This window comes from Zophobas morio, unplaced genomic scaffold (genome assembly GCF_036711695.1).
Source record: "Zophobas morio isolate AGI-343-1 ecotype UQ-CSIRO unplaced genomic scaffold, CSIRO_AGI_Zmor_V1 ptg000006l, whole genome shotgun sequence".
NCBI classification, from domain to species: domain Eukaryota; kingdom Metazoa; phylum Arthropoda; class Insecta; order Coleoptera; family Tenebrionidae; genus Zophobas; species Zophobas morio.
The window spans coordinates 5,039,396-5,321,803 of NW_026972111.1; the positions used below are offsets into that span (position 1 = coordinate 5,039,396).

The 282,408-nt window shown below is 33.6% G+C and overlaps 29 protein-coding genes and 1 long non-coding RNA gene across 38 annotated transcripts in view; 11 read left to right on the forward strand and 19 right to left on the reverse strand.

Annotated features, from left to right (window-relative positions):
* The first annotated feature begins 4,277 nt into the window (after positions 1-4,277).
* Positions 4,278-5,586, forward strand: LOC135123384 (CD151 antigen-like). The gene is made up of 5 exons (XM_064047990.1): positions 4,278-4,380; positions 4,431-4,598; positions 4,650-4,823; positions 4,871-5,065; positions 5,113-5,586. The coding sequence occupies exons 1-5, from the start codon at positions 4,339-4,341 to the stop codon at positions 5,221-5,223; spliced, it is 690 nt and encodes a 229-aa protein (XP_063904060.1). The 5' UTR covers positions 4,278-4,338; the 3' UTR covers positions 5,224-5,586.
* Positions 5,384-6,865, reverse strand: LOC135123382 (synaptic vesicle membrane protein VAT-1 homolog). Its single transcript, XM_064047988.1, has 4 exons — positions 6,636-6,865; positions 6,401-6,586; positions 6,139-6,349; positions 5,384-6,041 (listed from the first exon to the last, which is right to left on the reverse strand). The coding sequence occupies exons 1-4, from the start codon at positions 6,690-6,692 to the stop codon at positions 5,458-5,460; spliced, it is 1,038 nt and encodes a 345-aa protein (XP_063904058.1). The 5' UTR covers positions 6,693-6,865; the 3' UTR covers positions 5,384-5,457.
* Positions 6,866-15,412: 8,547 nt separating this feature from the next.
* Positions 15,413-33,334, reverse strand: LOC135123383 (DCN1-like protein 3). Its single transcript, XM_064047989.1, has 4 exons — positions 33,019-33,334; positions 32,818-32,969; positions 30,766-31,208; positions 15,413-16,449 (listed from the first exon to the last, which is right to left on the reverse strand). The coding sequence occupies exons 2-4, from the start codon at positions 32,888-32,890 to the stop codon at positions 16,060-16,062; spliced, it is 906 nt and encodes a 301-aa protein (XP_063904059.1). The 5' UTR covers positions 32,891-32,969; positions 33,019-33,334; the 3' UTR covers positions 15,413-16,059.
* Positions 33,335-42,774: 9,440 nt separating this feature from the next.
* Positions 42,775-46,023, reverse strand: LOC135123385 (uncharacterized). Its single transcript, XM_064047991.1, has 9 exons — positions 45,830-46,023; positions 44,451-45,291; positions 44,302-44,404; positions 44,101-44,260; positions 43,792-44,051; positions 43,407-43,741; positions 43,114-43,361; positions 42,952-43,064; positions 42,775-42,904 (listed from the first exon to the last, which is right to left on the reverse strand). The coding sequence occupies exons 1-9, from the start codon at positions 45,914-45,916 to the stop codon at positions 42,805-42,807; spliced, it is 2,247 nt and encodes a 748-aa protein (XP_063904061.1). The 5' UTR covers positions 45,917-46,023; the 3' UTR covers positions 42,775-42,804.
* Positions 46,024-55,283: 9,260 nt separating this feature from the next.
* LOC135123235 (tudor domain-containing protein 1-like) lies at positions 55,284-62,057 on the reverse strand. The gene is made up of 17 exons (XM_064047728.1): positions 62,026-62,057; positions 61,872-61,978; positions 61,726-61,825; positions 61,524-61,683; positions 61,230-61,474; positions 60,708-61,192; positions 60,404-60,660; positions 60,245-60,357; positions 60,073-60,196; positions 57,095-57,215; positions 56,949-57,048; positions 56,747-56,906; positions 56,453-56,697; positions 55,931-56,391; positions 55,627-55,883; positions 55,468-55,580; positions 55,284-55,419 (listed from the first exon to the last, which is right to left on the reverse strand). Exons 1-17 carry the CDS (start codon positions 62,055-62,057, stop codon positions 55,284-55,286), a joined length of 3,216 nt encoding a protein of 1,071 aa, XP_063903798.1.
* Positions 62,058-64,712: 2,655 nt separating this feature from the next.
* LOC135123005 (tudor and KH domain-containing protein-like) lies at positions 64,713-65,539 on the reverse strand. Its single transcript, XM_064047501.1, has 4 exons — positions 65,436-65,539; positions 65,132-65,388; positions 64,973-65,085; positions 64,713-64,924 (listed from the first exon to the last, which is right to left on the reverse strand). The coding sequence occupies exons 1-4, from the start codon at positions 65,503-65,505 to the stop codon at positions 64,789-64,791; spliced, it is 576 nt and encodes a 191-aa protein (XP_063903571.1). The 5' UTR covers positions 65,506-65,539; the 3' UTR covers positions 64,713-64,788.
* Positions 65,540-65,859: 320 nt separating this feature from the next.
* On the reverse strand, positions 65,860-66,504 carry LOC135123006 (uncharacterized). Its single transcript, XR_010279515.1, has 3 exons — positions 66,322-66,504; positions 65,958-66,275; positions 65,860-65,920 (listed from the first exon to the last, which is right to left on the reverse strand). It is a non-coding gene; the product is annotated as an uncharacterized LOC135123006 (long non-coding RNA).
* Positions 66,505-70,223: 3,719 nt separating this feature from the next.
* Positions 70,224-73,379, reverse strand: LOC135123007 (uncharacterized). The gene is made up of 9 exons (XM_064047503.1): positions 73,074-73,379; positions 72,116-72,662; positions 71,970-72,069; positions 71,768-71,927; positions 71,474-71,718; positions 70,952-71,436; positions 70,648-70,904; positions 70,489-70,601; positions 70,224-70,440 (listed from the first exon to the last, which is right to left on the reverse strand). Exons 1-9 carry the CDS (start codon positions 73,158-73,160, stop codon positions 70,305-70,307), a joined length of 2,130 nt encoding a protein of 709 aa, XP_063903573.1. The 5' UTR covers positions 73,161-73,379; the 3' UTR covers positions 70,224-70,304.
* A 6,871-nt stretch (positions 73,380-80,250) lies between these two features.
* LOC135123386 (uncharacterized) lies at positions 80,251-90,361 on the reverse strand. The gene is made up of 9 exons (XM_064047992.1): positions 90,090-90,361; positions 82,164-83,160; positions 82,011-82,113; positions 81,769-81,928; positions 81,461-81,720; positions 80,971-81,404; positions 80,668-80,924; positions 80,507-80,619; positions 80,251-80,457 (listed from the first exon to the last, which is right to left on the reverse strand). Exons 1-9 carry the CDS (start codon positions 90,174-90,176, stop codon positions 80,319-80,321), a joined length of 2,550 nt encoding a protein of 849 aa, XP_063904062.1. The 5' UTR covers positions 90,177-90,361; the 3' UTR covers positions 80,251-80,318.
* Positions 90,362-90,448: 87 nt separating this feature from the next.
* LOC135123387 (uncharacterized) lies at positions 90,449-92,240 on the reverse strand. The gene is made up of 6 exons (XM_064047993.1): positions 92,019-92,240; positions 91,828-91,968; positions 91,587-91,773; positions 91,334-91,533; positions 91,196-91,278; positions 90,449-91,148 (listed from the first exon to the last, which is right to left on the reverse strand). Exons 1-6 carry the CDS (start codon positions 92,034-92,036, stop codon positions 90,602-90,604), a joined length of 1,176 nt encoding a protein of 391 aa, XP_063904063.1. The 5' UTR covers positions 92,037-92,240; the 3' UTR covers positions 90,449-90,601.
* A 49-nt stretch (positions 92,241-92,289) lies between these two features.
* Positions 92,290-94,130, reverse strand: LOC135123389 (carboxypeptidase B2-like). The gene is made up of 7 exons (XM_064047994.1): positions 94,002-94,130; positions 93,888-93,957; positions 93,529-93,834; positions 93,397-93,480; positions 93,108-93,342; positions 92,425-92,546; positions 92,290-92,378 (listed from the first exon to the last, which is right to left on the reverse strand). The coding sequence occupies exons 1-7, from the start codon at positions 94,127-94,129 to the stop codon at positions 92,322-92,324; spliced, it is 1,002 nt and encodes a 333-aa protein (XP_063904064.1). The 5' UTR covers position 94,130; the 3' UTR covers positions 92,290-92,321.
* A 2,759-nt stretch (positions 94,131-96,889) lies between these two features.
* LOC135123236 (uncharacterized) lies at positions 96,890-98,176 on the reverse strand. Its single transcript, XM_064047729.1, has 2 exons — positions 97,978-98,176; positions 96,890-97,928 (listed from the first exon to the last, which is right to left on the reverse strand). Exons 1-2 carry the CDS (start codon positions 97,998-98,000, stop codon positions 96,890-96,892), a joined length of 1,062 nt encoding a protein of 353 aa, XP_063903799.1. The 5' UTR covers positions 98,001-98,176.
* Positions 98,177-98,302: 126 nt separating this feature from the next.
* On the forward strand, positions 98,303-102,868 carry LOC135123392 (syntaxin-like). Its single transcript, XM_064047998.1, has 2 exons — positions 98,303-98,832; positions 101,178-102,868. The coding sequence occupies exons 1-2, from the start codon at positions 98,425-98,427 to the stop codon at positions 101,628-101,630; spliced, it is 861 nt and encodes a 286-aa protein (XP_063904068.1). The 5' UTR covers positions 98,303-98,424; the 3' UTR covers positions 101,631-102,868.
* A 2,986-nt stretch (positions 102,869-105,854) lies between these two features.
* On the forward strand, positions 105,855-110,301 carry LOC135123391 (syntaxin-like). The gene is made up of 2 exons (XM_064047996.1): positions 105,855-106,377; positions 108,778-110,301. The coding sequence occupies exons 1-2, from the start codon at positions 105,970-105,972 to the stop codon at positions 109,228-109,230; spliced, it is 861 nt and encodes a 286-aa protein (XP_063904066.1). The 5' UTR covers positions 105,855-105,969; the 3' UTR covers positions 109,231-110,301.
* Positions 110,302-111,189: 888 nt separating this feature from the next.
* On the reverse strand, positions 111,190-113,514 carry LOC135123390 (uncharacterized). The gene is made up of 4 exons (XM_064047995.1): positions 113,423-113,514; positions 113,248-113,362; positions 113,040-113,194; positions 111,190-112,990 (listed from the first exon to the last, which is right to left on the reverse strand). Exons 2-4 carry the CDS (start codon positions 113,290-113,292, stop codon positions 111,427-111,429), a joined length of 1,764 nt encoding a protein of 587 aa, XP_063904065.1. The 5' UTR covers positions 113,293-113,362; positions 113,423-113,514; the 3' UTR covers positions 111,190-111,426.
* Positions 113,515-132,997: 19,483 nt separating this feature from the next.
* LOC135123393 (syntaxin-1A-like) lies at positions 132,998-149,782 on the forward strand. Its single transcript, XM_064047999.1, has 2 exons — positions 132,998-133,450; positions 148,178-149,782. The coding sequence occupies exons 1-2, from the start codon at positions 133,049-133,051 to the stop codon at positions 148,628-148,630; spliced, it is 855 nt and encodes a 284-aa protein (XP_063904069.1). The 5' UTR covers positions 132,998-133,048; the 3' UTR covers positions 148,631-149,782.
* Positions 149,783-158,098: 8,316 nt separating this feature from the next.
* Positions 158,099-163,311, reverse strand: LOC135123396 (replication protein A 32 kDa subunit-B-like). The gene is made up of 6 exons (XM_064048002.1): positions 163,165-163,311; positions 163,045-163,115; positions 162,900-162,998; positions 158,865-158,978; positions 158,404-158,813; positions 158,099-158,351 (listed from the first exon to the last, which is right to left on the reverse strand). The coding sequence occupies exons 1-6, from the start codon at positions 163,178-163,180 to the stop codon at positions 158,267-158,269; spliced, it is 795 nt and encodes a 264-aa protein (XP_063904072.1). The 5' UTR covers positions 163,181-163,311; the 3' UTR covers positions 158,099-158,266.
* Positions 163,312-163,359: 48 nt separating this feature from the next.
* Positions 163,360-165,472, forward strand: LOC135123395 (uncharacterized). Its single transcript, XM_064048001.1, has 5 exons — positions 163,360-163,811; positions 163,862-164,545; positions 164,596-164,811; positions 164,861-165,125; positions 165,181-165,472. Exons 1-5 carry the CDS (start codon positions 163,559-163,561, stop codon positions 165,443-165,445), a joined length of 1,683 nt encoding a protein of 560 aa, XP_063904071.1. The 5' UTR covers positions 163,360-163,558; the 3' UTR covers positions 165,446-165,472.
* Positions 165,473-165,608: 136 nt separating this feature from the next.
* Positions 165,609-167,974, forward strand: LOC135123394 (THO complex subunit 1-like). Its single transcript, XM_064048000.1, has 4 exons — positions 165,609-165,915; positions 165,968-166,642; positions 166,692-166,912; positions 166,960-167,974. The coding sequence occupies exons 1-4, from the start codon at positions 165,877-165,879 to the stop codon at positions 167,972-167,974; spliced, it is 1,950 nt and encodes a 649-aa protein (XP_063904070.1). The 5' UTR covers positions 165,609-165,876.
* A 14,302-nt stretch (positions 167,975-182,276) lies between these two features.
* Positions 182,277-184,786, forward strand: LOC135123397 (THO complex subunit 1-like). The gene is made up of 4 exons (XM_064048003.1): positions 182,277-182,483; positions 182,536-183,210; positions 183,260-183,483; positions 183,531-184,786. The coding sequence occupies exons 1-4, from the start codon at positions 182,445-182,447 to the stop codon at positions 184,543-184,545; spliced, it is 1,953 nt and encodes a 650-aa protein (XP_063904073.1). The 5' UTR covers positions 182,277-182,444; the 3' UTR covers positions 184,546-184,786.
* LOC135123398 (rRNA N6-adenosine-methyltransferase ZCCHC4-like) lies at positions 183,113-186,342 on the reverse strand. The gene is made up of 5 exons (XM_064048004.1): positions 185,921-186,342; positions 185,433-185,875; positions 185,086-185,376; positions 184,804-185,038; positions 183,113-184,751 (listed from the first exon to the last, which is right to left on the reverse strand). The coding sequence occupies exons 1-5, from the start codon at positions 186,179-186,181 to the stop codon at positions 184,620-184,622; spliced, it is 1,362 nt and encodes a 453-aa protein (XP_063904074.1). The 5' UTR covers positions 186,182-186,342; the 3' UTR covers positions 183,113-184,619.
* A 319-nt stretch (positions 186,343-186,661) lies between these two features.
* LOC135123401 (uncharacterized) lies at positions 186,662-188,780 on the forward strand. Its single transcript, XM_064048006.1, has 4 exons — positions 186,662-186,816; positions 186,885-187,394; positions 187,527-187,636; positions 187,713-188,780. Exons 1-4 carry the CDS (start codon positions 186,749-186,751, stop codon positions 188,747-188,749), a joined length of 1,725 nt encoding a protein of 574 aa, XP_063904076.1. The 5' UTR covers positions 186,662-186,748; the 3' UTR covers positions 188,750-188,780.
* Positions 188,781-188,825: 45 nt separating this feature from the next.
* On the forward strand, positions 188,826-191,927 carry LOC135123400 (uncharacterized). Its single transcript, XM_064048005.1, has 11 exons — positions 188,826-189,099; positions 189,149-189,301; positions 189,344-189,590; positions 189,640-190,024; positions 190,069-190,203; positions 190,254-190,300; positions 190,346-190,453; positions 190,624-190,926; positions 190,972-191,209; positions 191,258-191,678; positions 191,726-191,927. Exons 1-11 carry the CDS (start codon positions 188,857-188,859, stop codon positions 191,861-191,863), a joined length of 2,418 nt encoding a protein of 805 aa, XP_063904075.1. The 5' UTR covers positions 188,826-188,856; the 3' UTR covers positions 191,864-191,927.
* Positions 191,865-192,556, reverse strand: LOC135123402 (uncharacterized). The gene is made up of 2 exons (XM_064048007.1): positions 192,180-192,556; positions 191,865-192,132 (listed from the first exon to the last, which is right to left on the reverse strand). Exons 1-2 carry the CDS (start codon positions 192,491-192,493, stop codon positions 191,880-191,882), a joined length of 567 nt encoding a protein of 188 aa, XP_063904077.1. The 5' UTR covers positions 192,494-192,556; the 3' UTR covers positions 191,865-191,879.
* A 10,841-nt stretch (positions 192,557-203,397) lies between these two features.
* LOC135123403 (uncharacterized) lies at positions 203,398-215,952 on the forward strand. The gene is made up of 4 exons (XM_064048009.1): positions 203,398-203,471; positions 203,775-215,112; positions 215,160-215,333; positions 215,417-215,952. Exons 1-2 carry the CDS (start codon positions 203,436-203,438, stop codon positions 209,652-209,654), a joined length of 5,916 nt encoding a protein of 1,971 aa, XP_063904079.1. The 5' UTR covers positions 203,398-203,435; the 3' UTR covers positions 209,655-215,112; positions 215,160-215,333; positions 215,417-215,952.
* Positions 215,953-219,751: 3,799 nt separating this feature from the next.
* LOC135123237 (uncharacterized) lies at positions 219,752-224,888 on the forward strand. The gene is made up of 12 exons (XM_064047730.1): positions 219,752-220,015; positions 220,065-220,217; positions 220,261-220,507; positions 220,557-220,941; positions 220,987-221,121; positions 221,172-221,218; positions 221,266-221,373; positions 221,429-221,731; positions 221,779-222,016; positions 222,064-222,484; positions 222,533-222,653; positions 224,422-224,888. The coding sequence occupies exons 1-12, from the start codon at positions 219,770-219,772 to the stop codon at positions 224,886-224,888; spliced, it is 2,871 nt and encodes a 956-aa protein (XP_063903800.1). The 5' UTR covers positions 219,752-219,769.
* Positions 224,889-231,849: 6,961 nt separating this feature from the next.
* Positions 231,850-255,712, reverse strand: LOC135123405 (kielin/chordin-like protein). The gene is made up of 4 exons (XM_064048015.1): positions 254,890-255,712; positions 254,712-254,835; positions 232,983-233,159; positions 231,850-232,930 (listed from the first exon to the last, which is right to left on the reverse strand). Exons 1-4 carry the CDS (start codon positions 254,911-254,913, stop codon positions 232,761-232,763), a joined length of 495 nt encoding a protein of 164 aa, XP_063904085.1. The 5' UTR covers positions 254,914-255,712; the 3' UTR covers positions 231,850-232,760.
* Positions 255,713-257,060: 1,348 nt separating this feature from the next.
* LOC135123404 (BTB/POZ domain-containing protein 9-like) lies at positions 257,061-261,175 on the reverse strand. Of its 5 annotated transcripts, XM_064048010.1 has the most exons (11): positions 260,938-261,175; positions 260,821-260,880; positions 260,708-260,774; positions 260,390-260,646; positions 260,079-260,340; positions 259,830-260,019; positions 259,625-259,772; positions 258,861-258,982; positions 257,510-257,550; positions 257,264-257,457; positions 257,061-257,214 (listed from the first exon to the last, which is right to left on the reverse strand). In XM_064048010.1, exons 1-11 carry the CDS (start codon positions 261,079-261,081, stop codon positions 257,170-257,172), a joined length of 1,530 nt encoding a protein of 509 aa, XP_063904080.1. In that variant the 5' UTR covers positions 261,082-261,175; the 3' UTR covers positions 257,061-257,169. The 5 variants fall into 5 exon arrangements, 4 of the variants coding, with proteins under 4 accessions (XP_063904080.1, XP_063904081.1, XP_063904084.1 ...); XM_064048011.1 differs by lacking the exons at positions 257,061-257,214; positions 257,510-257,550 and having other exon boundaries at positions 257,335-257,457; XR_010279601.1 differs by lacking the exons at positions 257,061-257,214; positions 257,264-257,457; positions 257,510-257,550 and adding an exon at positions 257,557-257,664 and having other exon boundaries at positions 258,068-258,982.
* Positions 261,176-270,970: 9,795 nt separating this feature from the next.
* Positions 270,971-275,322, reverse strand: LOC135123409 (BTB/POZ domain-containing protein 9-like). Of its 3 annotated transcripts, XM_064048022.1 has the most exons (10): positions 274,844-275,318; positions 274,727-274,786; positions 274,613-274,679; positions 274,295-274,551; positions 273,984-274,245; positions 273,773-273,924; positions 272,762-272,883; positions 271,420-271,460; positions 271,174-271,367; positions 270,971-271,124 (listed from the first exon to the last, which is right to left on the reverse strand). In XM_064048022.1, the coding sequence occupies exons 1-10, from the start codon at positions 274,985-274,987 to the stop codon at positions 271,077-271,079; spliced, it is 1,347 nt and encodes a 448-aa protein (XP_063904092.1). In that variant the 5' UTR covers positions 274,988-275,318; the 3' UTR covers positions 270,971-271,076. The 3 variants fall into 3 exon arrangements, 2 of the variants coding, with proteins under 2 accessions (XP_063904092.1, XP_063904093.1); XM_064048023.1 differs by lacking the exon at positions 272,762-272,883 and having other exon boundaries at positions 273,735-273,924; positions 274,844-275,314; XR_010279602.1 differs by lacking the exon at positions 270,971-271,124 and having other exon boundaries at positions 271,309-271,367; positions 271,420-271,681; positions 274,844-275,322.
* A 3,167-nt stretch (positions 275,323-278,489) lies between these two features.
* LOC135123406 (BTB/POZ domain-containing protein 9-like) overlaps positions 278,490-282,408 on the reverse strand; it is a 4,652-nt gene continuing 733 nt past the window's right edge. For 2 of the 3 annotated variants that reach the window (XM_064048017.1, XM_064048016.1), the window contains 8 exons: positions 282,355-282,408; positions 282,044-282,305; positions 281,795-281,984; positions 281,589-281,736; positions 280,821-280,942; positions 278,938-278,978; positions 278,692-278,885; positions 278,490-278,642 (listed from right to left, as the gene is read on the reverse strand). The exon at positions 282,355-282,408 is cut by the window's right edge. In XM_064048017.1, the coding sequence (XP_063904087.1) occupies positions 278,595-278,642; positions 278,692-278,885; positions 278,938-278,978; positions 280,821-280,942; positions 281,589-281,736; positions 281,795-281,984; positions 282,044-282,305; positions 282,355-282,408 (1,059 nt within the window). In that variant the 3' untranslated portion in view covers positions 278,490-278,594. Of the gene's footprint in view, positions 278,643-278,691; positions 278,886-278,937; positions 278,979-280,820; positions 280,943-281,588; positions 281,737-281,794; positions 281,985-282,043; positions 282,306-282,354 lie in introns of those variants that run through there. The other variant, XM_064048018.1, reaches the window with a different exon arrangement.

The window sequence follows — 282,408 nt, forward strand, 5'->3', positions numbered from 1 at the left end:
ATGTGTAGGACTATGTTATTTTATACAATTGAAAACCCATTTACTATGTACAATTTTGAAGTGACGTCATCGCATTAGTGGTGGGGATGATTAGACAAATTTTGGTTAGCGTTTTACCATCTACATGATATTCTTAATATAAGTACAAAATTTCACAACAATCGGTCGAGTACTTTCGGAGATTATCTGTCTAATAAAAATCCGGGACGGCAGACGGACAGACGGACAGACGGACGGACAGACGGACGGACAGACGGACGGACAGACGGACAAACGGACAGACGGACAGACAGACGGAAATGGGAGACCTATTTCTTCGTCTTCTAGGGGTCATGAAAGATCGAGAAAACGTAAAAGTAGAGAGTCGGCCGACGGACTCGATTACAATACTTCCTTTGCTTACGCTCGGGAAGTAAAAATACTTCAAAGTCATAAATACAGAAAAAAGGAAACTAAATCCAAATCTGAAGTTAACACTTCGATGTCGTACAATTGTGTATTGTGTTCATAAAGCTACAAACCAATGGTTGTTTCTAAAATTATTTTCTAAGCTCAGGAAGTATTATCGAATCCATCGGCTGACTAATTATTTTTGTTTTCTCGACATTTCATGACCCCTAGAATACGAAAACCTAGGTCCACGGTTACCAGAGTATGGTAAAATTCCACTACATGTCGTCGAAAATTCCGCTACAGGCTGATTTTACAGCTGAAAATTGTCATTTATAAACTCAAGTTGCCGTCGATAGAAAAAGTTAAAGCCAAAGATTAAGCCCCACCCTTACCTGCACCGATCTAAATAGTAATGAAGTTTTCATTCGTTGGCAGACCTAGGGGCGGAGACTAATTGCAAATTCCGTATTTCCTTACAAACATTTACCATTTTAAATGTGTTTTAAATTTCTAAGAAAAAAAAATCATCACAACTGAGATGGGGGTTTATATTTTGGATTTTTTCGATAATATACATAGCATTCTTTGAACAACACGATACTCAAAAATATGTTTTTAATTTCTCGTAAAGAAATAAGTATTTTGTAGTTAAGCTTCGCTCCCTTGGCTCTCGGCGAATAAAAAAAATCATCACAATTCAGATAGGGTGGGTGGGCGGGCCTACATTACGCCTTTTTGTTTTAATATGTGTAGACTTCTTTTCACAACATGAAACTTAAAACATTTTTAAAATGAAAAATTCCGCCTCATAATTGCAAAATCCATATTTCCTTGCAAAAATGTACTATTAACCAGGTTTTAAGTTTCTTGTTGTGAAAATATGGCTATAATATTAAGAAAAAAAAAAGGCAAAATATAAGCCCCGCCCACCCACCCTCTCTCAATTCTGATGATTTTTTTTATTCGTCGTAAGCCGAGGGGCGGAGCTTAATTGTAAAATCCTTATTTTTCAACGAGAAACTACCATGTGAAATAAGTTCTTAAGTAATCGTGTTATACAAAGAAAACTAAATGTATTAATTAAAATCATCCGTCTTGATCTCAATTGTGATGGTTTTTTTATTCGTCATGAGCTAAAGGGGCGGAGCTTAACTGCAAAATTCGTATTTCTCTACAAGATGTCTTTGAGTATGGTGTTGCTCAAAGAATAATAATACTATGTATATTAAGAAAAAAACAGTTGATTGATCAGGGAACACTTGATGGGTTGGTTAAAATTTGGAAGTTCACACCCGCCATTCAACATAACATTTTTGATAACGATAATAATGTGCCAATCGGGGCTAGTACCTGCTAAGATAAGACTGATTTTGGCAAATGAGATACTCTCTAAGAAAACAAAGGGTGGGTGGGCGGGGCTAGTGGCTACTAGAATAAGACAGATTTTGGCAGATGACATAGCCTCTAAGAAAAGAGAGGGTGGGTGGGCGGGGCTAGTACCTTCCAAGATAAGACTGATTTTGGCAAATGTCGTATCCTGTAAGAAATTTAATTAATAAATTATTATAAGAAAAGATACTAGAGGCTTCAAAGCACTTTCAAATTCTTTCCAAACAGAATGCCCAGAACCTCAAGATTGTTTTAAATTTAAAAAAAAAAAACTGGGTCCCAAAATTAACTCAGAAACAGGTGAGGTCAGAATTTTCCAAAAATAGAACACCGGAACTTTGGTCCAAACCAATTTTAAGATCATTATAACTCCACCAAAATATGAGAATGATTTTTTTTTACTGTTTTTGTCAGACTCACCAGTTGATTATTAATCCGCCATTTTTGTTGTGTTGAGTCGTTACCTAGGTTTCCAGATTTTTGTAAAAAAAATCAGAATTGTATAACAACATTTTCAGTTTAATTTTGAAATTGCAAAACCGAATGCTCTGAAGTTTTACAAACGTTTTAGAATTATCGCAAACAAGGTAAATCGTTAAACCAAATTTATCCGCTTACAACCCTTGCAGAAACTGATGACGTGATCTCAAAATTTTGCCAGATAAATCCTATCTAATAAAATGTGCAAAATATGATGAATTTATACTTGTGATTTGTTATTCTATTCATATTGGTCAGAATTACTTATACCGGCGGCTCAAAAAATTAATGAATGAATCATTTTACTGATTAAATCTGGAACGTCTCACTTCATTTTCCCAAATTCATAGATGTGTCCTTGAAAAATCTTGATGACGTCATCACAAAATTTTATAAAGAAAAATTCATTTGTAACATAGCGTAGCACGCTTCTGTACATTTACTTTAACATTAAATTCATATCTTTATTTTAACTTATAGGCGTTCTTATAAAAAAAATAAAATTCTCAAAATCAATTTTTTAAATAAATAATGATAATAATAATGTGTTTTTTGCTCAACAGTTCAAAAAAAAAAACATATAACCAATATTAAAATTTTCAAATATCGAAATATATTTTTTTTTGCAAAATACCCTATATTGTTGTACTTCATGTTATTTCCGTTCTTTCCTGCTCTCTCTCTTTCTTTTTTGTTTTTTTTTTTTATATGTGTGTATATAAGAAAATTTACTACTTTTATTATATGTAAATAGGTCTTCTTTTTCCGTCTGTCTGTCTGTCAGTCGCCGCCTTCCTCTGTGTCGATTTTTATCAGACATATAATCTCAAATATCATAAGCATAGCATAGTAAATCGTTAATCAAAATTTAACAAATAAATAAATAAATAAATTTAAACAATCTTGAGGTTCTAGGTATTCATGTTTGAAAAGAACTTGAAAGTGCTTTGGAGCCTCTATTGTCCTTTCTTATAGTAATGTAGTTTACTTAGAGGATATGTCATTTTATAAAATCAGTCTTATCTTAGCAGGTACTAGCCTCGCCCACCCACCCTCTCTTTTCTTTGAGGCTATGCCATCTGCCAAAATCAGTCTTATCTTAGCAGGTACTAGCCCCGCCCACCCACCCTCTCTTTTCTTTGAGGCTATGCCATCTGCCAAAATTAGTTTTATGTTAGCAGGTACTGGCCCCGCCCACCCACCCTCTCTTTTTTAGAAGGTATTTCATTTGCCAAAATCAGTCTTATCTTAACAGGTACTAGGTAAAAGCTCACGACTCCTCACAGCTTGTAAAATACGAAAATGTGTGTGTTCCCGTTTCTATTTAGGTGTTGACGATTTTGTTTGAAGATTTTAGAAAATAGTGAACTGATATTGTTAAATAAATTTCTCTTGAAATTTCTAATGTGGTTTAATAATGTGTAATATTTTTAATTTTAATAATAATATGGGTTAGTGATTGCAGAACGTCGACAATACAGCGTGACCAGCAAGTTCGCCCGACCTGACCCCAGTGGACTTGGAATATGATTGATTAATTAATATAATTATTAATAAAAATATATCTAAAACAGGCTGTCTACTGCCACTTGAACGACCTATTTCTTATCAATGCGCTTATGATAATGCACGAATTGTACATATAAATTAACAACTGACATTTTTATGTACACCAACGAAACCGCACAACAACAAAATAGCAGCGACAAGAACCATCTTCATAAAGTACTGCCACCCAGGGATGGCGCCACTGTCACAAATACTTTTAAAAATATAAAATTTGCAAACGAACACTTCTGGACATTTGTATGAGCTCTGATTAATTTAGTTACTGAGTTACCGATCTGTAAAATTAATAATCGGGTACTTCCCCTGTATCAGTAGCTGTCGCTATCACTATCTTTGGGAAAATATGCTATCTTTGTATAGATATCTCATTATCTTAACTAGATGTGAACGCAATTTGATTTTATAAAAAGTCAGTTATGTTTTAAGTTTTTTTTGGTTAAGTTGTATACTGTGAAGTTGTAATTTTAGCACACAGTTCACTTTTTTCGTAAACGAAGAGTGACAAAGATGAATGATGGAAAACTCTTGATGATCATTATCGCGTTAGTCGTAAGTTTAGTAACCTACTTTACAGTTATATCTATCTCTGTTTTACTTAGTTACTCTCCATAAACTTAATCATCGTGGGTTCCGAGGTTCTCAAAGACGAAGAGAAAGGAATTGAGAGATTTACCAACTCTTCTGGTGCTCTCGCTATAATCGTCGGATTTTCATCATTCCTTACAATCATTTGTCTACCTGGTGGAACTTACGTGACGAAAACAATTGTGAGAATGTACATACCTTTCGTCGTCGTCTTACTCTACAAGTTTTTTCAGTACTTTATTTTTCTTTTCATTGTTTTCATCATGGAACTGGTTTTAAGTGGGTTAGCTCTGGCGGCCGTTTCCGACAACAATGACATAAGTCGCATTATGAAACTAGTTTTCGATAGTTACGCCCAAAATCAGACGTACACGAACAAACTTAGTGTTGATACTATTCAACACCATGTAGGTTATCTAAATCAAGTACTCACTCTGATTAACCAAGTTTTCAGTTGAGATGTTGCGGGTTTGATGGTCCACAATACTGGACCTCGCTTGGCTTCAAGGAGTATCCTGATAGTTGCTACCAGGATCCTCTCACTAAAAAAAATTTGCACAGTGTAGGATGTCTGGGTAGTTTTCGTGGAAGAATGATGCCGAAAATTACGGTTATTGGGGTATTAGCGCTTCTGCTTGCACTGATTAAGGTATTTGTGTGATGAATTAACCCATAAAACTAAGGAACAAGTTCTAGAATTTTGTTGTTTCGTGGATTGTCATTACGGACAAAGTCGCCTACCAACAGTTTCTATTCGTGATTGTTGCTACTGTGTTTTTAGTTTACGAATACCGGAGGGGTCACTAGACACAAAATCAACAAGTGCATTTTTTAGATAAATTATAAAGACTGATTTTGAAGATTTTATTTTTTGTGATAACGCCTGTATGTGCCTAGATTTTTTTAATTTTTGTTAATAAAGATTCGCCGCTTCCTCGAGATGGGTAATACAACTACAGACCACAAATTGTTAAAAAAGAACTTTTAATTAACTTATTTTCATATTGGCAGTAGATGGCACTACGATACATAAAAATTACGCTACTTTTCCGTCCTCATTGAAATAAGGACCTTCCCAACATTCTTCCTCTGCGCCAACAACTTCGTGGCCTCTACCACCCTCTCCATCGGAAGAACCTCATGGATTTTCACCCTCAACTTCTCTTCTTTCACCATTTCGAAAATCTTTCTCAACGCATCTCTCACCCTTTCTGGATCTTTATCAATCAGAGTGCCTAAATGAAGCCCCGCTGCCACCCGATTATAAACAATCAAGTCTTCCAATCTCACGTTTTTGGTTGTCCACCAGCCTTTCAGGAAAGTCAAAACCGACAACTTATTCTCATTCTGGATCAAATTATTGGCCCCAATTAAGACGATCCGACCCAGAGGCTTCAACTGGGTTTCCAAAAACCCGTAAAGAGGTCCGGCGTACGTCGATAGAATTAAATCAAACCCTCCTGGACACATCTGCGCTAGGTTTTTCTCACAGTCTGAATCGAGAGTCAAGGTTTTATCGACCCCGTTTTTCTGGACTTCGGGGTACTTTTCAGGGGAGGTGGTTCCCACGACGGTGACGCCATCTATGTTTTTGGAGAGTTGTGTGGCCGCCCAACCCACGCCCCCTGGAATTTTTGTTTTTAGTTACAAAGAAAATCAACAGATGGCGCTTTTTTGATTTATTTATGTAGAACAGTACTTAAGTAATTTTAATTGTCTCACCTCCACATGATATGATAAGCACAGTTTGATTCTGCTTTAAATTCCCTAGTTCTATAATGGAAAAATAGGCTGTCAGATAGTTCACAAAAATGGCTGCACCTTGTTCAAAGGTAATGTAGTCGGGCAATGGGTATATTTTATCTGGGGCCACCCGTAGTACGTCACGGTACATACCGCAATGATAATCGTAGCAAATAACTCGTTGCCCCACCTGTAACCCCCATTTTAACTAGACAATAACATCAATTAAAAACTATCCAACCTGTAAATCTGTACTTTCAACCCCTACAGCTGTGATAGTACCCACACATTCCATCCCCAAAACGAAGGGTAGTTTCTTCTGGTACATCAACCCTTGTCTCGTGTACAAATCGGCGAAGTTGACGCCCCCATATTCGACCTTGACTTCAATCCGCCCATCCAAAGCAGGTTGTTCGAACTGCTCCACCTACAACTCAATTATTATTTTTTGGTTTTGAGTGGACGCTCAAACGAACACTGAGGACGTCGTAGTTGCCGAACTTTTTCACTACCACTGCTTTGCTCGTCTCCATTTTTCTATTTCTGCGGTGTTATTTGAAATGTTTGGTGTTGTTAACAGGTGGTTCGACCTTGAACGAGATGGAGCGCTGTCATGGTCAAGGTTGCGCTGATAAGAGCCGGCTTGGTAATAAATATCGCGGTGTTATCAGTCTGACGTTTCTTTCTTGCGGCGTGGTGACCGCAATGTGACGATTTTGTTTGTTTTTTTTTTATTTACTTTGTGGAATTTAAAATTGCCGCCACTGAGACGTCTGTCATTGGTAGCAAAAGGGCGATGTTGGTTGCAGCGATACAGGCGTTTAACAAAAGTAACACGTTGGAAGATTAAAATAATTATTGTAGTTGGTACAGAGACATTTTCTTTAGATTCTTATAATTGATTTAACTGTTGTTAAAATAAATTGAGTGCTGATTTTTTAAATGTTAGAAATTAAGAGTATGATTCCACTTTTAATGCATTTTAACGACACAGAAAGGGCGCGGTATTTATTTTAGAGAAGCGTTATAGTTTAAATTAAATGACGGTTGATTACTCCTCGACTTATGTTGGCAACAGTGTTTGTTTCTAAATACAGTAGCGGTCATTTCTACGGAACCACTCGATAAAAAGTCAAGTTGGTAGCCCTGTCATCTAGTACTTTACGCCGAACGCGGTTGGTAGCGGTAGTTGATACGGCAATCGAAACTACTACAACACGAATGTTTCGGTTGCCCTCCGCTATGCCGCACTGTATCCCGTGCAGACTGTATGTTCTGTTCATCTATTTATTAAAATAAAATATCTACATTGACAATGGGGCCATCTAACCTGTCAAATTTTTGACACATATGTTTTCCCCCAGAAACCCGTCAAGGTCACTTACACCAAACAAATTTTGAAAATTTACACTAGGGAGTGGTTCTATAGAAAAGATCGCGACTTTAGGAATAAAATTAACTACAATAAATAAATTTTATAATATTTTTAACGATACGTTTTACTTTCGGCAAATGACACTAGATTTACCAGAATATTATCATTTTGGACATTTCAGTTTTGGGATTTTTCAGTTTACTCATTATTCAATTTTTCGATCTTACGATTTTGCAGGTTTTTGATTTTTCAATTTTTCGATTTTTTTAAGGTTTCGATATTTCGATTTCTCAGTTTTTGGATATTTCCGTTTTGGGATTTTTCAGTTTTTCGATTCGTCAGTTTTTCTTCCATTTTTCAGTTTTTCGATATTTCAGTTTTGGGATTTTCCAATATTTCTGTTCTTCGACTTTTCCATTTTTGACTTCTGGATTTTTCGATGTGTCGACTTTTTACTTTTTTGATTTTTAAATTTTATATCTCAATTTTTTGGTATTTTAATTTTTCAATATGTATTTAAAATTTTCGATTTTTCGATTTCTCGATTTTACATTTCAGCTCTTTCATATTTCAATTTTTCAAATGTTTCGATTTCTTAATCTATCTTCCCGGTTTTAGATTTTCTGTTTTTCAATTGTCGTTTTTTCAAATTTGCGATTTTTCAATTTTTCAAATTTGACATTTAAACTGTCAGTTTTTCGATTTTTCAATTAATCGATATTTTGATTTTCCCATTTCTTGACTTTCGAGGGTTTCCATATTCCTGTTCTTCAATTCTTTAATTTTTCGATTTTTCAGGTTTTTGATATTTTATTTTTTAATTTTTTTAAGGTTTCAATTTTTCGACTTCACTTTTTGGATTTTTCTATTGCTCAATTTTTCGACTCTTAAGGTTCTCAGTTTTTGGATATTTCAGTTTTCGGATTTTTCAGGTTTTCCATTTTTCACTTTTTTTTTTCATTTTTCAGTTTTTCGATATTTCAGTTTTAGGATTTTTCAATATTTTGATTCTTCGACTTTTCGATTATTGGCTTCTGGAGTTTTCGACGTGTCGATTTTTTTACTTATTCTATTTTTCAATTTTTCGATTGCTTAATCTTTCGATTTTTCGACTTCCCGGTTTTAGACTTTGTTTTCAATTTTTCGATTTTTCAATATTTTCATTGCCCGATTTAGTTTCCCATTTTTAGTTTTTCTTTCATTTTTCAGTTTTTCGATATTTCAGTTTTGGGATTTTTCAATATTTCGACTTTTCGATTTTTGACTCCTGGATTTTGCGATGTATCGATTTTTTTACTTTTTCGATTTTTTAATTTTGAAAATTTTAGATTTTTCGATTTCTCGATTTTCCAATTTTTTAATTTCTCAGTTTTGGGATTTTTCAGTTTACTTATTATTCAATTTTTCGATCTTACGATTTTGTAGGTTTTTGATTTTTCAATTTTTCGATTTTTTTAAGGTTTCCATATTTCGACTTCACTTTTTTGATTTTTCGATTTCTCAATTTTTCGATTCTTTAGGTTCTCAGATTTTGGATATTTCAGTTTTGGGATTTTTCAATATTTTTGTTCTTCGACTTTTCCATGTTTGACTTCTGGATTTTTCGATGTGTCGACTTTTACATTTTTGGATTTTTAAATTTTAGATTTCTCAATTTTTTGGTATTTTAATTTTTCAATATTTAAAATTTTAAAGTTTTCGATTTCTCGATTTTTCATTTCAACTTTTCCATATTTCAAGTTTTCAAATGTTTCGATTTCTTAATCTATCGATTTTTCGACTTCCCGGTTTTAGATTTTCTGTTTTTAAATTGTCATTTTTTCAAGTTTTAGATTTTTCAATTTTTCAAATTTGACATTTAGACTGTCAATTTTTCGATTTTTCAATTAATCGATATTTTGATTTTCCCATGTCTTGACTTTCGAGGCTTTCAATGTTCCTGTTCTTCAATTCTTTAATTTTTCGATTTTTCAGGTTTTTGATTTTTTATTTTTTTATTTTTTTAAGGTCTCAATTTTTCGACATTTTAGGTTCTCAATTTTTGAATATTTCAGTTTTCGTATTTTTCGATGTGTCGATTTTTTACTTTTTGGTTTTTCAATTTTTTAATTTTTAAAATTTTAGATTTTTCGATTTCTCGATTTTTTAATTTTTTAATTTCTCAGTTTTAGGATTTTTCAGTTTACTCATTCAATTTTTCGATCTTACGATTTTGTAGGTTTTTTGGATTTTTCAAATTTTTCGATTTTTTTAAGGTTTCGATATTTTGACTTCACTTTTTGATTTTTCGATTTCTCAATTTTTCGATTCTTTAGGTTCTCAGTTTTTGGATATTTCAGTTTTTCGATTTGTCATTTTTCCTTTATTTTTCAGTTTTTCGATATTTCAGTTTTGGGATTTTTCAATATTTCTGTTCTTCGACTTTTCCATTTTTGACTTCTGGATTTTTCGATGTGTCGACTTTTTACTTTTTTGATTTTTAAATTTTATATCTCAATTTTTTGGTATTTTAATTTTTCGACTTCCCGGTTTTAGATGTTCTGTTTTTCAATTTTTCGATTTGTTAATTTTTCATTCACAATTTATCGAGATTTGATTGTTCAGGTTTTCGATTTTTCAGTTTTTCAATTTTTTATGTTGGTCTATTTCGTTTTCTCAGTTTTTCCAGTTTTCCATTTTTCGTTTTTTGATTTTTCCGCTTTTCCAATTTTTCAACTTTTAACTTTTTGTTTGTCGATTTCTCTATTTTTCGATTTTTCGACTTCTTATTTCGATTTTCCGGTTTTTTTATTTTTCCAAAATCGCGACTTTCGATTTTCCAAGTTTTTGATTTTTCAATTTCATAATTTCGGAGTTTTTTAATTTTACTATTTTACAATTACCTATCTGATTTACCATTTTTCGGTTTTAAAATTATTCGAATTTCACTTTTAAATTTTTGCAATTTTCCAGATGTACAGTTTATTAATATAATTTTTGGATTTTACAATTATCCAATTTTTTAATTTTATCAAATTTTTTATTTTTCAATTGTTTGATATCCGAAATTTAGAATTTTTTCGATTTCAAAATTTCTAGATTTTTGAATTTTTGATTACAGTTGCTAGATTATAAAATTTCGGTTTCCAATTTTCCAAATTTTTGATTTATCAATTTCATAATTTTGCAATTTTTTGATTTTTCTTTTACAATTTTTCTAGTAATCAGTTATCCAGTTTTTAAGTTTTTGATTTTACAAAATAAAATTTTTGCACTTCTCAATTTTTCAATCGTTCGGTTCGGTTGTGAAATTCTTCGATTTTTTGATTTTTCGATTTTTCATTTTTCAGTTCGAGTTTACAATTATCCAATCTAATTTTGCAATTTTCGTTTTTACAATTTTTTCTCAGTTATTCGGTTTTTATTGATCAATTTTTTTTTAATGTATCATTTTTAAAACGTTTGTTTTTTTTACTATTCAATTTTTGATGTTTCAATTATCCGAATTTCATTATTTCAATTTAAAAAATTTTTCAAAATCTCGAATTTTAATTTTCCCAATTTTCCATGTTTTTGATTTTCCAGTTTGATAATTTCGTAATTTTTAAATTTTGTTGTCCGGTTTTTCATCAATCAATTTTTCAATTTTATAATTCTGTTTTTAAAATTTTTCATTCCAATTGTTCAATTATTGATTTTTCAAATATGTATCCGAATTTCATTGTTCCTATTTTCCAATTTTTTACATTTTTAGTTTTTCAAAATTTGGATTTTCAGTTTAAGTTTTTGATTTTTCTATTTTCCATTTGTCTGATTTTTCAATTTTTCGATTTTCAATTTTAAATGCATGCAATTTTTCGTTTTACACTTTAGTATTCTTTTGATTTTTCAATTATATTTTTTATTTTTTCAATTTCTTAATTAGGTACCCGGTTTTTTTTAATCGATTTCCAATTTTTGATTTTTCAATTATCAAATTTTCCAATTTTTTCATTTTTCAATTGTTCAATGTTTCAAATTTCCCGATTTTTCAACTTCTCGTTTTTTTGATGTTTTAAGTGTTTTTTGATTTCTCGATTTATCGAGATTTGGATTTTTCGATATTATTGATTGTCAATAATAAAAAGTTAAAAATTGAACAATTTATAAATTGTTCAATTTTTAACTTTTCGATTTTGGCCTATTTCGGTTTTTCAGTTTTTCCAGTTTTCCATTTTTTCGTTTTTTGATTTTTCCGCTTTCCCAATTTTTCAGCTTTTAACTTTTTGTTTGTCGATTTCTCTATTTTTCGATTTTTCGACTTCATTACTTTTCGATTTCTCGTTCTTTTGATCTTTCAATCTCTCAATTTTTCAATTTTTCGAAATTTTTAAGTTTTTTGATTTCTCCATTTATCGAGATTTTGATTTTTCGATATTTTGATTGTCAATTTCTCAATTTATAAATTCTTTAATTTTCAACTTTTCGATTTTGGCCTATTTCGGTTTCTCAGTTTTTCCAGTTTTCCATTTTTTCGTTTTTTGATTTTTCCACTTATCCAATTTTTCAACTTTTAACTTTTTGTTTTTCGATTCCTCTATTTTTCGATTTTTCGACTTCATCACTTTTCGGTTTCTCGTTCTTTTGATCTTTCAATCTCTCAATTTTTCAATTTTTCGAATTTTTAACTTTTTTGATTTCTTGATTTATCGAGATTTCGATTTTTCGATATTTTGATTGTCAATTTCTCTATTTATAAATTGTTCAATTTTTAACTTTTCGATTTTTCGATTTTGGCCTATTTCGGTTTCTCAATTGTTCGACTTTTCGACTCCACGATTTCTTGATCTTTTGATTTTTAGACTTCCCGGTTTTAGATTTTCTGTTTTTCAATTCCCGTTTTTTCAAATTTTCGATTTTTCAATTTTTCAAATTTGACATTTAAACTGTCAATTTTTCGATTTTTCAATTAATCGATGTTTTGATTTTCCCATTTCTTGACTTTCGAGGGTTTCGATATTCCTGTTCTTCAATTCTTTAACATTTCAATTTTTCATTTTTTAGTTTTTTAAGGTTTCGATTTTTCGATTTCACTTTTTGGATTTTTCGGTTGCTCAATTTTTCGACTTTTTAGGTTCTCAATTTTTAGATATTTCAGTTTTCGGATTTTTCAACATTTCGGTTCTTTGACTTTTTGATTTTTGACTCCTGGATTTTTCGATGTGTCGATTATTTTACTTTTTCGTCTTTTCAATTTTTAGATTTTTTAATTTTTAAAATTTTTGATTTTTCGATTTCTCGATTTTTCAGTTCAGTTCTTCGATATTTGAATTTTTCAAGTTTTCGAATTTTTCAAGGGTTTCGATTTCTCAATCTTTTGATTTTTCGACTTCCCCGTTTTGGATTTTGTGTTTTTCAATTATCATTTTGTCAAATTTTCGATTTTTTAATTTTTCGAATTTGACTTTCATAAACTCTCAATTTTTTGATTTTTCAATTAATCGATGTTTTGATTTTTCCATTTCTTGACCTTCGAGTGTTTCGATTTTCCCGTTCTTCAGTTCCTCAATTTTTTGATTTTTCAGGTTTTTGATTTTTTCAATTTTTCGATTTTTGAAGGTTTCTATTTTTTGACTTCATTTTTTTTGATTTTTCGATTTTTCAGTTTTAGGATTTTTCAATATTTCAATTCTTCGGCTTTTCTATTTTTGACTTCCAGTTTTTCGATATCTCTACAGTTTTACTTTTTCGATTTTTCAATTTTTGGATATTTAAATTTTAGATTTTTCAATCTTGATATTTTAGTTTTTCAATTTTTCGACTTCCTGGTTTTAGATGTTCTGTTTTTCAATTTTTCGATTTGTTAATTTTTCATTCCGGATTTATCGAGATTTGATTGTTAAGGTTTTCGATTTATCAGTTTTTCAATTTTTTACTTTGGCCTATTTCGGTTTCTCAGTTTTTCCAGTTTTCCATTTTTTCGTTTTTTGATTTTTCCGCTTTTCCAATTTTTCAACTTTTAAACTTTTTGTTTGTCGATTTCTCTATTTTTCGACTTCATCACTTTCGATTTCGCGTTTTTTTGATCTTTCAATCTCTCAATTTTTCGAATTTTTAAATTTTTTGATTTCTCGATTTATCGATATTTTGATTGTCAATTTCTCAATTTATAAATTGTTCAATTTTTAACTTTTCGATTTTTCGATTTTGGCCTATTTCGGTTTCTCAATTGTTCGACTTTTCGACTCCACGATTTGTTGATCTTTTGATTTTTCGACTTCCCGGTTTTAGATTTTCTGTTTTTCAATTGTCGTTTTTTCAAATTTTCGATTTTTCAAATTTTCAAATTTGACATTTAAACTGTCAATTTTTCTATTTTTTAATTAATTGAAGTTTTGAATTTTCCATTTCTTGACCTTCGAGTGTTTCGATTTTCCCGTTCTTCAGTTCCTCAATTTTTTGATTTTTCAGGTTTTTGATTTTTTCAATTTTTCGATTTTTGAAGGTTTCTATTAGACTTCATTTTTTTTGATCTTTCGATTTTTTAGTTTTAGGATTTTTCAATATTTCAATCCTTCGGCTTTCTATTTTTGACTTCTGGATTTTTCGATGTGTCTACCGTTTTACTTTTTCGATTTTTCAATTTTTGGATTTTTAAATTTTAGATTTTTCAATCTTTTGATATTTTAATTTTTTAATATTTCTTAATCTTTCAATTTTTCGACTTCCTGGTTTTAGATGTTCTGTTTTTCAATTTTTCGATTTGTTATGTTTTCATTCCCGATTTATGGAGATTTGATTGTTCAAGTTGTCGATTTATCAGTTTTTCACTTTTAACTTTTTGTTTGTCGATTTGTCTATTTTTCGACTTCATCATTTTTCGATTTCTCGTTCTTTTGATCTTTCAATCTCTCAATGTTTCAGTTTTTCGAAATTTTAAGTTTTTTGATTTCTCGATTTATCGAGATTTGGATTTTTCGATATTTTGATTGTCAATTTCTCAATTTATAAATTGCTCAATTTTTAACTTTTCGATTTTGGCCTATTTCGGTTTCTCAATTGTTCATCTTTTCGACTCCAGAATTTCTTGATCTTTTGATTTTTCGATTTTTCAGTTATCCGATTTTTTTAAATATGGGAGTTTCGATTTTTCGTTATTCGGTTTTTAAATTTTACATTTTTTCGATTTTCTGATGTTTCCATTTTTCGATTTTCAGTTTTTCGATATTTCGATTTTTCAATGTTTCGGTTTTACGATTTTTTAAGGTCTCGATTTTTCGATTACTAGATTTCTCGATTATTTTAATTTTTCATTTTTTCTTTTCTCACTGTTAGTATCATACAGTGTATCAAAAACAACCACAAAAATTGTCACTGAAAACATTTAAAAATTCATACAAAATAATAGAATACAGTGTTTCCAAAACATTTTTCCGAAAAAATCCATAGGGTTATTACGATTTCAACAATATTCTTAGTTTAAGACGTTTTGCTAGTATAAAACACAAATAAAGAATTAATTCTTAGTTAAAAAAAATATGTAAAATCACCAAAACCAAAAAAATCACTTAGTTGTTATAAAAACCGACCAACAACTATTTCCCGCAGAAATTATAGTCTAAACCAATCAAATCGCTTCTGAACGCTTAGAGTCGAGAATGGCTTGAGCACGCTCTGCTCTGTAGAACAAACAAGTTCTCAGGCGATGAGTTGTAGTGAATCAAGTTTTTTTATTGGCATCGACTATTTAAATTTGGCGCTTGTCTTTGGCGGTTGAGGACTTCAATGTAAATAAGGGTGGTTTTGCAAAATCAGCCTGTATGTCGCATCTATATTAATATATGATGCCAAACCAAGATTGAATAAGATTAGACTGTATTTCTATTTCTATAGTTTGGGAGGTTAGAAAGATGTCGGCGCTTAAATAATCATATGGTTTATTCACAAAACATTCAAATATACAGTAATATCTACAATTAAAAAATCTAAATAAATATATAGGTAGAATAATGCTTTAAAAGACGTAATAAAAATAGTGAATAAATCAAGACGGCTAAAAATCAAAAGCACCTAAACGACCTTTCAGTCTTCGACGAAATAAACCAACGAATAAAAAACATATCACAAAGAAAAAACCGACAGATGAAAATTTAGCATCCACAATCGCCCGAAGTAATACTGAACACACCCAATCCTGCGTTTTCAGAAAAAAAACAAAAACAAAACAAAAAAAAACCCAAAGTCAGCGGCCTAAAGTCCTGAGTGATCGCGCATAAAAAAATAATTTCCCCCGGAACACAAACAACGCGAAAAGAAAAAATGGACGTAGAACGAGACAACCGAATTAAGTAAAAAATGTAGGCACGTGTCTTGCCTAGCTATCACTTCCGTAACATCATAAAACCGACGAACATCCAAAGCATAGCGACTCGTCAAGGGAAAGAAGGGACAGATATTCTCCGAATATCTCGCTCTGAAACTGGTTGCACCTCACCACTACAGAAATATCACGAACGGCGCTTAGAAACGTAGGCAGTTCTATTTACAGACGGCCCGAACCACCGCCATCAGTCGTTCTGCTCGATGATGATCAGTCCTTCGCAGTCCTTCTCTTTGGAAATGTTCTGGTTGGCCTGGTCGTTCTCGTACTCGACGAAGTCGTCGAACAGGCTCGGCCAGGCCTCGTTGTCGTCGTAGCAGCTGAGGTCATCGCCGACGGCTTCCGAGAAGTTGAGGAACATGTTCCAGGTGTCGCGGGGGATGCCCCGGACGGACTGGTGGCATTCGAGAAAGGCGAGCCACCGGCCGAGGATGGGCGGCTCGCGTATCGTGAAGACGAGCCGCCAGAGGACGACCGCCATGTCGGTGGGGAGGATGCGCTGGCCGGCGGCGGAGTCGAGCCCGAAACGGAACGTGAACCGGTACAGGTCCTTGAACAGCTCCACGTTTTGGTCCACCTGTAGGCACAAAAACGCATAACTTCTAATACTACACTACAAATAAAATCAATTAATAATAATTAAGTACGTTTACCGAACAGCTGTAAAAATATCTATAAAGGGGTAAATTACATTAACAGAAGATAGGCAACCAACAATACACTTTCGAAGCGACGTTAGATATCTCTGACACAGTATAGATATCAATCAGTAGAGACAGCTCGCCGTTTTTCGTGACCCGTTTTCGTGGGTGGTCGTTCGCATTATGACCGAATGAGGGCGCCCAACTGACGTCTAAAATATTTGAAATTTGGTAGTTTTGTTACAATATTTTTGCCGGTTTTGCTTGTTTAAGACTGCTTTTTCGGTAGAATTGTATAAATAGTATAAAAATGTAATTTTCACAATAAAAGGTAAAATCTTTGGCCGATGAATTTTCACACAGGATTCCTGTTGTGCGCCTTATTCTCTCCATCGTGTTTGGAATTCTTGGAAAAGATAGTAAACATAACACACTTTTTGTTTAAAAAGTCGTCGCAAACGGACAACAACGGTGGTTATGAAATAAATAATAAAAATTCATTATATATGATTCCGTTGTTGTGGTAAAATTAAATATAAAAATAATAAGAAACAAACTACACGTAACAAAAAATTATATAAGCAGACCTTCTCTCAATAAACAATTTTTTTATTCATCATGTATATGTTACAGCTAATATCCGAAATACGTTATTATGCATAACTAGATATTTTAGGAATTATGCGTAATAACTAAACTTGTCAGTTATTATGCATAATAACCGGAAACATTAGGAATTATGCGTAATAACTGAATTTTTCAGTTATTATTATGCACAATAACGGAAACGTTTGGGTAATATTGATAATAACTAACATAGGAACAGGAACTATACCTGAAACATTAGTCATTAAGTATATTGCCTAATAGGCCAGGGCCGATAATTTTTGAGAACAAAAAAATTTAGAACAGCTACCCATTGGAAAAGTAAGAAAATATAACAAAAATAAAAGGAAAAATAATTTACGGGCGATCTAAGGTTGGGAAGTGGAAGAGGGTGAGCTTTTAAGGGTAGAAAACGGTTTATCACGATTTCCGGCAAAACCATCGAAAAAAGTTAGATGGCACAGTTCTAGGTAATAAAAGGATCTACAAGTTTTGTATTTAGACTTTTTTTAAATAATTTCAAAATTTATGTGAAAAATGCAAATAACCGAGTTTTTGGGTTTTTGTTTTTATCTCCCACAAAAAAGTTTTTTTTTTCAGGAAATTTGGTGAAAACTTACCTATTTATGTCCCAAAATCACTGTAATTTTTTTGATTCAAAATATTTATTTTTCTCCCTTATTTTGATTTAATATCGAAAAACCACCCTAATTTTCAATCGAAAATTCTCACCTCAAAATGTTTGCTGTTTTAAAAAATCGGTGTAGTTTTTGTTCGTTGAAATCTCTGCTTTCTGATGATTATTTTTGTCCATTTTTTTGTTAATGTACGAAGTCTTCTTTTCCCAACAAGAAACTAAAAACATATTTAACTATCGTGTTGTTCAAAGAAAACTATATGTAACTAAAAAAAGTCCAGAAATTCTCAAAAAATTCAAGTTTATAGATCTTGACGTTCTGATTCCAAAAGTAAGCGTGTATAGTGTTACACTAGCAAGCTCTAGCTCCGCCCACCTGCCCCCTATTTTCTTAGGAATTGTATCATTTACCAAAATTAGTCTTATTTTAGCTACAAAACAAATAAAAGGTTCTAATCGTAATTTTTACGGTATGCCATTTGCTATAAGGTTCATTTTTTATTTCAGAAGAAAAAATTAAAGAACGGGTGGGTGGGCGGTGCTAAGTTCGATTTTTCCACTGACTGCTCCTAATATTGTTCAGTCATTTATCACCGGCCCTGTATTTCCTTAGAGGATATGTCATTGGCCACAATCAGTCTTATCATAGTAAGTACTAGCCCCGCCCACCCGCCCTGTTTTCATTCTAACGATGTTAGTTTTGTTCAGTATAAGAGACAGTTTTCATTCAAACCTGATAAAATAATGGAAAATTTCATTTTCGAAAAAGTCGTCTAAAGATACTCAAAAAATTCAGGGATATAGATCCCGACTTGCTGATTCCAAAAATGTAGCGTGTTTATGGTAGTGGGGACAGATTTTCGGAATATTCGGTGTGAAATTGGAATTTTTTGAAATTTTTATAAACTACGATATTTCAATGGGCGATTCTTGAAAATTGGTTCGAGTTATCGAAGAAATGACTTCTGTGGCCCGAAATCTACAGGAAAATGTATTTAGTTAAATTTCGAAAATCGTCGAAAACGGGTCGAAATTTGAAACATTGTGGAAAATTTCATTTCTGAAAAAGTCTTCTACAAATTCTTAAAAAATTCAAGGTTGTAGATCTTGACGTGCTGCTGATTCCAGAAATATAGTTGGTTTAGTCTTATACTAGCAAGTTCTAGCCCCACCCACCCACCCTTTATTTTCTTAGAAACTATGTCATTTATCAAAATCAGTCTTATCTTAGTAACTACAAACCCCGCCCACCCGCGCTGTTTTCATTCTAACGATTTTATTTCTGTTCAGTATAAGATAGTTTTCATTCAAAGATGAAATGAATCACTGAAATGTAGGCGGGGTGGGCGGGTGGGGTTAGGTTAGATCTTGACGTGCTGTACTAGTCCCGCCCACCTGTCCTTAATAAAAAAGCCAAAAAATGTAAAACAAAATAACAAATTTTGTCCGAAAAATAAAAAAAAATATTTTGGGTGGGCCACCCTTATCACCTAGGGGTATAAAAAGTAGTTTACGACCTATTCTCAGACCTACCGAATATAGACAGAAAATTTCATAAAAATCAGTCAAACCGTTTCGGAAGTGTTTGGTTACACACACTGTGACACGAGAATTTTATATATTAGAAAACAATGAATTTACGATGTTTCTCTTTCCTTTTCCGGCAAACCAAATAAAAACAATATAGAAATGCAACGATATTTTTGATTCATATTTGAAACTATTGGACGTGAAAAATAAATCTTTTACACTTCCAGAACTTGGTTTGAGAAAATAAATGTCATAATTATTTGAATCCAATTGATTCAAAAGGACCAAAATATCTTGACCCACAACTATGACAGTTTTATTAGTATCTCTGGCAGTTTCTATCGAGATCTTAATTATGTCAGCATCAGCATCTTCTTCTGCTTGTTTACAGGAAAATCCTTGTGACTGTAGATTCCAAAAGTTTCTTTTAAATAAATCAATTCGTCACGATTCTCTTCAAGTAACTCAGCCTGCATGTATATTTTTATAGACGATGTTGTTCATTCTTCTCATGGGCTAAAATTTTCCGTAGGCCATTCAGGTATGTAAGTTATCTTAAAATAGCAATAAATATAATTTAAAAATTATCCTACAATTTTAACAAAATATTGTAGATGTCTTATAAAGTATTAAGTGTATTAACTTATTTGGTTGTTAATTATAGTAGTATATTTCGATATGCATTTTTTTAATTTATCAATGTAACATGAAATATTACGTTTTTCGAGTAATTAACGTGTACATTTTAATAAATAGCTCCAAATTTTACATAATAATTAAAAAAGAAATTTTTGAATTCGAGTTTTTTCGTTTTTTTGCATTTCCTGTGAAAATTTGCCATAGTAATGTATATTTTTTTTTTTACATCTTCAGAAACTAGATATTTCAGCGACAAAAAGCACACCGATTTTTTTTAAAAAGCAAATATTTTGACGTGAGAATTTTCAATTGAAAATTAGGGTGGTTTTCCGATATTAAATCAAAATAAGGGAAAAAAATAAATATTTTGAATCAAAAAAATTACAGTGAGTTTGGGACATAAATAGGTTAGTTTTCACCAAATTTCGTGAAAAAAAATTTTTTGTGGGATATAAAAATAAAAAACCAAAAACTCGGTTATTTGCATTTTTCGCATACATTTTGAGGAAAGAAAGTGTAAATACAAAAGTTGTAGATCTTTTTATTACCTACAATTTTGCCGGAAATCGTGATAAACCGTTTTCTACCCTTAAAAGCTCACCCTCTTCCCCTTCCGGACCTCAGTTCGCCCGTAAATTATTTTTCCCGTTACTTTTGTTATATTTTCTTCCTTTTCCAGTGGGTATCATCCTGTTCTCTTCATCTTGTCCAGCTGATTTCAAAAAAACGGGACAAGATGAGCAATTCAGGTTCTCATAGATCAATGAAAAGCAATGGGAATATGACGTTTACATAACTGTAATTTGTCCCTTTTTTTTTAAATCAACTGTACATGTGATATGTAGGGGAAAGCGAGGCAGGGTGGGTAGCTCTTTGGAAAATTTTATGCATAATTCCTGTTTCTGTGTTAGTTATTATCAATATTACCTAAACGTTTTCGTTATTATGCATAATAACTGAAAATTTCAGTTATTACGCATAATTCCTAATGTTTCCGGTTATTATGCATAATAACTGATAAGTTTAGTTATTACGCATAATTCCTAAAATGTCTAGTTATTATGCATAATAACGGATTTCGGATATTAGCTGTAACACATATATATATATTTTTTGACCTACACAATCTTGAGTTTTATTTTGAGACGTTGCTTAACCCATAAGCAGTCGCGCGTGGGTAAAAATGACCCAAGCCGTACATTTTGTCAAATATCCTTTTTCGCTTAATCCCTATGGACTTCCGGTTTCATGAATTCCTTAATTATTCTTACCTGCGTCGACCCATACCAATCACTTTATGTGAGCCGACAAATATGCATTTTTTTTGTAATAATTTTTTTTAAATAAAAATTTTACTTTGTATGATATTACGCTTACGGGTTAAGTTGTTAGGTAAAATGGGTTTGACTATATATTAACAAGACGCCTTTGCCAAGACGTACTAGAAAACTGTTTTGGATGGATTAGAAAACAAAATGGAAATTCTATTAACCCCACATCTAATCAATTTCAAATGGCTTTTAGAAAATTAATCATACAAGATTATTTTGATGAAACGAACACAGGTAATCAAAACTGCGAGCCTGATACGGAAGAAATTTTAAAGTTAAATGTAGGTCGTCGTTTTGATGAAGAAGAATCAGTCACCACGATGCAGAAGACCACCTTCAAAGATTGTGATTATCACTTTCACACAGCTGAACAAAACGCAATTATTATATCTGTGGCTACCTAATTCGGAAATGTTTATTAGTACATAGTTGTAGTGAATGTGAAAAATATGCAAATGAACATAAAAGTTTAGACAACATAAGCATATATTCACATTTCAGAGCCTACCAAACGAAGAATTGCCAGTTATTTGGTAAATTATATATGCCAAACGATAATTTCTTTTTTTTACATTTGTGAATTAGAGCAAATTTTTAGTGAAAATTTTGAAAATATAATTTTACAAACAACTACTTTGTTGAAATTTTTAAATTTATATAAGCAAGCTACATTTGTTCATCCATGCCAAAACTTTCCATACGATTATTTGCTTCCTTAGTATGCTAGGATGAGATTATTTTATGCACTAAAATTTGTAAATGCTAGCTTTAAATTTACAAATGCCAAAGGTGAAACAATTAATAGAAAGGAAATAATTTGGCAGCATTAACTTTTTTCATTTTTGTAATTTAATTTTTATTTTATTTATTTTTTCTTAAATAAAGCTCTTTCTTTTTAGATGTATTTATTACATTATTTTTACAATGATAATTAAACATCAAGCATTCGGGGAAAGAATGTGCGAATTGTCAAATTGTATAAATAATAAAATAAAAACTGTAACAAATCATCGTGTTTATAAATTAAATATCGACTTTTCTTTTTTCTTATTGCGATTCACGATTATACGATTTGAGCAAACTACACAGTTTGCAATAAATTGCGTACACGAATCAATTTTTGAAATTGTAAATGAAGTGATACTTTTTAAATTGGGGGACGACATCTAGGAATAGTTTAGGCAACGACCACCCATGACGGCTTAAAATTCGGATCAGAAAGAACAAAGGCGCTGACACGAGCTGTCTCTACTGATATCTATACTGTGTCTCTGACCGTAGACCTTCAAACAACAATTGATCCCAGAGACATGGTAGAACTGTTTTCATGCCCAATTATTTTTAGAAATTTGTGTAGATTTTTAAAAAATTCTTTGATGTGCTATACTTTAATAACTTCAAACATTAATAATAATTAATTTAATCAAATCGGAGCATATTTAAAAAGATTTAATTGGACGTCACACAAAGCTGTATTCTATAAAAAATAAGACAGCTCCAGGCCTGTTTTTTCGAACAAAAGACAAAATTAATTAAAAACATATAAAAATCTAAGTAAAACCTTACAGCTACCCTCTACCAAGAAAACAATCAAATTTTGTTTAGAAATTTTATTTTAGCGAATTTTATGAGTTCTTAAGTATATTTCGACTTGTTTTGACGATTGTGATCGGAATTATCTTGTATCACCCATTCAACGTAACAGTATATTAGAAATATTATGTAGTACTTTGTAAGATAAGACTGCTTTTGGCAAATGACATACCTTCTAAGAACGTAACGGGTGGGTGGGCGGGACTAGTACTTGGTAAAATAAGACTGATTTTGGCAAATGACATCCTCTGGGAAAAAAGGTTCCTAGTATTTGTTAAGATAAAACCGATTTTGCCCCTATTAATCCTGTAAAAACTTGTGAAATTTAAAGGTGTTAAGTTGCAAACTGCAAAATATGACGAGTCTTTACTTGTGATAATTACATTAATATTTTTTAGATTTGCTTATACAGGTGGCTTAAAAAAATTATGAATGTGCCAATTTATTTTATTGATTAAATCAAGAACGGGTCACTCCATTTTCCAGAAAATTTTGGGAATTCAATACTGTTATTTTTAGTATTATACTGCACCAATCCAGGGTGAGATTCTCTCTTAATCACTTCTATGGGGCTAATTGCGAAAAAAGAACTATTACAATGCGAGCGCAGCGAGCATGTGCAGGGGTAACACAAATAATACACTGCTGTCCCTGAGAAGCTGAAATATAATTAAAAAAAATGTATTTAAAATCTGCAAAACATTAATTTTAAAAACGGCGAAAAAACATGAAAGTAGCCGTTGGTGCGACAAAAAGGGGAAAACTAACATCTGTTTATAGAAAATGTTAACATTTTTAAACTTTGAGACGTCGCTTAACAAAAGAAAAATTCAAAATAAGACTAACTGTAATTTTCAAACTTGTTTTCATTATAAACTTATTTGTTTTTGCAGTTATTTTTGTTTTACTATTGTTTGTTCTTTTTTGTATAGATTTTTTTTGCTCACAGAAAATCCCAAATATTCAAACTTTCTTTTCATTCTAAACCTATGCACGGGTTTGTTTTATTCAATTTTTTCTGTTTTTTTTTGTTGTTTTGTTTCCTTTTTCACTTCCTCTAAACATGTTTTTAATTTCTCACGAATCTTCGTCATGTGCCATTTCTTTTTTCAATATTTTTAATAACCGTTTTTTGTTTTAATTTTTACTTAATACATAGTTTTTTTGAATAACACAATTACTTCATAACGATTTTGCTAACCAAAATTTTCATCCCATTCTATATTTATTTGATTTAACTGTAATACAGCAATATAGTCCTGTAGTGTGGTGTACGAATCCGCTTTGAGTTTTTCCCTAACCGTCTAATTTTTTTAAAAAACATAATACACGGTATAATAACAGTTTCCCATAGGAGTAACACATTCCGGCGGTGGTCTACTGGTTACGAGTGAGGAATGCGGACCGGACGTCGCGGGTTCGATTCCAAACTTAGCCGTTCGTTTTTTTTTCTCTTTTTCTCTTGCATTGTGTATTATCTATGTTTATGACGTCATAACACTTTTTTTTTATGAAATTACCCCACTTTCTCGAAAAGGTCAGAATACGCCCTTGTTTTTAAGAATGTCAAACATTCTCGGGGGTCCCAACTAACTTTTTGAAAAATGTAAAACCTTCTCGGGGGACCCAACTGTTTTTTTTTTAATGTAAAACCTTCTCGGGGGTCCCAACTGTCTGTTTTAAAAATGTAAAACCTTCCCGGGAGTGTCAAATATCTTCTTTTTAAATGTGAAACCTTCGCGGGGGACCCAAGTGTTTTCTTGAAAAATATAAAACCTTCTCGAGGGTCCTAACTGTCTTTTAAAAATATAAAACCTTCTCAAGAGTGCCAAATGTCTTCTTTTTAAATCTGAACCCAACTCTTTCTTGAAAAATGTAAAACCTTCTCGGGGATCCTAACTGTCTTTTTTTTAATGTAAAACCTTCTCGGGGGGTCCCAATTGTGTTTTTTAAAAATGTGAAACTTCTCGGGGACCCCAAATATCTTTGTTTTTTAATGCAAAACCATCTCGGGGGCCCCAAATGTCTTTTTTAAAAATGTAAAACCTTCTCAAGAGTGCCAAATGCCTTTTTTTTAAATCTGAACCCAACTATTTTCTTGAAAAATATAAAACCTTCTCGGGGATCCTAACTGTCTTTTTTTTAATGTAAAACCTCGGGGGCCCCAAATATCTTTTTTTTTATGTGAAACCTTCTCGGGGGTCCCAAATCTCTTTCTTTTAATGAAAAACCTTGTCGGGGGCACCAAATGTCTTTTTTAAAAATGTAAAACCTTCTCAACAGTGCCAAACGTGTTCTTTTTAAATATGAAGCCAACTATTTTCTTGAAAAATATAAAATCTTCTCGGGTGTCCTAACTGTCTTTTTTTTTAATGTAAAACCTTCTCGGGGGGTCCCAATTGTGTTTTTTAAAAATGTGAAACCTTCACGAGGGCTCCAAGTGTCTTTTTTTAATGTAAAACTTTATCGAGCGTCCCAACTATCTTTTAAAAATGTAAAACCTTCTCGGAGATCCTAACTGTCTTTTTTTAAATGTAAAACCTTCTCGGGGGTCCCAACTGTATTTTTTTAAATGTAAAATCTTCTCGGGGGTCCCAACAACCATTTTTGAAAATGTAAAACCTTCTTGGGGGTCCCAAATATCTTTTTTTTAATGTAAAACCTTCTCGAGAGTCCCAATTGTGTTTTTTAAAAATGTGAAACCTTCACGGGGGCCCGAAGTGTCTTTTTTTCAATGGAAAACCTTCTCGAGGGTACCAACTGTCTTTTAAAATTGTAAAACCTTGTCGGACGCCCCAAATATCTATTTTAAATGTAAAACCTTCTCGAGGGGGAGAAGTATCTTTTTTTTTAATGTAAAACCTTCTCAAGGGTCTCAACTGTCTTTTAAAAATGTAAAACCTTCTCGGGGCTCCCAAATGTCTTTTTTTAATGTAAAACCTTCTCGGGGGCCCCAAATATCTTTTTTTAAATGTAAAAACCTTCTCGGGGTCCCAAATGTCCTTTTTTAAAAATGTAAAACCTTCTCGGGGGCGCGAAAAGTTTTTTTTTACTGAAAAATATTTTCGGGGGTGCCAAATGTCTTTTTTTAATGTGAAATCTTCTGGGGAGTTCCAATTGGTTTTTTTTAATGTAAAACCTTCCCGGGGGCTCCAAATGTCTTTTTTTTAATGTGAAACATTCTCAGGGACCCCAATGTCCTTTTTTTAAAATGTAAAACCTTCTCGGGGGCGCCAAATGTTTTTTTTTTAAAGGTAAAACCTTCTCGGGGGACCCAACTCCCTTTTTTAAAAATATAAATCCTTCTCGGGGGTCCCAAATATCTTTCTTTTAATGTAAAACCTTGACGGTGGGTCCCAAATGTGTTCCTTAAAAATGTAAAACCTTCACGGGGGTTCCAAGTGTCTTTTTTAATGTAAAACCTGCTCGGGGGCCCCAAATATATTTCTTTTATGTACAACCTTCTCGGGCCTAAATGTCTTTTTTTAAATGTAAAACCTTCTCGGGGGTCCCAAATAACTTTCTTTTTATGTAAAACCTTCTCGAAGGTCCCAATTGTGCTCTTTAAAAATGTGAAACCTTCACGGGGGCCCCAAGCATCTATTTTTTTTTGTAAAACCTTCTCAAGGGTCTCAACTGTCTTTTAAAAATGTAAAACCTTCTCGAGCCCCCCAAATGTCTTTTTTTTCAATGTAAAACCTTCTCGGGGGTCCCAAATATCTTTTTTTAAATGTAAAACCTTCTCGGGGGTCCCAAATATCCTTTTTTAAAAATGGAAAACCTTCCCGGGGGTGCCAAGTTTTTTTTACTGTAAAATATTTTCGGGAGTGCCAAATGTCTTTTTTTAATGTGAAATCTTCTGAAGGGTCTAAATTGCGTTTTTTAAAAATGTGAAACCTTTACGGGGACCCGAAGTGTCTTTTTTTCAATGAAAAACCTTCTCAAGAATCTCAACTGTCTTTTAAAAATGTAAAACCAGCTCGGGGCCCCCAAGTGTCTTTTTTTGAATGTAAAACCTTCTCGGGGGCCCCAAATATCTTTTTTTAAATATAAAAACCTTCTCGGGGGTCCCAAATGTCCTTTTTTAAAAATATAAAACCTTCTCGGGGGCGCCAAAAGTTTTATTTTACTGTAAAATATTTTCGGAGGTGCCAAATGTCTATTTTTAACGTGAAATCTTCTGGGGGGTTCCAATTGTTTTTTTTTTTTTTTAAGTAAAACCTTCCCGGGGGCTCCAAATGTCTTTTTTTTTAATGTGAAATCTTCTCAGGGACCCCAATGTCCTTTTTTAAAAATATAAAACCTTCTTGGGGGTCCCAAATATCTTTCTTTTAATGTAAACCTTCACGGGGGCTCCAAGTATCTTTTTTTTTATGTAAAACCTTCTCGGGGGCCCTAAATGTCTTTTTTTAAATGTAAAACCTTCCCGGGGGTTCCAACTCCCTTTTTTGGAAATGTAAAACCTTCTCGGGGGCCCCGAATATCTTTCTTTTAACGTAAAACCTTCTCAAGGGTCTCAATTGTTTTTTAAAAATGTAAAACCTTCTCAGGAGTGCCAAATGTCTTCTTTTTAAATCTGAACCCAACTATTTTCTTGAAAAATGTAAAGCCTTCTCGGGGGTCCTAACTGTTTTTTTTTATGTAAAACCTTCTCGGAGGGGTCCCATTTGTTTTTTTTTTTTAATGTGAAACCTTCACGGGGGCTCCAAGTGTCTTTTTTTTAATGTTTTTTTTTGAATAACACAATTACTTAATAACGATTTTGCTAACCAAAATGTTCATCCCCACCAATAATTTGATGACGACATTTCAAAGAATTCTATGTTTATTTGATTTAACTGTTATACAGCAATATAGTCCTGTAGTGTGGTGTACGAATCCGCTTTGAGTTTTTCCCTAACCTATTTTTTAAAAAACATAATACACGGTATAATAACAGTTTACCATGGGCGTAACACATTCCGGCGGTGGTCTACTGGTTACGAGTGAGGAATGCGGACCGGACGTCGCGGGTTCGATTCCAAACTTAGCCTTTCGTTTTTTTTCTCTTTTTCTCTAGCATTGTGTATTATTTATGTTTATGCTGTCATAACAAATTTTTTTATTGATGAAATTACCCCACTTCTCCGAAAAGGTGAGAATACGCCCTTGTTTTTAAGAATGTCGAACATTCTCGGGGGTCCCAACAACCATTTTTAAAAATTTAAAACCTTCTCGGGGGTCCAAATATCTTTCTTTTAATGGGGGGTCCCAACTGTGTTTTTTTAAAAATGTGAAACCTTGACGGGGACCCCAAGTGTCTTTTTTTTAATGTAAAACCTTCTCAAGGGTCTCAACTTTCTTTTGAAAATGTAAAACCTTCTCGGGGCCCCCAAATGTCTTTTTTTTTCATGTAAAACCTTCTCGGGGGGCGCAAATATCTTTTTTTTATGTGAAACCTTCTCGGGGGTCCCAAATATCTTTTTTTAATGTAAAACCTTGTCGGGGGGTCCCAAATGTCCTTTTTTAAAAATGTAAAACCTTCTCGGGGGCGCCAAGTCTTTTTTTTACTGTAAAATCTTTTCGGGGGCGCCAAATGTCTTTTTTTAATTTGATATCTTCTAGGGGGTTCCAAATGTCTTTTTTTAATGTGAAACCTTCTCAGGGGTCCCAGATGTCCTTTTTTTAAATGTAAAACCTCGGCGGTCCCAACTCCCTTTTTTAAAAATGTAGAACCTTCTCGGGGGTCCCAAAAATCTTTCTTTTAATGCAAAACCTTCTCTAGGATCCCAATTGTGTTTTTAAAAAAATGTAAAACCTTCTTGGGAGCCCCAAATGTCCTTTTTTAAAAATGTAAAACCTTTCAGGGGGGCGGCAAATGTCTTTTTTTAATGTGAAATCTTCTGGGGGGTTCCAACTGTGTGTTTTTTTTTTTTAATGTAAAACCTTCTCGGGGGCCCCCAATATCTTTTTTTGTTAATGTGAAATTTTCTCAGGGGTCCCAAATGTCCTTTTTTAAAAATGTAAAACCTTCCCGAGGGTCCCAACTGTCTTTTAAAATTGTAAAACCTTCTCGGGGGCCCCAAATATCTTTTTTTAAAAATGTCAAACCTTCTCGGGGGTGCCAAGTCTTTTTTTTACTGTAAAATCTTTTCGGGGGCGCCAAATGTCTTTTTTTTAATGCGAGATCTTCGGGGGGGTTCCAAATGTGTTTTTTTTTAATGTGAAACCTTCTCAGGGGTCCCAAATATCTTTCTTTTAATGTAAAACCTTCTCGAGGGTCCCAATTGAGTTTTTTAAAAATGTAAAACCTTCTCGAAGGCCCCAAATGTCATTTTTTAAAAATGTAAAACATCGGGGACGCCAAATGTCTGTTTTTAATGTGAAATCTTCTGCGGGGTTCCAACTGTGTTTTTTTTAAATGTAAAACCTTCTCGGGAGCCCCAAATATCTTTTTTTTAATGTGAAATTTTCTCTGGGGTCCCAAATGTCCTTTTTTAAAAATGTAAAACCTTCTCGGGGGTCTCAAATGTCTTTTTTTAAATGTAAAACCTTCTCCGGGGTCCCAAATGTCCTTTTTTAAAAATGTAAAACCTTCTCGAGGGCCCCAAACGTGTATTTGCTGGATTGTACTTCAGAAGCGAAGGAAGTTCTGTCCAAATAACTTTCGACATTTCTTTTTTAGGGAAATAATTTTTCCGGATTAGCAATCACTGTTTTTAAAATGACGTAAATTTGGTATCTATTACGGGATATCGTCAGAATCAAAGTACTCCCATATAACATCTATAACTTAAGGACAGAGTAACAATAATTAATCATTTGTGTCACTACATTTAAGTGTCAAAATAGTATAACACAAGTGACAGATTTGAACATTAATTTGTAAGTGACACCATGGCCGACTAGTATAAATATTATAGCCTGTCCAAGAGGTAATGAAGAGGTACCATAGGTGTTGCCATCTATTAATAATTACATTTAATAATTTAGCAAAATTTTAATTTGATTTGACATTATGAGACTTCAAAACGTGTAATGATCGTTTGTTTCGGTATGAATGCCTTTGTGCCTTTCAAAAAGTGTTAATAATTCTTTTGTCGTTTTTGAATTATTAATAGATGGCAGCACGTATGGTACCCTTGGACAGGCCATAATCTTTATACTAGTCGGCCATGGCGACACAATGGTGTTTGCCGCACACACTAAATAATGTTAAAAAAATTAGGTTAAGATTGGCGTTTGCGACAGGAGACAACGAGTAATCATCAATCATTACAACGAGGCGGCAAAATTTGGAGAATTTCAAAACCAACTGGATGTACATTATACAAAAGATACCATTTTATTACACATTTTTATCCAAATAAGCGAAAATGACATGTAGACGTCGTACTTTCTCCATTTTCGGATAGATGACGCCACAACAAAAATTAGAGTTATTACTGAGTAATAAATCGGTTTTCTAAAACCTAATATAAAAGCGTACAACGAAAATCAACACATTTTTTAGAATATAAAAGAAAAAAATTCAAATGCTAAAAAAAACTTCCCAAGTGGTCCCTCTTTCGTTCTAGTTGCTTAAAAATAATGTCGTAATGTAAGCATATTCGTGTATATTTAAATTAACTCTCTTTCAAATTTTTAAATAAATTTACTACTTGATAGGTAGGCAACCAATAATTCAAGTCGTATAATAGATTTCGCAATTTCATGGAAGCGGCAAATTCTTACCAAAAACGCAGTGACAGATTTTCCAAAGCCAACTCGCTTAGGCACTTTTGTTCAATAACGTTGACTTTAACGTCTTTATCGTATGTCATGTCGCTACGCAATTTTTACTTTGATTTTTTTTTTTCGTAAGAAAACTACTAAAACAATTTAAACCACAAAGCTATTTTTGGTATTTTCTTTAATTCATTCTCCACGGCTCTCACCTCTGTCACGATCTCTGGAAGCCTCGCCTGTATGCCCTTGACCGAGTCGGCCCGCATGGCCCTCAGCCCTGAGACGAACTCGTTCCGCGTGAAGCGGCACATCTGCTCGGCGTTCAGCTTCCACGCCAGCACCAGGATGCGGAAGTCGTCCGGGTTGATCTGCAGGTCCCTGCACAGTTGCTCGATGCCCTCGGCGAGTATGCTGTCCTCGACGCTGTCCTTGTACTGGTCGAAGAGGGCGTTCAGTTTCGCGTCGGAAGGCTTGCTGTCGGTGAGACCCATCGCGGGCGCCGACTTCGAGTGGGTCTTCCGCGGGTAGAAGCGCGTTATTGTCGTTTCGGGGAGTGCGGTCAGGTGGTTGCCGTTGCTCAGGATGGTCTCGGAGGGGGCCGAGGAGGCTGGCACGTGACTCGGAGCCGGGTACAGCTGGGCTTCGGGCATTTCTGCAAATCGACAAAAATTACGTTATTATCCCTAGATATGGACTTGTCTAGGGGATTCTGAGCCTCCCCTAGATCTAGACAACATCAAAAATCAATAGAAAATATAGTGTTTTATTTAATATGCGGAAGTCAGAGCAATAAAAAAGTCTGGACCGTCGGCATTGTGATCCGGTTATTGCAATTCGTAGAAAACATCTTTTAGTTTAGTTTCTGTTTCACTCTCACGTCTACAGATTGATAAGTATTATCGCTATTTTTTATTTATTATTAGTATTACAATACATCTTACAAAGCTTATAATGGTTGCCATAAAAAAATAGTAAAATTCGTAAAATCAAATCTTTTAATTTTTTTCAATTATTGTTCGTTTGTGTTAAAATTTCTGCCAAGGACTCTATCACTAATTTTCCATTAGTACTCCTGTTAAAATCATTCGACGCATTTTGAATTAATTTATGGTATATTCTGACTTTAATAAAGACCAACACGTTAAGAAACTATTGGAAATGTTAGACAGGTAATATAAATAAATTGGTACACACTTAATTGGTTAAAGAATTAAGACGGATTCATAAACCACAAGTATAAGAGTACGTTATTTCATAAAATTTACAGAACTTTACTAGACAAATTTTAGTCATCGTTTTACCTTCTACAGAATATTCTTCCAATACTTATAAAATTAGATACCATCAGGATTTTTTTTTGTTGTTATCTATACATAACAAAATTCCATAGAACGAAAAGAGTGTCTTATTTTTGTAGTTTTCAAGTTTTAAATCATAAAAGATCTTGTTGAATTAGTTACTTTTTAGTAATTTTATGTTCTGTGTAATATATGTAAATAAATTCATAGATGCAGCTGCACAAACCGCAAGGATTAAATGACGCATGATGCAGACCACGTTTTCAGACACGACGAGGAAATTGTACATATTTTAAACAAGAAAATACAATCACATATGTATTTCGAAATTATCGCCGCTACCAAAATTCGATATCAATATTCAAAAGTAAACAGAAACTTGTCGTTTTTAAACATTTCACCAATAAAAATACGCTGCATATTTATTTAAATTATCAATTCTTGACCTCAGAGGTATTTATATCTATTTTCACGAAAAATAAAATTTCTTATGTATACAATCCAGATAAGCTGATTAGACAAAAATCCGTTTTATATTTTCGTTTCCCACAAAATAACCGTGATGCTGAAAGTTTTATTGAATGAAAAAAACCCAACATAATTTATAATACATCACCATTCCTTAAATTCTTAGGATCCATTAGCTAAAACGGTTTTTAAAAAATTAAACAGATCTGGCTACTTTAAACAATTTTTTCCACGCCAAATGTTTTAAAAGCATGTGCATGTTATTATAAGTGAAGGTTAATAACACCAGATGTTCAGCATGGGTCAAGCAAACATAAAATCCACAATAAATTTTATTATGTGAGGTGTAATAAACAACAAAACAAACTCCTGTTCAAATAACAAAATGTACACAAAGCGCGAAAATCGACCAAAACTTCAAAGCTTGGACACTTAATTCATAACACGTTTACGAATAATTTTTCGAGCTTCAGGTAGCTCGAGTGTCCCACTAACCTTTAGGACAATTGGGGGAGTTGTCCAGGGCCGTACTGTTGGGCTCCTTGAAGCACGCCAGGCAATTGCCCATTGGAAGGGCCCAAACGAAACCTCGCGAGGATTTTCAGGAAACACTCTTGCATTGCCTATGCTGACTGTACCATCAAACCCTGCAAGAGCACCCATACAACAAACGGCAAAGCGGCGGCCGGCAAATACCTTAAGAAACTTCTAATCTAACACTATTTACGCGACGAATTCACTATTTTCGCTGAGTTTTCTGACGGAATTTTCATTATGACACTTGACGGATTCTGGAAGTAGGAATTGTCATTGCTGCGTTGCGACCTGGGCTGGAAATGTGCTCGGAATTGTCTGGCACATAAAGCTGGGCTGACGGGGGCGGCGCGCCACTACTGGGAGGCTTGCTGTTGTCACTTTTGCGGGGGCAAACTATCACAATACATCTGTTGATTTGACAGATGCAGCTGATTGTGGCTAAGTTCACGCCGTGAGAACTGTCAAAACAGGTGGTGCCATCTGTGCGATCTCGACAACGCGCAGGAAAATTTTGACAGTTCACAAACCCAGAAATTACACAGACTCACTTCCCAGAATTTTGAAACTGCTTCTGGTTTTGTTATGTACACGACATCATTACTTATAAGCTAAAAGAACATTAAAATTTTACATTGAATCGCATCAGTAGCAATCAGTAGTATTTGGAAATGCCATACCACAAACCTAAAAGAATATAGATTATATGATATTTAGGGTACAGTAGCGGTCATTTCTACGGAACCACTCGATAAAAAGTCAAGTTGGTAGCCCTGTTGTCTAGTACTTTAGGCCGAACGCCGTTGGTAGCGGTAGTTGATATGGCAATCGAAACTAGCCCAACACGAATGTTTCGGTTGCCCTCAACTATGCCGCACTGTATCCCGTGCAGGCTGTATGTTCTGTTCATCTATTTATTAACATAAAATATCTACATTAACAATGGGGCCATCTAACCTGTCAAATTTTTGACACATGTTTTCCCCCAGAAACCCGTCAAGGTCACTTACACCAAACAAATTTTGAAAATTTACACTAGGGAGTGGTTCTATAGAAAAGATCGCGACTTTAGTTTCAAAGTCTAACACGAGAAATTATATTATTAGCAATCATTTTTGTATGCATCAGTTACTTTTAAAAATGGAAGTAGAAAACAATAGTGGCATGTTGCATGCAATGCAATTTTTATATGCAATTTTAATAAGTGATTATTTCCTGGTACACTAATACATACAACTGATACAAAATAAATAAATTAAACGAAAACGTTACTCTAAAATGAAGTCACTTATCTTTTTTAGTTTCGTTCTAACGTCGACGTTTTTGGTAAAGTTGTGGTTGAAATAAAATGCCAATTTTTGCGTACACTAAAATTTTAGATCGACATAGTTGCTGCTTATCCACCTTCCGGTAGACAGGACAATTTCGATACTGATTGGTACGATAGACCAAATGATTATAACTCACAAGGACAATCAGGATTTTCGTCGCCTAATAATAATAACAGAGAGTCGTCTCAACCGGAAGAATATGCTCCCGTGAATCAGTTTCCGACGTCACAAAATCGACCTAATTATTCAAATGGAATGGAACAATACGGATATGCCTCTCAAGGAACCGAAACTAGATATTCAGAATCACGGCTTTAGAGATAATAATGTAGAAACGAAAATTTAAAACTTTGTTTTATTTTTAAATATTTACAGAAATACTGGGCGACTGTTAATGTTGAAACAAATTTTTGGGTTGGCAATAGTGTTAACATGGTAGTCTCAGTTGTCAATTTTGACATGAGCGCACCTAAAAACCGATGAGAATAGTCACTAGGTGCAAAGGTGTGAGGTAGCACGATGGGTTATTTCAGGATCACTTACATTGTTCTGAAATAAATATTCTATTATTATTTTATCTCATTTCGTATCATTAATAATATGTCGAAAGTGCGAACATACGGTGAACACATGTATGTTCAATGATATAATGAAATCAGTTCTCATTTTGACTTGTTTTAATTTACTTCGTAATTTTTAGTATTTTTTAAAAAACGCTAGAATTTGCCTTTTAGAAATTAATTTTTCTCCATTTTTATTTTTTTTCCAAGACGACGCACTTCTTTGATATTTTATAACAAACTAAAGAAAAAAAAGTTGTGTTTTCAAGATTGCTCAGTAATTATCCGTTCTGAATAAGATTTTTTTTTAAACACTCGGAGCGACTATAAATGTTTTGTGTATTTTTTTTTTGTCAGGTTGGTAACATATTGTATTATAAAATTTTATGATGGCATAAATGGTCGTCAATCTGAAATTTATGACACCAAGGCAGTGGCGGCGATGTTCCCATTACGTTTGTAAGGCGACAGCATTGTCAATAATTCATTATTACCAATACAAAAATTTGCCTTTTTTTATTAAATGGGTTAGGTCTTTTTGTTTTATAAACAGTCAACATTTAACAGTTTTAATTAAATAAGCAATAAATATACACAACACAAAATATATAGAGGACAAAACAAAATTAATGAAACAAAGCAACAATGATGCATCAGTTCTCTACCAAGCCAAGTCTATTTCACTACCAACCCTCTTACCAGATTACAGTACAAATTCCCTAGAAGAGATGCCAACTACCAGAAAAAAAGAACTAAACTTGCACATGGTTGCCTATGTTTAACGATTTTCTTAAGTTTTTTTTTTTTCCAAATTCAAATTCAAATGCGATTTGGCGCCGGTTTTTTTTTTGAGCGCGAAATTTTTAATTCAAATTTGGACACCACAATGTGTTTTTCCATAAATTAGCAAGTATTTTTGTTATTTAATAAAGTCGAGTTTTCTTCCTTTCGTTTCACTTCAACAACAAAACAACATGCTATCATAACCTCAAAATTTCAACAAATAGATTAGAACAAATAATTTTCTTCATTAAAGAAGTTAATATAAAATAAATTTATTTGATTTATTTGTGTACTGTTTTAAAATTTCTAAATTTCTGCTCTTCCTAACAAAAACTAACTTCAGTCAAGTCCAACATTTGAATAAGGTAATTAAAAAAACCAAAACAGAAAAACACCTTAAATTAAAAAAAAAACTGTTTTAAAACAATTAAAACAAAGCGTTTTTAATCACCAACAACTCTAGTCACCCGGTACCAAGAAAACAATACAAAAACATCAAAGATAGCCATGAATTTTTGAAAAGTTGTCTTTCGAGAGTGTTTTTTATTGCTCTCTTGGTAATCATTATTATCTACCATGTGACTAAAATAATGTTTCTGAATTTTTTTGTCGGATTGGCGATATATTTAAAATTTTATGATGTTATACCTGATTGTCAAATTCACATTTATGACACCCAGTTATTAGCTAGTAAAGTAGCGGTCATTTCTACGGAACCACTCGATAAAAAGTCAAGTTGGTAGCCCTGTCACCTAGTACTTTACGCCGAACGCGGTTGGTAGCGGTAGTTGACATGGCAATCGAAACTAGCACAACACGAATGTTTCGGTTGCCCCAGAGATTTCTTAGTAACCTAGATACGGCTATGGGCAGCAAAGTGTGGAACAACATGTATGAAAATAGTGTCGACATACTTTCAGTTCTCTGTCTTTCTCTTACTCGTTGTAATGTGCACTACATACTAGTGTTATCTTCTTCTAATTCTAGCGACTGTTAACATTGGTTGATAATTTGGCGCACTGATTTAAAATGGTATAAAAGAGAATCATAACTCGAGTTTTTTAACAAGTGGCAAACGAAAAGTTTCTAAGCAATCTCCAAAATGATTTGTAATGTTAAGATATTACACGGACAAGATCGTTGGAATAAATTTGACTGTCGACTTCCCTTTTTTCGTACTTTTTCTTTATCATTCACACCGGCGAAACTCTTGAAAAATGACATAATACAATTTTCTTATAGTCAAAAGTTTTTGTTGCCACGAACGTTTCCAACATAAATAGAGAATCGTATTGTATTTATTTGCATGCACAATGTCGAGAGCTTAAAACGAAAAAGAAAAAAGACGTACAGCTGTGGTATAAATTTATTAACATTATTATTAAATATTGGTGATTTAATGTAATCTTAGTTACTCATTATTAAATAAAATGCATTTTACTAATTTACTTCTTATTTTCGCCTGTTCTGAAACAAAATTTACCAGTTTCGCTTCGCGATGCAAGCGGACATTTAAATACATTTGCGCTATTGCCTTCATCAATTGTATTTTATGATTATCTAGTAATCCCTGAGAAATGCAATGATTGTTCATGTCGGGATTATTAAAAATCTTTGTAATATTTTTTCGAAACAAAAGAATTATTAGATCTTTCTTTGCATACAACACACATTCTGTAACCTGTTTTTAGAAATTCTATGCAATTTAAACTTATAACCGTGACATAAATCTTATAACCTAAGAAATCTCTTAGAACAAACTAACAAACACACAACACCGGAGATTGTATGAATTAAGAACCGACTTGCGCTAGCAGAATTTAAGGGTTTACTGCGCAAAATCGTAAATTGCTAGGTTTAAACAAAGACCTACAAAATCATCCTCCTGCGTTCCCATGCTGTAAAAGAAGATGGAAAGCAAAAGGCATAGTGTACATGTTGGCCAAGAACGTATGTTCGCTTTTGCATAGGATCATCGTATCTAGGTTACTAAGAAATCTCTGGGTTGCCCTCAGCCATGGTAGAAGGAGACATGGTATAGGCATCCGATGTACCAATTTAAAAATGGTCTGCGCATCCATTTGTGACGTTAGGTGGCATCAACGACCTTGTGACTCTTGTGAGCTTCGCTAGGGAAGTCTAGGGAATTTCAGCTTGAGTTGTCATTGCTCTGTCCAATACGTCAATTAATTTAATTTCACCCCACTTGACGTCACACCCGATGCGTATGCCTATACCATGTCTCCTTCTACCATGCCCTCAGCCACGGTTGTAGAATAGATAGGTTGATACACTAGCATACATTTGCATATCCCTGGTCAGCGACGCCAATTGTCGATCGCGTCGCCTGGTTTTTGACGTTTTAGGGACACAGAACTCTGTAGGCATCTGTCTATAACCGATGTAATTAATAAAAGAAATCGTACTTATCGACACCGATCAAATGTCATTTACAAATTTTGTATTGTTCATAAAGCAACGTAAACGAAAATCCCCAAAATAACTAGAATGATTTCCGCTCGACAAGGTAGAGGCGCTAGCTGTATGTGTCCTTTCCATGGATATAGGGATCGAAAAGAAGCGTCGCCATTCCAAGCCATTAGTGTACAAACCTATCTATTCTACAACCGTGCCCTCAGCTATGCCGCACTGTATCCCGTGCAGACTGTATGTTCTGTTCATCTATTTATTAAAATAAAATATCTACATTGACAATGGGGCCATCTAACCTGTCAAATTTTTGACACATATGTTTTCCCCCAGAAACCCGTCAAGGTCACTTACACCAAACAAATTTTGAAAATTTACACTAGGGAGTGGTTCTATAGAAAAGATCGCGACTTTAGCTGTCAGCTGTCATCGTTTCAACCAATCTACACGTTTGTAAGGCGTGCTCATGTCAAAACTGACAACTGTGAACTGACATATTAGCATGGTTGCCAATAATTAAAAATTGCTAGTACAAAAATTTTCTTGAATCATTAATAGTCACCCAGTATTATTGTAAATGGATGCTTATATATTCAACAATTAAGGAAACGGGTTTACGTAATGGTACTAGAAATTGGTAGAACGAATAGTTATCTATATTATAAAATTTTATGATGGCATAAATGCTTGTCAATTTGAAATTTGTGGCACCAAGGCAGTGGCGGCGATCTTCTCATTACGTTTGTTAGGCGCCTTCATGTCAAAATTGACAGCTCTGAACTGACATAGCATTGTCAATAATTCAGTATTGCCAACACAAAAATTTTCCTTTTTTATTAAATGGGTTAGCTTTTTTGTTTTAAAACATTTTTTTTTATTTTTTAGTATTTTTTTTTGTTATTATAAACAGTTAACATTTAACAGTTTTAATTAAATAAATAATACAGTGTATAGTAAATATACACAACACAAAATATATGGAGGACAAAAAAAAACTTAACCAAACAAACCAACAATATTGATGCACCTCAATTCTCTAGCAAGCAAGTCTATTTCACTACCAACCCTCTTACCAGATTACACCACAAATTCCCTAGAAGAGGTACCAACTACCAGAAAAAAAGAACTAAACTGTTTTAAAATTTCAAAATTTCTGCTCTTCCTAACAAAAACTAAACTACTTCAGTCATGTCCAACATTTTAACAACGTAATTTAAAAAAAATTAAAAACAGAAAAACACTTTAAATTTTAAAACAAAAAAAAACTGTTTTAAAACAATCAAAACAAAGCGTTTTTTATTCACCAACAACTCTAGTCACCCCGTACGAACAAAGCAATAAAAAAAACATCAAAGATAGCTATGAATTTTTGACAGCTTGTCTTTTTTTGTCAAAGAGAAATCTTCAAAAATCCGTGGCTTTCTTCTATGGTGTTTTTTATTGCTCTCTTGGTAACCATTATTATCTACCAAGTGACTAAAATAATGTTTGTGAATTTTTTTGTCTGGTTGGCGACATATTTAATTTTTTTTTGGTATACCTGATTGTCAAATTCACGTTTATGACACCTAGTTAGCCAGTAGCCTAGTAGCTGCCATCGTTTCAACCAATCTACACATTTGTATAAGGCGTGCTCATGTCAAAACTGACAACTGTGAACTGACATATTAGCATGGTTGCCAATAATTAAAAATTGCTAATACAAAAATTGATTCAATCATTAATGGTCACCCAGTATTATTGTAAATGTGTGCTTATATTCTCAACAATAAAGGAAACGGGTCTACGTAATGGTACTAGAAATTGGTAGAATGAAGAGTTACTAAAAATATTAAACTTATTGCAATTTTTTTTATTTAATTAACGCGTATTTTTTGTAACAATGATAACTTAAATTTATGTATTGTGATAACCCAAACTTCCCGCCTTAAAATTTGACCTTGAAACAGTTTGAAAGGCCCGCGAAAAATTCAAAAATTCAAAGTTTGGCCTTGGCTGTGATCGTCTAACAAATGAGAACCTACGTTGTGTGTTTTTTTTTTGTTTTTGAAAAATGGCGGGAAGAAGTTCTTTCATACAAGTGCATACACGGTCGAGAGCGCCAGAAATAATAGACAAAATTAGGTTGGTCAAAAGCCTTCCTAAGGGGGAAAAAGAAACGAAGAACGACAACGGCTCAATTTGCCCTTCTGGCGAGTCCGCAGGGCCAAGGTGTCATCGGTCTTCATTCCCCAAAACCCCCTGGGGTTTTATTCACCGACATATTACATGTCAGACACCTTAAGATATGTGAAAGAAAAACACTCGCGAATTGACAGACATACACATATGAAAACCGAACAAACACAAGACCTACACATATGTAAATTGGATGGCAGAACCCGAATCATTATGAGAGTGTGGCGATCGAACAACATATTGAACAAAATATATCAATTTCATTTACGAGCACAGAAAATACCCAGAGGGGGCGTTGTAGCGCAAGTAGAGGTTGGGACTTCTGATCGTCACTGTTCTCCCCCACGACGGTGATTCTATCTACACCAAAGCCTGCTCACACGCACATCTCCATTACGAACGTGCCCTGCGAAACGAGGCGGTTACGATCGCAGATCCGTAGTGGGGTCCCGGCTATCACGAAACCGGCAGCGTTAAAAACCCGCGACCGCCCCACTGAAGCTATACAAAACCCGCGGACTTGTGCAGGTGACGCGATTAATCCCGTCAGTTTGAGAAGAAGTCGCGCGCCCCACGTACACTACGAGTTATGTGTCATTTACCTTTAATTTCATTTAAATGTTCAATTTCTATGACTCTAATTTTAAATGACAACCGAACAAGTGTTAAAGTTTCAACAAAGAGCAATAAACCACATTTAAATTCGCCACACACTCTTACGAAAATTCAACAACAAATAATTCTTAATTGAGATCAAATTTGGACATCCGATAATTTATATGAGAGAAACATTCATCAACAAAACATTTACATGATCAAAACTTAGCAAAGATTTATAAAACAAAGATCTGGTGTGAAATAAACTTGTGCAAATAAAATATCATGTTAGGTCAAAACTGTAGAGCATGGAAATTTACGTTCAATTCAAATTATACAACAAAGAAAATTACTGAAGCTAAAATTGTGAGACAAAGACAAATTGCATGAGGTGAAAGATTGTAAAGTTAACAGATTTACATGTGATTAATATTAATTCGTGTCCAGTCAAGTTATTGGTTAAAATTCAAACGTGAAATTATTCAGCTACATTGTGGGCCATTATTACACATACATTTCCCCAAACAAAACACATAAACAAACATGGCAGACAATCTGCAGTTGCAAAATGGCGTTGGACGAATTCGTCATTCCAAATAATAGGCGTCGAAAATATGCGATGCAAAAATACGATGAATCCTGTGGCGTTGTATAAACAATGTGCTAAATCCAAAGAATAAAGGCACGTCCCCCCATGACCCACAATGTTTGTTAATTTGTTCAATAGATTCAGTTAAAACATGTGCTCGGTTAAAGAAAGAAAATGGACGCTTCAAAATGGCTGCTGCCTGAACAAAGAACGGTGAAAATAACAACTCGTCTGCCGCCATCCAAAATACAGATTTCACAAATATAGCTAAATAAAGCATGGTCCGAACTAGAAATCACTTCCTGTAAAGCCCTACTGCGATGGATTTTAAATGAAAGATAAAAAACGAGATTAGTGGAAAAAAACGCACGCGTCGCTGTGTCACGAGGTCAGAAGCACCCGCGGGGCTTGAAACTCGCCGCCAAAACAGGGCCCAGTCCAAAACAGGTGTTCAAAACATACCTCTCCAAAGATGCGAAGATTTCGCCACGGCTTACCGCCAAAAGGAACACAAAAACCTCGTCGTAAGAACGGTGAGAAATCAGGAACACCCAATGACTCAACGGGGCTGCTAGGTTTTCCAATGGAACGGATCAACACTGGAAAAGCAAAAAAACAACAGCAAAAGACACAGAATAATTCACAGTTAAAAATACAACCTGTTGCTCGAAGCGCTCGAAAGGAAGTCGACCGTTTGTTCCAAGCGGTCAAAACGAAGTGGGCGGTTTTACCCGAGACAAAACTACCCGCACATTTTTTTGCGCATGTCATCTTTCTTGGTGTCGTTTGTTGCCAACCTCTTCTTCTTACCGTTGATCCATATTGAGAGAAAGGACCTTGAAAATTATCATCAGTCAAATTAACATCATAGATCGGGAAAATGCAATTTTTATTTTTCTCTCTATATTATTATTCGCAGTATTTGTCCGACTATCTGAATTTGGAGATTTTATTTCTAAAACATTGCGACATTTAATTTCTGTTCTTGTTTGTGTTGTAAAAGGATTTTTTGAAACGGTCCACGATGTAAACTTGATGAACTTCATTTTGAGTTATCTATCATTAACTGAATTAATGCTTAATTTAACCCCATGTAAATTATTTGTTAATATTCATTTTATTATCGTCAAAATTCAGAAACTTTTAATTTTAATCGAAATAAACGCATGTCAGAATGTCTATCTGCAATTCCAGATTTTCACCCTAGTGGATCAGGCTGTCTAGTTGGCTGCGTCCTTAGCGAGGATGGAAGTAACAGCGCGTGTTGTGTCTGTGGTTAAGGGAAATAGATCTTCACGAGAAGACGCCCTTCGCACCGCTGTCGCTACACGTCCTTTGTTTTGATTCGTAAAATTTGACCTTAACTAATGAAGACAACAAAACGAACAAGGTATAAATCATAACAACAGTAAGCAAAAATGAAATATATTTTCTCAATATAAAAAAAACTGAAATTATAATTCTGCCTGGAACAAACGCATTATTTATCTTCTCCCAAACCAAAAGTCTTCAAAACTCGACTCATCTCCACATTATCCGTATCCCACATCTCCAACGTCATTACGTCACTTGTGGACATGCTACAAAACCATTTCTCCCATCAAGTTTTACACCTAAAACAACTTACACCACACAAGCCTTGAACGTTTTCATTTTCATCAAAGAATTAAAAAAACTCAACGAAATATCCTTCGAAACGTCGTTTTTTTCTTTGCAGTTGGACAGCCTGCATTCAACTGCCTAAAATCACGCAAAAGTAACTAGTAAGCACTGAGTAAACATATTTTACTTGAAACGGTATATTCAAGAAAGCTTCCTTCATTCGTCGGAGATCTCCGAGCGGTCTGACAATCGTGTACCCAAAATCGACCAAAAATACCTCAACTTCATCGACATTGACACATTTAACGCAACGTCCTCTACACCACTCGGTATCATCTTTGACAAGAACTAGCTCCCCGATTCCTGGGAGAACCGTAAAGGCTTGGTATTCCTGGACCACGTTCATGGCTTCCACCAAAAGCAGAAATGTATCACCTGGAAGAGCAAGTCCAGAGAAAATTTAACCCAATGGGTACCTACTCAAGCTTTCGATTTTAGAGAAATTGCGCTGAATGCGGGCGTAGAAATGGCAAGTGTCTGATATATATCCCGTGATTATAATTTCTATAACTTCTCCAGCAAAAGGTAGTACCATTTTAGTTGTGTCTACACCTTTGTCTTCGGGAGATGCTTCTTCTGCGTCATCGGAGATGTAGCTATTTTCACAATCCTCCAAATCTTTCTCTTTAAGAGTTTTCAAAAAGTCTTCTTCTGAAAGTCGTTCCTCAAAAGCGTAACCATTTCTGACTAATTCTTCGCCTAAACTGTCTGCGTCTGGGTCTGCAGCTTTCCGTAAGTCGATACCGAATGACTTCCTATAGTTTGTATTGAAGGTGAATTTTTTTAAATTCACTTATATTATTACCTTTCCCGGTGGACGAAGATAACCTCAAACTCTGTGCGTCTGTGCATTTCGCTCAGTTTAACGAAGAAGTCGATGCTTCGTTGCGGCCAAAGCATTTTCAAAGGGTGCGGAGAATAAATTCCGGCTAGGTGACACCTGATTGCCAGTTTGGGAAACATGGAGTACAAAAAGTCGTTAATTCCTTTCAGGTTTGTGTAACTATAGAAAAGTTTCTCGCCGTAATCGATCAACTGGATGAAAATTTTTTCACGTTCCTCGTGCTGAAACGACAGTCTAGTTTGTCTACATTTAACGATTTGGTAGCAGTACCATCCAGTTTAGGACTTCAACTCGGTACCACTTCCTCGTCGTCGACAAAAACCCGAAACAGAAATCCCCCAACTGCTTCCTCGCCTCTACTTTCGACTTAAATTTGTTAAGAATGTTGTGCCAGCGTTTGTTCAACATTTCGTTAATGTGTTCCTCGAAACTGTGACGGCTTAGCCCGAAATTCACCCAAAACTTACTTACCTTTCCAACAAAGTTTGATTCCTGCACACGTAGAACTCAGACGGCGACTCTATATGAGAAAACAGACAGCGTTGACCCACGTTTAGATCATCCTCCTCAATAACTACAACAAAAGCTGAAGATTCAGTTGTCGCAGGAACTACCAGTACCGAAAGATCCACATTCGTCTTGGTGTTTTCCCTTATGGTCGAGTAGAAGAACAGTCGAACCTATTCGCTTCAAATCTAGCTTCAACTGTCTATTTTCGAAAAGCTTGGAGGCTTGGGGACGCCAGTCGGTCTGAGGTGATTCGAAATTAAAAGAGACTCGTTTTTTGGGTTTGAATTGTGAAGCTTTTGGAGTTTCTTCGTCTGAAACTTCAGTCATTGAAATTTCTTGTCCTTTGGTAGAGGAGGTTGCTCCCTCTGACTCATAATTTTCTGATTTAAACGCGTTTTCTGCATAATTAATGTTTACGATTGTGTCACTACTGGCATCAGTTGCGTCAGAAGCGTCACCAGTCCCAGACAACTCATTAACAAAACTGTCAAATCGGATTTTCTCTTGGTTGGTAATGGCAGCTTGACAGTTGTCATCTATTTCAGGTAGTACCTCCACCTCTGTATTGTCTTTTGTACTGGTTCCTTCAGCTGAGTGCTCCTTTTTTATTACAACATTCTGGTTCTGTTTTCGGGTACTACAATTTGGACGTATTTCATCGACTTCAAGGAATGCTCTAACGTGGATGTTATCTCTAGTAGAAATTCTGTTGGCTGCGGGAATCCACGGGGGAAAAAGAAATGGATTGAGGTGCGAATTCTCCTTTTCTGGTTGCGCATTTTGCTCTAGTTGTGACAGCTCTGAGCTGACGGTTTTAGATACGTTTTCATACGTGTGAAGCACTTTGATGTGATTCTGTAACACTGCGATCATTTGCATAGAGATTTTGTATTTCTTTGAAGAGGAATCTGGTGTGTGTGTTTCTTCGTAATTGCTTACGGCGTGATGTATCTGTTGAAAAAGTAAAGCTGTAAAAGAATCATAGGTGTAAGAAGAGTTTGAAAATTGATTTATTCTTTGGCTGTCTGATGCTTTCAGAAAAATGCATTACATTTTAAAAATCGACATCATCATAATAGTGTCATATATCACAAGTTCGTTTTCAGATATGTAGGCAACCAAATATACACGAAGAGTAGGAATAATTAAACTATTGTAGATTAGAAATTTTCATTTTCTCGGAGTATATTTCTATTGGGGTGTCGTAAAACCCCGACACTTAATGAAAAAAACACTAATAAAAAATTCAATGTCATTTGTCATTTTTACAAAAATGACATTGTGCTTTGCCGGGTTTCAAAAAAAAGAAAAACAAGAAAAAAGTCCCGGATAGCAAAAGCAGAGTTTACTAAAAATCTAAATAAACAATATTAATAAATGCAAAAATGAATGAGTCAACTACATTACATGTTAATTTTACGCAGTTAAAAAATATTCACTAAAGTAAGGTTATGCAGGTTTATGGACAATGGACATGTTATGGACTTACCTCTTCGTCAATTTTATTCAAAATACTGGTTAGCGATTGTCTATACACAGTTAACACGTTGCACAAGTTATAAAGGTTTGATTCCATTGTGGTGAACACTATTTTTTCCTAATTCTTAGGAAGATGCACTTTTTATTATTCGATTATTCGTTTTTATTACGATTTCGCGGTTCGCGCATAAAATACACAGTGCGTCCAAAGCATGGAACCGAAACGATGGAACATACGAAGCTTGAATGCACTTCATGGCCTTGTAGAAAATCACTTTAAGTAAGACAAACAATAACATAAAATGATAATTCAATTTTTGTCCCTTTTCGCGCAGCAGTGTATCGATTTTTTTTTTCTGATTTTAAAGTATTTCCACTTTCGGTTAACTCATCGAATTCCTTCTGTTTCCGCTTCTTATATTTCCACTGAGTAAAGTTACTATTCAAGCTTTTTTTACTTCCAGAACTGGGTACTTTCATGTGTTCTCGAAGTTTTCTGACACCTAGGGTACGAAAAAATAGATCGCCCGTTTCCCTCCGTTTGTTTACATTTCGTCTGTGTCGATTTTTATTACACAAATTTTGCATATATGTTAGGAGTATTATGTAGATGGTAAAACGCTAACCAAAATTTGTCTGATCATCCCTGCCAACGATGATATGACGTCATCTTCATCGAATGTTTTGAAATCTTGCCAAAGTTTTTTATTCGTTCATGCCCCCCCTTAGGAATTGATGTCATCTTATAATTTTGTCGAATAAATGTTTTTTAAATGTTAAAAAGTAACATAAGCTGAACTTGTGGTGTTGAATTTTTATTCCAGAAATTGCGATTTTTGGAAAAAAATCTATTTTGTACAATTTTTCGTTTTCGCAGTTTCTCGACTTTTCGAGTCTCGATTTCCCGATTTGTCGATATTTTAGTTTTGAGATTTTTAAGTTTTTTTATCTTCAATTTCTCGATTGATCGATTTTTTGACTTTTAGAATTTTTTATTTTTTGTGTTTCTCATTTTTCGATTTCTCGACTTTGCGATTTTTGAAGTTTCTGATTTTTCGATTTTTTGATTTTTCGACTTTTCTATTTTTCAGTTTTTAGATTCCTCAGTTTTTTAGATGTTTCAGTTTTGGGATTTTTCAATTTTTCGATTCTTTTTTCGATTTTTTCAATTTTACGTTTTTCAATTTGAAAAATTGACTTTTTAAAATTTTTTGATTTTTCAGTTTTTCCTTATTTTTCGATTACTCAATATTTCGATTCATTGATATTTTTAAAATTTCAATTTTTGGGCCACTTCGTTTTCTTGATTGTTCAACTTCTCGACTTTTCGATCTTTTGATGTTTCGATTTTTCAATGTTTCAATTTGTCAATGCTTCGAATTTTCGGATTTTTTATTTTTCCACTTTTGCGGTTTTTGATTTTTCAGTTTTTCAATTTCCAAATTTTTCAACTTTTCAGTTTTGGGATTTTCCAGTTTTTCGATTTTTTAAATTTTATATCTTCCAATTTCTCGTTTTGTGATTTTTAATTTTTTAAATTTTTTGATTTTTTAAATTTTACATTTTTTAATTGTACGATTTTTAAATCTTTTGAATTTTTCGATTTGTCAAAGTTTTTATTTCTGACTCTTCAATATTTCCATTCTGGATTTATCAATTTTTCGATTTTTTAAATGTTACATTTTTCGATTTATCGACTTCTCGATTTTTTAAATTTTCGATTTAACGTTTTTTTTGACGTTTCGATTGCTCGATCTTCGGTTTTTCGGATTTCGATTTTTCAGTTTTTGGATTTAAAAAATTCTTGACTTGTCGGTTCTTCAATTTTTCGGGTTTCTTATTTTTCAATTATTCGATTTTTTAAATGTTCGATTTTTTTCGATTTATCGATTTATCAATTTTTCGATATTTGAGTTTTGGGATTTTATTTTCGATTTCCGATTTTTCGTTTTTCTGGTTTTCCAGTGTTTAGATTCTTCAATTTTTCATTTGTTAAATTTTTCTATTTTTCAGTTTTTCGAAGGAGTTTAGTTTTCCGATTTTTGGATTTTTTAGACTTTACATTTTCAATTTTTTGATTTTTCGACATTTCAGTTTCTCAACTTTTGAATTTTTCGATGAAATTTTTCATTTTTAGTTTTTCGATTTCTCCTTTTTATCTTTCTGTTTTTTGATTTTTTAAAATTTGACATTTTTTGATTTTACGATTTTTTAATATAATACACATTTCAAATTTTAGATTTTCAAAACTTTGCATTTCTCAACATCTCGGTTTCTCGCTTTGGAAAAAATTTTCAATTTTAACGATTTATTGAGTTTTCGATTTCTCGATTTTTAGCATTTAAATTTTGGGATTTTTACTTCCCGAGCGTAAGCAAAGGAAGTATTGTAATCGAGTCCGTCGGCCGACTCTCTACTTTCTCGATCTTTCATGACCCCTAGAAGACGAAGAAATAGGTCTCCCATTTCCGTCTGTCTGTCCGTCTGTCCGTCTGTCCGTCTGTCCGTCCGTCTGTCCGTCCGTCTGTCCGTCTGCCGTCCCGGATTTTTATTAGACAGATAATCTCCGAAAGTACTCGACCGATTGTTGTGAAATTTTGTACTTATATTAAGAATATCATGTAGATGGTAAAACGCTAACCAAAATTTGTCTAATCATCCCCACCACTAATGCGATGACGTCACTTCAAAATTGTACATAGTAAATGGGTTTTCAATTGTATAAAATAACATAGTCCTACACATGTAGTTTACAACTCCGAATCGACTTTTCACCCGAAACGTCCAGATTTTTGGAAAAAAAATCAAAATTATAAAACAACATTTTGAAATTTAATTTTTAATCTGCTAACCAGAATGCTTTGAAATGTTGCAGATGTTTTAAGGCTATAAAGAGCATCATAAATCTTTAGTCAAAAAATATTTGCTTATCCCCTCCAAAAACTTGATGACGTCAGCTCAAAAGTTTGTGGAATAAATCATATCTAAAATGTACAAAATATGGTGAGTCTCTTCTTGTGATTTATCATTCCATTCAAATTTTTTCGATTTGCATATACAGGGTGACACAAAAAAATTAATGAATGCGTAAATTTATTTTATTGATTTAATCAGGAACTACAAAACCGAATGCTTTGAAATCTTGCAGATGTTGTAAGGTTATAAAGAGCATAATAAATTTTTAGTCAAAATATATTTGGTTATCTTCTACAAAAAACTGATGACGTTAGCTCAAAAGTTTGCCGAATAAATCGTATCTAAAATGTACAAAATATGATGAGTCTGTACTTGTGATTTATCATTCCATTCATATTTTTGGATTTGCATATGCAGGGTGACTCAAAAAAATTAATGAAGGCGTGAATTTATTTTATCGATTTAATCAGGAATTACAAAACCGAATGCTTTGAAATCTTGGGAATATTTTAAAGTTATTATAAGCATGGTAAACTTTTGTTCAAAATGTATTTGTTCATCCCTTCTAAAAAAATTGATGACGTCACCCTTAAATTTTGCTGAATAAATCCTATCTAAAATGCAAAAAATATGATGAGTTTGTACTTGTGATTTATCATTCCATTCATGTTTTTTAGATTTTCTTAAGAGGTGGTTCAAAAAAATTAATGAAGTCAATTTATTTTATTGATTAAATTAAAGGCAACACTTATTATTAGTATTACACCCAACCAACCCAATTTGGTAGACACAAAATTTGTTAAAGGAAAAACTCGGTTGAAACATAAGAGTAGCACGCTTATTTACATCGACTTTAACATTACAGACCTGCATTTGTTTTATGTGGTCACTTGGTTCCGCGAATGCGAAATAGACATGTTTATAATCAACCAATTGTGAATTTCACCGTCAAGAATTAAAATAAAACCCAATGTTTTATATAATAAGCGGAAGTCGAAGCAATAAAACCGATGGTCGTTTTGTTTACAGTTTCTTTGTTTGGCTCTCACGTATGCTGTTACGCTTGTCATCTTAAATTAAGAATGTTTATACATAAACGATTTTCAGTTGCCCCTCATATTACTAGACAGCGGATTTCTGTCGGGCTATGTCACGATTATAGGGGGGGACGTGCTGGATTCCATAAATATAATTAACGATTTATTAATCAAACGGCTAAGTAAATGAGAACGGGAATTAACAGCAGAGTGCAACGAAGCAACGTTATTCTAATCTCAAATAAACGAAGTGCAGTCCGCAACGGCAATGAATTCGCATCCCGTGCGAGCCGTACCGAGTTTGGCCTTGCCTAGCCCGACAGAAATGCGCTCTCTAGATATTACACACCGGTGCCGTATACGTGAGTAAATTGTTTCGTTATTTTATTGATTATAAGAAATCAATATTCAAAACGACCCAATTCATTTTCCCGAAAATTTGGGAACACAATAATTTTATTCTTAGTATTACACTACATCGATCCCAACTGATATACGTGTCCTTGCAAAAATGTTGATGACGTCATCACAATGTTTTTTTAAATTCCCACTACAAAAATGTAATGAGAAAAAAAAACATAATAGGCATGCAGTCGTCAAGTTTCCGACAGCGAGGGAAGTACTGTCTAAACTCTTTAGACCAATTTTTTTTGTCCTGGATTTTTCAGTTTTTCGATTTTTTAAAATTCAGGTCTTTCAATTTCTCTTTTTTTTATTCTTCAGTTTTTTTGTTTTTCGATTTTTTGAATTTTATCTTTCTTGATTTTACGATTTTTAAATTTTTTAATATTTGAATTTTTCGATTTTTCAAATTTCCTATTTTTGTGCATCTCGGTTTCTCAATTTTAAACATTTCTTAACTCTTGATTTTTCAATTTTTCGATTTAAAAAATTTTTGATTTTTTAGTTTTTCAATTTTTCGAGTTTCTTATTTCTCAATTATGTATTCGATTTTTTAAATTTTCAATTTTTTGATTTTTCAATTTTTTTCGATTTATGGATTTATCAATTTTTCAATATTTGATTTTGAGATTTTATTTTAGATTTCAGATTTTTTAATTTTCCGGTTTTTTTAAATTCACAAATTTCAATTTTTCAGTTTTTTAATTTTTCTATTTTCGAGAGTTTAGTTTTCCGATTTTTCGACTTTTCAACATTTCGATCTTTTTAAATCAAATTTAAATTTTCAATTTTTTTATTTTTCGACTTTTCCGCTTTTCGATTTCCCAGTTTTTCGACATTTCAGTTTTTCGATTAAATTTTTCATTTTTAGATTTTTCCGTTTCTTTTTTTGATGTTTGAGTTTTTTGATTTTTTAAAATCTTACATTTTTTGATTTTACGATTTTTGAACATTTCAATTTTTAGATTTTTCAAATTGAGAATTTCCCGATATCTCAGTTTATCGATTTGGAAAAAATTTTCGACTTTTCAATTTGTCAAGTATTTAAGCAATTTAAATTTTAGATTTTCAATTTTACGATTTTAGGTTATTTCGATTTTTCGACTTCTGGATGTTTTGATGTTTCGCTTAAATTGCTTAAATTTAAATTTTAGATTTTCAATTTTACGATTTTAGGTTATTTCGATTTTTCGACTTCTGGATGTTTTGATGTTTCGCTTTCACGATGTTTCAAACTTTTGATTTTTTCGACATTTCCGTTTCTCGATTACTCGATTTTTCGATAGTTCAGTTTTCGATGATTCTAAATTGACGATTTTTCGACTTTCAGAATTTTTGATTTTTTGTGTTTCTCATTTCTCGATGTCGACTTTTTTATATTTCGATGTCTCGAGTTTTCTATTTTTTAAGTTTCCGATTTTTCGATTTTTTATATTTTTGTTTTTTTGATTTTTCCATTTATCTATCTATATTTGATTTTTCGATTATCAACTTTTCGCCCTATTTGAGTTTTGGGATTTTTCAATTTTTCTATTCTTCAGTTTTTTGATATTTTAATTTTTCCATTTTTTAAATTTTAGATTTTTCGATTTTTCAAATTTTTGGTTTTTAGATTTTTCGATTTTTGAGTTTTTCAAGCGATTATTTAATATTTCGATTTATCGACCCTTTTAAAATTTAAATTTTAGGGCTATTTCGATTTTTCGATTTTTCGACTTCTCAATTTTACGATTATGTTGCGATTTTTCAATGCTTCGAATTTTCGGTTTTTGATTTTTCCACTTTTGCAGTTTTCGATTTTTCAGTTTTTTAAATTCCCCATTTTTCTACTTTTTAGTTTTCGGATTTATCAGTTTTTTGGCTTTTTAAATTTTAGATTTTTCGTTTTTTCAACTTGTGGATTTAAAAAATTTTTGATTTTTCGATTTATCAATTTTTCGTAATTTGAGTTTTGTGATTTTAGTTTAGTTTTTTCGATATTTCGTTTTTCTGTTTTTTCAGTGTTTCGATTTTTCAATTTTTCAGTTTTTAAATTTTTGTTTTTCAGTTTTCCGATTTTTCGATTTTTCAACATTTCGATTTTTTGATCTTTTTAAAATACAAATTTTCAGTTTTGAATTTTTCGATTTTGGGTTGTTTTCGATGTTTTAATGTTTCGATTTCTCGATGTTTCAGTTTTTTGATTTTTCGAATTTTTCACTTTTGGATTTCACTATTTTTCGAAATTTCACTTTCTCGATTTTTCAATTTTTCGATTATATTTTTCGATTTCTCGTTTTTTTTTTGATTTTTTAAATTTTGCATTTCTGGATATCTCGGTTTTCCGATTTGAAAATTTTTTTCGACTTTTCGATTTGTCAAGTTTTCGAGTTCTCGATTTTTAACATTTCAACTTTGGGAATTTTTCCATTCCTGGACTCTTCAGTTTTTCGATTTATAAATTACAGATTTTCAATTTTGAATTTTCCAGTTTTGATTTCTCGATGTTCCAATTTTTTGATTTTCTACTTTTCCGCTTTTCGAATTCCCCCCAATGTTTCGACATTTCAGTTTCTTGATTTTTAATTTTTCGATAAAAATTTTCAATTTTTCGATTTCTCGTCCTTTTTGATTTTTCAATTTTTTTGATTTTTTAAATTTTGCATTTCTGGATATCTCGGTTTTCCGATTTGAAAAATTTTTTCGACTTTTCGATTTGTCAAGTTTTCGAGTTCTCGATTTTTAACATTTCAACTTTGGGAATTTTTCCATTCCTGGACTCTTCAGTTTTTCGATTTATAAATTACAGATTTTCAATTTTGAATTTTCCAGTTTTGATTTCTCGATGTTCCAATTTTTTGATTTTCTACTTTTCCGCTTTTCGAATTCCCCCCAATGTTTCGACATTTCAGTTTCTTGATTTTTTAATTTTTCGATAAAAATTTTCAATTTTTCGATTTCTCGTCCTTTTTGATTTTTCAATTTTTTTGATTTTTTAAATTTTGCATTTCTCGATATCTCGGTTTTCCGATTTGAAAAATTTTTTCGACTTTTCGATTTGTCAAGTTTTCGAGTTCTCGATTTTTAGCATTTCAATTTTGGGAATTTTTCCATTCCTGGATTTTTCAGTTTTGCGATTTATAAATTACAAATTTTCAATTTTGAATTTTCCGGTTTTGATTTCTCGATGTTCCAATTTTTTGATTTTCTACTTTTCCGCTTTTCGAATTCCCAATGTTTCGACATTTCAGTTTCTTGATTTTTTAATTTTTCGATAAAAATTTTTAATTTTTAGATTTTTCGATTTCTCGTTCTTTATTGATTTTTCAGTTTTTTTGATTTTTTAAATTTTGCATTTCTCGATATCTCGGTTTTCCGATTTGAAAAATTTTTTCGACTTTTCGATTTGTCAAGTTTTCGAGTTCTCGATTTTTAACATTTCAATTTTGGGAATTTTTCCATTCCTGGATTTTTCAGTTTTGCGATTTATAAATTACAGATTTGATTTTCAATTTTGAATTTTCCAGTTTTGATTTCTCGATGTTCCAATTTTTTGATTTTCTACTTTTCCGCTTTTCGAATTCCCAATGTTTCGACATTTCAGTTTCTTGATTTTTTAATTTTTCGATAAAAATTTTCAATTTTTCGATTTCTCGTTCTTTTTTGATTTTTCAGTTTTTTGATTTTATAAATTTTGCATTTCTCGATATCTCGGTTTTCCGATTTGGTTTTTCTTTTTAGACGTTATCAGAAAACCAAAATGGCAAATTTGTTACAATTTTTCAAAGAAGCAGGATTGTTCCGCTGAAGAAAGTTCTGTCGAAATAACCTTCGACCAATTTTTTACTAGATAGGTCCTGACTTTTTTACCTTCTGTATTAATATTGTATGTTTTTTACTTTTTCATTTTTCTCCTTTACTCTTTATTATCTTACACATTTGGTACTCTCTCCTACCAGGACCGTTTTTGTTAAAATAGACACGTTTGAAAATAAGAAATAGGATATAACCTCAAAAATAAAAACATTTTATTTAAAAAAAATAAACTCCTTAATTACATGCTGTCAAACAAAGTAAACAAAATTCTGTACTAATTTTCTCTCTCGAAAAAGTATGTTTTTAGCTTCACTATCCGCAAACCCCATCAACAAAATAAAACCCCTTATCCCTATCCTCGCCTAAACCAAACTTCTTCAAATTTTGGAAATTTTTCAATTTTTCGATGTTTTAAATTTTATATTTTCAATTTTTAAATTTCCGATTTTGGGTTATTTCGATTTTTCGACTTCTCGATGTCATGTTTTGATGGTTCACTTTCTCGATGTTTAAAAATTTGATTTTTCGATTTCTCGTTTGTTTTTCATTTTTGAGTTTTTTGATTGTTTAAATATTTCATTTTTGATTTTACGATTTTTTAATATCATTTCAAGTTTTAGATTTTTCAGATTTTGCATTTTTCGACATCTCGGTTTATCGTTTTGAAAAAATTATTCGACTTTTTGTTTTGTCAAGTTTTCGATTTTAACATTTCAATTTTGGCAATTTTTCCATTCCTGGATTTATCAGTTGTTCGATTTTTTAAATTTGAATATTTTCAGTTTTCAATTTTTCAATGTTGGGTTATTTCGATTTTTCGACTTCTCGATGTTTTGATGTCCCGATTTCTCGATGTTTCATTTTTTTGATTTTACGTCTTTCCGCTTTTCGATTTCCCAATTTTTCGACATTTTAGTTTCTCGATTTTTCAGTTTTTTTGAAATTTTGCATTATTTGATTTTTAGTTTTTTTTTTAAATATTTTTTAGGTTTTTACTTTATAGAAGTTATAAATTGCAAATTTTTTATAATTTTTCAAAGACGCGGGAGTTGGGGTTCATTTTTCTCCTCTACTGTTTATTATTTATTATTGTCTTACACATATGGTACTCTCTCTGACCAGGACTGAATAGCAGTCCTCTTCATTATCCGTTTTTGTTAAATACACTTGAAAATAAGAAATAGGATATAACCTCAAAAATAAAAAACACTTTATTTGTAAAAAACAAACTCCTTAACTGCATGCCGTTCAAAAAAATAAACAAAATTCTCTACTGTTAATCTTCTCTGTCGAAAAAGTATGTTTTTGGCTTCACTATTCGCAAACCCCATCAACAAAATAAAACCCCTTATCCCTATCCTCGCCTAAACCAAACTTCTTCAAAACTTCACCCACATCCTTACAATCCGAATTCCAAATCTGCAACTTCATGAAATCATCAGTAGTTTCCCTAAAACACAAAATTCAAACAGACACTCGACTCCTAATAGCCACTCACAACACAAGAGCTCTAAAAATCTTCATCTTCATGGAAGAGTCAAAAAACAACTTCGCCAAGGTCGACGACACACTCCGTTTCTGTTGACAGTCGTGTAAAAGGCACTCCACCGCCTAAAAGAAAAAGAAAGCAAACAATCTCGACAAAGCTCAAACCTACTTGAAACGGCAAATATGTAAAGTCTTCTTTCATTTCTCTGAGGTCTTTGAGTCTCTTGGTGACCGTGTACCCAAAGTCCACTAAGAATATTTCAAAACGTGTATCTTCGGAGTAGTCGATGCAGCGTCCTCGGTACCACCGACCATCGTCTTTAACCAGAACCACCTCTCCAACTCCTGGAAATATTCTAAAAGTGTGGTAAGTTTGTACGGTTTTGGCAGAGTTCATGACTTCCGTGAGACGAGTCAGTTTGGCATCTGCAACACGGGTTTAGAGTGTGGTCTGACAGTACCAACTTACCCACTTCCATCGTCCAGAATTTGCGCGTAAAAGTGGCAGTTGTTGATGTAGCCGGTGACTAAAATTTCGAACATGTCTCCAACTGGAGGTAAAACGAACTGAGTTTTGGCCCGGTTAATTGTTAGAACTTTGTCGGTAGTGATGCCATCTCTTGACAATCTACGATGTTCAAGCCGGCAGTTTTCCCTTTTGAAACAACCGCCTGACCTATTGGTAAAACGGCAAATTCTAGCTTCATCTTTCGCGTCATAGCCAGCTACAACTTCGTTGATGTTGCATTCATCTAAATCATCTACATCTGAATCAAGACTGTCTTCTTTAAGATTGTCACTTGGAAGGGAAATTCTAGCATTGTCTTCTACTTCTAAATCAAGATTATCTTTTGGGGCTACTTTTTCCTCAAAAACGTAGTCCTGTTTGATTAGTATCTCCCCCAAGCTTTCCGCATTGGGGTCTTCCGTTTCCCTTAAATCAACAGCACACGAATTTCTATTTTTTGGTTGTTAACAGTTCTGCAGTCAATTACTGTTCCTCGTGTACATAGATGACTAGAAATTGTCTTCCTCGAGTCACGTCTGTCAAAAATTGTATGGTTGTTGCAGGCCATGGGTCATTTGTGGGCCAATATATACCAGCAAGGTGGCACAAAGTGGCCATTTTTGGAAACCGGGAGTACAACTCGTCAGCTATCCTCTTCAGTTTCGTGTAACTGTAGATGTATTTTTCGCCGTAATCCACCAACTGGATTAAAACTGTGTCCGGGTCATCCTCCTACAACTCAAAAGCTTATGTTTCAAGTCGGTACCTTTCAGTCTAGTACCATCCAGTCTAAAACTTCAACTCGGTACCACTTTCTCGTCTCCGACAAGTACCCCAAGCAAAAATTCCCCAGTTGCTCTTTTGCTTCCGCTTTCGACTTGAAGTTGTTCCCCACGTACTGATAATGTTTGTTTAAAAGGTCGTTAATATGTACCTCAAAACTAACAACCCGGTAAGGTCACTCTACACCCTGTGGTACCTACCTTTCGAAGGTTGGGTTAGTCCGGACGTAGAACTCCAACGGTGACACGATATGGCAAACATTACAAAGTTCACCTACCTTGAGAGAGTCCGCTGCGATTTCTGGAAGATTAAGGTACAAAATTGACATTCTGTGGCAAGAACTCACCGTATTTTGGTTTGGGTTTGGTTGGGTTGGGTTTGGGTACTGGGCACTTATTTTTGACGCTCCAAGTCAGCGTGGTCTTTAATTTCGGGTCGACGATTTCGGATTTCCTGTCACGACGACGCTTTTTCAAAAAATTAGACCTGTGGTAACTAGCAGTGGGTTTTTGGGTTTTGGATTCCCGGTCATGCGCGGGCGCTTGTTATCTGAGAGTGTCGGGTTTAGTAGTTAGAGTTGGTTCCTTGTGGCCATCGTTTTTTAATATTTCAATTGTTAGATTTTCCAAATTTTGCATTTTTCGACATCTCGGTTTCTCGTTTTGAAAAAATTTTTCAATTTTTAAGATTTGCTAAGTTTTCCATTCCTGCATTTTTCAGCTTTTCGATTTTTTAAATTTTAGATTTTTCAATTTCTAGTTTTTTTGATGTTTCAGTTCTTCGATTTTTTAAATTTTACCTTTTTTGAGTTTACGATTTTAAAACTTTTTACAATTTAAATTTTTCAACCTTCAGTTTTTCAACATTTCAATTTTGGCAATGTTTCCATTTCTGGATTCTTCAACTTTTCGATTTGTTGAATATTAAGATTTTTGGTTTATCGATTTCTCGATATTTGAAATATTAGATTTTTGTTTTTTTTTGATGTTTGGATTGCTCTATCTTCGGATTTTGATTTTTCAATTTTTCGATTTTTCAATTTTTTGAGTTTCTTATTTTTCAGTTATTCGTTTTTTTGAATTTTCAATTTTTTCGATTTATGGATTTATCAATTTTTCAATATTTGACTTTTGGGAATTTATCTTAGATTTCCGATTTTCTTAAATTCACATTTTTCAATTTGTCAGTTTTAAAATTTTTCCATTTTTCAGTATTTCGAAAAAGTTTAGTTTTTTGATTTTTCAACATTTCGATTTTTCGATGTTATTAGAATTTCAATTTTCGATTTTTCCGCTTTTCGATATCCCATTTTTTTGACATTTCAGTTTCTCGATATTTCAATTTTTCGATTAAATTTTTTAATTTTTCGATTAAATTTTTTAATTTTTTGATTTTTAAAATTTTAAATTTTTTGATTTTACGATTTTTCAATACATATTTCAATTTTTGATTTTTCAAATTTTGCATTTCTCGACATCTCGGTTTCCCGATTTGAGGAAATTTTTCGATTTTTACGATTTGTCAAGATTTCAATTTCTCGATTTTTAACATCACGAATTTTGGCAATTTTTCCAGGCGTGGATTTTTCAGTTTTTCGATTTTTTTAATTTTAGAATTTCAATTTTTGATTTTCCGACTTCTCCATGTTTTGATGTTTCAGTTTCTCCACGTTTTAAAATTTTGATTTTTCGATGTTTCGGCTTTTCGATTTCCGAATTTTTTGACTTTTTAATTTTTCGATTAAATTTTTCACTTTTAGATTTTTCGATTTCTCATTTTTTTTATTTTTGAGTTTTTCAAATTTTGCATCTCGGCATTTCGGTTTCTCGATTTGAAAAAATGTTTCGACTTTTGGATTTGTCAAGCTTTCGACTTCTTGATTTTAAACATTTCAATTTTGGAATTTTTGCTTTCCAGGATTTTTCAGTTTTTCGATTTTATAAATTTTAGATTTTCAATTCTTAATTTTCCGATTTTGGGTTATTTCGATTTTTCGACTTCTCGATGTTTTGATGTTTCACTTTCTCCTTGTTTGAAAATTTAGATTTTTCGATGTTTCCGCTTTTCGATTTCCCAATTTTTTGACTTTTGTTTTTCGATTAAATTTTTCATTTCTTGGTGGTTTAAATATTTCATTTGTTGATCTTACGATTTATTATTATGTACTATTTCAATTTTTCGATTTCAAGTTTTTTTTGATTTCTCGGTTTTTTGATTGTTTAAAAATTTCATTTTTTGATTTTAGGATTTTTGAATTTCTCAATTTTTAGATTTTTCAAATTGTGCATTTCTCGACATCTCGGTTTCTCAATTTGAAAACATTTTTCGATTTTTACAATTCCTCAAGTTTTAGATTTCTCGATTTTTATTTAGCATTTCAATTTTGGAAATTTTTAAATTTTTCGATATTTTAAATTTTATATTTTCAATTTTTAATTTTCCGATTTTGGGTTATTTCGATTTTTCGACTTCTCGATGTCATGTTTTGATGGTTCACTTTCTCGATGTTTAAAAATTTGATTTTTCGATTTCTCGTTTGTTTTTCATTTTTGAGTTTTTTGATTGTTTAAATATTTCATTTCTGATTTTACGATTTTTTAATATCATTTCAAGTTTTAGATTTTTCAGATTTTGCATTTTTCGACATCTCGGTTTATCGTTTTGAAAAAATTATTCGACTTTTTGTTTTGTCAAGTTTTCGATTTTAACATTTCAATTTTGGCAATTTTTCCATTCCTGGATTTATCAGTTGTTCGATTTTTTAAATTTGAATATTTTCAGTTTTCAATTTTTCAATGTTGGGTTATTTCGATTTTTCGACTTCTTGATGTTTTGATGTCCCGATTTCTCGATGTTTCATTTTTTTGATTTTTCGTCTTTCCGTTTTTCGATTTCCCAATTTTTCGACATTTTAGTTTCTCGATTTTTCAGTTTTTTTGAAATTTTACATTATTTGATTTTTAGTTTTTTTTTTTAATATTTTTTAGGTTTTTACTTTATAGAAGTTATAAATTGCAAATTTTTTATAATTTTTCAAAGACGCGGGAGTTGGGGTTCATTTTTCTCCTCTACTCTTTATTATTTATTATTGTTTTACACATATGCTACTCTCTCTGACCAGGACTAAATAGCAGTCCTTTCATTATCCGTTTTTGTTAAATACACTTGAAAATAAGAAATAGGATATAACCTCAAAAATAAAAAACACTTTATTTGTAAAAAATAAACTCCTTAACTGCATGCCGTTCAAAAAAATAAACAAAATTCTCTACTGTTAATCTTCTCTGTCGAAAAAGTATATTTTTGGCTTCACTATTCGCAAACCCAATCAACAAAATAAAACCCCTCATCCCTATTCTCTCCTAAACCAAACTTCTTCAAAACTTCACCCACATCCTTACAATCCGAATTCCAAATCTGCAACTTCATGAAATCATCAGTAGTTCCCCTAAAACACAAAATTCAAACTGACACTCGACTCCTAATAGCCACTCACAACACAAGAGCTCTAAAAATCTTCATCTTCATGGAAGACTCAAAAAACAACTTCGCCAAGGTCGACGACACACTCCGTATTTGTTGACAGTTGTGTAAAACGCACTCCACCGCCTAAAAGAAACAGAAAGCAAACAATCTCGACAAAGCCCAAATCTACTTGAAACGGCAAATATGTAAAGTCTTCTTTCATTTCTCTGAGGTCTTTGAGTCTCTTGGTGACCGTGTACCCAAAGTCCACTAAGAATATTTCAAAACGTGTGTCTTCGGAGTAGTCGATGCAGCGTCCTCGGTACCACTGACCATCGTCTTTAACCAGAACCACCTCTCCAACTCCTGGAAATATTCTAAAAGTGTGGTAAGTTTGTACGGTTTTGGCAGAGTTCATGACTTCCGTGAGACGACTCAGTTTGGCATCTGCAACCCGGATTTAGAGTGTGGTGTGAAAGTACCAACTTACCCACTTCCATTGTCCAGAATTTGCGCGTAAAAGTGGCAGGTGTTGATGTAGCCGGTGACTAAAATTTCGAACATGTCTCCAACTGGAGGTAAAACGAACTGAGTTTTGGCCCGGTTAAATGTTAGAACTTTGTCGGTAGTGATGCCATCTCTTGACAGCCTACCATGTTCAAGCCGGCAGTTTTCCCTTTTGAAACAACCGCCTGACCTATTGGTAAAAGGGCAAATTCTAGCTTCATCTTTCGCGTCATAGCCAGCTACAACTTCGTTGATGTTGCATTCATCTAAATCATCTACATCTGAATCAAGACTGTCTTCTTTAAGATTGTCACTTGGAAGGGAAATTCGAGCCTTGTCTTCTGCATCTAAATCAAGATCATCCTTTGGGGCTAGATTTTCTTCAAAAACGTAGTCCTGTTTGATTAGTATCTCCCCCAAGCTTTCCGCATTGGGGTCTTCCGTTTCCCTTAAATCAACAGCACACGAATTTCTATTTTTTGGTTGTTAACAGTTCTGCAATCAATTACCGTTCCTCGTGTACATAGATGGCCAGAAATTGTCTTCCTCGAGTCATCTCTGTCAAAAATTGTATGGTTGTTGCAGGCCATGGGTCATCTGTGGGCCAATATATACCAGCAAGGTGGCACAAAGTGGCCATTTTTGGAAACCGGGAGTACAACTCGTCAGCTATTCTCTTCAGTTTCGTGTAACTGTAGATGTATTTGTCGCCGTAATCCACCAACTGAATTAAAACTGTGTCTGGATCATCCTCCTACAACTCAAAAGCTTATGTTTCAAGTCGGTACCTTTCAGTCTAGTACCATCCAGTCTAAAACTTCAACTCGGTACCACTTTCTCGTCTCCGACAAGTACCCCAAGCAAAAATTCCCCAGTTGCTCTTTTGCTTCCGCTTTCGACTTGAAGTTGTTCCCCACGTACTGATAATGTTTGTTTAAAAGGTCGTTAATATGTACCTCAAAACTAACAACCCGGTAAGATCACTCTACACCCTGTGGTACCTACCTTTCGAAGGTTGGGTTAGTCCGGACGTAGAACTCCAACGGTGACACGATATGGCAAACATTACAAAGTTCACCTACCTTGAGAGAGTCCGCTGCGATTTCTGGAAGATTAAGGTTCAAAATTGACATTCTGTGGCAAGAACTCACCGTATTTTGGTTTGGGTTTGGTTGGGTTGGGTTTGGGTACTGGGCACTTATTTTTGACGCTCCAAGTCAGCGTGGTCTTTAATTTCGGGTCGACGATTTCGGATTTCCTGTCACGACGACGCTTTTTCAAAAAATTAGACCTGTGGTAACTAGCAGTGGGTTTTTGGGTTTTGGATTCCCGGTCATGCGCGGGCGCTTGTTATCTGAGAGTGTCGGGTTTAGTAGTTAGAGTTGGTTCCTTGTGGCCATCGTTTTTTAATATTTCAATTGTTAGATTTTCCAAATTTTGCATTTTTCGACATCTCGGTTTCTCGTTTTGAAAAAATTTTTCAATTTTTATGATTTGCTAAGTTTTCCATTCCTGCATTTTTCAGCTTTTCGATTTTTTAAATTTTAGATTTTTCAATTTCTAGTTTTTTTGATGTTTCAGTTCTTCGATTTTTTAAATTTTACCTTTTTTGAGTTTACGATTTTAAAACTTTTTACAATTTAAATTTTTCAACCTTCAGTTTTTCAACATTTCAATTTTGGCAATGTTTCCATTTCTGGATTCTTCAACTTTTCGATTTGTTGAATATTAAGATTTTTGGTTTATCGATTTCTCGATATTTGAAATATTAGATTTTTGTTTTTTTTTGATGTTTGGATTGCTCTATCTTCGGATTTTGATTTTTCAATTTTTCGATTTTTCAATTTTTTGAGTTTCTTATTTTTAAGTTATTCGTTTTTTTGAATTTTCAATTTTTTCGATTTATGGATTTATCAATTTTTCAATATTTGACTTTTGGGAATTTATCTTAGATTTCCGATTTTCTTAAATTCACATTTTTCAATTTGTCAGTTTTAAAATTTTTCCATTTTTCAGTATTTCGAAAAAGTTTAGTTTTTTGATTTTTCAACATTTCGATTTTTCGATGTTATTAGAATTTCAATTTTCGATTTTTCCGCTTTTCGATATCCCATTTTTTTGACATTTCAGTTTCTCGATATTTCAATTTTTCGATTAAATTTTTTAATTTTTTGATTTTTAAAATTTTACATTTTTTGATTTTACGATTTTTCAATACATATTTCAATTTTTGATTTTTCAAATTTTGCATTTCTCGACATCTCGGTTTCCCGATTTGAGGAAATTTTTCGATTTTTACGATTTGTCAAGATTTCAATTTCTCGATTTTTAACATCACGAATTTTGGCAATTTTTCCAGGCGTGGATTTTTCAGTTTTTCGATTTTTTTAATTTTAGAATTTCAATTTTTGATTTTCCGACTTCTCCATGTTTTGATGTTTCAGTTTCTGCACGTTTTAAAATTTTGATTTTTCGATGTTTCCGCTTTTCGATTTCCCAATTTTTTGACTTTTTAATTTTTCGATTAAATTTTTCACTTTTAGATTTTTCGATTTCTCATTTTTTTTATTTTTGAGTTTTTCAAATTTTGTATCTCGGCATCTCGGTTTCTCGATTTGAAAAAATGTTTCGACTTTTCGATTTGTCAAGCTTTCGATTTCTCGATTTTAAATATTTCAATTTTGGGAATTTTTGCTTTCCTGGATTTTTCAGTTTTTCGATTTTATAAATTTTTGATTTTTAATTCTTAATTTTCCGATTTTGGGTTACTTCGATTTTTCGAATTCTCGATATTTTGATGTTTCACTTTTTCCTTGTTTGAAAATTTAGATTTTTCGATGTTTCCGCTTTTCGATTTCCCAATTTTTCGACTTTTCTGTTTTTCGATTAAATTTTTCATTTTTTGGTGGTATAAATATTTCATTTGTTGATCTTAGGATTTATTACTATGTACTATTTCAATTTTTCGATTTCAATTTTTTTTTTATTTCTCGGTTTTTTGATTGTTTAAAAATTTCATTTTTTGATTTTACGATTTTTGAATATCTCAATTTTTAGATTTTTCAAATTGTGCATTTCTCGACATCTCGGTTTCTCAATTTGAAAAAAATTTTCGATTTTTACAATTCCTCAAGTTTTAGATTTCTCGATTTTTAGCATTTCAATTTTTCGATGTTTTAAATTTCATATTTTCAATTTTTAATTTTCCGATTTTGGGTTATTTCGATTTTGGGTTATTTCGATTTTTCGACTTCTCGATGTCATGTTTTGATGGTTGACTTTCTCGATGTTTAAAAATTTGATTTTTCGATTTCTCGTTTGTTTTTCATTTTTGAGTTTTTTGATTGTTTAAATATTTAATTTTTGATTTTACGATTTTTTAATATCATTTCAAGTTTTAGATTTTTCAGATTTTGCATTTTTCGACATCTCGGTTTATCGTTTTGAAAAAATTATTCGACTTTTTGTTTTGTCAAGTTTTCGATTTTAACATTTCAATTTTGGCAATTTTTCCATTCCTGGATTTATCACTTGTTCGATTTTTCAAATTTGAATATTTTCAGTTTTGAATTTTCCAATGTTGGGTTATTTCGATTTTTCGACTTCTCGATATTTCATTTTTTTGATTTTTCGTCTTTCCGCTTTTCGATTTCCCAATTTTTCGACATTTTAATTTCTCGATTTTTCAGTTTTTTTGAAATTTTACATTATTTAATTTTTAGTTTTTTTTTAATATTTTTTAGGTTTTTACTTTATAGAAGTTATAAATTGCAAATTTTTTATAATTTTTCAAAGACGCGGGAGTTGGGGTTAATTTTTCTCCTCTACTCTTTATTATTTATTATTGTCTTACACATATGGTACTCTCTCTGACCAGGACTGAATAGCAGTCATTTCATTATCCGTTTTTGTTAAATACACTTGAAAATAAGAAATAGGATATAACCTCAAAAATAAAAAACACTTTATTTGTAAAAAACAAACTCCTTAACTGCATGCCGTTCAAAAAAATAAACAAAATTCTCTACTGTTAATCTTCTCTGTCGAAAAAGTATGTTTTTGGCTTCACTATTCGCAAACCCCATCAACAAAATAAAACCCCTTATCCCTATCCTCGCCTAAACCAAACTTCTTCAAAACTTCACCCACATCCTTACAATCCGAATTCCAAATCTGCAACCTCATGAAATCATCAGTAGTTCCCCTAAAACACAAAACTCAAACAGACACTCGACTCCTAATAGCCACTCACAACACAAGAGCTCTAAAAATCTTCATCTTCATGGAAGAATCAAAAAACACCTTCGCCAAGGTCGACGACACACTCCGTTTTTGTTGACAGTTGTGTAAAACGCACTCCACCGCCTAAAAGAAAAAGAAAGCAAACAATCTCGACAAAGCCCAAATCTACTTGAAACGGCAAATATGTAAAGTCTTCTTTCATTTCTCTGAGGTCTTTGAGTCTCTTGGTGACCGTGTACCCAAAGTCCACTAAGAATATTTCAAAACGAGTGTCTTCAGAGTAGTCGATGCAGCGTCCTCGGTACCACTGACCATCGTCTTTAACCAGAACGACCTCTCCAACTCCTGGAAATATTCTAAAAGTGTGGTAAGTTTGTACGCTTTTGGCAGAGTTCATGACTTCCGTGAGACGAGTCAATTTGGCATCTGCAACCGGGGTTTAGAGTGTGGTCTGAAAGTACCAACTTACCCACTTCCATTGTCCAGAATTTGCGCGTAAAAGTGGCAGGTGTTGATGTAGCCGGTGACTAAAATTTCGAACATGTCTCCAATTGGAGGTAAAACGAACTCAGTTTTGGCCCGGTTAATTGTTAGAACTTTGTCGGTAGTGATGCCATCTCTTGGCAATCTACCATGTTCAAGCCGGCAGTTTTCCCTTTTGAAACAACCGCCTGACCTATTGGTAAAACGGCAAATTCTAGCTTCATCTTTCGCGTCATAGCCAGCTACAACTTCGTTGATGTTGCATTCATCTAAATCATCTACATCTGAATCAAGACTGTCTTCTTTAAGATTGTCACTTGGAAGGGAAATTCTAGCCCTGTCTTCTACATCTGAATCAAGATCATCCTTTGGGGCTACTTTTTCTTCAAAAACGTAGTCTTGTTTGATTAGTATCTCCCCCAAGCTTTCCGCATTGGGGTCTTCCGTTTCCCTTAAATCAACAGCACACGAATTTCTATTTTTTGGGTGTTAATAGTTCTGCAGTCAATTACCGTTCCTCGTGTACATAGATGACCAGAAATTGTCTTCCTCGAGTCACATCTGCCAAAAATTGTATGGTTGTTGCAGGCCATGGGTCATTTGTGGGCCAATATATACCAGCAAGGTGGCACAAAGTGGCCATTTTCGGAAACCGGGAGTACAACTCGCGTTAATATGTACCTCAAAACTAACAACCCGGTAAGGTCAATCTACACCCTGTGGTACCTACCTTTCGAAGTTTGGGTTAGTCCGGACGTAGAACTCCAACGGTGACACAACATGGCAAACAGTACAAAGTTCACCTATCTTTAGAGAGTCCGCTGCGATTTCTGGAAGATTAAGGTACAAAATTGACATTCTGTGGCAAGAACTCACCATAATTTGGTTTGGGTTTGGTTGGTTTGGGTACTGGGCACTTATTTTTGACACTCCAAGTCAGCGTGGTCTTTAATTTCGGGTCGACGATTTCGGATTTCCTGTCATGACGACGCTTTTTCAAACAATTAGATCTGTGGTAACTAGCAGTAGGTTTTTGGGTTTTGGCTTCCCGGTCATGCGCGGGCGGTTGTTTTCTGAGAGTGTCGGGTTTAGTAGTTAGATTTGGTTCCTTGTGGCCATCGTTTTTTAATATTTCAATTGTTAGATTTTCCAAATTTTGCATTTTTCGACATCTCGGTCTCTCGTTTTGAAAATTTTTTTCAATTTTTAAGATTTGCCAAGTTTTCCATTCCTGCATTTTTCAGTTTTTCGATTTTTTAATTTCTAGTTTTTTTGATGTTTCAGTTTTTCGATTTTTTAAATTTTACCTTTTTTGATTTTACGATTTTAAAACTTTTTAATATTTAAATTATTCAACCTTCAATTTTTCAACATTTCAATTTTGGCAATGTTTCCATTTCTGGATTCTTCAACTTTTCGATTTGTTTAATGTTAAGATTTTTTCGTTTACCGATTTCTCGATATTTAAAATATTAGATTTTTGGTTTTTTTGATGTTGTATCTTCGGATTTTGATTTTTCAATTTTTCGATTTAAAAAATTTTTGATTTTTCGATTTTTCAATTTTTTGAGTTTCTTATTTTTCAGTTATTCGTTTTTTTGAATTTTCAATTTTTTCGATTTATGGATTTATCAATTTTTCAATATTTGACTTTTGGGAATTTATTTTAGATTTCCGATTTTCTTAAATTCACATTTTTCAATTTGTCAGTTTTAAAATTTTTCCATTTTTCAGTATTTCGAAAAAGTTTAGTTTTTCGATTTTTCAACATTTCGATTTTTCGATGTTATTAGAACTGCAATTTTCGATTTTTCCGCTTTTCGATATCCCATTTTTTTGACATTTCAGTTTCTCGATATTTCAATTTTTCGATTAAATTTTTTAATTTTTAAAATTTTACATTTTTTGATTTTACGATTTTTCAATACATATTTCAATTTTTGATTTTTCAAATTTTGCATTTCTCGACATCTCGGTTTCCCGATTTGAGAAAATTTTTCGATTTTTACGATTTGTCAAGATTTCAATTTCTCGATTTTAAACATCACGAATTTTGGCGATTTTTGCAGGCCTGGATTTTTCAGTTTTTCGATTTTTTTAATTTTAGAATTTCAATTTTTGATTTTCCGACTTCTCCATGTTTTGATGTTTCACTTTCTCCACGTTTTAAAATTTTGATTTTTCGATGTTTTCGCTTTTCGATTTCCCAATTTTTTGACTTTTTAATTTTTCGATTAAATTTTTCATTTTTAGATTTTTCGATTTCTCATTTTTTTTATTTTTGAGTTTTTCAAATTTTGCTCGGTATCTCGGTTTCTCGATTTGAAAAAATGTTTCGACTTTTGGATTTGTCAAGCTTTCGACTTCTCGATTTTAAACATTTCACTTTTGGGAATTTTTGCTTTCCTGGATTTTTCAGTTTTTCGATTTTTTAAATTTTAGATTTTTCAATTTCTAGTTTTTTTGATGTTTCAGTTTTTCGACTTTTTAAATTTTACCTTTTTTGATTTTACGATTTTAAAACTTTTTAATATTTAAATTTTTCAACCTTCAATTTTTCAACATTTCAATTTTGGCAATGTTTCCATTTCTGGATTCTTCAACTTTTCGATTTGTTTAATGTTAAGATTTTTTCGTTTACCGATTTCTCGATATTTAAAATATTAGATTTTTGTTTTTTTTGATGTTGTATCTTCGGATTTTGATTTTTCAATTTTTCGATTTAAAAAATTTTTGATTTTTCGATTTTTCAATTTTTTGAGTTTCTTATTTTTCAGTTATTCGTTTTTTTGAATTTTCAATTTTTTCGATTTATGGATTTATCAATTTTTCAATATTTGACTTTTGGGAATTTATCTTAGATTTCCGATTTTCTTAAATTCACATTTTTCAATTTGTCAGTTTTAAAATTTTTCCATTTTTCAGTATTTCGAAAAAGTTTAGTTTTTCGATTTTTCGATGTTATTAGAACTGCAATTTTCGATTTTTCCGCTTTTCGATATCCCATTTTTTTGACATTTCAGTTTCTCGATATTTCAATTTTTCGATTAAATTTTTTAATTTTTTTATTTTTAAAATTTTATATTTTTTGATTTTACGATTTTTCAATACATATTTCAATTTTTGATTTTTCAAATTTTGTATTTCTCGACATCTCGGTTTCCCGAATTGAGAAAATTTTTCGATTTTTATGATTTGTCAAGATTTCAATTTCTCGATTTTTAACATCACGAATTTTGGCAATTTTTCCAGGCCTGGATTTTTCAGTTTTTCGATTTTTTTAATTTTAGAATTTCAATTTTTGATTTTCCGACTTCTCCATATTTTGATGTTTCACTTTCTCCACGTTTTAAAATTTTGATTTTTCGATGTTTACGCTTTTCGATTTCCCAATTTTTTGACTTTTTAATTTTTCAATTAAATTTTTCATTTTTAGATTTTTCGATTTCTCATTTTTTTTATTTTTGTGTTTTTCAAATTTTGTATCTCGGTATCGCGATTTGAAAAAATGTTTCGACTTTTGGATTTGTCAAGCTTTCGACTTCTCGATTTTAAACATTTCAATTTTGGGAATTTTTGCTTTCCTGGATTTTTCAGTTTTTCGATTTTATAAATTTTAGATTTTCAATTCTTAATTTTCCCATTTTGGGTTATTTCGATTTTTCGACTTCTCGATGTTTTGATGTTTCACTTTCTCCTTGTTTGAAAATTTAGATTTTTCGATGTTTCCGCTTTTCGATTTCCCAGTTTTTCGACTTTTCTGTTTTTCGATTAAATTTTTAATTTTTTGGTGGTTTAAATATTTCATTTGTTGATCTTACCATTTATTACTATGTACTATTTCAATTTTTCGATTTCAAGTTTTTCTTGATTTCTCGGTTTTTTGATTGTTTAAAAATTTCATTTTTTGATTTTACGATTTTTGAATATCTCAATTTTTAGATTTTTCAAATTGTGCATTTCTCGACATCTCGGTTTCTCAATTTGAAAAATTTTTTCGATTTTTACAATTCCTCAAGTTTTAGATTTCTCGATTTTTAGCATTTCAATTTTGGAAAATTTTCAATTTTTCGATGTTTTAAATCTTATATTTTCAATTTTTAATTTTCCGATTTTGGGTTATTTCGATTTTTCGACTTCTCGATGTCATGTTTTGATGGTTCACTTTCTCGATGTTTAAAAATTTGATTTTTCGATTTCTCGTTTGTTTTTCATTTTTGAGTTTTTTGATTGTTTAAATATTTCATTTTTGATTTTTGAAATTTTTGAAAAAATTATTCGACTTTTTGTTTTGTCAAGTTTTCGATTTTAACATTTCAATTTTGGCAATTTTTCCATTCCTGGATTTATCAGTTGTTCGATTTTTTAAATTTGAATATTTTCAGTTTTGAATTTTCCAATGTTTCATTTTTTTGATTTTTCGTCTTTCCGCTTTCCGATTTCCCAATTTTTCGACATTTCAGTTTCTCGATTTTTCAGTTTTCTTGAAATTTTACATTATTTGATTTTTAGTTTTTTTTTTAATAATTTTTAGGTTTTTACTTTATAGAAGTTATAAATTGCAAATTTTTTATAATTTTTCAAAGACGCGGGAGTTGGGGTTCATTTTTCTTCTCTACTCTTTATTATTTATTATTGTTTTACACATATGGTACTTTCTCTTACCAGGACTAAATAGCAGTCCTTTCATTATCCGTTTTTGTTAAATACACTTGAAAATAAGAAATAGGATATAACCTCAAAAATAAAAAACACTTTATTTGTAAAAAATAAACTCCTTAACTGCATGCCGTTCAAAAAAATAAACAAAATTCTCTACTGTTAATCTTCTCTGTTGAAAAAGTATATTTTTGGCTTCACTATCCGCAAACCCAATCAACAAAATAAAACCCCTCATCCCTATCCTCTCCTAAACCAAACTTCTTCAAAACTTCACCCATATCCTTACAATCCGAATTCCAAATCTGCAACTTCATGAAATCATCAGTAGTTCCCCTAAAACTCAAAATTCAAACAGACACTCGACTCCTAATGGCCACTCACAACACAAGAGCTCTAAAAATCTTCATCTTCATGGAAGAATCAAAAAACAACTTCGCCAAGGTCGACGACACACTCCGTTTTTGTTGACAGTTGTGTAAAACGCACTCCACCGCCTAAAAGAAACAGAAAGCAAACAATCTCGACAAAGCCCAAATCTACTTGAAACGGCAAATATGTAAAGTCTTTTTTCATTTCTCTGAGATCTTTGAGTCTCTTGGTGACCGTGTACCCAAAGTCCACTAAGAATATTTCAAAACGTGTGTCTTCGGAGTAGTCGATGCAGCGTCCTCGGTACCACTGACCATCGTCTTTAACCAGAACCACCTCTCCAACTCCTGGAAATATTCTAAAAGTGTGGTAAGTTTGTACGGTTTTGGCAGAGTTCATGACTTCCGTGAGACGAGTCAATTTGGCATCTGCAACCGGGGTTTAGAGTGTGGTCTGAAAGTACCAACTTACCCACTTCCATCGTCTAGAATTTGCGCGTAAAAGTGGCAGGTGTTGATGTAGCCGGTGACTAAAATTTCGAACATGTCTCCAATTGGAGGTAAAACGAACTCAGTTTTGGCCCGGTTAATTGTTAGAACTTTGTCGGTAGTGATGCCATCTCTTGACAATCTACCATGTTCAAGCCGGCAGTTTTCCCTTTTGAAACAACCGCCTGATCTATTGGTAAAACGGCAAATTCTAGCTTCATCTTTCGCGTCATAGCCAGCTACGACTTCGTTGATGTTGCATTCATCTAAATCATCTACATCTGAATCAAGACTGTCTTCTTTAAGATTGTCACTTGGAAGGGAAATTCGAGCCTTGTCTTCTACATCTAAATCAAGATCATCCTTCGGGGCTACTTTTTCTTCAAAAACGTAGTCCTGTTTGATTAGTATCTCCCCCAAGCTTTCCGCATTGGGGTCTTCCGTTTCCCTTAAATCAACAGCACACGAATTTCTATTTTTTGGTTGTTAACAGTTCTGCAATCAATTACCGTTCCTCGTGTACATAGATGGCCAGAAATTGTCTTCCTCGAGTCATCTCTGTCAAAAATTGTATGGTTGTTGCAGGCCATGGGTCATCTGTGGGCCAATATATACCAGCAAGGTGGCACAAAGTGGCCATTTTTGGAAACCGGGAGTACAACTCGTCAGCTATTCTCTTCAGTTTCGTGTAACTGTAGATGTATTTTTCGCCATAATCCACCAACTGGATTAAAACTGTGTCCGGGTCATCCTCCTACAACTCAAAAGCTTATGTTTCAAGTCGGTACCTTTCAGTCTAGTACCATCCAGTCTAAAACTTCAACCCGGTACCACTTTCTCGTCTCCAACAAGTACCCCAAGCAAAAATTCCCCAGTTGCTCTTTTGCTTCCGCTTTCGACTTGAAGTTGTTCCCGACATACTGATACTGTTTGTTTAAAAGGTCGTTAATATGTACCTCAAAACTAACAACCCGGTAATGTCAATCTACACCCTGTGGTACCTACCTTTCGAAGGTTGGGTTAGTTCGGACGTAGAACTCCAACGGTGACACAACATGGCAAACAGTACAAAGTTCACCTACCTTGAGAGAGTCCACTGCGATTTCTGGAAGATTAAGGTACAAAATTGACATTCTGTGGCAAGAACTCACCGTATTTTGGTTTGGGTTTGGTTGGTTTGGGTACTGGGCACTTATTTTTGACGCTCCAAGTCAGCGTGGTCTTTAATTTCGGGTCGACGATTTCGGATTTCCTGTCACGACGACGCTTTTTCAAAAAATTAGACCTGTAGTAACTAGCAGGTTTTTGGGTTTTGGGTTCCCGGTCATGCGCGGGCGCTTGTTTTCTGAGAGTGTCGGGTTCGGTAGTTAGAGTTGGTTCCTTGTGGACAGATTTTGAACGAGGTGGGACTGACTTTTTTGTCGTTTCTTTTTTCTTAGGAAGTTTGTTTGTTTGTCGACGAGGTGGCAGTTGAAGTGAAACTGGTTCGTCAGGCATTTTTTGCTTTTCCTCTGTTTGGGAATCTTGATACAGATTGAGTAATATCAGGGTGACTATGTTGTACAATGTTTTGCAATAATACAGAATATGAAGGCAGTTATGCATGATTTGATTCACTAATACTGATATTTTGGAGCACTGGTCGATCAGGGTAGCCGCTGGAGTGTTTTTCCGTGGTTTAGCCATTGCTTGAACTATCTACAATTACAAGTAAAGCAACACAGGAATACAAGATGGAGTACGATTTTATGATGATACAGAGGTTCGATATGTTGCTTTGCCGTTTTTTGAGATCATTTAGCAACATAGGAGTAATAAATATATGTTTAGGACTATTAGCACGTTCAGATAGAAGCACATTTGTGTTAAAAGAAAATGAAACGGACAACACTGACAGACTGATTTTGTGAATAAGTGAATAAAATGGTAAAATTTCGCTGCTACGCCACTGTTGGGTCAAAATTCCGCTACTCTATATTTATGTTCGGCTGCGTTTATTTAATCACTGTGTTCATAACACTCGCTATTAACTGAAATTGAGTTTATAAAATTTACTTAAAAAAACAATTAATTTACAACTAGGTTATGTAGGTACGAATTCCGGCTTACCTGCTGGTCAATTGCATGTAATGTATTTATTATGTCATTTTTGTAAGATTGGAAGAATTGATAAGAACAGGGAAGCGCACTCTCCATTGTCCTAAGTAATAACAATTGGATTTCTTGTGTATCACGTCTTGCACTAAACGTATTATTATTATTAATATTATTATTATTATTATACGGGTGTTAACAACACCTGGGATATGCAAAGATACAGTGCTGGCTCGTGGAGATCACTTGGACACAGCTATTTCTTATTATTAGTTTTTATAATTCTTTGTTTTTTGACGAGGCGGAATCGAGTATTATCGAAAGCGTTAAAAAGTTTTTGTGTTACTTTATTAAGTAAATTAATATTTCTTCATTATGCTTTGTGGTTGGAGTTTATGTTGGTAGGAAAAAAATATTCTTCCTCGCCTGTCAGATTTTGGGTTTGACGTTAGAATAACACAGTCACGTCTACTGCAAATCTGCGACGCTTTGTGTTGAAACTGAATGTATCCATCAAAATATCAGTAAGCTTACCGTCATATTTAAAGTCTAGTGATTTATTTGGTAACAAAATTAAAGTGCGTCACACATTTGAAGCCACCTTCATGCAGATTTATCTGAAAAGAACTATGGATAAATAAAAGCAGCATAATGTTGGATGCCTGTGCGTCATTCGTTGGGGATTTTTAAAACGTCAAATTTTCAAATGTCTGACAAAAAAGAGAAAATTATTAAGAAAATATTACCTTGAGTGACATAATGCTTGACACGATTACTAAATTGACCCTTGTTGGGTACGTACACAGGCAGAAGAAACGTCACACTTAGACCATCGATTAATGTAGTTGCGACATACAGGCTGATTTTGCAAAACCACTCTTATTGACATTGGAGTCCTCAATCGCCAAAGGCAAGCGCCAATAAAAAAATTATGATATTTACAATGAGAAAAAAAAAAGAGAAATTAAAATAATCGAAACCTTAAAAAATCGTAAAACCGAAACATTGAAAAATTGAAATATCGAAGAACTGAAAATTGAAAAATGAAACATCAGAAAATCGAAAAAAAGTAAAATTCAAAAATCTAAAATTTAAAAACCGAATAACGCAAAATCGAGAAATCGAAACCCCTCAAATTTAAAAAATCCGATTACTGAAAAATCGAAAAACCGAGAAATAGAAAAATCAAAAGATCAAAAGTCGAACAATTGAGAAACCGAAATAGGCCAAAATCGAAAAATCGAAAAGTTAAAAACTGAACAATTTATAAATTGAGAAACTGACAATCAGAATATCGAAAAATTCATATCTCGTTAAATCGAGATATCAAAGAACTTAAAAATTTGAAAAATTGAAAAATTAAGAGATTGAAAGATCAAAAGAACGAGAAATCGAAAAGTGATGAAGTCGAAAAATCGAAAAATAGAGAAATCGACTAACAGTTAAAACTTGAATAATTGGAAAAGCGGAAAAATCAAAAAACGAAAAAATGGAAAACTGGAAGAATTGAGAAACCGAAATAGGCCAAAATAAAAAATTGAAAAACTGAAAAATCGAAAATTTGAACAATCAAATCTCGATAAATCGGGAATGAAAAATTAACAAATCGAGAAATTGAAAAACAAAACATCTAAAACCAGGAAGTCGAAAAATCGAAAGATTAAGAAATATTGAAAAATTAAAATATTAAAAGATAGATTGAAAAATCTAAAATAAAAATCGAAAAAGTAAAAAGGAAGACACATCGAAAAATCCAGAAGTCAAAAATAGAAAAGCCGAAGAATTGAAATATTGAAAAACCCTAAAATCCTGAAAAATATCTAAAAACTGAAAAATCGAAAAATCAAAAAATTTAAGATTCGAAGAACAGGAAAATCGAAACACTCGAAAGTCAAGAAATGGGAAAATCAAAACATCGGTTAATTGAAAAATCGAAAAAGTGAGAGTTTATAAAAGTCAAATTTGAAAAATTAAAAAATCGAAAATTTGACAAAATAACAATTGAAAAACAGAAAATCTAAAACCGGGAAGCCGAAAAATCAAAAGATTCAGAAATCGAAACATTTGAAAAATTCGAAAACTTGAAAAATTGAAATATCGAAGAACTGAATTGAAAAATCGAGAAATCGAAAAATCTAACATTGTAAAAATCAAAAAATAGAAACATCGAAAAAATAAAAAAATCGACACATCGAAAAAGCCAGGAGTCAAAAATCGAAAAGTCGAAGAATCGAAATATTGAAAAATCTCAAAACTGAAACATCGAAAAACTGAAAAATGAAAGAAAAACTAAAAATGGGAAGCTAAATCGGCAATTCAAAACATTTAAAAATCAAAACATTTAAAACGACAATTGAAAACAGAAAATCTAAAACCAGGAAGTCAAATAATCGAAAGATTAAGCAATCGAAAAATTGAAAAATCGAAAAAGTAAAAAAATCGACACAACGAAAACTCCAGAAGCCAAAAATCGAAAAGTCGAAGAATCGAAATATTGAAAAATCGCAAAACTGAAATATCGAAAAACTGAAAAATGAAAGAAAAACTGAAAAATGGAAAACCTGAAAAATCCGAAAACTGAAATATCCAAAAACTGAGAACCTAAAAAGTTGAAAAATTGCGCAATCGAAAAATCTAAAAAGTGAACTCGAAAAATCGAAACCTTAAAAATCGAAAAAAATTGAAGAAAATCTCGAAAGTCAAGAAATGGGAAAATCAAAACATCGATTAATTGAAAAATCGAAAAATTAACAGTTTATAAATATCAAAATTGAAAAATTGAAAAATCGAAAAATTAACAGTTTATAAATATCAAAATTGAAAAATTGAAAAATCGAAAATTTGAAAAAACGACAATTGAAAAACAGAAAATCTAAAACCGAGAAGTCGAAAAATCGAATGCATTTGAAAAATTCGAAAACTTGAAAAACTGAAATATCGAAGAACTGAAATGAAAAATCGAGAAATCGAAAAATCTAAAATTTTAAATAGTGAAAAATTAAAATACCAAAAAATTGAGAAATCTAAAATTTAAAAATCGAAAAAGTAAAAAGTCGACATTATCGAAAAATCCAGAAGTCAAATTGAATAATCCCAGAACTGAAAAATGAAAGAAAAACTGACGAATCGAAAAACTGAAAAATCCCAAAACTGAAATATCGAAAACTGAGGATCCAAAGAATCGAAAAATCAAAAAAGTGAAGTCGAAATATCGAAACCTTAAGAAAAACTAAAAATTAAAAAATCAAAAACCTGCAAAATCGTAAGACCGAAAAATTGAATAACAAGTAAACTGAAAAATCCTCAAACTGAAATGTCCAAAAACTGAGAAATTAAAAAATTGAAAAATTGAGAAATCGAAAAATCAAAAAAGTGAAGTTGAAATATCGAAACTTTTAAAAAAATAGAAAAATTGAAAAACCAAAAAACCTGAAAAATCAATTAATTCAAAAATCGACCAATAAAGAGTTTATAAAAGTCAAACATTGAAAAATCGAAATATTTAAAAATCGTAAAATTGAAGAGAAAAACTGAAATCCGAGAAATTGAAAAATTGAGAAATTGTAAAATCCAAAAATTGAATAATAAATAGGAGTAAACTGAAAAATCCCCAAACTAAAATTTCGAATTTTAACCGGTTAGGATGTGTATCGGATCACGGATCATGGCTTGTAAATCAAATCGTTTCCGAACGTTTAGAGTCGACATTGGCCTGACTGCGCTCTGGGTCTGTAGATCAAACAAGTTCTCAGACGACGAACTGTAATTCGTGTGACCTGAATTAAAGTGAAGGAAACAGTAAGCAGCTTGTAATATTCTGGTCAATTTGTCGAAAAGGAAAACGCGTCGTTAAAAATATTATGACATTTTTTCTAGTTAATGTTATTCCTAGTTAGAAACAAACACTGTTGCCAACATAAGTCGAGGAGTCCTCAACCATCATTTAATTTATTAAACTATGACGCTTCTCTATGTTGTTTGCTTACACTGTCAAAAAATAGAGAAATGTGTGACCTCATTGTTTATAGTTGTCATTTTTACTAGATTCATTTTTAAGTGTCTTGTTGATATGTGTTCTGATTAATGACAATAAAGCTTCAACTACATTCAAATTTTTGACATAACGGTAAAGTATTGTCCGAAATTTATTGATTGGCCTAGTACATCACCACCTACTATTGCTTTGTGTTGGTAACATAGAATTTCCTTTATATATCTGGTAATTTTTGTACAGTGGCAGTGGCAGAATTAGAGACTGCTGATGACAACTCTGTCAAGTCAAAACAGAATTTTACGCAAGCGCCAAGAAATAAATTCAAATATGCCTCGCAAAAAAATGGTTCTCGTGTCAAGACTTGGGTTAATGAAAGTCTTCCAACTACAGACTTTGAAGTAAGAAAACCACTTTTAAAGATGTGACAAAACAAGTATTAACCTATTATCTGTTCAAAAATTAAAAGACCACTCAACCGGCAACGTAGCTTAATTAAGTTTCGTAATAAAACTGGTGTAATTTATACTTTCACAATTGGTAGTCATCACAAATGTCACTGTTAAATAACAAATAAAATAAACGTTAAAGGAACCAAATTTCGTGTGCATCAGAACGAGATTTAGTCTGCAGTAAATTCTGGCTGCTATTTTGGACAATTTGCCGTATTTTGGGAGCGTTCTGAAAATTTAAAGTTCAAATGTTACAATTTCATATTTGTGGTACCAACCACGACAAAATTCCCCAAAATTTTAAAAATTCGTCGTTTGAAGACCCGTTTTTCCATTTTGGGATGCGTGCTCTGAAATTACGCCTTATGAAATTTGTTTTTCAATATATTATTAATTTACTTTAAATTACATATTTACCTCTGTACGTTCTGGTTAATTTCTTAGGTAACATGGTGACGTTATCTTCACATGAAGAAATATACTTCAGTTACGTCATACTGATGGAATTAGATGGAATATTGACGTACTAATGACGTTCAAATGAAGGGTGAAACCAATGAATGTAATTTTTTTTTAAGTAGTTGTTAATGTTTTTATGCAAATTCAGTGAGTATTTTTTTAAATGGTGTAAAATGGAGAGAAAATATTGGATGTCCACGTAAAACTTAAACAGATGGGGAGAAAGCAATAAATGTCACAACGAAATCTAAAACTAATCCCACCCATCATCGCTTTTGAATGTAATTGTTTTTTTTTTATTCGATGAAGATTGAATTTTACTATGTCAAATGGCGAACTAGACTTACAAAAATTCAAAGTGGCCCCGCCCGCCCACCCGGTTTTCTTTTTGGTCACTCATTTTATTGGACGAAAAGTGCATTTTACATTGAACAACAGTGGAATCTAAACAAAAACCTACAACTAATCCCACCCACCTTCGGTTTTGAATTTCATTGTCTCATTTGATTCGATAGAAATTGAATTTTATTTTGTCATGTGATCGAATCTATTTATAAAAATTCAAAGTAGCCCCGCCCACCCACCCGATTTTCCTCTTGATTACTCATTTTATTGGACAAAAAGTGGGTTTTATGGTGATAAACATTGGAATCTAGACGAAAAGGTAAAACTAACCCCACCCACCTCTGCTTTTGGATGTCATTGGTTTTTTTTTATTAGATTGAAGACTGAGTGTCGAACAACGAACTAGACTTACAAAAATTCAAAGTGACGCCTCCCACCCACCCGGTTTTTCTCTTGATCACTATTGGACAAAAGGGGAATTTTATAGTGACAAAGAACGAAATCTAAATAAAAAACGTAAAACTGATCCCACCCACCACCGCTTTTGAATTTCCCTAGTTTTTTTGATTAAATGAAGACTGAGTTTTACGACATCAAGTGGCAAATTAGGCTTAAAATATTTAAAGTGTCCCCGCCCACCCACCCGGTTTTCTTTTTGGTCACTCATTTTCAATGACGTCGTTTAATAATGAATCATTGTGATATCCTGACGTCTTAGAAACGTTTTTAATGTCTATTGTATTTTACTACCTCTCGGTATTTTGGGACCCTTGGTTTTTAGAAAAAATGTGCACAAAAATAAAACACTGAAATAATGTCATTTTTTTATTGTTATTACAGTTTCGATCCGAAAATCTTGGGCACTATTTTTCTGTCATTAAAAAAAACACGATGTAGTCTATGCTTTATTGTCATAATGATTGACACTTAAAAAATAAATTTTGATATACATCATCATCCACATTTCAGTCTATGTCAAAATGACAAACATGGCAAATTTGGGGTACGTAAGTACGTAAAGCCTGTTTTAGAGCTTATGTCACTGGAATGACAGAACTGCCCAAGATTTTATGGCCGAAACTGTAAGTCAAATTTACTATAATTCGGTATAATCAACAATCAACTTTAAAATAAAATATATACCGGCTGAGTATTAACGATTGAAGCAATTTTTTGGGTTGCCAGTTCTGAATTATCGACAACAGTGTTAGCACGTTAGCTCTCTGTTGTCAATTTTGACATCACCGCACCCAAAAGCCAATGAAAATATGACAGCTATTGAATTGGTGCTGAAAATTTGAATTTGACATCAGGTGTGCTATCAACGCTATCATAAAATCACAGTATGGTTTTCTGTGATAAAATGTTAAATATGTAGCCAACCTTACAAAAAAAATCACAAATATTAATAATAGTCATTCGGTATTTATATGTAATTACATTCATTAATCAGTCAAATGAACACAGCTGCAAAAATAAAATTTTAACTCACAAAGAAAAAAAGAAGTCGTCAATAAAAAAATAACTGGATTGACAAGTTATTACGATGTTGTGGCGGCAAATTTAAATTGAAAAAAACTATATTTGGGTCATTTTGCGCTTGCCACGGGATTCCGGGTGTTCATTTCAGCTGAATGTAAAATCTCTTGAATTTTGATGACAAATACTGAGATACTTATTTACAGAAATCAGCAACTAAATAGGTAATTTGATCTATAATGAAATTTTAATATACAAAAATCAAATTTTAACATAAATAGTAGCTAAATGACAATTTTTTTAAGCTGCCAACTTAAAATGGAAGTAGACAAAACTAAACTGAAGTGGAATTACAATTAAACGCTTATTTATACCCTAAAACTCAGACTCCTCCCACTTCACCAGTGGCGTAGTGAGACGATTTCAATAATTCTCCACATTTTGTAAAAAAAAAAACAGAAAGTAATTGTACCCAGTTTAATGACTTTATCAGTTTATTTACATTACTATGTCAACTATTCTATCAAAGACAAATCATTCACAATTACAATTAGATACCGAATAAAAAGCTTTGTCTCTATCTTCCCCCAACCCCCACTGTTTCAAAACATGGCTCATGTCCATATCGTCGGCGTCAGACAGCTGCACTCTCAATACCTCTGAAGTACTTTCCCTAGAAAAAACCACAACTTCCACAGTCCAAACACCTTAACCATACTTACATCACACGACCTCTAAACGTCTTCATTTTCATAACACTGTCAAAGAACTTTCTTGAAAGCGTCCGCGACGCGTCTTTCTTCTCCTGACAGTTGTCCAAAACGCACTCAACTGCCTACAACCAAAGAAAAAATAACAACCCCAAATTAAAATTAAAATTCACCTGGAACGGCAAATACGTAAACTGCTCGTTCATAACCTTAAGCTCTTTAAGCTTTCTGATCACCATGTAGCCAATATCAACCAAAAATATCTCCACACACTCGTTATCGGTGTACCCCACGCAGCGCCCTCTATACCATTTTGAATCATTTTTAACCAAAACGATCTCCCCGATTCCTGGATAAATCTTAAATGATTCGTACGTTTGTACCACGTTGTTCGCCTGCATTGTGTCCATCAACCGGACGAACTTGTCGTCTGAAACACTCTCTAAGACATGAACTTCAATCAAAAACTAACTTACTGAAGACTTCACCACCTGAAGGGTCGTCTAAAATCTGGGCATAAAAATGACACGTGTCCACGTAGCCTGTTATTAATACGTTGATGATTTCTCCAGCTGGGGGTAAATCTAGCTGCGTTGTGGTCTGGTTTATGGCTAGTACTTTGTCAGTGGTGACGCCGTCTGACGCTAGGACACCGTGCTCGAGCGTACACGACGTCCCTTTAAAGCAACCGCCCGAGTTGTCGGTGAAGGGACAAATCCTGCTTTCATCTTGAGCGTCATATCCTGCCACAGCTTCGTTAATATTATCGAACTCTTCTTCCTCTTCAATCTTGAAATCGTGGTCTTGGGAGATCTTCACTTCCAACGCGTGGTAATTCTTCACCAACAGCTCTCCTAAGCTGTCCGCGTTCTTGTCTTTCGTCGTTCGGAGATCGACGGAGTACGAGTTCCTGCAATTTCAGGTCAGTTTTCAACATGGAATTAAGCCATGAGTCGAATTAGGTACCCTTCTCTGTGTACGAAAATCGTTACGAAGGGTGTCATCGGCCCCAGTTCGCTTATTTCCATGAAGTAGTCGATGCTAGCTTGTGGCCAGCTTTTCGTTCCGTCTAAATTCGGGGAGTAGATCCCTGCCAGGTGACATTTAACCGCCATTTTGGTAAAGAGGGCGTACAAGTCGGCCATGGGTTTTAGATGGGTGTAGTTCCAGTACATCTTCTCGCCGTAATCGATCAGTTGTACGAAAATTTTATCGATTTCGTGTTCCTAGAAATGCACGGTGAGGAATTGTGGTTCGACGCGGGCTAACTTTACCATCCAGTCGAGTACTTCGATTCGGTACCACCGGCGTCTGCTGGACATGAACCCGAAGCAGAAGTTGCCCAAGTTGCTTCTGGCTTCGGGTTTTGATTTGAATTTGTTTATGACGTATTGGTGCTGTTTGTTCATGTCTTCGTTGAATCGGTTTTCGAAACTAGAAGATGAAGTACTTAGAACTGAGGTTTTCATCATTAATTTCGAAGTACTTGTCATACAAACACATACATTGAACTTACCTTTCGAAAAGCGATTGGTCGGTGCGAACATAGAATTCAGACGGCGATTCAACATGACAGATTATGCATCTCTCATTAACCCTCAAGTTACTCTCTCCTATGTCTAAAAAACAACAGTAAACATATTGCCAACTTTCCGATGTTAATAAATACTAGAAATGATGTTTCTTCCTTTTGGTTTTTGATTTACATCAGTTGGTACGTGGTTAATTTGAGTCAACGTAGGCGCCCATTGCACCGTTTTCTTTAAGCTTTTGTTCTCCAATTTTTTGACAGTTTTTTGTCTCATACTTTCTTCAAAATTATCTACATGATTCTCTTGGTCTGGTGCCTCTTTGGGCGATTTTTCACCCTTTTTTGGTATTTCTGGTAAAACTTGAGGATGTGCGTCAGATTGAGATTCCTTTCGAGCTTTCGATTTTTTGACTGAAGACTGGGACTGAGATTCAAGTGTTAGTATGGTTTTTCCAATCGAAATGGGATTGTTTGTGGCTTGGCTTTTGGACGAGTTGTCGCTGATTTCTGGTGGTTCATTTTTTATGACTGAGATTATATTTTCATCCACATCTGTACTCTTAGTAGGTTTATTGGTATCTTCTGGTCCCGTAGGAATGCTGCCACCGACTCGTCTGTCAGAAGTTCCAGGACCATCGTGGGTTCGTGGTACCACTTTAGACTTCTTCAAGTGCGACCGTAGTTTGGCTTTCGGGCTTTTTCTGACTATCAACGAATCTTCATCTGACGATCTAACTGCATCAGAAGAATCCAGTCGTTCCCGTTTAATTCTACCAACTGTGCTTAATCCTTCTAATGAGGAAGACGTTACTTGTCCTCCACCAAAAGAAGTACTTGGGGTACTGTCCTGTCGCGGTGTTGTTTCTATTTTAATTAGACTAGAACTAGAAATTTCATCGTTATCATTTACGATAGATAACGTGAAAGGGTTTGTACTAGGTGCTTCTCTTTCAGGCTCAGCGAGGTTTTCTAGTTCCACTAGTTTAACTGATAAACCCTCGTACACGGTTTCGCAAGTGTGGAGCATTTTTACGTAGTGTTGTAAAGCGGAGACCATTTCCATTGAGATTGTAAATTTTTTCGAACATGCATCTCTTAACGTATTACTTTCGTGGGTAGTCACAGCCTGAAGCATCTATGGGTTAACAATATAGAATTATGTTATTTTACTGTTTTCGGTTTATGTAGGGCTTTCATTAATGTTTCGTACATCTAGTGACCTGATAGACATTTTTAAGTTTTAAATTTATTTGAGAAAACTGTAGGGAGTTTTTTTTCGATCATACGGTAGTTACACATTCCGAAATAGGTGGAATAAATCAGAAGAGCCCACTTGGATGTACCAATCATTTATGAAACTCCTGTATGAATAATATCGTATTTTTACTTCCCGAGCGTAAGCAAAGGAAGTATTGTAATCGAGTCCGTCGGCCGACTCTCTACTTTTACGTTTTCTCGATCTTTCATGACCCCTAGAAGACGAAGAAATAGGTCTCCTATTTCCGTCTGTCTGTCCGTCCGTCTGTCCGTCCGTCTGTCCGTCCGTCTGTCCGTCTGTTGTCCCGGATTTTATTAGACAGATAATCTCCGAAAGTACTCGACCGATTGTTGTGAAATTTTGTACTTATATTAAGAATATCATGTAGATGGTAAAACGCTAACCAAAATTTGTCTAATCATCCCCACCACTAATGCGATGACGTCACTTCAAAATTGTACATAGTAAATGGGTTTTCAATTGTATAAAATAACATAGTCCTACACATGTAGTTTACAACTCTAAATCGACTTTTCACCCGAAACGTCCAGATTTTTGGAAAAAAAATCAAAATTATAAAACAACATTTTTAAATTTAATTTTTAATCTGGTAACCAGAATGCTTTGAAATGTTGCAGATGTTTTAAGGCTATAAAGAGCATCATAAATCTTTAGTCAAAAAATATTTGCTTATCCCCTCCAAAAACTTGATGACGTCAGCTCAAAAGTTTGTGGAATAAATCATATCTAAAATGTACAAAATATGATGAGTCTGTACTTGTGATCTATCACTCCATTCATATTTTTTGGATTTGCATATACAGGGTGACTCAAAAAAATTAATGAATGCGTAAATTTATTTTACTGATTTACTCAGAAACTACAAAACCGAATGCTTTGAAATCTTGCAGATGTTTTAAGGTTATAAAGAGCATAATAAATGTTTAGTCAAAATATATTTGCTTATCCCCTCCAAAACATTGATGACGTCAGCTCGAAAGTTTGCCGAATAAATCCTATCTAAACTGTAAAAATATGATGAGTCTGTACTTGTAATTTATCACTCCATTCATATTTTTTGGATTTGCATATACAGGGTGACTCAAAAAAATTAATGAATGCGTAAATATATTTTATCGATTTAATCAGGAACTACAAAACCGAATACTCTGAAATCTTGCAGATGTTTTAAGGTCATAAAGAGCATAATAAATTTTTAGTCAAAATATATTTGGTTATCTTCTACAAAAAACTGATGACGTCAGCTCAAAAGTTTGCCGAATAAATCGTATCTAAAATGTACAAAATATGATGAGTCTGTACTTGTGATTTATCATTCCATTCATATTTTTGGATTTGCATATGCAGGGTGACTCAAAAAAATTAATGAAGGCGTGAATTTATTTTATCGATTTAATCAGGAATTACAAAACCGAATGCTTTGAAATCTTGGGAATATTTTAAAGTTATTATAAGCATGGTAAACTTTTGTTCAAAATGTATTTGTTCATCCCTCCTAAAAAAATTGATGACGTCACCCTTAAATTTTGCTGAATAAATCCTATCTAAAATGCAAAAAATATGATGAGTTTGTACTTGTGATTTATCATTCCATTCAAATTTTTTAGATTTTCTTAAGAGGTGGTTCAAAAAAATTAATGAAGTCAATTTATTTTATTGATTAAATTAAAAGCAACACTTATTATTAGTATTACACCCCAACCAACCCAATTTGGTAGACACAAAATTTGTTAAAGGAAAAACTCGGTTGAAACATAAGGGTAGCACGCTTATTTACATCGACTTTAACATTACAGACCTGCATTTGTTTTATGCGGTCACTTGGTTCCGCGAATGCGAAATAGACATGTTTATAATCAACCAATTGTGAATTTCACCGTCAAGAATTAAAATAAAACCTAATGTTTTGTATAATAAGCGGAAGTCGAAGCAATAAAACCGATGGTCGTGTTGTTTACAGTTTCTCTGTTTGACAGAACCGGACAGAAATCCGCTCTCTACATATTACACACCGACGTCGTATACGTGAGTAAATTGTTTCGTTATTTTATTGATTATAACAAATCAATATTCAAAACGACCCAATTCATTTTCCCGAAAATTTGGGAATACAATCATTTTATTCTTAGTATTACACTACATCTATCCCAACTGATATACGTGTCCTTGCAAAAATGTTGATGACGTCATCACAATTTTTTTTTAAATTCCCACTACAAAAATGTAATGAGAAAAAAACACAATAGGCATGCAGTCGTCAAGTTTCCGACAGCGAGGGAAGTACTGTCTAAACTCTTTAGACCAATTTTTTAATATTAGAGTTTTATTGACCACAAAATTTACAATATAATAACTAAAAGTACAAACATTACAAGTTAACATCCACAATTTCCACATGAAATCAGTTTCTATACAATTTCCTACGAGTTTTTTTTATAAAGATATACAAGTTGTTTCAAAATTTGCTTCACAGATTTAAAATTCGCGCCATGCTTTTTTGGCACTAATTTATAAACAGGTGCACACACTTCCTCAAATTCGTTGTAAGTGGTTAAGTATCGAGTGATTATTATTATTTGTGATTTTTTTGTCAGGTTGGCAACATATTTAAAATTTTATGATGGCATATTTGATGCCAAATTTTTTTAATATACGAAATTTTTCCTAATAAGAAACTGAAAACTTATTTAATTAGCGTGTTGTTCAAATAAAACTATATGTTACTAAAAAAAGTCCCGATCTCTACTGTGATGAATTTTTTATTCGTTGTCAAACCAAGGGGCGGAGCGTAATTGCAAAATACATGTTTCCCTACAAAAATTTTGAACATGTTTTAAGTTTCTTGTTGTGAAAAGAAGACTACGCATGTTAAGAAGAAACGGCAAAATATAAGCCCCACCCACCCACCCTATCTCATTTGTAATGATTTTTTTTATTCGTTGTCAGATCGAGCGGCGGAGTTTAATTGCAAAATTTTACTCTTTCAAGAATATATTTCACATGGTAATTTCTTGTGAAGAAATGAGGATTTTGCAGCTAAGCTCCGCCCTCGGGTCACGATGAATAAAAAAATCATCACAATCGAGGGAGGGTGGGCGGGCGGGGCTTATATTTTATGCATTTTTTTTTAATATACGAAATCTTTCCCTAACAAGAAACTGAAAACTCATTTAACTACCGTGTTGTTCAAATAAAACTGTATGTAATTAAAAAAAAGTCCCGATTTCAATTATGATGAATTTTTCATTCGTTGTCAAACCAAGGGGCGGAGCGTAATTGTAAAATACATATTTCCCTACAAAAATTTGGAACATGTTTAAGTCTCTTGTTGTTAAAAGAAGACTATGTATGTTAAGAAGAAACGGTAAAATATAAGCCCCACCCACCCACCCCATCTCGGTTGTGATGATTTTTGTTATTTATTGTTAGACCGAGCGGCGGAGTTTATTGCAAAATGTGTATTCCTTTGCAAAATTTTAGTCTTTCAAAAACATACATATTTCACAAGGTAATTTCTTGTTGAGAAATGAAGTTTTTGCAGCTAAGCTCCGCCCTCGGCTCACGATGAATAAAAAAATCATCCCAATTGAGAAGGGGTGGGTGGACGGGGCTTATATTTTGTATATACTTTTTTTTTAATATATGAAATCTTTTCCTAACAAGAAACTGATACTTATTTAACTACCGTGTTATTCAAATAAAACTGTATGTAATAAAAAAAAGTCCCGATGTTAATTGTAATGAATTTTTTATTCGTTGTCAAACCAAGGGGCGGAGCCTAATTGCAAAATACATATTTCTCTACAAAAATTTTGAACATGTTTTAAGTTTCTTCTGAAAAGAAGACTACGCATGGTAAGAAGAAAGGGCAAAATATAAGCCCCACCCACCCACCCTATCTCAGTTGTATTGTTTTTTTTTATTCGTTGTCAGACCGAGCGGCGGGGTTTAATTGCAAAATGCATATTTCTTTGCAAAATTTTATTCTTTCAAGAACATATTTCACAAGGTAATTTCTTGTGGAGAAATGAGGATTTTGCAGCTAAGCTCCGCCCTCGACTCACGATGAATAAAAAAATCATCCCAATTGAGAAGGGGTGGGTGGGCGCGGCTTATATTTTGTACATACTTTTTTTTTTAATATATGAAATCGTTTCCTAACAAGAAACTGAAAACTTATTTAACTACCATGTTATTCAAATAAAACTGTATGTAATAAAAAAAGTCCCGATGTTAATTATCTCATTTGTAGTGAATTTCTTATTCTTTGTCAAAGCAAGGGGCGGAGCCTAATTGCAAAATACATATTTGTCTACAAAAATTTTGAACATGTTTTAAGTTTCTTGTTGTGAAAAGAAGACTACGCATGTTAAGAAGAAAGGGCAAAATATAAGCCCCACCCACCCACCCTATGTCATTTGCAATGATTTTTTTTATTCGTTGTCAAACCAAGGGGCGGAGTTTAATTGCAAAATGCGTATTTCTTTGCAAAATTTTATTCTTTCAAGAATATTTTTCACATGATAATTTCTTGTAGAGAAATGAGGTTTTTGCAGCTAAGCTCCGCCCTCGACTCACGATGGATAAAAAAATTATCACAATTGAGAAGGGGTGGGTGGGCGGGGCTTATATTTTATACATACTTTTTTTTAATAAATGAAATCTTTTCTTAACAAGAAACTGAAAACTTATTTAACTACCGTGTTATTCAAATAAAACTGTATGTAATAAAAAAAAGTCTCGATGTTAATTATAATGAATTTTTTATTCGTTGTCAAACCAAGGGGCGGAGCCTAATTGCAGAATACATATTTCTCTACAAAAATTTTGAACATGTTTTAAGTTTCTTGTTGTGAAAAGAAGACTACGCATGTTAAGAAGAAAGGGCAAAATATAAGCCCCACCCACCCTATCTCATTTGTAATAATTTTTTTTATTCGTTGTCAAACCAAGGGGCGGAGCCTAATTGCAAAATACATATTTCTCTACAAAAATTTTGAACATGTTTTAAGTTTCTTGTTGTGAAAAGAAGACTACGCATGTTAAGAAGAAAGGGCAAAATATAAGCCCCACCCACCCACCCTATCTCAGTTGTATTGATTTTTTTTATTCGTTGTCAGACCGAGCGGCGGAGTTTAATTGCAAAATGCGTATTTCTTTGCAAAATTTTATTCTTTCAAGAACATATTTCACATGGCAATTTCTTGTAAAGAAATGAGGTTTTTGCAGCCAAGCTCCGCCCTCGACTCACGATGAATAAAAAAATCATCAAGATTGAGAGAGGGGTGGGTGGGCGGGGCTTATATTTTGTACATTTTTTTTTTAATATACGAAATCTTTACCTAACCAGAAACTGAAAACTTATTTAATTACCGTGTTGTTCAAATAAAACTATAAGTAACTAAAAAAAGTCCCGATCTCAATTGTGATGAATTTTTTATTCGTTGTCAGACCGAGGGGCGGAGCATAATTGCAAAATATATATTTCTCTATAAAATTTTGAACATGTTTTAAGTTTCTTGTTGTGAAAAGAAGACTACGTCTATTAAGAAGCAAGGGCAAAATATAAGCCCCACCCACCCACCCTATCTCAACTGTGATAATTTTTTTATTCGTTGTCAGACCAAGGGGCGGAGCGTAATTGCAAAATACATATTTCCCTACGAAAAATTTTGAACATGTTTTAAGTTTCTTGTTGTGAAAAGAAGACTTACACATATTAAGACGCAAGGGAAAAATATAAGCCCCACTCATCCACCCACCCACCCACCTCAGTTGTAATGATGTTTTTTACTCGTTGTCAGACCAAGGGGCGGAGCGTAATTGCAAAATACAGATTTCCCTAGAAAAATTTTGAACATGTTTTAAGTTTCTTGTTGTGAAAAGAAGACTTACACATATTAAGACGCAAGGGAAAAATATAAGCCCCACCCACCCACCCTGTCTCAGTTGTAATGATGTTTTTTATTCGTTGTCAGATCGAGCGACGGAGTTTAATTGTAAAATTTTACTCTTTCAAGAACATATTTCACATGGTAATTTCTTGTAGAGCAATGAGGATTTTGCAGCTAAGCTCCGCCCTCGGCTCACGATGAATAAAAAAATATATCACAATAGAGAACGGGTGGGTGGGCGGGGTTTATATTTCGTACATTTCTTCTTAATATACGAAGTCGTCTTTTCCCAACAACTGGAAACATGCTTAACTATTGTGTTGTTCAAATAAAACAAAAAACTATATACCTATATTGAGAAGAAAAAAAAAAGATTAAGCACGACCTATTAACACGTTTTTTCTTAACATTTTTTTAAAAGTAATGAGGTATTGTAATGAATTCCTTAAAAAAAAGTGATTTGTAAATGTAATGAATTAGTTACTGGACAATGAGTAATTGTAATACATTACTTTTTAAAAGTAATTGTTCCAATCACTTAAAAATAATTAAAACAAGAAAAACACGTCTCATGTTTTCAAACAAAACAAAAACCCGTTTTTTAATCATTAACATCTCTAGAATTAACATACCAACATTACTGTCAATAGTTCAGAATTGCCAACCCAAAAATTTGCTTCATTGAGTAAGTCACCCGTACTTCACAATTTCTTTCAAACAAAACCAGGCAACCAACGATCCAAAATTCCTTTTGGTGTGAAATGACTTTTTACTAACTTTTGAGCTTCCAAGTAATTGTTTGGCAACATTTTTTTACGTAGAGTGGGTATTAGTTGTGAAAAAATGATTTATGGATGAAAAAAGTGAGGTTAAGTGCAGATGTCAACTTACGGTTTCGTCGATTTTATTTAAAATTTCTAACAGAGAATGTTTGTAGAAATTCAGAACGTTGTACAAAGTAAAAAGTTCCGTCTCCATCGCAATATCGTAAAAGAATAACACACTAATTTAAGAAACAAAAAAATGTCCACTTTAATTGAAAAAACACAGTTTACACATAAAAATACCCACTTCACTAGAACACAACCGTTGGCAAATAAAACCCCGATAAAAAATTAATTTAAAAACATGATTTTCGTCCCTCTTAAAAAAATTTGACAGACCGTTGTCACTTGTCACAAAACACCGACAAGCCCCGCCCACCACCGTGTCCCTGATTGGCCGCGCAGCGCGCCAAACTCAAACTTCCCTTTGATTCCAACATTTATTTCTAACCACTACATTTAAAAGCAATATTACAAAATTCAATTAAAACAACTAAATGCGCGTTTTTGAGCAGTCTTAATTCGATTCGTCAGCAACGGAATGCCAATTATCAAATTTCGCAAATCAGACTTTTTTTCTTAAATCAAATTCAAAATGAAATCTTCAGACTCACTCCTGGAAGTACTCGGTTTGGGTTTGTCTTCTTCTTGCATGAAGGACAAGATTACGCTGCTCTCACTATCATAAGAACATGTGGGCTGAGTTTGGGTGTAGGGGAGGGACCGGTCTTGAGAGTATGGTACGGAGGCGCGAGTTAAAATCGGCTCGGGGGAAATCTCAAAATTCTTAATAATCGAAGTGAGGATGGGGCTTTCGTCCATGATGGGCAGCTGCACGTCTTTGTCGATTGGCACGTCGCTGATTATTGTGGCTTCTGATGAACAACTGTCACTTATAATATCATCTTGTGGCTTGGTTTTGTCTAGTTTACGTTTTCGGGGTTTCTTTTCTTGTTTGGATGGAAAAATAAGTGAATTGGAGGACGCCCAGTTTTCGATTTGACGGCTGTAGGTTTCGAGATCTTCATCTGTGGGTTTTTCGAAGGATTCGCAGAAGTGCCAGGTCAGTCTCATCCACCAGAAGCGGTAGTTATCGTTGAAGAGCTCGAAATTTTTGTTATCTATTCTAGAAGACAGATATGAGAGAGTGACGGTTTGGGGGGCACAACTCACTCATAGAATTCATGCAGTTTACCAACGCAACCTGGATTAGCCCAGTTCAACATGTTCCACTGCAGCTTCTGGTCGGGGTCCGTCTAGAAACAAAAAAAACATGAACTTTAAGCAATCACGGGGTGCGAGAAAACGTACGTAGAAACTTCGACACGTCAGCCCCACGTTGAAATTTCCGTTCAGTCTCTTGATTACTCTTTTTATGGCAATTTGATCAAAATTTTCAATCACGACAGAAAAAAAATCGTGTTCGGTTAAATCCTCAGCTAGTTTTAAAGAATCAGAATAGAGAAGCAAAGCTATTTTTTTAGTATTGCCTTTGTAGGTGTTGGAAGAGTCTGCAAGTCGTGCGGTTATCAAGATTGAAGTTTGTCAACAAACATAACCTCACTTTTTGATGTCACTTGAATAACTTCGACGTCTGCATGGTTGGTGAGATGGAAGTGCCAAAAACAGCTAGACTGGCGTGAGCAAATCACTAAGATTATCGCTGGCCCTTTTACTAAAGCTCTAAAGAACGCCGACAGCTCCAGTGGGTAATTCATATCGGGCTCTTGGTTCAAAATCGAACCTTTTATCTAGAACGCTGTGTTATGACGCGCTGTTACGCCATTTGTTGTCGAAGCGCTTACCCCTTTACGGTAATTGTGATAAAGAAACTCGACTGCCATTATGTGGTAATTTTTTAGATGTTTGGTGACCTCGAGGGGTATGGAAATTGGGGTGTCATCGCCTTGTTTGGATAGGATCCAAGGCTTGTTGAGCGTGGATGGCTGCAACCAGTCATTTACAACAACGAAAACACAAACACTGCGTTGTATACATTTTTTACGTAGAACATAACTAGGACAGAATTATTTCATTGAATCTTGACATTATATAAAAAATCATTCCCACTATGTATAACAGCTTTAAATATAAAATTGCCACAAATATCGAAAAGCTCGTTTTGTCACTTTCATCGTCTAGGAAGTCGTACAATTCAAGCATTTTTTGCGACTTTGGGCATAATTTTGCTGATCAGAGTGTTATAACCTATAACTCTTGACACTGTTGACCTTTGCTTTTGACAGACGTCAAACTTGGAATTTTGTGGTTAAGGTTCCGGTTCTGGGACTTTCAACTACTATTGCATTGCTTTTACAGCTTTTACCATGATGAAGTGGATTTCATTTGCTAGTTTCTGAAAGTGGATTTTAGTTTTTTGGGTCATTTGTACAAGTCACAACCTTTGATTTTGGTTCCAGCAGTTCAGGAGAAGTGGGTCTAAAGTTGGTCATGAAGTTCACCACTGCTATTTTCGGTTTTTCTTTTAAAACGTATGCATCGATTCTGTTTGGTGGGATCTCGTCTGAAATAAGTTAACTCGGTTTAGTTTGACATAGTATTTCGGATTAATGATAACTGGCAATAATTGAACTACCGGGTTCAAATTATGTGAAAGCGAGTGTACATACTTTGCAAACTTTTCGTAGACCCCTGTCAAGTTTATGAGTTTAGAAAAACTGATTTGTAATTGATTAATATTCAAACTCTAAGGGCCGGTTTATAGAAACGCGAGTTAAATATTTAATCCTCGATTAATTTAACACTGGATTAAAATGTGGAATGGTAGCTCGTGATTGGTTAAAACCTGCACGTCGCCTAGCAACGAACCTCAATTAAAAGTTAATCGCGAATTAACTTTAACTTCGGTTTCTATAAACCAGGTCTAAATCTGTACATTATCGCTACGAACTGGCAACTTTGTGTATATTACGTTTATTAATTGAGAAATATACCTAAATACTAAAAATTATATGCTAACTGTTAATAATATACATAGGTTCACACTTTAAGGCTTTTAAGAAACAATAACTAGTCAGCACTTTATTAACCGTTAGAACCTCTTATATGACTAAAGCAGACATACCCAGGTCTAAGTATTTGAAAAAAGAATCTCTCTCCTTGTCAATGTTAACACCCAAGCTATCCAGACGACTTTCATCAGCAGTATCATTACCAGGTTCATGCGAAACAGTAAAAAACCCACTGGTAAAATTAACTTCTTGTGGTGAAAACAGGAAAAATACAGCTTTAATATTGTTTTTGTTCTTCGAGAAATAATTTTTAAACGTTTTAATAACCTTGTTGTCAGCAGTATCACTCTAAATAATGAACATTCTTCAGTTTTTAACAGTAACCGAATTGCTAATACTTACACCAAAACCGTTCAAAATATCGTCCCCGGAGGGCTCATTGTCTTTAAATTGTTCAAAAGACTTGTTCCAGTTAGAATAAATTGGCTACCAATATTGCTTTAGTAACACATCAAGTGTGACGACACCACTTACTAACGACTGCGAAAATTCATAACCATCAGGGTCCAACAAGGGGAGAAAATGGAAGCAGTATTTCTTCAAAAGATGATTCGTCTGGCGAACGTCTGCAAAAAATTTGTTCATGAGTTCGATCGTTGTGAAAATGCTAAGCCAGTCGCTGGCCAGCAATCCAGAAACTGTGAGGACTATGGGTTCCTTTGATCCTAGTTGCTTTAGGACCACTTCGTCGATTGGGTGTCCCTTTTTGGATCTTCCTATTTCATTTGTGGTGAAGAGAAAGCTGCGTTGATTAGCAAACTGCTTCAGAAACTTGGATAACTGAAAGAAGGGTTGGTTGGTATTTGAGATTTGTGTGTTTGCACTTTAGGTACTTCTGAAGGGGTGTAGTACTTTTCGTTTGCAGCATCTTCGCTTTCTGAATCTTCAGTTTCGTTGTAGGGGCTGAAGGGGTTTTAGAAACGTTGTGGAAGAGATTTAAAACGTACCTTAGGTATGTGTGTTTTGATGATATGGATCGACCGATTTGAATAACCATAATAGGGACTAAAACTGCTAGAATTATTAGCGTTATTATTAAAATCGTGTAGAAACATTTTTCTGTTCGTTTGCACATTTTGACACTTTTGTTAGATCTGTCGTCTAGCAATATAGCAAATGTTAATTGTTTTTTCTACCGCAAAACGTGTGGATATATCGGGATTCAGATGAGCTTTAGTCAAAAAGTCCTTTAGAAAAGGAAACGATTTGTCAGAAAAATATAAACAATTGTTAATTAGTCCTGTTGCTTTAGTTTGTTAACATATTATTAAATTCAAATATTTTTTAATTTGTACCTTAGAAAGGACTCACTCTAGTGGGAACTGGTTAGTAAAAATAGAAATACATGCTCATTTTATTTATTTATCACAAAATTAAAAATCCTTTTGAAAGATATAATAATATCTTTGAAGTCTGATTGAATCGGAAGAGTTTGAAGTACCTTATATTACTGAACGTTATTTTTAGGCCTGTACGTCTTAGTAATGATCCCTTTAACACGTTTTCTGCAAAGTCCCATTAACATAGGAACCACTGGATACTTATCAAGATTCATGAGGGACTTTAACTCGTCGTTTTCGAACAATAACCCATACTCAGTCAGATCGAAAATGGAGGCTTTGACGGATTCTCGTAAGGCGAAATTAGCAAACACCAGGAAGATAATGTTTCTGACGAGATCTGGATCATACTGGGTGTTCAAAACAGGAACGAAGGTTCGGATGAGTGACGGAACTGCTATTTTGACATCATAAATGACTTTGGGGTTGATAAGACATATTAGGTTCTTGAGTTTTGGGAGACGTCTAGAGGCGAATATAGTAAAGTCTAGGTGAAACTCGAAGGAGTAGAAGAAAGAGTCTGTTAAAGTTATGTCGTAGTTGCAGGGTTTGGACAGATCCATGTGGAGAATAATTTCAAATGAGTCACAATAACCGTACTTGAAGTAGATCTGGTGGATAGCTAAAGCGTTTAGATCGACTCCATAGTTAAGCATGCAACAGATCAGCTGAGTGATGGCCTCCAAAGAATTATCAGTGTAATCGAAAATGTCGATGATGTAGTTAATAAGAAGCGAGTCTTTGGCGTGGATTTGGTCCACAAGAGTATCAGCCACAGTACTGTCAAACAACGCCAACAAATTTTTCGTTACAGCTTTTAAATTCTTGAAGTATTCGCAGTCGAGGATGTCGATTTCGTACGTCTCTTTTTGTAAACAATGTTATAATTATATTCTTCTAATTTAAGTCTCCATCTTACTAATCTGCAGTTCGTCTCTTTCAGGCTAAACAGCCACTGTAGCGGTTTATGGTCTGTTATTATTGTGAATTTTTGCCCGAATAAGTAGGGTCGCTGTATTTTTCCTTGGCTTAATATAGCACCAATTGCCACATTTGATGCATCTGTCGTTAGATTAAACGGTTTGTCGAAATCAGGGTATTGAAGTGGGGATAATAAAGTTCTGCAATCCATGGTCTTAATATAGAAATATTACGTCCTGTATGAATTAAGAGTTTAATTGGAGGGTTATTGATTTTTACACATGGTAATAAATTGCAAAAGTTATGTTATTTGTTTCTGTTATTATCTCGGATCTTAAAATAGGCTGTTTGATGGGAAATTTGGTTCGGTATTTGTTCGATATCGTCATTATTAGTTTCCTGATAATCATAGTCTGTTTGATATGAAAGTTTGTCATCTATTTGATATAATTCTTCGGATATGAAGTTTTGATTGGGTTTAGAGGGGTTATGATAGTAATTACGGAGATTGAAATTTTGAGGAGACCTGTATGTAATTGACATGGGCTGTATTTGGGTTTTAATCGTGGAGACTCGAGATGTTGTTGACATCGGGGTTGACATTTTGACATTTTTGTTAGATGTGTCTTCTAGTAATATAGCAAAAATTAACTGATTCTCAAGCACAAAACGTGCGAATATACTCAGATAAACTTTAAACACAGAGTCCTATCGAGAAATAAATAGTTTGTCCAAAAAATATAAATAGAAGGTAACTTAGCGCAGAACATCTTTGTTAATTAGTACTGACTTGTTTGTTCGAACAGGTTTTTAACTTACTACAAAATTAAGACATTTTACAATTTATACCTTAGAAAGGTATCATACTAGTGGGAGCTGGCCAGTAAAAACAGCAATAAATGCTCGTCTTATTTATTTATCACAAAATCTGAAACTCCAACTTGGAAGGGGTCAAAAACAGTCTTGTAGTTTATAAAATATAATAATTCCAAAACATTAGTAAAAACTAGAAAATATTTTTTCAAAAATAAAATCTTAATCTCTATAATCACATTAATTTTTTGATCTAATGGTTATGACACAGAGGATACAGAGTCCTTTTGAAAGATATAATATCTTTGAAGTCAGACTGAATCGGAAGAGTTTGAAGTACCTTATAATACTGAACGTTATTTCTAGGCCTGTACGTCTTAATAATGATCTCTCTAACACGTTTTTTGCAAAGTTCCATTAGCATAGGAACCACTGGATATTTATCAGGATCCATGAAGGACTTTAACTCGTCGTTTTTGAACCATACTCAGTCAGATCGAAAATGGAGGCTTTGACGGGTTCTCGTAAGGCGAAATTAGCAAACACCAGGAAGATAACGTTTCTGACGAGATCTGGATCATACTGGGTGTTCAAAACAGGAACGAAGGTTCGGATGAGCGACGGAACTGCTATTTTGACGTCATAAATGACTTTGGGGATGATAAGACACATTAGGTTCTTGAGTTTTGGGAGGCGTCTAGAGGTGAATATAGTAAAGTCTAAGTCGGACTCGAAGGAGTAGAAGAAAGAGTCTGTTAAAGTTATATGGGTTTGGACAGATCCATGTGGAAAAGAATTTCGAATAAGTCGCAATAACCGTACGTGAAGTAGATCTGGTGGATAGCTAAAGCGTTTAGATCGCCTCTATAGCTAAGCATGCAACAGCTCAGCTGAGTGATGGCCTCCAAAGAATTATCAGTGTAATCGGAAATGTCGATGATGTAGTTAATAAGAAGCGAGTCTTTTGCGTGGATTTGGTCCACAAGAGTGTCAGCCACAGTACTGTCAAACAACGCCAACAAATTTTTCGTTACAGCTTCCAAATTCTTGAAGTATTCGCAGTCGAGGATGTCGATTTCGTACGTCTCGAATATCTCCTCGATGACAAAATCAAACTTCTTGATGAAGAGAATGAAGAATTCTGGGTAGTCTTTAATGGTGCAAAGAAACTCTTTAGCGTCAGGCTCGTTGTAATTAACCCCAGAAGCAATTTCCACCAGGTGAGAAAACGGCAAAGATTTCCCCTCCAAGGCTTTAATGAACGTCTTCAAGCTGAAATTCTTCTCGTAACCCTCCAACTTGTGAAGAAATATTTCCTGTACCTCTGGCTTGTCGCTCGAGCACGCAGCTATGTCGAAACACGTGATCACCTCAAAGGGCTCCCTTAGCGACAAATACGTCAGAAATACGCACCAGCCCTTTTCGATTTTGAGATAGTCGGCTTTGATGTTGGGGTCTGCGCCGAAAAAGAGCAGCATCCAGATCTCGTCGATGAGCCCCCGTTCGCAGGCCCAGTGTAGAGGTGTTTCTGCTTTGGAGTTTTGGCCGTTGACGTTGAGGCCGTGTTCGATGAGGCACTCGGCCACTTGGATCCAGTCGTTACCCACGGCCCAGTGTAGTAACGTGCTTCTGTCGTCGAAATTGGCAAAAATATCACACCCTGCTTCTATCAGTCTGAATACGTAGTCTTCCGAATACGAGTCGTACATGAAGGCCTTCATCAAGGGAGTATTGCCTCTGCAGTTTCGGGAGTTTCTGGGGACTTCCTTCAGGCTGAGGAGATAATCCAGAACGTCGTACCTGGAAATGGTTTATGATTAAACTTGACTGGGTTTTGCGAGGAGGTTACATGTCGTGTCTTTGTTGGTTCATCACTGCTAGGTAGAGAAGCGAGTTTTTGTTGCTATGACAGGAAGCGAAGCGTTTTCCGGTCTTTTTCAGCTGTTCGAGTTGGTCTAGGAGGTCATTGTGTTGCACTGTTTGTTTTTTAAATATCTAACATACGATCTGAAATTAAAGGATCATTTTAATTTTTTTATTTCTTAAAAAGGAAATCTTCTCTTAAAATCAATTTTTCTGTAAATTTCGTAAGTAAGTTGTCGTAAAATGGGCAACTATTCATCCCATCTCTCGTTCATTGCTATTCAGTCAATTACTATTACGGCTCACAATCGTTGTTCAGCGAATCCGCCCCCGCACTATCGATTGTCCCCTCTCCCGGCGGCGGCCGCGTCAACATGCAAACCTTGATCTGTCCTAAATCCAAATCCAAACAGTGCGTGCAGTGATAACCACGATGGCAATAGACAAGCTCGCGGCTCTCCAGGCCGCCCAGGACGAGTCCGACCCCGAGGACACCTACGAGCTGCTGTGCGAGAATAACCCGACGATGGAGGCCTTGTTCAACGAGATCCAAGCCATCCGCGAGATGCTCAGCCACATCGAGGAGTGCGTCAAGGAGGTGAAGGAGCTGCACAGCACCTTGCTGATGGCACCGCAAGGCGACCCCAAGGATCAGCAACGTCTGGAGGACCTCGAGGCCGAGATCAAGCAGAATGCCAACCGTGTCCGATCCAAGCTCAAGCAGATGGAGCCCGAGGACAAAGGGGAGACTTCCTCGGCGGAGTCGCGGATGCGGATGGCGCAGCACATGACGCTGACCAAGAAGTTGAAGGAGATCATTACGGACTACACTAAGGCGCAGGTGGAGAGTCACTGCAAGTAGGGGGTGCGGGGGCGTAACGCAAATCCTGGATTTACCCATACGCTTGCTGGCGAAGCTTTGTATTGAGTATTTCACTTGTTGAATAGTTACAGTCGTTGTGAAAATAAACCGAATTTCACTACTCATTAGTTAGAAATGTGTGGTTAAGGACACAACAGAAAGCTAAAGTCATTTCAGGAACAATTAAAATTTGAATGCAAATCTCTAACAATTTATAATAGGGACACATTTAGTTTTCCTTTTTGTCTTTTCTAAAACTAATAACGTCACGAGGACAACCACAAGTCGACAAATACAGTAAATAGTATCTGTATTATGCCAAACATTAAGGTTTAGATTTTCAGAAATGTGTCAAGACTTAACAAAACTACCGAGAGGAAGGAATTTTGTTTTGCTTTGCTTGCTCCATTCTCGCAATTTTGGCTTTTAAACTGTTTAAATGAATATTCATACATTTTGACAATTTAGACTTTTACATTTGAAATTGGAATCATTTATCACTTCTATTACAGTTTTGAAGACATACGAAGGAAAAAAAGTTACCTATATTTCGAAATGATAATAATCATAGCTTATTAAAGAGGTGCCGATGTTCGACTATTATGTTGATCTTCCGTATAATCAGAATTCGCGGTTCATGTCCTCGAAAAACTTCATTACGTCATATCAGAAGAAGTACTGCACAACTACTTTTAACTTTACACATATGCCTGATAGTGTTAGTCACATAAAGTAAAATACACTTTGAACATACAAAAACCTCAAGTTTCCTTAAAATAAATTAAAATAAAAAAATTTGAACCATAGCGAGAGAAAAAAGTTTCGGCTCTGGTATGGTTAACATATTGAGTTACCGTGCTCTTTTGCCTTATTCTTAACCCTGCTCCTGAAGATGCCACTTACGAAAGTGTGCGAAACGTTGAGCCCAAAAACTCAATTAACAGCGTACCACCCCGGAAAATGATCATGTAACGATGATTATGAATTGATAAGTTTTAAATCAAGACGAATTCAAATGCACCGTGGAAAATATTCGTGGAATAAATTTAGTAATTTGAAAACTCTTCCAATAATAAAAATATTTTTATTCCAGCTGTATGTCGTCAAGTTACGACGTAAGTTCAAAAATATATTACTACTTATCTTTGTTTTTGCTGATGGCATCTTGGGCACCAAAGACACCAAAAAAATCCGCATCGTGTTACTCCATTACACGCTAGAAAAATAGCTGTTCTTGGCTTTTTCGTACTATGTAGAGTTCAAGGAGTGCTCGTTTACCTCTTAGCATGAAAGTTCTTAGTAACTTCGGCATCATTTTCGCATGGTGGGTGTAGATATTGGGTGAAAGCACACCGTGTTTGGCTTTCTTCTTTCTTATTTGAAAGCTTCTAACTTTTTAATTACGAAGTCATCCAAAAGACTTCTGATCTGGGAAAGGTTAAATATTTTATTTTGTCAAGGGATCTTGTTAGATTTTCGCAAAACCAGTGTAGTTCTATTTGGCTAGGGAACATTAGGTCATGTAGCACAGAATGAATATTGGTCTTGGGAGTAAATTTTTCAGTTTTTTGTTTTTCTAGTGTAAACTGAGGCTTGCAGGCTTTTCGTTTCCGTCAGATGGACTGTTGGTGATTTTTTTTTAATAAATAACGTTACGTTATCTAATTCTGTAACTACAAGTGGTATGAATATAATGTGATTGCTATATTACCGAAAACTAAATTAACCTCTTCAGGGCACAAACTGGTGCTTCCATGAATGGCACATTACTTGTTGCTAGCATTGATCTTAACATTTAGCTTGTTCATACTTGCACTTGCAATTGTCATAGAGCTTTAATGCAATGTTTTATATAGAGTGCGTTTACCGAATAGATAGAGTCATTACGTGTCTATAAAGTGAGCGTTCAAGATTACACGATCACCTCATAATTAAACGTGTAAGAAAACTGTGGCGGGATATTTGAAAATATATTTATAATAAATGCATGTTATACACCTTGCAGTTGAAATAACATACAGTATCTCTCAGTTCTTCCTATCCGATTCTGAGATAAGGGTAAAAAACTAGTTTAACAAGTGGCATGGTATTCAAACCGAATTATGTTATCACAACGGATATTTAAATCCCTTAATAGCAAGTTTTAAATTTTTAAATCGGATTTCACGCACTTTTACAACTCCATTTGTTCGGTAAACGGAGTATAGTTCATACGTATCCTTCTTTTTCTGTAAGTGTAGTAATGCCAAAAGTAATTAACGTTCTGCTTCATAAGCACATGTTTAACTTAATAACTGCTTCCAGTAACCACCCCAACGTTCTAGGTGAATTACAGCGCCCTCTGCAAAGCCCGGCTGATTCGCCAACTGGAAATCGTCGGCAAGCAGTGCACAAACGAAGAGGTCGACGAGATGCTGGAAAACGGGGATGTTTCCGTCTTCACCTTCGAAATCACGACTGACACCCGGGTGGCAAAGCAGCAACTAGCCGACATCGAGGCCAGACATGCCGACCTGATGAAGCTGGAAACGTCCATCAAAGAGTTGCACCACATGTTCCTGGATATGGCGATGCTGGTGGAAGGCCAGGGAGAATTGATGGATCGAATCGAGTATCAGGTCGGACTGACAAAGGATTACGTCGAAGAAGGCACGAGGGAACTGAACCAAGCCGCAAGGGCAAAAGACAAGGCTCGAAAGAAGAAAATCATGATTGTAGTGTGCCTTACGATAACTGGTATTGTTACGTTCGGTATTACAGGAGGAATGTTATTTTAAATTGTCGGTGTGACAAAATGAGTGGTGACGTCAAGATGCTGGTTTTGAGGGTGATGGAAAGAGGTAAGAGGTTCTGGGGTTTCCGGGCAGGATCATCAGAAAAAACTAGAACTCACATAATGCTGACGTCATCACTTATTTTGTCTATCACGATAGATATATAGACTTTACTATACGAAAAAGTCTGCCTCAAGTACTTAAGTAGTGTAGCTAGCTATAGTTTCCCATTTTTTCGTATAGAAAAGTCGATTTCACGCAATGTGCCATGTTTTACGTCAATTACATGGTGTCGTCAATTTCACGTGAACAAGTGGTTATTAATTACGTCATATTCACGAAAAATTTGACGTGCTATTGACATTAGTAATGATGGTCAAATGTCCCGTCCGAGTGACGTCATCTTGTAACGAACTGTTACTGACTGAATTATTGACTTAATGGAAACGTCATTTATTGTCCATTTTAAGACGCTTCCTATATTTTGCTACCTTGGGTTTTTAGAAAGAAATATGGAATGAAATGAAACACTAAATAATTTCATATTTTTATATTGTTTACCCTAAATAAAGTTTTTTATAATTCGATTAATTAACAATAATTAAAGATAAATCAACCTTAGGAACACAAAAATACATATGTACGAGTACATAACATTATAAGAAAACTGTAACAAAACTTTCCAACAGATTCCAAATATCATTATTAGTAAAACAAAAATTAAAAAAAAATTACTTTGTGAAATCTTTTCAACGTTACTTCTGCCACCTTGTGAAATTGTCGTTCCCTTACCAAATCTTTAAGTTTTGCGAAACATTGTGATAAAAATAAATACCATGTAATACTATAGACCTAACCTAACGTAACACTTGCCGGTCACCGAAGGTTGTCGCATATTTTTCGAAGGAGTTGTTTTTAAGAATGAACTGATGCGTGTTTTGCTTGATAATCTCGTATTTTATACGTATTGTTTAAAATATAGACGTGTAAATATCCGTTATTTGAATATTATGTAATGAGAATAACGGATAGTAAGTGCCAATCAAATGTGCCAATTAACCGCCATGACAATAAAATTTTGTAACGGAGGTTGGCATCATTTCTGTCCTCACGTTGACAGTTTTACTGTCGACTTACCTATTAAGTTTGTTGCGGTGTTTAGATATGTTTTAATGCTGCATTTAATCAACTGGTTTTTGTATAACATTGTTAAAATTTTTGAAAAATAAAAAAGAAATTTATATGGATTGATTTTCGTTTTCTTCTCGCCCTCATTTACGTATTCAGTACCAACCATATACTTCCCGTTGTAATGTAATGCTTTCTAAGTGCGGTAATTTCTATTAAGTCGAAATGGAGCATCCCAAAAACAAAAATTATTTACTTCTTTTTTGTAGGAGTTTTAGTAATGCTATGTCATGCCATGAGTTTAAAGAAAAAAAAAAAACTGTTTAATTTATAATTGACGACATATTAATTCAATCTCTAATATCTCTGTCCATTATCACTAAAAAGTGGCAAATCTGTATCATTTTTAAATTTCACAGTTCCTCACTTATACGAGTTCTCGTAGATGTTAAAATGCTTTAAAAATTAATAATGATTATTCAAACATCACAATTTTCGTGATGATCTTGATCAGATAAATCCTGAATTGCATCAAACATCGTCGTTTTTAATATTTGTTTGATTGATTCCCCATCACTTCCAGCTTGACGGGCCCCCAGGACATGTCACAATGCTGCCGATAGGGTTGTTGAGGAAGTCGAGCTGCTCGAAGGTCTTCATCTCGGGTTTTTGGATGCGGCCTGGGTGTAGTCGGAGATGCTGCACTCAGCACCAATGAATGGATCAATTTGTTAAATGTGTCGTGTAGTAATATATTTAGCAAATGTTATATGGATATACCGTGTGACACAGATGAACTTTAAACAAGAAAAATACACATTTTGTCCAAAAAATATAAATAGAAGGTAACTTAGCGAAGAACATCTTTGTTAATTAGTCCTGGTTTGTTTGTTAGAATAGGTTATTAACCTATAAGGCATTTTACAATTTATACCTTAGAAAGGTCTCATACTAGTGGGAGCTGGCCAGTAAAAACAGCAATAAATGCTCGTCTTATTTATTTATCACAAAATCCGAAACTCCAACTTGGAAGGGGTCAAAAACAGTCTTGTAGTTTATAAAATATAATAATTCCAAAACATTAGTAAAAATTAGAAAATATTTTTTTTTAAATAAAATCTTAATCTCTATAATCACATTCATTTTTTGATCTAATGGTTATGACACAGAGGATACAGAGTCCTTTTGAAAGATATAATATCTATGAAGTCTGACTGAATCGCAAGAGTTTGAAGTACCTACCTTATAATATTGAACGTTATTTTTAGGCCTGTACGTCTTAATAATGATCTCTCTAACACGTTTTCTGCAAAGTTCCATTAGAATAGGAACCACTGGGTACTTATCAGGATCCATGAAGGACTTTAACTCGTCGTTTTCGAACAATAACCCATACTCAGTCAGATCGAAAATGGAGGCTTTGACGGGTTCTCGTAAGGCGAAATTAGCAAACACCAGGAAGATAATGTTTCTGACGAGATCTGGATCATACTGGGTGTTCAAAACAGGAACGAAGGTTCGGATGAGCGACGGAACTGCTATTTTGACATCATAAATGACTTTGGGGATGATAAGACACATTAGGTTCTTGAGTTTTGGGAGACGCCTAGAGACGAATATAGTAAAGTCTAAGTGAGACTGGAAGAAGTAGAAGAAAGAGTCTGTTAAAGTTATGTCGTAGTTGCAGGGTTTGGACAGATCCATGTGGAGAAGAATTTCGAATAAGTCGCAATAACCGTACTTGAAATAGATCTGGTGGATAGCTAAAGCGTTTAGATCGACTCCATAGCTAAGCATGCAACCGATCAGCTGAGCGATGGCTTCCAAAGAATTATCAGTGTAATCGAAAATGTCGATGATGTAGTTAATAAGAAGCGAGTCTTTGGCGTGGATTTGGTCCACAAGAGTATCAGCCACAGTACTGTCAAACAACGCCAACAAATTTTTCGTTACAGCTTCCAAATTCTTCAAGTATTCGCAGTCGAGGATGTCGATTTCGTACGTCTCGAATATCTCCTCGATGACAAAATCAAACTTCTTGATGAAGAGAGTGAAGAACTCTGGGTAGTCCTTAATGGTGCAAAGAAACTCTTTAGCGTCAGGCTCGTTGTAGTTAACCCCAGAAGCAATTTCCACCAGGTGAGGAAACGGCAAAGATTTCCCCTCCAAAGCTTTAATGAACGTCTTCAAACTGAAATTCTTCTCGTAACCCTCCAATTTGTGAAGAAATATTTCCTGTACCTCTGGCTTGTCGCTCGAGCACGCAGCTATGTCGAAACACGTGATCACCTCAAAGGGCTCCCACAGCGACAAATACGTCAAAAATACGCACCAGCCCTTTCCGATTTTGAGATAGTCGGCTTTGATGTTGGGGCTGCGCCGAAAAAGAGCAGCATCCAGATTTCCTCGATGAGGCCCCGTTCGCAGGCCCAGTGTAGAGGGGTTTCTGCTTTAGACTTTTGGCCGTTCACGTTGAGGCCGTGTTCGATGAGGCACTCGGCCACTTGGATCCAGTCGTTACCCACGGCCCAGTGTAGTAACGTGCTTCTATCGTCGAAATTGGCAAAAATATCACACCCTGCTTCTATCAGTCTGAACACGGAGTCTTCTGAATACGAGTCGTGCATGAAGGCCTCCATCAAGGGAGTATTGCCTCTGCAGTTTCGGGAGTTTCTGGGGACTTCCTTCAGATTGAGAAGATAATCCAGAACGTCGTACCTGGAAATGGTTTATGATTAAACTTGACTGGGTTTTGCGAGGAGGTTACATGTCGTGTCTTTGTTGGTTCATCACTGCTAGGTAGAGAAGCGAGTTTTTGTTGCTATGACAGGAAGCGAAGCGTTTTCCGGTCTTTTTCAGCTGTTTGAGTTGGTTTAGGAGGTTATTGTGTTCCACTATTTGTTTTTTAAATATCTAACATATGATCTGAAATTAAAGGATCGTTTTAATTTTTTTATTTCTTAAAAAGGAAATCTTCTCTTAAAATCAATTTTTCTGTAAATTTCGTAAGTAAGTTGCCATAAAATGGGCAACTATTCATCCCCTCTCTCGTTCATTCCTATTCAGTCAATTACAATTACGGCTCACAACCGTTGTTGGGCGAATCCGCCCCCGCACTATCGATTGTCCCCTCTCCCGGCGCCGGCCGCGTCAGCATGCAAACCTTGATCTGTCCTAAATCCAAATCCAAACAGTGCGTGCAGTGATAACCACGATGGCAATAGACAAGCTCGCGGCTCTCCAGGCCGCCCAAGACGACTCCGACCCCGAGGACACCTACGACCTGCTGTGCGAGAATGACCCGACGATGGAGGCCTTGTTCAGCGAGATCCAAGTCATCCGCGAGATGCTCAGCCGCATCGAGGAGTGCGTCAAGGAGGTGAAGGAGCTGCACAGCACCTTGCTGACGGCACCGCAAAGCGACCCCAAGGATCAGCACCGTCTGGAGGACCTCGAGGCCGAGATCAAGCAGAATGCCAACCGGGTGCGATCCAAGCTCAAGCAGATGGAGCCTGAGGACGAAGGGGATACCTCCTCGGCGGAGTCGCGGATGCGGATGGCCCAGCACATGACGCTGACCAAGAAGATGAAGGAGATCATTACGGACTACACTAAGGCGCAGGTGGAGAGTCACTGCAAGTAGGGGGCGGGGGCGTAACGCAAATCCTGGATTTACCCATACGCTTGCTGGCGAAGCTTTGTATTGAGTATTTCACTTGTTGAATAGTTACAGTGGTTGTGAAAATAAACCGAATTTCACTATTCATTAGTTAGAAATGTGTGGTTAAGGACACCACAGAAGAAAATCTCTAACAATTTATAATAGGGACACATTTAGTTTTCCTTTTTGTCTTTTCTAAAACTAATAACGTCACAAGGATAACCACAAGTCGACAAATACAGTAAATAGTATCTGTATTATGTCAAACATTAAGGTTTAGATTTTCAGAAATGTGTCAAGACTTAACAAAAACTACCGAGAGGAAGGAATTTTGTTTTGCTTTATTTGCTCCATTCTCGCAATTTTGGCTTTTAAACTGTTTAAATGAATATTCATACATTTTGACAATTTAGACTTTTACATTTGAAATTGGATCCATTTTTCACTTCTATTACAGTTTTGAAGACATACGAAAGAAAAAAAGTTACCTATATTTCGAAATAATAATAATCATAGCTTATTAAAGAGGTGCCGATGTTCAACTATGATGTTGATCTTCCATATAATCAGAATTCGCGGTTCATGTCCTCGAAAAACTTCATTACGTCATCTCAGAAGAGGCACTGCACAACTACTTTCAACTTTACACATGTGACTGATAGTGGTAGTCACATCAAGTAAAATACACTTTGAACATACTGAAACCTCAAGATTCCTTAAAATAAATTAAAAATAAAAAAAACTGAACCATAGCGAGAAAAAAAAAAGAGTTTTGCATCTGGAATGGTTAACATATTGAGTTACCGTGCTCGTTTGCCTTATTCTTAACCCTGCTCCTGAAGATACCACTTACGAAAGTGTGCGAAACGTTGAGCCCAAAAACTCAATTAACACGGTTCCAACCCGGAAAACGATCATGTATTGATTCCGATCGTGCAAGCCTCCGAAATTATGAATTGATTGTTAAGTTTTAAATCTAGAGGAATTCAAATGCACCGTGGAAAATATTCATGGAATAAATTTAGTAATTTGAAAACTCTTCCAATAATAAAGATGTATTTATTCCAGCTGTATGTCGTCAAGTTACGACGTAAGTTCAGAAATATATTACTACTCATCTTTGTTTTTTGCTGATGGCATATTGGGCTACAATAGGACACAAAATATCCGCATCGTGTTACTCCACTACACGCTAGAATAATAGCTGCTCTTGGTTTTTTCGTACTATGTAGAGTTCAAGGAGTGCTTGTTTACCTCTTAGCATGAAAGTTCTGAACAATTTCCGCATAATTTTCGCATGGTGGGTGTAGATATTGGGTGAAAGCACAACGTATTTAGCTTTCTTCAGTCAAATTTGAAAGGTTTTTGCTTTTTAATTACGAAGTCTTCTAAAAGACTTCTGATCTGGGAAAGGTTAAATAATTTATTTTGTCAATGGATCTTGTTGGATTTTCACAAAACCAATGTAGTGCCATTTGGATAGGGAACTAGGTCATGTAGCACAGAATAGATATTGGCCTTGGAAGTGAATTTTTCATTTTTTTGTTTTTCTAGTGTAAACTGAGGCTTGCAGGCTTTTCGTTTCCGTCTGACTGTCTGTTGGTGATTTTTTTAAAATAATTAATGTCACGTTATCTAGTTTTGTAACTACAAGTTGTATGAATATAATGTGATTGCTATATTACCGAAAACTAAATTAACCTCATCAGGGCACAAATTGGTGCTTCCATGAATGGCATATTACTTGTTGCTAGCATTGATCTTAACATTTAGCTTGTTCATACTTGCACTTGTAATTGTCATAGCTTCCATGCAATAGTTTATATGTAGAGCGTTTACCGAATAGATGGTGTCATCACATGTCTACAAAGTGAGCGTCCAAGATTACACGATAACCTCAAAATTAAACGTATAATGAAACTGTGCCGGGATAATTGAAAATATCTTTATAAATGCATCTTATAGACCTTGTTGTTGAAATAACATACAGTATGATCCAAAATCTTTCTCGTGAGAAGAGAGAATAGAAAACCAATTATCATGTGGCTTTCTCACTTCTTCCCATGCGATTCTGAGATACCTTAGGGTAAAAAACTAGTTTAATGCAAATTTGTTTCAAGGCATCAATCAGTTGCATGGTATTCAAAGCGAATTATGTTATCACAACGAATATTTAGCAAGTTTTAAATTTTTAAATCAGATTTCACGCACTTTTACAACTCCATCTGTTCGGTAAACGGAGTATAGTTCATACGTATCCTTTTTCTGTAATTGTAGTAATGGAAAAAGTAATTAACGTTCTGCTTCATAAGCACATGTTTAACTTAATAACTGCTTCCAGTAACCACCCCAACGTTCTAGGTGAATTACAGCGCCCTCTGCAAGGCCCGGCTGATTCGCCAGCTGGAAATCGTCGGCAAGCAGTGCACAAACGAGGAGGTCGACGAGATGCTGGAAAACGGGGATGTTTCCGTCTTCACCTTCGAAATCACGACTGACACCCGGGTAGCAAAGCAGCAATTAGCCGACATCGAGGCCAGACATGCCGACCTGATGAAGCTGGAAACGTCCATCAAAGAGTTGCACCACATGTTCCTGGATATGGCGATGCTGGTGGAAGGCCAGGGAGAATTGATGGATCGAATCGAGTATCAGGTCGGATTGACAAAGGATTACGTCGAAGAAGGCACGAGGGAACTGAACCAAGCCGCAAGGGCAAAAGACAAGGCTCGAAAGAAGAAAATCATGATTGTAGTGTGCCTTACGATAACTGGTATTGTTACGTTCGGTATTACAGGAGGAATGTTATTTTAAATTGTCGGTGTGACAAAATGAGTGGTGACGGCAAGGTGCTGGTTTTGAGGGTGATGGAAAGAGGTAAGAAGTTCTGGGGTTTCTGGGCAGGATCATCAGATAAAACTAGAACTCACATAATGCTGACGTCATCACTTATTTTGTCTATCACGATAGATACATAGACTTTACTATACGAAAAAGTCTGCCTCAAGTACTTAAGTAGTGTAGCTAGCTATAGTTTCCCATTTTTTCGTATAGAAAAGTCGATTTCACGCAATGTGCCATGTTTTACGTCAATTACATGGTGTCGTCAATTTTACGTGAACAAATGGTTATTAATTACGTCATATTCACGAAAAATTTGGCGTTAGTAATGATAGTCAAATGTCCCGTCCTAGTGACGTCATCTTGTAACGAACTGTTACTGACTGAATTATTGACTTATTGGAAACGTCATTTATTGTCCATTTTAAGACGCTTCCTATATTTTGCTACCTTGGGTTTTTAGAACGAAATATGGAATGAAATGAAACACTAAATAATTTCATATTTTTATATTGTTGACCCTAAATAAAGTTTTTTATAATTCGATATAATTAACAATAATTAAAGATAAATCAACCTTAAGAACACAAAAATACATATGTACAAGTACACAACATTATAAGAAAACTGTAATCAAACTTTTGTGATTAAATTGTCTTTCCCTTACCAAATTTTTATGTTTTGCGAAACACTGTGATAAAAATAAATACTATGTAATACTATAGACCTAACCTAACCTAACGTAACACTTACCGGTCTTTTACCGAAGGTTGTCGCATATTTTTCGATGGAGTTGTTATTAAAAGAATGAACTGATGCGCGTTTTGCTTGATAATCTCGTATTTTATACGTATTGTTTAAAATATAGACGTGTAAATATCCGTTATTTGAATATTATGTAATGAGAATAACGGATAGTAAGTGCCAATCAAATGTGCCAATTAACCGCCATGACAATAAAATTTTGTAACGGAGGTTGGCATCACTTCTGTCCTCACGTTGACAGTTTTACTGTCGACTTACCTATTAAGTTTGTTGCGGTGTTTAGATATGTTTTAATGCTGCATTTAATCAACTGGTTTTTGTATAACATTGTTAAAATTTTTGAAAAATAAAAAAGAAATTTATATGGATTGATTTTCGTTTTCTTCTCGCCCTCATTTACGTATTCAGTACCAACCATATACTTCCACAGTTGTAATGTAATGCTTTCTAAGTGTGGTAATTTCTATTAAGTCGAAATGGAGACTCAAAAAAAAAACAAAAATTATTTACTTCTTTTTCGTAGGAGTTTTAGTAATGTTATGGCATGCCATGAGTTTAAATAAAAAAAAACTGTTTAATTTATAATTGATGACATATTAAGTCAATCTCTAATATCTCTGTCCATTATCACTAAAAAGTGGCAAATCTGTTAACATTTTCAAATTTCACAGTTCCTCACGAGTTCTCCTAGGTGTTAAAATGCTTTAAAAATTAATGATTATTCAACATCACAAGTTTCGTGATGATCATGATCAGATAAATCCTGAATTGCCGTTGTTTTTAATATTTGTTTGATTGATTCTCCATCACTTCCAGCTTGACGGGCCCCCAGGACATGTCACAATGCTGCTGTTAGGGGTGTTGAGGAAGTCGAGCTGCTCGAAGGTCTTCATCTCGGGTTTTTGGATACGGCCTGGGTGTAGTCGGAGATGCTGCACCCAGCACCAATCAATGGATGAATTTGTTAAATGTTTCGTCTAGTAATATATTCAGCAAATGTTATGTGGATATACCGTGTGACGCAGATGAACTTTAAACAAAAAGTCCTCTAGAAAAATACACAGTTTGTCCAAAAAATATAAATAGAAGGTAACTTAGCGAAAAATATCTTTGTTAATTAGTCCTGACTTGTTTGTTACAATAGGTTATTAACTTACTACAAAATTAAGACATTTTACAATTTGTACCTTTGAAAGGTCTCATACTAGTGGGAGCTGGCCAGTAAAAACAGCAATAAATGCTCGTCTTATTTATTTATCACAAAATCCGAAACTCCAACTTGGAAGGGGTCAAAAACAGTCTTGTAGTTTATAAAATATAATAATTCCAAAACATTAGTAAAAACTAGAAAATATTTTTTCAAAAATAAAATCTTAATCTCTATAATCACATTCATTTTTTGATCTAATGGTTATGACACAGAGGATACAGAGTCCTTTTGAAAGATATAATATCCTTGAAGTCTGATTGAATCGGAAGAGTTTGAAGTACCTTATAATACTGAACGTTATTTTTAGGCCTGTACGTCTTAATAATGATCTCTCTAACACGTTTTCTGCAAAGTTCCATTAGCATAGGAACCACTGGATATTTATCAGGATCCATGAACGATTTTAACTCGTCGTTTTCGAACAATAACCCATACTCAGTCAGATCGAAAATGGAGGCTTTGACGGGTTCTCGTAAGGCGAAATTAGCAAACACCAAGAAGATAATGTTTCTGACGAGATCTGGATCATACTGGGTGTTCAAAACAGGAACGAAGGTTCGGATGAGTGACGGAACTGCTATTTTGACATCATAAATGACTTTGGGGATGATAAGACACATTAGGTTCTTGAGTTTTGGGAGACGTCTAGAGGCGAATATAGTAAAGTCTAAGTGGGACTCGAAGGAGTAGAAGAAAGAGTCTGTTAAAGTTATGTCGTAGTTGCAGGGTTTGGACAGATCCATGTGGAGAAGAATTTCGAATAAGTCGCAATAACCGTACTTGAAGTAGATCTGGTGGATAGCTAAAGCGTTTAGATCGACTCCATAGCTAAGCATGCAACAGATCAGCTGAGTGATGGCCTCCAAAGAATTATCAGTGTAATCGAAAATGTCGATGATGTAGTTAATAAGAAGCGAGTCTTTGGCGTGGATTTGGTCCACAAGAGTATCAGCCACAGTACTGTCAAACAACGCCAACAAATTTTTTGTTACAGCTTCCAAATTCTTGAAGTATTCGCAGTCGAGGATGTCGATTTCGTAGGTCTCGAATATCTCCTGGATGACAAAATCAAACTTCTTGATGAAGAGAGTGAAGAATTCTGGGTAGTCTTTAATCGTGCAAAGAAACTCTTTAGCGTCAGGCTCGTTATAGTTAACCCCAGAAGCAATCTCCACCAGGTGAGGAAACGGCAGAGATTTCCCCTCCAAAGCTTTAATGAACGTCTTCAAGCTGAAATTCTTCTCGTAACCCTCCAACTTGTGAAGAAATATTTCCTGTACCTCTGGCTTGTCGTTCGAGCACGCAGCTATGTCGAAACACGTGATCACCTCAAAGGGCTCCCACAGCGACAAATACGTCAGAAATACGCACCAGCCCTTTTCGATTTTGAGATAGTCGGCTTTGATGTTGGGGTCTGCGCCGAAGAAGAGCAGCATCCAGATCTCGTCGATGAGCCCCCGTTCGCAGGCCCAGTGTAGAGGGGTTTCTGCTTTGGAGTTTTGGCCGTTGACGTTGAGGCCGCGTTCGATGAGGCACTCGGCCACTTGGATCCAGTCGTTACCCACGGCCCAGTGCAGCAACGTGCTTCTGTCGTCGAAATTGGCAAAAATATCACACCCTGCTTCTATCAGTCTGAACACGTAGTCTTCCGAATACGAGTCGTACATGAAGGCCTCCATCAAGGGAGTATTGCCTCTGCAGTTTCGGGAGTTTCTGGGGACTTCCTTCAGGCTGAGGAGATAATCCAGAACGTCGTACCTGGAAATGGTTCATGATTAAACTTGACAGGGTTTTGCGAGGAGGTTACATGTCGTGTCTTTGTTGGTTCATCACTGCTAGATGGAGAAGCGAGTTTTTGTTGCTATCACAGGAAGCGAAGCGTTTTCCGGTCTTTTTCAGCTGCTTGAGTTGGTCTAGGTCATTGTGTTGCACTGCGAGGATTAAATCTTCGGAGAGTCGAGACTGGATAAGGTTAGTTTTTGAAAAATTGGGACAAGGTGGTGAAACATACTTACGCGGAGCCACTTTTTGTTTTTTAAATATCTAACGAATGATGACATGAGGTTAATGTGTTATTGATTGGGGGGATTCTGCGCTTTGTGCCCAAGTGCTTCTGGGAATATCAACAGACTTTAAAAAAAGAATAAATGAGATTAAATAAACTAAATTTATTATGTAATGTATAATTACCAGATAATTACAAATTTTGAAACACTCTTTAACAAGTTTGCAAAGTAAAATATGAGAAATTTTACAGAATTTTAATACTTTTCGTGTTCATAACTTTAGTTTTGTTTATGAAGTGTGGTTTTTCGAGTTAAAGAAAAAAATTAAGAAAAGTAGTTTTTCTGCCATGTATCCATGGTGGATGCGCCGGGCGACCGTGCTCTGACTTGTTGCAATGTTATCGATTTAACCACATGTCAGAAGCTATAGTTACAAGCATAAACAAGCAGACAAAGGCAGCACATGGAATGCATTGAACGCAAAAGTTGCGCATTCGTGCCGACTTCCTCAACACACTCTGCAGTGGCAAGGCGCAAAATCAGAGCAATGTCAACATCTAACCTCAATGTGTTTCCTGCTAAAAATTTCAGAAATGGAACGCCCCGAGTAAAATGTACTCTTACACTGTACGCTGTGTTCAAAAATCTGTTTTCAGGTGTTGTTATCGACGAAATAGTCCGAGTTTCCCCAGTTTATAGGTCAAGCGGATCCTTATGGAATCAAAACAATAATTTGCTTCTACTCGCTGCAAACACGAAGAAAGCGGCGAAAACAGAAAAGGCTTTATAGGTTATTTATTATCGTTATTATTATTATTGTCACTCAGTCTCACAGTTCCATTTCCAAGTAACAAATATCAGTCTGCTAGTAATTTGGAAGGCAACCACTTTTATATATGCAAAGATTCCTAATGAAAAATAATATTTATCATGTTTTAGGGGTACATCTATTGAAAGTCGAAGTTTAGGAATGAGAGGTGCTTTGTTTGTTGATCCTTAATTGTCTAATTCTTATTAGATTGTAGTTTCATTCAAATACACTTCCATTTTTTTCACTGAATGTTTAATGAGTGATATACCGTAGTCCAATGATTGACACAATTATTATTACTTTTAAAAAGTAATTCGTTGAGTTACTCATTACTCAGTATAAATAGTAATTCATTACAATTACAAATTACTTTTAAAAAAATTGATCGAAAGTTATTTCGATAGAACTTCCCTCGCTTTTGAAGTACGGTCCAAATACTGCTTCTCTGAAAAATAATAAATTTTTTTTTCGTGATAACCTTTATGGAGTAAAAATAATATAGAAGGTATTAGTCAGTAATAGAAAAAAAGAAGATTCCACATTCTTAAAAAAAAGACATTTGGGGCCCCCGAGAAGGTTTTCATATAAAAAAAAAGACATTTGGCGCCCCCGAGAAGGTTTTACTTACATTTTTAAGAAAGACAGTTGGTCTTCCGAGGAGGTTTCTCATTCTAAAAGAAACCTTAGGCACCACCGAGAAGGTTTTACATTTTTAATAAATACAATTGGGAAGCCGAGAAGGTTTCACATTCTTAAAAAAATACATTTGGGGCCCTCGAGAAGGTTTTCCACTTTTAAAAAGACAATTGGGACCCCCGAGAAGGTTTCACATAAAAAAAAGTTGATTGGAGCCCCTGAGGTTTTGCATTTTTAAATAAGAAGTTGGGATCTTCGAGTAGGTTTCACATTGGAAAAAAGACATTTGGAGCCCGCGAGAAAGTTTTCCATTTATTAAAAATACAGTTGGGACCCCCGAGAAAGTTTCACATTAAAAAAAAAGACATTTGGAGTCCAGGAGAAGGTTTTACATTAAAAAAAAGACAACTGGAACCCCTGAGAAGGTTTCACATTCTTAAAAAAATACATTTGCCCCCCCGCCCCGAGAAGATTTTCCATTTTTAAAAATACAGTAACCCTTTTCTTTTTTAAAACAAGACAGATGGGACTTCAGAACATTAAAAAATCGAGAAATGGAAAAAAATAAAGAAAATACAAAATTAAAACAAAAAACGAAAATCAAAAACTGTAAATTGAAAAACTGTAGAAACGAAAAATTGAAAAATCGAACTCGTCATAAATAGCAAATGGAAAAATTGCAAAATCTAGAAACTGAAATATTCGAAAGTTAGAAAATTGGAAAATTGAAAAATCTTAAAATGAAAACACAAAGTTACGTCGTAAAAACGAACAAACAAAAAAAATGAAAAATTCAGAAATTGTAAATCGAAAAATTGAAGAAACAAAAAAATGAAATATTGAATAATCGCAAATCTAAAAACTGAAAAACCGAAAACCTGAAAAACTAAAACGAAAAACAGAAAAATTATAAAAGTGAAACGTTGAAAAACCGAATAATTGAAAAAATAAAGAAAATAAAAACCCAAAAATTGCAAAATCTAAAAACTGAAATATCCAAAAGTTGGAAAATCGGAAAACTGAAAATTTTTAAAAAGAAAACATGAAGAGAGAAAAATTGAAAATGAAAACTCCAAGAGTTACATATAATAAAATTGAAAAAAAAATGAATAATTGAAAAATTGCAAATCAAAATATTTAAGAAACGAAAAATTGAAAAAAATTGAAATTAAAAAACAAAAACTTATAAAATCGGAACACTGAGACATCGAATTGTAAAAATAAGAAAACAAAACCCGAAATGAAAATTTGAAAATCGAAAATTTGAAAAAATGAACAATTTAAGAATCCAAAAATTGAAAAATTAAGAAGTGAAAACTTGAAGAATTTTAAATCGAAAAATTTAAGAAATCAAAAAATAAAAAATTTGAGAATCGTAAATCGAAAATCAGAAAAAATTAAAATTGAAAAACCAAACAATTATAAAAAATTGAGTAGTTGAAAAAATTAAGGAAATAAAAACCGAAAAATTGCAAAATCTAAAAACTGAAATATCCAAGAGTTGTAAAATCGGAAAACTGAAAAATTTGAAAATTAAAACTCGAAGAGTTGCATGTCGTAAAATTGAGAAACAAATGAAAAATTGAAAAATTGCAAATCGAAAAATTTAAAAAATTTAAATCAAGAAACAAAAAATTATAAAATCCGTACTCTGAAAAATCAAAAAATTGTAAAAATAAGAAAATAATAAAATAATAATAGAATCCGAAACGAAAATGTGCAAATCGAAAATTTTAGGAAATGAACAGTTTAAGAACCGAAAAATTGAAGAAACAAAAAAAATAAATTTTGAAAAATAGCAATTCAAAAACTGAAAAAACGAAAACCTGACGAAATTATAATTGAAAAATCGAAAACAGAAAATAAAACCCAAAAAATTGTAAAATTTAAGAACTGAAATATCCAAAAGTCAGAAAATCGGAAAAATGAAAAATTTTAAAATGAAAATACGAAAAGTCATAAATTTGAAGAAACAAAAAAATGAAAAACTGAAAAATTGCGAATCAAAAAATTCAAGAAATGAAAAATTGAAAAAAATTGAAATTAAAAAACAAAAATTATAAAATCGGAACACTGAAAAACCGAAAAATTGTAAAACTAACAAAATAAAAATCTAAACGAAAATTTGCAAATCGAAAATTTGAAGTAATAAACAATTTAAGAATCGAAAAATTGAAGAAACAAAAAATGAAATAGGTATTAAAAAATCGCAAATTGAAAAACTGGAGAAACGAAAACCTGAAAAAATTAAAATAAAAAAATAAAAAAATTATAAAAACAAAAAATTGAATAATTGGAAAAATAAAGAAAATAAAAACCGAAAAATTGCAAACTCTAAAAACTGAGATATTCAAAAGCGGAAAATCGGAAAACTGAAAAATTTTAAAAAGAAAACACAAAGAGTTGCATGGTTTTAAAATTGAAGAAACAAAAAAAAATAAAAATTGAAGAAACGAAAAAATTGAAATTAAAAAACAAGAAATTATAAAACCTAAAAATTGCAAAATCAAAAAACTGAAATATCCAGAAGTTGGAAAATCGGAAAGCGATACATTTTTAAAAAAGAAAACACGAAGATTTGCATGTCGTAAAATTGAAGAAACAAAAAAACTAAAAAGTGCAAATAAAAAAATTGAAGAAACGAAAAACTAAAAAAATTAAAATTATAAAACAAGAAATTATAAAATCGGAACATTGAAAAATCGAAAAATTGAAAAATTAAAAAACTGAAAAGTTGCAAAATCGAGAAAGTAAAAGCTCCATAAATTCCAAATCGAAGAAATGAAGACGCGAAAAATTGAAACATTGAAAAACCATAAATAAAGAAAGTAAAAAATCGAGAAAAAATAATTAATCAAAAAATTGGAAAGAAGAAAAAACGAATCGAATCGCAAAATTAGAAAACCCAAAAATTGTGAAATTGAAAAATTATAGAATCGTCAAAATTGTAAAGCCGAAAAGCTGTAACATTGAAATATAGAAAAATTATAAAATTAGAACATTTAAAAAGCAAAAAATTGTACAAGTACAGAAAAGAAAAAACGAAAACAAAGAATTGTTATTCGAAGAATTGTGAAATTAAAAAACCGAACAACTGAAAACTCGTGAACTCGCAGATCGAAAAATTGCAAAATCTAAAAACTGAAATATCGAAAATTTGGAAAATCGGAAATCTGAAAAATTTTAAAATGAAAACACGAAGAATTAAATGCATGACGTAAAATTGAAGAAACAAAAAAAAATGAAAAATTGAAAAATTGCAAATCCAAAAACTGAAGGAACGAAAAACTGAAAAAATTTAAATTAAAAAACAAAAAATTATAAAATCAGAACATTGAAAAATCAAAAAATTGTTAAAATAAAGAAACTAAACACCGAAACGAAAAATAACAAATCGAAAATTTTAAAAATTAAAAATTGAAAACTTGACAAATTTTAAATCGAAAGATTGCAGAAACAAAAAATGAAAAATTTATAAATCACAAATCGAAAAATTGAAGAAACGAAAACCTGAAAAAAATTAAACTGAAAAACCAAAAAATTATAAAATCAGAACCCTGGAAAAACAAATAATTGAAAAAACAGAGATAATAAAAAATCGAGAGGAAAAATTGCTAAACTGGAAAATTAAAAATTGAATACTCAAGAAACTCAAATCAAATTGAAACATTGAAAAAATTAAACTTAAAAAACAAAAAATTATAAAATCGGAGCACTGAAAAATCGAAAAATTGTAAAAATAAGAAAATAAAAACCGAAACGAAAATTTGCAAATCGAAAATTGAAGTAACGAAAAATTAAAGAAACACAAAATTGATATACTGAAAAATCGCAAATCGAAAAACTAAAAAAAATAAAATTGAAAAATAAAAAAGATATAAAATCCGAACATTGAAAAATCGAAAAATTAAAAATAAAGAAAATAAAAATCCAAAAATTGCAAAATCTAAAAACTGAAATATCCAAAAGTTGGGAAATCGGAAAACTAAAAATTTTTAAAAAGAAAATATGAAGAGTTGCATGACGTAACATTGAAGAAATAAAAAAATGAAAAATTGAAAAACCGCAAATCGAAAAATTGAAGAACGAAAAATTGAAAAAAATTGAAATTAAAAAACAAAAAGTATTAAATCAGAACACTGAGAAATCGAAAAATTGTAAAAGTAAGAAAATAAAAATCGAAACGAAAATTTGCACCTCAAAAATTTGAAGAACTGAACACTTTAAGAATCCAAAAATTGAAAAATTAAAAAGTGAAAACTCGAAAAATTGAAGAAATAAAAAAATCAGAAATTTAGAAATCGCAAATTGAAAACTTGAGAAAATTAAAATTGAAAAACCAAAAAATTATATAATCCATACATTGAAAAATCGAACAATTGAAAAAATAACGGAAATAAAAACCGAAAATTTGCAAAATCTAAAAACTGAAATATTCAAAAGTATGATAATCGGAAAACTGAAAAATTTACAAATCAGAACTCGAAGAGTTGCTTGTCGTAAAATTGAAGAAACAAATAAATGAAAAATTTTAAAAATATGAATTAAAAAACAAAAAATTATAAAATCCGAACAATGGAAAGTCAAAAAATTGTAAAAATAAGAAAATAATAATAAAAAACGTAACGAAAATTTGAAAATCGAAAATTTGAGGAAATGAACAATTTAGGAACCGAAAAATAGAAGAAACAAAAAAATGAAATTTTGAAAAAATCGCAATTCGAAAACTGAAAAAACGAAAATCTGAAGAAATTATAACTGAAAAACCAAAAAATTATAAAATTGAGACATTGAAAAATCGAATAATTGAAAAAATACAGAAAATAAAACCCAAAAAATTGGAAAATTTAAAAACTGAAAATACGAAAAGTCGTAAATTTGAAGAAACAAAAAAATGAAAAACTGAAAAATTGCGAATCAAAAAATTGAAGAAATAAGAAATTGAAAAAAATTGAAATTAAAAAACAAAAATTATAAAATCGGAACACTGAAAAACCGAAAAATTGTAAAAATAACAAAATAAAAACCTAAACGAAAATTTGCAAATCGAAAATTTGATGTAATGAACAATTTAAGAATCAAAAAATTGAAGAAACAAAAAATGAAATATTAAAGAATAGCAAATTGAAAAACTGGAGAAACGAAAACCTGAAAAAATGAAAATTGAAAAATTAAAAAATTATAAAAACGAAAAATTGAACAATTGGAAAAATAAAGAAAATAAAAACCGAAAAATTCCAAACTCTAAAAACTGAGATATCCAAAAGTGGAAAATCGGAAAACTGAAAAATTTTAAAATGAAAACACAAAGAGTTGCATGTTTTTGAAAATTGAAGAAACAAAAAAAATTAAAAATTGCAAATTAAAAATTGAAAAAACGAAAAAATTCAAATTATAAAACAAGAAATTATAAAATCGGAACATTGAAAAATCGAAAAATTGAAAAACTAAAAAGACGAAAACCTGAAAAAATTAAAATTGCATAACCAAAAAATTATAAAATCGAAACATTGAAAAATCGAATAATTAAAAAAATAAAGCAAATAAAAACCGAAAAATTGCAAAATCAAAAACTGAAATCTCCAAAAGTTGGAAAATCGGAAAGCAACAAATATTTAAAAAAGAAATCACAAAAATTTTCATGTCGTAAAATTGAAGAAACAAAAAAAAATTGCAAATCAAAAAATTGAAGACACGAAAAACTCAAAAAATTGAAATTACAAAACAAGATATTATAAAATCGGAACACTGAAAAATCGAAAAAAAAACGCGAAAAATTGAAAAATTAATAGAGATTGAAAACTTGAGAAATTTTTATTCCAAAAATTGAAGACACAAAAAATGGAATATTGAAAAATCGCTAATCGAAAAATTGCAGAAACGAAAACCTGAAAAAATGAAATTGAAAAACCAAAAAATTATAAAATCAAACCACTGAAACATCGAATAATCGAAAAAATAAAGAAAATAAAACCGAAAAATCACAAAATCTAAAAACTGAAATATTAAAAGTTGGAAAATCGAAAAACTGAAAAATTTTGAAATGAAAACATGAAGAATTGCATGTCATAACAAGGAAGAAACAACAAAAATAACAAAAAAAAAATAATCGAAAAATTGAAAAAATTGAAATTAAAAAACAAAAAATCAGAACATTAAAAATCGAAAAATTGAATAATATAAAACTGAAAACGTGAAAAATTTTAAATCGAAAAACTGAAGAAACGAAAACCTGAAAAAATTAAAAACCAAAAAATTAAAAAATCGAAACACTGAAAAATTGAAAAACTATGTACCTACTGTTTTTTAGTTTATGGAGGTTATTAGACAACAAAAAACGCTAATAATGTTTATATTTTTTCACAGAAGCGCGATTTAATGGGCTGCACTTCAGAGGCGAGGAAAGTTCTGCCGAATAACCTTCGACCAATTTTTTACTTCATAAAAAAACTGATAAGCATTTCCGATTCTGCTTCCAGTAATGAAGGAAACCCTTCGATTTCCATGTTCGAGATTCTACTGCATATTCTGATTTTCCAGACCTCGTTTCTAGATTCTTTATGATAATATCTACGTTGTGTAGGTGGAACATCACGCAGATTTCAACCTTTAAAGTCTACCTCTGCCACACTTTTCCAGATTTAACACACTACTTTAATTAGTTTTCACTATTTTTTATTAATATTGAAACACAATTTTTCATTTTCTCTATCAAGACGTCTTCAGAATCAACAATTTGACGCAAAGCTATTTTTAGCGTTCCTCATTTCGTTTCTTGTTAATATCATCTGGAAGTTTGTCAGTTCATCTTCATTAATTCCGTTTCAACTTCTATCTAATTTCTTGCAATTTCTCTTTGGAATTCTAATTGTGCTCTCGGTTCTGATGTAACAGAGCTGGTTTGACGAATGGCGAATTTCAAGTTTTCTCGACGTTTCATAGTTCCTAGGGTATGAAAAGATAGGTCTCCTGTGCCCGTATTAACTTTAGTTGTAGAAAAACAGAGAAAGAAATCAATGTCTAGTTACGTTTTTGCATACATGTATAAAACAACAAAGTAAATAAAGCGAAAATATTTTTGGGAAGTTTGTACCATAGCTACCATCGGTGTGTATTGTGCTAACACCGCTTTGAATAAAATTTGCATATCACGTGCCTTTTTATCATTTATTCCGACCTCTTGCCTTCCTTGAACGTTCGGTTTATTTCTACTTTCCATGTATAATATTTATTAAACAAAAATCAAAAATGTATAAAAATGCACATTGAATTTGACACATGAATCAATATGGCGGCGCACTGTTTAAATAATCTGTAGACAAAAATTACTTCGTAAGTATTATCTTTTTTGTCTCTTTGTCCGTCCCCGTTTGGAATTTAATATCTCCTACCTATTTAAATGGAGTAATTTAGATCCATCTCTCCCATCTACTTTGATATGGATGCCGCATCCCCGACTCATCGGGTGTGTGTGGGTGGCGTGGGTGACTGGATTAGTGTTTTATAGTGGAAAAGGGAGAGTTGAAAGCACCGCACAAAATGTTCCTCTCTGCATAAAGTATGTAACGATGGCAGCATATTAAATTCAGAGCGAAATTCGGTACAATTTGTCTAGTAAATAGTGCAGAATATCGGTTCAAACACACCCACGCTGAACAGATCGTCAATATTCAGTTTCTGGGAGCCTAGTTATCCACAGATGCAAAGAACGACTGCAACACACTTGAAAAAAATAAAATCTGAGGGCACGGTTTTAACTTCCAAGAATGCACATTTTGATGTAAGATTAAATCTAGGAGAGTGTGACTGGGCAAAATTTTAACTTCAACATTCGGAAATTTAAATCGTTCGTGAAAAGTTTTTAGTTGTCCATCGGGCGATGGCTACTTTAATGTTTTCTCGACGTTTCATGATCGCTAGAGTACTAAAAAATAGGTTTCACATTTTAGTTTGTCTGCCGTCTATCCGGATTTTTTTAGATACATAGTAAATGCTATTTAAATTATATAAAATGACGTATTTCTCCATTTGTGGTTTATGAATTCGTGTTGAATTTTTCGGCTTTTCAATTTCCCGATTTTTCAACTTTTGACTCTTCAATTTTTCGATATTTCAGTTTTGGGACATTTTAGTCTTTTATTCTTCAATTTTCCGATTTTTCATTTTTCAATTTCTCAATTTTTCGATTATTAAATTTTTCGATTTTTAACGTTCCTAAAGTTTCAATTTTTAGATCTCTCATTTCTCGATTGATTGATTTTTTGATTTTCCCATTTCCCGATTTCTCGACTTTTCAATGTTTCAATTTTTCAAATTCTCAATTTCTCGATTGATCGATTTTTTGATTTTCCCATTTTTCGATTTTTCGACTTTTTAGTGTTTCGATTTACTACTTTTTCAAATCTTTTTGGAATTTTTCAATTTTTCGTTTTTTCAATATTTCAATTTTTCAATTTTTCAAATTTTTCGACTTTGGTATTTTAATTTTTCAATTTTTCGGTATTTTAGTTTTGCCATTTTTCAATAATTTTTCGATTTTTAAACTTTCAGATTTTTCGATTTCCAGATTTTTCGATTTTTCAGTTCTTCCACATTTCTATTTTTCAAATTTTGGATTTTTCAGTTTTTCGGCTTTTAGATTTTTCGATTTTCCGATTTTGGCCTAATTCGATTTTTCGACTTCTTGACTTTACGATTTCTCGATGTTTCATTTTAAAATTTTTTTTGGATGTTTCAATTTTTCGATTTCTCAATTACTCGATTAATTAATTTTTTTGGTTTACCCATTTTTTGATTTCTCGATTTTTCAATGTTTCGAGTTTTCAGTTTTTCAATTCTTCAATTTTCGATTTTTCAATTTTTCTTCAATTTTTCAGTTTTTCGGTATTTTAGTTTTGCCATTTTTCAATACATAATTCGATTCTTCATTTTTACAAATTGTTCGATTTTGTATTAAAAAAAAAAAAATACAAAATCGAAAAATTATAAAAAATTTTTTTTTATAATTTTTCGATTTTTAAATTTTTAGATTTTTCGATTTTTCAGTTCTTCCACAATTCTATCTTTCAAATTTTCGAATTTTTTAATTTTAGATTTTTCAGTTTTTTGATTTTCGACATCTTGATAATTAGATTTTTCGACTTCGGCTTTTAAATTTTTCGATATTGTAGTTTCTAAACTTCTCGATTTTCCGATTTTGGTCTACTTCGATTTTTCGACTTTTTGACTTTTCGATTTTTCGATGTTTCAGTTTAAAATTTTTTTTTGATGTTTCAATTCTTCGATATTTCGGTTTTTCGATTTTTTGGCTTTTCGGCATTCCAATCTTTGGATTTTTCAGTTTTCGATTTCCCAATGTTTCAGTTCAGTTATCGAATTTTTCAATTTCCCGATTTTTCATTTTTTCCCAAGGTTTCAATTTTTAGATCTCTCATTTCTCGATTGACTGAATTTTTGATTTTCCCATTTCCCGATTTCTCGACTTTTCAATGTTTCGATTTTTCGGTTTTTTAATTCTGCAATTTTTGATTTTTCAGTTTTGGGAATTTTCAATTTTTTTTCCAATTTTCAAATTTCCGATATTTCAGTTTTGGTATTTTTCCATATTTCTATTCTTTAATTTTTCAAATGTTTCGATGTTTCAATTTTTAAACTTTTAGAATTTTCGTGTTCTCAATCTTTTGATTTTTCAGTTTTTTGATTTTCGATTTTTCAATCTCTCGAGTTTCCGACTTTCGGTTTGATATTTTCCGGTTTTCCAATTTTTCGATTTTTAATTTTTTTTATTTTTCGATTTTTCAATTTTTCGGTTGATCGATTTTTTGATTTTCCCATTTTTCGATTTCTCGACTTTTCAATGTCTCGATTTACAACTTTTTCAAATATTTTTGGATTTTTAAAATTTTTCGTTTTTTCAATATTTCGATTTTTCAATTTGTCGATTTTTACATTTTACATTTTTCAATTTTTAAAGTTATAGATTTTTCGATTCCTCGATTTTTCAGTTCTTCGATATTTCTGTTCATCAATTTTTCGAATTTTCAGATTTTAGATTTTTCAATTTTTTGATTTCTGATTTATATTTTTCGACTCTTCGGTTTTAGATTTTTAGGATTTTCAAATTTTAGAGTTTAAAAATGTTTTATTTTCAATTTTTCGACTTTTCAGTTTATCGATTTTCCAATTTTTCGATTTCTCGATGTATCGAGATTTCGATGTTTCGATCTTTTAAGATTCGATTTATTGATTTTTGGATGCTTGACTTCCCGATTTTTCGATCTTTGGATTTTTCGATTTTTCAATAGTACGATTTTTAAATTTTGAATTTTCGGTTTTTCGATTTTGAAATTTTAGATTTTTGAGTTTCTCGATTTCACGATTTTTCAATTTTCCGATATTTTACTTTTACGGTTTTTTAAATTTTTGATTTTTCGATTTTTGTTTTCTTTGATATCTGTATTTTTAGTTTTTAAATTTTTTGTTTTTTATTTTTCTATTTTTTTATCGATTCATTTTTCGATTTTTTAAGTTTTTCATTTTTCGATTTTTTGATGTTTCGATTTATTGACATCTCGGTTTATAGATTTGTAAATTTCAAGTTTCCGAATTCTCAATTTTACCACATTTCAAATTCGGTAAATTTTTCAATTTCCCGATTTTTCATTTTTCGATTTCTCAATTTTCCGATGTTTTAAGTTTCACAATTGTTCAATTTTTCGATTTCCCAATTACTCGATTTATTAATTTTTAATGTTTCGAGTTTTCAGTTTTTCAGTTCTTCAATTTTCGATTCTTCAATACATAAGTATTTCGATTCTTCATTTTTTCAAATTATTCGACTATGTATTTTTTATAATTTTTCGATTTTTTCAGTTTTCGTATTTTTAGATGTTTGGAATTTTCGATTTCTCAATTTCACGATTTATTGATTTTTGATTTTCCCAATTCTCGATTTCTCAACCTTCCATATTTCGATTTTCCAGTTTTTCAATGCTTCAATTTTCTATTCTTTAATTTCGGGATTTTTCTTACATTTTTCAGATTTTCGATATTTCAGTTTTGCCGTTTTCAATATTTCGATTCTTCAATTTTTCAAAATTTTCGACTTTTCAATTCGATTTCTCGATTTTTTGACTTCCGATTTTTAATTTGTAGATTTTTGAATTTTTCGATTTGTAGATATTTCGATTCACCGATTTTTCTTCGAATTTTAAAACTTATTTTTCAGTTTTTTGATTGTTCAATTGTTCGATTTTTTTGAAATTTGTCATTATTCGATTTTACGATGTTTTGATGTTTCGATTTCTTCACATCTCCTCGATTTATCGATTTTTAAATTTCATGTTTTCGAATTCTCAATTTTTCCACATTTCAACTTCGGGAATTTTTTTATTTTTAGATTTTTCAATTTTTCGATATTTTAATTCTTCAGTTTTTGATGTTTCGATTGCTCGATCTCTCTTTTTTCAGATTCCCATTTGTCAATTTCCCGATTTTTCATTTTTCGACTTCTCAATTTTCCAATGTTTCAGTTTTACGATTTTTCAATTTTTCGACTCTTCGATCTTTCGATTTTTCCATTTTTCTATTTTTGACGTTCCTAAAGTTTCAATTTCTTGATTTTCGATTTTTCAATTTGACTTGTACTTCACAAGCAAGGGAAGTTCTGTCGAAATAAACTTTTGATCTATCTCTACCTAAATCGATCTGTTTTTTAAGTGAACGTCAAATTGACACAGAATTTTTTCATGATTTTTTTTATTCTTCAGTTTTTTGATTGCTCAATTTTTCGATTTTTAAAAATTTTTGATTTTTGATTTTACGATTTTTTCACGTTTCGATTTCTTGACATCTCGGTTTATCGACTTTTCGAGATTTTGATTTTTTACATTTTTCGGTATTTTTATATTTATAAATTTTTGGATTTCTTAATATTTCTGAAGTTCCTAAAGTTTCAATTTTTCGATTTACCACTTTTTCAAATCTTTTTGGATTTTTTCAATTTTTCGTTTTTTCAATATTTCGATTTTCCAATTTTTCAAATTTTTCGACTTCGGTTTTCCGATTTCTCGATTTTTTCCTTTTTCGAGTTTTCAATTTTTCGATATTTTAATTTTTCAATTTTTAAACTTATAGATTTTTCTATTTCCTAATTTTTCGATTTTTCAGTTCTTCGATATTTCTGTTTATCAATTTTTCGAATTTTCAGGGTTTAGATTTTTCGATTTGTTGATTTCCGATTTCTCAATGTATACATTTTTCGACTCTTCGATTTTAGATTTTTCGGATTTTCAATTTTCGACTTTAAAAATGATTTTTTTTTCAATTTTTTGATTTTTTAATTTTTCGACTTTTCATATTTTCAATTTTCCAATTTTTCCATTTCTCGATTTATCGAGATTTCCATGTTTGGATCTTTTAATTATTCGATTGATTTTTTTAAAATTAAAATTTCTCAATTTTTATTTTTCAATTTTTCGATTTTTCGCTTTTGGCCTATTTCGATTTAAATTCTTTGATTTTTGAATTCTAGGTTTTTGAGTTTTTCGATTTCCCGATTTTTCAATGTTTCGATATTTTAATTTTTCAATTTTTTAAATTCTTGATTTTACGATTTTTGTTTTCTTGGACACTCTATTTTCAGAATTTTTAAATTTTTTATTTTACAGTTTTTTCATTGTTTAATTTTTCGATTTTTTAAATTTTTCATTTTTCGATTTCTTGATATCTCGGTTTATCGATTTCTCAATTTTCCCATATTTCAATTTCTGAATTTTTCAGCTTTTCGATTCTTTGATGTTTCGATTGTTTGATCATTCTTCTTTCAGATTTTGATTTTTCAATTTCCTGATTTTTCGATTTCTCAATTTCTGGATTTATTAATTTTTTATTTTCCTATTTCTCGATTCCTCGACTATTCAATGTTTCGAGTTTTCAGTTTTTCAGTCCTTCAATTTTTCTTCCACTTTTCAATTTTTCGGTATTTTAGTTTTGGCATTTTTCAATATTTCGATTCTTCAACTTTTCAAATTTTTCGACTTTTCTATGTTTTTTAACTTTTAGATCTTTCGATTTCCCGATTTTTCGACTTTTCAGTGCTTCGATATTTCTATTTTTCAATTTTTCGACATTTTAAATTTTAGATTTTTCAGTTTTATAATTTTCGATATCCCAATCTTTATATTTTTCGACTTCTTGGTTTTACGTTTTTCGGTTTTTCAATTTTCAAGATTTCTTATTTTTCGGCTTTTGATTTTTTTGGTTTCTTTTAGTTTCTAACTTCTCGATTTTCCGATTTTGGCCTAACTCGATTTTTCGACTTCTTGACATTTCGATTTTTCGATCATTTGTTGTTTCGATTTCTTAATATTTCAGATTAAACATTTTTGGATGTTTCGAGTTTTCGATTTCTCGGTTTTTCAATTTTTTGGCTTTTCGGCTTTTCAATCTTTCGATTTTTCAATTTTTGGATTTCCCAATGTTTCAGTTTAGTTATCGAATTTTTCAATTTCTGGATTTTACAGTTTTTCATTTCTATAATTTTACTATTTTTTGAATTTTCGATGTTGGATTTCTCGGTTTTTCGATTTTTCGACTTTTCGATTTTTTTAATTGTAGATTTTGGATTTTTCTGTTCTTCGATATCTTTATTCTTCGAATTTCAAAAATTTTTGATTTTTCAGTATTTTGACTGTGCAATTTTTGGATTTTTAAAATTTTTAATTTTTCGAATTTACGATTTTTTCATGTTTCGATTTCTTGACATCTCGGTTTATCGATTTTTAAATTTCGGGAATTTTTCAATTCCTGGATTTATCAATTTTTCGATTTTTTGATGTTTTGATCGTTTGATCTTTCTTGTTTTGAGTTTCCTATTTTTCAATTTCCCGATTTTTCATTTTTTGATTTCTTAATTTTCTGATGTTTCAGTTTTACGATTTTTCCATTTTTCAATTTCTCAATGTCTCGATTTATTAACTTTTTTCAGTTTTTCAATCCTTTAATTTTCGATTCTTCAATTTTTCAATTTTAGATTTTCTATTTTTTGTTATTTTAATTTATCAATTTTTAAACTTTTAGATTTTTCGATTTCCCGATTTTTCAACTTTTCAGTTCTTCGACATTTCCATTTTTCAATTTTTCGACTTTTTAAATTTTAGATTTTCCAGTTTTTGATTTTCGATATCTCAAACTTTAGATTTTTAGACTTCTAGGTTTTTCGGTTTTTCAATTTTTAAATTTTTAAATTTTTTCATTTTTCGATTTTTTAATTTTTCGGCTTTTAAAATTTTCAATATTTTAGTTTCTAACTTCATGATTTTCCGATTTTCGCCTAATTCGATTTTTCGACTTCTTGACTTTTCGATTTCTCGATCATTTGTTGTTTCCATTTCTCGATGTTTCAGTTCAGTCATCGAATTTGTCAATTTCTCGATTTCACAGTTTTTCGTTTCTATAATTTTACGATTTTTCAATCTTTCGATTTTTCGACTTTTCGATTTTTGAATTTTTCGATTTTTTGATGTTTCGATTTCTCGTTTTTTCAAATTTTTGATATTTTAATTTTTCAATTTTTTAAATTTTAGATTTTGGATTTTTCTGTTCTTCGATATCTCTATTCTTCGATTTTCAAAAATGTTTGGTGTTTCAGTTTTTTAATTGTGTAATTTTTGAATTTTTTAAATTTCAATTTCGGGAATTTTTCAATTCCTGGATTTAACAATTTTTCGATTTTTTGATATTTCGATTGTTTGATCTCTCTTATTTTCAGTTTTCTATTTTTCAATTTCCCGATTTTTCAATTTTTTTTTTAATTTTCCGATGTTTCAGTTTTACGATTTTCAATTTTTCAATTTCTCAATATCTCGATTTATTATTTTTTTTAATTTTTCCATTTCTCGATTTCTCGACTTTTCAATGTTGCGAGTTTTCAGTTTTTCAATTCTTCAATTTTCGATTCATCAATTTTTCAATTTTAGATTTTCTTTTTTTTTTGTTATTTTAATTTATCAATTTTTAAACTTTTAGATATTTCGATTTCCCGATTTTTCAACTTTTCAGTTCTTCGACATTTCCATTTTTCAATTTTTCGACTTTTTAAATTTTAGATTTTCCAGTTTATGATTGTCGATATCTCAAACTTTAGATTTTTAGACTTCTAGGTTTTTCGGTTTTTCAATTTTTAAATTTTTAATTTTTTTATTTTTCGATTTTTTAATTTTTCGGCTTTTAAAATTTTCAATTTTTTAGTTTCTAACTTCATGATTTTCCGATTTTCGCCTAATTCGATTTTTCGACTTCTTGACTTTTCGATTTCTCCATCATTTGTTGTTTCCATTTCTCGATGTTTCAGTTCAGTCATCGAATTTGTCAATTTCTCGATTTTACAGTTTTTCGTTTCTATAATTTTACGATTTTTCAATCTTTCGATTTTTCGACTTTTCGATTTTTGAATTTTTCGATATTTTGATGTTTCGATTTCTCGTTTTTTCAAATTTTTGATATTTTAATTTTTCAATTTTTTAAATTTTAGATTTTGGATTTTTCTGTTCTTCGATATCTCTATTCTTCGATTTTCAAAAATGTTTGGTTTTTCAGTTTTTTAATTGTGTAATTTTTGAATTTTTTAAATTTCAATTTCGGGAATTTTTCAATTCCTGGATTTAACAATTTTTCGATTTTTTGATATTTCGATTGTTTGATCTTTCTTATTTTCAGTTTTCTATTTTTCAATTTCTCGATTTTTCAATTTTTGATTTCTTAATTTTCCAATGTTTCAGTTTTACGATTTTCAATTTTTCAATTTCTCAATATCTCGATTTATAATTTTTTTTAATTTTTCCATTTCTCGATTTCTCGACTTTTCAATGTTGCGAGTTTTCAGTTTTTCAATTCTTCAATTTACGATTCATCAATTTTTCAATTTTAGATTTTCTTTTTTTTTGTTATTTTAATTTATCAATTTTTAAACTTTTAGATTTTTCGATTTCCCGATTTTTCAATTTTTCAGTTCTTCGACATTTCCATTTTTCAATTTTTCGACTTTTAAAATTTTAGATTTTTAGTTTTTTGATTTTCGATATCTCAGTCTTTAGATTTTTCGACTTCTTGGTTTCAGGTTTTTCGGTTTTTCAATTTTTCAATTTTAAATTTTTTTTATTTTTCGATTTTTTAATCTTTCGCCTTTTTTAAATTTTTTAGTTTCTAACTTCTCGATTTTCCGATTTTCGCCTAATTCGATTTTTCGACTTCCTGACTTTTCAATTTCTCCATCATTTGTTGTTTCCATTTCTCGATGTTTCAGTTCAGTCATCGAATTTGTCAATTTCTCGATTTTACAGTTTTTCAATTTTAAAATTTTACGATTTAAAAAATCTTGGATGTTCGATTTCTCGGTTTTTCGATTTATATTTATATTTTAATTTTTCATTTTTTTAAATTTCATTTATTTATGAAAATAAAAGGTCCGGTGTGAAATAAACTTGTGCAAATAAAAATATTACGTGAGGTTAAAAGTGCAGAGCATGGAAATTTACGTTCAATTAAAATTATACAACAAAGAAAACTACTGAGGTTAAAATAGTAAGATAGAGAAATATTGTATGAGATGAAAATTTCAAAGCTAACAAATTTACATGAGACTAATATTTGTCACACTATCAACGATTTAAACAAAGAATTTATATTATGTAAAATTATGTCTTGATTCAAGTGGTTGGTTACATAAAACAATTTGATTTGACGGTTTATAGCGTGAACTGCTTACCCTAAACAAAACACATGATAAACAAACACAAAAATATCCATTCAGCGTTGCGAGGAATAAGCTTCTTGGTGGTGTAAATTTTAGCGTTGCGAGGAAATGCCTCGGTGATGTAATTTTTGGCGTTGCGAGGAAATGCCTCGGTGATGTAATGATGATAACGATGATAACTGCCTAAGGGAAGAAATTATCTTAACCCCCTCGACAGTTCACGACATTATGAATTTTGTTAATTTAACTGCGGGTAATGAACTATTAGCAATTTTGTGTGAAGAATTAAGAAGAACACTTAAGTATTAGCATCCAGAAACCTCATTCGTAACTTGTAAACAAAGTGTGTTATCCTGGCTAAGTGAATTTCATGAAATCTCCTAATAAATGTATGTCTAAGCAAATCTAATGTCTGTTAAATTGTGTTAGAACCAGTTAACGATTAAAATCCTAACCTGATCGGTGAATTTACAAACAATAAAACAAATTTACAGCATGTGAAGCGTCGGTCGAAAATTAGATTATTAAATAAATTTTGCTTCATTTTTATGTATAAATATGTGTACATACAGAAACGTTCAACAAAAAACCCCAACGTGGAAACCGAATATTTTTTGGTTGCAACTTTTACCGCAACGTGTGTATAAACTCAAAACTCTTAAAACAGAATCAGGAAGGTGTTTAAAGTTCGCAAACTTAAGTTTTTGCACGTGTCGTCGAAACTGGGTAAGATATCTCAGTTTCCTTGGTGGATTATCGATCAGCTTAAAATCAACTTTCACCCACTTCGAACATTTTACAGTTCGTAAGATGACAAGACATAGTGATAATGAGGAAACAATGCCTTGCTTCGTTTACTCAGCACTTTCTGTTGGCTTTGTTGAAAATTATGTCAAGATTTGATTTTGCTGTGTTTCTAGCTATATGTCAACCGACATCGAAAAATAGAACGATGATTGATTACATCAGCTGAAAGTAAATAAGTTTTTGCTTCAAAAGCTTTCATTGTATATAGATTTAACTGATTTTCTGGCCATCCTGTTCTTGAAACCAAGCCCATTTGGCAAAAGTATGATGTTCTCAAAATCAATACTCGTATTATTTATTGCCCTCTGAAATTAAAGAAATATTCTGTATTCTGTTTGAAGAAGTCTTGCACCTCAAAACTTAAGTAGACGTAAACGGGAAGCCTACATTTTCGTATTCTCCGACGTGTGTAACGTTCCCAGAACACGAAATCGTCTCTCCAGCAAATCCCCCCAATCCAAATAAACGCACGCGAATCCGCCAAATCCGATCAATCTTTTCCGGCGAAAAATGCCGTCCCGTGATATTCTGTGACATTTTTCCGATCAGCCGCCCCCGTCCCTTCGATATTTTTCCGTAAATCCCCGTATAATGCGCAACTATCGATCCCCTCCCCCGTTCATTCATATTCAATCAATTACAATTACGGCCCTCATCCGTTCTCGGGCGAATCCGCCCCCGGCCCGTATGCAACCCGCCTTTCCCGCACTATCGATTGTCCCCGCTCCCGGCGGCGGCGGCGGCGGCAGCACGCAACCATTCATCTGGCCTAAATCCAAACAGTGCGCGCAGTGATAACCACAATGACAAAAGACAAGCTCGCGGCTCTCCAGGCCGCCCAGGACGACTCCGAGCCCGAGGACGTCTACGACCTGCCCGACAATGACCCGATGGAGGCCTTCTTCGGCGAGATCCAGGCCATCCGCGAGATGCTCAGCCGCATCGAGGAGTGCGTCAAGGAGGTGAAGGAGCTGCACAGCACCCTGCTGACGGCGCCCCAGAGCGACGCCAAGGACAAGCAGCGCCTGGAGGACCTCCAGGCCGAGATCAAGCAGAATGCCAATCGGGCGCGAAGCAAGCTCAAGCAGATCGAGCCCGAGGACGAAGTGGACACCTCCTCGGCGGAGACGCGGATGCGGATGACGCAGCACATGACGCTGTCGAAGAAGATGGTGGAGATCATGACGGAGTACAATAGGGCGCAGGTGGAGAGTCACTGCAAGTAGGGAGTTGCGGGGGCGTTACGCGGCCTGTGCCGGAGTAACGGCCCCCGTAACTCGTTAAGTTGCTAGTAGGTCGAGGAATGCCTGATGCGAACTAGTACGAAAGCCTGGTTACTTTTTGCATTACTTTCACACGGCCGGAAGTAGATAATTAGGTCAGGGCACGCCGACTTCGACGAGGAATGCGTTGGCTTCTTTCTTTCTTGCTTTCTTTTTGAGATTGTTTTACTCGCTTACGATTTTTTTCTTTTGTTTCTAAGAGGGTTCGATGAGGTAGTGCTTAGATAAAGGTTCTATAGGGTATGGATGGATGAATTGATGCGAAACTTGGCTCGGAAAATGCATGCGCCAAAACCATGTGCGTGCTGAAGGTTAAATGAATTCTATTTCGTCAACTGCTCGACGACTGTATCGCAAATCCTGGATTTATCCATACGCTTGCTGGCCAAGCTCTCTAAAACCTTTGAACCGCAAACACGAATAGTTCACTAGCTGGATGGTTACAGTGGTTGTGAAAATGACCCGAATTTCACTAATCATTAATCAGAAATGTGGGGTTACGGACGCAACAGAAAGCGAATATCGTTTCAAGAAAAGTTCAAATTTGCATGGAAATCTCTAGTAGTGCATTTTTACTTTTCCGTTTTTGCCTTTTCTAAAACTATTCACGTCACAAGTATAACCACAAATCGACAAATCAAACATTAAGGTTCAGATTTTCAGAAATGTGTCAAGGCTGAACAAAAAACTAGTGTACCAATGGCGTATTGAACACTACTAAATTTTCCGCCTCACTACTTCGTTTCAGAAGTGTCAAAACACTTAAAACGATCCTTCTTTGTCCTTTAACACTTGCCTTGAAAATAACCGCTTCGAATTCACAAATTTTATTTTGCTTTGCTCGCAATTTTGGCTTCTAAATTTTTTAAATCAATACTTCGCACATTTTTACAGTTTCGACTTTTTAATAAACTATCACGATGCCGTTATTATAAAGAACTTCAGCTATGTTGATCTTCTACAAACCCAGAATTCGCTGTTCATCTCAGAACAAGTACTCCACAACTACATTGAACTTTACATATGTGGCTGGTAATGATAGTCACAAACTAAAATACACTTTGAACATATACAAGGTCGCTGGAATGTGTGGAAACTGTTAAATATCTTGAGAACCAACTGTACAAATCAATTGAAATTACGTAAGTTACTACTTGAGCAAAACTTCGTCTTTTGTCATTAATAATTCTATGCGCTCAGTTTCACTTAGATGCACAATTTTTGCAAGAAACACCTTACATGTCAAATTAAAATTATTTTCAAAGGTAACTATGTCAGCTTTCCTTTTTATTTATTCTTGATTATCGTTTTATTTAACTCTTTCCTACAGAGTCTTTCATAAGCAAGCAATAGCCCCGCCCACCCACCCCCTCTTCATTCCTATAATTATTATATAGGTATGTTGCTCAGTCATTTACTAGTATCAACTATATTTTAAGAAATACTAGCTCCGCCCACTTGCTCTCTACTTGATTAGAGGGTATGTAATTTGCCACAATCAGTCTTATCTTAGCAATTATTAGCCCCGCCCACCTGCGCTGTTCTCATTCTAACGATTTTATTTCTGTTGAATGTAAGATCCACCTTCCATTGTGACCAGATGAAATGTATCACTGAAATGGAGACGGGGTGGGTGGGCGTCTTTTAGGCGGTTGAACAAAGAATAAGAAGCCTTAATCGTAAAATTTTTGAACATACTCTGCACTATTTTACCAACTTTCATGTATCCAGCGTAAATACTCCTAATACCGTTCCAAATCTTACAGTCATCAGCGGTGTGGAGTACCACAATGGTCGTTGCTCGGACCGCTTCTCTTTAATATATATAAACAACATCACAAAGAAAGTGACATCCAAGTGTGTAGGCAAACGATTTCATTTTTTTTTTTGAAATTAAAAATGTTATTTCGAAAAATTACAACGCAATCATCAAAAAACCTTTGAATGGTCTTAAAAAAATGACTTCATAATTTACGTTAGAAAATATTTTGCAGTGTCCCAGATCTTAAAACAGAGTCCAATTAATTTTGACTACAAGATCCTGAATGGCATCGTAGACGGATCCGAACACATGCGAAATTTAGGTGTTACATTTGATACAAAGTTAACTTTCACTCTTCATAATCTTTTTTCCTTTTGTTTGAGTTGTATGTTTAACTTATACTCCTATAATTTACTAGTATTTTTTAGTAACTCTGTAAATGAGCTATATTTGTTGAGTTACATACAATAATAATAATAATAATATGGGCGAATGGAGTTTAAAAAAGTAACCGCCACATCTGTACAAATCATTATTGAAAAAAATGGATAGGAGTATTTAAATTTATCATGGGTGGATTTTAAATGGGAAGTGGTGTTTTTTTATCAACCTGACTTAGTGAGAAATTGAATAAACAAGACGAAACCTCGGAATGAAATATATAAAAATTATCTTCTATTTATCTTCTGACTAGGTATTTCAATTTTGGGACTTTAAATTACTTCGACTTTTAAATTTTTCGATTTTTTGACTTTTCGTGTTTTTGATTTTTACACTTCCATTTCTCAATTTTTCAATTTTTCGACTTCTCGATCTTTTGATGTTTCAATTGGCGATTTTTCAATTTTTCGATTTCGATTTCTCGATATTTCGTTTTCTCGATAATTAATCTCCTCAATTTTTCGATTTTTTAAATTTTCAATTTTTGGCGTTTCTGGATTTTTGGATCTTTGGATATTTCAGTTTCTGGATTAATCGATTTTTTAACTTTTCAACATTTAGATTTTTCGTCTTTCCGATTTCTCGATTTCTTAATTTTTCGATTTCACCAATTTTCAATGTTTAAGTTTTGGGATTTTTCAATATGTATTTCGATTTTTAAATTTTTAGATTCTTCGACTTTGTTTTTTTGTTTTTTTACATTTTTCGATTTTTCAATTTGTTGGTTTTTCGATTCGTTGATGTTTTGATTTTTAGATTTTGTAAATTTTCAATTTTTCGTTTTTCTAAATTTTAGTTTTTTCATTTTTTTGTTTCAATTTGTCAATCTTTCGAATTTTTGCCTTCTCGTTCCTAGCTTTTTCGATTTTTCAATTTTTAAGAATTAATTTTCAGTTTTTCGATATTTCGATTTTTCAATTTTCGATTTAACGGTTTTCTTTCGATTTTTCACCTTATCGTCTTTGGATGGTTCGGTTTTTCAATTTTTCGGAATTCATTTTTCAGTTTTTCGATGTTTGAGTTTTTACTTTTTCGGTTTATCGTTTTTTATTTTAATTTCAAATTTTTCAACTTTGAATTTTCCTATTCTTCGATGTTTAGCCACTTCCATTTCTGAATTTTTCGATTTTTCGACTTCTCGATATTTTGATATTTCATTTGATATTTCAATTTCGGTACTTTCCAATTTTTAGATTTCGATTTCTCGATTTCTCGGTTTTTTGATAATTCTTTTCAATTTTTCGATTTTCCAATTTTTCAACGTTTCAGTTTTAGGATTTGTGTATTTAAATTTAATTTTTCGATTTTTCAATTTTTGGCGTTTCGAGATTTTTGGATTTTCGATTTCTCAATTTCTGGATTAATCAATTTTTAAATATGTATTTCGACTTTCCGATTTCTCGACTTCTCAATTTTTCGGTATCTCAAATTGTCAGTGTGTAAGTTTTGGGATGTTTCAATCTGTATTTCGATTTTTAAATTTTTCTATTTTTCGACTTTGTTTTTTTCATTTTTCGATTCGTTGATGTTTTGATTCTTCGATTTTGTAAATTTTCAATTTTTAAGAATTAATTTTTCAATTTTTCGATATTTCGATTAATCAATTTCCGGTTTAGTACCAGTTTTCTTTCGATTTTTCGCCTTCTCGTATTCAGATTTTTCCGTTTTTCAATTTTTAAGAATTAATTTTTTAGTTTTTCGAAGTTTCGATTTTTCACTTTTTCGAAGTTTCGATTTTTCACTTTTCCGGTTTATTGGTGTTTTTAAGTTCCAATTTTTAAATTTGAATTTTCCCATTTTTCGATGTTTAGCCACTTCCTTTCCTCGATTTTTTGATTTTTCGACTTCTCGATCTTTTGGTGTTTCGATTTCGCGATTTTTCAATTTTTCGATTTCGATTCTCGGTATCTCGTTTTCTTGGTTTTTCGATAATTCATCTCTTCGATTTTTCGATTTTCCAATTTTTCAAAGCTTCAATTTTGGAACATCTGTATTTAAATTTTTCGATTTTTTCAATTTTTCAATTATTGGCGTTTCTAGATTTTTGGATTTTTTGATTTTTCAATTTCTGGATTAATCGATTTTTTAACTTTTCGACTTTTAGATTTTTCGCCTTTCCGATTTCTCGATTTCTCAATTTTTCGATTTCACAAATTTTCAATGTTTAAGTTTTGGGATTTTTCAATATGTATTTTCATTTTTAAATTTTTAGATTCGTTGATGTTTTGATTCTTAGATTTTGTAAATTTTAAATTTTTCGAATTTTTAAATTTTAGTTTTTTCATTTTTTTGTTGTTTCGATTTCTTAATATTTCGAATTTTTGCCTTCTCGTTTCTAGCTTTTTCGATTTAACGGTTTTCTTTAGATTTTTCGCCTTCTCGTCTCTAGATCGTCCGGTTTTTCAATTTTTCAGAATTAATTTTTCAGTTTTTCGATGTTTCATTTTTACTTTTTCGATTTATCGTTTTTTTTTAATTCCAAATTTTTCAATTTTTCGACGATCTCAATATTTTGATATTTCAATTTCGGGATTTTCCAAATTTTCGATTTCGATTTCTCGGTTTTGTGTTAATTCATCTTTTCAATTTTTCGATTTTCCAATTTTTCAACGTTTCAGTTTTAGGATTTGGGTATTTAAATTTTTCGATTTCTCAATTTTTCGGTATCTCAAATTTTCAGTGTTTAAGTTTTGGGATTTTGCATCTGTATTTCGATTTTTAAATTTTTCAACTTTGTTTTTTTGATTTTTCAATTTTGTAAATTTTCAATTTTTCGAATTTTAAATTTTAGTTTTTTCATTTTTTTTGTTGTTTAGATTTCTCAATCGTTCGAAATTTTGCCATCCCGTTTTTAGCTTCGACTTTTCAATTTTTAAGAACTAATTTCTCAATTTTTCGATATTTCAATTTATTAGTTTCCTATTTAGTAACAGTTTTCCTTGGATTTTTCTCCTTCTCGTTTTTAGATTTTTCCGTTTTTCTATTTTTAAGAATTAATTTTTTAGTTTTTCGTTGTTTCGATTTTTCACTTTTTCGGGTGATTGGTGTTTTTTCAGTTCCGATTTTTTAAATTTGAATTTTCCCATTTTTCGATGTTTAGCCACTTCCTTTCCTCAATTTTTCGAATTTTCGACAGCTCGATCTTTTGATGTTTCGATTTCCCGATTTTTCAATTTTTCGATTTCGACTTCTCGATTTCTCGGTTTTTCGATCATTTAACTTTTCGATTTTTCAAAATTTTGTGACATTTTGACTCTTACATTTTTAGATTTTTCAATTTTTTGATTTTTTGATTCGTTGATGTTTTGATTTTTCGATTTTGTAAATTTTTAATTTTTCGAATTTTAAATTTTAGTTTTTTCATTTTTTTGATGTTTCGATTTCTCAATCTTTCGAATTATTGCCATCCCGTTTTTAGCTTTTTCGATTTTTCAATTTTTAAGGATTCATTGTTCAATTTTTCGATATTTCGATTTATCCATTTCCGATTTAGTAACAAGTTTTCTTTCGATTTTTCGCCTTCTCGTTTTTCGATTTTTCCGTTTTTCGATTTTTAAGAATTAATTTCTTAGTTTTTCGATGTTGTTCGATAGTTTTAGGATTTGAATATTTAAATTTTTCAATTTTTAGCGTTTCTAGATTTTTGGATTTTCCGATTTTTCAATTTCTCGATTAATCGATTTTTAAATATTTCGACTTTTCTATTTCTCGATTTCTCAATTTTTCAATATCTCAAGTTTTCAGTGTTTAAGTTTTGGGATTCTTCAATCTGCATTTCGATTTTTAAATTGTTCGATTTTTGGATTTTCTTTTTTTGATTTTTCGATTCGTTGATGTTTTGATTTTTCAATTTAGTAAATTTTCAATTTTTCCAATTTTAAATTTTAGTTTTTTAATTTTTTTGTTGTTTCGATTTTTCAATCTTTCGAATTATTGCCATCACGTTTTTAGCTTTTCCGATTTTTCAATTTTTAAGAATTCATTGTTCAATTTTTCGATACTTCGATTTATTAATTTCCTATTTAGTAACAGTTTTCCTTCGATTTTTCGCCTTCTCGTTTTTAGATTTTTCCGTTTTTCGATTTTTAAGAATTAATTTTTTAGTTTTTTGTTTTTTAGATTTTTCACTTTTTCGGTTCCGATTTTTTAAATTTGAATTTTCCCATTTTTCGAATTTTCGACAGCTCGATCTTTTGATGATTCGATTTCCCGATTTTTCAATTTTTCGATTTCGATTTCTCGATTTTTAGATTTTCCAATTTTTCAACGTTTCAGTTTTGGGATTTGTGTATTTAAATTTTTCGATTTTTTAATTATTCAATTTTTCGCGATTCTAGATTTTTCGATTTCTCAAATTCTCGACTTATCGATTTTTCAAAATTTTGTGACTTTTTGACTCTTACATTTTTCGATTTTTCAATTTTTTGATTTTTTGATTCGTTGATGTTTTGATTTTTCGATTTTGTAAATTTTGAATTTTTCGAATTTTGAATTTTAGTTTTTTCATTTTTTTGTTGTTTCGATTCCTCAATCTTTCGAATTTTTGCCATCCCGTTCTTAGCTTTTTCGATTTTTCAATTTTTAAGAATTAATTTCTCAATTTTTCGATATTTCGATTTATCAATTTCCGATTTAGTAACAGTTTTCTTTCGATTTTTCGCCTTCTCGTTTTTAGATTTTTCCGTTTTTCAATTCTGAATTTTCTCATTTTTCGATGTTTAGCCATTTCTATTTCTCAATTTTTCGATTTTTCGACTTCTCGATCTTTTGATATTTCAATTTCGGGATTTTCCAATTTTTCGATTTCGATTTCTCGGTTTTTTGATAATTCGTCTTTTCAATTTTTCGATTTTCCAATTTTTCAACGTTTCAGTTTTAGGATTTGAGTATTTAAATTTTTCGATTTCTCAATTTTTCGATATCTCAAATTTTCAGTGTTTATGTTTTGCGATTTTTCATCTGTATTTCGTTTTTTAAATTTTTCGACTTTGTTTTTTTGATTTTTAAGAATTAATTTTTCAATTTTTTGATATTTCGATTTTTCAATTATCGATTTAGTAAGTTTTCTTTCGATTTTTCGCCTTCTCGTTTTTAGATTTTTCCGTTTTTCAATTTTTAAGAATAATTTTTTAGTTTTTCGATGTTTCGATTTTTCACTTTTTCGGTTTATTGGTGTTTTTTAAGTTCCAATTTTTTAAATTTGAATTTTCCCATTTTTCGATGTTTAGCCACTTCCTTTCCTCAATTTTTCGATTTCGATTTCTGGATTTCTTGGTTTTTCACTTTTCGATTTTTCGATTTTCCAATATTTTAATGTTTCAGTTTTGGGATTTGTATATTTAAATTTTTCGATTTTTCAATTTTTCAATTTTTCGAGGTTCTAGATTTTTCGATTTCTCAATTTCTCGACTAATTGTTTTTCCAAAATTTTGAGACTTTTTGACTCTTACATTTTTCGATTTTTCAATTTTTTGATTTCTGGATTCATTGATGTTTTGATTTTTCAATTTTGTAAACTTTTAAATTTTAGATTTTTAATTTTTTTGTTGTTTCGATTTCTCAGTCGTTCGATTTTTTGCTGTCTCAATTTTAGATTTTTCGATTTTGCGGAATAAATTTTTCAGTTTGTCGATTTTTCAATTTTTCGATTTATCGGGTTTTTTAAGGTTAATTTTTTAATTTCTCGATTTTTCAATTTTTCTGTTAAAGTTTTGGGATTTTTCAAGATTTCCATATTTAAATTTTTAGATTTTTCGACTTTTTTTTATACAAAACACAAGAGGCCCCGAAGGAATCATCCAAGTTTAGAAATTGTTTTAAATTTTGTTAATGTACCTTACACCAAATGCTTAAGTAATTCAAGTATAAAAACTTACAATTTCAAGAAAGCAATTTTTTAATTAATGTCCTATGTTAATCTAAAAATAGTCTTCGAGTAGGCGAACTGACAATTCCTTGTAAAACCTCTGCTTTATATCTTCGTCTGTCGCGGCTGAAGCACAAACAACCAAATCAGACAGCGTCTAAGATTTATAGAAACCTCGGTAATGATTGGTTACGTGAGTGTGAAGGAAAACTTATCTTGAACGGAGCTGTCAGAGACGTCACCGGTGTCAAGTTCCATATAAATATAATATAAAGCTCTTGTTAGGAAATCAGACTTGTTAAGTACAAAAGAATTCTTTGTCTAAGTGAAGCTTTAAAGTGTGCACTGTCGTGATAAATAACTTAGAAACGACTGCGTTGGAGACGCCTGTTTAAGGGTGGAAGAAAAAACGTTGCCGGAAAGTAGACACAATTTGGATAAGATTTGAGATATTCAAAGTTTAGATTGCCGGGAAGTCATATTCCCGCGGAGCAGTTTATCAGTTTATTGCGGAAATTGACAAATTTAAATTAACGTCATTTATGTACCAGGTCAAACTGAATTGATTGATGGCATGACAAAAAATTCACATCGTGTTACTCTATGCGCTAGAAAAACAGCTGTTCTTAGTTTTTCGACTATGTAGAGTTGAAGGAGTGCTTGTTTACCTCCTAGCATGAAAGTTTTGATTAATTTCCGCATCACTTTCGTAGATATTTGGGTCAAAGCACACCGTGTTTGGGTTTCTTCTTTCTATTTTGAGAGTTTGCAAGTTTTTAGTTGCGAAGTCTTTCGAAAAGAGAGTGGTGTGGAAAACACATGCGCGGCAAACATGTGCGTGCTGAAGGCTAAATAATTTTATTTTATCAAGGGATCTTGTTAGATATTTTCGCAAGACCAGGGTCGTGGCGGCCATTAGGCACTAAAGATAGAGTGGTTAGAGCTTGTAAAGTTGTAAGCTTTCAAGTGGTAACACTTTTATAGTTTATTATAGAATTTGTGAGAGAAAGTTTGAATAAAATTGGCACTAATGTTGGATAACCATCAATGATGTTTTAATTACGTAGTATTTACGGACTAGTTAGTAGGAATAGGGTATTTGGATAGAGTAACCCTAACCACAATTGTATTTCCTTGCTAGAAATGTATGAAAATTAGATAACCCGTCCTGTGAAAATCGATAAAATAATACGCTATTCATTTTATGACGGAAGCACAAGAAACGTAGCAACCAAAGCCATATTTTTGAATAATCATTTACTGTTCTTTAGTAGACAGTGTAATCAGCTCTTTGATTTAATATAATATGAAGAATGGGTCATCATCACGTAATTTTAAAAAATATAGGAGTATTTACTACAGTGTCCTCCCCCTAAATTTGTAGGTGGACTCGTCGATATGCTTCTACGTATACTGCGACATTTTATTGGTCTGTTCTCAAAGTATCTAAAAGTGGATCTAAATTTCCAAGTATTTGTCCAATCAAAAAACGAAACGAGAATGTTGCATTATCATATTATAAATTACTTATAAACCCCTACAGCTTTTTCCCAAATGTGCTCAAGAAGAGGTGATATACGATAATTTCTATTTTCATCACTTTTTTAGTAATAATAATAAAGATCATAAATCGTCGGTTTGCCGCTTTGGTGTGACGATCGATGACTCGTCGCCTGTCACCAAAGATATTGGTAAGAATAGATATAGCATGCTATACACCCAGTATGCTGTGTGCAGACTACACATAAACGCTTTTTGGTCATAAACATTCATAACCTAATTTCATTAAATATGAGAAAATGTTTTAGCCCAACATTTTCACCATTTCTTTCTGTAAATCGTCGTAAGGTGGCTGTCGGAGGACGTGTTGCGACGTTTCGTTCATTATTCATAAACTTCCCCAGGTGATGTCAGTTTAAAGCTCTAAAGGAAGTTTGTGAATAGCACCTCAATTCCGGTACGGACAAATATTATTTTTAGACAAAACACAATGAACCAGCCAAAATACAACCATACTCCAGAGACACCGGAGATGACTGAGGGTAATTTAGAATTGAATTTCACAGCTTATAGAACACGAAAAAGTACTCATATTTTTAACCTTAGGTTGTAGATTTTTCGGAAAAAATCAAAATTTTACGAGAAAGATTTATAATTTAATTTAGGAACTACGAAATCGGTTGCTTTGAAACTGCACACGGTTTACGCTTATCGTGAACATGGTAAGCCACTAATCAAAAAGCATCTATCCATCCCCTCCAAAAACGTGATGACGTAATTTCAAACTTTTGTTAAATACTTAAATCTCCTTAGAAGGTTATGGTGTCATCTTCCTTTATTTACGGTTTAATAATATCAATTGGAATGTTTAAAAATATATTATACGCTAAGGTCGTGAAGACAATCATTATAGACCGAAGACAGATTAGAGCATGAGACGCGAAACGTCGAGGGTTATAAGCGTGAGGTCTATAATTGTGGATTTTTTTTTATTGAAAAGTATTTTGGGAGACTTTGGTGTCCTATTTTTGGAAAATTTTGACCTGACCTGCTTTTGAGTTAATTTTGGAATCTCGTTCTGTTCTCAAAATTTAAAATAATTTTGAGGTTGTTATTCCTGTTTGAAAAGAATTAGAAAATGACTTTTAGTGACTTTTCTTATAATAATTTAATTCAAATTCTTCTTCAAATTTCGGGCAAATTTTGACATTTTCGAAACTTAACTAAAAACATTTTCTTGTGGATTTTGAGCTCAAGAATTCACTTCGGGCCTCGTTTCTTCGATAACTGCAACCGTTTTTCCGGAATCGACCGTTGAAATATCGAAATTTTTAGAAATTTTCAAAAATTCGCATTTCGTACCGTTTTTTTCGAAACTGTTGCTCCGTGACCATCAACACGCTATTTTTTTGGAATTAGCATGTCGAGATTTACGTCCCTGAATTTTTTCATAATTTTTAGACCACTTTTTTAAAAATGAAATTTTTTCAATGGTCCCCCCTTCAAATTTTGACAGTTTCGAAACTTAACTAAATACATTTTCTTGTAGATTTTGAGCTCTAGAATTCACTTCCGGTCTCGTTTCTTTGATAACTGCAACCGTTTTTCCAGAATCGACCGTTGAAATATCGAAATTTTTAGAAAATTTCAAAAATTCGCATTTCGTACCGTTTTTTTCGAAAATGTTGCTCCGTGACCACCAACACGCTATATTTTTGGAATCAGCATGTCGAGATCTACGTCCTTGAATTTTTTCATAAGTTTTAGACAACTTTTTAAAATTGAAATTTTTTCAATGGTACGTACCCCCTTCCTCAAATTTCGGACAAATTTTGACATTTTCGAAATTTGACTAAACACATTTTCTTGTAGATTTCGAGCTCTAGAACTCATTTCCGGCCTCGGTCCTTTGATGACTGCAACCGTTTTTCCGGAATCGACCGTTGAAATATCGAAATTTTTAGAAATTTTCCAAAATTCGCATTTCGTACCGATTTTTTCGAAAATATTGCTCCGTGACCATCAACACGCTATATTTTTGAAACCCGCATGTCGAGATCTACGTCCCTTAATTTTTTCATAATTTTAGACCACTTTTTTTAAAAATGAAATTTTTTTCTTCAAATTATGGCCAAATTTTGACATTTTCGAAACTTAACTAAATCCATTTTCTTGTAGATTTCGAGCTCTAGAACTCATTTTCGGCCTCGATCCTTTAATGACTGCAACCGTTTTTCCAGAATCCACCGTTGAAATATCGAAATTTTTAGAAATTTTCAAAAATTCGCAGTTCGTACCGATTCTTTCGAAAATATTGCTCCGTGACCATCAACATGCTATATTTTTGGAATCAGCATGTTGAGATCTACGACCCTGAATTTTTTCACAATTATAAGACCACTTTTTTAAAAATGAAATTTTTTCAATGGTCCACCCTTCTTCAAATTTCGGTCAAATTTTGACATTTTCGAAACTTAACTAAAAACATTTTCTTGTGGATTTTGAGCTCAAGAATTTACTTCGGGCCTCGTTTCTTCGATAACTGCAACCGATTTTCCGGAATCGACCCTTGAAATATCGAAATTTTTAAAAATTTTCAAAAATTCGTATTACATACCGTTTTTTTCGAAAATGTTGCTCCGTGACCATCAACACGCTATATTTTTGGAATCAGCATGTTGAGATCTACGTCCCTGAATGTTTTCATAATTTTAGACCACTTTTTTTAAAAATGAAATTTTTTCAATGGTCCCACCTTCTTCAAATTTCGGCCAAATTTTGACATTTTCGAAACTTGACTAAATACATTTCCTTGTAGATTTCGAGCTCTAGAACTCACTTCCGGCCTCGATCCTTTGATGACTGCAACCGTTTTTCCGAAAGCGACCGTTGAAATATCGAAATTTTTAGAAATTTTCAAAAATTCGCATTACATACCGTTTTTTTCGAAAATGTTGCTCCGTGACCATCAACACGCTATATTTTCGGAATCAGCATGTCGAGATCTACGTCCATGAATTTTTTCACAATTTTAAGACCACTTTTTTAAAAGTGAAATTTTTTCAATAGTCCCCCCTTTTTCAAATTTCGGCTAAATTTTGACATTTTCGAAACTTAACTAAATACATTTTTTGTATATTTCAAGCTCTAGAATTCACTTCCGGCCTCGTTTCTTTGATGACTGCAACCGTTTTTCCGGAATCGACCATTGAAACATCGAAATTTTTAGAAATATTCAAAAATTCGAATTTCATACCGATTTTTTCGAAAATATTGCTCCGTGACCATCGACATGCTATATTTTTGGAATCAGCATGTCGAGATTTGCGTCTCTGAATTTTTTCACAATTTTAAGACCACTTTTTTAAAAGTGAAATTTTTTCAATGGTTCTTCAAATTTCGGCTAAATTTTGACATTTTCGAAACTTAACTAAATACATTTTCTTGTAGATTTTGAGCTCTAGAATTCACTTCCAGTCTCGTTTCTTTGATAACTGCAACCCTTTTTCCAGAATCGAACCGTTGAAATATCGAAATTTTTAGAAATTTTCAAAAATTCGCATTTCGTACCGATTTTTTCGAAAATATTGCTCCGTGACCATCAACATGCCATATTTCTGGAATCAGAATGTCGAGTTCTAGTCCCTAAATTGTTTCACAATTTTAGACCACTTTTTTTAAAAATGAAATTTTTTCAATGGTCCCCCCTTCTTCAAATTTCGGCCAAATTTTAACATTTTCGAAATTTGACTAGATACATTTCCTTGTAGATTTAGAGCTCTAGAACTCATTTCCGGCCTTGATCCTTTGATGACTGCAACTGTTTTTCCGGAATCGACCGTTGAAATATCGAAATTTTTAGAAATTTTCAAAAATTCGCATTTAGTACCGTTTTTTTCGAAAACATTGCTCCGTGACCATCAACACGCTATATTTTTGGAATCAGCATGTTGAGATCTACGTCCCTGAATTTTTTCATAATTTTAGACCACTTTTTTTAAAATGAAATTTTTTCAAATTTCGGCCAAATTTTGACATTTTCGAAACTTGACTAAATACATTTCCTTGTAGATTTCGAGCTCTAGAACTCATTTCTGGCCTCGATCCTTTGATGACTGCAACCGTTTTTCCGGAATCGACCGTTGAAATATCGAAACTTTTAGAAGTTTTTAAAAATTCGCATTTCGTACCGATTTTTTATTTCAATTCATAATTCAATTAATTCGTAATTAATTGGGTAATTTTTGCAAGTAGTGCATGCAAGTTCGGGTGGGCGGAGCTAGTGTTTGCTAAGACATAGCTGACATTGCCAAATGGCATACCTTCGCAAAAAAAGGGTGGGTGGGCGGGGCAAATACTTGCCAAGATAAGGCTAATTTTGCCAAAAGATATACGCTGTACCCTTTATTTTCTTAGGAGGTATGTTATCTGCCAAAATCAGTTTTATCTTAGCAAGCACTAGCCCCGCCCACCCACCCTCTCTTTTCTTAGAGGGTATGTCATTGCCAAAAAGTTTTATCTTACTGATGACTAACAAATTTTCGGATAATTTTTTAAATATTGGAAATTACTATTTTGCTATGCATTATCCAGTGTGTTTGTAGATGTTGCAGGAATTTTGAATATCTTTGGATTTTTCTTTTGTTGTTTATTATGGTGATGTTTAAGAAACTTGTTGTTGGCATTAATCTTAGCTTGTTCATAAACACATTTGTAATTATCAGAGAGCTTTAATGCAATGTTTTATATATAGTGCGTTTACCGAATAGATGGAGTCATCGCGTGTCTCCAAAGTGAGCATCCAAGATTACACGATAACATTCTCAACAAATTCTCATGTCCATATTTATATCACTTAATAACTTTTACAGCTCCATCTGTTCGATAAACGGGGTGTAGTTTATACGCGTCATGTATTAGTTGAAGTGTTTGGTCCATTTTTTCTCAAGTTCGACTTATACCACTTATATCACATCTTCTTTTTCTGCAAGTGTAGTAATGCCAAAAGTAATTAACTTTCTGCTTCATAAGCGCATGTTTAACTTAATAACTGCTTCCAGTAACCACCCCAACGTTCTAGGTGGATTACAGCGACCGCTGTAAGGCCCGGCTGAAGCGCCAGCTGGAAATCGCCGGCAAGCAGACGACCACCGAAGAGATCGACGAGATGCTGGAAAAGGGGGAAGTTTCCGTCTTCACCAACGACATCATGACGGACACCCGACAAGCCAAGCAGCAACTAGCCGACATCGAAGCCAGACACGCCGACCTGATAAAGCTCGAGAAGTCCATCAAGGAGTTGCACGACATGTTCCTGGACATGGCCGTGCTGGTGGAAGGCCAGGGAGAACTGATGGATCGAATCGAGTATCAAGTCGGATTGACACGGGATCGCGTCGACGACGCCACCAGGGACCTGAAGCAAGCCTCAGAGTATCAAGCGAAGGCTCGAAAGAAGAAGATCATGATTATATTGTGCCTTACGATAACTGGTATTATTGTGATCAGTATTATAGCAGCAAAGTTCTCTTAAACTGCCGAAGTGACAAAATGAGTGGTGAGGTCGAGATGTTGGTTTTGAGGGTGATGGAAGGGGGTTGGGGGCGGACGGGGAGGAGCTGCAGCGAACTGCTTGACGTGTTCAGGGTCGTAGCACCAGAGGGTCCGCTGTGGGTTCTCCCTGTTGTACTCGGTTGCTTTATTGTCGGCGAAATGGCTCGGGGGTGGGTCAAGGGACGAACGAATCAGCGCGTTACGAACACCATACAAGTTTCAATTCCGTCGAACAAATCACTTGGCTAAAGCTTATGAGAGAGGTTCGGGATCTTACGGTTTCCGGGCGGGATCATCGACGAAAAACTAGAGCTCGTTTCCATCATTCTGGACTACATCTTCAGTCACTTGAGGTTACGACGTCGAATCAAACGAAAGCACGTCGAGAAGACATCTTCCATTTAAGAAACGTCAATGTGACACCTAGTACCTTGTAACTTAACCTCACACAATTAGATTAGTCGCGTCAACATAATGCTGACGTCATCACTTATCTTGTCTATCACGATAGATAGATAGACTTTACTATGCGAAAAATCCTTCCTCAAGTACTTAGGTAGCGTAGTTAGCTAAAGTTTTCCATTTTTTCGTATAGAAAAGTCGATTTCACGCAATGTACCACGTTTTACGCACTTACGCCAATTACGAAGGTTGCCGCATGTTTTTCGAAGCAGTTGTTATTATGAATTCGTATTGATGCGCGTTTTGCTTGATAATCTCGTATTTTAATACGTATTTTTTAAAATACGATCTTGTAAAAACTCGTTATTTGAATATTATGTAATGACAATAACGGATAGTGAGTGCCAATTAACTGCCATGACAATGAAATTTTATAACGGAGGTTGGCATCACTCCTGTCATCACGTTGACAGTTTTACTGTCAATTTACCTATTAAGTTTTAGTGGCATTTAGCTCAAATACATAACATGTAAAACATGTCAAATAACATATATCTTGTTTCGGACCTGAGGGAGACGTTTATCGTGTGCAACTGATTCAAAGCAATGCGACGGGTGGGAAAAGGGCAGTTGCGCTACGTAAATTCTCGCAAGGGTTTGTTGCGGTATTTAGATATGTTTTAACGCTGCATTTAATCAACTTGTTAGAATATTTTAGAAATTTACTAACGTTTTGTATACCATTGTTAAAATTTTTGAAAAATAAAAAAGAAATTCATATCATTCGATTTTCGTTTTTTTCTTGTCCTCATTCACGATTTCATATCAGGTGAAAAAAATTGTATATTATTAGCCAAGGTTGCAAAGCTAAGCATTCTAGACCGAGCGCAAATTACGCGTTTCGGGTTCTAATTTGCGCTCGGTCTAGAAGTGGCTTTACAACCGTGGTTAAGGGGAAACGCTAGACGAGCGGCAAACTTAGATCATATAATAAATAGATACAATACTCAAACTGAAAGCTGTGACTAGACATGAAGCTATCTGTTGTGGTTTTCTACGTCAAGGGCAGTAGTATAATGCTATCCTTGTGTGATCACCACATCTTCATCTTTGTTATATGCATTTCATCTGTATATGTCTATTTCACTTCCATCCTTGTACCGCACCAGCGCAACAAATCGCTTTTGACAGATGTTTCTTCTAACCTCTCTTTCGAGTTGTTGTACAAAAAACAATTTTAGAATTTAGAACAAAGATCCTATTTTAAGTGATGTAGTTATAAAGGATCACAATTGCTGCCCAATAATTTACTATTCCTTTCGTTATCTACTGTGAATTATTTATAAAATCAAGCTGTCAACATCTTTCTTCCGAAGTTAGTTCAGACACACTTCCTAAAATTTAGGCGCGCAAAATTCAAATAGTGATCAGGTAAGGATAGCTTCATTGTAATCCCTCCATGCACGAGAGAGATGTGTGACAGGAGGATGTCGTCACAGGCTGTCCTAGGGAAAGAACACGCCATGGTGGTATCTATTTATTATATGATCTAAGGAGGCAAGTTTAAAAAAAAAATCTACCTGAGGCGCTGGGATAGACGACTACCGGACGTGGGTCATAAAAGCGTCGTAAGCCGATAATGCAGAAAATGATAATTTATGACAGGCGGCCCACAACATACCTTCAGCACAGAATAATCATTTCTCGTATTCTTTTGACATATTAATTTTAATATTCGAGATAATTATTATATTATTCAAACACAATTTAGACACTGTAGAGCAAACAAGGCTTATCAAGCCCGTCTATTAGTTTATTCGCCTATAAATGTATTATTAATACCGTTTTCAAATTACACCAAAATTGAAAAATCGAAAACTTAATAATTGAAAAATTGAAACATTTTAAACGAAAAAAATCGGTACACCAAAAAATTGAAAAATCTATAAATCGAGAAATTGAACAATCTAAAAATCGAAGAATTGGAAAACCAAAAAACCTAAACCGAGAACTTGAAAAATCGAATAAAATCGAGAAATCAAAACATCAAGGAAAACAATAAAATTAACGGAAAATCTAGAACTTAAAAATTGAAAAATTAAAATACCTATCGAAAAATTGAAAAACAGAGAAATCGAAACATCAAAAAATTAGTCTAAAGAGTTTAGACAGTACTTCCCTCGCTGTCGGAAACTTGACGACTGCATGCCTATTGTGTTTTTTTTCTCATTACATTTTTGTAGTGGGAATTTAAAAAAAAATTGCGATGACGTCATCAACATTTTTGCAAGGACACGTATATCAGTTGGGATAGATGTAGTGTAATACTAAGAATAAAATTATTATATTCTCAAATTTTCGGGAAAATGAATTCGGTCGTTTTGAATACTGATTTGTAATAATCAATAAAATAACGAAACAATTTACTCACGTATACGTATCAGAGGCAACTGAAAATCGTGTATGTATAAACATTCTTAATTTAAGATGACAGGCGTAACAGCATACGTGAGAGTCAAACAGAGAAACTGTAAACAAAACGACCATCGGTTTTATTGCTTCGACTTCCGCTTATTATATAAAACATTGGGTTTTATTTTAATTCTTGACGGTGAAATTCACAATTGGTTGATTATAAACATGTTTATTTCACATTCGCGGAACCAAGTGAGCGCATAAAACAAATGCAGGTCTGTAATGTTAAAGTCGATGTAAATAAGCGTGCTACCCTTATGTTTCAACCGAGTTTTTCCTTTAACAAATTTTGTGTCTACCAAATTGGGTTGGTTGGGGTGTAATACTAATAATAAGTGTTGCCTTTAATTTAATCAATAAAATAAATTGACTTCATTAATTTTTTTGAACCACCTCTTAAGAAAATCTAAAAAATATGAATGGAATGATAAATCACAAGTACAAACTCATCATATTTTTTGCATTTTAGATAGGATTTATTCAGCAAAATTTAAGGGTGACGTCATCAATTTTTTTAGGAGGGATGAACAAATACATTTTGAACAAAAGTTTACCATGCTTATAATAACTTTAAAATATTCCCAAGATTTCAAAGCAATCGGTTTTCTAATTCCTGATTAAATCGATAAAATAAATTCACGTCTTCATTAATTTTTTTGAGTCACCCTGCATATGCAAATCCAAAAATATGATTGGAATGATAAATCACAAGTACAGACTCATCATATTTTGTTACATTTTAGATACGATTTATTCGGCAAACTTTTGAGCTGACGTCATCAGTTTTTTGTAGAAGATAACCAAATATATTTTGACTAAAAATTTATTATGCTCTTTATAACCTTAAAACATCTGCAAGATTTCAAAGCATTCGGTTTTGTAGTTCCTGATTAAATCAATAAAATAAATTTGCGCATTCATTAATTTTTTTGAGTCACCCTGTATATGCAAATCGAAAAAATTTGAATGGAATGATAAATCACAAGAAGAGACTCACCATATTTTGTACATTTTAGATAGGATTTTTTCAGCAAAATTTTGTGGTGACATCATAAATTTTTTAGGGGGGACGACCAAATACGTTTTGATCAAAAATTTACCATGCTTATGATAATTTTAAAATATCTTCAAAATTTCGAAGCATTCGGTTTTGTAGTTCCTGAGTAAATCAGTAAAATAAATTTACGCTTTCATTTATTTTCTTGAATCACCCTGTATATGCAAATCCAAAAAATATGAATGGAGTGATAGATCACAAGTACAGATTGATCATATTTTGTACATTTTAGATATGATTTGTTCGGCAAATTTTCGAGCTGACGTCATCAAGTTTTTGGAGGGGATAAGCAAATATATTTTGACTAAACATTTATTATGCTCTTTATAACCTTAAAACATCTGCAAGATATCAGAGCATTCCGTCTTGTAGTTCCTGATTAAATCAATAAAATATATTTACGCATTCATTAATTTTTTTGAGTCACTCTGTATATGCAAATCCAAAAAATATGAATGGAGTGATAAATGACAAGTACAGGCTCATCATATTTTGTACATTTTAGATATGATTTATTCGGCAAACTTTCGAGCTGACGTCATCAAGTTTTTGGAGGGGATAAGCAAATATTTTTTGACTAAAGATTTATGATGCTCTTTATAGCCTTAAAACATCTACAACATTTCAAAGCATTCTGGTTAGCAGATTAAAAATTAAATTTCAAAATGTTGTTTTATAATTTTCATTTTTTTTTCAAAAATCTGGACGTTTCGGGTGAAAAGTCGATTCAGAGTTGTAAACTACATGTGTAGGACTATGTTATTTTATACAATTGAAAACCCATTTACTATGTACAATTTTGAAGTGACGTCATCGCATTAGTGGTGGGGATGATTAGACAAATTTTGGTTAGCGTTTTACCATCTACATGATATTCCTAATATAAGTACAAAATTTCACAACAATCGGTCCAGTACTTTCGGAGATTATCTGTCTAATAAAAATCCGGGACAACAGACGGACAGACGGACAGACGGACGGACAGACGGGCGGACAGACGGACAGACAGACGGAAATGGGAGATCTATTTCTTCGTCTTCTAGGGGTCATGAAAGATCGAGAAAACGTAAAAGTAGAGAGTCGGCCGACGGACTCGATTACAATACTTCCTTTGCTTACGCTCGGGAAGTAAAAATGGAAAAATTGAACAACCGGAACATTGCAAAAGCTCAGAACTGAAATACTGAAAAACTGAAAAATGGAAGGAAAATTGAAAAATCGAAAAAGTGAAAAAATCCAAAACTGAAACATTGAAAAATCCAGAAATCGAAAAATTGAAAAATCAAGAAATAGAGAAATGGGAAAATCAAAAAATCAGTTAATCGAAAAATTGAAAAATCGAAAAATTTAGAAACGTCAAAAATTGAAAACTAAAAAATAAAAAAATTTAAAAATCGTAAAACTGAAATATCGTAAAGTTAATAAATTGAAAAACTGAAAATTTTTGAAAAAAAAAATGGTATCAAAAACTAAAAATTCATTCCCAGTAAGTTGATAAATAGGAAAATTTAAAAAACAAAAATTTTAAAAATCCAAGAATTGAACAACAAAAAAAATCTAAGCCTGAAAATTGAAAAATCGGAAAAGTAAAAAAATCGACACATCGAAAAATTCGGAAATCAAACATCGAAAAGTCGAAGAATCGAAAGATTGCAAAATTTCAAAACTGAAATATCCAAAAATTGAGAATGTAAGAGATTGAAAAACTGAAAAATCAAAAAATCAAAAAAGTGAAGTCAAAAAATCGAAAAATTGAAAAATAGAAATGTTGAAGAACTGAAAATCGAAAAATCAAAACTCAAAAAATCGAAAAAATAAAATACTCAAAAATCTAAAATTTAGAAACCGAAAATCGAAAAATCGAGAACTCAAATCTCCTAAATTTAAAAAATCAAAAAATTCAAAAATCAGATAATTGAAAATCGACACATTGAAAAGCTGGAAAATCGAAAAACCGAGATATCGAAAATTCGAAAGATCGAGAAATCGAGAAGTCGAAAACTTAAAAATTGAAAAATGAAAAAAGAACGAGAAATCGAAATCGTGAAGTCAAAAAATCGAAAAGTTGAGAAATCGAAATAGGCCAAAATCGAAAAATCTGAAAGCGGAAAATAAAAAATGAAAAAATGGAAACACTGAGAAAGCGAAATAGGTCAAAATAAAAAATCGAAAATTTATAAATCGAAAAAGTCATAAATCGAGAAAGTGAACAACCAAAATATCGAAATATCCAAATCTAGATTTATCGGGAAATAAAAAAAAAAAATTTAACAAAACGAAATATTGTAAACAGAAAGTCTAAAACGGAAGGTCGAAAAATCGAAAGATTAACAAATCAAAACATCTGAAAAATTCGTAAAGTTGAAAAATTGAAATCTCGAAGAAGTGAAATAAAAATCCAGAAATCGAAAAATCTTAAATTTTAAAAATTTAAAATTCAAAAATAGCAAAATTGAAAAATCGGAAAAGTAAAAAAATCGACACATCGAAAAATTCGGAAATCAAACATCGAAAGTCGAAGAATCGAAAGATTGCAAAATTTCAAAACTGAAATATCAACAAATTGAAAAATCATGGAACTGAAAAATCGAAAACTCGAGACAGTGAGAAATCTAAAAACCTAAAACTTTAAAAACTGAAAAATTAAAATATCGAAAAATTTAAAAACCGAGAAAACACAATATCAAAAATTTGAAAAATTGAAGAAACGAAATATTGCAAAATTCCAAAGCTGAAATATTGAAAAACCTAAAAATGGAAGGAAAATTAAAGAATCGAAACAGTGAAAAAATCCCAAACTGAAATACTGAAACATTGAAAAATTGAGAAATGGAAAAATGGGAAAATCAAAAAAATTGGTCTAAAGAGTTTAGACAGTACTTCCTTCACTATCGGAAACGTGACGACTGCATGCCTATTATGTTTTTTTTTACATTAGATATCAAAGCATTCGGTTTTGTAGTTCCTGATTAAATCAATAAAATAAATTTGCGCATTCATTAAATTTTTTGAGTCACCCTGTATATCCGAATCCAAAAAATACGACTGGAATGATAAATTACAAGAAGAGACTCATCATATTTTATACAATTTAGGTAGGATTTATTCAGCAAAATTTTGAGGTGACGTCATCAATTTTTTCGAGGGGATAAGTAAATATATTGTGATTAAAACGGTCTTGGTTTAATAACAAAAAAATATTGTTCGTCTATAAAACAAGCTCGTCTTAGACAAAGTATTCGTAAAAAATATGTCGTAAAAAAATTTACGTATGCTGGTTCCAACTGCGATTATGGTTTAAATATTTTTTAGAAAATCCTGTCATGGATGTAGAAACATTTGTGACAGCCAAAGAGGTTTTTTTGGGAAAATTATCTTTGAATTTAGACCAAATTGAAATAGACACTAGGCAACAGGCACATTTGGGCAAAAGAAAGAGAAATTAGGGTTACGGTTTCAAATTTTGGACGTATTTACAAACTTAGACCGACTACAGCAATAGCTAAAACTGTGGAGTCTCTGTACTACAGTACATTTAGAGGTAACAGTCATCCATACTATGGACAGCAAATTGAGGAAAAAGCTGTCAAGTGTTTTGAAATAAATAAAAATATAAAAACTGAACGGTGTGGCTTGTTTATTTCAAAACAATTTCCTTACTTAGCTGCTAGTCCAGACAGGGTTCTAGAGGATAGGAGTGCATTAGTCGAAATTAAATGCCCTTCAAAATCGCAAGATTTGTCTTCCGAAGAAGCGGTTAGAAAAAAAATAATCAAATTTTGTACATTGACAGACAGAGAATTGAAACTAAAAAAAGAATCATGATTACTACTTTCAAGTCCAGGGACAAATGCTTGTTACGGGTATTTCACAAGTTTATTTTGTTGTATGGACACCCAAAGAATAAATATAGTAAAAATTTATAAAGACGAAGAAATATATGTAAAAAGATGGCAGATGAACTTGGCAGATTTTGCTTTGGCGCTTTATTGTCCGAAATAATTGATTCAAGAAGAAAGAGGAACCTGCCTTTGCGAGAGATTTTTTTAAAATAAATAAAATTTGTTTCAATTTTTTATGTACTTTAATAATTTATTAGGAGTACATTTTTCATCACCAAGACTTGCATATCTTTATTATAAATATATTTTGAAAATGATCTCTCGGCAAATGAAAACATATACGAGCACTTTTTTCGAGTAAACAATGAAGGGAGAAGTTACTGAGCGTAGGGTTTTTTTAAAACACCTCCTTTCTGGGATAAGTAGTAGATACACTTAGCTACTTATACGTGTTAAACAAAAGCTGTATTTTATGTATTTTTTATTATTATTATAAATATGTTTATTAGTTTTATTAATTAAGAAAGCAAAATATGTATTAACAATAATATTACAATGAATTTTTAGTAATCATGTGTATTGAATTCAGGATCCTGAGTGGAGTAAAAATATTATAATTCCCCAGTTTTAATTCGGTTTTATGATAGTACCTCATTGCGTAAAAGTTAATTTCTTTAACAATAGATTACTACGGCCGGTCCTGGCGGCTTGTTATAAAACTGAGTTCCTTGTCATAAATTAGAAAAATCAGCCGAGAACTCTAACAATCAGCTTATGGTAAAGCAAGCGATAAGGGTTTTACCTGGAAAGTCGCTTCCGTAAATTTTAGTGGTGCTCCTATCGGCAAAGTACTGAACTAACTGCTCAAATTCTGTCGAATTGATACCCATTTTTTTCAATAATTGTTAGTTTTTGTTAAAAACTCTGCTAACCAATAGATCATTAATTTTCCTCTGATATTTCTGTTAAAATTATTCGACGTATTTTGCATTAATTTGTGGTAAATTTTGATTTTAATAAACACATTATTATTTAAACAAATTGTACCACTAACAAACATTTAATGACTCTGCGCCCTGTAAAAAGTAATGTTTTATCCATGTGCGAATTTTCAAGCGATTCTATGATGGTTATGACTCAAAAAACTTGAAAAGAAAACATACAATGGTGCTTTTTTTACGATATTTCTCAGCCATATTTTTTTAGTTGATTGAACTGGTCTCTGCGCTCTAGAATATGAAAAAAGCTGCAGTTTGATGTATGATACATCTATATTAATATCATTTTTTCATACAAAAAACCAAAAAAATGTTATACCTCGTCTAGCGAGTCCCCTTAATATACTTTTTTTTTTCACTAGTAGAAACCATAAGACAATAAATTGAAAAAATAAACGTTACATTTTTTGACGCAACATGATTTTGCTTTGATTTCTAATCAAACTTAATCTAAATCTTCGACACAAAGAAAACCGTTTACACTTGTCACTGAGTTAATCATTTTATCTACCATGCGTATATTCAAGTAATGTTAGTAGCACACATTTATTCATTTTTTAAGAAATAATCACATCAAGTATTTCGTACATAACCTCAATCTTCTTTTTGAACTTTGCTACCTCTAAATAAGTCGACATTTGCATGCTTTATGGCCGCTAGTGAAAAAAACACAATTTTAGGTTATTTGTACTTGTTGTATTGGTACTAAAACAAGTTTGCCATCACTGTAAAATTTCTACACTATAAACATCCAACTAAAAGATAAATTGGGTAAATAAAGCTCCACCTCAAGTGAAAATAAAAGAAAACGCACGCATCACCCACACAACCCACTTCTGGTATCAAAACCCATCCGTCGCCTTATAATGATCATTATCACACGTGGTATACGCGTGCCCTTCGTCCAGCAAAAAGTCCAAGGTGGCTCTGCAACAACCAAAACTTAACACTCCCCGCGACCCAAAAACCCAAACCCTACCTAACTTCCCTCGCTTGCGCGGAATCAAACTGCGCCAAAATCTCGCTCTTCGCCATCCCCATATAATTCGTCGTGTTCTTCAACAGCGACATGATCTTAGCCTGGATGGGTTTAAGCCCATGTGGATTCTCCTGCGGCGTGTTGATTTTAATATCGCCGAAGCTCATGGTGCCGTTGGTCGCAGCCGCGTGATTAACCGGTTGAGTGGCTGGAAGCCCACCTGTGGCTAACTTCTCTGCGTACACTTTGGCGTGGATTATCTGCAGGCGATGGTGGGTTACGACGTTCAAATCATCGATTGGGATGATTTTTAGGATCATGATCATTTTGGAGCCGTCTTGGGTGCGGATGGAGCCGAAAACTCGGACATAGCAGTTTTCTTTGACTGGGGGGAGGGCGCTGATCGAGTCCTAGGGGTTTGAACGTAGTACCTGATCAAGGTTTGCGAAAATTGCACTTACGCCGTCGGTTTCGAGCCACAAGATCGCTTGGATTGAGCCGCTTTGGTCCTCGATGAGGCACGTGGCTTTGGTGGATTGGACGTCGAAGTTTCGAAGGACGCCTATGATGTCCACCTTAAAAGTGGAGCGGTTTTATTTACTTAATTAGTGGCACGTATGATCCAGTCTTATAGTAGTAGCATTGTTTAAGTATATTATAGTTGGACAACCTAATACAAATTTTACTTCGCCTAAATAGTGAGCTTTAGGACAAGGAATCCAGGGGGCGTGGGACAAATTTTTCGTCAACGCGCATTTTCACTACAGTGAGCCAATGTATTAGGTTTATTTTACTCTACATCAGATGGCGCCATCAAACATTAGCAAAGGCAAACACCCTTCACACTGCTCTTATACGAGGAGTTATCCATAAATCCATAATTAACATTGTTCCGTAAACAGTAATGTGTATAAACATATATGTACAAAATATGAAAATATACTTGACATAAAAAATATGAAGCAACGCGTTGTAACGTGATACGAAAGAATTGAATTTAAATGGATTTGACGCCTATTTTTATTTGACTATATCTGAAGACTGACAGAAACTTTCCAAGGGTTTTTAAACTGGTGTAATTGTTTAGTTTTACAAGATTAAAGTAAAACAAGATTTTAAGTAAAATTTAGATTCGTGGTGTTACAAAAATATTAACACAAAATGAAAATATATGTTCAAAGTAAATAACAGAATGACATAAACTTTAAACATTACAAATAATTACAAGAGAGAAAAAAACGCATTAAGAACTTAACAGGCATGTTTGTAATATCGAGTTGTTAAAGGCTGCTTTGAAGACTGTTTGTTTCTATGAAAAACAATTGCTGTTATCGGACATTTTGGTAGATTTTGTTCCAAAAATACGAGATAACTAATTGTTTCTTGAACTAGTTTCCGTAACTTCTAAAATTTAAAAAGGATACGCCGTTCTGCTGTAATAAAATCTAGAATAAGGTCAAAATCACACTAATATTACATCTGATTTTGTTAACCACATGAATATAATTTACATTAAAATAAGTTACAGACATTGTTTGAAATGTTTATTATAGTTCGAAAACAAGATAAAATAAATAAATAAATATCCGTATCGAGTTTTCACCTTAGACGTCAAGATTTTTGGAAAAAAAAATCAACATTTTCCAATTTATAATGTTATTTAAATTTTAAAAAGTAGAATAGTCCTGCCCTGTGCTTTTACCAGAAAAGGTCTTTTCAGGTAGGTATCGGTGAGCGGGTTTAAGACATCCGGTTGTGACGGCCTATTGAATTATAATGGGAGTCAAATTGGTGTGAAGTCATAAACGCCAAATATGTTTGAGGATAGTATACCTAAATACGCTATTGGGATTTTTCGGCTTGTCGATTTCTCGATTTTTCAACTTTAAATGTCTCACTTGTTCAATATTTCAATTTTGGGCTTTTCCGATTCCTCCATTCTTTAAATTTTCTATTTCTCGATTTTTTAATTTTTCGATTTCTCGATCTTTGGATGTTTCAATGATATGATTTCTCAATTTTTGTCCTCTTCAATTTTACGGTTTTTAAATATTTCGATTTTTCAATTTTTCAAATTTTCACGTTTCTAAATTTTCAGTTTGCCGATTGCTAAAGTATTTTTTTTATTTGTCTATTTCTGGATTTCCTAAAGTTTCGATTTTTCACATCTTCAATTCTTCAATTTTTCGATTTTTTAATTTTGCTTTTTTAATTTTCGATTTCTCAATTTTCCAATTTTTTAATTTCTCAATTTTTTGAATATTTCTTTCAGTTATGAGATTTTTCAATATTTCAGTTTTTCGACTTTTCGATTTTTGAATTGATGGATTTTTTTGATTTCTCGCTTTTTTCATTTTTGGATTTTCAATTTATTGTAAACTTTAGATTTTTCAATTTTGCGACTGTTTAATGCTTCGATTTCTCAATTTTTAAACTTTTCGATGTTTTAATGTTTCATTTTTTAGAATTCTAGGTTTTCGATATCTCGAGTTTTCAGTTCTTCTATATTTTAATTTTTCGATTATTCCATTTTTTAATTTCTCAATTTATCCAATTCAGATGTTTCATTGTTTTGATTGTCCAATTTCTCAATTTTTCAATTTTTCAAATTGAATTGGATTTCTCGATTCTTCAATTTTGCGATATTTTAATTATTCATTGTTTTAAATTTTAGTTTTTTCGATTTCTCGATTTTTTGACTTTTCAGTTCTTCAGTATTTAAATTTTTCAATTTTTCAAATTTTTGCGTTAAATTTTCAGTTTTCTGATTTCTCAATTAATCTATTTTTGATTTTCCCACTTCTCAAAGTTTCGATTTTTCAGTTCTTCAATTCTTCGATTTTTGACTTCGCTTTATTGGTTTGTCGATCTCTCAATTTTTGGATATTTCTTTCAGTTTTGATATTTTTCAATACTTCGATTCCTTCATTTTTCGACTTCTAGATTTTTCAATTTTTTATTTTTGGATTTTCAGTTTTTTGTTTTTTATTTCAATTTCTCAATTTTTCAACTTTTTCATATTTTAATTTTTAAATTTCTAGATTTTTCGGTTTCTCGAGCTTCCAGTTCTATATTTTAATTTTTTAAATTTCCGAATGTTTAAATTTTTTGAGATCTCAATTCATTGAGATTCGGATGTTTCGATGTTTTGATTATTCAATCTCTCGCTTTATCAATTTTTCCATATTTAAGTTTTCGATTTTTCGATTTTGGCCTATTTCGGTTTCTCAATTTTTTGATTTTTCGACTTCTCGATTTTTCGACTCCTCGATTTTTTTGTCTTTTGATTTTTACAATGTTTCGATGTTTCGATTTTTGATTTATCCGATTTTTCAATTGTCCGATTTTTTAAATTCTCGACTTCTCGATTCGTTGATTTTTCAGTTTTTCGATTATTAAATTTTAGATTTTTATTTATTTATTTATTTTTATTTTTTGATGTTTGGATTTCTCCATTTTTCAGTTTTAGGATATTTTAACTTTTCAATGTTTTAAATTTTAGATTTTTCGATTTTTCAGTTCTTCAATATTTTTTTATTTTTAAAATTTTGACGTTTCTGAATTTTTAGTTTTCGGATTTCTCAATTAATCTATTATTTTTCAGTTCTTCAGTTCTTCAATTTTTCGATTATTCAGGTTTTTGATTTTTCAATTTTTCGATTTTTTAAGTTTGCGATTTTTAGACTCTGCTTTTTTGACTTTTCTGTTTCTCAATTTTTTAATTTCCTAATTTTTTGATATTTCGTTCAATTTTGTGATTTTTCAGTTTTTCGATTTCTCAATACCCCCTTTCGTAAGGTACCGCCACTTCATAGTGAAGCGAGTGAGATGTAAAATATATATTCATTCTTTTCTACATGGGAAAGTGATTGTCCGTACAGGTTGTCCAACTATAATATACTTAAACAATGGTAGTAGTATGAAATTTATTTCTGCGTCACAACCGCTAAGCCACGCCTCCTTTTGCTTTTAAACCAATCATATAATAAAAAATCCGAAGACAAAAAAAACAACTCAAAACATTTATTAAATAAACTGAACAAATAAATGTCAATGCGCACATTTTTCTTTTTACTTTGACTTCGCCTCATTCATCTGATAATTTATAGATCTACACAGCTGTATACTTTGCGTTGACGCTATAAAAACGTTAACCCAAAACAGAGGATAGTTTTTCGGAATAATCGCCATAGAATAGCGTGACCACACAAGCCCAGTGAACAACAAAGCCAAGCACTGGGCTTGACTTATACTTCCAGCGGGACGCATCATATCACCGATCCCTGCAAGCACTAAACCCCACTTGAACATAGGCGCCCAGAAAAAAATTGTCTTGGGGCCCGCCGGATGTCGCCATAGGGGCTGCAAGCGCTCAGGAACAACAGTGTCAAGAACAGACATAGTTTTGTGGTAGATTTTCGACATTGTGCCAATTTAAGCGAACGGAACAGTGACAGCGAGTCAAATTTGACAACTGCAGACAGAGTGTGACTTACCATCTGCACTGGCATTCCATACAATGTGAATTCTTCATCCGAACACTCAGTTATGTATGATATAAAAACGGGGACTACACTCTGGACGCGTCGAACTTGCTGCAATCAAGTTATTAGTTGGATTTACTAACCCTGGAAGCGTTACCTCTCGTTTTTTGGTGGCTGAGCCCCCGCCGCCCTCGCCGTCGTTGACAAAACCCCCATTGACGCTCATATCTACGAAAAAAACGATTTATTCGAATAAAGTGAGAAAAATTCAACGCACCAAAAGTATTCCACATTTTTGTTGTTATTTTTGAAAGTGATACACAGAAACAAAGTTTTTGGTTAGTGTACTTGTTGCAAACGGCGGGAATTTCTGACAAGCTCACACATGTCAACGATGTCAGCTGTCATTCTCGGCTAGGGACTTTTAGCTTAACGTTCGTGTCAATTTGCGAGCGCATAGTTTTCCGTAAAACACAATCATTTCGTCTAATAATAATAAATCAAAATTTTCAATTTATCTATTTTGGTTCCGCTAAAGACATCGTTGAAGATTTTTAAACTTAATTATGTAACAAAGACACCAGTCGCAGATGGCGCCACTATTTGTTTATTTACACTAGAACTGTCAATTCTGTCATATTATTTATTTATTTATTTCTTTTTTAAATTATATGGAACAGCCGGAGCAGCCTCCCCAACCTCCCTCAGCTGAGGTCCCCCAAGTCGAAGTGACGGTTCGAGATGCTCTCCACTCTTTGACTGCCGTCAATCAAGATCTGTTTCTCCTGGACTACGGTAATGTTATCATTCAAAGGCGCTACCAAAGCCTTAAAACTGTTCGCCTGCTGGGGGGCGGTCTCGGCGGCGGCGATTTATGTCAAGCCATTTGTGTGGGACGAGGCATGCTTACAGCGGCTATTCTCGGTAATTAGAGGCAACTGGAGTTTAACTCGAACTCAAAGACTGGTTTCCAGGGGAAGACAGCGTCCCCAGTTCGCGCGATATCTTACGGACTATCAAGGAGTTGAACGAAGGAGACAACTGTGGCGTTTTTGTGATAGTACAAGCGGGTCCTGATTTGTTTAACTTCGGGCTTGCGGTGGAGAGAGCTAACGCTGACTGCCGGTCAAGGGTTAAATTGCTGTCGATCGACGACTATAAGGGCGACGACGAGAAGGTGCGGTACTCGTGTGGGTTTATTCTCTTGGCGAAAGTATTAGGGGCTATGGCCGAACTAGGGTTTTTTTTTGATGAAATATACAACTGCTATGAAAACATTGTGGAAAAAATTGTAACTGTACCTTTACATTATGAGCATGTAGAGGTGGGACTTCTAAAGAGGCAGAGTGTAGTGTTGACACAAGATTTCGTGAAACGGTTTCAGACAATCATTGATAAAAAGAGTCAGTTTAATTTGAGTTTACACCCGTCTGTTCCCACAGTGATTCTCATAAACACTTCTAGGGCTTTAAGTCGGTTGGCTGAGCTCGGGTTAGTCAAACAAGTAATCGAGAAACTGAAAGAGTGGGGGGTATCCATAATTCGGTTATATTACGGCAGTTTTATCACAATGACTTTGAGAACAGCTTATTTGACAGTCATGAAAATATTTGATATGAAGATCATTGAGTACCTGGACGCACAGTCAGATGCATCTGGTTTGATTAATAATTTTTCTAAAGCATACTTACAATTTTTTGTTTGTAAGGTTGGCACCAAGTTTGTCAGTTCCTTCCAGAGATCACATTCCAACGTGAAGAAAACCCAGGTTTATTACAAAAATCTGGTAAGCAAGAAATTTTTAAAGGTGCAAAATTAGGCCAGACCCAAAGCAAAATCTGTGCCAAAGCTATAGAATTCGGTTGTGAAGCTCTGATGTCCTGTGAGCGCCAGTTAAACACCATAGATCAAGAAAAAAGCCGGGGTGATTTTTTTTTTTTTTTTGGCTACTTTCACTGATTATTAAAACTTAGGGAATATGGGTAGCCGATTGAGAAATATGGCCGAACATGTGCAAAAACGGTTAATCAATAGCAAACTTTCCGTTGATTGCCCCTACGCCCTATTCAAAAAATTAGGCGTAATGGCGGAGTCGGCAATAGGCGGCGCTATGGGCTCAATTTATGGGGTACTGTTTGAAACTGCTGCCAACGTTTTCGGGGATTTACCTGAAGAGGAAGTCGTGACGCCGTTTGTATGGGCGAGAGTGTATTCGATTGCAGCCAATGCCGTTCAACAGTTATACCAGTAGTAACATTGAAGTGGCACATTTCTTTAAAATTATTCATTTTAGGTACTCCACCGAAAGAGACGATGTAAACATGTTCTATCCTATTAGATGTGCAGAACAAGTCATTAGTAAAGAAATGGCGAAAGGACAACATTATCTACAAGCCTTTGGGTTGGGTGTGAGTGTGGCTGAAGAAGCAGCTATAAGAACGAAGTTACCGTTGTGTAAATATCCAGACGTGGGGGCACACGCTGTGGGAATTTGGATGAGGGCAGTTTTTGAGGCGGTGAAACTTACAAGTATGCCGGATGGATGTGATTACTTATAAAACTTTTGAATAAAAGAAATGGCTGCAGTGGTGACTTTCATTTCTTTCTGTATTTAACAGCATTCCATAAATCGTGGTTATTAAAAGCTTGAGTTAATCAGAAGTAAATCTGAATTTGTAGAGTGTGTTCGCAAAGATGGAAACAAAAAGCGCCTTACTTTATGGTCATACAATAGAACGCACCTTGCGGATCTACGCCCAAAATAAAAACGATTCAACACCACAACAAATACGAATCAGGCTTTGTGGTCACGTGACTCCCTCATTGCTTACGATTGGTTACTAACCCACTGACATTCCTACCATTGTTTTTGTTTACTAAATTTGGAGGTTATAAAGTAGACGCCGACGTTTTGGCAAAATATCACCAAAGCTAACCCCCTTTAACAAGTTATAAGGACTGGAATTGGTCAAACATCACAAACGTAAATATGGGGGGCAAATTCGAGTCCCTCCGCATCGAATACCAGGTATTTCCCAAACATAACCTCACATATCTGTTCATTATTTCGCACATTTCAGGATGTCTTACGCAAGTCTTTCAAAACCAAAAGCGCGGAAACAATCGAGACCAAAGCTAAACAGTTTACGAAAACCGCCGCCGACCTCAAAGCCCCCTTGGATCAGGCGTTCCGAGACATGCTGCTTGAGCTCCTCGAGCAAGAAGTTAACGTCGCGGTGTTGCGCGAATTCGTCGATTTTAGCGTTTTGTGCTGCAGAAAAGACCTCAGCAACCCCACGATGCCTGTGGTACTCCTGTCTGATATTTTCGACGCGCTGACTTTGGATGCGTGTCAGGAGATGTTTCTCTATGTTGAAAATAACGTGGAAGTGTGGAAGGAGAACTTGTTTTTCAGTTGTTGCAAAAACAACTTGTTGAGGTTGTGCAACGATTTGCTGAGGAGATTGTCCCGGTCTACCGCGACGGTCTTCTGCGGGCGGATTTTGCTCTTCTTGGCTAAATTTTTCCCGTTTTCGGAACGGTCAGGTTTGAATATTGTGAGCGAGTTTAATTTGGAGAATACGACGGAGTACGGGACGGATTCGAGTCAGGATACTGTGGGGGATATTGAAGGGGAAGAGAAGAAAAATGCTGTGATTGATTTTACGTTTTATTGTAAGTTCTGGTCACTGCAGGACTTCTTCCGGAATCCGAATCAGTTGTATAGTAAAGTGCAGTGGAAGTTGTTTTGTACTGTAATGACTTCAATCTTGGAAATATCATTTTCTCATTGGTTGGTTGTAGTATGCGACGAGCGTCCTAAACACGTTCCAGGGTCTCAAACTTGAACACGTTGAAAATGGGAGCTATTGTAACGAAAGTACGAATAAAATGTACTTTTCCAAGTACTTAACCAGCCAGAAATTGCTGGATTTGCAACTATACGACGTCAACTTCCGAAGATCAGTTTTGCTTCAGTTCCTCATTTTGTTCCAGTATTTGTCTTCTTCAGTCAAATTTAAATCGTAAGTATCGTTCAAACCATCAACATCGTTTCTACTTTTCGTTGTAGCGACAGTTTCGAACTCAAATCTGACCAAAAAGAATGGATCCAAAACAGCACTGACAAAGTATACAGCCTTCTGCGCGAAACGCCCCCTGACGGTAAAAGATTTGCGGAAATAGCTTCCAATATTTTAAGTCGGGAAGAATACTGGAACGCCTGGAAAAACGATGGTTGTCCCGAGCTGAAAAAGTCGGTCGTGGCTTTAGAAAGCCCCGATAAACGTAAAACCGACGACCGCCCCCTGTTGGGCGACATAATCAAAGACGCTTCCAGCCAGGATAAATTTTACATGGGAAACCCCGAACTGACGAAGTTGTGGAACTTGTGTCCAGACAACCTAGAGGCTTGTAAAGGCAAAGAACGAGACTTCCTTCCGACTTTGGAAGATTATTTCGCCGACGCTATAGCACAAATGGAAGCACCCACTCCAGTCAAAGATGAAGACAACTTGCTCAAAGACGGCAACTATGGGTGGAGGGCTTTGCGGTTACTCGCCAAACGCAGCCCCCATTTCTTCATCTACAGTTCTGTGAACAATGATCCATTGTCTTCGTATTTAGAAGTGATGATTAAAAAAATCGCACACGATAAACCAGGTCGGAGTCAGGAAAATTCACAAGAGGTGCAACAAGCGGATGTTGAGGAGGAAAATTTGTTTAAAGACACACAAGTGGATGAGGGGGCAGAAGATATCAAACCATCGGAAGGGGAAGAATTCATGGATGAGAAAAGTACAAGGGTCGACTATAAAATTACCCCGGCTCAGCTACAATTATTTAGTGAGCAAGTGGCCCCCAATTGGAAACAGTTGGCCAATAAGTTGGGTTTTAAAACCGACGAAATTCAATTTTTCACGCAGGAGAACGTCAAAGAGGTGGATCAAGCTAAGAATATGTTGCAGTTGTGGTTCGACGATGATGAAGACGCCACTCTGGATAATTTTCTGTACATTTTAGAAGGACTAGAGATGGAGGCGGCGGCGGAACTTGTTAGAAATGAAATAAATTCAATGGATACATGATTTTTTGTTTTATTGTAGCGGTTACTTTGTTTTTCCTGGTTGTTTGCAATAGAAACAATCCTTCAGTAAAACTAAAATGGGAAACCTACTGATTATTCTAAGTGACTTACCAGCAGGAACACCAGTTATCCACATTAATGTTCACGTTGGCAGCTTTGACAGATCGTGCAAATTCTCTTGCGAAACCCATTTGTTGCAAAAATCACAGAATTTGTACTCTTCTTTCGCCGGTAGCACGATTTTACTGTAACTTTGAGGTTAGATTACCATCATCGTGGACACTCGTCTCACCTCGGATCCACATTCGTGAAAATTCGGACCGGCGAGCCGAATTTTCGCCATTTTTTGCACGTTGACGCCATCTTGAAACCACGGATAATTGTCATAATCGGCTTTGTAGCCCAACATAACGACATTAGGGAGGCTATTCAAAATTTGGGGCTCCATGAAGTATGAAAAGACCCAAAATATCGGCAAGTCTGTCTTGGTTTGGTTTATTTGTTTATATTTATCAGTGATTTGGTCGATGGTGTAGACAAGGAGCTCTACGCGATCTGCAAATCGGGGGTAGAGCAATTGTGACGGGCTTGGGAGATTTTCAAAATTAACTTTTGTTAATTTAGTATTTAACTGTAAAACTCTTGTCGTGGACCTTGTGCCCGATATATAGTGAAAATATTATTTATTTGTTCGTAGGCTGGTTCGTGATGATGGTAACACATTCTAGTGACTGGACAAAGGGACTACTTCAAGTATATGCATTTTGCTCAAATGAACAATTATATTTAATTTAGAAATGAGTATGTACAAAAGAAATTTAGTCATATGAGAAAAATTTGGAATAACAATAAACTGTAGTGTAGTTTAATATGCGAATATAATTAACAGAAAATGAACTTCAGTATTAAAACATTTTTAAATAAATTCAAGAAAACCTTATAACTTTGAAACTAAATCTTTGAAAGCATAATAAAACAAACATTTAAAAAAAATCTAAAACAAAAATATAACAAAACTTAAAATTGGTACCATAACTCAAAATTTGGTAACAACTCAAACATTTGGTAAGGAACATTATAGTAGTTGCGTGGTCAGCGTTCATCAAACAATATAACTGTTTAACTAATAATTTCAATGCAAATTAATCTTTAAAAATAGATATAAATCTCAAAACGTTATCCAATCAAGAATACAAAGGGCGATTTATCATCAAATTTAAACTGAACTTTAAAAATATTAATAAAAACAAAACTTTGAACTTTTTATGAAATCGTGCACATTTTTGGAGATATTAACACTTACCCCCTTGTGTCACAACACAAACACACACTAAACAGGCAACTGGCTAGAGGACTCTGGTCTTTTTTGGATCTTTCGATCTTTAATAAGTAAAGACCCCTCCAAAGGAGTTGTTTTCGCAAAATTGTTTACTAGTTACTAGTTTATTTGGGGAGTCGTAAAAGCATTTGTGTGTCCACCAAATTAGGCTTAATTAACTGTCATATGAAGATTTTTAGTGGCAAAATGTGCTTTTTGTTAAAATTAACAAATTTAAACCATGAAATTATAAAACTGGACAAAGACATCGTGTCCAGCCAAACGGCGCCAATATTTAACTGTGAAATTATAAACCTTGATTAGAATGGTGTGAAATCATAAAATCCAAGTTTCACAAGGACAACCTTGATTTTTACGACAATGACGATTGTTCTGATTCATACCAACATCTCCAAAAATAAGTAAATTTATCGCCCGTTACACAGTAAAGCGACATCGCCACTAAAATTATAAAATGAGGAAGTGTAGTGATGTGAAAGTGCGTCGAGTACGTATTAAAATATTCGTTTATTCCGAATAAAAATTAATACAAAATAAACGAACTAAAGTATAAGAACACAACATCTTTTGGAATATGTAAATGAAATTAAAAAAAGTAAGTATATCAACAAAAATTAAAAAAAAGTGTAAACATCCGGAAAGGAAACAAAAAACGGTACTTTTATAACGAACTGTTTAATTATTAACGTTTCCCTCTATTCCAAATCCCGTTTTTTTGAACCTGGGATCGAAAAACGTAGGGGAAAAGTGCCTAAAATGATCCCCTCAGGTCAAATGATCCCCATCAATTGTAAGAAAATTTGTGGCTCCATCTACCAAACATAACTGTCATTTGATTAAGCGCTCTGTAATTAGTAGAGAGCGGATTTCTGTCGGGCTAGACAAGGCCAAACTCGGTACGGCTCGTACGGGATGGGAATTCATTGCAGTTACGGGCTACACTTCGTTTATTTGAGAATAGAATACCGCTGCTTCGTTGCACTCTGCTGTTAATTCCAATTCTCATATACTTAGCCGTTTGATTAATAAATCGTTAATTGTATTTATGGAATAAGTAATGTTTAAATTCAGTGATTATCTATCACCCGCTACTGAGTCCCGACGATCCAGCGCGTCCCCACCTATATCGTGACGTAGCCCGACAGAAATCCGCTGTCTAGTAATTAGTACCTTCTGAAAGTTTGATGGCGTTCTGTGTATTCTGCACAGTTTTGTGCCAAAATATGTAAAATAAGCACCTCTGATCTATGGTAAGATATATTTTAAAAGTCCATTACTTCCATTTGAAAGGTCTTATAGCGGTGGTAGTTGTTTTGACAGAATTAGATACATTTCAGTCGTAGGTTAGTTATGATCTTTTTACCGCATGTAAAAATTGAAGGTTAGTTTACAATTTTTGAATGCGGATATGCTACCTAAGGCGAAATGATCCCTTTTTCTTGAGGCAAAATGATCCCGGATCATTGGGCGGGGCTAGTACCTGCTAAGATAAGACTGATTTTTGCAAATCATATACCCTCTAAGAAAAGAGAGGGTGAGTGGGCAGGGCTAGTACCTGCTAAGATAAGACTGATTTTTGCAGATAACATATCCTCTAACCCCGCCCACCTACTCTTTATTTTCTTTGAGGGAATACCATTTGCCAATATCAGTTTTATCTTAGCAAGTACTAACCCCACCCACCCGCCCGTTATTTTCTTAGAATGTATGTTATTTGCCAATATCAGCCTTATCTTGCCAAGCACTAGCTCGGCCCATCCGCCCTTTATCTTGTTAGAGGGCTAGTACCTGATAAGATAAGACTGATTTTCGCAAATGACATATCCTCCAAGAAAAGAGAGGGTGGGTGGGCGGGGCTACTACCTGCTAAGATAAGACTGATTTTTGCAGATGACATATCCTCTAACCCCGCCCACCCACCCTTTAGTTTCTTCGAGGGAATACCATTTGCCAATACCAGTTTTATCTTAGCAGTTACTAGCCCCACCCATCTACTACCTGCTAAAATAAAACTGATTTTCGCAAATGAAATACCCTCTAAGAGAGGAGAGGGAGAGTGGGTGGAGCTAGTACCTCTTAAGACGGGGAAATTTAAATAATTTAAAAGAATTTTAGGGATTTTCCTGTTCTATTTTTGGGAAATCCTCAGTCTTAAGAGGTACTAATCCCAGTCACCCGCCGTCACTTTTCTTAAAGGGTATCTCATTTGCCAAAATCAGTTTTATATTAGCAAGTATTAGCCCCACCCACCCACCCTCTCTTTTCTTAGAGGGTATATCATTTGCCAAATTCAGTTTTATCTTAGCAGTTAGTAGACCCGCCCACCCGCCCTCTCTTTTCTTAAAGGCTATATCATTTGCCAAATTCAGTCTTATCTTAGCACTTACTAACCCCACCCACCCACCCTCTTTTTTCTTAGAGTGTATGTCATTTGCCAAATTCAGTTTTATCTTAGCAGTTACTAGTCCCCCCCACCCACCCTCTCTTTGCTTAGAGGGTATATCATTTGCCAAATTCAGTCTTATCCTAGCAGTTACTAGCCCCACCCACCCACCCTCTCTTTTCTTAGAGGGTATATCATTTGCCAAATTCAGTTTTATCTTAGCAGGTAGTAGGCCCGCCCACCCGCCCTCTCTTTTCTTGGAGGGTATCCCATTTGGCAAAATTAGTCTTGTCTTAGCACGTACTGATGACTAAAGTATTGTCTCAAACTCTTCCAGAAATTATACACCCCGTATTTTCGCTGCTTTTCAAACTTTATTTGTTTATTTTTTTTTAAGAATTTATTTTTTTGTTAATTTTTGAAATAAAATATTTATCAGTTATGTCATGATTTGATTTTTCTTGTTGATGCTGTCCCCTTATGGTCAAAATTCAAAGGGATCATTATGCCCATGCCGAGGGATCATTTTACCTATGGGGATGCCTAAAATGATCCTTTTGTAAGGTCCTGGAAAAACGTTAATAACTTTTTTTATAATTATCGAATCACCAATTGGCTTATACTGTTACCTAGATAAAAATCAATGTTCTTACAAATAATGCTACAGATTTACATGAATAATAATAATATAGTATTTTTTAAAGAATTTCTCCCTTAGGGGGATCATTTTAGGCACCTTTCCCCTACTTTTTGCAAGAATTTTGTTTGTTTCTAGTGAAACCAGACGTCTGATGGAAACGGGTTCCAAGAGTTTCTTTTGTAACCATGTGCCGACTTCTGTACTACTGGGTTTCAAATTCTTCAAACTGAATTGTAAACCACGCACAAGTGGTACTACCGAGGCATTGTCACATATTTTTCTCGCGAAAGTTCCGTCGTCATTAGCTCTAGCGGTTTTAAAATCGGAATACAGTCTGTTATTATACCCCATTCAGAAACATGTAACATGTTAACTTCTAATAGCCTTTTTAGCATAATTAGAATGTAATTCCATCTTGTATTCACCACCTTGTGGTGACCGAATTTGAATCAACATTTTCGCGCTGAAATTAATTAACAACGGCACGAAATCACATTTGAATAATTTGAATTTGAGAAAAAAGAAATTCAAATCAAAAATCGTTAAACATAGGCAACCAGGTGCACGGCAACGCTTGTTGGATAGTTGGACAGTTAGTGGCGCTAGGGGATTTTAGTTAGAAGGTTGGTTGGTACACAGAGGGCAGCATGCCGAAGCGTCAGTCTGGATGTGTTTTTGTGAGTGTAATCACGTGGTAAGGTAGTTTTGGTTAGTTTAGTTGGTTTGGTAATTAATAAAAGAGAGGAAGACTTTGTTTAATGACAATCAATCGTAACTCCGATGACGACGCAGTTTACCCCCAACACGTGTAGCTAATCTTTGCGGTCTTTTAATCGAAAAAGTGCGGACTTTCGTTCACCGCGAACCACGTGATGTAGATTTGTTTTGTTGTTTGTAAATTCATCAATCAAGTTAGTTTTTCTTAATCGTCAGCTAGTGCTAACACAATTTAACAATCAGGATTATTTAAATAAACCACTTGCTAGAAGATTTCATGACATTCACTTAGTCAGGATAACAACGTTGTTGTTTAATTACAAATAAGTTTCTGGATGCTTATACGTAAGTGTTACATTATAACACTTCATAATTCTTCACACAAGATTGTTAATAGTTCATTTACGGCAGTTAAACTAACTAATTCATACCGCGAACTGACGGGGGGGTTAAAATAATTTCTTCCCTTAGGCGGTTATCATCGTTATTAGCGTCCTATCGTGGTTACATCACCGAGACGCTTTTTCCTCGCAACGTTAAAATTTACATCATCGAGGCGTTTCCTCGCAACGATGACTGAATATTTTTGTGTTTATTTATTATGTGTTTTGTTGGGGTAACCAGTTCGCGGTATTTTAATAGCTATTAAGACAACTAGTGTTTTATAGACAGTTTAAAAATCAAGATCGTAGTTAAAATCCGAGCGACCGAAGGGAGCCAGGATTTTATAGAGCGAGATTTTTAAACTATAAAACACGTGTTGGCTTCAAGATTTTTTCAAACACTAACAGTAATTCATCAACTCCTTTTTAATCAATTCATTACTACAAATTTTGACAAATCATTTGTGAAGCTTCATAGTATCATAGTAAGATTGCTGTGTATTGTAACTATGACAAGTAAACAAATTTTGGAAAAAACAATTTTCATCGTCAAAATGTGCGAAAACGTTCCGGAAGAAATTGCGAAAAAGGGAAAAGAATTGCGAAGCAATTTGTTACCCTTAAAGTCAAAAAATGCATACGAGAAAGTATATGTTTCGTTCCAAGACTGGAAAAATAAAAACCGCATCAAGGAAGTAACCGAAGATGTTATCTTGGCTTTTTTGGACATGAGAATGAGTACATATTTAGTAAAATTCATAAAACTAAATTATTTAACAATTACAGTCGCAAAAGTTGTCACCTTGTTCTTTATGGCCAGAATATTCAATGTTAAAGGCCACTCTAAAGGCAAAAAAAAACATAGATATTGAAAAATTTGGTGCTGTTATTTCGTATATAAAAAAATTAAATGTTGGTTATCGTGGCAAAAAATCCAACGTTTTGACACGAGAAGAAATCAAAACTTTCTTGCAAGAAGCTGATGACGGAGAATATTTATTCGAGAAGGTAAGAATTACTTAATAAGAAGTATTTTTTATACATATGAAATCGTGTAGGTTGCTTTAATCTTTGGAATTGCCGGAGCTTGCAGAAAGGCCGAATTTTGTGCTATGAGATTTGACGATATACAAGATTGTGGTAATGTTCTGAATATTGTTATACCTGACAACAAAACCCACAAAGAAAGAAGATTCAGTGTAGTTAATGAAGGCTTTGGTGTTAATACCATTGATTTGTATCGACGTTATGTTGCTTTACGACCCACAAATTCACCATTGAGGTTTTTTTACACTATTATAAAGGTAAATATACTCGCCAAAATGTAGGAATTAAGACCTTTGGAAAAATTCCCAGAAAAATTGCAACTTTCCTCAAACTGGAAAATCCAGCTAACTACATAGGTCATTCTTTTCGCCGCAGTTCGGCAACTCTCCTGGTTAACGCAGGTATTGTAATGATTACCTTTATTCTTCAAATTAACTTTATATTCAATGCAGGCGGAGACATTACTTCGTTGAAGAGGCATGGCGGGTGGGAATCAACCAAGGTGGCAGAATCTTACATACAAGAATCTTTTGGAGAAAGAGTGAAAATTGCTCAAAAAGTTTTTGGAGATGAAAAGCTGGCACCGAATGAATTAGTTGACAATGAAATCGTTATGGAGAAGCCAACGAACCTAAGTTACAGTGAAGCGTGTGGCAGTTCCAGTTCTAGCTCTAGTACTAGCAAGAACACCGCTCAAAATGTTTATTTTAATAATTGTACTTGTGGAAACTGTAGTGATTATTATTTGTGGAACGACGTGTACTTTTAACAACGATTTATTGATATTATGTACATGTCAATATATATACTTGAGAATAAAATTATTTATGTATTTTTGCGACGCGTGCCCGTTGACGGGTTGTTGGTGACTCTGCGTCCGCCACTCGTTCGTCCAGGAGGGCGGTGATGGATACATTTTGGGGGTGGTACCGAACACCCGACGAGAGCCGAGCGGCCGAGAACTTCGGGTGGTACCACACAGTACTTTTAACTTTGGTGATAATTATTGTGAAGATTCGAAATAAAAAACTTGAAATATGCGAAATCGTATTTTAAGAAGCTGTAAGATACGTTGCCATTGACAGCGTACTTTAAGAGAACAACGTTATTTTCAATCAAAGTTAACATACGAGTTCTTATGAACCATAGAAACAGTATAAGATGTTAGTGTTTGAAAAACTCTCAAAGTAAATTGTTTTTTTATGTAACCAATCACTTAAATCATGATATAATTTAACATAATGTAAACTCTTTGTTTCAATCGTTGATAAAGTGTGGCAAGTATTAATCTCATGTTAATTTTTCACCTCATACAATATTTCTCTATCTCACAGTTTTAACCTCAGTAATTTTCCCTTGTTGTATAATTTTCATTGGACGTCAATTGCATGCTATGCAGTTTTAACCTCACATAATATTTTTATTTGCACAAGTTTCTTTCACACCAGATCTTTTCTTTTTCATAAATCTTTGCTAGTTTTGTTTTGTAAATATTTTGTTGATGAATGTTTCCATCGTATAAATTATTAGATTGTCTGGCGAATTTAAATGTTGTTTATTGCTCTTTTGAAACCTTAACACTTATTCAGTTGTCGACAATATTAGAGTCATAAGAAATTGAACATTTAAAAATGGAACTGAGGTTAAATAACACCGAAAAACGTAGCAGAAGCGTAGGGCGCGGCTCCTAGTGGTGGTTAGCGGGATTTGTCGCGCCATCTGCATAAGGGGTGCAGGCTTTGTATAGAGTCAGTGGGAACGGTCTGGACGACGTGAAGTTTTCAGCTTATTTATAGCTTTGACATTCCAACCAAGAGTTTTCGGCCGAAACGGCCTGGATAGCACGGTACGTTTCTTCGTTAGATAGAATCACCGTCGCGTGGGAGACCAGCCCGGACCGGGAGCCCCAAACTCCGTAATAACTTGTGTATTTGCATCCAGTTACTTTAATTCAGATTTTGCTTTGTTTTTATTAAATTTGTGATATTCAAATATTTGCATTGATTCCAAACATATGTATAGGATTTTGTGTTTGTTCGGTTTTCATGTGTATGTCTGTCAATTCGCGAGTGTCTTTTCTTAAGGTGATCTCCAGGTTCTTCAACATCGACCTCTGAATTAGGATTTTCTTTCAGAAGAGATTGTTCGTATTGTATCCGGTGTTTCTTGATCCCATGCTGTCTCAAGTTACCCGTACTGCCAAAATATTTTAATTGTTACTTGCACAAAAAACACACTGCTAATAAAAGACTTGTTTTTTGAAGGTGCCATAATTTTTCGGTATCACGAAACGAAAGCGTATATACGAACTTAATTACGTCTGACATACTCCGTATTCAGCATGAAACTGAATAAGTTATTGGATTTTTATTATGTATTTAGGGTGAAATATAACCTCACTTTAATTCATGAGGCTCACGTGACGGAAGTCTCAGTGGTGTGTTAAGATTACCAACTTAAAAAATATAACCATTAAAAAAAGGTCAAATCTTATGAAATCGCCGTTTATCCTTTTGAAATTATAATTTGTGACGTGTGGAGATTCTTAGGATTAATAAACAGCTCAAATCTATGACATCGTATTTAACTGTGAAATGTTAGTAAAATTTTTTGAGATCTAAAAATGAAAGTGGAAACGCAGGTTAATTTATTGGTAGATGTTATACATAAAAACATACCAAGCACATCGTCGTGTTGCACTCAAAGTTGCTCTAAACTCCAACTAAAGTACCCTCAGACAGAATTTAGAAAATTTGGTGGTGACATTCGTGACTGCTTGTCATTTTGGAGTCAGTTTAGAAGAATTCACGAAGATCGGGCGCTTCCTAATGAAGAGAAGTTACAACTTTTGATAAAAGCAACGACTCCTAAATCACGAGCACGCCAAATTGTTGAAAGTTATCCACCAGTGGGAGATAACTATCTCAAAGTTATCGAATGTTTAACAAGACGTTTTGGAAGACAAGATCTACAGATAAAAGTCCTACGAACGTGAACTTTTACAAGTAGTGTTGAACAACGTGAACAAATCGACGAAGCTAAGTTCTTTGTATGACCAAATTGAAGCACAACTCCGATCTTTAGAGACTTTGGTGTGCAGTCCGGCCCTTGTTCAGCTATGCTATTTCCCCTAGTCGAATCATGCCTTCCAGAAGATTTGCTAAGAATTTGGGAAATACCAATATGTTTTAACGATGACGATAGTTCAAAGGTGCATCTGGATCGACTCATGAGTTTTTTGAGCAAAGAAGTTGAAAGCGAAGAACGAGTAGCTCTGGAGATTTCTGGTTTTGGAGACAAATTTCGACGCAAAGATTCTCCAAAAGACGTTCCTACAGCTACAGGACTGTTGACGAAGAACACGAGTAAACTGCGATGCCTATTTTGCAACGAAACACACTATAGCTCCGACTGCCCAGAAGCTAAGAAGAAATCTCTTACTGAACAAGGAAAATCCTGTCGTAAAAGGACCTTTTTAAAAAAGGTGGGGCTTCTAAGATGACAGAGTGTAGTGTTGACACAAGATTTCTTGAAAAAGTTTCAGACAATCATTGATAAAAAGAGTAAATTTAATTTGAGTTTACACCCGTCTATTCCCACAGTGATTCTCATAAATACTTTTAGGGCTTTAAATCGGTTGGCTGAGCTCGGGTTAGTAAAACAAGTAATCGAGAAACTGAAATATTGGGGGGTATGCATAATTCGATTATATTACGGGAGTTTTATCACAATGACTTTGAGAACAGCTTATTTGACAGTCATGAAAATATTTGACATGAAGATCATTGAGTACCTGGACACACAATCAGATGCCTCTGGTTTGATAAATAATTTTTCTAAAGCATACTTACAGTTTATTGTTTGTAAGGTTGGCACCGAGTTTGTCAGTTCCTTCCAGAGATCACATTTCAACGTGACGAAAATCCAGGTTTATTAAAAAAATCTGGTAAGTAAGAAATTTTTAAAGGTGCAAAATTAGGCCAGTCCCAAAGCAAAATCTGTGCCAAAGCTATAGAATTTGCTTGTGAAGCTCTGATGTCCTGTGAGCGTCAGTTAAACACCATAGATGAAGAAAAATGCCAGGGTGATTTTTTTCTTTTTTTGAGTACTTTTACTGATTATTAAAACTTAGGGAATATGGGTAGCCGATTGAGAAATGTGGCCCAACACGAGGGGTAAACCGCCGACCATCAAGTGTACAATTGATTTCCTTTTGACAATGATTTCCTGTTGATTTCCCCCGATTTCTTTTGATTTCTTCTGATTTCCTGTGACTTCCTTTGATTTCCTGTGATTTCCTCTTGATTTCCTATGTTTTTCTTTTGATTTACTCAAAATTTGTTTACATAATGTACTACAGGGCGATTGTTAACTTTTTTTTAACTTGACTTTTTTGTTTTGCCGATAATGATGTTGAATTTAAACCTTTTTTTACCAAGTGTTTACTGACGTACGGTGACTAGGTAAGCTGAAGTGCTTTCCCTTTAGATGAAAAAAATAAATAAATACAAAAAGAACGCTACTCTGAAATCGAGGTTTTAGATGTCTCTAATAAATCAATAGAGTAAGTATACGTTCGAATTTTACACTTTCTTGGGTCAAATGTTTGTTCTAAAAGTGGACATATGCAATATTCTAGATTTTTTGTACATTCAGTCAGAAAACCTTATTGTCTATTTTAATTTTGAAATTAAAAATGTCTGGTGTGTACAAATTAGTTCGTTTAAATTATATAATAAAATTTTGCTTTTGACTTTACGAAATTAAAAGTACATAAGGCCAAGGATATTTTTAGTTACGTCAGCAGTTTTTACTTATCAGTGACTTATAAGGCAACAACGACTGGCTCATACATTCACAGAGGTAATTAATGAATACCAAATAGTCTAAAAACATTCTATTAGGTTCATCTCTGTGTTGTGCATACAAGATCATGTTAAAGTTTGACCTACTAAATCAAACTTATAATAATAACTTAAGTCATTACTTTTTAAAAATAGGGTTTATTCATGTATTATGGTAGCATAAACAGAAAAAACAAGTAGTTTCATTTATTTTATTAAATGTTAAAAAAAACGGTAACTCTAAACATAAAAGTAAAGCATTTCTGTTGGATCATAACAAAATATCACAAAATAAAACAACTTCTTAAAAAATACTTATCCCATAACCTGGGTCGAGATTTGTGTATATATTGTAGATGATGTTGAAGTAAAAAACTGTGCTAAATTCTAGCTACCCATAAATACAGATGATAACACTTTTAATTTTTTGTTCACAACTTTCAAATGAAGCATATTAGAAAAAAACTTTTGAAATGCAAAATTTAACACGTAAGAATTTTTTTTGCACAATAAATGAGTGGATAACCCCACTTGATAAATTTTTAGAGATAATTTTCCCCTTTAAAAGTGTTCATGGGCACCTAGAATTTTGCACAGTTTCTTACTTTAGTATTCTCTACGATATATACTTGTACAAATCTCGACCCAGGTTGAGGTTACATTATCACAAATTTTAATCACATCACTTAAAAAAAACTAGAATTAAATCAAATATTTTTTCAATAATTTTTTTTCAAAAACTAAACTGCCTCTTCTGAGTACCTGAGGTGGAGGTAGTTTCATTATATATTCATTTTCTTGGATCTCCCCCTGATCTTTAATGTCCGGAAACATAAAAGCATCCGGAATTTTTGGATTCCTTTTCAAAAAATCACAAAAAATAGGGTTAAGTGATAACACTTTACTAATGTAACATTTTTTGTTTTGTTTTTGAGTTGTTAATTGTACTATAATATAATCGTCTATATTTAAGTCTGGTTTAGAACGATCAGTCTTACTATTTTCAGCCTTGAGATTCAAACGAGGATTCAAATCATGAGAATAACTGGAAGAATTCAAATTTTCGGTGTCCGTGCTGTCATCATATTCGATACTACTTGGGTTGTCTAAATCAGATGAGTCACTTGATATATTATAGCGTTTTTTTTGTTTTCCAATTTGGACTGGTTTTTGAATTTGAGATGCATCTTTATGTTGAAGTCAGGTTTCTGAGTTAACTCTACTACTATTACATTTCTTATTTTGAATAAATCTTTTGAGACGATCCACACTGACGCGATCCTTTTCATTGTCTAACAGCCAGCAAAGTGAAGACTTTTTTATAACTTTTGTTGTATTATCTAAGCGTATTCTGACTAGATCACCTTTCTCAACAAAAATATCGTCACTATCAAAACTTCTAAGGTGTATGTCTCTGTCAAATTTCTTAGATTCGTACGAAATTGTGCAAAGATCATTCAGTAAATCTTCATCTTGGTCAACTGGACCGTTTTCCAAACTTTGAAAACAGTTACGTTTCATGGCTATTTGAGAATTGTTGTAATTTTCAATGTGATCGCACTGTTCTTCACTAAACATTTCATCTTCAACTTCGTCATTGCATTCATTGTCTTTACACGGAGGCAAAAATACATAGTTGAAATCTATCACTTTCATTCCTAAATCTTTAGTGTCACGCAGACAATCCCGTAAAGCTGATTCTACGGTGCTTTGTATATCTTTATCTGAAATGTTTCCTAAGTCATCATTTTTCACAAAATCTCTCTTCATGATTGAACTTTTTTTCCTGATTTCTCTAGGAAAAACGAATTTTTTTATCCAAATCGTTTTTAATGTTGTTTATAGTTTGCAGTCTGTCACTTCGATGCAACATATCTCTTATACTAAAATTAACAATTGTGCTAAAAGTTGAAGTCATTGATCTAAGGCTTCTAAACATACTCTCACAAGTTTGAGAGCTCAACTTCCAAGGCAAGAACATATCATCAGTAAGATTTTTGCACGACCTGAACTTTATGAATTTGGTACCTCATATCACAAACTCAATTTTTAAAAACTAATTTGGGGTGAAATTATAAATTTGGTTTGTAGGTATAAAGCAATATAATGTATCATTTCTCATCGGAACTGCACTTCATTAACTACAACTTTAATATTTGTCAAGCTGAAATATCATGCTGTCAGTTAATGATATTATACTGGAATTTTCTATCATTATGCTCTTAAAAGGTTATTTAATCTCCACTTTTAAGATTAAATTGATATTTTCTTTCTTATGATGAATGCTATGACTTATGTCGTACATGTTACGTTTATTAGTTCTAGAAAATATCTAGTTTAACTGGATTTGCTGATGATTTAGGATTTCCTTTGTTTTCTTGTTGATTCTCGTTAATTTCTCATTGATTTTCTCTTGATTTCTCGTTGATTTGCTCTTGATTTCCTTTTGATTTCCTTTGATTTCCTTTGATTTCCTCTGATTCCCTTTTTGATTTCCTTTGATTTCCTCTAGCGTGTACAATTGATTTTCTCTGCTGTTTACCCCTCGGCCGAATATGTGCAAAAACGGTTAATTAATAACAAACTTTCCCTTGATTGCCCCTACGCCCTATTCAAAAAATTGGGCGTAATGGCAGCCAATTCCGTTCAACAATCATACCACTAGTAACTTAAGAGGGACAGACAGCATTTCATGAATCGTGGATAGTAAAAGCTTTAGTCAATTTTACTAAATGAGAAGTAGACTTGAATTTATAGTGTGTTTGCAAAGATGGAAATAAAAAGCGCCTTACTTTATGGTCATATAGTACATAGAAAACACCTTGCCATAGACTTTGCGTATAATTTGCTGCGGATCTACGCCTAAAATCAAAACGATTCAACACTACAACAAATACGAAGCAAGCTTTGTGGTCACGTGACTCCCTTGTTGTTTATGATTAGTTACTAAAATAGTCATTCTTGTCAATAACCCAAACCCTAATAGATCGACTGACATTTGTTTACTAAATTTGGAGGTTATAAAGTAGAAGCCTATGTTTTGGCAAAATATCATCAAAGCTAACTCTTTTTAACGAGTTATAAAGACTACAATTAGCCAAACACCCCAAACATAAATATGGGGGGCAAATTCGAGTCCCTCCGCATCGAATATCAGGTATTTCCCAAACATAACCTCACATACCTGTTCATAATTTCACACATTTCAGGATGTCTTACGCAAGTCTTTCAAAACCAAAAGCGCGGAAACAATCGAGACCAAAGTTAAACAGTTTACGAAAACCGCCGCCGACCTCAAAGCCCCCCTGGATCAGGCGTTCCGAGACATGCTGCTTGAGCTCCTCGAGCAAGAAGTTAACGTCGCGGTGTTGTGCGAATTCGTCGATTTCAGCGTCTTGTGCTGCAGAAAAGACCTGAGCAACCCCACGATGCCTGTGGTACTCCTGTCTGATATTTTCGACGCGCTGACTTTGGACGCGTGTCAGGAGATGTTTCTCTATGTTGAAAATAACGTGGAAGTGTGGAAGGAGAATTTATTTTTCAGTTGTTGCAAAAACAACTTGTTGAGGTTGTGCAACGATTTGCTGAGGAGACTGTCCCGGTCTACCGCGACGGTCTTCTGCGGGCGGATTTTGCTCTTCTTGGCAAAATTTTTCCCGTTTTCGGAACGGTCAGGTTTGAATATTGTGAGCGAGTTTAATTTGGAGAATACGACGGAGTACGGGACGGATTCGAGTCAGGATACTGTGGGGGATATTGAAGGGGAAGAGAAGAAAAATGCTGTGATTGATTTTACGTTTTATTGTAAGTTCTGGTCACTGCAGGACTTCTTCCGGAATCCGAATCAGTTGTACAGTAAAGTGCAGTGGAAGTTGTTTTGTACTGTAATGACTTCAATCTTGGAAATATTGTTTTCTCATTGGTTGCTTGTAGTATGCGACGAGCGTCCTAAACACGTTCCAGGGTCTCAAACTTGAACACGTTGAAAATAGTGGCAGCTACTGTGACGAAAGTAAGAATAAAATGTACTTTTCTAAGTACTTAACCAGCCAGAAATTGCTGGATTTGCAACTATACGACGTCAACTTCCGAAGAGCAGTTTTGCTTCAGTTCCTCATTTTGTTCCAGTATTTGTCTTCTTCAGTCAAATTTAAATCGTAAGTATCGTTCAAACCACCAACATCGTTTCTACTTTTCGTTGCAGCGACAGTTTCGAACTCAAAACGGACCAAAAAGAATGGATCCAAAACAGCACTGACAAAGTATACAGCCTTCTGCGCGAAACGCCCCCTGACGGTAAAAGATTTGCTGAAATAGCTTCCAATATTTTAAGTAGGGAAGAATACTGGAACGCCTGGAAAAACGATGGTTGTCCCGAGCTGAAAAAGTCGGTCGTGGCTTTAGAAAACCCCGATAAACGTAAAACTGACGACCGCCCCCTGTTGGGCGACATAATCAAAGACGCTTCCAGCCAGGGTAAATTTTACATGGGAAGCCCCGAACTGACGAAGTTGTGGAACTTGTGTCCAGACAACCTAGAGGCTTGTAAAGGCAAAGAACGAGACTTCCTTCCGACTTTGGAAGATTATTTCGCCGACGCTATAGCACAAATGGAGGCACCCACTCCAGTCAAAGATGAAGACAACTTGCTCAAAGACGGCAACTATGGGTGGAGGGCTTTGCGGTTACTAGCCAAACGCAGCCCCCATTTCTTCACCTACAGTACTGTGATTCTGAATCCGTTGTCTTCGTATTTAGAAATGATGGTTAAAAAAATCGCACATGATAAACCAGGTCGGAGTCAGGAAAATTCACAAGAGGTGCAACAAGCGGATGTTGAGGAGGAAAATTTGTTTAAAGACACACAAGTGGATGAAGGGACAGAAGATATCAAACCGTCGGAAGGGGAAGAATTCATGGATGATAAGAATACGAGGGTTGACCATAAAATTACCCCTGCTCAGTTACAATTATTTAGTGAGAAAGTTGCCCCTCATTGGAAAAAGTTGGCCAATAAGTTGGGTTTTAAAACCGACGAAATTCAATTTTTCACACAGGAGAACGCTAAAGAGGTGGATCAAGCTAAGAATATGTTGCAGTTGTGGTTCGACGATGATGAAGACGCCACTCTGGATAATTTTCTGTACATTTTAGAAGGACTAGAGATGGAGGCGGCGGCGGAGCTTGTTAGAAACGAAATAAATTCGATGGATGCGTGATTTTTTTGTTGTAGTGGTTACCTAGTTTTTGGATTTTTTAAAAAATGAAGCAAAAATCTTCTCGATAGTTTTATTCAAGTCGAGGATTTAAGTCGTTTTTTGGGTTTACTTTTTAACTTTAATTTTCTTTTGCGGTGTAATTCATTGTGGTCAATGTTCGGGCAATCGCGTTTTTTATGCCCTGGTTGCTTGCAATGGAAACAATCCTTCAGTAAAAATAAAATGTGAAACCTGCTGATTATTCTAAGTTTGACTTACCTGCGCGAACACCAATTGTCCACATTTATGGTCAGGTTGGCAGCACCTGTTGCACTTTTTACAGTGCTGCCAACTCGGTTTTACACACCGTCGACACTCCCCACAATGCACGTACGTCCTGCCGTCTTTCGATGTGCAACTTTGACAGATCGTGCAATGTCTATTCTCTTGCGAAACCCATTTGTTGCAAAAATCACAGAATTTGTACCCTTCTTTCGCCGGTAGCACGATTTTACTGTAACTTTGAGGTTAGATCACCACAATCGTGCACACTCGTCTCACCTCGGGTCCACATTCGTGAAAATTCGGACCGGCGAGCCGAATTTTCGCGCCTTAACGCCATCTTGAAATAACGGATGATTGTCATAGTCGACTTTGTAGTCCAACATGACGAAATTAGGGAGGCTATTCAAAATTTGGGGCTCCATGAAGTATGGAAAGACCCAAAATATCGGCAAGTCGGCCTTGGTTTCGTTAATTTGTTTGTATTTATCTGTGATTTGGTGGATGGTGTTGGCAAGGGGCTCCACGCGGCCTCCAAATGGGGGGTCGAGCACTAGAGCGACGTCGCCACTAAAATGATAAAATAAAGAGGAAGTGTCTATTGTCACTATAAAAGTGCTACCAACTTTTCACTTTTTAAAAAGTCATCAAAAATTTGTGATGATTCTTGAAAGAAGAAGTGGTTGTTGAAGCTGTTGTACCAACAGAATTGCAACGGGCCGTAAAATCTGTGGTACCGTTGATCGAAATCCAGTAAAAGACTGTCGATTTTGGGGCACTTTGTGGCCACAAATTCGTGTATCCTGGGTGTCCCCATACTGACAATTTTTTTGTATTTTAATTGTTTGAAAATATCGACAATCCCTTGAACCGACGACGCAGAAAATAAAAATTGTGCTTCTTTTTTCGTGTCTTCTAGGGGTGGTAAGAACTCGCTCGGATGCTCCAATTGGTGGTCCGTAATATTTGTAATAAAATTGTGTTCTTTGTGCTTTTCCCAGAACTTTTTCAACTGAAATTCCAAACAGGTGTGACAATACCCTCTTTCACTTGCGGGCAACTGTTGCACCTAAAATTCAAAGTATAAAAATTGGTTAACCAAATTCTACCATACCTTGTTCAAAGTTATAAACAATTTTCTGTGATTGATATTCTGAAGGAGTTTCGTCCTCTCTTGTTCCCACACTTCGGGCTTATATTTGTTCTTTTCGTCTTCGTAGAGAAAGAATGGACACGATTTTCGGTCTCTGCAGGCCGAACAGGCGAAAAAATTTCGTTTGGTATCATTAATTCGGCGCGAAAAGAGCAGAGTGGGGCCGTGGGGGCACCACGGGTGCGTTTTTAAGTCTTGAATGATTACTTCGACTCCCGACATGGTTACTGTATGTAAATATAACCTCACTTTAACACATGGGGGCTCACGTGATGAAAGTGTCAGTGGTGTGTCAGAACTGCCAACTTAAAAAATGTAAGCACAAAAAAAAGTTAAATCTTGTGAAATCGTCGTTTATTCCTTTTAAATTAGAGTTTGTGACGTTTGGAGGTTACTAGGATTAATAAACACCTCAAATCCATGATATTTAACTGTAAGACGTTAGTAAAATTTTTTGAAGCATATGTAACCCACAATACATTTCTCTTTTAATAAAATAAGTTTTATAGAAATCTGTTTTATTGTTGATAATTTTGACTTAAGAATTATTATTTTATATATTTGCTTAATTAAAAAATCTAGGTAAGATTTCTCTCTGTGATGAATTACTTTTTGCATGGGAGAAGGTGACCTCTGGTGATGGGTAGGAGAACACTCTCGACGACTGCGCATCCATTACAAGAATAATGACCCGACGGCAGCCATTTTGCAGCTGTTGTGTCAAGCTAACTGTCACATGGTGTTGTTTGTTTACAATTTCACGCTTTGTTTTGTGAATGTGTGAAAGCAATGTCGTGTGCAGTGCCTGGGTGCACAAACAATAGAAGATTTAAACCAAAAGGAGTTTCTTTTCATAGGTAAACATTTTTAATGAGTGATATTAAAAAAGTCACCAATAACTGTATTTATAATATTCCAATTTGAGATTCCCTCAAGACGAACTGTTGGACGAATGGTTAAACGCTTTGTGCAAGGATCCCATAAAGAGTTGGGTTTGGTCAAAAAACAAAGTCGTTTGCTCTCTTCATTTCGTACCAGAAGACTTTATCCTTGTAGGAGACAGACGACTGTTAAAAATAACTGCTGTGCCGTCTATATTACCAACAAAACCAAGAAAAATTAAATATTTTTTAGAAGAACAAATCAATAGCGCCGCAAAACCAACTACCAGCAGAGATATTTTTGGTGAAAGTTCAGCGGCTCAAATTGTGATTAAATCTCCGGCTTTGTTGAACGCAGTTTCACTACCTTCTGCGTTAGTATCAGATTCAAAACAAGTTAAATATTTTGTAGAAGAACACGATAGTAAAGGCGATGTGGTAGTACCAAGCACCAGTGTTGGTGGTGCCTCTGAAAGTTCGGTGGTTCACTTTGTGATTAAGTCTGAGACTTCTGTAGATGAAAACAAACCAAAACCTTCTGAGACAGAATTACAGTAAGTACGAATGTATGTGAATTCGATTGAAATCGGGCTAAATTAACACAAATCGCGCACTTTAAGTATTATATTGTTTAAGTTGATGTTACAAGTTTAATAACTGAGTTCATTGTAAACTAATGATTACAGTAAAGGTGGAGTTGAGTGGGAATCTATGAAACATCCCAAAGGTCCTAATCTTTGTTATTCTGGGTACAACTCGATCGCTGCTGCGACTACAGTTGCTAGTAGTACTAGTAGTAAGTTTAACATTTTACTTTCACTACATTCATCATTCATTCGTTGTTGTTGTTGTTGTTGTTGTTGTTGTTTTAGATTTCAACAATTGTTCGCCTTCGGTAAACCCGAACCACACAGTATACGTAAACACGAGTGTGGCTAATTGGAACATCAAGAAGTCGGCTGAAGAGACTGATCCTTTAGCCCCAGAAGCAAGTACTACCAATGTCTCTTTAGTGAAACCAAAAAAAGTTAGGAGAAAACCGCGAACGGTGGATGTAGCAGTAGCCACGTCCCCTACACGTAACCAATTAAAAGCGAACCTAAACGTGAAACGACTCACAGGTCTTTCTTTACCGTTTTTCACAGAACTGTTGTCTTTATTTGACGAGAAGGACCACCCTAGATACAGAAAATTGAACCCATACGAACGCCTTCTCCTATTCTTAATTAAAATGAAATGGGGAATACCGTTTGTGTCCTTGGCGTCATTCTTTCAAGTCAACCCGTTTTCAGCCTCACGCTTTTTCGCAGATGTCTTGGACACGTTGTACGACATTTCGCAACAGTGGTTAGTTTTTTGTGCTCAGTCTACGAAAAAGTCGGATGGGTCGTGCGGACGATTCAAGGTTATAATAGACTGCTTTGAAGTCTTGACCGAATGTCCGGATTCCTCAAAAGAGACAGATCTATATTCTACTAATACAAGACGTCCCAGTTACAAATTCTTGATAGGAGTGGCCCCTTCGGGTTCTGTTTCTTTTGTATCAAAGGCACAAGGTGGGAGTGCTTCTAAGGATGCGGCGTTCAAAGGTACTTGTTCTTCGTGGTCGAGTTGTGTCCAAGCGGGAGATTTAGTAGCAATCGGGAAAGGGTGTCCTGAGTTGGAGTCAACTTTGCAAGAATTGGGAGCTGTGGCTGTACCATTTTTTGCCGAAGAGAGAGGGTGTGTCGATTTGGAAGAACTAGTAGCTTGTAGACACCGGTTCGAGCGAACCGTCCAGAAGCTAAAAAGGTTTGAAATTTTGAAGTTAGTGACCCCGGAATTTTCCAATAAAATCGATAAAATAGTCCACATGTGTTGTGTTCTTGTCAACCATAAACTTCTAAAACCCAGTTGTAGAAAAAAATAGGTATTTTTGTTTAAATAAACGTCTGTTTAAACGAGTGTGTTTGCGTAGAAAGCTCCTGTCACTCCCATTCCTTTCGGTTCGAGTAATTTAGTCACGATGACGTTCAAATGGGTTCGGGTTATGGCGATTCGAAGTTGAACGCAAAATCCCCGATGAGCAACTTGACGTCGTCTCTGTTCAGCTCCCCCTTCGAACTGTGTGATGTTGTTTCAACCGTCTTTTTTTGTAAGGCGGATGAAACCATGATGCTGGTCGTAGAACCCACGACGAACGAGTACTGGATACCGTCCGTGAAGGCGACAGAGCGTAGTTCTTGGTTGAGCTTCGTGCGGAAAGACCTGGGCCAAGACGTATGAAACATCCAAATCCAAGGTGATGACGGTGATTGTTACTTTCCAGATATTTGGAGCGACTCTTCCGACAGATAAGTTGATGCGGTACGTCAAAGTGTGGTTGCCTGCGACTGTTAAACCTGGTTACATTAGTCACTCGATCTTCAACATCCAGGTGAATATGGCTGTGAAGAAGAAATCGAAAAGCATCTCTGCAAAGGTGAGCCGAGGTGCGGAGAGGTTGCTTTTGATGGGTTTGTAGTTCAAGGGCAAGATTTGCTGGAGCAGTTTTGATGAGGTCATGAACTACCACACAAACAACTTATTAAAGAGTCCCGAAATTGTTGATCTCATGTGCTGGAATCTCAATAGGAAATCAACGATTGCTAATATACCTAGTGAGCACATGATGGTAGGTAACTTTATGGAAATTAACGACACCATCTTAATTACTGCAAGAAATACGATCTACGAACAGATAGTACATGCGTCGGGGCTCAGCCGAGCCGGTACGTCTTTGTATTTTTTGAAGATTAAGGCGAATTTGTGCACTTCCAGCTCAAGAAATTCTCTACACACAGTTCCTCATAGTATGTTTTCCTTGCGTGTACATGTCTCTGCAGAATTTTTCCAAGTTCATGATCGGTTTACGTTGGGGCAAAGACGATATTCCTCACTTATTTCGATCGGCAGATTTGTACGACCGTGGAGGACTCTCTTTTAGAGAGTTTATCTACTTTCTGGCGGCTACTGAACAGGGCACTAGCCATGGAGGTGGTAATGCGGAGTTGCGCTGTCGCTATATCTTTAGATATTTGGATACCAGCAATGAGCACGTGTTAAAACGTAACCAACTGAAGAACTTTATTCGTTTGATAAGAAAGGCTAGGAAGCAGCCGCTGACCGAAGACGGCATCGAGAAGGAGTTGAAGGAATGCTATCAGTAAGTTGGCAATAGTGACAGTGTAGTAGCACTTGAGATTTCAGGAGTATAGGTGTTGCCGAAAACCACGCACTCACAATTTCGGAGTTCCTACGCGCAGTTGGAGAACTGAAGGTGAGAGGAACTTCACTGATTTGTCGAGCGCCCACGAGCATTAAAATTTTCGTCAAGGAGATAAGGTAAACGTGTTACAAACTCCTGCCGGTCTATTAAATATTGTGGCGCTTAGTGACATGTATCCACGAGAGAAAGGAACCTATGGAAGTAAAACTTCTGGTAGGTGTAGTCAGAAGAAAAGTGAGGTTATTGTTTATTTTAAAGCGCTGCAGATGTCTACGCAGAGTCCAGCATATCAACTAGCGTTGCACAGTGTCAAGATCCAGTCGAGCGCCGCAGCTATCAAGATACAGCAGTTTTGGAACATTGACAGTTAGTTCATTCTTTTTACTGCGTCTTCCAATACCGAGTTCCTATCCTCTCCTATATTTTCTAAATTCGTAACTTCTTGAGTTACTCGACTCTTGATCTTCCGTATCGAGATGCTTTAGTTCTGTATATTTTCTGTTCTTTTTTCCTCTGCTAGTTAATTTTGTCACCAGACGCAACATCTGCGGTAAATGTGAGCGCTATCCCCTTCAACGAAATCTTGCGCAAGGAATCCATGCACATGTTTGATCAACACTCCGAATCGAACGAACTTCTAAAAGCCATCCGTTACCTAATGCAAGTGAACGGTAAAAAGAACGAAGCCTATATAAGGATTGACACTATGAATTTCGAGTGGGGACAGCTGAACCCGCATGTGGTGTTTCAGAATTTATTCACTGTCTGTAGTGTGGTGAAAGAAATTTTGAAGACCGAACCTAGATTGGTGGACGTATCAGCGCCGGTCTACATCATGGGTGCGTTTCAAAATGTGTACACGTTTCTTCAGTTTCGAATTTTAGGTGACTTACATGGCAACTTCGCCGACCTTCTATTCTTCGAGAAGATGTTTTGGCCCGTGGGACCTGCGTTGTGTCCTTGTAATCTTCTGTTCTTGGGGGACTATGTAGATCGTGGGGTGTACAGTTTTGAAGTCGCTTGCTACCTTCTTTGCTACAAACTGCAAAGTCCGCGGAAGGTGTTTCTGTTGAGAGGGAATCACGAGATTCGACGCGTACAGGCGCAGTGGACTTTTGAGAAGTGGGTTTGCTGAAAGTGAGACGTTCAATGTACTTTTGGCCTTTCCAGGGAGTGTAAACTCAAGTTTGGAGAAAAACTCGGCTCGTTGGTCCATAATGTTATCAATGATGTGTTCGATGTGTTGCCTCTGGCGGCGGTAATCGACGATAGCGTTTTCTGCTGTCATGGTGGTATTCCTCCACCTTGGTTGTGTCCTGTGACTAGCGCAATCAAAGACATACCTATAGTGTTACCAGAACCCCAAGATCAAAGTTACCTCGCTTGGGAACTAATGTGGAACGACCCAGTTCGTACTAAACACATAACGGAAAAAGTTATGATAGAGCTTCAAGCTAATGAAGGTTTTGCCATGAACAGTCGAAGAGGTACCGCCCACATTTTCAGCGTTGAAGCTTTGGAGAAATTTCTAGCCGTAAATCGTTACACTCATTTAGTGCGTGCTCACGAAGTTGTAGAAGCTGGTTTTTACGTAAGTCACCACCTTGCTACTCTTTGGTACTAAGTTAGATTGTGCAGCTGCAACAGAAAGGTCACATGGTGACCGTCTTCTCTTCATCCAAGTACTGTGGAGGAACTAACATGGCGGCTTGCATTTTCGCCGATCAAGGGAAACTAAGGGTTATGAGGGTGGAACTCGAATCAACTACAACGTGAATAAAATTCTATTTTGTCAAAATAAACCGTGTCGAAGTTGTTCGCCTGTAGATAAGAGAGTAACGTTGCGGATTTGTTGTGCGGTCTCAAAGCAACTTTTGCCGATGCCTCTTAACCCTTCAGTCTCGTCTAAGGGGTGATAGTTGTACACCAGGAGGAGAAATTCGTCAACAGTGATAAACCCATCGTCGTTAGAATCCATAGATTTGAATTTTTCTTCGCGAAGGTGGTCACTGCTAGTGTCAGCTCGACTATCCAAGAAGCAGCAACTGCAAACAACTGAGGTGAAGAAAGTGGGCACTATTTATTTTGTTACAATTTTTTGAAATCCATCATTCCGTTTTCTTCCGACGCTAGAAGCATGAAGTTGTTGGTTAAATCGTCGACGGTGATTTGGTCCCACTGTGTGAAGTTTTCCCGCAACCACTTGTCGCGTTTGTCTCCTACTTCTGTCAGTTTGCGAATGAAAGCTTTCTGTAGCTCGTCGTAAGCATCAGTTTGGATTTCCTGATCCTCGGCTTTTTCATCACCCGTGCTCATGAAGTTTTTCTGCAAGTGGAAACAGATGGGTTTGCTTTTTATGGGGAATTCGGTAAAACGGGCCCAAAGTCGTGCCAAAAAAGCTCCCATTTTGACATTTATTTGACATATTTTAAAAATACAAAGGCTTAGGGGAATTATAAATTAATATCCACCATTTTTTCGACTTAAACTAGGCTTTGATATTGTTTTTCATGTTGGACAAATTGATTCGATGGACTGGGTATAATTTTTGATTTGAGGGAACCCCGAGGGAAGTTTCGTATGTTCCATATTTACCAGTTAAGTACACATGGTTGGTTGACAGCGCGGCAGTACGAGGGCAGAATATTGCACACACGCATTACTAATTAGGCCAGTGATAAGAAGAGATTGGAACAAAGAAACGGGCACAATATGGATTGGTGAGACCGTGAAAAGTGAGCACAGTTTTAGAAATGTGACTTGAAAATTTTCTTCCTCAAAGGTTGTCATGGGTCTAACTACGTGCGGTAAAAGCAGGAGAAGCGTGTTTGAAACTATGTACATTTAACAATAATATCTCAAAAGTTAAAAATTTTAATCAATCTTACAAAGAACTGCCTCCTGGAACTCATAAAAATCTAGTAATTTTTTTAGATTTTGGGCATTTTGGTTTTGGATCCAATGCAATTAAGGCCCAAGGTTTTAAAAAGTAATAAATTATTATTTTTGGTTTCTTTGAAAGTGACTGTGGTTTACTTTTTGATTTTAAAGTATACAGACACGGTGGCAGTTCGTTTGCATTATTAATTGCGACAGGTATTTAAGTTTTCACTTTGATGTGTTTATTCAGAACAGTGGTTATTTGTTCGTGTGACTGACGTTGCAGGTAAATGTTTTGCTTGTGTTAATAAAGAGACTTATAATAAGGTTGGTAATATTTATTTGCAAATCGTTATGATAATGACCGTGTTGAGGTTGCTATGAGGAAGAACGGAAGCTTTCGACAAATACATGAACAATTCTGGGGTAGAATTGTGGGGATTGAGTAAAAAGCCAATAAAGCTTACTACTGATTTATTCAAAACAACTTAACTTATTTATACCAAACTACATATTTACAATATATGAGTGTTTCTTCTGGATTTTCTCTTTCACTTTTTCAACCACAGCTTCCTCGTACTACTTGTCGGTAAAATATTTTTCTTCGGAATCAGTTTCCTGGACATAGATTTCTTCATGCAGTTCTACGATCCTTCTCCACTGACCTTGGATTTTTTCAGATAGTTCATAACTGACTCCGCTGTAGTCCTGAGCTAAATCGCTCTTTATTTTGGTCATTTCGGTGGAGATTTTTTGCAGTCTGAACAACTGGTGTCGGATGCGGGCTTCTTGCTTTTCTTAAATTTTATATATTTGTATATCAAACTCGACCATCAATCCCCGAAAGTAAGAAGAAAATTCGCGTATTCGCAAATTGCAAATATCATTGCGCTTGTCAGATATTGCAAACAGCATGCGCAGAATCGTACACCATAAAAATCTCCAATCGCAATTACTTTCATCCGAATTCGTACCCAAACTGAAACAGTTGCAGACACATTTATCCAGATTTAATAGGAATAGCCAATTTTGACACCATTCTTTCACAGAGTGCAGATCCAATTGTAGAATAGTAATATAGAACAAAAATAACGCGGGGCCTAAAACTGATCCTTGCGGCACTCTTGAGCACATGGAAGAGAAATTTAAAAATCGAAAATTTTAACAATCGAAAAACAAAGATGTTAAAAAATCGAAACATAAAAATTCGTAAAACCGAAAAATTGAAACATGATTGTGTAATTTAAAAAATCGAAACATTGAAACATCACAAAATTAAAAAAAATGAAAAATTTGAAAATCCAAAAATGAAAAATCGATTTTTCAATTTTTCTATTACTGGGTGTTTCAGTTTTTAATTTTTGGATGTTTCGATGTTTTGATTTCTCGCTTTTTCGACTTTTCGTCATTTCAGTTTTGGAATTTTTCAATTCATCCATTTTTAGTTTTTGACTCCTCAATTTTCCAATTTTTTAAATTTTCGATTTTTAAATTTTGAATTTTTCGATTTCTCGATTTCTCTGTTTTTTGATTTTCCAATTTTTAGATTTCTCGATTTTTTGATGATTTAGTTTTTTTATTTATCTATTTTATTTTATTTAAATTTTTCAATTTTTTATGTTTAAATTTTTAATTTTTCAATTTTTACCTTTTCGAGTTTTCGGTTTTGGGATATTTCGAGAACTTTTCAATTTCTCTATTACTCGATGTTTCGGTTTTTCAATTTTTGGATTTTTTGATTTCTCGCTTTCTCGATTTTTCGACTTTCCGGCTTTTCAATTTATTAGAATTTTCATTTTTCAGTTTTTCCATTTCCCAATTTTTCGTCATTTCAGTTTTGGCCTTTTTCTACTTATCGATTTTTTAGTTTTTTGATTCCTCAATGTTTCAATTTTGTAAATTTTCGATTTTTAAAAGTTTCTTTTTTCGATTTCTCGATTTTTCGGTTTTTTGTTCCAATTTTTAGATTTTTTTTTTTGGAATTTTTCAGTTTTTACATTCTTGAATTTTTCTCGATTTTCCAATTTTCGATGTTTCGGCATTTCGATTTTTCGATATTTCTCGATTTCTCAACGTTTCAGTTCTTCAATTTTTGTATGTTTCGATTTTTCAATTTTCGGCTCTTGGATTATTAGAGTTTTCGATTTTTCAGTTTCCTAGTTTTTCAATTTCCCAATTTTTCGTCATTTCAGTTTTGAAATTCTTCGATTTATCGATTTTTTAATTAAATTTGTTGTAATTTTTAATTTAAAATTTTTCATTTTCAAATTTTCGATTTCCCGAATTTTCGACATGTCGAATTTTCCATTTCCCGATTTTTCGATGTTTCAGTTTTTAAAATTTTCGATGTTTTGATTTCGCTGTTTTTCAATTTTTCGACTTTTCGGCTTTTCACGTTTTAGATTTTTCGATTTTCTAGGTTTTCGATATTTCGATTTTTCAAGTTTTAGATTTCCCAAATTTTCCTGATTTCAGTTTGAAATTTTTTAATTTCTCGATGTTTCAGTTTTTTGATTTTTAAATTTTCCAATATTTAGATTACTCAATTTTTTAATGTTTTAGTTTTGGGATTTTTCAGTTTTTAGATTCTTCAAGTTTTCTCGATTTTCCAATTTTTCGATTTCTGGATCTTCTGATTCTTCAATTTTTTTGATACTTCAATTTCCCTGTTATTTAATTTTTTAGTCTTCAATTTTTCTATATTTTAATTTTTCAATTTTAGATTTTTCGATTTCTCAACTTTTCTTCAATATTTCTATTTCTTCATTTTTATAATTTCTAATTGTTAGATTTTCAGTTTTTTGATGTTTCGATTTCCTCATCTTTCGATTTTTCAACTTCACAGCTTTTGATTTTTCGATTTTTAAAAATTTTTGATTTTTCAGTTTTTCGATTTTTCAATTTTTCGCTTTGTTTTAAGTTTTAAATTTTCAATGTTTCAATTTTTAACTTTTGGATTTCTCGATTTTTTAATTACTCGCTTTTTTCGATTTTTCGATTTTCGGCTTCAAAAAATTTTAAAATCGAAAATTTAAAAACCGGAAAACGAAAAATGAAAAAATAGAAACTCCAAAATTTTAAAAATCGAAACATCGAAAAACTGGAAAATCAAAAGATCGAGAAATCGAAAAGTGGACAAGGGGAAAAATTGAGAAACCGAAATAGGCCAAAATCGAAAAATCGAAAAGTTAAACAAAAAGAAACAAACATCCAAATCTCGATAAATCGAGAGTATTTAATAAATCGCAAAATTGAAAAAATGAAATATTGTGAAATCGAAAGATCAAAAGATCGAGAAATCGAAAAGTCATGAAATCGAAAAATCGAAAAGTTGAGAAACCGAAACAGGCTAAAATGGAAAAAACGAAAAATTGAAAGTTAAAAAATTGGAAAATCGAAAAATCTAAAAGCGGAAAAATAAAAAAACGAAAAAACGGAAAATGGAAAACTGAGAAACCGAAATAGGCCAAAATAGAAAATCGAAAAGTTATATGTTGACTGACTGATAAATTGAGAAACTGAACAATTAAAATATTCAAACATCCAAATCTCGATTAATCGGGAAATCACAACATTGAAAAATCGAGAATTTTAAAAATGAAAAATTTGAAAAAACGAAAAATTGGAAAACAGAAAATCTAAAATCGGAAAGTTGAAAAATCGAAAGACTAAGAAATCAAAATATTTTAGAAATTCTAAAAATTGAAAAATTGAAATATCGAAGAGTTGGAATGCAAAATCTAGAAATCGAAAAATCTAAAATTTAAAAATCGAAAAAGTAAAAAATCGACACATCGAAAAATCCAGAATTCAAAAATTGAAAAATCGAAGAATCGAAATATTGAAAAATCCCAAAAATGAAACATCCAAACACTGAGGAATTAAAAAAATTGAAAAATTGAGAAGTCAAAAAGTCAAAAAAGTGAAGTCGAAAAATCAAAACCTTAAAAAATTGAAAAATCAAAAACCTAAAAAACTGAAAAAGTGAAGAATTGAAGAAATGAAAAATCGAAAAACTGAGAGTTTATAAAAGTCAAATTTGAAAAATTGAAAAATCAAAATATTTAAAAATCGTAAACTTGAAGAGGAGAACAATTAAAAAAACGTAAAATTGAAACATTGTAAAATTGAGAAATAGAAAAATTGATAATCCTGAAATTGAAAAATTGTAGAATCGAAAAATTGAATTTCATATAAAAACTGAAAAATCTCAAAATTGAAATTTTGAAAAATTGAAAGATGAAAGAAAAACTGAAAAATTGAAAAATTGAGATCTCGAAAAATCAAAAAAGTAAAATCGAAATACAGGAACCTTAAAAAATAGAAAAATTGAAGAACTGAAAAATTGAAAAATCGAAAAACAGAGTTTATAAAAGTCAAATTTGAAAAACTGGAAAATCAAAATATCGAGAAATCGAGAAGTCGACAAGGGGAAAAATTGAGAAACCGAAATAGGCCAAAATAAAAAAATCGAAAAGTTAGACAAAAAAAAAACAAACATCCAAATCTCGATAAATTGAGAGGATTTAAAAAATGGGAAAATTGAAAAACTGAAATATTGAGAAATCGAAATATCAAAAGATCGAGAAATCGAAAAGTCATGAAATCGAAAATTCGAAAAGTTGAGATACCGAAATAGGCTAAAATGGAAAAAACGAAAAGTTGAAAGTTAAAAAATTGGAAAATCGAAAAATCTAAAAGCGGAAAAATAAAAAAACGAAAAAACGGAAAATGTAAAACTGAGAAACCGAAATAGGCCAAAATAAAAAATCGAAAAGTTATAAGTTGAAGGACTGATAAATTGAGAAACTGAACAATCAAAATATTCAAACATCCAAATCTGGGTAAATCGGGAAATCACAACATTGAAAAATCGGGAATTTTAAAAATGGAAAATTTGAAAAAACTAAAAATTGGAAAACAGAAAATCTAAAACCGGGAAGTCGAAAAATCGAAAGATTAAGAAATCAAAACATTTGGGAAATTCTAAAAATTGAAAAATTGGAATTTCGAAGAGTCGAAATGCAAAATCGAGAAATCGAAAAATCTAAAATTTAAAAATCGAAAAAGTAAAGAAATCGACACATCGAAAAATCCAGGATTAAAAATTTGAAAAATCCCAAAAATGAAATATCCAAGAACTGAGGAATTACAAAAATTGAGAAATTGAGAAATCAAAAAGTCAAAAAAGTGAAGTCGAAAAATCAAAACCTTAAAAAATGGAAAAATTAAAAACCTAAAAAACTGAAAAAGCGAAGGATAGAGGAAATGAAAAATCGAAAAACTGAGAATTTATAAAAATCAAATTTGAAAAATTGAAAAATCAAAATATTTAAAAATCGTAAACTTGAAGAGGAGAACAATTAAAAGAACGTAAAATTGAAACATTGTAAAATTGAGAAATAGAAAAATTAAAAAACGTGAAATTGAAAAATTGTAGAATCGAAAAATTGAATAACAAATAAACTGAAAAATCTCAAAATTGAAATTTTGAATAATTGAAAGATGAAAGAAAAACTGAAAAACTGAAAAATTGAGATCTCGAAAAATCAAAAAAGTAAAGTCGAAATACAGAAACCTTAAAAAATAGAAAAAATAAAGAACTGAAAAACTGCAAAATCGAGAAACAGAGTTTATAAAAGTCAAATGTGAAAAACTGGAAAATCAAAATATCGAGAAATCGAGAAGTCGACAAGGGGAAAAATTGAGAAACCGAAATAGGTCAACATCGAAAAATCGAAAAACTAAACAAAGAAAACCAAACATCCAAATCTCGATAAATCGAGAGGATTTAAAAAATCGGAAAATTGAAAAACTGAAATATTGAGAAATCGAAATATCAAAAGAACGAGAAATTGAAAAGTCATGAAATCGAAAATTCGAAAAGTTGAGAAACCGAAATAGGCTAAAATGGAAAAAACGAAAAGTTGAAAGTTAAAAAATTGGTAAATCGAAAAATCTAAAAGCGGAAAAATAAAAAAACGAAAAAACAGAAAATGGAAAACTGAGAAACCGAAATAGGCCAAAATAAAAAAAATGGTAAAATTATAAGTTGAAGGACCGATAAATTGAGAAACTGAACAATCAAAACATTCAAACATCCAAATCTGGGTAAATCGGGAAATCACAACATTGAAAAATCGAGAATTTTAAAAATGGAAAATTTGATAAAACGAAAAATTGGAAAACAGAAAATTTTAAACCGGGAAGTCTAAAAATCGAAAGATTAAGAAATCAAAATATTTGGGAAATTCTAAGAATTGAAAAATTGGAATTTCGAAGAGTCGAAATGCAAAATCGAGAAGTCGAAAAATCTAAAATTTAAAAATCGAAAAAGTAAAAAAATCGACACATCGAAAAATCCAGGATTCAAAAATTGAAAAATCGAAGAATGGCACTATTGAAAAATCCCAAAAATGAAATATCCAAGAACTGAGGAATTACAAAAATTGAGAAATTGAGAAATCAAAAAGTCAAAAACGTGAAGTCGAAAAATCAAAACCCTAAAAAATGGAAAAATCAAAAACCTAAAAAACTGAAAAAGTGAAGGATTGAGGAAATGAAAAATCGAAAAACTGAGAGTTTATAAAAATCAAATTTGAAAAATTGATAAATTAAAATATTTAAAAATCGTAAACTTGAAGACGAGAACAATTAAAAAAACGTAAAATTGAAACATTGTAAAATTGAGAAATAGAAAAATTGAAAATCGTGAAATTGAAAAATTGCAGAATCGAAAAATTGAATAACAAATAAACTGAAAAATCTCTAAATTGAAATTTTCAAAAATTGAAAGATGAAAGAAAAACTGAAAAATTGAAATCTCGAAAAATCAAAAAAGTAAAGTCGAAATACAAGAACCTTAAAAAATAGAAAAATTGAAGAACTGAAAAACTGAAAAATCGAGAAACAGAGTTTATAAAAGTCAAATTTGAAAAACTGGAAAATCAAAATATCGAGAAATCGAGAAGTCAACAAGGGGAAAAATTGAGAAACCGAAATAGGTCAACATCGAAAAATCGAAAAATTAAACAAAGAGAACCAAACACCCAAATCTCGATAAACCGAGAGGATTTAAAAAATCGGAAAATTGAAAAACTGAAATATTGAGAAATCGAAATATCAAAAGAACGAGAAATTGAAAAGTCATGAAATCGAAAATTCGAAAAGTTGAGAAACCGAAATAGGCTAAAATGGAAAAAACGAAAAGTTGAAAGTTAAAAATTGGTAAATCGAAAAATCTAAAAGCGGAAAAATAAAAAAACGAAAAAACAGAAAGTGGAAAACTGAGAAACCGAAATAGGCCAAAATAAAAAAAATGGAAAAATTATAAGTTGAAGGACCGATAAATTGAGAAACTGAACAATCAAAACATTCAAACATCCAAATCTGGGTAAATTGGGAAATCACAACATTGAAAAATCGAGAATTTTAAAAATGGAAAATTTGATAAAACGAAAAATTGGAAAACAGAAAATCTAAAACCGGGAAGTCTAAAAATCGAAAGATTAAGAAATCAAAACATTTGGGAAATTCTAAAAATTGAAAAATTGGAATTTCGAAGAGTTGAAATGCAAAATCGAGAAATCGAAAAATCTAAAACTTAAAAATCGACAAAGTAAAAAATCGACACATCGAAAAATCCAGGATTAGAAATTTGAAAAATCCCAAAAATGAAATATCCAAGAATTGAGGAATTACAAAAATTGAAAATTGAGAAATCAAAAAGTCAAAAAAGTGAAGTCGAAAAATCAAAACCTTAAAAAATTGAAAAATCAAAAACCTAAAAAACTAAAAAAGTGAAGAATGGAGGAAATGAAAAATCGAAAAACTGAGAGTTTATAAAAGTCAAATTTGAAAAATTGAAAATCAAAATATTTAAAAATCGTAAACTTGAAGAGGAGAACAATTAAAATAACGTAAAATTGAGAAATAGAAAAATTTAAAATCGTGAAATTGAAAAATTGTAGAATCGAAAAATTTAATAACAAATAAACTGAAAAATCTCAAAATTGAAATTTTGAAAAATTGAAAGATGAAAGAAAAACTGAAAAACTGAAAAATTGAGATCTCGAAAAATCAAAAAAGTAAAGTCGAAATACAGAAACCTTAAAAAATAGTAAAATTGAAGAACTGAAAAAGTGAAAAATCGAGACACAGATTTTATAAAAGTCAAATTTGAAAAACTGGAAAATCAAAATATCGAGAAATCCAGAAGTCGACAGATGGAAAATTGAGAAACCGAAATAGGCCAAAATCAAAAAATCGAAAAGTTAAACAAAAAAAAAACAAACATCCAAATCTCGATAAATTGAGAGGATTTAAAAAATCGGAAAATTGAAAAACTGAAATATTGAGAAATCGAAATATCAAAAGATGGAGAATTTGAAAAGTCATGAAATCGAAAATTCGAAAAGTTGAGAAACCGAAATAGGCTAAAATGGAAAAAACGAAAAGTTGAAAGTTAAAAAATTGGAAAATCGAAAAATCTAAAAGCGGAAAAATAAAAAACGAAAAAACAGAAAATGGAAAACTGAGAAACCGAAATAGGCCAAAATAAAAAATCGAAAAGTTATAAGTTGAAGGACTGATAAATTGAGAAACTGAACAATTAAAATATTCAAACATCCAAATCTGGGTAAATCGGGAAATCACAACATTGAAAAATCGAGAATTTTAATAATGGAAAATTTGATAAAACGAAAAATTGGAAAACAGAAAATCTAAAATCGGGAAGTCTAAAAATCGAAAGATTAAGAAATCAAAATTTTGGGAAATTCTAAAAATTGAAATTTCGAAGAGTTGAAATGCAAAATCGAGAAATCGAAAAATCTAAAACTTAAAAATCGAAAAAGTAAAAAAATCGACACATCGAAAAATCCAGGATTAAAAATTTGAAAAATCCCAAAAATGAAATATCCAAGAACTGAGGAATTACAAAAATTGAGAAATTGAGAAATCAAAAAGTCAAAAAAGTGAAGTCGAAAAATCAAAACCTTAAAAAATGGAAAAATTAAAAACCTAAAAAACTGAAAAAGCGAAGGATAGAGGAAATGAAAAATCGAAAAACTGAGCATTTATAAAAATCAAATTTGAAAAATTGAAAAATCAAAATATTTAAAAATCGTAAACTTGAAGAGGAGAACAATTAAAAAAATATAAAGTTGAAACATTGTAAAATTGAGAAATAGAAAAATTGAAAATAGTGAAATTGAAAAATTGTAGAATCGAAAAATTGAATAACAAATAAACTGAAAAATCTCAAAATTGAAATTTTGAATAATTGAAAGATGAAAGAAAAACTGAAAAATTGAAAAATTGAGATCTCGAAAAATCAAAAAAATAAAATCGAAATACAGGAACCTTAAAAAATAGAAAAATTGAAGAACTGAGAAAAACTGAAAAATCGAAAAACAGAGTTTATAAAAGTCAAATTTGAAAAACTGGAAAATCGAAATATCGAGAAATCGAGAAGACGACAAGGGGAAAAATTGAGAAACCGAAATAGGTCAACATCGAAAAATCGAAAAATTAAACAAAAAAAAAACAAACATCCAAATCTCGATAAATCGGGAAATCACAACATTGAAAAATCGAGAATTTTAAAAATGGAAAATTTGATAAAACGAAAAATTGGAAAACAGAAAATCTAAAATCGGGAAGTCTAAAAATCGAAAGATTAAGAAATCAAAATTTTGGGAAATTCTAAAAATTGAAATTTCGAAGAGTTGAAATGCAAAATCGAAAAATCGAAAAATCTAAAATTTAAAAATCGAAAAAGTAAAAAATCGACACATTGAACAATCCAGGATTCAAAAATTGAAAAATCGAATAATCGAAAATATTGAAAAATCCCAAAACTGAAATATTCAAAAACTGAGGAATTAAAAAAATTGAAAAATTGAGAAATCAAAAACTCAAAAAAGTGAAGTCGAAAAATCGAAACCTTAAAAAATTGAAAAATCAAAAACCTAAAAAACTGAAGAATTGAGGAATTGAAAAATCATAATATTTAAAAATCGTAAAATTGAAGAGTAGGAAAATTAAAAAAACGTAAAATTGAAAATCGTGAAATTGAAAAATTGTAGAATCGAAAAGTTGAATAACAAATAAGCTGAAAATCTCAAAACTGGAATTTTGAAAAATGGAAGAAAAACTGAAAAATTGAGAAATCAAAAAATCAAAAAAGTGAAGTCGAAATACAGAAACCTTAAAAAATAGAAAAATTGAAAAATCGCAACAGTCGAGCATCAAGAAATGGGAAAATCAAAACATCGATTAATTGAAAAATCGAAATATTTAAAAATCTGATCAACGGAACAATATTGAACTTAACATGTCACGTCATTTTAAAAGGTGTATTTATCTTATCAGAAACAAATAGTCAGTTTAGGACCGCTTACAGATAACATAGTCGATGTTCTCCACTTGCGCTAGTTTATCGTAAAAGTTTGGCAGTTAAACATCGATGATTACAACTTTAGAAATGGAGAAAGGATTTGAGGTAAGTGTTTCTCAATAGATATATAAACGTAAACTCAAAAACTTGTATAGTTAGATTATTATTTAAGTTCAATGTCAAAATTCTCCATCAACTGAGTTGTCGATTTTATACTATAGCCCAAAATACTTGTATTTTGCAACGGTTTTGATATTAAATGACGATAATAAACGAGATAAGTTATCTAAAATTGTAAGATAATATCAGCTCGTTATCTACTAACTCAAAATAAAACTTTTAATTAATTTTGCGTTTTTCAACTATTTTGCTTAGATTCCAGTACTAATTAATGTTGTATCTACACAGAGTTTTAAAAAACGATCCGGCACCACCGATAAAGGCAAAGACTACGAGGACGTAGCTGTCGCTAATGTTGTCCTAGAACTAGTAAACAACGTCACAATAAAGAACTTTCATGTTTCGTCAAACGAAGCGGATTTCGGAGCCTTTGATGACCTAGTTATTAAAACCGAGTCGGAAAAAGCCAACGAAGTACGAGTGAAAGCTGTGCAGCTAAAACACAGCGAAACGCAAGCTCTGCGCGCAAAAGATTTACAAAAAAATAAAGGAAATTTCAGCATAGCCAAATATTTACAAAGTTTTAAAGAAATAAAGGTCGATGTAGACGAACTGATACTATTTACCAATAGACCTTTTAAGTGTGACGACAAGACAACATTTCAACTGGAAGAAGAAGAATTTTCTATTAAAGCTGTTAAAACAAAAGCTACTTTAGAATTTTTAGAGAAAACAGACTGTGTGTATCAGTTTGAAATAATCGAAGAAGATTGGAGTGTAGAAACGCTGCTCAAAATTCGAGAATATCAAACGTTTTTTAGTAAATTTTATCTGTATACCGATCAAGAAAATGTTGAAAAGATGAAAGGAAGAATTGCTGAAAAATTCATCACGAGGTATGTTTCGGATGAGGAAACATTCGATAGATTCCTCAGAACGATATCTCAGTGGAATATGCAAGACGGGGTGAAAGAAAAGTTGAATAAAAAGTGGGTTCAGCGATTAATTGCGCTGCAGCTTCTATTTTGTCAGATTGAACCTTTGTCGTTTGGTTCGGTGATTGACAATGACAAAATGATAATATTTCGAGAAGTTGTTTCGTCTTTTGATATTACACTGTGTAAAAGGGAATCGTATGAAGCGCTTAAACAACTGTGGGGTGATTCTAGACGAGAAGAAAACATTGACTTTAAAGAATTAAACTTAGTGAGAGAAAGGTACCTTCCTACAGTCAGATATATTGACAATGGTAATATCGACAAAACGGATCCAAAGATATTGATGCAGCTGTTATGGTTAATGGACAAGTGTCCATTAACACTACGTCAACACGAAAACGTCGACAAAGCCATTCAACTTTGTCCCGATAAAAAGTTCATCCTAATTGGTGAAGGGAAGAATGAGGAGTGGATGCAAAACTATTCCGTCTTTCAAAATCTATCAAACTTGAAACCCGATTTGCGCGACGAAGTCATGCAAAATTTTACCATATCGATCCAAGGAAAAGGCGAACTTGATCTTGTAACAGCTTTTGGAAATAGTGATGGGTTTTTAGAAAGTGTCACCACGGACAGTCTGCTGGAAATGCTAAACGGTCCATATCCTATAGGAGGTGAACAAGAAACCCTTCCTGAACCTTATATCGGACGTTATCTCCCTCGGAATGTTGTAAATATAACATATTTAGAGAAAGCTCACGAAAACACAGTTATTGTTTTAAATTGTGCTAATAACTTTGATACAGCTAGAGATAAACTCAACAAATGTAACTTAATTGACATTGAAAACTTTTTACAGAAAAAAAATCAGACTGATCATAACTCTTGCTTTACTAATGCAGTTATCAATCTAGGTAACAACGAAAACAACTTCCATTTTGATAATCTAAACCTGGCTAACACTATCTATATAGGTAACAGACATTACAACGACTCTGAACTTCAACAAATTTACACCGAAAATCAAACAACTAAACAGTTTCACTATTTTCAACTTTTGGATGATGGAAATTTAGAGTGGGTCAAAAGCAAAGGTGATGTTAGTGACTTAGAAGTTTATAAGTTGTCTGAACAATATTCAACGGACGAAAACACGTTGTGGTCTTCTAGGTTAGAAAATAGCATCAATCTGATAACTGGCGATCCGGGAATCGGTAAATCAGAATTAATGAAAAGTTTCAAAAATAAATGTCCACCGAAATACTGGACAGTCATAATTAATCCTCAAGACGTTAATTCATTTTTTTATAATTCCGAGTTCCCCGAAACAACTAACTATATAGATTTATTTGAAAAAACTGTCAACAATTGTCAGTCGGTCAAAAAACTGGATCGCGAGATTTTCAAAATGTGTATAGAAAGGAACAACGTTGTGTACGTGTGGGACGCCCTTGATGAAATTTTAAGCGACAATTTAGACGATGTGTTAAAAATTATTCTGCATCTTTCGTCCAAAGGTTTCCACCAGTGGGTTACTAGCAGACGAAATTTGAAACCATTCCTTGAAAAACACTTCAGTTTGCTTGCGCTTAGTATAAATCGGTTTAGCGAAGACGAACAAGAAAATTACTGCAGAAATCGTCTAAATACTTTTGTTTCCTCAGACCAAATTGAAGTCACAATTGAGAAAATCAAATCGTCGTTTGCGATCGTGGAACACGTAGACATTTTGGGTGTTCCGCTTCAAATATTCATGCTTACTGAACTGTTTCGTCAAAATCACGAAAAATATTTGAAACTAATGGACAACACGTTTCTCTTAACCGACTTGTACGATTATTTTATTGCGGAAAAATTGAACATTTTTTACCAAGATAAGATTGAAATCGATATTAAAAACCCGCATTTGGCGAGAAGAATTAACAAAGAAAAACGAGAAGCTTTAGATCTGTATGAACGAGTGGCTTTTAAAGTAGTATTTCACGACGAAATTTTGCAGCAGTTAAATATTGACTTTGAAAAATGTTTAGAAACAGTTGTAGAAGAATATGCATCTCTTGGTTTTGTGAAAGAATTCCAAAATAATGTACCGCGTTTTCTTCATAGCTCTTTCGCGGAATATTTAGTTGCTGTATATATTTTCAAAAACACTAGTGATTTGAAAGTTTTCATTGCTGATATACTGTTTGGCGCCAAATACGACAACGTTCGCTTCTTTTTTGATATGTTGTTAGCCAAAAACTCTAAAGCTCACATTGCCGTCTTATACAAAAATTACGAAACGTTTAAAACTTACGACGACGAAATTTTGACACTCAAAGATAAATGGGACAGAAGTGCCTTACATTTGATTTCGTCATGGGGTAAAAGACATCCGCGTATAAAAATAACTCAAGGGTATATTGTACAAGAAGATCGCAATTTTGATAAAAAATCGGAAACTGAAGCGTATTTTGAAGCGTTGGCGTATTTACAACAAAAGAACAATGTTGACGAATTTGACACTCTGCTAAACGCGACTCCTTTGTCTTATGCTACAAAAAGTGAGAGCTTGGGAGCAGAACTAAAGTTACTACGAACGAAACAAACTGATTTGAATCGATTATGCACTCGCGATGATATAATAAACTTTTTATATTATTCTGCTTTGTTCGGCTATGACGATGTATGTATACTTTTGACAGCTGAAGTGTTAAATACTTTTGGGTGTGAAGTGAAACTTATTAGTGTACTATTCGTACAAATACCTCTCTTACCGAACTATTACTTTCCCAACTTCGATGTCAACGAATATCTTTTAAAATTGTTTGTGGAAAAAGAATTCGTTATCACACTATTATACATAGCTTCTGGAAATGGGCACGAAAAAATTGTTGACTACTTAGAGACAGTCGGCGCAGAAATCGATCGCGCTGCGATTGGTGGTCATACACCACTTTACTTAGCTTGTCAAAACGGCCACGAAAATGTTGTCAAATACCTAGCGACAGCCGGTGCCGAAATCAATCGCGCTAATAACGAGGGTTGGACACCACTTTTGATAGCTTCCTTTCACGGCCACGGAAAAGTTGTCCAATACTTAGTGACCTTCGGCGCCCAAATTAATCCCTCGACTAATCACGGTTGGACAGCACTTCACGTAGCTTCCGAAAAAGGCCACGAAAAAATTGTCGACTACTTGGCGACAGTCGGTGCCGAAATCAATTGTGCTAATAACAACAACGGTAGCACACCACTTCACCTAGCTTCCCGTAACGGTCACGAAGAAGTTGTCCAATGCTTAGTGAGACTCGGCGTCGAAGTCAATCGCGCTGAAAATAATGGTTGCACACCACTTTTTATAGCTTCCCAAAACGGTCAAGAAAAAGTTGTCGAATACTTGGAATCAGTCGGCGCCGAAGTCAATCGCGCTAATAAAAAAGGTGTAACACCTCTTCACGTAGCTTCTCGAAATGGCCACGAAAAAGTTACCAAAATCTTAACCACGGCCAGCGCTAAAATTAATCCTGTGACGAAGGACGGTTGGACACCACTTCATCTAGCTTCCGAAAAAGGCCACGGAAAGGTTGTCGAATACTTGGCGACAGCCGGGGCTGAAATCAATCGCGTTAATAAGAACGGTTCAACACCACTTTTTATGGCTTCTCGAAACGGTCATGAAACAATTGTGAAATATCTAGCGACACTTGGCGCTGAAATTAATCGTGCTAATCATGATGGTTGGACACCACTTCACGTAGCTTGCGAAAAAGGCCACGACAAAGTGGTCGAATACTTGGTGACAATCGGTGCCGAAGTCAATCGCGCTAACAAAAAAGGTGCCACACCTCTTCATGTAGCTTCTCGAAATGGCCATGATAAAGTTATCGACAAGTTAACCACGGCCGGTGCGGAAATTAATTCTGTTAGGAATGACGGTTGGACACCGCTTCACATAGCTTGCGAAAAAGGCCACGAAAAGGTTGTCGAATATTTAGTGTCACTTGGCGCCGAAATCAATCGCGTTCAAAACAAGGGTTGCACACCACTTTTTATAGCTTCCCACAACGGTCAAGAAACAATTGTGAAGTATCTGGCGACACTTGGCGCTGAAATTAATCGTGCTAGTCATGAAGGCTGGACACCACTTCACGTGGCTTCCGAAAAAGGTCACGAAAAAATTGTCGAATACTTGGCCACAATCGGCGCTGAAATCAATAGCACTAATAAAAAAGATGCGACACCACTTTACACAGCTTCCCGAAAAGGCCATGAAACAATTGTCCAAAACTTAACAACAGCCGGCGCTGAAGTCAATCGCGCTACTGCCGACGGTTGGACACCACTTCACATTGCTTGCGAAAAAGGTCACGAAGTAGTTGTCGAGTATTTGACGACAGCCGGCGCCGAAATCAATCACATTGATAATGATGGTGATACCCCACTTCACGTAGCTTGCGAAAACGGCCATGAAACAGTCGTTGAATACCTGGTGACAAAGGGCGCCGAATTGAATCGCGCTGATAATGATGGTTGGACACCTCTTCACGTGGCTTCTTTCAACGGCCACGAAAAAATTGTCGAATACTTGGCGACAGCCGGCGCTGAAATTAATCGTGTTAGTAATAACGGTTTGATACCACTTCACGTGGCTTGCGACAAAGGCCACGAAAAAGTTGTCGAATACTTGGTGACCAAGAGCGTCGAGCTGAATCGCGCTGATAATAACGGTTGGACACCTCTTCACGTGGCTTCTTTCAACGGCCACGAAAAAATTGTCGAATACTTGGTGACAGTCGGTGCGGACATCAGTCAGGTTGATAATTACGGTTCGACACCACTTTTCGTAGCATCCTTCAAAGGCTACGAAAAAGTTGTGGAGTATTTGACGACCGTCGGCGCCGAAATCAATCGTGCTGATAATGAAGGTGACACACCACTTCACGTAGCTTCCAAAAACGGCCACGAAAAAGTTGTTGAATACTTAACGACAGTCGGGGCTGAAATCAATCGCGTTAATAAAAACGGTTCGACAGCACTTTTTGTAGCTTCGCAAAACGGGCATGAAAAGGTTGTCGAACGTTTGGTGACATTCGGTGGCGAAATCTATCGTGCTTCTAATTCGGGTTGGACGCCACTGCACGCAGCTTCCGTAAACGGTCACGAAAAAGTCGTCCAATATTTAATAACATCAGCCGTTGACCAAATCAATTGTCTTCTGAAACGGATTTTAAAAGTGACACCTACTTAATCCCGTTCCTCTTCTACTGTACGGTGTAGAGGTAATGTGGTCGCACTGCTCCTTCCACAGCATTCCTTAGCTCGGCTTGCCTCCATCTCATTTTTCTCCTTCGTAGTGTCTTTACCATCTTGCTGTGCTTTCTTTTTGCCTTGGCCAAATTGTCGATCCTAGGTATTTGAAACTTTCCTTTTGGTTGATCATTGTCAAGCTTGATGTATATTTTTTGTTAATTTTTTCCTATTACCGTGATTTCTGTTTTTTCCACGTTTATGTTCATTCCGTAGTCTTTAAATTCTTTATTCCGTATCTCTAATTTCTTTTGAAGTTATTTTTCTGTATCCGCCGATATAACAAAATCATCTGCGTTCATCATTATTGTTATTAATAGCTGGTGCAGTTTTCATACTATATTTACCCCTTTTATATTCTCGTTCCATTTCGGTTATAAATAGTAATGGTCTCAACACCCCTCCTTGGCGCACTTCTTTGCTTGTTAGAATCCCGTTTGATTGGGCGTTGTCAGTTCTCACTATATTTCTAGTCGCTTTTGTGTATACTTTTGATTGCTCTGAGCAAGGTTTTCTCTACTTTTGCTTTTTCTAGTATTTTTCATATTTTTGTTTGATGATGTTTATTAACGGTCAAAAAAAAACCAATTACAATAATAAAAACATACAAAAGTTACAACACTAAATTAAAATCTTCCTGTGGATCGATGATTTAAACCTGGTGTAAGAAATTCCCACAAACTCAATTTCATTATAGATAAGTGTCAGTCTAGCAAGACGACTAACAGGCAATTGAAACGCGTACAAAGTACGATGATATGGAATTGAAAGTAAGTGAGAATTTCTTACTTGACGAGATGGAACATGTATCATAAATAAAATTAAAATATTTGAACAAGTAACAATACCAGACAATACTTTATAAACAAAACACATATCAAACATTATTCTTCTCTTAGAAAGTAACGTAAGCCCAAAATAACTTATTATCATAGTATAATTATAGCTATTGAAAAATATTTTAAACTTATAGCACAGAAATTTGACGAATTTTTTTTGAATTTCTTCAATTCTTTGACTGTGCATCTTATAATAAGGAGACCATATAGTAACACCGTATTCGAGGATCGACCTTACAAAAGATGAAAACAAAACAATAAAAGATCTAAGATTTGTGAACTCACTACAGGTTCTTTTTACTAATCCTAACATTTTATTTGCTTTAGAAACAATATTATTTATGTGCAAAATAAAAGAGAGTTTACTATCAATAGTAATTCCTAAATCACGAAAACTGGTCACATTTTCAAGAACAATAGAAGACAATGTATAATTATAATGTTCAGAACATAATTTACGACTAAATCTTAAAACCTTACACTTAGGTACGTTAAATTCTAGTCCATTTTTCTTACACCAAAATTCTAAAAAGTTCAAATCAGATTGTATCATATGACAATCAGAGGGGCAAGTAATTTTTTTAAAGATTTTTAAATCATCTGCAAATAGTAAAAGCTGACTACATTTTATAACATCTTTGATATCATTTATAAATAGAGAGAAAAGCAAAGGCTTAGGGAACCTTGCGGAACACCAGAAGATGGAATTATACATTTTGATTTAAACCCATTTATAATTACAAATTGCCTTCGATTACTTAGATATGAATCTATCCATGAAAGTAAAGGATCACCAATTCCAATCTTAGCCAATTTTAATAGTAGAATACGAATATTCACCCTATCAAAAGCTTTTGCCAAATCAGTGTAAATATAATCAGTATCGTAACCATTTTCCATATTATTAACTACCTATATAATTAGTAAATATTATTAAATTAGAAGTTGTCGAACGCCCTTTAAAGAAGCCATGCTGTTCATCTAGGATGATATTTTTTACATGGAAAGACAGAATGTCACATGTAATTGAATCAAATATTTTGGCTATAGGTGAACCAATACTAATAGGTCTATAGTTTGAAATATCACTACGATGACCTTTCTTATAAATAGGTGTAACATAAGAAATTTTCCATAGTGTAGGAACTTTGGATAATTGTAAAGATCTTTTATATAAAATTTGTAGGGGAAAACATAAATTGTGAGCACATTGTTTTAAAAATAGTGATGGAATACCATCTGGACCTATTTTAACAGAAGAATCTAAGGAAAGTAATTTAGACAAAACGGTGGATTTTTCAAATGAATTAATATCAACAAGATTGTCTTTCCAATTTGATGAACTCATATTAACATCAGTATCAGCTACCGTATATACAGTTTGAAAATAAGTAGCAAACAAATCTGCAATGGATTTAGAAGAATCAGCTATGATATCACCTAAGAACATAGAACAGGGAAACCCCACTGTATTAGATTTTGATTTCTTGACAAATGACCAAAAACACTTCGAATATGATTTTTCCTACACAAGTTCATAGCCAACTTACATGTACGTCTAAGATCACAAAACTTTACATAATCTGAATATAATCCAGTTACCTTAAAATCCCTATGAGCTTTTTTTTTTTTCACAATAAGAGATCTTGTATGGTTATCAACCCAATAAGGAAAGTTGTTCTGAGTTTTTTTAACAACAATAGGAACAAAACGATTTATAAGAGAATTTATGTGAGAATAAAAATAATACATACAATCATCAAGATGGGAAAAATTTTCCATGGTAAACCAATCAATTTGCTCCAGTTGGGTATTAATTACATCAAATGACGCGTTCTTAAAATCCAAATAAGATGTGTATATAGTATGCTCTAGTAAAGGCAAGAATATGTCACTAATTTTAATAATAAAGGCAGGATGATTTATATCTTTCGGTAATAAGGATAAACATTCTTCAATCATAAGTGCAGTATTACTAAAGCTTAAATCCAAAATTACATCATTTCCATTCAATATAAAGTTGTATTGAAAAAGACCACTCACAGCGAAATTGTCACAAATTAATTCTTCAATCATTGAAACAACATTAACAGGTATTAAATAATTACAATTAGTATCACTTTTCCAGCTCAATCCAGGCAAATTGTAATCACCAACAATACATACTGTAGTTTCAGGATAATCAGCAATTAAAGAATCAACCAAAGATATATGGTCAGAATACACAGCTAAGGGTGAATTAGGAGGAAAATACACAGTTCCAATTATAATTTGAATGCCATTAAACGAAATTAGTATCCAAACTTCTTCTCTTTGAAGAGTATCAATTTGCAGTAAAGTAGAAGGAATATTCTTTATAACAGCTATCATTACACCACCACCACGTTCTTTATTCGTCTCTAAAAAGGATCTATCCTTTCTGTAAACAACATATCTATCATCTATAATTTCCCCATTAAAAAATGTGTCATTAAGCCAAGTTTCTGTTAAAGAAATTATGGGATAGTTCTCGCACAATACATTAGAATATAAATCACTGATTTTAGTTCTCAACCCTCTAACATTCTGATAATAAATTGTTAACTCTGAGTTTGATGATCTGGAGTTTTTTGAAAATTTGATTGTCTTCGTACACTACGAGGACTAAAATATTTACGAACAGCAATACCGATTGGCCAAAAAGATGGATCCAAAACTTTTTCAAATAATGAAAAATCGATTGATAATTTAAAGGAACTGTATTTATCAGGGAACTTAGAATTTAATTGTTTAAGTTCAAAGGATTGAATATTGTCCATATTGTCATTTGCGCTACAAACACACTGTAATTTATTCCTAATGTAATCTTCAATCTTACTAATATTAACCCCAGGATTTACTCTTGTGACATGAATGTCCCTTTTTCGTCGCCTAGTGACAGCAACAAACTCATTACTACGATCTCCAAGAGCATCTCCATTTTCATTGGTGACTTGAGAAGTACCAATTATCAAGGTCTTCATTACCCTCGTTTTACTGGTAGCATTAGTAATATTGGACTTAACTGGAGCATTTTTATTGGGTTCATACACGTTTTGATTATCTTCCACAACAGCTGAGCGAAGGTTTACATTTCTTTTAAACGATGTTTTATCCAGGCTTTTCTGAGGACCTTTCTTGTCACTATTACCACTAATTGTGAAGACATTACCTTCAATTTCATTACTAGATAAAACTGATGATTTTTCAGATAAACGATCATCATCCCAACAAGGCAGTTTTAAAGAACTATACTGGGTTTCTCTTGTTGACATCTTCTCGAAAATACTTGATTTTAGAATCTGAACCTCATCTCTAAGTTTTTTAATTTCGATCATTAGAGGAGACACAGTCTTGTCGACCATTTTATTTAACAGATTGGAAAATTCATCACTATTCAAGAACTTTAAAACTTCTTGAGCAGAAGATGTAGAACTATTGGAACTTACAGATTCATTCGAATCACCACAGCACTTAACACATACTAGCTCATTATTCGACAGAAAAATAAGCTTGTTATTCGTTTCTTGTACCACTAAAGCACAGCTTTTATGAAAGTACGTATGACACTTAACACACGACCAGGCATTAGACACTTTGTTTTTACATTTTCTGCATTGCTTATCAACATCATCATTTATTTTAGAACACTGTATGCGACACGTTTACACTCGCCGACGCCATCTTAAATTTTTGCTGACCTTCTTTCAATTCATTTATTTCTTGCATCATTGCTGTCACTATCGTTTTCAGTTCTGCCATATCCGAAATCCCTTGTTTTTTTAAGTTCACATTCTGACTTGTTTCTTTTACGTTTTCCGTCATCCGTCGTATATTCCACGTCGCGTCGTCAGATTCGGAGTTTCCACTCATGTGTCCTTTATTATTTGGGTGACCTTCGTATTTCACCGTTTCTACTACTGTTTCTACACGTACTCAATTTGCAAATTTAACCTCGTTCGCCTTTAGTTACGTCTATTTGGTTATCTACAACTTCTTCCACACTCGATTCTTATTCTTATGTTAATCTACACACTTCGTACTGTACTTTTCACCACAAATTGCACAATTTATTTTCACTGCACCTCGTGCCAGCCGAAATCAATCGAAACCCCTCGTAGTAAGTTCCGTAAGGGTTTCCATACACCCGTTATACCAGGTTAATAATTTTTTTAGTATGACTTCATCACGTTTGCTTTGTCCCCCGGTTACAATCAAGCTTAAAAATTTTTGAATACTTAATTTGTAAGTTCAGAAAAGTTAAGATTCACTTGTGATACGTACAATTTTCCAAAAGAAAGAACTGATCAACTGACATCTTTTTCGCAAATAGTACTAAATAAAAAAACATATGACAACAAATTTAACAAAATTTTCTGAAAAAAAAACGTAACTGTGTTTTCTGCATTATTCATAAATACATATAGAAAAAGAAAAAGCGATGCATGGTACCTTCTAGTATTTTCCAAAGACTGTCTTGGACGAAAATGGGGGCACGACAACCACACCACGATTAAGCAAAGGAAAACATACTTAATTAAGGTAATAAGTTGTATATTGTAAAACAAAATATAAAAATTATCTTACAGGATCGATTCTTGACGGACATCTAAAAGCGTAGTAACTGGTAGCACAAAAAGGGATTTTTTTCAAAGCGTTCGAAGATATCCAGCTCATAACATCAGTCTCCAGTGTATAGAAATTTTATCTGCGCTTTTTTAACGATTATGTTTTTGACTTCGTGCTGTTGGGAAGTAAAATTTGTAAGTATTTTGGTCACTTTTTTAAATAATAGCAATAAATCTATTTGCGTTATTATTATATATATTATGTTTACTCTCTTCAGTGGAAAACAACGAGAAATAAGTACCCCGTAGTCCTGGTAATTGGTGGACGGACCATCTTTAAGACATTGAAGTTCCGTTTCAAGGTGTTCAAAAGAAATAGACACTGTCCTGGTTCTTCGGGAAATCGTCCTGCCTGCCTGGCTTATTCGTCGAAATATTATAATTTTAAATACTTATTGTAGAGTTTTAGTTTAGATCAGACAGATTGTCAACCTTCCGAACTTATCCTATATAACAAGTTTCGAAGTGTGATAATCTTAACTAGGATTCAAGGGTAGAAAATTTTCGCCGTTTACAATGATGCAGCTTGTACAGGGTGTATTTTTTCTTTTTTGTATTTGCCGAAAAGTGACTGCTTGAGTCTGATTTATTACTGTTTTTGGAGGGAATCACTCCCCAAGACAGATAATTCGTCAGAGATTGTCCCTTCTAAAGGGAAGGAATTTCTGCTTGGCTGTAAAATTTTGCCCAAAACGTTAATTACTGTATTGACTTTATTTTTGTGAACTCGAATAAAGGCGGCTGGTTGAGACTAGTCAGTTGTTTTATTACAAAATTTTTCTATAACCCATTGCGGCGGTTTTAAACATATACACTTTCTCTTTGCCCATTACCACCCCTCCTGTTTGTGCTTTTCTGAACATTTCGTCTATATCTCCTAGATAATTTCTTTTATTTCCTTTTCTATGTTTATCTTGGTTTCCTCCATTTTCTTGCTATAAACAATTATTATTATTTTTCATCGATTGTTATCAAGCTGTATTACTTTCTTCATTAGTCCGTTTTTATTATTAATTCCCTTTTCCAATTCTTGCATTTCTTTTCGAAATCCCATTATTATTCCTCCGCTTCCTCTACCCTTTTTCTTTTCCTTTGTCGCCCCTTGACACTCCCACACATATTCTTGTGGTAGTGTCTCTTCAAATTTCTCCCAGTTTTCTCTTTGTACCCTTGTCTCTACTAGCCCCACCACATCAAATTTTCCCACGTAATCCTAGAACTCCTTTTCCTTTTTTCGCAACCCTTGGACATTCTAAAACAGTACGTTCACCCCTTTTTCTCCTAATTTTGTACCAGCTTCCCATTGACTATTTTCCCTATCTGCATCCTTTATTCTTTTTCCTTTGGCTTGTTTCCTTCCCTTTTTCCTCCTTTTCTTCCTTTTCTTTTGGCTCTTTACTAAAAATTTTCTACCTTCTTGAGTCTGCCCTCTTCTTCATTCCATTTAAAATTTCTACCATCTACAGTTGACTTTTTATATCCCATTCTAACAATTTTTCCTTTATTTCTCTTTCTTGTTGCCTCTTCTTTTATTTTGATTTGAATTTACGTAAACTGACGATCCTTTTAAGTTCTTCTTGGTTTCCATTACATTTATTTATTTTTTCTTCTCTATTTTCGAATTCCACTACATAAGCTTTCTCTGCAATTTTGTAAGTGCTTTTAACTTTACACTCTATTTTTGGCTTTCTCTTTTAAAAATTTTGTCACTTTTTCAATTATCCGCTTCTGCTCTCCTGTTCCTATTTCCAATCCCATCATCACTACTTTGTTTCTTCTCTTTTCTCTCTCCATTTGATCTAGTTGACTTTCTACTTCACCCACTCTCTTTCCCATTTCTTCCTTAGCTCGTTCCCACTCTTCATGCTTATCTCTAATTTCTTGATTTTGCTCTTCCCTGTTTGATGGCTTCTACATCCAGTCTAAGTCCATTTTTTGTGACTTGTATCTTTCCTATTCTATTTCTACGAAATAAATCTTAGTAGAAAAGTGGTAAACCATTACGAAGTAAGTGTCAGACCACCGAAGACTACCGACAGAAAAAACTACACCGTCGAATTGTTAAACTTTCTTTGTATTTCAAGTCAGACAACGTTAAGTTTTCTTTGGGTTTCTTTATTGAACAAAAAGGCGCCTTGTAACTAAAGAAACATTCCTGACAATTCACATACTAATAATAAAATGACGAACCCTCACAGACTTTGTCTTTCAATACCTTCAATAAATATCAAGACTACACCGCCATTTTGATTATTCATTTCTAGAGACCCTAGATATACTTTGGAAAAGAGTTGTGACACGAAACGTCAAAATTAATGGTAAATTTTATTTTACTATGCTGGCTACGGATGCCTTTTTTGAGTCATGTTTTGACAGTTTGTAATTGTCATTTAGTACATAGACGTGGAAGAGAATAGTCGTCGTCTGTTGTGTACGAAACTGTAGAAATACAGAAGCAAATGGTTTCTCATTGTTTAAAGGCCCCGAAAACAAGGTATTACTTAACAAATGGAAAGAACAGATGCAATATCCATCTTGAAAAATTGGCAAAAGGGCTTACATTTGCGAGGTTGTTGTCCGAAATTGTATTTTCCATCTAATCCTTGGTCAACAGGTTCACTTCAAAAAAGAGAATTTTTATATTTCAAGTGAATGCAAAATATGTGAGAACGCAATTCCAACAATTTATAATGTGGCTGAATTTACGTCAAAATGACCGGTTCTTGGCAAAAAAAAAAATGTTATTGATGAAGTTCAGCAGACTATTTTCGAAAAAGACAACTTCATCAAAAAACTGCAAATGAAAAAAAGTTGCAAGAAAAAATAACGCGGGGTGCTGAAAAAGAAATTAATGTTTTGAAAGCAAAAATTTCAAGTTTAAAAGGGCAAGTAATAAATTACAAAAATAAGGACGATGCATAAAACAGAACTATAAAAGGGATTCTGAACGAAAAGCAAATTCAAAATTGAAGTGTGAAATGTAAACTACCAAAACGCTGGAACAATAAAACAATAGAAGAAGCCATTAAAACAAAAATTTGTCTGTGGAACATCAGGACATAACTATATCTTTTGAATATAAATTTTCCGTTACCTTCAAAGTGGAACTCTATGCCGTAAAATTCAGCACATACCGTTTTTACCAGGAATTTTACATGAAATTTTTACCTATTTAACAATCAAAATTCAAAATTTTAACGATTAGGAAAGAGATTATTGTTTATTTTTAGGCGAAGCAGCAATCAATCCAGGTAAAGAATACTGTCGACGTTCCTCATTACTTTTGGGAAACAACATTAACAAATTTAAATGAAGTCGCTACCTATGTTTTGTTTTTTATGTTAGGAGGTGTAAGCTTACGATGGAAGCAAATCGTATGTTATCATTTTACTGGGAATTCCACACACAGAGACACATTATCTAGAATTGCAAAAGAAATTAAAATCAAAAGTACAAAAACGCAGTTCCAAAATTCAATAGTTAACCCAAATAACAAAAGTAGGAATGTTGATTTTGCTGCTAACGCTCCACCTTTGTCTAAAAATGTTCAATCCAACCTCATGTATTCTTCGGCAATTTCATTAATTGTTTGTGGAACATTTCTTAATTATTTCGAGTTACAGAAACTCGATGACCATGCTTGTTTTTGTATTTTTTTTTTCATTGTTATTTTAATTAAAAGATGTAACAAATTTTAACTTGTAAGTTTTATTTAATATAGAGGTACATGAATCTATATATTTCTACTGAGATTATTCTACATATCAGAGCAAATATTCATGATGGAAATGTGAGGACGTTGTAAAACCACTGTTTATGATAGAGTAGTAGATAGAGAACCTACTAGACATGCTTCAAATTTCTTACCACGGTGCCGTTCGTTAAATTACAAAATGTTGTTTTGACCAGAAGCAAAACCATTAGATACTGACAATCTTAGCTGGGAACAACGATAGTACCTAAGTACAGAATGGTGTTTAAACTTAACTGCAAATTGTGATATAATCTTATAAAGTGTAAATCAGTATGATTAGGTATTCTGTATTTTTCTGTTTTACCAGCGATGCCGGTTGCAAATTGTAAGAAGTACTTAACCGCATAACACATCTTCTTAAATATAAGGTACTGTCAGTGTCAGTACTGTTAACAAAATTTCAAAGAAACTATTTGGAGCACTACGCCACTGCTTGAAAATGTAACTTAACCTATAAATTTCTTTTGAAGTTTTTGCAACTAAATCACTAAATTAGATAAAGACAGCAATCACTATAGCTATTTCATAACTGACCGTCATGTAATAAAGATAGAGACAGAAAATGTCCGTGTCACAACTCTTTTCCAAAGCATATCTAGGGTCTCTATTCATTTCTATCTGGTCCTCTCACTCACCTACAAACATACTAACCACTAGATGTATAAAATAATTAATTTCAACACGAATCAGTCTGTCCAACTGACTAAACCATATCAGTGCCTACTTTAGTCGAAAAAATCGTGAATGGATAATAACTAGAAAGCTTCCGTCAAATCTCTCCCTTTCTCGCCAATTTTTTTGTCACGATGACGTCCAAATGAGTTCAGCATCTGGCGACTCTAAATTTAGCGAAAAAGCGTTCTCGATGAGTTACTTAAAAACGTCTACATTTAAATCCATTTTCGAGTTGTGCGATGTTGTTTCGATAGCTTTCTACTGTTCGGCGGACGCGACCATGATGTTGATCATAGAACCCAACACGAACGAGTACTGGATACCCTCCGTGAAAGTACCAGCACCTAATTCGTGGGTGACCTATATGACGAAGGACCTCATCCAAGACGTAAAAACCCACAAATATCAAAACCAGAAGTACGATTATCACTTTGCAGATCTTCGGAATGACTTTCCCGATAGATAAGTTGATGCAGTTCAACAAAGTGTGGCTGCCTACGTCTCCCAAGGGTGGTTATATCAGTCACTCCATTTTCAGCGTCCCAGTCAAAATCGACGTAAAGAAGAAATCGAAAAGCTTGTTTGGGAGGGTAAGTCGAGGGGCAGCTGGTATTGTTTTTGACGGGTTTTTAGTACAAGGGCAAGATTCGCTGGAGTAGTATTCAAGAGGTGTCGAAATTCCACACTAGCAATGTATTGAAGAGTCCCGAACTTGTTGAGTTCCTGTCTTGGCATATGAATAAGCAGTCATCCGTCGTTAACATTCCCAGCGAGTATGCCGTGGTAAATAATTTTATGGAAATTAGCGATGCTGTCTTAGTCACTGGAAAAACCACACTCTTTGATCAGATAGTGGAGGCAGCGGGCATGGACCGCAACGGTACCCTTCTTGATTTTTTAAAATCATCAACAGTTTCGTTTTTTTATAGCTCAAGAAACTCTCTACGGAGAATTCCTCTTGATGACTTTTCCGGCGATGTATCTGACTCTGCAAACTTTCAGCAAGTTTATGATCGAATTAGGCTGGCCCAAAGAAGATACTCGTCATTTGTTCCGGTCCGCGGATATGTATGGACGTGGAGGAATCTGTTTCAGAGAGTTGCTTTACTTTTTGGCGGCTACTGAACCGGGAACCAACCATGGGGGTACCCATGCGGAGGTGCGTTGTCGCTATATCTTCAAATATTTAGACGTCCAAGAAAATAGCGTGTTAAAACGCGACGAAATGAAGAACTTTGTTACTATGCTAATGAAGTCACGGAAACAGGCTTTAGACCCCGTTAACATTGAAAAGGAGGTGAAGGAATGCTATCTGTAAGTGTGGCACCAGTGGCGGTAGAGTAGCACTTAAGATTCCAGGTCTATGCAACTTTCCGAAAACCATGCCCTCACAATGTTGGAATTTCTTCGTGTCGTTGGGGAACTGAAGCTGAGGGGGACATCAATGATTTTTAGAGCGCCCATGAGTTTTCATAAAGTCGTCAAGGATATAAAGTTAGTGCGTATACGGCGTTGTGTGTTTGTTAGATTAATGTTAAGATTAGTCAGAGGGAGACTCGTGGAAAAAGTCCATTTCCTAACAAATCTTCTGGTAAGTGTAACTGGTCAGAAAGTAGAAGATAATTTTCTCTTTTGTAGAACCCTCGAAGTCAAAAAAGGTCCACAGCTACGAACTGGCGATACACAGTGTCAAGATCCAGAAGAGTGGCACAGAGATCAACATCAACCAGTATTGGAACATTGAGAGTACCTTATTTACTTTACCGTACAGTGGTCCTTTTAGTATTTATTTTCTCGCTAGATGCTGCATCTATGATGTGCTTGCGCACTATCCCCACCAACGACGTCACCCGCAAAGAATCAACCAACAAGTTTGACCAGAAGTCTCACTCGAACGAACTTCTAAAAGCTTTGCGCTATCTGGTAAACGTGAATCAGAAAATGGCCCAGCCGTACAAAAAGATCGAATCTTTTGCGTTTAATTGGGGAAAGCTGGACCCAGCTACAGTGTATCAGAACTTGAGCGCTGTGTGTACCGACGTGAAAGAAATCTTGAAGAAAGAAGCTAGATTGTTAGACATACCAGCACCGGTCTACATTTTGGGTGTGTTTAAAAATTCCATACAACTTTCATTCAGTTTCAAACTTTAGGTGATCTACATGGCAACTTTGGCGATCTTTTATACTTCGAGAAGATCTTTTGGCACGTAGGACCCAGCCTGTGCCCTTGTAACCTCCTATTTTTGGGAGACTACGTCGATCGTGGATTGTACAGTTTCGAAGTCGCTTGCTACCTCTTCGCCTACAAACTACAAAGTCCGCGAAAGGTATTCCTCTTGCGAGGGAACCACGAGATTCGACGCATCTCGACACAGTGGACTTTCGAGAAGTTTGTTCGCTAAAACTGAACCATCACTGTTCTATTGGACTTTTTAGGGAGTGTAAGTTGAAGTTTGGAGAAAAACTCGGCTCTTTCGTCTTTAATATTATCCATGATGTGTTCGATGTGTTGCCTCTGGCGGCTGTCATCGACGGTACTGTTTTCTGCTGTCACGGCGGGATTCCTCCACCGTGGTTGTGTCCTGCGGTTACCGCAATAAACGACATACCTGCGGTGTTAACGGAACCTCAGGATCAAAGTGCTCTTGCTTGGGAACTAATGTGGAACGACCCAATTCGCACTAAAAACCTGACAGATAAAGTCGCGATGGAGCTTCTAGCTAATGAAGGTTTTGCCGTGAATAGTCGGAGAGGTACCGCTCACATTTTTAGTGTTGAAGCTTTGGAGAAGTTTTTGTCTGCGCATGGTTTCACTCATTTGGTGCGCGCACATGAGGTTGTAGAAGCTGGGTTTTACGTAAGTCACCAATGCGGTACTTTTTGGTACTCAAAGTAGATTGTGCAGCTACAACAGAAAGGTCACTTGGTGACGGTCTTCTCTTCGTCGAAGTACTGTACGGGGAACAATACGGCTGCTTGTCTTCTCGCTGATCAGGGGAAACTGAGGGTGCTGAGGATCGAAGTCAGTGATTAAAATTTGTGCTTTGTTACAATAAAGCGTCTGATAACAGAGGAAGTTGTATTATTGCATTTTAAATCCACCTCGACACTTATGTGACTTATGTGTGTCTTGTGGGGAAAAGTTAAAAAATCTTTTGTTTACTTTTGACAACAGACTAATGTTTAACGAACATGACAGAAATTGTGTGATTTTTCTACCCTCTGCAAATTGTACTAGTCATTAGTTAGATTTCGACATGAATACGGTGTAGGTACTAATCTATAAAAAATATAGAATTCGTTCAAAATAATTTTCTGAAACTTTTCTTTCTATATTTTTATTTGCCGTCATCTTCTGTACTCTTTCCTATGCCGCGTAACATCTTCACTTCTTTCTTGTTCTCTTCTGTAACTGCTGTCATTTTCTATTTTGCTTTATTAATGTAGGTCAATTTTTCCTGTTCATTTCTGATTCCTCTTATTTTGTCTTCGCATTTTGTTCTGTATTTATTTCTTATTTTCGGATAATCGTCTTAATTGTCTTGTTTATTCTCCAACTCCTTAAAGTTTTTCTCGTATTTTTCTTAAATTTTCTACATTCCAGAAACTAGTTGTTTTTTCTTTCTATTTGTGTGTTCATTCAAGTCTAGTTATAACATTTTATTTTTTTTTTAGCAGCAAGGACAAATGTTTTAGGTAGATCTGTCATAGTTTTCATGTGTGATATTCTAGATAGTGTTTCTAGTTTAATACTAGGTGACTATCAATGATTGCAAATTTTTGTGTTGGCAAGTCTGAATTGTTGGCAGCAATATTAACATGTCAGTTCACAGTTGTCAACTTTAACATAAGTGCCCGTAGCGTGCTCTAAATTTCATTTTGACAATCAAGTCTACACAATTCATGTTAAACAGAGACAAAATGTAGTCCCGCCCACCCGCCCTGACTCAATTGTGATGACTTTCTTATTCGTCGTGAGTCAAGAAGGTGGAGCTTAACTGCAAAATCCTTATTTCGTTACGAGGAACTAAAAACATGTTTTTGAATATCGTGTTGTTCAAACAATACTGTGTATATTAGGAAAAAAATAAAGCCAAAGATTTGGCCCCACCTATACCCTCCCCGATCTCAATTCTCAATTGTGATGAATTTTTCATTCGTTGTCAGATCGAGGGGGGGGGGGCTTAATCCCAACACCCATATTTGTCTAGAAGAATTTACCACTTTAAACATGTTTTAAGTTTCTTGTTCAGAAAAGACGACCACGTGTATTAAGAAAAAAGACAAAATATCAGCCCCGCCCACCCGCCCTATTTCAATTGTGATCTTTTTTTTTAATTTAGCTAGGAGTCGCGGAGCCTAATTGCAAATTTCGTATTTCCTTACAAAAATTTACCATTTTAAACGTGTTTTAAGTTTCTAAGAATAAAAAAAATCACCACAATTGTGATAGGGTGGGTGGGCGGGCTTACATTTTGCCTTCTTGTTTTAATATGTGTAGACTTTTTTTTGCAATATGAAACTTAAAACATGTTTAAAATGGAAAATTTGTATAAGCAAATATCGATTTTGCAATTAAGCTCCACCCCATAATTGCAAAATCCATATTTTCTTGCAAAAATGTACCATTTTAACCATGTTTTATGTTTCTTGTTCTTAAAAGACGACTGCGTATATGAACAAAAAAAGCAAAATGTAAGCCCCGCCCACCCGCCCTATCTCAATTGTGATGATTTTTTTGTCATCATCATATAAGACATGTTTTTGAGTTTCGTGTTGTTCAAAATGTTCCAGAAATTTCAAAAATTCCGGATTTCCGAGACTCTAGAGATTCTAAAGATTTGAAAGATTCTAAAGACTTTGGAGATTCTAACGCCTCTGAAAATCTCAACATTTCCATTGAGGTTTTGAAGATTCTGAAGAATATGTATAAAGATTCCAAAAATGTGAAAGATTCCAAAGGTTCCCAAAATTCTAGAAATTTTAAAAAGTCGAAAGCTTCTGTAGGCTCTAAAGGTTGCGAATACTCTGAAAATTTCGAAGATTCTGAAAATTCCAAAGATTGTGAAGATTCCGAATATTCTGAGGCTTCTGAAGATTCCCAAAGTCCTAACAATTTTGAAGCTTCGGAAAAATCAAACGATTATAAAAATTTTAACGTTCCAAAAGTTCCAGAAATTTCAAAATTCCAGATTTTCCAGACTCCAGAGATTCCAGAAATTCCTAAAGTTCCAGATATTTGGAGACTCTGGAGATTGTAGAAATTGGAAAAAGAGACTTTGGAGATTCTGAAATTTCTGTAGAATCTGAAGATTCCAAAGATTCTGAAAATTCTGAATATTCCAAAAATTCTAACAATTCTGAAGATTCTAAAGATTTCGAAGATTAGAAAGTATTCGTATTTCGAAAGCTGGACATTCCAAAATGTCTGAAGACTTTGAAGATTAGAAAGATCCTGAAGATTATAAAAATTTGAAAGGTTCTAGCTATTCCATAAATTTAAAAAATTCCTGATATTCCAAGACACTAGAGATTCCAAGAACTTCAAAGATTTCCGGTATTCCGTGATTCTAGAGATTCTAAAGATTCTGAATATTCTAAAATTTCTGAAGATTCTGAAGATTTTAAGACTTTCAAAAGCTGAAAATTACAAAAAATCTGAACACTGTGAAGATTCCTAATATACCAAAAATTATAAAGATTCTAAAGGTTCCAGAAATTCAGGATATTCCGAAAATTCCATAGGTTTTGGAAATTCTGAAAATTCCAAGCATTCTAACAATTCTGAAGACTCTGAAGATCCCAAAAATCCTAAAGATTTTAATTATCCTAGCGATCCTAAAGACTCTAAATATTTTAAAGATTCTAATCTTTCGAAGATTCTGAATAATTCGAAAACTGAAAATTCCAAAAAATGTAAGCATTTTGAGGTTCCGAAGAATTTGAAGAATATGTTGTAGAAAGATTCCAAAGATATCAAAAATTTCAAAGATTCCAGAGGTTCTAGAAATCTTAAAGAGTCGAAAGATTCTGAATTTTCTTTTGTTTCGCAAGATGCAGTAGATTCTGAAAATTCTGAAGACTTCAAAGATTTTACCAATTTTGGAGATTCTGAAGAATCTAAAATTTATAAAAATTCCATTATTCCAGAAATTTCAAAAATTTCAAAAATTCTGGATATTCCGAGACTCTAGAGATTCCAGATATGCCAAGAGTTCCAGATATTCGGAGACTTTAGAGATTCTAAAGATTCGGAAGATTCTAATGTTTCTGAAGATTCTGGATATTTCGAAGTCTTCAAAAAGATTCTGAAGATTAAAACTATATTGACAATTTTCGAAGATTGTAAAGATTCTTACGATTCTAAGATTTCAAAGACTGAAAATTACAAAAAAAATTAACAGTTTCCGAATATGCTAAAAATTATGAAGATTCTAAAGGTTCCAAAGATTAAGCCCCACCCATACCTGCCCTGATTTAAATAGTAACGAAATTTTCATTTGTTGGCAGACCTAGGGGCGGCGGAGCCTAATTGCAAAATTCGTATTTCCTTACAAAAATTTACCATTTTAAACATGTTTTAAGTTTCTAAGAATAAAAAAAATCACCACAATTGAGATAGGGTGGTTGGGCGTGGTTTATATTTTGCTTTTTTTTTATATACACTGTATTCTTTGAAGAACACGATACTCAAAAATATGTTTTTAATTTCTAGTAAAGAAATAAGTATTTTGCAGTTAAGATCTGCCCCCTTGGTTCACTGCGAATAAAAAAGGTCATCACAATTGAGACAGGTCGGGTGGGCCAGCTTACATTCTGCCTTCTTGTTTTAATATGTGTAGACTTTTTTTACAACATGAAACTTAAAACATGTTTAAAATGGAAAATTTGTTTTAAGCAAATATCGATTTTGCAATTAAGCTCCGCCCCATAATTGCAAAATCCATATTTTCTTGCAAAAATGTACCATTTTAACCATGTTTTATTTTTCTTGTTCTGAAAAAACGACTACGTATATTAAAAAAAAGCAAAATGTAAGCCCCGCCCACCCGCCCTATCTCACTTGTGATGATTTTTTTTTATTCGTCGAGAGCCAAAGGAGCGGAATTTAATCACCATATAAGACATGTTTTTGAGTTTCGTGTTGTTCAAAAGGTTCCAGAAATTTCAAAAATTCCGGATTTCCGAGACTCTAGAGATTCCAGATATTCCTAAAGTTCCAGATTCTAGATATTCTAAAGATTCGAAACATTTCCATTGAGGTTTTGAAGATTCTGAAGAATATGTATAAAGATTCCAAAAATGTCAAAGATTCCAAAGGTTCCTAAAATTCTAGAAATTTTAAAAAGTCGAAAGCTTCTGAAGGCTCTAAAGGTTACGAATACTCTGAAGATTCCGAAGATTCTGAAAATTCCAAAGATTGTGAAGATTCTGAAGATTCCCAGTCCTAACAATTTTGAATATTTGGAAAAATCAAAAAATTATAAAAATTTTAACGTTCCAAAAGTTCCAGAAATTTCAAAATTCCAGATTTCCCAGACTCCAGGGGTTCCAGATATTCCTAAAATTCCAAATATTTGAAGACTCTGGAGATTGCAGAAATTCGAAAAAGAGACTCTGGAGATTCTGAAATTTCTGTGGAATCAGAATATTCCAAAGATTCTGAAAATTCTGAATATTCCAAAAATTCTAACAATTCTGAAGATTCTAAAGATTTCGAAGATTATAAAGTATTCGTATTTCGAAGGCCGTACATTCCAAAATATCTGAAGACTTTGAAGATTAGAAAGATTCTGAAGATTATAAAAATTTGAAAGTTTCTAGCTATTTCATAAATTTAAAAAATTCCTGATGTTCCAAGACACTAGAGATTCCAAGAATTTCAAAGATTTCGGATATTCCGTGATTCTAGAGATTCTAAAGATTCTGAATATTCTAAAATTTCTGAAGATTGTGAAGATTTTAAGACTTTCAAAAGCTGAAAATTACAAAAAATCTGAACACTGTGAAGATTCCTAATATACAAAAAATTATAAAGGTTCTAAAGGTTCCAGAAATTCAGGATATTCCGAAAATTCCAAAGATTCTGGAAATTCTGAAGATTCCAAGGATTCTAACAATTCGGAAGATTCTAATGATCCCAAAAATCTTAAAGATTTTGTTGGGAAGTAATTATTAAAATAAAAATAAAAATAAATATCCTAGCGATCCAAAAGACTCTAAAAATTTTAAAGATTCTAATCTTTCTGAAGATTCTGAATAATTCGAAAGCTGAAAATTCCAAAAAATGTAAGAGTTTTTAGGTTCCGAAGAATTTGAAGAATATGTTGTAGAAAGGTTCCAACGATCTCAAAAATTCCAAAGATATCAGAGGTTCTAGAAATCTTAAAAAGTCGAAAGATTCTAAAGGTTCGAAAGATTCCGAAGATTTTGGTGATTTTGAAGATTCTGAATTTTCTTTTGTTTCTCAAGATGCAGAAGATTTTGAAAATTCTGAAGATCCTGAAGATTCCGAAAACTCTGAAAATTGTGAAGATTCCAAAAATCCTGAAAATTCTGAAGATTTCAAAGATTTTACCAATTTTGGAGATTCTGAAGAATATAAAATTTATAAAAATTCCATTATTCCAGAAATTTCAAAAATTTCAAAAATTCTGGATATGCCGAGACTAGAGATTCCAGATATGTCAGGAGTTCCAGATACTCGGAGACTCTACAGATTAGAAAATTGTCAAAGATTTAGGATATTCTGGGATTCTAGAGGTTCTAAAGATTCTGAAGATTCTAATATTTCAAAGTGTTGTGAAAAGGTGGCTGTTTATAGTAAGAAAGAAAAGACAAAATATAAGCCCCGCCCACCCGCCCTGTCTCAATTCTGATGAGTTTTGTATTCGGGGTGGAGCTTAATTGTAAAATCGATATTTGCTTATACGAATTTTCCATTTTAAACATGTTTTAAGTTTCATGTTGTGAAAAGAAGTCTACACATATTAACAAAAAGGCAAAGTGTAAGCCCGCCCTCCCGCCTAGTCTCAGTTGTGATGATTTTTTTATTCGCCGTGAGCCAAAGGGGCGGAGCCTAATTGCAAAATCCATTGTTTTCTACAAAAATTTAAAACCACGTGTTAGGTAATTCACTTATTTAGGCTTCATTCTTTGGTTCATTAAGTTAAAACTAAAGTTTCTGGATGTTTTTCTTAAGTATTAGTTAAAAATGTTTAAAATTGTTGGTACAGTGGGACGTAATTTAACATCATGTAAATTCTTTGCTGCTTGAAATTCGTGAGTGTGGCGTAATTAACTTAAGTAATTTTAAAACTCTTTTAGTCATTGTTATAAATTTCTTGAGAGATAGAATTTGAACTTAATTGCAACAAAAGGGCGCATGTGGAGATCCGTGTCAGCGTGAACCACAGAGCTTCGTTTAATAGCTGGCTAATTTTTACAGACCGGGTAAATAGGCATAGAATTATGGAGTGTGTGTTATGCCTGACCATTTTTGTCCTGCATATTTTGTGTCTGATTTAGGGGCGCTTTTCGAACCTTGGGGTTTACCACTTTGCATTTGAACGCATTCCACCATAAAAAACACACACACAACTTAGGATTCCACTTTTATTGACGATCACAGTTTAAAACCAAATTTTGAATTTTTCTATTGTTTTAATATTTGTTCACATGTTAGATTTTGGCGTGTCCTTTTATACCATATTGTTATTTTCATATAGGTAGAATTCTACCTTGAAGGTTATTTTAAATATTTTGATTTTGCTGCCGAGTATTACTGGTTGCCTAAAAGCTGTAAATAAGGTTCAAAAATTGTTCAAAATGTTCTCCATCATGTTCTAAACAAAGTTGAACTCTTCTTTTCATATTCTTAAATTTTGGGAAATTAAAAAACCATCCAAATGAATCCACCCCTGGTCGCAAATATTAGTGTTAACTTTCATTGGTGCTGGTGAACTAATCAGCAATTGGTAACAAATGACTTCTTGTTTTACAAGAATTCCAATAATATGTGCCTAAAATCGTGTTACAAAAATCCCCATTTTGACAATTATCCAATGTAAAGCTCAATAAGTAGGACGATAAAGGCTGCACTCCATCCAATCCCCAGAATCATCACAGGTGGAAGGAACTGCGTGAGAGTTAAAGCAGAAGCCGTGTTACCTCCAGTTCTGGAATTACTCCGAGGTAGGAGGTAAAACGAGGCAGATTTGTACCTATAAGCATAATTATAACATTGTGGTCGAAAATTTCGAGCACCTAGTTTATACCAATGGGAGATCAAACCATAATCATCCATTCTTCCAATAGTTTTCGAGAATTTTAGCCTGAAGGGAGTTCCCATGGGCATTGACCACGCGTGGTAAGCACTGGGGAAAATATTTTCGGCAACTAGGCGCAAATGAGACCGATATCGTGATCCCACGGTGTTACATCTCTTAAAGACCTAAAACCACGATAAACGTGATTGCAGTCGTTTTTAATAACCCCAATTACACACGTCATACTGCAAAACTGTTTCTTCATCGATCACCGCCACCTTCTGACCCTTCAAAGCAAGAATCGACTCGCAAAAATCCAACCTGTCATCCACTTTCGTCAAAATTTTAGAGTACACTTTATCCAGCGAAGTTTCCAAATTTTCCCTCAACACACTCCAGTCCTCTTTATTCACTTGAAACTGAAAATTCTTCTCCACCAAATCGTCGATTTGGTTCGGTTGGTTGTACTTTGGTTTAATCAAACGCGACGCCAGCTGACTTTTATACAGTGATGTTAAATTCAAAGACGTGAGCCACCAAATTAGAAAAATCGTTCTAACAGTTGAAAGTTTCAGTAGTTTCATTTGGTGAGAAGTAGCTGCTTGTTCCGCAATGGACATTAAAACTACTCTTACATATGTCGAGTAGTTGTGGCTTAAACCCAATGTGTTGTTTGCTAGTTTTGCGGTCAAACATATAAGAGTGACCGTGCAGGCAATGGTGACCCAAACCAGCCACTTGAACACCAAGAGGATGCTTTCAAAGGCGGCCCAAGTGGATTGGTAGACGACATACGCTATAGCGAAGCCTTGGGTTTTGATGTATCGTGTGAAATCAGTGAAAATGCCTCGCTTGATGGTTACAGAAATACCACCCACTGCCCAGTCTATAGCGTTAGCTTCTACTGCTTCTACCATCGCTTGCCAGGCACCTTTCCCTGGCACACTTTTATATTCTATCAATTCGTACCTACAAACCAGTCAGAATTTTGACTATCATAATACGAAACCCACCTGAAGTTGTGAACCCGACTGAATTCATGCAAAAGCTTCCCTTCCGCTCCCCTAGGTCTTCCGCCATCGTCATTCTTCCAGAAAAACGGCGGGAAATCAGTATACGCGATTCTAAAGATGTGACCATTGAAGTCGGAGTAGTTGTTCAAAAGTTGCCTCAAACTATAGCTCGTGGTTTCTTTGAGCACAGCTGTATCCTTACCACAGTAGTAGCAACAATGAAACATTTTATCTTCTTCGATGTTGTAAACAAACACGGCTGAGGCACGTTTGAGCCCTGCCATTTTCCACACTTCTGTCTCCTGAATGGTTGTGGTCACGAATAAAACAAAATCGTACTGGTAGAAGCTGTAGGGTTGGAGGGAGAACGTTTGGAATTCGAATGGGTCTTGGAGGATGACTACGTTGACGTATTTGTACCCTCTGGGTCTTCGTAGCACAGTTTGGATGTAGTTGTAGTTAAACAGATGGACGGTTTGGTGGTTGGGGTTTTTCTCTGACAAGAAGTCAAGGCGGTGGAGGTTGGAATTGTCAAAGTGGATGACTAAGTCATAGTCTAGGAATTGGTTGAGGATTCTGGATGGTATAAGGGATTTGACTGGAGGTTTCAAGGAGGCGTTTGATAATGCAACGATGGCTGAAAGCAGCAAGAACATGTTTGAAGGACTGTCGACGGGAGACTGCCATGTGGTATTTATGCATCGAAGACGTGATGGTAATTTGTTTGATTATTAATTGTGGGAACGGCTTAGGTATTTACTTAGGATTACAGCTATTTTTTATGATTGACGTTGAAGTTGAAGGTTTTGACTGCGTTGACTATGAAATGGTAGGTAATATTTATTTGCAAATCATTATGATAATGACCTGGGTGGAATAATCGATTGCGGGAAATTGTTGAAGATCATAAAATTTCAGTTGTAGAGGAAATAATTACCAACTTTGTTGATTCATCTTTTATTTTCTATACAGTAAAGAAACTTAATAAAATTTTATTACATACTTAACAATAACAAGTATGAATCCTTATAGTATTAATACTGATACATTTTTCACAACAGTTATTACTTTCACTAGCGTAACACGAAATTATCCAATACAGCCTCCACCTCTCGACCAATAACTGTTGTTAAAAATCTCCACTAGTCTTAAGATATTACAAGGTACACTTTATAATATTACAAATTGTGATTTTCATTATTTTGATTTGGATATTTTCATATTAGGCTAACGACATCAAATCAACCAAGCTTATTTATAGAAAAAACGTCTGACACACATTTAAAAATCGCTTACCAACCAAAAAGGGGTTCATAAAGATAGAACCGATCTCAGTTCTAACGTTATCAAATCATCTACACTAACAAGTTATTGGTTCCAGTGGTCATGACTAATATAAAAAATCCTAATATAAAATCACTAGCTCTCGTACGGTTTCACTTAATTAATGGTTCCCACTGACATTTCCTAAATGGTTTACCTTTAGGCTCAACGTACACCTACAGGTCCCACAACGAACTGTTGCAAGACCTACACTACAAAATAAGACACAAATTGATATATACTTTACAAATTTTCCGGGTTTACACACACGTGCTGCCAACAGATCATCTCTAACCTAAACATTTAGGTTAGAATTCAGTGTTTAGACCTTATAGACTTGTGACACCTACCCCACGTGTGTGCAAACCTAAAAAATCCACCTATTTCACTGATATGACTAGGGTCCAGGGTCGGGTTCAGCTATGGGATTCACGTGGAAGAGAGAAGAAAAGGCATTTAATGGCAACGAAACAGACACAACTACCCTCCGAGAGTTATCACATGAAAAACGAATCCTGTCTGTCGACCATTAGAAGACATCCGGCTGGCGCGGCCCCGGCGGGCGGTAGTCGTTTATATCCTCGCCGGCTGGGGCGCACTGGTGGGGGGAACACGTGATCTTGGCGCCTTGTGCGCAGACGCACTCGACGCAGTTGCCGGTATCATGGGGGAGCTTGTCGCCGATCTCGTATTTTCGCCCTGGAACACAAACAAGATTAGAGGATGGAGCAGCTAGAGGAGGAAAGCGTACCCATGACCAGGCAAAATCGGTGCTGCTGCGTGGTAGCTGGAGCTTCGTCCGTGGAGTTTGCATCCGGAGTGAACGTGGAGGAGTCGGTGGTGTTCTCGGGCGGCTCGGAGTCGGCGGTTGAGGATTCGTGCTCGACGAGCGGGGTTTTCGACGTGGAAGACGACGAGGGGATGTTCACTGAAAGCGAAAAGGGGTTTAGGGGAGTGTTTAGAATATGTGAAATCTGAGTTTTTAAAATTATAACAACAGGTTATGGGTCCAGGTATTGTAGTATTGAACCTTGAGACCAGCCAGTAAGAAAACAGTGACCTTGTTTTTAAGGGTTGTATCTAGATTGCGAAAATGCGCTCGAACCGTGGAAACAGTGGGCGTATTCCAGTATTATCTCGGGAAAATTATAGTACTTGGAAATTACAGATACAGACTGTGACAAAAAATGCTACTACAGGAAAATAGCATCAACGACTGAGTTAATATTGTAAAATATCATTTAGGGTAAATCATTTATATATAAATGAAAAGCAGTAGCCTTAATATTGATCCCTGGAAAACTTGCAATCAAAAAGGGAAATACGAAATTACACTGCAAAAATTGTGCTCAGAGTGTAAAACAGAATCAGGAAGGTTTAATAATTTAGGACTGAAAGCAAAGTTTACAAGCTGTTCAAATTGATCAAATATCTTTGTAAAGTCTGTCCAGCTGACATCGACTTGAGACTGAACCTCTATCTATAATTTAAAAAAACCATATTTATGTTCTGATATATAATTTTTCAGTGCGGGATAGATATAGAATTAGTACTTGCTAAGATAAGACTGATTTTGCAGAATGACACATCCTTTAAGAAAATAGAGGGCGGGTGGGCGGGGATAGTACTTGCTAAGATAAGACTGACTTTGGCAAATGAAATACCCTCTAAGAAAATAAAGGGAGGGTGGGTGGGGTTTGTACTTCCTAAAATAAGACTGATTTTGGCATATCAAATGCCTTCTAAAATAATAAAGGGCGGGTGGGCGGGAATATTACTTGTTACGAAAATACTAATTTTGGCGAATCATATATCCTATAAGAAAATAGAGGGCGGGTGGGTGGGGATATTATTTGTTAAGATAAGGCTGATTTTGTTGAATGACATATCCTGTAAGAAAATAGGGGGCAGATGGGTGGGGATAGTACTCGCTAACTAGTTCGAAAATTTTAGCAAAATTTGAAACCATCGAAATTGGTCTGTAATTTTCATTACCAAACTTCAAGACAGGACATATTTTAGATTCTTTCCACTGTTTTAAGAGATTTATTAAATATTAATAGGAGTGGCTTAACAATTTGGAACTTGCACACCTTAATCATGAGCTTGGGAAAATATTGTAAAAATATTCAAATATAAGATATACAGAGGAGAAAGTTAATAATAATGACCAGTCAGTAGATAATATGTCGTTATAAAGAGAGATGAAGTTGGCTCTACGAAAGTTAAACGTTCTTGTGTTATCATTGTACCGTGGAAAACTTACTGGTTTATCAATAGAGAAGGTACATACTGAAGCTAGTGTTGGGTGATATTTGTTCTCCGTTACCAAAGGAGTATCACAGCGACTGATTTTCCATTGATCATTGGAAAATGCTAAATCTAGAACTGTAGACGAAGAATTATTTTGCTTAAAATTTGGAAAATTAAAAGCACCTATTAGAATTATATTTTTAAGATCAAAAGACTTTTCTTCAAAGAAATCACGAACAGGATTTAAATCGTCTAAGGATGGAGAAGAAGGAAAACATGTTACAAAAACAAAAAGGGATTGTACTGTAAGTAACTGAATTCAGAATTCTTTATAGAATCAATTCAACAAGTTTCTGTTAAAGAAATTATATCGAAATCAAAATCATATGATGAAACCAAAAAATCTTCCCTTTTTTTTAAGGCTACGAGCATTTTGATAATATACCAAATTTTAGGATTTTTTATTTCGTTAACCGACGCGAAGGTAGAACTACCAATATTGTAATTAAATTTGATTGAAGAATTTGTATCGCAAAAAGTCATGTTAAAACACTTATCTAAATTCAGACTAAAAAAAATTTAATTCACACCAATGAAAAACATTATTTAAATCCACTTGTAATTCTTGGCAATTTTTTACAGATATAATCGCTTTCAAAAGACCATCGGCATAAAAAAGAAACCTAGAACATTTAAAGCAATGACTTAAGTTATTTATAAGCAAAAGGAACAAAATTGGGCCATAATGGGAACACCGTGATACGCCGGATGTAACTTTAAACGGATCGGAAAGATAGTTGCCAAGTTTAACTTGTTGCCATCTGTCTGTTAGAACTTAAGTCATTGTGGACTGTTTAAAACTAAGTTTGCAGTTGCAAAATCAGTACCCACAGATAGAATTTAGAAAAATTGGTGGCGACATTCGTGACTGGTTGTCATTTTGGGGTCAGTTTAGAAGAATTCACCAAGATCAGGCGCTTCCTAATGAAGAGACGTTAAACTTTTGATACAAGCAACGACTCCTAAATCACGAGCACGCCAGTTTGGTGAAAGTTATCCACCAGTGGGACATAAATATTTCAAAGTTTAACAAGACGTTTTGGAAGGCAAGATCTACAGATAGAAGTCTACGTACTTGAACTTTTATAACTAGTGTTGAACAACGCGAATAAATCGACGAAGCTAAGTTCTTTGTACGACGAAATTGAAGCACAACTCAGATCTTTAGAGACTCTAGGTGTGCAGTCCGACACTTGTTCAGCTATGCTGTTTCCCTTAGTCGAATCATGCCTTCCAGAAGGTTTGCTATGAATTTGGGAAAGTCAACATGTTTTAACGATGATGATAGTTCAAAGGTGCATCTAGATCGACTCATGAGTTTTTGCGCAAAGAAGTTGAAAGCGAAGAACGAGTAGCTCTGACCGTTTCTGGTTTTGGAGACAAAGATTCTCAAAAGAAGAAATCTTTTACTGAACTAAAGAAAATCATGTCGGAAAAAGGTCATTGTCATGCCTGCATTAAATGTAGACATATAGCCCTCAAATGTAGAACAGCTGCCAAACTAAAATGTCAGTCCTGTGTGTTGTAATTTCGGGTTTTACTTTTACTTCTTTGCTTGAGAAAATTGGAAATTGACTTTGTTAATCATTTTATTTTTATATATATCATTAATTTTTGTTACATAGCAACTGTTCCTTTTTTTAAAGATAATTGAATATAAAATTAACACTCTAATTAAAATTTCATTTTCATCAACATCAACTCATTAACACCTTCTCCAAATTTTAAGGTTATGTCACTTGTTACTTGTCAATTGATGCTTGACATAAATTGTTCTTTCAGGTTTTCAAATTTAATGTTTCCAAGAGGTTTGGTAAATATGTCGGCGATTTGTTTTTCAATTGAACAATACTTTATGTTTATAATACCTTCTCGCACCTTTTCATTTATAAAATGAAATCTTACATCTACGTGCTTGCTCCGTCGATTGAACTGTCCGGTTTTCACTATTGAGATTGCACTCTGATTATCAACGTACAAATCTATCTTCACTTCACCATTGGTAAGTTCATCAATTAGAGATTTGAGATAAAGAAGTTCTTTAACACATTCTGCGGCAGATATATACTCAGCTTCTGTGCTTGAAAGTGAAGCTATTGGCTGTTTCCTGGAACACCACGATATGGGTCCACCACAAAAAAATATTATGTACCCTGTTGTACTTCTGCGTGTTTCAGTGTTCCCTGCAAAATCTGAATCACAATAGGCAATCAATCTCTCACTGTTTTGGCCATCGTAGCACAGTCCATCATTTTTTGTAGATATCAAATAGCGAAACACTCTTTTTACTGTTACAATGTCTTGATTTGAAAAATTTTCCATTTTTCTACTACAGTAATTCACTGCATATGATATGTCTGGTCTGGTCTTGTTGTTTAAATATAATAAACTTCCAACAGCTTCTCTGAATGGATAATTAATTTTTACCATTTTATTTTCTGAACTTATATCTTGTTTGACCATGGGCGTAGGTACAGGTTTGGAGTTTTGCATATTGAATTTTTCTAAAGTTGCTTGTACATAATCTTGTTGTGAAAGTATAACTTTTCCAGCATGTTTTTGAATACTAATTCCTAAAAACCTATTAGGATTTTTTTCACTTGTCATTTCAAATTCGGTTTGAAGATTTTTCAATAACGATTTTATTTCTTCTTCACATTTGCTGATCAATAATCCGTCATCTACAAAGATTGCTAATAACATGGTCTTTTCTATATTCGTAAATAAACATTGATCACTAACCAGTGGTTTTAAACCATTCAGTTTTAAAGATGTAGTAAAATGTTCATTCCATTTCATAGGAGCTTGTTTTAGGCCATATAGCGATTTCGACAATTTACACACTTTGTTTTCAGTTTGTTCACATTTGAACCCCTCTGGTACAAGCATAAAAATTTCTTCTGAAATACTTCCATACAAAAATGCTGTTTTTACGTCAAATTTGGTAACTGACATATTATACTTGGCAGCCAGTGCTAACATTATTCTTACTGAGCTTATGTTCACAACTGGACTGAATGTTTCGTTGTAATCTATTCCCTTATGTTGTTGGCACCCTCTTACTACCAACCTTGCTCTATATTTTCCATTATCTTTAACTTTGAATACCCACTTGCTTGTCAGAATGCGATGTTTGTCTACTTCATTTATATTCACGTAACTCCATGTAAGATTTTTATTCAGAGATTCTTTTTCTTCAGGTATAGCCTCAAGCCATTTGTCCTTTTCTGGTCCCTTGACTGCTTCTTCATAAGTCAATAACGCTTCTTCTTCAACAAAGTTTACAATATAATCTTTAAGTTTTATAGATTGTTTTAATTTTCTTCCACTTCTTGTTTCTGCGATGCCTTCTCCTCTTCTTGGTTCTGTGATGCCTTCTCCTCTTCTTGATTCTGTGATGCCTTCTCCTCTTCTTGATTCTGTGATGCCTTCTCCTTCTCCCAAAATTATATTTTGTACTTCTATTTGATTTGGTTTTTGTCTAATGTCTTGTTCATTTTCAGTTTCGGTTTCTGAATTTTCACCTGTATTGTTTTCTTCTAGTTCTGCATTCTGTTCCTGATTTTCTTCGTCGCTTTCTATAACATTTATTTTGCTTGTTCTTCTGTAATCAGCCAAAGATTGACTACCTGGTTCATTGAAAATAACATCTCGGTGTATTTTTATTTCCTTAGATTTTTAATCCCATAAGCGGTAACCATTTGGTGCATATCCTACAAAAAGATACCTTTTACTTCTAGGGTCAAGTATGTGTAAATTTCCCAGTGTCTTTGCATATGCTACAGAACCAAATATTTGTAATCTGGACAGATCAGGTTTCATTTTGGTCCAGTATTCTATTGGTGTTTTGTCTATTGCTTCTGTAAGACTTCGATTTAACAGATACGCTGCTACATACGCAGCTTCGCCCCAAAAATCTTTACTTAGCTTGCTGTCAAATATCATCGCTCTTGCCTTTTCCAATAAGGTTCTATTTAATCTTTCTGCTTTTCCATTTAGTTGTGGACTATGGGGTATAGAATAATCCAGAACAATGCCTTTATTTTTTGTCCAGAGTTTAAAATTCGATGACGTATATTCACCACCATTGTCACAACGTATTTTTACCACCTTTTGATTATGATAAGCTTCTGCTTCTCTAATAAAATCTTTTAAATGTTCTGATACTTCACTCTTATACTTCAATAGAAAAATTCTACAATAATGAGTATAATCATCTAACACTGTTAAAATGTATCGTTTTCCATCCCAAGTTTCAGGATCGATTGGGCTGCATACATCTGTATGTAGAATTTCTAGTGGTCTTCTTGCTCTCTGTCTCGTTGTATTAAAAGGGAGTCTTGTTTGCTTTGCTTCCATGCAGACTTCACAGAAACCCATTTGACACTTCTTTTTATTCAGTTTCATGCCTGTCGATAGATCTATTAATCTTTTTATATTCTTTGTTCCCAAATGTCCTAGCTTTCTATGCCAGTCTTTTACTGAAGTATTTTCTGCAAGATAACTCTCTTCCTTACTTTGATTTATACTAACCATATATAAACCACTTTCAATTTTTTTTCCTTCAAGTATTTTATCATTGTTTTTCTTTATTACTACCTTGTCTTTAGTAAATGTTACTTCACCATCATTCTCTGTTTTAGCATTAACCGACAGTAGATTTTTGCTTAATTCGGGTACAAAAAGTACATCATTCAGTATACATGAACTTCCTTCAACTGTTCCTTTCCCTTCTGCCTTCATTTTTTCATTCTTCTTTGCAACTTGTATGCTACTTTCGATATTTTCTAATGTTGTAAACATCACTTTCGAGTTGACTATGTGGGATGAACATCCTGAATCAACTATAAAATCTTGCGTTGTCATTCTTCTGTCTTCTGTAAGAAAGGCTATCTTCTTTTTTTCTAATGATTTTGTCTTATCTCTAAAAAAACAGTCTTGCTCTTTATGGTTTGTTTTCTTGCAAATCTTGCATTGGTTATTTGTCTTTTTGGGACAGTTATTTGCAATATGTCCAAAGCACCCACACTTAAAACATTTTACTTCGCCAGCACCCTTTTCTTTCCATTTTCGGCAAAATCTTGTATCATGCGAACTACTTTTACAATGTTTACAAAATCTCTCTGAACTTTTAAAAGCAATATCTCTCTCACTTTCCTTGCTACGGTTTTCTTCGGATAGTAGTCTTGCTATCAATTTTGGTAAGGTTTTCTCATTATCTTGAGTAGATTCCCAGGCAGTCCTGAAGAAACCATAACTTGGAGGTAAAGATGACAGTATTTTTGACATTAACATGTTGTCATCAACTGTTTGATTTAGACTTTTTAATTTGTGTGCAATACTCTCTATTTTGCTAATGTGAGTAGCCATATCAGTACCTTTTCCAAATGTGTAGCTGTAGAACTCTTGCAGCAAATTACATATTTGTTCTGAAGTGCTTCTTTCAAAAATATTTTTGATTTTTTCGAACATTTCTTTGGAGGTGGTGCAGTCCATAATGTGCATCATGTACTTTTTGTCTATTGACGTCACAATTAGTTTTTGCGCTTTTGCATCATTTCTCACCCATTTAGTTTTATCTTCCTCCTTTTCCACACTAGATAGAAGTTTGTCTCCATTTACTATTCCAAACAGATCATAAGCCTTAAATGTTACTACTATTTGAAATTTCCACAACTGATATGTGGTTTCATCTTTGAGCTTTTCTATTAAATTCACCTCTTCTGTCAATGCCATTATTTTTGTTTTTTTTTCTTCTTATGTCACTGTCAAATACGTTTTCTTCCTTTTCGAGTTTTATTTCTCTCGTTAAGGTTCTAAAATTTCTTCTTCTAGCTTTACTGCCTCAGTACTTGCGAGTACTCTGGGCCCATAACCTGTTCTGATTTCTGGTTTTTACTTTTACTTCTTTTTATTAGAAAATTGGAAAATTAACTTTTGTTAATCATTTATTTATAATAATTTTTTTTTTACATAGCAACTGTTCGAATATAAAATTAACACTCTTAATAAAATTTCATTTCCATCAACAACTCATTAACAAAATGTACAGCAGCTGCCACACTAAATGTCAGTCCTGTGAAGGTAGACAAGTAACCTTGATGTGTTCGAAATCTCCCAAGTTTCAAATCGAGAACCTTCAAAAGCTCCAAAAACAGAAGGTTTGTGCAACACTCTGTAAATAACGTTAATACTATGATGGATTTTTACAAACATTAGTGGTCATGTTAAAGGTCAAAGATATCACACGTCCAGTAAGAGCAATTATTGACACGTTATCACACCGGTCATATATCAGCAGCGGAGCAGCCAAAGAAATGGGTTACGAAATCCTTAGAACAGAAGAACTTATTCATGCTTGGTTTGGAAGTTTTTCATCTGAAGTCATTTCTCATAATTGCCATCGTGTCTATGTGGAAAATCCTGATAAAAGTTACACTTGTCATTTTGAAGCCTTGGACCAAGCAATCATTTGTACTAATGTATTGGGTATGCGACCTTAACATTAAAATCAACGACAGAAGCCAAGCACCCATCGAAATCTTAATCGGTGCTGATATATCAGGAAAACTCTTCTGTGGTGAACAATATATTCTAAAATGCGGTTTAGTTGCCATCAAAACTAAATTAATAATAATAATAATAATAATAATTTTATTGTGTACCATAAATAATAAAAAAAATACAAGTAAACAAAAATAAATAAATAGTCCATACTCAAAAGGGAAAAAACAGATTCAGTATTACTGATTTACAATCTGTCCCTATGTTGAAAAGAAATGAGATATGAAATACAAATTGTAAAATATGAAAGAGGAACATAATTTTTTTATAGATAGTATTAAAGGTACAGAATTTAAAAAAAAAATTAAATTTAATTTTAATTTTATTTCTGCTTGCTCAGCCAATAAGAGATCCTTTACAGATTTGATGATGTAATGGTTATTTAAGTTGGAATAATGACGCAAATACGTTATTTATGACATATGCAGCTAAATATGAAAATGACGATTTATATGAACTCAAAGAATGAGAAGGTATGTCAACAGTCAGATCCATTTGTCGGAGGTTTCTGTCATGTACGGAACTACGAATTGAAATTCTATTTTGCAGATAGTGAGGCTCATTATGAATTCGGATCTTTATCATGAGTTTTATAAAATGATGAAAACGTCTTTCATGCATTTTCATCCAGCCTAAATTCCGTACAAAAGGTGTAATGTGTGTCTCACGTGGAATAGAATAAATATATCTCACACAAAAGTTTTGAATCTTTTGCAAACGATATTTGTCCACACAAGATAGACAGGGACCATATACTATGTCAGCCTAGTTTAAATCTGATAGTATCAAGGCATCAGTCAACAGGCGTTTGGAGCGAATGTCTAAATGTTCTTATAAGGGGAAATCAATTTGAATCCATTAAATGTAGTTTGTCAGATCTTATTTATATGGTGAGTAAATTTTAGCTGATTATCAATATGTAACCCAAGACTTTTAACTACTCGGACAGAAGAAATAGTGGTACCTCCAATATGAAGATTAAGATCTGAGTTTATTGCTCTTATTTTATTTGGTGTGCCCAAAGTAATTGAAATAGTTTTTGCAAGATTTAAGGAAATACAGTTCTTACAAGTCCATTCACGTGAACGTTCAAGATCTGAGTTATTTTTTTCTGGAGCGTTATGTTCAGATACAGGATTAAAAGAATAATAAATTTGAAAGTCGTCAGCATACATATGAAGTTGACAATGTTGAAGATATTTAGGGAAGTCAGCCGTATAAATAGAAAACAAGACAGGACCTAGTACAGATCTTTGAGGTACACCACTTTTTATTGTAAGAGGTTTAGAAGTAGAACCATGACAGGATACGACTTGAGATCTATTAAGAAGGTAGTTTTCGATCCAAGTTACGCAGTTTTCAGAAAGGTCATAATATTTTAGTTTAGCAAGCAATAACTTAAAATTAACCGCATCGAACGCTTTAGACATGTCCAGCAAAGTAAGTGAAGTTACTTTACTGTCACAGCAGCCTTTCAATACGTCATCAATTAGGGTACTTAAAACAGTGGTTGTGCTAAAGTGAGTTCTGAAGCCTGATTGAACAGTAGGAAGAATATTTGCCTGAGATATAAATATATTTAATTATTGCAAGAGGGCTGATTCTGCTATTTTCAGCAATGTACTAAGTAAGCTGATTGGTCTGAGATCTTTAAGGCACGTTGGAGCACCTTTTTTTGGAATTGGTTTTACCAAGGCACATTTCCATTGGCTAGGAATTTGACTTAGTTCAAAAGAGTAATTGATGATGTGAGTTAGAGGATGTAAAATCCATGGAAGAGCAATTTGCAAAATTTTACCTGATACTCCATCAAGGCCAGCAGTGTAAGACTTTTGTTTTGAAATGAGTTCACTAAGCGTGTCAGTATTTACGGGATGATAAGAAAATTTTGAATTGTTATAATATTGAGATGAGAATTCGGATAGATACTCGACATCAGTAGTTGATTGGGGAATACTTCCGATAAAGTATTGATTTATTAAACCTACGTCATTAAAAGGGTGTACATTAGGTAAATCATTGTGGTACGTTATATTACTCCAGGATTTTATTTTTTTCCAGAATAAGGTCGAGTTACGGCCACATGAGGCCAGACTGTGACGGTAATATGCTCGTTTTTCTAGTATTATAGCAGAATTGTAATAATTTCTTAGTTGGCAATAATAATTTTTGTGTTCAAGTTTTAAAGTTTTTTTGTAACGATTCCACGCCTTCTGCTTTATTTGTTTTAGGAATTTCAAATTATCAGTAATCCCGGGATAGTTGTTGCGCATTATTTTTACCTTTTCATCTAGGCCAGGAATATCATAAATTTTGTTCCAATTCATTTTAGCTGCCTCATCGAAAAATAACTCAGAATTGAACTTCTTAAAAGATCTAACTCTTTTAAACTGAGACAAGCACTTAGGCAAATCTACCGCTAGTTCACATGAAATTATGTTGTGCTCTGATAGCCAACAATCATGAACGCAGCTGTTATAGCAAAGAATATTAGGACTAATAAATATTAAATCTAATAACGATTCACTCGTAGAAGTAACACGTGTTGGAGAGTCAATTAATTGAGAGAAATTATAGTTATTCATGAGATTTAAGAAATAATTTGAATCACGGTCATCTACAAGTAAATCTGCGTTAAAATCGCCAAGGAGAATAATGTTCACGTAGTTATTCATTGCTAGAAAATTAAAAATATCTTCTAAGACAGTAAAACAAGAATAATGAATTTTTGGGGGTTTATAAATAACACCAATAATTAAAATTTCTTTTTTAACAATGATTTTGACAAACAGGAATTCTAAATCAGTTGGAATATAATGCTAACCCACCTCCTCTAGATGGACGATCTTTACGTATCATATTATAATTAGGAATAGAAATTATAGAGTCTAATATAAGTGGTTGCAGCCATGTCTCCGTTACGGCAAAAACAGAGAGGGGATTTTGAAGAACGAAGTTTCTAAAGATATCAGATTTGTTGACTAGAGATCTTACATTCATATGAAAGAATGTGAGCCTTTTACATTCTCTTTTAAGATTAAAATTATTATTATTAGTTTGTACACAATGTACGTAGTTAAAGGATTGAGATTGGTCTGGGGAAAATTTTGTTTCATACGCGGCAGGAAATATTTATTTACATACGTATTTGCTGGCCAGAAGTCAGGAGTCAGTAGAACAGTTTGATGTATGAGAGGAGCTCGTATTGTGAACACACTAGACGTACTTCTTTTGTTAAGATGTTCAGGTTTTTCGACAATAAAATTGGCTTCACTATCAAGTTCATGTAGGACATCAAGAATATCTTGGACAGTTTACGACTTAGATTTGATACATAAATCCAGCAGTGTTTATTAACGGGGTGAAGTTTGGCTCTAGCCCTCGTAAGAGGATTCTGGTTGCAGGAAATATTTTTTTTCCTAGATTTTATCTGAGTATTTCTTTGCTGATTGGATGAGACACGCAGATTAGATGCGACACCATGTTGTGTTGTGCCATTTTTATTATAGGTCCTGACATTTTGAGAAATATTGGGAAAGTTTTTAGGTAATTCAGAAGAAAGTTTTGTAGTTTCAATTGGGTGTTCATTGATATCATCAAGATGTTTCCCTGTTGCATCAAGATGTTTATTAAGATCTTCATATTGTTCGAAAGGTTTCGAAAAAAGAGAACAGGCACCATTTTGACCGTAATTATAACTTTCCACATCAGTGACATCTTGACGGTTTGAAGACTTTGGGCGCGCAGTATTATCAATTAACACCAAAGTTGACAGATTTATGGACCTTTGATGTTTTGGGTATTGAGAAACCAGAAGAGCGGAAATCTAATCTAACCAAGAGCACGAACATGAAATTCTTGATAATTTTCAGAAGACATTGACTAGACAACCGAATGGAAGATACGAAGTCTCAATGCCATGGATTCAGGAACACAAACCATTACATGATAACCTGAACCTAGCTAAGAAAAGACTCAATAATTTCATGAACAAGCTGGAAAAGAATGGCTGTTACAATGAATACGACCAAGTTTTTCAAGAATGGTTGAAAGAAGGTATAATCGACAGCGGGATTGGTACATCAGTTCACTATTTACCTCATCGTCATGTGGTAAAATTATCAAGTACCAGAACTAAGTTACGACTCGTGTTCAACGCATACGCCAGAGAAAAAGATAGACCATCACTGAACCAATGCTTAGAAAAAGGTATTAGTTTGCTAACTTTGATACTTTCTTTACTAATCAATTCTCAAATCAGTTTTCATCTATCCGACAGAAATTTTTTAAGATTTTTGTGGTATGACGAAGATAAAAGGCTTAGGGTATATCGACATGTCAGAGTAGTATTTGGCGTCACATGCAGTCCCTTCTTATTGAATGCAGTTGTCAAACATCACCTGAACACTTTGCTAGAAGATAAATGAGTAAATTTACCACAAGACACCATTTTGAAGTTGATGAGTTCCTTTTACGTAGAAAATTGCGTGACTAGCGTTGACAAACAAGAAGAGCTACGAGAATTCATCAAAGAAGCTACTAAAATTTTTGCTGAAGCTCAGTTGGACCTACGATTATGGAAGTTCACGATACTCTACCCTACTTACGAAGAAAAACACATGTCTTCTGTACTGGGAATGATCTGGAATAGAGACGATGACACTCTACACCTCTGTCTAGAAAATTTGAAACAAGTTGACACAAGTTGCATAACGAAGAGGCTAATTTTGTCCGTCACCAAAAAAATTTTCGATCAAGTTGGATTTGGGTTACCTGTACTTTTACAGCCGAAAATGTTATTCAACTGTCAAGATATTCCTACACATTTTTGGACTGATTCTACAGCCGTTCTTTCTTGGATTAAGTCGACTGAAAACTGGAAATCATTTGTTTGGAATCGGATAGAAGCTGACCAACGCTGCCGACTGGTACCTGGTACAATGAATCCAGCTGATTTGCCATCCAGAGGTTGCAGAGTATCTCGGTTCTTAGGTTCTTGGTGGTGGGAGGGTCTGAATTGGTTAAAAGAAGAGACAATTTTGGCCACAACAGAATTACGACACGACGAAGACAAAGTTATGGAAGAGAGAAAGAAAATTGTCACAACAATGTTGTCACCAAAAAAAAATTGACGTTTCTTTAGCTTACAGAAAATTTTCCAAATTCGAGCAGATAGTCAGATTGTTTGGTTACATCACTGAATACTAACAGTTTTACAAGAGCTTTCTGAAGATTCATAGCACGACGTGGAAGACCTACAACGGTTTACACGGATAACCAAACTAACTTCATTGGTTGCCAGAATGTACTAGAGTCCTTGAACTGGAACGAGCTTACAGGATTTTACAATATGGAGAGAATCGAATGGAAGTTTGATGGGAAACACTAATACGCATCATAGAACGAACATTATATTATTTAAATTTTTAGGAAGAGCATGTCTAAGTTTCGAAGAACTTGAAACTCTCCTATGTGATTGTGAAGCTTTGCTCAATTCAAGACCACTCACATATTATCCGTTCACGATCTTTATGTAATAGAGTTGGCCATAAAAATCTAGTGAGTTTGTTGGTATTCGATGCAGAAGAATAAAAATTCCCTGAACTTTTTTTGTTAGGTTATGTTTTATTAAATTAAAAAATATGCCAGAAATATAAACATTGTTGCCGATACTTTCAGTTTTCAGTAGCAATGACCAAGTTAACGGTATCCATTTCTTAGAAAGCATAAAACTTTACGCTATTTAAAACAGTTATTCGGCTTTTGGTAAGTGTTTATTTCATATGTAAGGAACAAACACTAAAATTTCACTTAAACATTGTTTTTATATGAATGGGGGTTCTGCATACGACAATTGTCGCATGTCACATTTAGCAGCTCATTTTTAATTCTCAATCATCAGTTCGTTCTGCTCGCCCACTCTTCTTAGAAATGGAAATTTCGACCTTTGTGAACAACCTATTTCCATATCTTCCAACTTCTTTTTTCACTTTTCTAAGATTACTAAAAGTGTTGGTAAAAGACAACAACCTTGCTCTAGTGCTTTGATGGGTTTAGCTCTTCTGAAACATTTTTCCGGCCTTAAATTGAATGATTTATCTATATAGCTATTACTAATGCTTACGTAAGTGCTCTTTATTTGCTTTTACTAAGTACTTCCAAACACTTATTAATACGAACGTTACTATACCTACGCCTTCTCCAGGTCCATGAAGAGTTACAAAAAAAAAAATGAAAATGCTTAAAATTTGGTGCAAAGTAATAACGTGAATGATCTAACTAAAATTATACTTATTTTGTTGTATGTCAGGTACTTTTTCACATACGACCTTGGTAAATTTAGAACGAAAGATGCGTAAAAATATCACCCCCCAACAAGCTACAGTTCACTCCATTTCCATTATTTTGCTATGAAAATCTGTATCATCACCGTCATTTTCAAATTCAGATTCTGAATCAGATTTACCTAGCGAAACAATGAAAGGAGGTATAGCTTCGTACGAAAGATTTCCCATATTTTTTCCCAATCTCCCAAAATAATAATATTAATAATAATAATAATATTAATAATGTTTATTAGTACATATAACAAAAGTCGTTGTACAAGTCACAAATTCAATACAAGGCACATTACATACATATGGATTTTTATAACTTTAAAATCAAGTGAAAACATTGGATGGGGGCACAATTACTGAGGTAATACTGAGGAATTCATAATAATTATTGTAAAATGCATTTTTGATGAGATAATCTGATATTTGTCTCTTAAATTGCTTTATACCAAGATTTTGAGTACTTTCTGATAATTTATTGTAAAATTTGACAGAGTAATAATTGAATGACTGTTTTTTTTTTAACCTTACAAAATTTGGAAGAAGTGCAGCGTTGTGACGTGTATTATACGAGTGAATATCTTTGTGTCTCATATGATTATTGATGTTAAGTTTAAGATGTAGCAGTGAATTTAATATATATATATTGACGGTAGGGTTAATATTCTTAAGGATGTAAAATATGAGCGGCAATCATCCCTATAACCTAAGAATTCTTATTGCTCTTCTTTGGAGCCTAAATATGCGATTACAGATGCTGGCATGACCCCATGTTAGGATACAGTATCTTAGATGCGATTCACATAAGGCAAAATATGCTGTTCTGAGCACTTGATTTGATACTTTATTTTTAAGACTCCTTAACACAAATAAGTTTTTGCTAATTCTATTGGCCAGCTCGTCGCCGTGAACTTTCCAGGTTAGTTTTGCATCCAAATGTATCCCAAGGAATTGTGCTGAAGTGGTGAAATCTGGTGGAACATCGCTATTTTTTAAAGAAAATAACATAGTGGTAGTTTTATTTGCGTTCAAGCAGAGGTCGTTTTGTCTGAACCAATCCTCAGCCCTCGACTGCGTCTCCTCTCTTTTGACGCAGATTGTCTCCGTCGATGTTGCTTGGTTTATTAGGGTTGTATCGTCTGCATACAAGATAATTTTTGAGTCTATATGATCTAATAAGTTGAATGCTAGACGGTACCAAGTTATAGGCTGTCAGTTTTTTGAGGAGAAGTTTATGCGAGACGCAGTCGAAGGCTTTGGACAGGTCCAGAAAAGACGCAACTGCAATTTTACGATCTTCAAAGCACTGAGATATAAAATTAACTAACTCCTGAACAGCATTACCAGTGGAACGGTTTCTCCTAAAACCATATTGTGAGTCAGAAAGTAAAGCATATGATTCAAGATAACTACAAAGTTGTTCAAATAGAATTTTCTCTAATATTTTGCCAAATATGGGAAGTAATGAGATAGGTCGATAGTTAGATGGATTATTAGTATCACCCTTTTTGTATACTGGTACAGTGACCGCTGTTTTAAGACATTTGGGAAAGACGCAATATTTTATGCAAAAGTTAATAAGTTTTGCAAGTGGAGGTATCAGCAAGTCCTTTATACTTTTAACAATTTTCACATTAAGATTAAAGATATCAGAAGAATTACTATTTTTCAGGTTATCTATAGCTTCTCTCACTTTTATGTGTGACACTTCTTTAAAACTGACACTAGGGCTAATCAAGGAGTGAGAGACTTACTTGCTATATCACAGAGTTCAATATCACAGTCATTATTGCTTTGCGTTCCCAATTTTGAAATTTCATTTATAAAATAGTTGTTAAAATCGTCACAGGTCATATCACAGCTTAATTTTTGACTATTAACACTTTTATTGCGAGTTTCGTTGGTAATTTTCCACATAGCCTTGACTTTATTACTTGCAGTAGAGATGAATTTTTCATTACAAAGCATTTTCTTTTCATTTATTTTGTCACGATATACTTTCCTAAACGAGTTTTTTGCTGACTTGGTTTGTTCACTCCCAATTAGATTATTTATTTCACATAAATGTTGTAATGTTTCCCGCATTTGAATTAATTCATTTATCAAACCACTTTACAGTTTTGTTGTTGTTAGGTTGACGCTTGGCTACTTTTAGAGGGAAGGCTTGCCCTACGTGACCTTCTATTAGATTTACAAATTTTGTGAACAAGTCGTCAACTGAATTATTACTGCATAGCTTAATGAAGTCCCAGTTGATATTGGACACCGACTCGTACAATTTGAATTTACCAAGAGCAGTAATTGGCCTATGTTTAATAAGCTGTGTTTTTTGTTTGTTTTTAGTAGACGAAATTAACAATTTAATTTTGATGCCTCTATGATCTGATAGGTGTAAATTCCATGGACTAATTTGAAAAAGTGCGTGATCTAGATTTGTAAAAACGTTATCCAGACAGTTGTTGTTTCTAGTTGGAAATTCGACAAAGTGAAAAAGCCCATAAGTTCTCATAAAATCTAATAAGCAGTCTTTTAAGAGGTCTTCTTTGTCAAATTTTACATTAAAGTCACTAGTCAATATTATGTTGTTCTTTAATGTGTTAATTATACCAAAAACTTTTTCTAAAGTACTCAAAAATTTGTTCAGATCTCCAGAGGGTGATCTATAGACATTTATCACATAAATTTCTAGGTTATTCATATAAATTCCAGATATCTCACCATGTTTCTCAATTGAGAGTTGTTCGAAATTTTGGAGACGAGTGCAAGAAACCTCAGCGTTCTTTATAATCATTGTGCCCCCATGTTTCGTTGAGTTTCTGGAAAAATAAGACTCAGTTACAAAATTATTGACACGTATTTGGTCAGCTTCTACTGCCATCAAATAATGTTCACAAAGGGTAAGGAGGGAGAAGTCATCGTCTGCTACGGCTGCCTCAAATTCCGCTAGTTTAGCCCTCAGTGATTGGATGTTGATTGACAGAATGTTCAAATAGCCTTCTACCTCTAAGGCAACGCGGTTTTTTTTAGTATCCGATGAAAAAAACGATTGACACAGCTGCCAGGAGGCCAGGTTTCAGGTTTCATAGCTACGTCTTGGTCTTTATGATCAATGGTCACTTTGAAGCTTGAATACAGGTCCGGATGTCTTGACTGCAGCTTTTCAACTCCGAAAGTGACATGCAGAGTTGATCTTCGATATCCTTTGTAGTCGTTGAAGGATTTAGTCGATACATGTGGATGAAGCTTCTTCGTGGGACTGCTTTGAGGGTACTATTGTCCACCGAGCATCCAATTATCGGTTTGTTGGATTCTCTGCGATGTCTTTTTTTGCTTTTGACTTTATTCCAGTTATCATCTTCATTCTGCAGTGTCTTATTATTGTCCAGGTTTTCGTTATCGTCCTGAACTGGCTCCTGGAGTTCGCTATAACCACGAAGTGTCTTCTTTACTTTCTTATCTTTATCTCCTTGATTTGGTGTTTTGGCTTGATTAGATGGCGAGTCTTGCGTTTTTTTCTGTTGTTTATCGTTGGTGTTTTTGGGCGGGAGCAGCTTACTGTTTTTGACAATTTCATTAATTTCTTGTGATGTCGTTTCTGGATTATGATTATTGGAAATTCCTTCCTCCTGCTTAATTATGATGTTATTTAGCAAGGTTATTTGCTTGTGGAGTATGTCCAAGTTGGCACATAAACTTTTTATGTGCAAGTCTTTCTCCTTCAGCAGTTTTTTTAGATACTTATTTTCCACCTTTGCGGTGTCAGAATTCTCAATTGCAGAACTAAAGGATTCATCATCCAATTCGTTGTCGGGGTCATTAATTGAAGCAGCAACTTCTTCTTAGGCGATGCTGTTGGTCGTTTTCTTCTCTGGCAATGTCGTCGGAGTCACCTTGGAACCACAGCACATAACCTCACCAGGAGCAATTTCCACAACATCTTTAAGATATTTAATGCACCCTGGATGAAAAACTGCATTGCACTGTACACATTTTGGGCCTTGCGTTGGAATATTGCCACACATTTTGCACATTTTTGTAGCGTTCGAGTTACTTTTGAGCTGCCCCGTCACGGTCGCCATCTTGAAAAAATAAGTTTTTCACAATGTTTACAAAAATTTTGCCACATGCTTGGAGTACATTTAGAAAGCGCCTCAAAGCATAAATTTCCACCCTATTTTTTAATGAAGGTTGAGAATTTATATGCTTGTTGTAATAGTTCTTACAAAATCCCCATGCCATTTCAATTGGATTACCTATATTGACAATGGTACGAAGGTAATCTAAGAACTTCATGGCCACTTTCTCTTAATGTCTCGTCTACCAAATATCTTTTTTTCTATTGTTTCTGAAGGGTTTAATTAAATCCCACAACTGTTTCTTCGAAAATTTTTTGTCAAAAGCAACACTATGTTTAAAGAGCCATTCCTGCATTTCACATTTTTTACTAGAAAAAGTGGGTGGTTTATCCAACTGAACCGAATGATACGGTGCATTGTCTAAAACCACCACACATTTTTGGTTCAACTTTGCCAAAGCAGGAATGAGCTGATTAACCACCCAATTTTGAAAAATTGTCCCGTCCATCGTTTTATGATAGTCTCTATCGTTATTTTTTGAATTTAAAAAATTGTTGCAACCATCCAAGAACCCCGTTGAACAACCCGCGTGGAGAATAATAAACCTTGATCCTTCACTTTTAATTTTAGTGGGATTGCTTTTTAGATCAGTATCGTGCACCCAGCGACGAATGGACGAACCATTCTGATAGATCCATGTTTCATCCAAATACACGAAAGTCAAATTTTCACAAGAATTTAGAAACTGTAAACTGTTCTCAAAAAAGTAATTTTGGCTTCAACGACATGTTTTTGTTCACATAGAATTTTGCGACCATTTACTTCCCTGTGTTTATAACCCATTGACTTAAGAATTTTGTATAATGTGGTTCGCCCCCCTTTAAATTCCAACTGTTCCCTAGAATATGCCAAAAGAGTATCTACAGTGAAATATTCGTTTTTTTTTATTAAGTTGCCAAATTTGTCGTTGCAGGTATTTCCGAAACATATAATTTGTAAATAAATTGGTTGGTTTTCGCTTGCCAGATAGTGGTGTTTTTAAATTTTGGTCCCCTGTGGATAAAATTTTCGCCACAGTTGATTTTCCCACCTATGAGAAAAAAAAAATAAATATTTTGCAGCGTATTTTTACATTACAGAAAATATGTTCGAGACCCTCATAGTTACTTCTTCGAAAGAAAGATCTTTTCGAAACTGCAAAAAACATCTTTTTAGTGCAATTTTTTGTTGCAGTAAAACTATTTTAGGCATTTTCTTTTTAAATAATGTCGCAATTATCTGTGAATCTGTCACAATGACAAATTATTTATGCTGACAAAATTAAAACATTTGTTTGCTTGGTTTAAAATTGCGTCTAATAATTCTGATCTAATAAATGAAAAGTGGCAATCCAGCACAAAGTAAATGTCAATCAGACTACTGAGAGACAAAAAACTAAATCATCAAATCAGTTTATCCAACTTAAAGAAAAAATATCAAAGCCTAGTTTACTATATAAAATTCGTCAATGAATAGGGTAAATGTGTACAAGAGTGCGAATATGTATAAGAGTACGCACTGCTGATTTCTGTTTATTAGTGCCATCTGGATAAGATGAAGTTATACCATTCAGAATTTAATGCTAAACCTGAGATAAAGGTGCAAAAGTGACCTGAATATAGTTTATAGTTTGGTCGTACTGACGAATTTATGTTCACACGTTGTGTGGATGTAATTTTTACCGCTCATAGTTTTAGTTTTTGTAAGGTACGTACCAGTTCTTTTATTTTACAGTAATAATTTTCATTAGTTGTAACTTTTAAGGTCTCGTTATACACTAACAGTTTTATACTTTCTATCCATCAAAAGCGTTTAACTTTGAAAACATTAGGTTATGTACAAATGTACAAGAGTGCGCAGCGAGGTATTGTATAAGAGTGCGCATTGCTTGCAATACATAGTCTAATAGTCTTGGAGATACATATCATACGATAATGAATTATTTAACTCTACTACTTTGTAATGCTTTTCAAGTTGTGTGGTGGTGGTTATGGTGATTTTTTTTTATTTTTACTTCCTGAGCGTGTTGTAATCGAGTCCGTCGACCGACTCTCTATTTTTACGTTTTCTCGACTTTTCAAGACCCCTAGAGTACGAAGAAATAGGTCTCCCGTTTTATGTGTAGTCTGTAGTCACTTATTTCCATTTATTTTCATCTTAGAAACAAATATTTTTTCATAAAAAGTAATGCGTACTCATAAGCGTTCAAATGCGCACTCTTGTGCAATGAACTGTCTAAGAGTGCGCATTTACACATCTTGACAAAAACTGAAATTACTCTTAAAATATAGTGGTGTTGGGACGTACAATTAAATATATCTGATCTCTAAACATGTATATAACGAACCCATATCATAAAATTTGTCTATCCAAAAAAATTAAAAAGTTGTTGACAGTTTTACACTAAGTGCGTACTCTTGTACACATTTACCCTAATATGTCAAGATATTCAACACACTGGTGTAGTAGATTTAGACAACATTGAAGGCATACATCTTCGAAAAAGACATCGGTACAAGAATAAATTGAAGATGGACTTACAGAAACGTTTTTGGAATGAATATCTGATCAACTGATTTTGAGTCAATATAAAAGAGAATTTTCCCGACCAGTTAAAGTTGGAGATTTTGTCTTCATAGAACACGACCAGGAGAAAAATAAATTGGTCATTAGCACGAGTAGAAGAAACAATTTCTGGCAAAAACGGAAATATTAAAGTTGTTAAACTAAGAACGTCTTCAGGTCACTTAGTACATCGTATTCAAAAGTTATATCTATTAGAAATAGAAAATAAAGACGAAACATTGTTTCATAATGGCCGAATTTTACTCAAACAGTCTCAAAAAAACTAGACGAAGTCCTTAGTAAAAATGAGGGTTTTACTAGATTAAGTAATGTGGCTAAGGTTTTAGATGGACAGTTTTCAGATGAGACCCTCAAATTGTGTCGTCCCTTAAATATGCCCCAATAACATCTGTCGATGTAGAGCGTAGTTTTTCAATGTATAAAGTAATTTTCTTGCATATTTTAGCAATTTTTTGCATATAATTCCGAGGTTTAGTCATAAGATCATCGTTGTATAATATATTTCTATTATTTTTTACTAGCTCTAAAAATCAAAAAAACAATTTATTCTTAAATTTAGGTACTTACAGCAAGGGGTGAACGGTCCTCGGTCCCTGCAGGGCCCTTCCATCGTGGGCGGGCAGTCCTGCCACCAGCAGAACATCTCTCCATCCAGACACAGGCAGAACTCGCACGGGTCCTTCCTGTATATCTGAAAAGCGAAGTCCCGATAAGCCCGTCATAAAATTTTCAATTTTACACAAACCCGTTCACTTTCAGCGAAACTCATATGCACGATATTTGCCGCAAGTTTTTGTCGAATTTCTCAGAATTTGTTGACTTTATCCCGTTCCTCGACTGAAGGATCACTTTTATACACAACGCTGCTCATAATCCTGATTACACAAGATCTGTGTTGATTTATTTTATTTTATTTCATGACGCCGCATAAAGTGGAAGTTTGTTTATTTTCGCTCTTTGGGGTTACATTAGCTTTCTAATGAAACGATCTGCATAATGGAGTTTTTTCTTTGTTTGAAAATTGGAATAAACGGAACGGCGTTTGACGGTGGCTGCGATGATAAAGTAGTTGTGCATTTATTTCAATAGCTGTGTTATCTTTAATTTACATCTTTTTCTTTCTTGTTCCTGCGTTTGCTGGAAGCTGGCGACCTTTGAGACTTTTAGGGGCTTTGTGCTTTTATCGGGGATAATTATTGCTTTCGTTTATGGGGGAATCGGTTTGATAAAGACCCGGTTGTGTGTACGGCTTATTTGAACAGACGGCACTAGACGACTGGCTACTTTTATGTTTTCTCGACGTTTCATGACCACTAGAGTACGAAAAAATAGGTCTTCCGTGCCAAATTATTTCATAACGTGTGGTTTAATTAGTGCCAGAGTAATGGAAACAGATTTTAGTAATTTCTAAAATCATAATTTCCTCTAATAATAAAGTTGTAAACGTGCTTTTTACCTTCGTATATTCCCTAGACACGGGCTTCACATTACCAAGTATTAACTTCTCCGTAAAGCGATACCGAAAGTTGATAGCTCTTAAACATTTTTATTTAAGAAACGAGAAACTCTCCCCTACCTCTCCCACACCCCCAATTATCCCTCAGCCGCCTCCATGCTAAACACGAACCGCTTACAAAAGAAGAAAAAATAATTTCGCATTTCGCCCCACAATTCAGCCGTCACCTAAAGACCGGAAAATAAGACGCAGATTGATAAATTTTATTGATACGGCTCCTTATAAAAACTCCCCGGAATTTATGACATTCCGGAATAAGAGCGCACAAGAAAAGCCATTTAATTACCCCAATAAATTAAACAAAACCGGAACGTTTGAAAATACAATTATCCTCGAATTCATCACATTAATAATAAACTTTTTTGCAGGGCCGAAACTGTCGTAATTTCGTTAATTAAAACGTTCCCGAAATACCCGACGAAATAGAGAGAAGGAAAAAAGCACGTTCGAACTCGCATTAAACACGTCAAGATCGCGTTCCGGTATGAATTTTTCCCCGGATCGCATAAACTACACACTGGATTCAATTTAAACTTATCGGGTAGATTAAAATTAATGCCGGCCGCTCGTAAATCCCCGATCGACGATAAAATACAGGTTTCCACTTTGACGAACCGCCTCTGATTACCCACCGCTTCCATAAAATACCGGTTGAGAGGAATATTTATAACTGGGGCCGGCACTGCTTACGAATTAATCTTGGAGCTGCAGGGTGGCAAGGGAAGAGGGGGCGGTCAAAAACGCAGGACACTAGTAGATACACAGATGAAATTTTTTTTAATAAATTATTGTTTTCTGTAAAACTGGAACACACCGTTATGGATGTCACATGCTTGTTACACGAGAACAGCACGCAGAGTAAGTTCGTTTTGGTCGTTCTTGAATTTAAACATGCTTCGATGACTGAAGTGGAAAGTAAAACTAGGAGCGAACCCCTGCTGTTGATGGAAAACACAACGGTAAAATTCGACCCAGCGTTTTGAACGTCTAGCTTTTGGGCGGTTTCTAACCAACTAGATATTATGTGATCAATAACAACAAAAATAAAAAATTATTCACTGCTCTACATATCTGGATTTGCATTCGAAATGACAGTTGGTTATTTGATTGTTTGGATTACGGAAATTAAATCGACTGGACTCGATTTGATTAGACCGCTCGCTCTCGACGGTGTGCCTCTTTAAACAACCACGCGTTGCTTCTGGATAGTTCGTCATCTCTGCCTCGATGTTATTCTGGAGCACCGAGACTTGCGGAGAACTGCTTCTAGGCTTTTCTTGATGAGTCACCAGTCATCGCGGTAACGTACCTACTGGAAATCCCATAGGCGTCTTATCGAGGGGATAATGGGTTACTTTGTAACATTATTCTATGATAAGGATGTAAAGTTTATAAAAAAGTTGTTAAGATGGTAGCAACATTTACTAAAATGGTTTACAAATGTGAGTGGTGCTACAATAAAAATCAGTGAATATTTAATTCACAATTTTTGACTTGAAATTTTCTTAGTTAGGAACATTCGATATCTTCCAAAAATTGTCGGTAGTCCTTTGCCTGTTGGGTAGACAGTAATAAGAACTGTTGGCAAAATGATGTAGTTTACCTTATTAGGAGAAAGTTGACCAGTAATTTTAATCCAACTGACTGTTCTTTCGTTAAAAGTGAGAAGCTTGTTTTCGTTAATTGCACATGCAACTATTTCCGACTTCGAAATATTTTTTTCCAAGGTTTCTATCACAGATATGTAACTGTAAAATCGTAGCTTAACCTTTATTTGTGAAATCATATATGGCTGATCTAGAACGAAAGTCTTTTCATTTTTTTCTTTTACGAATAATAACGGACTCACTTAAACAGATTTCCAAAATGAAGGAACTAGGTGAAATGTCCCTATGTTGATAAACAAAAAAAGAATTGAAAACTGTTTTTGTCTTTAATATTGAGATAAATTTGACTTATCTCATTCAAATTAGTGAAATTTTGTTAAGATTCATTTCTCTTCACCTATAATTGTATAAAATAGGATGAGAGTCGAGATTATCTTCTAAACTTTTTATTTTTATAGACTGGCTACATATGTCTCGGCACTTTAATTAATTAGTACCATCATCAGACCTACAAGAAAATAGTTTTGTTGGTACAATAGTTTCGTTATTATGATTTAGGTCTCAGCAAGTTGTGTGCTGCATGGGTGTAGGTGTGTCAAAGACATTGAGTTTTTAGGTTACATAGTTTGTGTAGTTGTGTGGGTGACAGTTGTGGGTGCCAGAGTAGGAAATCAAAATCATTCTATCTTTTTAAGTTCTTTAATTAGTTAAAGTGCCGAAACATATGTAGCCAGTTATCAAAAATAAAAAGTTCAAAAGACACTCTCACTATCATCTGTCATCATATTTCAAATACTCACAAGTAAAAATATTTTTCGTTTATTTAAATCAATTTAAAAAAAACTTGAAGGTGCAGATCAAATCCTAGGTGTTTTATGTGGGCTAACGCATTGTTATCGCACTCGTGTGTCCAAGGAATTCGGCTCATATATATTTTACATCATTGTGAACAAACTTCACATTTGTGGATAGTAATGCTCTAATTCCACTTATAATGTACACAATCATGGCATAGTTTCAGCATGTAACTGTTTTTATTTGCTCTAACTGTATGTTCATATTCCGAGATATTTTTTTAACTTTGAACATATGAAAGTAAATACGGGCTTAATTTCTATGTTCCCTTTTAAAAAACACACATGAATGCATTGTAAGTACGAAATTCCAAAGTAGTTATAATGATATTAATGTAGACATTGGAATTTCTTACGTATAGCATAAGATATTAAACTTCTTTTCTTCATTTAAAACATCATTTGTTTAATTTTTTAGTGGTGTTTATATTCGACGCATCGAGTATTGTTTACATTTTTGTAAAATATTTTACGACAATAATTCAAACAAGTTGACATTTAATTTTTTTCACGAAGGAGGTTGAATGTTCTAAAAATAGGGATTAAGCTCATACTTACTTTAATATTTTCAGAGTTAAAAAAATGTTTTGCTATATTTTGCTTCTTAAAATTGTGTCATGTATGCATGTCAAACTGACAAAAGGAGTGGTAAAATTAACTAGCCCACATGGGTTTTACCGAAAATTGATTGAAGTGAAAAGGGGAAAATGTAAACATACTAATGGATAAAATATCTTACATGATCCATATCCTGGTTTGCGAAGTTATAATGTTGGAAGAAGGATAAACAATTTGGTTACGCATTTTAGGTACTGTACTGCTCATGAAAACTTGAAACATACAAATTCTGGCTGAATGACCCTACAAAGAAACATAACACTTTTAATGTAGTGAGCTGATTTTAGGATAACAGTTAATTAAAATTTGTAGCTTGACAAGGTGAAGTAGTTAATTTTTCTAACATTTCTATCTCTAGTAGGTATTTTACTACTATTGTTTCAAAATATGAATTTTCGAGTAACACATAAAATTCATGCCATTTTGACGCATTAAAATATATATTTATAAATATAACGAAAAAGTCGAATATAGCCCCATAACACAAATCAAAGCTTCACTTTTTGAAAACTTATTAATGATCTTTTGAACCAATGATTACATTTGAACGAAAGTTTGGACTAGATTTAGACGCTTTCGCATTTTACAACGATGTCAACCTATATTTGTTACCAAAAAAATCGCTTGTGAACACAACAAACGCGTTTTATTTAAATTAACTGTTCGACGTAAATGCCACTTGCTTCCCGTATAATACGTTACGAACTTGGAGATCCTTAAAAATTTTTCAATTTTTTGCTTTTTTTTCTTTTCATTTACTAAAGCAAAAGCTTCCTCTTACTATCTAATAGCAACGACGCATCTCTCTAATTAAAGTAAAAATGTTTGCATTTACAAGTAACTGTATTTCACCGTACTTAGTCTAGTAAAGTTGTTAATATTTACCATGTCCATTACTACTCGAATGTATCTAGTCTTTTGTTGTTCAAAATACAAGTTTTGCCTAGAATAACAACTGTATGTGGTGTAATCTATAACTTTTTTCCATTTTTGTAAATCTGTTGACACCTCAATGTAATAACCGGTACGGTAACTGCAGATATTGACAAATCATTTTAAAAAAACCATTACTAACTTAGAGAAAACCTACTTTACTATACACATCGTTATGTAATTGAAGCATTTTACTTGACCAAGATCCACAGTGATACCGTTTTTATCATTCCTATTGTGATAAGCGCCATCATTCGAATTTCTAGATTCTTCAAACAACATAGTAGTATTTAATCCAGAAACTACTTTAACATTATATTCTGCTCTAGCAAGATTTTTATCTTTTACTGAAAAATTATACAAGTCTACTTTTCTGACTTGGCAGTTAAGCAGTCTTCGTACTTACACTGTCCACCAAAGCGTAGTGTTTTTTGTGTACCGTTATTTTCAATCGTTGTAAGAACATTCAGCAGTTTTGCGTCATCTACAATTTTGGATGGCCGAACAACATTTAAGATTTCGTTTCGCGTTAAGCAAGGAAATCGAACGCACCCGATGACCAAGTTGTCTACGTCTTTGTTAATTTTGCACCAGTTTGCCGCTATATTAAAAACTTCGATTTCATCAAATAGAAACGCATCTCTTTTCAACAGGTTAACCATAGATTTCTGAAACATGGTATTATATGTATATGTGTAGCTAGTGTAGAGATGTTACTTGTGTGAGAACATTTAAAAAACCATATTCAAACGTTTGCGAAACATGTTCATCGACAAGAGTATGACACGTTTCTCTTAACTCGTCCATGTCATGTGTGTTGGCTATATTTAGAAGGAAACAAACATTCGTTAAATCTACAATCGAAACCATTTTTTCGTTTATAATTTGTACCAGTGTTTTTAACGAATATTCGTGTGCTAGCTTCAATATATCGGACACATATTTCTCATCTAGTGATGCGATGACAACGGTCCCTGCCACAAATTGAACACGATAATGTATTCATAATATTTAGTCAAAAGTTTGGCTAACTACCTGTATAAATGTAATACAGTATTGTTTCAAAAGCATTTGAGGGCGCGTTTATTACTTCAATCTGGGCCTGAAAACAGTTTATGTATTTTAATTTTTCCGTAACATTGTCTTACTTGTTTTGGATCTTGCATTAAAAGGGACTCAAAATATTTGCATCTAGCAGCGAGAACAATCTGAAAATTACGACTTTGTTCAGAGTTGATCTTTTTGGAAACGGATGAAAAACCTACTTTGTGCGCATGAATGGTCTTATCGGATAGGATTATCTGAATGTCGGAAAATGTTTCCTTCAAGTAATAAGGTGCCATATCTTCGTAAATTTTCGAAGAATTCGTAATGATTAGTTTTTGTTGCGGTTCTTCTTCGTTTGCCATTTTGGTTGGTGGAAATCTAAAAATGTTAGCTAAAAATGTTTTAGTAGTGCACGAACAAAGTTTCTGTCACAGTTGAAACTTGATTACTGATTAGATATAGACGTTGTTGTTACTCCCTTGAAATACCTACGCTTATCTATCTATAGATTTGTATCTTACTGATAAAGAAATGGAGTTTTTATCGCCTAGAACAAGTGAAGTTTATTTGTCAACAATTTTAAAATCAGACTTATTAGTTCACTGCACCTCTGAACCTTAATCCATATTCACTGTTTTGTTTATTATTTGTTAAAATTTTTAATTTATTGTAGCAACAATAAGAGTAGTTGAAGTCGAATTACCATTTATGTGTCATATTTAAATGCGTTCAGAATTTTTACTAAATTTTGTAATTGAAATATCACCACCATTATTTCGATATTCAAAAATAATTTCAAAATCGGTTCAAACCATCCCGTTGCCTTTATTTCATATACCAAGTTTTAGACACAAACACATCTTTTAAAGATTCCTCAAAAACACTCTTACAAGTTTTAGCTTGAAAAATATTAGATCCCATTTATTTTACAATTTTTTGTGTTGTCATCTGTTTGTTGTAAGTAATGGTAAAAATATTGTTACCTAGTTTTCTGTAATCACACAATGTTAGTAGTGTCTTAACAATAATTTTTAATAGATTCTGTTTGTTTGTTAAATTGTAACATATATTTTTTTTGTAATAATCTCTGTGTTTTAGAATAAAACTAACAGTGGATTATTAAACTATGGGTAGCATCTTTTCCCAAAACTAAAATCAAATTATTAAGGCAAATCCAGTTTCTTAGGTAATAATTATAAATTTTAAGATGACTCGCGAATGTCAAAAGAAAACCAGAGCTAAAGTTATTTAGACAGAACCTTGTTTGCCGTGAATCAATTGCCTTTGTGAGGGAATGGTAAACTACATTGTAAATTTAAAATTTTGGCGAAGTTTTTGATCAGGTATTTTTAGAAACCATTATCTCGATTTTTTATGAAAATTTCGGAACACGGTTATCTTGAGTGTTTTCAGTTTGAAAATCGTTTTTGTCTACCATATTAGGATAAAGCTAATTTATTCTATTCAAATGGATAAGAAAAATGAGTCTATTATAATAATTTTTAAATAGAAGTAAAATTATTTTTCAGTTATTCAAATTAATTTAAAATACATCAAGTTGAAGATCAAATTTTGTATGTTTACATGGATAAACACATTATTATCGCACTCGTCTGATCACAGTATGTTTATATGTATTTTGTATCTTAAAATTGTGTCGCATATGTCAAACTGATGTAAGGTTTGGTGAAACTCAATTCGCTAGTCCATATGAGTTTACAAAACATTAAGTGACATGAAAAAGAAAATAATGAATGAAAATTTAGATAGAATAAATATGAACATAAACCAAGAAAAAATAAAGACGAAATTTTGTTAAAAAGAAATATTATTACTATTGTTCCATTTTTGCTTTGAATAGACGGCAAAAGTGAACACTCACATTCGATATGACAGTCGTTTAGTGATTATTTTATTGTTACGATTACGGAAATTAAATCGGCGTAGGTAAAATTCAAGAATTTAATTTTCGATAATACGCAACTACACAATTAACTACAGGTTAATTGACAAGGAGTAATTCCCACTCAACGTGACTTGTACTCATCACGACTGGACCTGATTTGCCTAGACTACAGCTACGTGATCCCTCTGGAGAGTTCGTGATCGCTGCTTCGATGTTGTTCTGGGGCACAGAGAAGTCGCGGCAATGTAGCGACTAGAAAACCCAGAGGCGTCTTATCGGGCCGGACAATGGATTACTTTATAACACTGTTCTATAATAAGAATGTATACTTGTATGGTTTATAAAAAAGATAATAAGGTGGTAACAAGATTTGCGAGAACGGTTTACAAATGTGAGTGGTATTACAATAAAAATCAGTGAATATTTAACGCACAATTTTGGACTTGAAATCTTCGTAATTAGAAACATTCAATATCTTCCAAAAATTGTTGGATGTCGTCCTTTGTCTGTTGCGTAGACAGTAATAAGAACTGTTAGCAAAATGATTAGTAGTTTACCTTATTAGGAGAAAGTTCACCAGTAATTTGAATATAATTGATTGTTCTTTCTTTAAAAGTGAGAAGTTTGTCTTCGTTTATTGAATGTGCAACTATTTCCATGTTCGAAAACTGTCCTTCCAAGGTTTCGATTACAGATATGTAACTGTAAAATCGTAGTTTAACTTTTATTTGTGAAATGATGTACGGCTGATCTAAAACGTAAGCCTTTTCATTTTTTTCTTTCAAGAATGATATCGGACTTACTTAAACAGAGGTGCAAAATGCAGGATGTAGGTGAACTGTCCCTACGTCTATAAATAAAGAAAGAGTTGAAGACTGTTTTTGTCTACAATATTGGGATAAATTTGATTATTCCATTCAAATGAGTGAAATTGTGTTAAGATTCATTTTTCTTCACGTATAATAAGGAATGTTCATTTTATAAAGCGGACACTAAAAAATTGCTACTAATTCGAGTACTTTGGGATAATTTAATTTTTTTTGTTATAAAAATGTTTAACAATGTTAAATGAAATAATTATTCTTATTCTCTAATCAATTATATTCAGAAACTATAAAATTTTCTAACTATTGCGCGAATACAGCGAATCACTGTTTGCACAGGTTTGTTTGTGATTTCTTCGTAGCAGGAGGCCACATTGTTTTAAATTCTCCAAGTCATGATGTTGTTCGGCCATCTTTTCTTAACACTGCTTTCATATTTGCCCATTATCGCTCAAGTGGACGAAGCTCAGGACAGTTGGGTGGTTTATCTTCTTTTTTTAAAAACTGTACATTATTGGCATTAAGAAGCTCCTGACTGGCACCAGCGTAGTGAACCGAAGCCAAATCTGGCCAAAACAATGGAGGGTTATGATGTTTGCAATAAACAGGCGATAATCGCGTTTTTATACATTCTTTCCTGTAATCATCGCGCCCAATTGTTCCAATCGTAAAAAAAAAATTAAAACTTTTTAGCCCACAAGAACAAATCGGTTGCCACTCTAAGACTTTTTTCCCAAACTTTTCAATTTTTTTTGTTTTCATGTCATCGAGGACATCTTCCCCTACAACTGCATTATAAAACTTGGAGCCGGGTAGTGTACTGCAGTCCATTTTAACCTTCGTTTCGTTGTCCATCAAAACACAACGATTTTTGTTCCTGACTAAAATTGTTTATAACTTCCTGCTTTTTTTTTTAAACTGTATGCGCTGCTTTTCGCTTCTTTTTGGGATTTTTTGCTTTAATACGTTCTAATGTTATTCCGAGTCTTTATATTTTGTACAGTACCTACGGTAACACCTTGCTTCTTCGGTATTTCTCGCACAGACATACATTTCGTTAATTTTAGCAGTTTAATGATATTTTCCTCAATATTTTCGTTAAGCGGGCCTTTTCTCGGTCTGGATTTGAGCAAATCTTCTAAAGTATTAAACTCCCCAAACTTTTTGATTATTTGGAACACTGCTGATTTTGAACATTTAGTTATTTTAGGCAGTCCCCCCAACGGAAATTTTTCGTAGCATCACTTTTGCAAAGATAATTTTCTTGCCCCAAAGGCGATTCGCTTCATTTTAAAAAGAAATAACGTTATTTTGAAAACAAAAATGGCATTTAATAGATACAACTTAAAGCTTTCATGTATAAAAACTAGAATAATTTAGATTAAAAATTAGAAAAGTGACGTTACTTTAAAGGTGTCCGTTTAATAAAATGAACACTCCTTATAAAATGTGATGAGAGTGGAGACTGTTTCCTGAAATTTTATTTTTATTTACGGGTTACAAATGTCTCGGCCTACAAGAAAATATTTTTTTGGTACAATAGTTTTGTTACTATGATTTACGTCTCAGCAATTTGTGTGCTATATGAGTATAGGTAGGTTTAAGGTGTCGAGTTTTTAGGCTGTGTAGTATATGCAACTGTGTGACAATTGTGGGTGCCAGAGGAAGAAATCAAAATCATTCTACTTTCTTCCTTCTTATGTAATTAATTAAAGTGCCGACACTCTCCACTTTCATCAGTCATCATATTTCAAATGAGTGAAATAAGCTAGATAATCGTAATGATTTTCCAACACCAGTAAAAATATTTTTCGTTTATTTAAAATAATTTAAAAGTTGTAGATCAAATTATAGAAGTTTTACGTGGGTTTACGCCTTATTATTGCACTCGTGTGATCACAGAATATATACCTATCATTGTGAACAAACTTTACACTTGTAGATATTAAAGCTCTAATTCCATTTACAATGTAAACAATAATGACGTACTTTTAACATGTAACTGTTTTCATTTGTATGTTTATATACCGGGACATTTTTTTAACTTTGAACATATGAAAATAAGTTTAATTTAAAAAAACACATGAATGCATCGTAAGTAAGAAATTCCAAAGCAGTTATAATGAAGTTAATGTATAGCATAAGATATTTAACTTCATTTGTTCATTTAAAACATCCTTTGGTCGTTTTTTTTAGTAGTTTACATTTGACGCATCGAGTATCATTTACATTTTTGTAAAATATTTTACGACAATACTGCAAACAAGTTGACAATTGATTTTTTTTATGAAGGTTGGATGTAATGAATATATGATTTTTCCAGAATCGTCTTTTGAAATATACAAAAATTTGCAAATTAGCACCAATTTTCGACCAATTTTCAACAAAATTTTCGAAATTTCACTAAATACATTTTCTTGTAGATTTCGGGCCCCAGAAATGATATCCGCTTGCATTTCTTCGATAACTCAAATGGTTCTTCCAGAATCGTCCTTTGAAATATACAAAAATAAGCAAAATACGACCAATTTTCAAAGAAATTTTCGACATTTCACTAAATACATTCTCTTGTAGATTTCGGGGTCCAGAAGTCATATCCGCTTGCATTTCTTCGATAACTCTAATGGTTTTCCCAGAATCGTCCTTAGAAATAAACAAAAATTTTCAAAGAAATTTTCGAAATTTCACTGAATACATTTTCTTGTATATTTCAGGCCTCAGAAGTCATATCCGCTTTCATTTCGTCGATAACTCCAATTGTGTTTCCAGAATCGTCCTTTGAAATATATAAAAATATGCAAAATACCACCAATTTTCAACAAAATTTTCGAACTTTCACTAAATACATTTTCTTGTAGATTTCGAGCTGCTTTCATTTCTTCGATAACTCCAAAGGTTTTTGCAGAATCGTCCTTTGAAATATACAAAAATATGCAAAATATAACCAATTTTCAACAAAATTTTCGAAATTTCACTAAATACATTTTCTTGTAGATTTCGGGCTGGTTTCATTTCTTCGATAACTCCAAAGGTTTTTGCAGAATCGTCCTTTAAAATATACAAAAATATGCAAAATACAACCAATTTTCAACAAAATTTTCGAAATTTTACTAAATACATTTTCTTGTAGATTTCGGGCCGCAGAAGTCATATCCGCTTTCATTTCTTCGATAGCTCAAATGGTTCTTTGAAATATGCAAAAACATGCAAAATACGACCAATTTTCAACCAATTTTCAACGACATTTTCGAAATTTCGCTAAATACATTTTCTTGTAGATTTCGGGCCGCAGAAGTCATATCCGCTTTCATTTCTTTGATAACTCTAAAGGTTTTTCCAGAATCGTCCTTTGAAATATACAAAAATATGCAAAATATAACCAATTTTCAACAAAATTTTCGAAATTTCACTAAATACATTTTCTTGTAGATTTCGGGCCGCAGAAGTCAAATCCGCTTTCATTTCTTCGACAACTACAATGGTTTTTCCAGAATCGTCCTTTGAAATATACAAAAATTTTCAAAATACCACCAATATGCGACCAATTTTCAACGCAATTTTCGAAATTTCACTAATAAATACATTTTCTTGTAGATTTCGGCCGCAGAAGACATATCCCCTTTCATTTCTTCGATAACTCTAATGGTTCTGCTAGAATCCTACTTTGAAATATGTAAAAATATGCAAAATACGACCAATTTTCAACCAATTTTCAACGAAATTTTCGAAATTCCACTTAAGTATATTTACTTGTAGATTTCGAGCCGCAGAAGTCATATCCGTTTGCACTTCTTCGATAACTCCAACGGTTGAATTATACAAAAATATGCAAAATGCGACCAATTTGGAAACTATTGTTTTAATAGCGAGATTTAACATACAAAATGAGCATTTTATTAGTAGAAATTGGAAAAAATATCTTACTTGATCCATATGAAGTTTTCGGAAGTTATAAAGTTGGAAGAAGGATAAACAATTTGGTTACGCATTTTAGGAACTGTACTACTGATGAAAACTTGAAAGTTACAAATTCTGGTTAAATCACCCTACAAAGAAGCATAGCACTTTTAATGTGGTGAGCTGATTCTAAGATAGCATCTAATTAAAATTTGTAGCTTCACAAAATGTAGTAGTAACATTTCTATCTACGGTACTAGGTATTTTAGTACTATTGTCTAAAAATATGAATTTTCGAGTATCACATAAAAGTCATGCCATTGTAATGGATTTAAATATATATGTATAAATATAACAAAAAAGACGAGTACAGCCCTATAACACAAATCTAAGCTTACTTTTATCCGTAAGTACACTTTTTGAAAATTTATTTTTGATCTTTTGAACAAATGAATACATTTGAAAGAAATTTTAGATAAAATTTAGGCCTTTTCATATTTTAGAACAATTACCTGCCAAAAAAAATCGCTTGTGAACAAAGTAAACGCGTTTTCTTTAAATTAAGTGTTCGACGTAAGTACCACTTGCTTCCTGTATAATACGTTACCAATTTCGATATCCTCAAAATTTTTTTAATTTTTTTCTTTTTTTTTTATTTTTATTTACTCAAGCAAAAGTTTTCTCTTACCATCTAATAGCATCCACCTATCTTTCTAATTCAAGTAGAAATGTTTGCCTTTAAAATTAACTGTATTTCACCGGACTTGTTAATATTTACCATTTGCATTACTACTCGAATATATAAGAAAATAACAATGGTATTCGCTGTAATCTATAACTTTTTTCCACTTTTGTAAATCTATGAACACCTCAATGTCAAGATCGGTAGCGCATCTGCAAATATTAACAAATCACCTCAAAAAAATCATTGGCAAACTTAGAGAAAACTGTCCTTACTCATTTACTATACACATTGTTATGTAATTGAAGCATTTTGCTCGACCAAGATCCACAGTGATACCGTTTTCATCATTCTTATTGTGATAAGCGCCGTCATTCCAGTCTGTAGATTCTTCAAACAACATTGTAGCATTTAACCCAGAAACTACTTTAAAATTTATATTTTGCTGTGGCAAGATTTTTATCTTTTACTGAAGAATTATACAAGTCTACTTTTCTGACTAGTAGTTGCACGAACAAAGTTTCTGTTACAGTTGAAACTTGATTACTGATTAGATTTAGACCTTGTTTGTTGTTTCTCTCTTGAAATACGTACACTTATCTATTTATAGATTTGTACCTTACTGCTAAAGGAATGGTATTTTGATCGCCTAGAACAAGTGCGGTTTATTCGTTACCTGTTTTAAAATGAGACTTATTAGTTCGCTACACCTTCGAAACTTAATTCATATTCACTGTTTTATTTATTGTTTGTTAAAATTTATAATTTGTTGTAGGAACAATAAGAGTAGTTGAAGACCAATTACCATTTCTGTGGCATATTAAAATGCCTTCAAAATTTTTACCAAATATTTAAATTGAAATGTCACCACCATTCTTATTATATTCAAAAATAATTTCAAAATCGGTTCAAACCATCCCATTTCCTTCATTTGATATACCAAATTTTAGGCACAAACACATGTTTTTAAGGTACCTCAAAAACACTTCTTCGTCACTAGTTGCGGCCTACTAGAACAATTAACATCTGGTGGATTTTTTTTTTAATTTAGAAAAAAAGTAGATGTAAAAGTTAAAAATATACCACTATAAAAGCATACATATATTCAGTTTTAACTTGGATAATATTTGACACCATTTATTTAACAATTTTTTGTATCGAGACGAAATTTTGTTACAATATGTGTAGAAGTATTACTTCGATTATTCAATTTTTGTTTCGAAAGGATTGCAAAAATGGACTCCTTCATTCCCTTAGTATTTTATACCCTAATAGGGATGAATAGTTTATAAAAAAATATATTAGTATAGTAATAACATGTACTAGAACGGTTTACAAATTTAAGTGGTGTTGCAATGAAAATAAGTAAGTACTTAACTCACAATTTTAGACTTCAAAAAAGTTTCTTGCTTAAGATATTCTAGCTCTTCCAAAAACTGTCTGAGATGGTTCTTGGTCTGTTGAGTAGACTGCAATAAGAACTGTTAGCAAAACTATCTATTGTTTCGTTAACACTGAGAAATTTATCTTCGTTAATTGAATGTGCAAATGTTTCCCACTGCGAATCATTTCTATCATTGATATGTAAATGTTAATTCGTAGCTAAACTTTTACTTGTGAAATTTGTGACCTAACATGAAAGTGCTTTTATTTTTTCTTTTACGAATAATAACAGACTTACTTAAATGGATTTTCAGAATGAGGGACCTAGGAGATTCGTTCCTAAAGGTGTTAGTGAATAAAAAACAGTGCGTTTTAATTGTTTTAAAACGTTTCTTTTTGTTTTAATTATTTATTATTTAAATTAACTTTTTCAGATTTTTTTGTGACTGGTGTTAGTTTTTGTTAAAAGAACAGAAATTTTTGCAATTTTTGAATAGTATAAAAATTAATCACATAAATTAATTTTTCATAAATTTCTTTAATAAATAGTGTCACTATTAATGGCGCCACCACAAATTTTAAAATTTGTGAGATTTTTAAGGAAACTTTGACTCTATTAAATAACAAAATATATGCTTATTTCATTAAAACTGTTAAATGTTTATAACAAAAAAGAACGGTTTTTTAGCATTTCTACTCTTTCCTATGTTGATAAATAAAAACAATTTCAAAACCGTTTTTGTCTACAATAATGAGATAAATTTAACTTATCTTATTCAAATGGATGAGATAAATTTGACTATTGTACTAATTTTTAAAAACAAGTAAAACTATTTTTCAATTATTTAAATCAATTCTAAATAAATAAAGTTGTAAATCAAATTCTGTATGTTTACGTGGACAAACGTATTATTATCGTATCACAGAACTCGACTCATAAAGGTTTTTTATTTGCTCTTATAGTATGTTTATAAGTATTTTGTATCTTAAAATGGTGTTATATTTATCAAACTGATAAAAGGATTGTGCAACTTAATTCGTTAGTCCACATAGGTTTACCAAAAATTAATTGAAGTGAAAACGAAAATAATGAATAAAAATTTGCGAATACACAACGAAAACCTAGAAAGAATAAATATGAAAATAAATTAAAAAAAGACGAAGACGAAATTTTGTTAGAAAGGAATATTACGTCCATTATTCCATTTTAGATTCGAAAAAACGGCTGAAAATTTATGATTTCAGAAATTAAATCGGTATGGGTAAAAATCAACAATTTGTTTTTCGGTAATACGCAACTACACAACTAAACTGAGTTTTTGACGGTGGTCCCTATTTAACAACCACGTGTTCCTTCTGGATAGTTCGTGATCCCTGCTTCGATGTTGTTCTGGAGCACCGAGACTTGCGGAAAACTGCTTCTAGGCTTTTCTTGATGAGTCACCGGTCATCGCGGTAACGTACCTACTGGAAATCCCATAGGCGCCTTATCGGGGGCGATAATGGGTTACTTTGTAACATTATTCTATAATAAGGATGTAAAGTTTATAAAAAAGATGTTAAGATGGTAACAACATTTACTAAAATGGTTTACAAATGTGAGTGGTCTTACAATAAAAATCAGTGAATATTTAATTCACAATTTTTGACTTGAAATTTTCTTAGTTAGGAACATTCGATATCTTCCAAAAATTGTCGGCAGTGGTCCTTTGTCTGTTGAGTAGACAGTAATAAGAACTGTTAGCAAAATGATGTAGTTTACCTTATTAGGAGAAAGTTGACCAGTAATTTTAATCCAATTGACTGTTCTTTCGTTAAAAGTGAGAAGTTTGTCTTCGTTAATTGAACGTGCAACTATTTCCCATTTCGAACGACTTTTTTCGTAAGTTTCTATCACAGATATGTAACTGTAAAATCGTAGCTTAACCTTTATTTGTGAAATCATGTATGGCTGATCTAAAACGAAAGTCTTTTCATTTTTTTCTTTTACGAATAATAACGGACTCACTTAAACGGACTTCCAAAATGAAGGAACTAGGTGAACTGTCCCTATGTTGATAATCAAAAAAAGAATTGAAAACTGTTTTTGTCTTTAATATTGGGATAAATTTGACTTATCCCATTCAAATGAGTGAAATTTTGTTAAGATTCATTTCTCTTCACGTACAATATAAAATATGATGAGAGTGGAGATTATCTTCTAAACTTGTTATTTTTATTGACTGGCTACCTATGTCTCGGCACTTTAATTAATTAGTCCACCATCAAACCTACAAGAAAATATTTTTATTGGTACAATAGTTTCGTTATTATGCTTTAGGTCTCAGCAAGTTGTGTGCTGCATGGGTGTAGGTGTGTTTAAGACGTTGAGTTTTTAGGTTAAATAGTTTGTGTAGTTTGTGTGGGTGACAGTTGTGGGTGCCAGAGTAGGAAATCAAAATCATTCTATCTTCTTAAGTTCTTTAATTAGTTAAAGTGCCGAAACATATGTAGCCAGTTATCAAAAATGAAAAGGTCAAAAGACACTCTCACTATCATCTGTCATCATATTTCAAGTACTCACAAGTAAAAATATTTTTCGTTTATTTAAATCAATTTAAAAAAACTTGAAGGTGTAGATCAAATTCTAGATGTTTTATGTGGGCTAACGCATTGTTATAGCACTCGTGTGACCATGGAATTCGGCTCATATATATTTTATATAATTGTGAACAAACTTCACATTTGTGAATAGTAATGCTCTAATTCCACTTAATGTACACAATCATGGCATAGTTTCAACATGTAACTGTTTTTATTTGCTCTAACTTTATATTCATATATCGAGATATTTTTTTTAACTTTGAACATATGAAAGTAAGTACAGGCTTAATTTCTATGTTCGGTTTTAAAAAACACACATGAATGGATTGTAAGGACGAAATTCCAAAGTAGTTATAATGACATTAATGTAGACATTCGAATTTCTTATGTATAGAATAACTTCTTTTCTTCATTTAAAACTTCATTTGTTCAATTTTTTTACTGGTGTTTATATTCGACGCATCGAGTATTGTTTACATTTTTGTAAAATATTTTACGACAATAATTCAATCAAGTTGACATTTAATTTTTTTCATGAAGGAGGTTGAATGTTATAAATATAGGGATTAAGCTCATACTTACTTTAATATTTTCAGAGTTAAAAAAACGTTTTGCTATATTTTGCTTCTTAAAATTGTGTCATGTATGCATGTCAAATTGACAAAAGGAGTGGTAAAATTAAATTCGTTAGCCCACATGGTTTTACCAAAAATTGATTGAAGTGAAAAGGGGAAAGTGTAAATATATTATTGGATAAAATATCTTACCCTAAGAACATATAGTTTTCGGAAGTTATAACATTGGAAGAAGGATAAACAATTTGGTTACGCATTTTAGGAACTGTACTACTCATGAAAACTTGAAACTTAAAAATTTTGGCTAAATCACCCTACAAAGAAACATATAACACTTTTAATGTGGTGAACTGATTCTAGGATATTATTTAATTAAAATTTGTAGCTTGACAAGGTGTACTAGTTAATTTTTCTAATATTTCTATCTCTAGTAGGTATTTTACTACTATTGTCTCAAAATATGAATTTTCGAGTAACACATAAAATTCATGCCATTTTGACGCATTAAAATATATATTTAGAAATATAACGAAAAAGTCCAATATAGCCCCATAACACAAATCAATGCTTCACTTTTTGAAAACTTATTAATGATCTTTTGAACCAATGATTACATTTGAACGAAAGTTTGGACTAGATTTAGACGCTTTCGCATTTTAGAACGAGGTCAACGTATATTCGTTACCAAAAAAATGGCTTGTGAACACAACAAACGCGTTTTATTTAAATTAATTGTTCGACGTGAACGCCCCTTGCTTCCCGTATAATACGTTACGAATTTGGAGATCCTTAAAACTTTTTCAGTTTTTTGCTTTTTTTTTATTTTCATTTACTAAAGCAAAAGCTTCCTCTTACTATCTAATAGCATCGACGCATCTCTCTAATTAAAGTAAAAATGTTTGCATTTACAAGTAACTGTATTTCATCGTACTTAGTCTAGTAAAGTTGTTAATATTTACCAAGTTCGTTACTAGTCGAATGTATCTAGCCTTTTGTTGTTCAAAATACAAGTTTTGCCTAGAATGACAAATGTATGTGGTGTAATCTATAACTTTTTTCCATTTTTGTAAATCTATTGACACCTCAATGTAATAACCGCTAAGGGAACCGCAGACATTGACAAATCATCTCAAAAAAACCATTGACTAACTTAGAGAAAACCTACTTTACTATACACATCGTTATGTAATTGAAGCATTTTACTTGACCAATATCCACAGTGATACCGTTTTGATCATTCTTATTGTGATAAGCGCCGTCATTCCCGTCTTTAGATTCTTCAAACAACATAGTAGTATTTAATCCAGAAACTACTTTAACATTGTATTCTGCTGTAGCAAGATTTTTATCTTTTACTGAAAAATTATACAAGTCTACTTTTCTGACTTGGCAGTTAATCAGTCTTCGTACTTACACTGGCCACCAAAGCGTAGTGTTTTTTGTGTACCGTTATTTTCAATCGTTGTAAGAACATTCAGCAGTTTTGCGTCATCTACAATTTTGGATGGCCGAACAACATTTAAGATTTCGTTTCGCGTTAAACAAGGAAATCGAACGCACCCGATAACCAAGTTGTCTACGTCTTTGTTATTTTTGCACCAGTTTGCCGCTATATTAAAAACATCGATTTCTTGTTCGAGAAACGCATCTCTTTTCAACAGGTTAACCATAGATTTCTAAAACATGGTATTATATGCTTATGTGTAGTTAGCTTAGAGATGTTACTTGTGTGAGGACATTGAAAAAACCATATTCTAACGTTTGGGAAACATGTTCATCGATAAGAGCATGACACGTTTCTCTTAACTCGTCCATGTCATGTGCGTTAGCTATATTTAGAAAGAAACAAACGTTCGTCAAATCTACAATCGAAGCCATTTTTTCGTTTATAATTTGTACCAGTGTTTTTAACGAATATTCGTGTGCTAGCTTCAATATATCGGACACATATTTCTCATCTAGTGATGCGATGACAACGGTTCCTGCCACAAATTCAACACGATAATATATTCAAAATATTTAGTCAAAAGTTTGGCTAACTACCTGTATAAATGTAATACAGTATTGTTTCAAAAGCTTTGGAAGGCGCATTCATTAATTCAATCTGGGCCTGAAAACAGTTTATGAATTTTAATTTTTCCATAAACATTGTCTTACTTGTTTTGGATCTTGCATTAAAAGGGACTCAAAATATTTGCATCTCGCAGCGAGAACAATCTGAAAATTACGACTTTGTTCAGAGTTGATCTTTTTGGAAACGGATCAAAAACCTACTTTGTGCGCATGAATGTTCTTATCGGATAGGATTATCTGAATGTCCGAAAACGTTTCCTTCAAGTAATAAGGTGCCATATCTTCGTAAATTTTCGAAGTATCGGTAATGATTAGTTTTTGTTGCGGTTCTTCTTCGTTTGCCATTTTGGTTGATGAAAATCTAAAAATGTTAGCTAAAAAATGTTTTAGTAGTTGAACGAACAAAGTTTCTGTTACAGGTGAAACTTGATTACTGATTAGATATAGACGTTGTTGTTACTCCCTTGAAATACAACGCTTATCTATCTATATGTTTCTACCTTACTGATAAAGAAATGGTGTTTTTATCGCCTAGAGCAAGTGAAGTTTATTTGTCGACAATTTTAAAATGAGACTTATTAGTTCGCTACACCTCTGAACCTTAATCCATATTCACTGTTCTATTTATTATTTGTTAAAATTAATTTATTGTAGCAACAATAAGAGTAGTTGAAGTCGAATTACCATTTATTTGTCATATTTAAATGCGTTCAGAATTTTTATTAAATTTTGTAATTGAAATATCACCACCATTATTTCGATATTCACAAATAATTTCAAAATCGGTTCAAACCATCCCGTTGCCTTTATTTCATATACCAGATTTTAGACATAAACACATCTTTTAAAGATTCCTCAAAAACACTCTTACATGTTTTAACTTGAACAATATTTGATGCCATTTATTTTACAATTTTTTGTGTTGTCATCAGTTTTTTGTAAGTAATCGTATAAGTATTGTTACCTACTTTTCTGTAATCACACAATGTTAGTAGTGTCTTAGCAATAATTTTTAACAGATTCTGTTTATTTGTTAAATTGTAACATATATTTTTTTTGTAATAATCTCTGTGTTTTAGAATAAAAGTAACAGCACTATGGGTAGCATCTTTTCCCAAAACTGAAATCAAATTATTAAGGCAAATCCAGTTTCTTAGGCAATAATTATAAATTTTAAGATGGCCCGCGAATGTCAAAAGAAAACCAGGGCTAAAGTTATTAAGATAGAACCTTGTTTGCCGTGAATCATTGCCTTTGTGAGGGCAACATTGTAATTTCAAAATTTTGGTAATATTTTTGATCAGGTATTTTTAGAAACCATTATCTCGATTAGTTATAAAAATTTCAGAACACGGTTATCTCCAGTCTCTTCGGCTAATAAAAGTTTTTACCTAATAAGTGGAAACATCGTCGATTTTTTGTCGGAAACGAGATACAGTAAAAGAAGCAAAATTGAACACGTTATGCTTAAAATTATCTAATAATAATAATAGGTCTATCAATAATGGAGGTATTACATTCTGTGAATGTATTGAAACCACCATAAGAGCCAAATGGTGTATTTGGCCAACCAAGCTCAGGTTTAAAAAATTGACTTTCAAATGTAATACAGTGTAGTTCTAACAACTGAATAATTGAGTGTTTAGTCCACGATCCTCTTGAAATTTTAATAATATGTCTAGAATGGTAAGAACCATTGTCCAGTATTATTAATGACAATTCTTCAAGTCTTGCAAAGATACATGTCCTGATCCATTCTTCGAAGTCCTTCGCATTCATGCTATAATGATAATTTGATGATTGGATTAAGATTAAAATATTTGTCCAGCGTCTTTCACATATTCCATTTCGTCCACCTGTATTTAGGTGTCAAAACGAATCTTTGCCAATAGGTACCAGTTTGTTGTGGTTGTTGAAAACAGTTCGTAATATCATTTTGTCGGATTGTATTTCATCACCTTTGCTAAAAATTCACGTTTCGTCTAAGAAAATCGTCATTCGTCAATAGTTGTTTCGTAAATTCATTTTCTAATGGAAATGTCTACATAGGACAACATTAAAATCTAGAGAGAATAAATATGAACATAACCTAAGAAAAATCGGAGGCGAAATTTTGTTACAATATAGAAGTACTACTTCGATTATTCAATTTTTGCTTCGAAAGGACAGCAAAAGTTGACTCCTTCATTCGATATGACAGTCGCTTAATGATTGTTTTATTCCATAATTAGGATGTATATTTTTTAACAAAAAAAATCTGTTAGGATAATAACAACTTGTACTAGCAAGCTTTACAAATTTGAGTGGTGTTGCAATGAAAATAAGTAAGTACTTAACGCACAATTTTAGAGTTCAAAAAAATTCCTTACTCAAGATATTCTAGATCTTCCAAAAACTGTCTGACGTGGTTCTTGGTCTGTTGAGTAGAATGTAATAAGAACTGTTAGCAAAACTAACTGTTGTTTGTCTTTGTTAATTGAATGTGCAAATGTTTCCCACTGCGAATCATTTCTATCATTGATACGTAAACGTTAAATCGTAGCTAAACCTTTACTTGTGAAATTTGTGACATAACATGAAAATGGTTTCATTCTTTTTTTCGAATAACAACAAACTTATTTAAATGGACTTTCAGAATGAAGGACCTAGGAGATTCGTTCCTAAAGATGTTAGTGAATAAAAGACAGTGTGTTTTAATTGTTTTAAAACGTTTCTTTTTATTTTAAAACAGGAAACGTATTTTTTTTTTGTTTTAATTATTATTATTTAAATTACCTGTTTCAGATTTTTTTGTGACTGGTGTTAGTTTTTGTTAGAAAGAACAGAAATTTTTGCAATTTTAGAATCGTATACAAATTCTTCTTGAATAAATAGTATAGCTATTAATGGCGCCACCGCAAATTTTAAAATTTGTGAGATTTTTAAGGAAACTTTGACTGTATTAAATACCAAAATATATGCTTATTTCATTAAAACTGTTAAATGTTTATAACAAAAAAGAACGGTTTTTTAACATCTCTACTCTTTCCTATGTTGATAAAAAAAAATATGTTAAAACCCTTCTTGTCTAAAATAATATGATAAATTTAACTTATCCCATTCAATTGAATGATATAAATTAGACTATTATAATAATTTTTAAACACAAGTAAAACTATTTTTCATTTATATAAATTAATTTTAAATAAATAAAGTTGTAGATCAAATTCTGTATGTTTACGTGGACAAACGTATTATTATCGCAATCACAGAAATCGACTCATAAACGTGTCGGATTATATCAAACTGATAAAAAAATTGGTGAAACTTAATTCGTTAGTCCACATGGGTTTACCAAAAATTAATTGAAGTGAAAAAGAAAATAATGAATGAAAATTTGCGAAAATAGAATGAAAATCTCGAAAGAATTAACATGAAAATAAATTAAAAAAAAGACGAGGACGAAATTTTGTTAGAAAGGAATATTAAGTCCATTATTCCATTTTAGCTTTGAAAAGACGGCTAAAAATTTATGATTTCAGAAATTAAATCGGAATGGGTAAAAATCAACAACTTATTTTTTGGTAATATGCAACTACATAACTAAACTGGAATGAACTGGGTTTGACTAGATTGGTGTGCCTCTTTAAAGAACCACGCGTTCCTTCGGATAGTTCGTGATCCCTGTTCGATGTTGTTCTGGAGCATCGAGACTTCCGGAGAACTGCTTTTAGGCTTTTCTTGATGAGTCACCGGTCATCGCGGCAACGTACCTACTAGAAAACCCATAGGCGTCTTACCGGGAGGGACAATGGGTTACTTTGTAACATTATTCTATAATAAGAATGTAAAGTTTATAAAAAAGATGTTAAGATGGTAGCAACATTTACTAAAATGGTTTACAAATGTGAGTGGTCTTACAATAAAAATCAGTGAATTTTAATTCACAATTTTTGACTTGAAATTTTCTTAGTTAGGAACATTCGATGTCTTCCAAAAATTGTTGGATGTCGTCCTTTGTCTGTTGAGTAGAGTGTCGTAAGAACTGTTAGCAAAATTATGTAGTTTACCTTATTAGGAGACAGTTGACCAGTAATTTTAATCAAATTGAGTATTCTTTCGTTAAAAGTGAGAAGTTTGTCTTCGTTAATTGACCGTGCAACTATTTCCCACTTCAGAGAATAATTTCCCAAGGTTTCTATCACAGATATGTAACTGTAAAATCGTAGCTTAACCTTTATTTGTGAAATCATGTATGGCTGATCTAAAACGAAAGTCTTTTCATTTTTTTCTTTTACGAATAATAACGGACTCACTTAAACGGATGTTCAAAATGAAGGAACTACGTGAATTGTTCCTGTGTTGATAAATAAAAAAAGAATTGTAAACTGTTTTTGTCTATAATATTGGGATAAATTTGACTTATCCCATTCAAATGAGTGAAATTTTGTTAAGATTCATTTCTCTTCACGTATAATATAAAATATGATGAGAGTCGAGATTATCTTCTGAACTTTTTATTGTTATTGACTGGCTACATATGTCGCGGCACTTTAATTAATTAGTACCATCATTATACCTACAAGAAAATATTTTTGTTGGTACAATAGTTTCGTTATTATGATTTAGGTCTCAGCAAGTTGTGTGCTGCGGGTGTAGGCGTGTTTAAGACGTTGAGTTTTTAGATTACATATATGTAGTTTGTGTAGTTATGTGGGTGACAGTTGTGGGTGCCAGAGTAGAAAATCAAAATCATTCTATCTTCTTAAGTTCTTTAATTAGTTAAAGTGCCGAAACATATGTAGCCTTATCAAAAATAAAAAGTTCAAAACACAGTCTCAGTCATCTGTCATCGTATTTCAAATACTCACAAATAAAAATATTTTTCGTTTATTTAAATCAATTTAAAAAAAACTTGAAGATGTAGATCAAATTCTAGATGTTTTGTGTGGGCTAACGCATTGTTATAGCACTCGTGTGACCTTGGAATTCAGCTCATATATATTTTATATCATTGTGAACAAACTTCACTTGTGTATAGTAATGCTCTAAATCTATTTATAATGTAAACAATAATGGCGGATTTTTAAGATGCAACTGTTTTTATTTGCTCTAACTGTATGTTTATATTCCGGGATATTTTTTTTAACTTTGAACATATGAAAGTAAGCACAGGCTTAATTTCTATGTTCGGTTTTAAAAAATACACGTGAATGCATTATAAGTACGAAATTCCAAAGTTGTTATAATGATGTTAATGTAGACATTTAAATTTTTTATGTCTAGCATAAGATATTTAATTTCTTTTCTTCATTTAGAACATCATTTGTTCAATTTTTTTAGTTTTGTTGCTATTCGACGCATCAAGTATTATTTACATTTTTGTAAAATATTTTTTGGCCTCCTGACATGTAAACGTCAAATTAACATTCAAATGACATCTTCGGAAACATCAAATTTACAGTCATCCTGGATGTTTACCACCCGGCGTGCGTAAAAATTGCCCAAATTGTCCGCTCTTCCTAGACGTTTATAAATAAAAGTCTCTTCACACAACGAAAATGTACTGATTAAAACGCCAAATACATAAGTTATTTATTGTTGAACGGCAATGTATCATATAATTTCGAATATTTTTTAGTTCAAACGGAGCTACGCCATCTTGTGTATTTTTGTGCACCAGTTACAGATCACTGTAATTGACATATTCAGTGACAGTTATGTTTGTTTTATTTTTGACTTTATGTGAAATTTAATAAAAAATATAAATAATTTTTAAAAATTGTCGGCCAAAAAGTTTAATACAAATCTTGTGCGGTAACCATTTTACAGCGCTCAATCATTAAAGCACTCCGGCTTCGCCGTCGTGCTTCAAATTTATTTCACGCTGTAAAATGTAAGTTACCACACGCGAATGTAAATAACTATTACGACAATAATTAAAACAAGTTGACATTTAATTTTTTCATGAAGGAGGTTGAATGTTATTAATATAGAGATTAAGCTCATACTTACTTTCATATTTTCAGAGTTAAAAAAATGTTTTGCTATATTTTGCTTCTTAAAATTGTGTCATGTATGTATGTCAAACTGACAAAGAAGTGGTAAAATTAAATTCGTTAGCCCACATGGTTTTACCAAAAATTGATTGGAGTGAAAAGGGGAAAATGTAAATATACTATTGGATAAAATACCTTACCGGAAAATTATGATGTTTTCGGAAGTTATAACATTGGAAGAAGGATAAACAATTTGGTTACACATTTTAGGAACTGTACTGCTCATGAAAACTTGAAACTTACAAATTCTGGTTAAATCACCCTACAAAGAAACATAACACTTTTAATGTGGTGAACTGATCCTAGGATATCATTTAATTAAAATTTGTACCTTGACAAGGTGTACTAGTTAATTTTTCTAACATTTCTATCTCTAGTAGGTATTTTACTACTATTGTCTCAAAATATGAATTTTCGAGTAACACAAAATTCATGCCATTTTGACGCATTAAAATATATATTTAGAAATATAACGAAAAAGTCGAATACAGCCCCGTAACACAAACCCTAGCTTCACTTTTTGAAAACTTATTATTGATCTTTTGAATCAATGATTACATTTGAACGAAAATTTGGACTAGATTTAGACGCTTTCGCATTTTAGAACGATGTCAACGTATATTCGTTAACAAAAAAATGGCTTGTGAACACAACAAACGCGTTTTATTTGAATTAACTGTTCGACGTGAATGCCCCTTGTTTCCCGTATAATACGTTACGAATTTGGAGATCCTTAAATTTTTTCAGTTTTTTGTTTTTTTTTATTTTTGTTTTTTTTTATTTTAAGCAAAAGCTTCCTCTTACTATCCAATAGTATTGACGCATCTCTCTAATTCAAGTAAAAATGTTTGCATTTACAGGTAACTGTATTTCACCGTACTTAGTCTAGTAAAGTTGTTAATATTTACCATGTCCATTACTACTCGAATGTATCTAGCCTTTTGTTGTTCAAAATACAAGTTTTGCCTAGAATAACAACTGCATGTGGTGTAATCTATAACTTTTTTCCATTTTTGTAAATCTATTGACACCTCAATGTAATAACCGGTACGGAAACTGCAGATATTGACAAATCATCTCAAAAAAACCATTGACTAACTTAGAGAAAACCTACTTTACTATACACATCGTTATGTAATTGAAGCATTTTACTTGACCAATATCCACAGTGATACCGTTTTGATCATTCTTATTGTGATAAGCGCCGTCATTCCCGTCTTTAGATTCTTCAAACAACATAGTAGTATTTAATCCAGAAACTACTTTAACATTGTATTCCGCTGTAGCAAGATTTTTATCTTTTACTGAAAAATTATACAAGTCTACTTTTCTGACTTGGCAGTTAATCAGTCTTCGTACTTACACTGTCCACCAAAGCGTAGTGTTTTTTGTGTACCGTTATTTTCAATCGTTGTAAGAACATTCAGCAGTTTTGCGTCATCTACAATTTTGGATGGTCGAACAACATTTAAGATTTCGTTTCGCGTTAAGCAAGGAAATCGAACGCATCCGATGACCAAGTTGTCTACGTCTTTGTTAATTTTGCACCAGTTTGCCGCTATATTAAAAACATCGATTTCTGGTTCAGGAAACGCATCTCTTTTCAACAGGTTAACCATAGATTTCTGAAACATGGTATTATATGTTTATGTGTAGTTAGCTTAGAGATGTTACTTGTGTGAGGACATTGAAAAAACCATATTCTAACGTTTGCGAAGCATATTCATC

Bases quoted from the DNA above. Each gene is read 5' to 3' on its own strand.
- LOC135123394 (XM_064048000.1), top strand. From the start codon at position 165,877: ATGGGGGGCAAATTCGAGTCCCTCCGCATCGAATACCAG. The intron at 165,916-165,967 runs GTATTTCCCAAA...CGCACATTTCAG, and splicing joins CCCTCCGCATCGAATACCAG to GATGTCTTACGCAAGTCTTT. The intron at 166,913-166,959 runs GTAAGTATCGTT...TTTTCGTTGTAG, and splicing joins TCTTCAGTCAAATTTAAATC to CGACAGTTTCGAACTCAAAT.
- LOC135123409 (XM_064048022.1), bottom strand. From the start codon at position 274,987: ATGGCAAACGAAGAAGAACCGCAACAAAAACTAATCATTACCGATACT. The intron at 273,925-273,983 runs GTAAGTACGAAG...ATAATTTTTCAG, and splicing joins ACTACGCTTTGGTGGCCAGT to TAAAAGATAAAAATCTTGCT. The intron at 271,461-272,761 runs GTAAGATATTTT...TTATCAACATAG, and splicing joins GAAAACTATATGTTCTTAGG to GGACAGTTCACCTAGTTCCT.
- LOC135123391 (XM_064047996.1), top strand. From the start codon at position 105,970: ATGGCAATAGACAAGCTCGCGGCTCTCCAGGCCGCCCAAGACGACTCC. The intron at 106,378-108,777 runs GTGGAGAGTCAC...CCAACGTTCTAG, and splicing joins CGGACTACACTAAGGCGCAG to GTGAATTACAGCGCCCTCTG.
- LOC135123386 (XM_064047992.1), bottom strand. From the start codon at position 90,176: ATGGAGACGGAACTTTTTACTTTGTACAACGTTCTGAATTTCTACAAA. The intron at 83,161-90,089 runs GTAAGTTGACAT...GTTAACCCATAG, and splicing joins TAAATAAAATCGACGAAACC to ATGCTTCAGGCTGTGACTAC. The intron at 80,458-80,506 runs GTAAGTATGGTT...GGTTTTTTCTAG, and splicing joins ACGTTTAGAGGTCGTGTGAT to GGAAAGTACTTCAGAGGTAT.
- LOC135123396 (XM_064048002.1), bottom strand. The intron at 162,999-163,044 runs GTAACGCTTCCA...ACTTGATTGCAG, and splicing joins CAGCCACCAAAAAACGAGAG to CAAGTTCGACGCGTCCAGAG. The intron at 158,814-158,864 runs GTAAGTGCAATT...TCAAACCCCTAG, and splicing joins TGTGGCTCGAAACCGACGGC to GACTCGATCAGCGCCCTCCC.
- LOC135123389 (XM_064047994.1), bottom strand. From the start codon at position 94,129: ATGTGCAAACGAACAGAAAAATGTTTCTACACGATTTTAATAATAACG. The intron at 93,835-93,887 runs GTACCTAAAGTG...CCCTTCTTTCAG, and splicing joins AGTACTACACCCCTTCAGAA to TTATCCAAGTTTCTGAAGCA. The intron at 92,379-92,424 runs GTTGTGACTTGT...ATCCACTTTCAG, and splicing joins TGCTGGAACCAAAATCAAAG to AAACTAGCAAATGAAATCCA.
- LOC135123397 (XM_064048003.1), top strand. From the start codon at position 182,445: ATGGGGGGCAAATTCGAGTCCCTCCGCATCGAATATCAG. The intron at 182,484-182,535 runs GTATTTCCCAAA...CACACATTTCAG, and splicing joins CCCTCCGCATCGAATATCAG to GATGTCTTACGCAAGTCTTT. The intron at 183,484-183,530 runs GTAAGTATCGTT...TTTTCGTTGCAG, and splicing joins TCTTCAGTCAAATTTAAATC to CGACAGTTTCGAACTCAAAA.
- LOC135123403 (XM_064048009.1), top strand. From the start codon at position 203,436: ATGATTACAACTTTAGAAATGGAGAAAGGATTTGAG. The intron at 203,472-203,774 runs GTAAGTGTTTCT...GTATCTACACAG, and splicing joins AAATGGAGAAAGGATTTGAG to AGTTTTAAAAAACGATCCGG.
- LOC135123387 (XM_064047993.1), bottom strand. The intron at 91,279-91,333 runs GTACGTTTTCTC...TTTTGTTTCTAG, and splicing joins TGACGTGTCGAAGTTTCTAC to ACGGACCCCGACCAGAAGCT. The intron at 91,149-91,195 runs GTGAGTTGTGCC...TCTGTCTTCTAG, and splicing joins AAACTGCATGAATTCTATGA to AATAGATAACAAAAATTTCG.
- LOC135123236 (XM_064047729.1), bottom strand. From the start codon at position 98,000: ATGAACCAACAAAGACACGACAT. The intron at 97,929-97,977 runs GTAACCTCCTCG...AACCATTTCCAG, and splicing joins AACCAACAAAGACACGACAT to GTACGACGTTCTGGATTATC.
- LOC135123398 (XM_064048004.1), bottom strand. From the start codon at position 186,181: ATGTCGGGAGTCGAAGTAATCATTCAAGACTTAAAAACGCACCCGTGG. The intron at 185,377-185,432 runs GTTGGTAGCACT...TTATCATTTTAG, and splicing joins GACTTTTTAAAAAGTGAAAA to TGGCGACGTCGCTCTAGTGC. The intron at 184,752-184,803 runs GTAAGTCAAACT...TTTTTACTGAAG, and splicing joins GACAATTGGTGTTCGCGCAG to GATTGTTTCCATTGCAAGCA.
- LOC135123382 (XM_064047988.1), bottom strand. From the start codon at position 6,692: ATGGAGACGAGCAAAGCAGTGGTAGTGAAAAAGTTCGGCAACTACGAC. The intron at 6,350-6,400 runs GTTGGATAGTTT...TGGGGGTTACAG, and splicing joins TTGAAAGTACAGATTTACAG to GTGGGGCAACGAGTTATTTG. The intron at 6,042-6,138 runs GTGAGACAATTA...CAAAAATTCCAG, and splicing joins GCTTATCATATCATGTGGAG to GGGGCGTGGGTTGGGCGGCC.
- LOC135123007 (XM_064047503.1), bottom strand. From the start codon at position 73,160: ATGGAGAGTGCGCTTCCCTGTTCTTATCAATTCTTCCAATCTTACAAA. The intron at 71,928-71,969 runs GTAGGTACCACA...CCGGGTTGTTAG, and splicing joins ACTAACCCAACCTTCGAAAG to TTTTGAGGTACATATTAACG. The intron at 70,441-70,488 runs GTGAGTGGCCAT...TTTGAGTTTTAG, and splicing joins ATTTTTAGAGCTCTTGTGTT to GGGAACTACTGATGATTTCA.
- LOC135123401 (XM_064048006.1), top strand. From the start codon at position 186,749: ATGTCGTGTGCAGTGCCTGGGTGCACAAACAATAGAAGATTTAAACCA. The intron at 186,817-186,884 runs GTAAACATTTTT...TTCCAATTTGAG, and splicing joins AAAGGAGTTTCTTTTCATAG to ATTCCCTCAAGACGAACTGT. The intron at 187,637-187,712 runs GTAAGTTTAACA...TTGTTGTTTTAG, and splicing joins AGTTGCTAGTAGTACTAGTA to ATTTCAACAATTGTTCGCCT.
- LOC135123237 (XM_064047730.1), top strand. From the start codon at position 219,770: ATGAGTTCAGCATCTGGCGACTCTAAATTTAGCGAAAAAGCGTTCTCG. The intron at 220,016-220,064 runs GTAAAAACCCAC...ATCACTTTGCAG, and splicing joins CGAAGGACCTCATCCAAGAC to ATCTTCGGAATGACTTTCCC. The intron at 220,942-220,986 runs GTAAGTGTGGCA...TTAAGATTCCAG, and splicing joins GAGGTGAAGGAATGCTATCT to GTCTATGCAACTTTCCGAAA.
- LOC135123005 (XM_064047501.1), bottom strand. From the start codon at position 65,505: ATGTTCGAAATTTTAGTCACCGGCTACATCAACACCTGCCACTTTTAC. The intron at 65,389-65,435 runs GTGGGTAAGTTG...CCCCGGTTGCAG, and splicing joins GCAAATTCTGGACAATGGAA to ATGCCAAATTGACTCGTCTC. The intron at 65,086-65,131 runs GTAGATTTGGGC...TTTTTCTTTTAG, and splicing joins TTACATATTTGCCGTTTCAA to GCGGTGGAGTGCGTTTTACA.
- LOC135123395 (XM_064048001.1), top strand. From the start codon at position 163,559: ATGGAACAGCCGGAGCAGCCTCCCCAACCTCCCTCAGCTGAGGTCCCC. The intron at 163,812-163,861 runs GTAATTAGAGGC...ACTGGTTTCCAG, and splicing joins GCTTACAGCGGCTATTCTCG to GGGAAGACAGCGTCCCCAGT. The intron at 164,812-164,860 runs GTGATTTTTTTT...ATTAAAACTTAG, and splicing joins AGATCAAGAAAAAAGCCGGG to GGAATATGGGTAGCCGATTG.
- LOC135123402 (XM_064048007.1), bottom strand. From the start codon at position 192,493: ATGGGAGCTTTTTTGGCACGACTTTGGGCCCGTTTTACCGAATTCCCC. The intron at 192,133-192,179 runs GTAACAAAATAA...AGTTGTTTGCAG, and splicing joins ATGATGGATTTCAAAAAATT to TTGCTGCTTCTTGGATAGTC.
- LOC135123400 (XM_064048005.1), top strand. From the start codon at position 188,857: ATGGGTTCGGGTTATGGCGATTCGAAGTTGAACGCAAAATCCCCGATG. The intron at 189,302-189,343 runs GTGAGCCGAGGT...ATGGGTTTGTAG, and splicing joins CGAAAAGCATCTCTGCAAAG to TTCAAGGGCAAGATTTGCTG. The intron at 191,679-191,725 runs GTAAGTCACCAC...TAGATTGTGCAG, and splicing joins TTGTAGAAGCTGGTTTTTAC to CTGCAACAGAAAGGTCACAT.
- LOC135123404 (XM_064048010.1), bottom strand. From the start codon at position 261,081: ATGGCAAACGAAGAAGAACCGCAACAAAAACTAATCATTACGAATTCT. The intron at 259,773-259,829 runs GTAGGTTTTCTC...CAATATCTGCAG, and splicing joins ATAACGATGTGTATAGTAAA to TTACCGTACCGGTTATTACA. The intron at 257,458-257,509 runs GTGAGTCCGTTA...CTTTCGTTCTAG, and splicing joins CATTTTGGAAATCTGTTTAA to ATCAGCCATATATGATTTCA.
- LOC135123383 (XM_064047989.1), bottom strand. From the start codon at position 32,890: ATGGGCAATTGCCTGGCGTGCTTCAAGGAGCCCAACAGTACGGCCCTG. The intron at 31,209-32,817 runs GTTAGTGGGACA...GTCGATTTGCAG, and splicing joins CTCCCCCAATTGTCCTAAAG to AAATGCCCGAAGCCCAGCTG. The intron at 16,450-30,765 runs GTGAGAGCCGTG...TTGTGCCTACAG, and splicing joins TTCCAGAGATCGTGACAGAG to GTGGACCAAAACGTGGAGCT.
- LOC135123235 (XM_064047728.1), bottom strand. From the start codon at position 62,057: ATGACCGGGAATCCAAAACCCAAAAACCCACT. The intron at 56,907-56,948 runs GTAGGTACCACA...CCGGGTTGTTAG, and splicing joins ACTAACCCAACCTTCGAAAG to TTTTGAGGTACATATTAACG. The intron at 55,581-55,626 runs GTAGGTTTGAGC...TTTTTCTTTTAG, and splicing joins TTACATATTTGCCGTTTCAA to GCGGTGGAGTGCCTTTTACA.
- LOC135123393 (XM_064047999.1), top strand. From the start codon at position 133,049: ATGACAAAAGACAAGCTCGCGGCTCTCCAGGCCGCCCAGGACGACTCC. The intron at 133,451-148,177 runs GTGGAGAGTCAC...CCAACGTTCTAG, and splicing joins CGGAGTACAATAGGGCGCAG to GTGGATTACAGCGACCGCTG.
- LOC135123384 (XM_064047990.1), top strand. From the start codon at position 4,339: ATGAATGATGGAAAACTCTTGATGATCATTATCGCGTTAGTC. The intron at 4,824-4,870 runs GTAGGTTATCTA...CCAAGTTTTCAG, and splicing joins TTGATACTATTCAACACCAT to TTGAGATGTTGCGGGTTTGA. The intron at 5,066-5,112 runs GTATTTGTGTGA...AACAAGTTCTAG, and splicing joins TTCTGCTTGCACTGATTAAG to AATTTTGTTGTTTCGTGGAT.
- LOC135123385 (XM_064047991.1), bottom strand. From the start codon at position 45,916: ATGGAATCAAACCTTTATAACTTGTGCAACGTGTTAACTGTGTATAGA. The intron at 45,292-45,829 runs GTAAGTCCATAA...CTTTTTCAACAG, and splicing joins TGAATAAAATTGACGAAGAG to ATACATCACGCCGTAAGCAA. The intron at 43,065-43,113 runs GTAAAATATGTT...GCGTGATTTTAG, and splicing joins TCTTGAATATACCGTTTCAA to GCAGTTGAATGCAGGCTGTC.
- LOC135123390 (XM_064047995.1), bottom strand. From the start codon at position 113,292: ATGTCATCATTCGTTAGATATTTAAAAAACAAAAAGTGGCTCCGC. The intron at 113,195-113,247 runs GTAAGTATGTTT...AACCTTATCCAG, and splicing joins AAAACAAAAAGTGGCTCCGC to TCTCGACTCTCCGAAGATTT. The intron at 112,991-113,039 runs GTAACCTCCTCG...AACCATTTCCAG, and splicing joins AACCAACAAAGACACGACAT to GTACGACGTTCTGGATTATC.
- LOC135123405 (XM_064048015.1), bottom strand. From the start codon at position 254,913: ATGAGTTTCGCTGAAAGTGAACGG. The intron at 254,836-254,889 runs GTTTGTGTAAAA...TTCGCTTTTCAG, and splicing joins GTTTCGCTGAAAGTGAACGG to ATATACAGGAAGGACCCGTG. The intron at 232,931-232,982 runs GTACGCTTTCCT...TTTGTGTTCCAG, and splicing joins CCGATTTTGCCTGGTCATGG to GGCGAAAATACGAGATCGGC.
- LOC135123392 (XM_064047998.1), top strand. From the start codon at position 98,425: ATGGCAATAGACAAGCTCGCGGCTCTCCAGGCCGCCCAGGACGAGTCC. The intron at 98,833-101,177 runs GTGGAGAGTCAC...CCAACGTTCTAG, and splicing joins CGGACTACACTAAGGCGCAG to GTGAATTACAGCGCCCTCTG.